General features: G+C 38.6%; 12 protein-coding genes, 1 long non-coding RNA gene, 4 pseudogenes and 8 gene segments (V, D, J or C); 10 read left to right on the top strand and 15 right to left on the bottom strand.

Annotated features, from left to right (window-relative positions):
- Positions 1-13,836: 13,836 nt before the first annotated feature.
- On the top strand, positions 13,837-20,948 carry LOC122967169. 2 transcript variants are annotated; one of them, XR_006398543.1, is made up of 5 exons: positions 13,837-13,908; positions 14,713-14,991; positions 15,088-15,167; positions 19,542-19,652; positions 19,848-20,948. It is a non-coding gene; the product is annotated as an uncharacterized LOC122967169 (long non-coding RNA). The 2 variants fall into 2 exon arrangements; XR_006398544.1 differs by lacking the exon at positions 15,088-15,167.
- Positions 20,949-45,599: 24,651 nt separating this feature from the next.
- Positions 45,600-78,244, top strand: ttyh2l (tweety homolog 2, like). Of its 2 annotated transcripts, none has more exons than XM_044330154.1 (14): positions 45,600-45,972; positions 51,089-51,261; positions 56,377-56,488; positions 61,650-61,870; positions 65,234-65,329; positions 68,016-68,088; positions 71,606-71,675; positions 71,796-71,851; positions 73,411-73,503; positions 73,587-73,679; positions 74,391-74,533; positions 74,669-74,746; positions 74,935-75,013; positions 76,470-78,244. In XM_044330154.1, exons 1-14 carry the CDS (start codon positions 45,844-45,846, stop codon positions 76,548-76,550), a joined length of 1,497 nt encoding a protein of 498 aa, XP_044186089.1. In that variant the 5' UTR covers positions 45,600-45,843; the 3' UTR covers positions 76,551-78,244. The 2 variants fall into 2 exon arrangements, with proteins under 2 accessions (XP_044186089.1, XP_044186088.1); XM_044330153.1 differs by having other exon boundaries at positions 74,669-74,854.
- A 311-nt stretch (positions 78,245-78,555) lies between these two features.
- Positions 78,556-82,535, top strand: LOC122966937 (charged multivesicular body protein 6-like). The gene is made up of 8 exons (XM_044331284.1): positions 78,556-78,774; positions 79,281-79,390; positions 79,680-79,767; positions 80,425-80,511; positions 80,927-80,992; positions 81,147-81,227; positions 81,975-82,050; positions 82,159-82,535. The coding sequence occupies exons 1-8, from the start codon at positions 78,709-78,711 to the stop codon at positions 82,206-82,208; spliced, it is 624 nt and encodes a 207-aa protein (XP_044187219.1). The 5' UTR covers positions 78,556-78,708; the 3' UTR covers positions 82,209-82,535.
- A 1,549-nt stretch (positions 82,536-84,084) lies between these two features.
- baiap2a (BAR/IMD domain containing adaptor protein 2a) lies at positions 84,085-137,525 on the top strand. 5 transcript variants are annotated; one of them, XM_044330620.1, is made up of 15 exons: positions 84,085-84,305; positions 97,285-97,360; positions 100,555-100,641; positions 113,853-113,914; positions 115,456-115,527; positions 118,199-118,336; positions 125,678-125,830; positions 127,597-127,839; positions 128,144-128,375; positions 128,564-128,765; positions 128,892-128,960; positions 129,050-129,203; positions 129,462-129,499; positions 133,836-133,878; positions 134,420-134,508. In XM_044330620.1, exons 1-14 carry the CDS (start codon positions 84,234-84,236, stop codon positions 133,861-133,863), a joined length of 1,626 nt encoding a protein of 541 aa, XP_044186555.1. In that variant the 5' UTR covers positions 84,085-84,233; the 3' UTR covers positions 133,864-133,878; positions 134,420-134,508. The 5 variants fall into 5 exon arrangements, with proteins under 5 accessions (XP_044186555.1, XP_044186552.1, XP_044186553.1 ...); XM_044330617.1 differs by lacking the exon at positions 133,836-133,878 and having other exon boundaries at positions 134,420-137,525; XM_044330618.1 differs by lacking the exons at positions 133,836-133,878; positions 134,420-134,508 and adding an exon at positions 133,748-133,816.
- Positions 136,088-172,056, bottom strand: aatka (apoptosis-associated tyrosine kinase a). 5 transcript variants are annotated; one of them, XM_044330613.1, is made up of 15 exons: positions 171,898-172,056; positions 171,188-171,302; positions 154,906-155,039; positions 149,414-149,555; positions 145,828-145,907; positions 145,200-145,318; positions 144,941-145,028; positions 144,688-144,821; positions 144,039-144,123; positions 143,811-143,932; positions 143,122-143,271; positions 138,936-142,332; positions 138,666-138,846; positions 138,376-138,579; positions 136,088-137,719 (listed from the first exon to the last, which is right to left on the bottom strand). In XM_044330613.1, exons 2-15 carry the CDS (start codon positions 171,267-171,269, stop codon positions 137,691-137,693), a joined length of 4,947 nt encoding a protein of 1,648 aa, XP_044186548.1. In that variant the 5' UTR covers positions 171,270-171,302; positions 171,898-172,056; the 3' UTR covers positions 136,088-137,690. The 5 variants fall into 5 exon arrangements, with proteins under 5 accessions (XP_044186548.1, XP_044186545.1, XP_044186546.1 ...); XM_044330610.1 differs by lacking the exon at positions 171,898-172,056 and adding an exon at positions 171,583-171,814; XM_044330611.1 differs by lacking the exon at positions 171,898-172,056 and adding an exon at positions 171,591-171,814.
- Positions 172,057-174,451: 2,395 nt separating this feature from the next.
- Positions 174,452-174,974, top strand: LOC122966963. The segment is given in 2 exon segments: positions 174,452-174,553; positions 174,646-174,974. Coding segments are annotated over 2 exon segments (369 nt in total).
- A 5,772-nt stretch (positions 174,975-180,746) lies between these two features.
- On the top strand, positions 180,747-182,275 carry LOC122967521. The segment is given in 3 exon segments: positions 180,747-180,848; positions 180,935-181,260; positions 182,166-182,275. Coding segments are annotated over 3 exon segments (414 nt in total).
- Positions 182,276-184,425: 2,150 nt separating this feature from the next.
- On the top strand, positions 184,426-187,731 carry LOC122967523 (annotated as a pseudogene).
- Positions 187,732-188,594: 863 nt separating this feature from the next.
- LOC122967520 (immunoglobulin lambda-1 light chain-like) lies at positions 188,595-195,899 on the top strand. 4 transcript variants are annotated; one of them, XM_044332209.1, is made up of 4 exons: positions 188,595-188,729; positions 188,822-189,149; positions 194,476-194,507; positions 195,385-195,899. In XM_044332209.1, the coding sequence occupies exons 1-4, from the start codon at positions 188,690-188,692 to the stop codon at positions 195,708-195,710; spliced, it is 726 nt and encodes a 241-aa protein (XP_044188144.1). In that variant the 5' UTR covers positions 188,595-188,689; the 3' UTR covers positions 195,711-195,899. The 4 variants fall into 4 exon arrangements, with proteins under 4 accessions (XP_044188144.1, XP_044188141.1, XP_044188142.1 ...); XM_044332206.1 differs by lacking the exons at positions 194,476-194,507; positions 195,385-195,899 and adding exons at positions 190,415-190,446; positions 191,324-191,716 and having other exon boundaries at positions 188,602-188,729; XM_044332207.1 differs by lacking the exon at positions 188,822-189,149 and adding an exon at positions 192,808-193,130 and having other exon boundaries at positions 188,603-188,729; positions 194,471-194,507.
- Positions 195,900-196,658: 759 nt separating this feature from the next.
- LOC122967522 (immunoglobulin lambda-1 light chain-like) lies at positions 196,659-199,912 on the top strand. Its single transcript, XM_044332212.1, has 4 exons — positions 196,659-196,775; positions 196,868-197,190; positions 198,507-198,543; positions 199,421-199,912. The coding sequence occupies exons 1-4, from the start codon at positions 196,736-196,738 to the stop codon at positions 199,744-199,746; spliced, it is 726 nt and encodes a 241-aa protein (XP_044188147.1). The 5' UTR covers positions 196,659-196,735; the 3' UTR covers positions 199,747-199,912.
- A 755-nt stretch (positions 199,913-200,667) lies between these two features.
- Positions 200,668-201,241, top strand: LOC122966962. The segment is given in 2 exon segments: positions 200,668-200,811; positions 200,904-201,241. Coding segments are annotated over 2 exon segments (378 nt in total).
- Positions 201,242-203,483: 2,242 nt separating this feature from the next.
- On the bottom strand, positions 203,484-207,023 carry LOC122966246 (immunoglobulin lambda-1 light chain-like). Its single transcript, XM_044330303.1, has 4 exons — positions 206,914-207,023; positions 206,502-206,827; positions 204,897-204,930; positions 203,484-204,022 (listed from the first exon to the last, which is right to left on the bottom strand). The coding sequence occupies exons 1-4, from the start codon at positions 206,951-206,953 to the stop codon at positions 203,697-203,699; spliced, it is 726 nt and encodes a 241-aa protein (XP_044186238.1). The 5' UTR covers positions 206,954-207,023; the 3' UTR covers positions 203,484-203,696.
- LOC122966243 (immunoglobulin lambda-1 light chain-like) lies at positions 203,484-214,144 on the bottom strand. Of its 3 annotated transcripts, XR_006398356.1 has the most exons (5): positions 214,034-214,144; positions 213,623-213,948; positions 210,737-210,770; positions 209,446-209,899; positions 203,484-203,568 (listed from the first exon to the last, which is right to left on the bottom strand). XR_006398356.1 is itself a non-coding variant. In XM_044330299.1 (4 exons), exons 1-4 carry the CDS (start codon positions 214,071-214,073, stop codon positions 209,574-209,576), a joined length of 726 nt encoding a protein of 241 aa, XP_044186234.1. In that variant the 5' UTR covers positions 214,074-214,144; the 3' UTR covers positions 209,375-209,573. The 3 variants fall into 3 exon arrangements, 2 of the variants coding, with proteins under 2 accessions (XP_044186234.1, XP_044186235.1); XM_044330299.1 differs by lacking the exon at positions 203,484-203,568 and having other exon boundaries at positions 209,375-209,899; XM_044330300.1 differs by lacking the exons at positions 203,484-203,568; positions 213,623-213,948; positions 214,034-214,144 and adding exons at positions 211,676-212,001; positions 212,085-212,196 and having other exon boundaries at positions 209,375-209,899.
- Positions 207,949-208,540, bottom strand: LOC122966257. The segment is given in 2 exon segments: positions 207,949-208,274; positions 208,367-208,540. Coding segments are annotated over 2 exon segments (366 nt in total).
- A 989-nt stretch (positions 214,145-215,133) lies between the features above and the next one.
- Positions 215,134-215,680, bottom strand: LOC122966961. The segment is given in 2 exon segments: positions 215,134-215,471; positions 215,564-215,680. Coding segments are annotated over 2 exon segments (378 nt in total).
- A 782-nt stretch (positions 215,681-216,462) lies between these two features.
- LOC122966258 (immunoglobulin lambda-1 light chain-like) lies at positions 216,463-219,735 on the bottom strand. Its single transcript, XM_044330314.1, has 4 exons — positions 219,600-219,735; positions 219,185-219,507; positions 217,832-217,868; positions 216,463-216,954 (listed from the first exon to the last, which is right to left on the bottom strand). Exons 1-4 carry the CDS (start codon positions 219,637-219,639, stop codon positions 216,629-216,631), a joined length of 726 nt encoding a protein of 241 aa, XP_044186249.1. The 5' UTR covers positions 219,640-219,735; the 3' UTR covers positions 216,463-216,628.
- Positions 219,736-220,639: 904 nt separating this feature from the next.
- On the bottom strand, positions 220,640-223,230 carry LOC122966253 (annotated as a pseudogene).
- A 977-nt stretch (positions 223,231-224,207) lies between these two features.
- Positions 224,208-224,784, bottom strand: LOC122966960. The segment is given in 2 exon segments: positions 224,208-224,545; positions 224,638-224,784. Coding segments are annotated over 2 exon segments (378 nt in total).
- Positions 224,785-225,608: 824 nt separating this feature from the next.
- LOC122966252 lies at positions 225,609-228,247 on the bottom strand (annotated as a pseudogene).
- A 2,404-nt stretch (positions 228,248-230,651) lies between these two features.
- LOC122966248 (immunoglobulin lambda-1 light chain-like) lies at positions 230,652-250,225 on the bottom strand. Of its 2 annotated transcripts, none has more exons than XM_044330309.1 (4): positions 250,171-250,225; positions 236,678-237,003; positions 231,920-231,953; positions 230,652-231,044 (listed from the first exon to the last, which is right to left on the bottom strand). In XM_044330309.1, the coding sequence occupies exons 1-4, from the start codon at positions 250,208-250,210 to the stop codon at positions 230,719-230,721; spliced, it is 726 nt and encodes a 241-aa protein (XP_044186244.1). In that variant the 5' UTR covers positions 250,211-250,225; the 3' UTR covers positions 230,652-230,718. The 2 variants fall into 2 exon arrangements, with proteins under 2 accessions (XP_044186244.1, XP_044186243.1); XM_044330308.1 differs by lacking the exon at positions 250,171-250,225 and adding an exon at positions 237,090-237,194.
- On the bottom strand, positions 237,850-238,447 carry LOC122966254. The segment is given in 2 exon segments: positions 237,850-238,210; positions 238,303-238,447. Coding segments are annotated over 2 exon segments (378 nt in total).
- Positions 239,182-251,836, bottom strand: LOC122966247 (immunoglobulin lambda-1 light chain-like). Of its 3 annotated transcripts, none has more exons than XM_044330307.1 (4): positions 251,701-251,836; positions 251,286-251,608; positions 240,511-240,544; positions 239,182-239,666 (listed from the first exon to the last, which is right to left on the bottom strand). In XM_044330307.1, exons 1-4 carry the CDS (start codon positions 251,738-251,740, stop codon positions 239,341-239,343), a joined length of 723 nt encoding a protein of 240 aa, XP_044186242.1. In that variant the 5' UTR covers positions 251,741-251,836; the 3' UTR covers positions 239,182-239,340. The 3 variants fall into 3 exon arrangements, with proteins under 3 accessions (XP_044186242.1, XP_044186239.1, XP_044186241.1); XM_044330304.1 differs by lacking the exons at positions 251,286-251,608; positions 251,701-251,836 and adding exons at positions 244,507-244,832; positions 244,919-245,037; XM_044330306.1 differs by lacking the exons at positions 251,286-251,608; positions 251,701-251,836 and adding exons at positions 241,450-241,775; positions 241,862-241,972.
- A 904-nt stretch (positions 251,837-252,740) lies between these two features.
- On the bottom strand, positions 252,741-256,880 carry LOC122966250 (annotated as a pseudogene).
- On the bottom strand, positions 254,435-255,314 carry LOC122966256. The segment is given in 2 exon segments: positions 254,435-255,127; positions 255,214-255,314. Coding segments are annotated over 2 exon segments (378 nt in total).
- An 881-nt stretch (positions 256,881-257,761) lies between the features above and the next one.
- Positions 257,762-262,097, bottom strand: LOC122966249 (immunoglobulin lambda-1 light chain-like). 3 transcript variants are annotated; one of them, XM_044330312.1, is made up of 4 exons: positions 261,961-262,097; positions 261,543-261,868; positions 259,080-259,113; positions 257,762-258,278 (listed from the first exon to the last, which is right to left on the bottom strand). In XM_044330312.1, the coding sequence occupies exons 1-4, from the start codon at positions 261,998-262,000 to the stop codon at positions 257,953-257,955; spliced, it is 726 nt and encodes a 241-aa protein (XP_044186247.1). In that variant the 5' UTR covers positions 262,001-262,097; the 3' UTR covers positions 257,762-257,952. The 3 variants fall into 3 exon arrangements, with proteins under 3 accessions (XP_044186247.1, XP_044186246.1, XP_044186245.1); XM_044330311.1 differs by lacking the exon at positions 261,543-261,868 and adding an exon at positions 260,019-260,344; XM_044330310.1 differs by lacking the exons at positions 261,543-261,868; positions 261,961-262,097 and adding exons at positions 260,019-260,344; positions 260,431-260,534.
- Positions 262,098-262,537: the final 440 nt, after the last annotated feature.

Here is a 262,537-nt window from a genome sequence, read left to right as displayed (position 1 = left end):
CAGTCCCTTTATGCTGTGCTTTGTACAGTCCGACTATGAATCTGTTCCCTGTCCTTTACTTTTTTCCCTGTGTCTTACATCGTCTCATTGCTACCAGGGTCTCATTTGGTGTCATCCGTTGCTCCCTCCGTTTATTTCCTCTCTCCTCACTCCGCTGCCACCCCCTGCACCAACCCCCTTCTGATAATGATGTGCTGATTATGAGGCTCTTAGGCCAGCAGATTGCACTCCAGTCTCATTCGCATGCAGTGGAAAATTGCTGCTGTCTTGGAGCCCCCACCCCACTGTGCATATCAGGCAGGTTGACATTAGCAAGCTGCTGGGAATGGTGCTCAGGCACGAGGGCTGGTGCTCTGTCTCTGTCTCTATAACTGTTCTGCAGCAGAGGAAACAGAGGTTGCCTGATGCTACAAGCCACACTGGGTCGGGGGGTGGAGGGGAGGGGGATACCACAGGCTGGTGTCAAACAGTAAGGTAGTGAATAGATGACATTTATACATACACTTACTGTGAATGCCTGCTTTTACCTCTCAAGTGCAACCCAGTGCATTACGGTGTTACACAAAACATAGAAAGCAAAGTCATTTTCTTATCTATGGACATCACACCTGCTCCAGTAGTTCATAGTAAAGACAGAAATTTTTCCAGAGGAAATGTTTTATAATGTGCATTAATCAAAGCGCTTGGGCTACATGTCGAGTAAAGTAAATGACAACTGAAAGTGTTTAGAGCATAAAATCATATCACATATTGGCAAAGACAACGAATCAAGTTACTGCATTTTTGAAAAGGTAACATCGCAGGAGTCTGAATGATTAGACATTCCACCGACCACTTTTTCTTTACTTTAGTGACATTGACAGACAAACTTTCAGAAAGGTGATTTTTTTTTTAAATAGAATTCCTCGATTTCATTTTGAGAATTTACTCAACCTTGGACTGTGGTTTACAGCGTTTTACAGTGTAAAGGTCTTCCTCTGAACAAGTCGTTTTATTATATTTTCATAAAGCCAGCTGAATCTAACATTAAAATGACTCGTGAAGACAGATGCTCTCACAGAATTATTTGTATCCTCAGATTCTTTTTTATTCTTTTTACATCAGGATCTTTGGATGTTACAACATGTTCAAACTAGCTGATGTTTCTCAGGGTCACTGACAGTCTCTTGGCAGGTTACTGTAGTTCATCATGAGAGGGACTGTGGTGAGAATGCACTGTCATGTAGCGTCATGACCGAATAAATACTCATGTTGGTCTGGTCTTGGTCTGCAGGTAAAAGGCTATGCTGCTCTTCTTCTTTTTTCTGCCACAATTGGGGAAAGCACCATAGCCCTTTGAAAGCTATTCTCTTTGCATCAGCTCGCATGATTTGAAATGGCTTGATTGAAATGAGCTTCATTTGAGATTGGTCCTGTGCTGCCTCACTTATGTATGCGGGGATGATATTGCAAAAGGGAAACAACATAGCCATGAAATAACAGTCTCTTCCTGTCACATCTGTGGGTACAAACAGTAAAGTTACGCTGTTCTATCTGTTTTTAACAGAAAAACAGCCTAGCCATTCACTTTAGCTTTGTTATTCATTCTCTGTGTTCTTCTGTAGATGCTGCTGCCACGCTCTGCTGCTTTGACACACGTTGCTATTGTTGATTTTCCAATGTGGATGAGCTTTCCTCAGAAAGAATATATGTTCCTTCATAAGTAACAGCGCACACACAACCAGTACATACACTGCACTGTGTAGCTGCATCAGTCTTGACACCTCATCAACAGTGTCTCACAGAGAAAATCTGATTTCTCCCCAGTAACAGATCATCTCACAGTGCTTTCCTTGAGACAGTTGTAAAATCCAACTGCAAATTGAAACATGAAAAATACAACCAAACTGCTGCTAGAAGATGCATAACTGCTTCTCAGCAGAGACATCAGTGGATGGCATCATGTTCTATGTCACTCCCTTAGATGTGAATCCTCTCTGGACTTAGGAACTGAAATGGTTTAAGGATTTCACCACAATTTAAGATTCAAAATCATTTGTTTGAAATAATATCTATAGCATATCAAATACCTGTATAAGTTGTTTGAGTTTCTGTGTTGATTTAAAAAAAAAAAGCAATACTGGGTATGTCTCAGAATATTAATATAACTTTAAAATATGATGCTGTTATTTCCCAAGGGACAACTCACTTAGGAATATTGCCTTGAATCACTGACATAATTGGTCTCCTCCAGTCTCACTTTGATGTAAATAACATTAGCAAATTCCCAAACAATTTCAGAATTCTGCCCCAAGAAGCAGCTGGAAATTGAATGTCTTAAACCAGAGATGTGAGGCATGCATTTCATTCAAGTTGTCAGAGAAACTTCACTACCTGAAAGATGCAACATTATTGGCATTAATTCTGTACTTCACCAGAGGCAATTTCTGTCCACCATAGACTCATAGAAATGCATACATGAAGTGATATACATACCCGTGCACACACATTAAATTTGATGGACAATACCGAGTCAAACCATTATGATTACACATTATGCTGTAAACCACCACTCAACGGCCAATTCTTTATCAGACAGTTTGCTTTCAAAACAATTCTATTCATAAATCCACTGTGCTACTTGACAATTTGACATTTGTTTGGTGATTGTTGTGTCCTATTTTATGTTCATAACTATTCCTCCTTCCTGTGTCACTCCATGTGACCTTCACCACACTGATTTGGCAATTTATTGTTTCTACCTCCTCGCCAAAGTCTTTTTTTTTAGAATGAATAGCTTGCAAGAGAAAGCACTGCTGGTAGAAATTGTTTTCTGCTCTGCTCTCCTTCCCACTTTGTAGGCTCCATCTGAGCAGCTGATAGTGTGAGAGTAGTGGCAGTCTACAGCATATAAAGAACATTACTTTCATTACATATGGTCATTTTGAGATGCAGAGAGAGTGAGAAAATTGAGTCGCAGTGCTACATTGATCTGAAATAATCAATGTTTACCAGAGTGCTACAGAGTTATGAGTTTTCTTACTAAATAATTTGAATTAACTAATCAATAATTACGAATGCCTACTTTTCCTTGCATATGAGAAAGAGTTCATAAGACACTTTGGATGACTGTAAACAAAAATGAGCTAAAAATGTGAAAGAGAGAGGCATTGGAGAGCATATCACTGATGATTTTAGATCACCGGCTGATAAAGGTCATCTTTGTCATCTTCATATTCAGCTGTTGGAAGGTAATTAAAGCAGCTATTTACATGCAGTGCAAAATAATTCCCCCTACTACTTCTTCAGTCTGCCTTTTGGCTGATCACATCACACTGCTAAATCCTTGAGCCCATAAACCCCGCCATGGTATATCATGGCATTATAAAATACCCTGGGCACACTAAAGATTAGGTGGGATGAATAGAGATATAGAAGCCAGAGGTTTCTTACGATTTCACGCTGGTTTTAGCACGTGAAATTCTCCCCTGTAGTTGTCACCCTGCCGTAAGTCTCCAGTGTGTAAGATGCTGTTGCAGCGTACGTGTTCAACCCAAAACCTTAGAAAAATCCATATCTTGGGTTTAATAACATTATGTTAAGGGTCTCTGTGGACTTGGCGCCTGTTGTCAGGTGTTCATTACAGCCTTGCGCTGCTGCAGTTTGTCCGTAAGCAATACAGGAGGCAGGATGACAACGGCCCCTTGAGTTTAACAAAGTGTGAAGATTCTGAAAGCTAATGATTTCCAAAATCAACACTGGTATATTCGCAGCATGCATGGGCAGAATTCTAAACACATAAACACCATGTTTGAACCAGCCATTTTGATCCCACAGCAGATATGGAACTATTGTCTGCATGCTTAAGCTGTATTTCCAGCATAGTGAATTATGGGGCAGAATGCTTGTAATCAGATCAATGGGTTTGAATTATTGCACTGTACGGATGCCATTATATCATATTAGCTGGCTAAACTTAAGCCAATTGAATTGCCCAAGTAGCTTAGCAGTGACAGAGTGATTTATGTAGTTTGGGCTGTAGATGTAATGTAAATGAATGTGATAGAGCTGGAGTGCTCCCATGTGGGTCGGGCATTGTTTGGGCTGTGTAGAAAGCACAGAAATCAGGATTCAGTCCAAATGCTCTGCAACCTCTCCCTCTTATTGTCAACAGAATTACAGCCTAAATGAGCTAACTATAAAATAAGGAGTGACTCATCCTTTTCAGACAGCAAGCAAATTAGAACATATGTCATTAAGTGTCTGTTAGAGAAATGTACACTAATAGTGACTGACATAAATCACTATTTAGACATCAACAAAGAGATAATATAGCATAAAGCTTTGACATACCAACCAGTGGTTAGACTGAGTAATGGCATAGATGATTTTCGCAGATGTCTTGCAAGAGCATTTGCTGACTGTTATTAGGAAATTATCCCCAGTAGAGTGAGATTAAAACATTAGCAACACAATCCTGTCCTTTAAATGAGGCTTGAAAAACTGCTCCTTTCCTCCTTTCTAATGTAATTGGCCACAGGGGATTGGATGACCCATTAACAGTTTATTGACAGTATTTGTAAGATCTGCCATAAAATGACATATTGATTTTCATAAAGCAACAATAAAGTCGGCTGTAAAGTACATCCAACCATAACCCAGTTATAAGAGCATCAAAACTGATGAGGTTTGATGGAGCTGTTCAAGCTACAGGTTTATATTCTTGATGTAATTTCTTATTTTCAGTATGCAGCCCATGTCCTCCACTATTTAACACCTGAGTGTTTAAGCCACACAAGGTTAACAAAGCAAGACATAATTTTCATTAGCGAAACCACTTGAGCTGATCATAGAGAGCTCTTGTGAAGTGATTATGTCAAAAACATAATTAGTGTCCTCATGACGTCAAGACATTGTGTTTGAAATTGGACAGCTGCAGTAACTTAAGCAGACATACACTTATGATAGAGGTCATTTTTGTCATTAGAAGTATGGAGCCAAACCTTTTATCCTGGCACTGGATATGGCTGCTCCATAAATTTGATACAATGCCAATGGAAAATCATGTTCTTTAAGTCCATTAAACATTAACCACCGATCAGGCCTATGGTTGTCTTTTTGACGACGGTCTTGTATTGAATAGACTGAGCACATTCCTGGTTCACATATATTTTCCCCCTAAGGCAGGAAGAGAGGGGAGTCAGATATTATCTCCTGTTGATGCAACAGTCTCAGTCACTCTATACAGTCAGGCTCCAAACCTCCAGGAAGAATGCCCGGGGGCTTCAGCAGCCTCAATAGTCTACAATTGAGCCCTTATCTATTCCCAAACGAAAAGCCTTTATGTTTCAGCTTGGGGTTTACCACTGTCAAGACATCATAGTCAAACACATCAGAAACAGCTCCTCTCACACTGAAACACACAAACACTTTTATCTTCATTATTTCCAATGATACTGATGTGAGTACACAACAACCTATGCAGCAGTAAAATGAAGTAGATTCAAGTGAGACCTCAGCTGACTATCCACAAGTAATTATGCAATTATTTGGGGGTTTTATGCAATATCAACACAAAAGGTAAAGAGTGTATGGTATAGAGTGTATAGAGTGATCTGTAAAATTTATACATTCTGATGAATTTTTGCTGGATAAATTCTGAACCTGACCTGCCATACTGCCCTCAGGTCTTTATTGACTTAACTCTGTTGTTCCTGATTCAACGCTGGCTGCCTCATGAGATTTCTGACTGATGTGTGACTGAGCTCCCAAACCCTTAAACATTTATTTTCAGTCCTTCATCTTTAGGATAGAATATTTTAATATTATCTCATAAATGTAAATCTACATAAAGAAAATTAAAATGTTGAGAAGACCCAGAGAACCTCTTGTCAACTCAGATAAACATTTTTTGGTAGATACAGTTCTGTATCCTCAGTGTCACAAGGCCTCAATGTCCTCGAGAGTTGGCCTCTATTTAGTAGGTCATAAGTGAATTTGTGTGCCCTGTGACCAAACTCTGTCTATGGTAGTTTCTCCTGTCACTTCACAACAATTCACCCTGGACATATTTTCACACATACTGCACTATGGACAAAGAGGCTGCTCTTTTCTTTTCTTCTCTTCGTCTGGCTTAGGAGAGCATCTGATGGGAGGAGCTGATCTACAAAGATGAAGGCTTGCAAATGGCTTTCAGCGTGCTTCAGCTCTGGCCGCATCATGCCCAACAACCCGTCCTGGATGCAGAGACTCTCAGGTGGTGAAGAACAGTGGACTATTGCCAGCTAACATGCTCCTGGAGCTCCTTCTGGACGGAAGAAAGGCTGAGAGTAACCTCCTTCGTGTTGGTGCTCACAGATGGCTAACAGGATGTGGGGGAATCATGATGAAGTCAGTAGGTAGAATGCAGGCCACCGGAGGACTAATGAAAGCTGAACACCGATGTTGTGAGTCAGATTTGGACTCAATTTGGATGTGGATATGTACCTCGAGGCCAATCACCCACTGTCCTCTGTGGTTCACAGTGTCACCTCACGACAATTCACCCCGAGTGAATGTGACTGCATACACGCCATGGCCAAACAGCCTTCTCTACGCTTTACGTCACCTCTGTCTGATCTTCCAGCCATTCCAGCATGCCTTTTAAACCCAGGGGAGCAGGGTATTCTCCCATTGTGGTGCAGACCATCCAGGGCATTCATGTTCTATCCACCGTTACTTCCTACAAGGCAAAATGACTGTCTTTTTTAGAAGTTATATGAACAAAGATGAGTTGACTCAATGAGCAGCCTTGGTGTCTCAGCATTCTTTTTCCTAATTCTGGTGCAAAAGAGTGAATAAAATCTACTCTAAGATTATATTTTTTGGTCAGCCATTTTCTCTTATCATGTAAAGTCTGGAGAAAAAGTAGATATTAGCCACTGGTTCTTCTGTTACCTGCAGGGTAAGATGAGATAGCAGCCTTCTCGTCTATGTTGTTTGTATATTCATACACTCCTCTGCAGGGATGTGAAATAACACAAAACACAAGTATTCTAATGACAACAATCAACCCTATGTAGCTCCAAGCAAAGAAATATATACACATATTAGGAGGACGTTGGTAGAAGTTATAAGCATGATTAGCTTGGTTAAAATTTTGGTAACTTATTGTGAATTAGAAAACCAACCAATGCTGCATTGTCTCTTTGCCCTGTTGTGCATCCAAAGTCTGACCTGATGTTTTCTGCATGTCGTATCATGACTACCTCTGCTGCTGCTGCAGCTGTGAGAACTGAACACTGATGTGTCGTGTGCCAGCAGTCCTTGGGCGTCAACTAAAGGAATGGGACTGTGTTATCAACCACTATGTAACAATAGAGAATGGAAAGTGGTAAGGGAGCCAAAATGGGGTTTTAAAACCAGCATTTTAGCCCACCTACGTATTCAGACAGATCAAGTTTTTATGTCAAAAATATTACCTGACGTACATTTTCCATTCACATGTAGTAACTCTAAGCAGATCACAAACAAAATTGTCTAGTTAACATTCAAAAATAAAAAAAACATGGGAATCATGTTCATGAGGTAGTTTATTGATATGAATTTATTTTTTGGATTTTTTTCCTGTTTAGCCTTATTATCCAGAAATTAGCTTCCCCAAACACAACCCTTTTTTTTTTATTCCAGACCAGCTCATGTCTCATTCATTCCTCGGTCCTTCTCCATCTCTTTGTTGTTCCAATTTCCTGTTTCCCCTGTCTCCAATTTTCTTTCACATTCTCTGTTCAAATGTCAAGTACCAGTGCCTTGCCATTGCAGTCTGTGCTCATAAATCTGGGCTAATTCTCCACCTCTCTTCCATGGTATATAAATCTTCTCACTCACAAGAGCACTGGTCCTTTTGATGAATGGGCTAGAGAAAAGACTGGATGCCAACCAAGCTCCAGTAGAGCGCAACGTCCACACACAAACACAGACGGTGAAGATTCAACAGTGTTAAGGCAAGCAACAGCATATCTGTCTTCCCATTTGTTTGGTGTTTCTTAATACCTCTCATGTAGGAAACAGTATTCACCCTGCTGACACTGGAATGCAGTGGAAAAGCTTTATTTGTTTTCTTTTTGGTAGTAATAATAAGGTTTGGGATTTGTTTTCATTTTATGAAGGCCGATTCAGGAAGAATTGCAGCCCCTATCACCTGTTTTAATAAATGCTGGGGGGGAAAAAAATCCAAATTAACTTGATTAACATATTAGATAATAAGAAAAAGCCAAAAGTTTCAAGTAATTTCACTTAAAAAAGAAAAGAAGGTCATGTTTTGAATATTAGATTCCATGATGATATTTTGAGGGTAGTGTTCAATGTCATGAGTAGACTATATGAGTAAAGATGGAAGCTTAACTAAGCATGACACTGGATCTGGTAATTGCCATAACAACACATGAGTCAGGGTCTAGTTTGGTACCAAAAACTAGTTTGTTGCCACATATGCGTAGCCATGAGTGGGTGTTATGCTTAATGAGAGGGAATGAGGATTTGAGCAGCCACTAGCTAACAAACAGTTGTTATTTTGTGCTTCATTAATACCAGCTGCTTGAGTAGGCTCAGTTGATCTCCATGTCAACACACATTACTAAGTCAATCTTGCAGCTTGACTACTTGCAGAGAAACCAATCATAATTGATCTCTCTGCCTCACCATGGGCAAGAAAGAGACAGAAACACCCCGCCAGCTTGTCAAGTGCCAGAAACACTCCTTCAAAAAGACATCTTGATGACACGGTCCCATGGCACACTCTGGGCATTTGTCCATCACTTTGAACAGTATATGAAAGTACGACAGATGACATCAGTCATTATGAAAAGCCTGTCATGGCACCTCTCCATTGCGGTTCTCAGTATCAACTCCACCTGATACTTTGCAGGTGATGATGGAAATGCTGGAGTCAGTCTCCAGCTGGCAAAAGGGAAGAGCAGTTGTTGTCTGTGCTGAACTGATAAATGACACATTAACATGTGTATGTTTAAAGATACATCACTGTCTTAAACATTTGAACTGAAAACAGTCACTAACTTATCTCATCAACAGCTGCAACAGGAGATGAGTTTTGAAAAAGACCTAAAGCCTTCATGTATGTTGCAGAAATGTCTAGCAATTTGACACCTGTGGCACAAAGTCTTAGATATTTTTTAAAAAATGTAATTTACATGCAATGTGATATTTCACTTTAAATCATATCACCAACATAGTTTGTTGATGATATGATTTAAGTGTGTTTTAGGGGAACAACAAGTAAAGATGAAAGATATGACTCCTGAGATGGTATAAACTGATGGCTTCTGCACACACACATCTCTGTGGACCCGGTCTGTCAGTAGAAAATCAGGATAGCCAACAGAATAGGCCATTTATTTTTAAGTTTTTCATATCAGTGCTGCTTGAGTCACCACTGGGTCACAGGTCTCCCACAATTCCACATGGCCTGTCTGTCCTTGAGTGGCAGTAGCAAAAAGTTAAAGAAGCAAGCCTCTGAAAAAGGCTTCAAATCTCTAGAGAGGTGGAGGTCTGGATGGGAAAGTGAATGAGAACACTCTACCCTTCCCCAACAACCACTTCTACAAGATGCCATTTTACCTGGAGTCTGCAGTCATGCTACTAGACCAGCACTGGAGCTACACCTTTAGCATGGCTATTTTAACCCAAACCATGATCTTTCCCTAACCCTAACCAAGTGGTCTTTGTGCCTAAACCTAACCAGACCTTAACCACAGCGTTGTCACCCCATAAAACATCATTATTCAACGGGTAGAAATGTTAATATGATACGTTTGTAGAAATGTTGATATGATACGTAAATCACGTATTGAAATGTATATATTCAACGTTTCTGTGGTTTGCAGGGATGTTCAATGCCAACGTTTTCTGGGTTGAATTTATCATAACATTTACTCCATTACAGTGTTCCACCTTGAAAATTTTACACAAGTTCTTTCACTAAAACCAACTAAGGCCCCTCCCTGCTGATATCTTTTTCCCCTCTTTCTCTCTTTTTCTTTTCTCTGTCATCCCTGAATGTGACACCTGCCAATTGGATATTGCTTCCCACCCAGTCAATAGGAGTGATGTAGAGATGTGGGGTGCTGGAGCATAGCCCTTAGGGAGGTGGCTGGGGTAAAATATGAGTCTCTTGACAAACCCGATGAAATGCTCGAGTCACCTGTTAAACAGTGTGCCCTCCCTGCTGCCATATATCACCCAGCACGGCCATATCGTCTCAGACAGGTTCAGTAAATCTCTCACTGTTTTTACATTTTAAACTGTTACTCATTGGTTATCTTGAGTCATCCTCCCAAGGCAGGTTGTGGAAGAACATTGTAGACGTCATGCCAGGCGCTGTAAGGCTCTTGTACTGAAGTGATGGAATTTTAATCACAAGTCCAACATGTGATTTCAGGCATACTTCTTATACTTCTGAATATACAGATTTGGATGATGGAGCATCTGATTTTGACTAATTTGACCATTTAGTTTTTGACCCCTGTTAACCAATCATCTTGTTGCTGTCAGGTTGTTAAGGCTGCACATATTTGTCTTAGCTCCTCAGAGGATGAATTTCAATTACTTTGATGGCTCTCTGACTTTTCCTCTAGCGTCACCAGCGGGTCAAAGTTTCACTTATCCAATGAAGTATCTTAACGTCTACTGTATTGGATTGGAACAATATTTAATTTGGTACAGACATGTATGGCCCTCAGAAGATGAATCCCAATGACTTTAGTGATCCCTTGACTTTACCCCTAGCTGGTCACCAACTGTTCAAAGTTTTTACTTATCTTGCGAAATATCTCAACATATACTGAATGGATTGGGACAACATTTGGTACTAACATTCATGATTCCTAGAGGGTGAATCTAAATTACTTTAGTGATTATCTGACTTTTCACCTAGCACCATCATCAGTTCAAAATTTCATTCTCCTCATACTCAACAAACCTCCTACTTTGGTTTATGACCAAATACCTGCAAAAATAACGACATTGCCATCAGCGTTTGCTATACTTTGCCTTAAATGCTTATTAACTAATGTTAGTGGGTTAAGCACACTAACATGCACTATTGTTATCAGTGTAATAAGACAGGTTAAAAAAAAAAATGAACACATGCAAACAAAGCCTAAATCTTGAAATTATATATTTTGGCACAGTACAAAGTTAAGAATATACCCTAATGCAAGTCAAAAGACTGAATCTTGAAATAAGATGTTTTGTCTTGAAACTGAAGAGCTTAAAATAAGCGTCAAAGCATACTGGGGGTCCTGGAACAGACATGTCCCCAGCTAAACATAACCCCACGTAAGATAACAAATGCTAATTAAGACAAGGCAAGTGACATTTAGTTGAATTAAATGCAAAACACACATGGTAATATATTGATCTCCACACCTCAAAATATGCGAACCATGAATTGATTTTGACAGGTTTACTAGGGAAACCGTTTTGGTTTTTATTTGCAATTATGTAAATACAGCGTATCTGCTTGCATCCATGTGTATTTACAAGTATACTGCATCTGTCAGTCTACTCTATAGGCACAGTGTGAGCTTGTGTGTGTGTATGTTGGCAGTATGTGTATGTTGGTATCTGTGGGTAAAGAAGGTATCAGCAGTAGTAATCTAATTATCTTGACACTAAGTGAAGGGCACAGAGGGATTATGGAGGTTAAGTACTGCATTCCATTAGCAGTCTGACACTTATCACCCCTATCAATTCATTATCCATAATTATCTTGATATCAGTTGAAAAGACCAACAAATTCTACTAGATTGCAAGAATCCCGAAGTGTGCCGTACTTTCAGTGCCTTGAAAATACCGTAAGATGCTTGAATCCCTGAAATAGCCTCATTTTGCACACTCCCAACAATTCACTAACAGGATGCACTGCAGCAGAGGAAGCAGGGGATTAAGCTGAATTGTCATTGGGGTTTGTATCAGTGCATGATTCGGGTATGAGAGTAAGAGTGAGTGGGAGGTGAAAAAATGTAAGTCACCCTCGGGTGCAGAGGGGTCTACTTAGCACATGAATAATGTAATGAAATCGCTGGTGATTTATTCTACAGTAAACACACCCTTTTGACAGAATTTCTTCAGATGGCGAATGTTTGTAGGTGGTTGTGTGTTTTAACACCTCAAAACACCGCTTGTTTACTTGTGCTCATCAGCATCTGGTTGCAGCTGTATACGTGCCATCGAATGTATGCTTAAGTGTGTGCCCTGAGCGAGGTGCTGGCTTAGCTCATCACCGGTGAGGGCCGTGTGCGGGCTGCTGTCACCTGTCCTCCATCATTCCTCTTCCCCTGCCTGTCCCCGAATCTCACGGCTGTTTCATGTCATTCATTAATGGATGCCCCAGGGCCAACAATAGCTCACTACAGCCTTTTATTACTGTCACTTCACTCTCAGAGCCGTCAAGGTCAAATCTGCTTCTCTGTCGTTCACCTGTCACACTCAGCCTGCTGACATTTGTGTTATAGGGAGCAAGAAGGAATGTGTGTGCGTCTAAAAAAGAGGCAGAAGGTGAAAGAGACAAAGAGACAGAATGACAGAGAGGAGAAGGAAGGGGAAATAATAAAACGTCAGGAGAGCAGATGTAGTCTGTTCTCTGTCCTTGATTAACCGTGATGAGTATAGCCCCACTGAGAATACAATATGTAAGTAAAAATATAAAGGCAATATGTTTCCTGGGGGGAATTTTAAATCACAGGATCATTGTGTTGCAACTTTTATCAGTCAACTTCATTATAATTCCCCTTATACACTCTGCATTTAACTACAGTATGTAATATCCAATATGTAGTGTGGATGTGTTCTTCATGTTTTCTTTGTGTTTCATTTCAAAGGTGTATTTGTCATATACAGTACATAAGCAATATGAGTAGTGAAATATGATGTGCCATGCTGATTAATAATTAGAAAAAAGATATAAAGAGTGTTTAATGTACATATGCCATAATTTTAAGAAAGCTAGACAATGATATTTCATACATGCTCAAGTGCAAATATGCAATATGCACATGTATAAGTAGGGAAATGTGTCATAAAACTTAGCAAAACTAACTAATAGATAGCGTAGCTCGCTGTTCAATAAAGGGGAAAAAAAGTTCAGTCAAGCTGAGGATAAAACTGAAATACAAAAAACACCACTGATCAAATATTACACAGTGACACATATGTGGCATCAGTGACTCGAAGATTATATGGATTAGTATCTCAAGAAATTAGTGTTTCTTTAAAAGAGAGGGGCATTATTTAGTACATTTGTTCCAAATGTTTTAAGATGTTGTACATGATGAAGATAATAAATAAACACTGTAAGGACACATTTGATTTATAGGTGTTCCATACTGTATGCTATCATCTGTTTGACACAAACTGTTCCAACTCCTAAAAACTTCATGCAATTGCAAACAGATTTTGATAACAGATGCACACATCTGCTCATCTACCCTAAAATAATTTCAATCTGATTTTTTATAAATGGGGTGGACAAAATTTTAGAAACACCTCTCAGCAGTTCAACAGCACCGTAAACTACAGCCTCCAAAATAACCATCAATTTGATCATACCATTGCAGAGCTGTTGTATTAGACTGAGTATAATTACTGAACACACTGATCCTGCATATCCATTTCAGTCTGACATATACTTGTCTAACCACTTATTTTCCCTGATAACTGTATATATTCCTTTCTAATTGTGGTTTCTGTTTGTGTGGCACGCTGGCCTGTATACATCATCAACACAAATTATTTGGTTGGTTGTGTGTTTTGACATTAATGTGATTGGCTGATTGCTATAATGATGATCAGGTGTTATCAATGAGACATACAGGTATCTGCTTTGCATGCTCTGGCAAAGCTCTGATTTGTCACAAACCGTCAGTCTGTGAAGTAAGTGCAATCTCTTTTTTTTTAAGCAGGTCTTATTCCCCCTTTGTTTTTAAGCATTCATTTAATGTGCAAAATGTAGCTCATTACAATAAATCTGCACATTGTTTTCTACTTTAAACTTCTTTTTTCTGGAAATTGATTCAAACATCTGGTATACTATTTGTATCTTTTTTTCAAAAACTGTAATAGTTAGCGGTGCAATTAAATCCCTGTCTTCTCATTCATGCTGCATTGCTTATTATCTTTGCTTAACACCATCTCTATCCTGAAGGCCCCGTGACAAGTAGGCCTAAGAAAGAGCTTCTCTGTTTAATTTCATGCTCAGAACAGAAAAAAAAGTTTCCTTGGTGTGGAGAACATTTTGGGTTTGTATTTACAGAGAATAACTGTTAATAGTGACGTTGGATGTTGTCATGCTTTTTTGAAGGGCAGAGCTCTTCTCTGAATAGTTGCTCAGGCTGACTACATTTCTTGTCTCAAGAATGTGGGAGACGATGGAGCAGACCGGAGTAAGGCCTCCGGGGGCAAAGGATGACATCAAGCATTTTATCTAAAAGTTGGTCAAACAGAGAACATCAGCAAGTACTGCATGTGGCAAGAACTATGGACTTGACTTGAGATAGGAGAAAACTTGCTCAATTTTCAAGACAGCCTGACAGCCAATTATCAGTATTTTTTTTCTCTACAGAATTCCTTTTGTATATACATCCTCAATTCCAATTCTGGACTTGCGAAGGAGATCATTTTTACAGACAGTGATTTCCTTCAATATCTCATCTCCCAGTGTCTGTGTGTTCTTAACAGGCAGACCCATGGGGTTACAGTCTTGCAAGCCTTGCAACTCCTGCCTACAAAGTAAAGAGGAATGCAGTCCGGCTGGTGGCTGCAGCTCCTGTTTGTGTGACGACTGGAGATATTGTTCTGACCGCTGCTGTGACATCTGCTGCCAGATGTGTGTGGACGTGTGCTCTGGCTTGTGTTCAGGAGACTGCAGCTACACCTTCTGTACTCTCTGTCTCAGCCTGGCACAGAACTGTGTCTCACTTTTTACCACCCAGCCAAGTGAAACATCAGAGGCACAATGTGAGTCTATTATTCATAATGCAATTAGTACACAGATGACCTGTGCATTTACTTCAGTTATGTCAAACTAGATTTTTTTGTTTTCATGTGTTTTAGATACTATAATGGATTCAGAACAGCACGCATACTGAGCATTTGACTGACAAAAGATGAATTGTTTTTAGAACTCACAAAAGGTAAATTAAATTTAGCTACACAGCATTTGTTGTGTTTTCTCCAGACTCTTGACATGCTGTGGGAACTGGGTCCTTTGTTTCATCAAAGACAAGATGGATGCCTATTTCAGCTGCACTGTAACTAAATGAGAAGATTTTTCATTTGAGCTATTTAATCCACACTGACCTCTAAAATTCTTGCCAAGCAAACTATGGAATACATCCAGCCATTTGTATTGTTCACTTCCAAGTGCATTTCAGTGATAGCATAAGTGCATTTCAGTGCTAAAGAGCTCTTTGATCCCAAGACATGTTGACAATAGCACAAGTCACCCAATGTATTTAACTGGAAACAATAATCACCCTCTAGCCAGGGTCAAAGCAGGCCTGTTAAGTTATCTTGTGTTGACCTGTTAGTGGTAAATCTATAAGTTTCAGCAAGCTATATATTAGCCCTTTATATGCATGTCCTGTGATTGGTATTATTGAGTGAACACAATGTTTGGTTTAAGATGACATTGTGGTACTATGTAGTTAAACCTGTGCAGCATACAACATGAACCAGTGGCAGAAAAAAAGCCCTGTGGGGCCTAAGATGTACATATTTTTTTCTAGATCATGAAATAAGGAAAATATGGAGAAAAGACTGATGTTTCACTTTGAATAACAGGAGGAGGTATTATTGGAGTTGAAGGAAGATAAATACAATATCATGGTACCACAGTGCAAGATAAAAAAAATAAAATAATAATTCTGTTTCCTAGATGTGTTTTCTCAAAATCAGACTGAGCATGTATGACCTTGAGCCTGATATATAACCCACAGTATTTTTCATGGGCTGTGGTGCAAGTTTATCACATGCATGTGAACACCTTCCCTTTGAACACAGAGCTATTGTGATTGCTGTTGTGCTACAGGACTAGATAGAGATACTGTAAGAGACAGAAGGCCATGCATACAGCAAGGGAATATTTGAGTAGCTGTGTGAAGGTACTAGGAAGCAAGAGAAGGCTTAGCATTCAGCCAGGGCAGTGGGCAGGTTAGGGGAAAACGGTTTTGAGCCCCCAAATATAAAGAGGGAGAGAGTTTAGCTATCCAAAGAGCATCATGACAGAAGAAAGCTGCCTGTGTTCTAAGTGCTGTAAGTGTGTTTAAGGGAGAAGGGGAGGCAGTTGTGAAATTGAGCTGCCAGTGTAGAGTGTGGAGAACTTGGGTTCAGTGGTGGTAAAGGTCTTGACCAGAATTATTAGAGAAGCAGAATGGATGTCTGTAAGATTTCTGAGAGTGATGGTCTGGGAAGTGTTCGCCTTAATTGAGAACAATTTTCCAAGTGAAAAGGAATGGCGTTGTTATCTGAAGATGGGGACAAAGAGGTCGGTAGGGACTGAAAATGTTTTATGTGTTACACAGAATGTGGGTAGATGGAGGCAACATCCCAAGCTGAAGACACAAGCTTTAGGAGAAAATACTGAAAACCTGAAGGAACGTGCAATCTAGCATTGTGTTAATGTAGTTTAGCAGTCAAGCAGAGAGAGATGCATTAAGGTCCAAAAGATAATCAAATTGCACAGTGAGGCCGTTGGAGTTTTTCTTTGTTTTTTTGATTGCTTACTTTGTTTTTTTTTTGTTAAAGTTATTATTTTTTTTAAACTCAGAGCTTCTTGCCTGGCGCTTGACTTTATAACTAATGAAACATTTTCTGTTAAAGACTAAAAAAGCTTCACAAAATAAAAAAATATCTTCAAAAACTAAGAAAAAGAAAGTAGGCTTTATGTGTGATGTTAAATGAAAAAGTGTAAATCTCAAAAGCTGCCGGTTTTTCAAGTCTGCATGAATGTTGAGGCCAACTTGTAGTAAAAGGCTAGTAAATGCATGATGATAGACATCAATGTCAATATACACTGTAACAAATTACCCCATAATTTACAGTAAACTACTGGCAGCTGTAATTGCCAGCATTTTACCCTTTTTTTTTTTTTTTACAGTGTCACTACCATAATTTACTTTAACAGTTAAGTGCTGTAAAATTTATCATAGTACTCTGCTATAGAATGTGAGGTTTACAGTTTGATACTGTAGCTAGGCCTGCAGTAATATATTGTATTTTTATAGTGTTGCTATTGTAATGTATATGAACAGTTTCTTACTGTAAATGTTACAGCAAACAACTAAAAAGTTTTCTTCTTATTCATATTAATAAAACAACTATAAATTGCAGACACTGAAAATAGCAATGTGTCTTCAGTCTTAATGGTCCAGTAATGAGATCAGCTCAGCACATTTAAAATGTGTAACCCTTAAAATCTATTACAAAAGAGGATGAGACAAGTGACAGCTTTATGGAACTGAACATTTATTCAAAAGCTTTCAAATATCCCAAGTACATTCAAGTATGTTTGAAGGACTCACTGTGAGCTTGTTTATCTTCTTAGGCATTACTTTCCCTGACTGGCCTCTGTTTCCCTCTCAGGGTTAATCACAATGAAGTACCTTAAAACAACATGTAACAAATCATCTATTATGTCACAGGTATATTTGCAGCAACATAGGTACAGCTTAGAAACACACTTGGGTTGACCTAAGATAACCAATATAACCAATATAACCACTACATCTTTTGGGGCTCAGCAGCAAACATATCTTAATCAACTTGGCTACATATTTAAATAAATTTCAATTGCTATGTGCTTTAGATAGTAGGCTATTATTAATTATGGAATGCAAGTGGGATAAAAAAAGGTGTAGGTATAGACCAGGCCAGACTAGTGTTAACATTTACTGATGTGTTGTGAAAATAGCCATCCTAAAATAATCTTTAAACTAGACTTGCAAACAGCAGTGGAAAATATTGTTTGAATACCAGTAAATCAAACTTTCAACTGAAGAACGCTACCTGAAAATGCCCTCTTGTGCCTGTCAGTTTAATGTTAGAAAACATTAAACGTAGTCACTAATTGGGTAACCAGATGCACAAATGTAATTCTATTTTCTGAGTATGATGTCACTGACCTTTTGGTTTAATTCCACAAAGGAGGATGAATGGTGATTATATGATGTTGGCTTCTGTCCCTCCATTATTGCAGCGGTGAAAATGAAAATACCATATTTTTCCGTCAAATCTTACAGTAGCCTACTGTTAATGTCCATTCTTGGTTTTGGCTCCAAAGAGCATCAGAATTTGCAGTATTTTACCATATATAGAAAGAACAGTACCTTACTGTTGGAATTTGGCTGTATTTTTACAGCAATTTGTTACAGTGTAAAAAAAACTTAAATGGTATAAATGGGATACAAACTAATGTAAAACAATGCTATACAGGTAATACATTCTAGACAGGATAACATTAAGCAGCATTAGCAACCATAAATTAAAACATGGAATATTGAAGCATGTAACGCAGCAAGTCATATATGTGAAACAACACATAAATCAAACTGAACTAGTGTAAAAAAGACCACAGCAGACAGCACACGCAATTACAAAAGCAGAAACAAAAGTCTAATATACAGACAGACTGGACTGCACATAGACAGGTCAGTGAGAAATGATGAGTATAGTTTAAAATGATGGCAGATTAATTAAGTTCAGAATGTATGGATTGGAGGCAATTTAACAAGCAGAGATTAGAAGAATGAAAGGTGGTGTAGGTCAATATGATTGAGATCGAAAAGGCTGATGTATTGGAAAGAAATCAAACCTCAGCCTCCCATATGTCAAGTAAAAAAAATCTATAATTTTAATATAAAAGGTAATTTATTTGATAAAAACAAAGGTCTATATGTTATTTATTTGAGCATGTTGGGTTTTAGATTGCTGAACACAAAATTCCATTGGCTCCACCTGTATGCTCAACCCAATGTGCCCCCTAGAGGCCTAGGATTGTAGTGCAGACTGTCCATGTTTTTACTGACTTACCAATTTGCTTGGAGCAGTTGTACAATCTACAGAAATCCCACATCAGCGCTAACTATTGCCTTTAAAATGACCATGGATTGTTTGAAAGTCATTCACAAAAGATAAAATTTGCAGGACTGTGGTATTGGGTTGCATTAGAGTATACAATGTACCTAAACAATTGGTAACTCAGTATATACACATGAATTTTATTATGTTCCATTTTTGCAGAAGGTTCAGTATGCATTCTTGATTCTGTATTTCTTAATATTCACATGCTGTTTATAATAATGGATATTTTCTATTGGCAAAAAATCATGAATACAGCCAATCATCAACTTACAATGAATGTCTGGCAGCATGAAATTCCAGAGACTTAGTTTGACCCACAACAATAACCTACAGACAACAGCATGGTCAGTGAAATGTTGATATTTCTGCTTTACATCAGATTGATTGACAAGTATATATTGAAGAGAGTCTAACTGCTTCCATCACAGTCACTGTGGAGCCAGGCCACGGTCTGCTGTCTGATGAGGACGGAGATGAGAAGCACAGAGACTTTGACAGCTGGTGAAAGGAGAGCTGTCTGCAGACCAGAGTGGCCATGTGTGAGTGTGCATACGCATGTGAATTTGTTCAAAGTTCATAAGATCTTTTGTGTTTGAAGACAAATAATTTATAATCACTTATTGTAGAATAGACTATATGGACTTTTAATTAAGTTATAAATAATGCACAAACAGGATATTCTGATTGACTGCCAGATATATTATGAGTAGTATTTGTACTTTTTCTATTTTCAGAACAATGGGCTTTACAATCAGCTCAATCTTATCACTGCCATCAAAGCTGAACAAAAGCTCTCTGAACAAAACAGACTTTCCTTCTCCTGGGTCACCCCCATGCGATGGCAGAGATCAACCCCACTTAAGACTTGTGTCACCGCCTTACCAGCCTCATTTCATGTGGATGGATTTATTTCTATGCATCTGGATATTTGGATTACAAAAAAAGACATCTATTCTTCATCATTCTTTTTCAATACAATATTTTTAAAGAGACAAATAGGATTCCCTAACATCAACCCAGCCAAAGTGCTGCATTTCTCACATCTGGAAGATTAAATTGATGTGTAGAAATGGCCTCATCCTTGTATACAAGCAGTTCTTCAGAACACTTGTTAAATGTCTGAAAGATTGTTTTGCACTTTGAGGCAAACAAAAATATAATTTGACTGCACAGTGTACAATCTAATATTTCTTTGCCAGATAAGGGCGCCTGAGGACACAAGGTGCTATTTGCTTCCACTGAATTAGACCTTTTATTATCTTCCACGAAATTGCAACTTTATGGAAATTTTAATGATTGAGAGAGCCATGTCCCAGCATCAAAAGAAGCCTAGAACAAGGTCTTACAAGGGAAATCTAACACAGAGAGTACGCCCAGCTGTATTGTGTCCCCGACTGTACCCATCACGCTCCTGTTTTCTCCTCCTTCCAGTCCCTCTGGACTCTGTGCATTCAGTCCAACTCAAATTTGTATCCTTCTCAAACTTAGCAGAGCTCAGTAGAGACTATATGGCCTACTTTACTCATCAAGCTGACCTTATCTTTCTTGCAGTTTGTGTCTGTATTTATCATAGTTATATCTGCAGTAAATCATGTGAATCCAAAAAAAATTGTTCATACTTCACTCACCTTAACTGAGATTTTCTCTTGTGTGTTGTTTCATCGTATATATTTTTTTCTGTGTATTTGCTTGAAATATCTAGGGAGTAGAGGAATGGAGTTGTGAAGTCTTAATCTGATATCAAAGGTCCAATAGGAGCTCTGGTGTAAATTGAAATATTGTTAAAAATGATGCACCGAGATCAATAAAGATTGGGTAAAAGCAGTAAAGCAGTACATTCTGGCTCAGAGTCTTTTATAAATGTATTTTACACTGTATTTGTCCTATTTTGTTAACACTGGAATATAATTTTTCTTGTATGGTGTGGACTCTGACAAATCAGCACCACCATATCTTCAAATATCTTGTCTCAGGGGGACTTGTCTTGAAAGATGTGTTCATTTAAAACTAGCAGAATGTGGGTACACACCATGGTAACAGTAATAGAAAGTCAGGATGAGGCCCCAAATGACTGAGGATCTACCTCAAAAATGTGCAGCTGCAAGAACAAAATTTAAGATCTTGTGAGGATTTTTTCCCCCACCTTTTCTGTCTTTCATCTTCTTCCCTCTTTCTTATCTCTTTGTGGCTGAGTGCATTTCTCTCACCTCGCTCCCTGTCTGTGTTCTCTTTTCATGAATTGCATTGCTTTTACTGAATGTCTTCTGGTTAGGTGTGGAGAAAGGCATTGTGTGCTGCTGTCAGTCAAGTAGATTACAGCTCCAGAGGATCCTTATTGCTCACCCTCCAAAAATAAGTAGATGACTCCTAACTTTGCCGGCCAGATATAACTGAAGATATCTTTCTTTTCCCATTTTGAGAGGTTGCGGTACAAAAAACTCAATATGAGAAACGAATGTTAGACTAAATCTGAATTTGATGCAACAAAGCTGCCATCAATGAATCTTTGTACACTTTCTAACCCTGTAGATGCAAAGATCGTCTGATCTAAAAAGCAGAAGATAATCAAAGAGACACGTGTTATTCAAAACTTGAGTCCCTTTTTCATTTTATGTGTTGGTTCTCTGTTCACCTGTCAAGGCTCCCACTGAGCTGTCAGCTTAGCTAGATGTGGCCATGTGAGGTGTACAGTCTTTTCCCCTGAAGAGAAACAGCAGGAGCCCTCCCATGGCTAAGAGACGACTATTACGGCTATGAGAAGCTTTACTCCATCATTAGCACGGTGGACACACAATGTTTACTGCATGGAAAGCGATCTAGGAAGACCTTATTGCTCCTCATCTATCCAACAGAGTCAAAACAAACCTTGTCATCACAAAGCTTTGTCTAAAAAAACAGCATGAAGCCCCTCAAAGTGCCTTCCTCTTTTTCACTCCTAAAATTGTTGAGATCTTTTAAAAGTCTGAACTTGCAACTCTGAGCATTAGAAATTCTTTGTATCACAGCTTCACCTGGTATACTCTATTATGATATGAAGCAAGTAGTGGCTTTAAAAGTAAAAAAAAAAGGGCAATGGTGTGTGTCCAATCTAAGTTGTGAGAGAGGGAAGGTGGGTTGGTGTGTGGTCTCTCTCTTTTTTTCCCTCCTGCTGCGTGACAGTTTTTGAGATTCTGGAGATGTGCAGGTGAGTCCTGTTGAAGATGGGCAGGGACAGCGAGAAGAGCTGCAGTTTGGGGAGGTGGAGGGCAATGAAGTTTTTCTTTTTTTTTTTGAAATTGGATTTTATTTTTGTCCACTCTGAGACCTCCATCTTATCCTACAACCCAGTCCTCCCACTCAATTTCCATTTCACCGTGCGAAAATTGGAGTGATACAGAGATGTGAGCTAGAGATGGAGAAGACAGTCAGAGATGGTAAAAGGAGGGCAAGGGAATGGCAAAAGATGCTGACAGCAAGATATGGGGAAGAGAGTGAGTTGGAGGGCGGACAAGGTGGCAGCACACAGATTTCAGCATTTCCAGTGCACAGCAGCAAATATCTTGACCAGATTTCTTGTGATAGCTTTTACTCGTGTGGAGAAGCAAACTATGTAGCTATCACACTCCAGTAAATTATTTACTATCAACTGTTTCCTCCTTGTATCAAAATATAAACTACTGAAAACAAATACACTGGAAACCAGCAGTTTACAAGAACAGACAACAATAAGAAAAAAATATAATCAGTTAAATAGAAATATAGCTTGAAAAATCATGCATCTAACATTCCTTTGGCTGCTTAGTATTCAAATCATTGGTGAAATGAAACAAAGCCAGCCATCCCTGCTCTCCTCTCAGGTAGACAGACAGAGACTCATACAAATAATATAAATAGTGACAGAAGCATTGCTCATTTTGGATGCATTACACGCTGTGATTTGATAACAGGGCAGTCAAACAAAATCTCTCTACTTCAAATGCATTCCAGGTCTTCTTTTTTTAGAGTCTACAATGGAATGTATTTAACAGATTTACCAGCATGCATAAAAAGAGGGGAAAATCATTAGCTAAAAGTAAAGAGAGAAATCAATGAATAGAAAAAGGCCCTAATAGCACGGTGGGACGGGTTGTGTTCAGTTGGTTTGCATTCATAATGTATAGGTGGACAGCCCATTAGACAGCATTAAAAGGAAATCAGATTCTGGCCTTCCTCCAAAGCCATTAGCCGGTGGGGTCAGCCTGAAGACAAACTGTTAATTGACCAATAGATTCAGGTAAATTGCAGGCAAATTGTTAGTTCCTGGGAGGAACAACAATTTTGTTCATTGCATTTTTAACAGTAGGCGAGGGGATTTTGGATTACAGGTGTGTAATAGCAACGGCAGTGCCGCAATTGGCCCGGCAATCAGACAAGCCTATTGCTTCCAGCTCTGTAAACACGTCTTCCCAGCACTAATGCAAACACCAGAGTAATGCAGAATCTTTATAGTGTATACTGAGAGCATGGAAAGATGTTGTGAATAAAACTACAGAGAGTTTGTAATTGATTTGTAAGATAGAGAACTGGTGGTTATAGGTTCTGCATGAATGAAGGGTCAGGGATTGTTCAGCAAGACATAAATTGAAGTCCACTGGACACTAACAAAACCCTCATGAGCCAACTGTCAGTCACACTAATGGACCCTAACAGTAGTAAAGTCAATGCTTTTGTAGATATGTTTTTATGTGTGTGTGAGAAGAGACTTTTTTGTGGTCGTGTCAGCCTGTTAAGTGTGAATTCATAAACATGTTTGACCACGATGTGGTCAAGATGCTTCTTGCTAATTATTTGTTGATCAAGTCTATTAATCTGTTGATGCAGGCGCATGGTTTAGTAATATGTATTTTAAACAAATCTTCTCTGTGGGTGAAGTTGTTAAAGCACCTTTTCTGCTGAAGCATTCTCAAGGATGAACAAGAATAGGAAATCAAAATAACTGCCATTGCACATCTGAACAAACATGTTAATGAATGAAGAGTTTGTATGGTACACAGTATCTCTTTCACATAAGTATAATGTGCTCTTTTTGTTATTGGTTTTATTGGGGATCAAAGTTATTTAGACACTGTAGCAACTTGTTGAAATTATGTTGATTTAGTAGAGATACTGTAGCTTTCTTTCAGTCTGTGAGAGAAAGTTGGTATGCTGAACACATCTACCAACAGCTAGGGCCAATGGTTGTTCACAACATGTGCCAGTCATGTTGTTCAGACTAAGTGAATTCCAGGCTTGGTGCCATAGGACGGATTAGGAACTTGATCTCACAATAACGTGCAGGCTTGAATTTAATCAAGGCAAGCGAACCCAGGCAGAGGCTTAACAATTACCATGGGGAAATTTGAACTACTTGTGAGCAGCATGGTTTGTACTCCATACCATCTGAAGCCACCTTTCTGACCTTCTGTAGAGAGACCCTCCTGGTCAAACACGCAGCAGCAGACTGGTTGATGGGGGAGGAGGAGGTGAACGTTCACCCTTAGCCCTGCAGAGGATGTGGACGTACACCCTTAGCCCTGCAGGTATGACTTTCGACAGTGGAAGAGACCTGCTGTTCAGTTACAGTGATGAACGACTTTGCCTACCCTCTGATAATTGCTCACTCAGGGGCAGAGAGAGGTCCATTAATCAAAATGAGCTGAGGTACTGCACGACTCCTCCACCTATGGCAGACTCCAGCATGCTTCAACAACCCCGGGGCAGACCCGGAGGCATCGGCTTCAAAGGAATCTAGCTGGTCAGGACACTGTCGTTCTGCGATGACAGTCAGTGCCTCCACCTGAGTCTGCAATCTAACCTGCTGAACAGAGCAGACACAAGAAGAAGAGGGGAGGGGTCTCCATTAAATGACTGCCAAATGGAATTGCCTCTAAACCCGAAGTTGAAGCAATCTGCACTATGCACCTATGGGATTGTCACACAGACTGTTGGCATGCCTGAGAGAGAGGGAGGAGAGATAGAGGAGTAAATGAGAGAAAAAGAGACAGACAGAGAGAAAAAGGGAGAGCAGTTCTTCTTCTGGTATGACAAATTGAGGAAATACAGTGAGAGTAAAGGTCTGCAATTGATTTTTGCAATAATGCATCAGTTTGGATGTCGGTTTGTGGGTGGTGACAAGGTGTTTATGTTTTCTATAGTTGTATGCAAATATTTGGGCACCCCTTGACAAATGACATATTTTGGTGATTTTTTTAATTGAAAAGATGCAAACACTGTCTCTCTAGGATATAGAAAAAACACATTTTCAGCAAACATTAAAGCTGGGGTGCAGGACTTTGGTCTCCCCCTTCTGGCAGTGAAAATAATTACAAAAACAATGTCAACATATGCTTATGTCAGCAGCCTACTAAGTCACTACCGTTGAGGCTGTAAAATGACGGATTAATTGTTTTGAGCATCACACAACCCCTACGAAATGACTCGTTTCACTATCAGAATTTGATCAATTCGATCTGATAACATTTGGAAAGTCTAGAAGGGCTGCACAATTTAATTATTTTATTCTCATTCAAGTTAGCGGCCGGTGGAAGTCTCTCATGCTCAGTATGCATTCATCTGGCCAGCGCAGGAATGACACCACATACACCCCATTTAAAGCTTTGTATATTGTGAAATACAAAGAGATTTACCTGGTGGAGATAGGCTTAATCAGCATTATGTGAACTCATTTGACAAGAGCTTGAATGTAACAGATGTTCATTTATATGTAAAAGTTCTGCACTGCAGGTGTAATGCATATTTATAGTTTATGTCATAAACTGAACAAAAATAAAATAAAAACATCATTGTGGCATGTGCAAAAGTTTGGGCACCCTACATAGTCAGTTCTTAGTAACATCCCCTCTGGCAGATATCACAGCATGCAAACACTTTTTGTAGCCAGCTAAGTCTTTCAGTTTTGTTTTGGATTTTCTCCCATTCTCTCTTGCAAAAGGCGTCTAGTTCTGCAATATTCTTGGGCCGTCTTGCATGCACAGCTCTTTTACTCATTCTATCTACCCACAGATTTTCAATTATGTTTAAGTCAGGGGACTGTGAGGGCCATTCCAAAACCTTCAGCTTGCGTCTCTTGAGGTAGTCCATGGTGGATTTTGAGGTATGTTTAAGTTTAAGATCATTATCCTGTTGTAGAGGCCATCCTCTTTTCAGCCTCAGCTTTTTTAGAGACAGTGTGATGTTTGCTTTCAGAATTTGCTGGTATTTAGTGGAATCCATTCTTCCCTTCACCCATATAATGTTTCCTGTGCCATTGGCTGCAGCACAACCCCAAAGCATATGCCTTGGAGTGGATAGATACATCCCCATGCTTAACAGTTGGCAAGGTGGTCTTTTCATGAAATGCTGCTCCTTTTTTCTCCACACATTGCTAATTGTGGCCAAATAGTTCTATTTTAACTTCATCAGTCCACAGCACTTGTTTCCAAAATGCATCAGGCTTCTGTAGATGCTCAATTGCATACTTCTGAAATTGGATTTTATGATGAGGACACAGGTAAGGTTTTCTTCTACTGACTCTTCCATGAAGGTGTTGTTTGTGTAAGCATCATTGTACAGTGGAACGATGCACCACCACTCCTTAGTCAGCTAAATCATCCTGCACGTTTTTTGCAGTCAAATGGGGGCTTTGCCCTCCTGACCAGCATACAAGCACTTCTCTCAGAGAATTTTCTTGGTCTTCCAGATCTCATCTTAACCTCCACAGTTCTCCTAAACTGCCATCTCTTTATTACATTTCACACTTTGAAACTGCAAGCTGACAACACTTTGCTACCTTCTTGTAGCCTTCACCTGCATTGTCGGCATCAATAACTTTCATTTTCAGAGTCTTACACAGATGCTTAGAGGAACCTATGGTTGCTGAGTGTTCACAAGGTTTGAAGAGTCAAAGTATTTGTAAAGCTTTGAAATCAGCACCAACTGACATTCCCTAATGACAATTGTTGACATGCCCCAGGCCTAACAAGCTGATTAAGGTCTGAGACCTTTTAAAAGGTATCTTAGACTTCGGAACTCTTAGGGTGCCCAAACTTTTGCAAATGCCACAATGATGTTTTTTTTTTTATTGTGTTCAATTTATGACATAAAAGGTAACTATGTATTAATGTTTGTTATTTATATTGTTATATATTATTTATATGTCCAAAGTTTTGCATACAACTGTATAAACAAAGGAACAGATGCAGCCAGATCACTTTGTCTCAAGAGTCAAATCCATTAGATCAAGCTTAAGTAATTTTGTTAAGGGATGATTCTGCTCTTTCAGTTAGATTGATGGCAAATCAAGGTTACAGTCTCATCTGTTTTGGAGGGTTCACTGGTACTTTACTGCTGTGATTTTTGCAAGAAGAAAATATTACACAGAGATGCATCATCAAGCTTTGATGTTTACATATATGTCTGCTCTGCTTTGATCTGTATACAGGCTTTGAATGCTAATATACCACTTTTTTTTTTTTTTTACTATATCAGTTTTATTCTGTGCCATTATTCCGCTTTATAACATGTTAATGCCAAACAAGTTATTCAAACTTGTTTCTTAAGGTCGATTGTTATTGTCTTAATTCCTCACTGCATGGTGACAATTTCCTGTAAAAACAGAGTTGAAATACCCCAATTAGTTGTTATATATTATCAGTGGACCATGAATATGTCTAGAAATGTTCTCAGATATTGACCCGTGACTGTCAGTTGTGCATAATAAGTTCATGGGATGTGTGAGCTTGTTTACAAATTTCATGTGTTTTGTTCATTATTCATTTCACTACAGACCCATCGGGGAACGTTTTGCACTCTTGCTCTGAGGCTGTTTGCCGACTTGTATTGTCGATTGTTATGTGAAGCAATATTTCAGGGACTCTTTGTACTCAAGCATATTTATATCTTATCAGTGAACCATGGCTTTACAGGATTTTATTTATGCAATATACAAAAACGTTCAAACCTCTATCGGTGGTGTGAGGTCACTCCTTCACCTCAAAGGCAGCTCCCACCAATCCTCAGTGCCAAATCTTACCATTCATGTCAGCAGGAGCCAGATCTTATTACCCTTTCCAGCCAAAGGTGGGCATACTGGTCCTGGACCTTTTTTCCCCCTTGCAGTGTGTGCAAGCCAATGTTTTTAGATGGGTCTGTATAAGTCCACATCACACAGCTGGTCATTAAATGAAAATCAGTTCCTCCCATCTCGCCCTCACACATGATAAACCAGCTCTACTGTTCCTAGCCAATCTGCAGGCACCCCGCCTATTTCACGGTCCAGTTTATGTGCAGTGTGTGTCACTCCTGTCCTGTCCTATCCCTGTGTATACCACACATCTGCTATGAAAGGCAGGAGAGGGAGCCTCGGCTTCAGGGACTCACATGGGAGCCCACGTTATTGTCCTTGCATTATATAGCCTATAGTGGTTTATGTCTGTATTAGCTCTGCCCATCACATTAGATTGGATATCAGCAGAGTGATTGAGACCTACAGTGTAAATGAGCAGTAATGGGCACCGTGTTGAACACTGAAAGAAATAGATGATGCTGATGTAGCACTGCTGTGGAGACAGATCATACATATTGTTCGTATTCCGAGTTTCATAAAAAGCAATCATTCCCCAGCTGTGCTCTCAGTCCATCTGTTTTAAACACAACTGTAAAGATGGAAGAATTGTGCTCACACTCACACCGCAGCTCATCTTCCAGACAGTTGCATGAATTAATAGCAGACCGGGGGCTCACACTGCCACCTCACTCTTCACTTAGTGCGGAGACAGGTACCGCGTGGCTGCCAGCACCCTAGGTCGAAGCTGTCTTCCTCGCAGGACATCTTCCAGAAACTTCCACCAGGCATGTCCATCTAGCCTGTGCTGTGCTTTGCAGTCATTAAGTGAAGCACATGAAGCAGTCATTACCTTGTCAGCCTCTTATTCAATTGTTCCTAAAAGGAAAGGTCTACCTATTAATGCTCCAATTATCTATTTTTATTTCAGTTTTGCCATAGACACAATGTATAATCCCTTCCAAGAATACACAGCTCTGCTTGTTTAATGCTCTGTGGGATTGTAGAATATAATTTACAGATTGATTTTTTTTATTTGTATATCAGACATACCATGTGCATCTCTGTCCTAAGTCAAGAAGAGTGATGGTGTGTTCAAGGTGAAAACTAACTCTTAAGTGTATGCTCATCTATCTTCCATCCCTTACTCACAGAATCATGGCGCCCAGTGAAAACATGTTCCGCGCTAACAGCAGCAGCCAAAAATCAGACGTGTTGTTTAAAACTAATGAAGACCCAGCTGGCTCAACTGTCCTCAAGCTATAATAAAGTACTCAGTGAAACTTTCTGATAAGCCTCCTCTGTGCTGTGCGAGGGCAAATGTTCAGGCTAACAAACAGCATGAACCCCTCGTTATTCTGTGACAAAGGGAATCCATTAGACAACAGCAACAGTTAACAGCTTGTTTTTTTGCTGCTGTTGACACATACAGAAATTATCTTTTTTGTTAGATTTTATGGCAAATTTGAATTGTTTTCCTGAAAAGTGGGAGCTTATCATTTCTCTGAATTGGTTTGTCTATGTAGCAGGGATCTATGACCATGGTAAATTAAAAAAAAAAAAGCTAGGTAAAAATGTTAGGTATGTAAAACTTTACAGCATGTAATAAAAGTGAGGCCATGTGATGAAGAGTGTGGCTAGTATCTGTGTATCAGGAAGGAAAGTAGAATGGTTATCATTCCAAGCTCCTCTCATTTTCCACTGGCCGTGGATCTGTTTTCTGCAGCTGTGGGCACAAGTATGACACACACACACACACACACACACACACACACACTCACACACACACCCATGTATGTACACGCACATAAACACACACACACACATAAACAAGAAAAATTGATTGCCACCTCTTCCTGATTGCAGGCCCTCTGTCTTCTAAATCTAAATTGCAACTCCAGACACAAAAGCAGCCCATGTAGCTGAAGCATACTAAATCAATCTCTCGCACTCTCCAGCTCCTTCACTGCCAAATAAAAAGTATAACCTTTTGCAGTGAACTGAAAAACACCAGAATGTAAAATATGCCGTGGTGGACACCACTGTCTACATTCTACGACCTTGTGCTTGAAGGTTGGAAGTTCTCATGTTCAAGGCTAATGAATTTGCCTAGAAAAACCTCATGTCAAGACAATATCTTTACCAGATTTCTAAATGTGCGGGGATATTAAAATGACAGTGTATTGTTTATTGTCTCAGAATAAGGTAGTATTTCTTGTCCACATACGGTGTTCAATTTTCCCCAACCGTGGCTTCATATATTTCCTCCACATCCTAGAAACAATTGGACATTATTCCACAAGGAACCCTATCTGTCTAATTACCCACTGACTTTACACTCCATTGATTTGCATTCTTAGCCATTCAAATTATACAATACGATGCATTTTAAACACTGGCAAAACTACTTAAAATTCAGTGATTAAACTCATTGAAGTATATCAGCAGTTTGGAGACTACATATCTACTATGGAATACTTAAGATCCACACCCCCAACTTGTGGTACTGACTCACCACCACCACCACCACCACCACTCCCCCCGTTCATTACATTTATCTTGCATCAGCCCTCATTCACGTCTGCACACCTTTGCTTTCCCAATGCATTCTCTATACTGGGTCCCAAGTACTGTTTGTCACATGTATCACAGCCCAGTCTTTAATGTGCCCTTATCTGTCACTCAGACAAGGCACTTAACATAAGAATGAATCTGAGACCTTGTCCTTAGCAGGGTCATTATGTGTAATGGTTGTCAGCTGTTTGGAATGCATTAGCCATGTCACTCAAATGCTCTCATTTGTCCCCTTGTCTAGTTTTGCATTCAAGTGTACACATGAGCACTCTTCCTTATTCAATAATGGACATTGGGAAAGTCGCCAACCAAATGGATCTCTGTGATTTTGCCTATTCTGAAAAGATATTAGTTAGTATGAATCATCTGAGGCTGAGAGGTGTCATTGACAGAAAGAGAATATCATTATCTGCGATATCCCTCTCAAGTTAGCCTTGCATGAAGTTGGCTCAGTTACTTCTTAGAGGAGGACTCATCTTCAGCGTCAACAAGGACAGCTTCTACCAGGATTCTCACTGTACTTCATTCATTTGAGTGGCAATTTCACTCTCTATTCTATTAGCACACCACTGTGTTCGACACACCTCAACAAGCTGCTATGAGAATGTGTTTCTCAGAAACCTCTTAAAATAAACCACACACACACACACACACACACATACACACATACACACACACACACACACACACACATACACACACATTAAAGCCTCGACACAAGAAAGATAGCGCTCCTGTATGAAGTCATTTTGGGACACAAACTCCTGAGTAGTTACCTAACAAGTACAGAATGTGTAATGAATTATGATAGATAAATCTAAACCCTGCAACTCACTTGTTATGCAGCATCAGGCTAAGACACATCAGCTATGCTGCAGATAATTATTAACTTAAGCATATTACACTCACAAGAATTCATTGCATGAAGCTTGGATAATCTCTCCTTATGAAATGTTATGTAGCATTGATAAGCAGCAGATGACCATCAGTTCATGGCTATGAGCTTAAGGTTTGGCCGAGAGTAGCAGCAGCATTAACTGTAGAACAGGAGCTCAGCAGTTAAGATGTAATTATGATAGGAAGAACAGTAAAGCAAGCTGTCACAAATGGCTTTGAATTGAAATATTTCTCTAAAGCTTTTTCTGAATGTGTAATTCAGTGTGGAGAGAAGAGGTGAATGTGACTACTTATCCAATAATGACAAAAGCCACAGTAACTATGAAGACAGTATTAGAGGGAATATGGGCTGTGTGCAAGGGGACACATTCCTAAAGCCAAACATACAATATTATACTCTCCACAGGAGACATCATTTTGCAAAAAATGCTGTAGGAATCCCCCCAGAACTGGCAAGAACACATACAGGAAATGTGTTACAATGCATGCACATGCACATGTCAAAGAACAACCAAAATAAATATAAACTCAGCCAATACAAGAACGTAATTCACAATTAATACGTCAGGTAGACAACAGCAGAAATCAGCAGCCAGCAACACATTGCAACAAGCAGATCTGCTGGAGAGCAATAAAACAGCCAAAAGCCTTTGTAGCCTAGCTCATATCCGTCTGATGTTGCCAAGTACATGAACACTATGTCCACTTTGGATTTAAAGTGTGTTAGAGACCAACTGCTGATATGATGGCTGACCTAGCTGATGCAGCACAGCAGCAGGGAGCGTGGCGCACACACACCTATTTCTCTGCAAAGCTGTCTTGATGTGACATAATCAGCCTGTTGGCAGGTGAGCTTGCTCATGCAAAACTACTTTAGTAACAGCAGCAAAGGTATCAGCAAGTGTTATAGCAAAATTAGGCACTGAAAAAGAATCAGGATCCAATTTGGCCAAACATATAGCTATATAATATATGAATGAAAGTAATTAAACATGTGATTTAATAAAATAAAACAATGTTAAAATAAGAGTATGTTAGATAACCTATTTGCAGTAAATAGAGCATTTCATGTGTGAGTGTAGCTCTGCTAGTTCCTCTTGGCTTCTGTTTTGCTGTTTATGCTTACTTTTTCATTGATCAACTACTTATGATTTGTAAACCATAGTCTTAATTTTGGTATTGTTGCGTTGCCATAATCTTATAGCATATCGACTTAATAAGCAAATAATTGTGTTATGCATAGGCAGTGCTTACAAAGGTAGGGAACTTTCTGTGAGATCAGACTTTTACATTTACTGTATGGGATAGTGAATATCTTCTGTACTGGAGCCATCTGTAGCATTTTCTGTCACTCTTGCAACTTTGTTTGATTTTAGAAAGAACAATAATACTTTACCTTAACAACATTCAAAGATTGACTAAAGGAACTGGGGGCATCGGTGGGGATGTTTTCTTCACTAGCAGACAATAAAACCTAAATCCTGTACTTTATCTTAATGCATCACTATTACATCTTCACAAAGGCCAGATAAACAAACCAAATATTATTGCACACAAGGAGCACCCTCTGCTTTTCTTTGTGTGTTTTGTTTGTTTCCACTCCATGGACCCACTAGATCAATGCAATGCTGTTGCAATTATTACCATCAGCAACCATTTGGAATGATTGGATTTGCTCCAAAGGCTGAAAAATAGACTTAGGCTGTATCATATGGTCCACTTTGCACTGCTGTAAATCCGTAATTGGATAAATTACAGGCTAAGAAAGCCATTTTCCTGCAGGGGAATAAAAAAAGGACAAATGTGCCAATGTCAGTTTAGTTTTTCTCCTCACAAAAATCATTACTGCATGAAATAGCCCTTATAGCACTGGGCAGTTGTATAAAATAATAGTATAATCATGACATCAGAGTTGCTGTCTTATACTCACATAACACCAACATCTGAGCTTCTCATCTTAAATGCCTAACCACACACAGAGTTGAAAAACCAAGAGAAGAGAATAGACAGTCAACATGGGTAAGTCACTGAAGGGAAAGCTCTCCGGGGGACTACGCTGAATGCTTTGCACACTAAAGGTTTCATTTGGGCCCCAAGCATTTGCACACTGAACAAGAATTTTATCTTAGTGGGGGATGTTAAAGGCAGTCTCCTTGTCAGAAACAAATTAAAAAACAAAATAATGAGAAGACTGAAAAAGCATATATGTTCAATCATACACAAGGATCAAACTAGATTCATGCCAAACAGATGCATACAATCTAACTTGAGACAACTCTTTAACATAATATATAAGGAACAGGACACAGAAGCATGCCTGATTTCACTCGATGCACAGGCATATATGTTTGCAACCCTTAAAAAGTTTGGATTTGGAGGAAATTTTACAAGATATATTAAAATTTATATGCAAAACCAGAGGCTTCAGTCATTACAAATCAGACCTTATCAGCTCCATTTATGTCGCACTGTGGGACCAGGCAGAGACGCCCCCATCCCCATATGTATTTGCAATAGCCATGGAACCACTTGCCACCAGCATAAGACAAACACACACTGAGGTCACCCCCATCATTATTGAAGGTCGACCCCAACACATCTCGCTATATACTGACAATGTAATTTATATAGAGCCAAACCAGAGACATAAATTCCACCTCTACTGAACCATCTGGAAACTTTTGGTGCATTTTCTGGGTTTAAAATAAACTGGAAGAAAAGCATATTGATGTCTCTCACTACAGACATAGACCAACATTTTTTAAACTCTGCTAAATTCAAAATAGCCCACAGTTCTATTAAATATTTGGGAATCATTATTACAAGAAAACCTGCAGTATTGCTACAGACAAACTGGCATAAGAAATTGGCTGAACTTAAAAATAATATTGAACTCTGGAAGACGCTATCCTTGTCCATGGCAGGGAGGATTAATGCAATCAACATGGTAACACTTCCACGGTTCTTTTATCTATTCCAATCAATTCCATCCTTCATACTATTATTTTTTTGAGAAACTAAATTCAGCAGTTGTCCCATTCTTGTGGAACTATAAGTCAGTGAGAATTGTTAAAAAAATACTTAGCTAAGTCAAAATCAGAGGGAGGATTTAGGCTCCCCAACTTCAGAAGACACAATTGGACAGCCAATTTTCATAATAGCTTGGTGGAGAGAAACAATCTTAGACAATGATAATGAGACCCCAGAATGGATCTGGTTAGAACAGGCCTCATGCAAAGGAACATCCCTAAGTGTACTGCACAATGGCCCATCTGAAAAAGACACAACTATATACAATGGAAATATTGTCATTTTCAACACACTTAAAATATGGAAACAGATCAAATTGTACCTTAAGGTTCGTGATACCTACTTGAACAGCCCGATGTAATAACCATACATTTCTTCCTGGTCTACAAGACAGGGTTTTCATTCAATGGAAACAGAGAGGTCTAGTCAAGGATTTATATATTGACAACATCTTTGGGTCATTTACTCAAATTAAACAGAAGTATGACATACATTCCTCTGATATCTTCAGGTATCTACAAATCAGGGATTTCACAGGGATACACCTCCATGATTCTGAGATCAGTATTCACTCAACCATCGAATGTATAAACCAACACAACCCAATGGATCGAGGAGTGATCTCCTTTTATTATACCACAATGGCAAAGACAGACAATATAAGCACAAACAAGATTAGAGAAGAATGGGAAAGAGACAGCTGCCCATTAATGTCTACCCCTCATGGAAGGAGGAGGTTATTTCTGACTGTATCTATTCAAACTGACTTGACATAATCTTAAACCAGCCTGTCTGTACATCATTTACATTCTACATTATTTTTATTTTGCAGTAGTCTCTAAATTCTTCATGTGAGTTCAGATAAAAATAATGGAAGGTTAGATTAAGTTAGATAAAACCTTATTGAAAAGGGTGATATTGATATACATGTCTAAAAGTTTTCATGTTGTGTCGACTTTAGCTCTTAGCTTAGTAGTTTCCCTAGCATAAGCACATTGTGTGGATATTGTTACATTGGGGAGAGGGTTCAACCTAGATAGGACGGGTAATAAGGGAGAGGAAATGAGGGACTTTAAGGTGTTTTTGTATTCAGGTTTATTCTTAAATTTGTTTTATGTCATAATTTGTATTTTCTTTTTTTTTTAACGACAGGCCTAACATGCAAATTATTATTTGTCTCTAGATATACTCATTATCTCTGGTCATGGCACAAAGTGTGACTACAGGAGGGATGGCTGCATGCCCAATTTCATTTGTGAGCTGGAATGGTAAGGGGATGAACCATTCTGTGAAACATAGGAGAGTCCTGCCACATTTGTATCACTTAAAGGTAGATATTGCTTTCCTTCAGGAAAATCAGCCATGGGTGCAGATTTAGGTATGGATGATGGGGACATGTCCCTTACCAATGTAAAGGTGTTGCTGAATTGTCCTAGAACCTAGAACCATCTTGCCATTTTAACTCCACATAATGTTAACGGTAACCCCTGTGCAGAGTTTCCAGGTTTGTGTGTTTTCTATAAAAAAGTGAGTTATTATGAGAAAAAGTGAAAAGATGGTTGGAGGATACTCAACTTGATTACCTAGCAACCCTCAACTTCAAACTGTGCAATGAACTGTCGACTAGCTGCAGCCTAAGAGTAGCAGCAGTAGTGGAGTCGGTGAACGGTGGAGAATCTGAAGTGGTTAATATTTACAGTTTAAACATTTCAAATATCACAGAGTTGAAAATGACTTCACTGAACCAAATTAACATCAGTTAGTTGATATATATTATTATATTATATTATATTATATTATATTTACATTTCAGGCATTAGGTAGGTGTTAGCTAATTTGTGATTGTGTGAAAATGTCTCAAATTGAATTTGGGTCCTTTTTAACCCTAATCCTACTGACTGGTGTACCCACAGACCCCAAAGGTATACATTTTGTCATATCTCACAGGTTCTCATTTTTTTATGACTTTGTCATTCAATTTGTCCCTAATGACTTCATATTGTTCTCTGTTTCTGTTTTAATTAGTGCTTTTTAAAATTACCAGTGTACTGGGGTCCTGGGGGATCCCAGTCAAAAGCACCCAATTCTGCCTATGCAGTTTTAATAGATGGAACTATTTACTGAGTTCATGTTTGCCATGGGTCCTAATTTTAAAGTATCACACACTATTGCTGGGGTAGGGGCTCTCTGTCAGTCATCTTGAAGGAGACGGACACAGATGCAGCAGACACAGATTTCCTCATGTGCTCTGTCAACAACAAATTTTCGTTTTACACAATATGCAAATTCACTGTAACTTTCCTAAAATAACAATAATCTGTTTTTTTTTTCAGATGACATTAATTATATAACTAATAATGTTTAAAGAAGAAATACGTTTATAAATAAATTTTGCTATGTCGGTTGATTCTTACAGTAGTTTATTCTAGTATATTATTATTATACTTGGGGTAGTCCTTGAAAGTTAAATATGTTGGTAAGATGAGGGTTAAAGAGGGACCAAAAATGACACTGACAGTTTAGCTTAGCTAATAAAATTGTTCTGTATTTAATCCGAACATTAATCTTCTTTTAAATTAGTAGGAGAGATGTTAACTATTTAATGCCATCATTCCTTTTTCAAAAAGTGGATCACAAAACCTGCTCATAGACCTTGGCGACTCTTTTAGATAAAAAAATGTTCAGATTTTATCTCATCACAGATTGATCTCTTTCTAGAAATGAATCAGACACCAAATATATCATCATCAACAGTATGGGAAGCAGTTAAAGCATATTTAAGGAGCCATATTATTTCTTACAATGCATAGTTACAAAAAAATACTGAAATAATCGTGTTAATGAATTGATGAATAAGATTGGTAACCTTGATTAACAATTAGCAACATCCCTGTCAGTTTATGACATTAAAGAACGCCCACTCCTCCAAAAAGAATTTGACCTATGAACCCCACAAAAAGCTGGAAACCTCTTGATTAGGTCTTTCCATGCATACTATGAGCATGGTGATAAAATGGGGAGGATCCTTGCACACCAATTTCATCAAAAAGCAGCCAGTCAGGTGATCCCTGAGATCTGGGATGAAACTGGTATGGTCTACATCACTCTGCCATTAACTCACATTTTATGAGGAGTTATCGTAACTTATATACATCTGAATCGCTGAAGGATGATCGCTTAATTAAATCATTTCTTCAAAACATTGAGGTCCCTCACATAAACCCTGTTACAGCAGCCAAGCTAGAGTCTCCATTTTCAATTGGAGAAATTGAGATGGCCATTAGGAGTATGCAGTGTGGAAAATCTCCTGGCTCAGACGGGGATCCAACAGAATTCTTTAAGAAATTTTCAAATCAGTTGGCTCTCATTTTAAACTGGCTCTCTGCCTGAAACACTACAACAAGCAACCATATCACTTATTCTGAAAAAAGGCAAACATCAACAGGAATGTTGCTCCTATTGTCCTATCTCTCTACTCAATGTAAGGAGCAAAATCTCTGCAAAAATGATGCTCACTGTCTTGAAACAGTCCCTCAAACCATAATCTCACCAGACCAGACAGGCTTCATAAAAAATCAACAACGCTCTGTCAACATTGGGTGCCTATATAACATCATTTATGGTCCCTCTCCACCAAAAAGAAAAAAAAATGGAAGTGGCTATATCTCTAGATGCTGAAAAGGGCCTTTGATCAGGTGGAGTGGGACTATTTATTTCATACCCTTGAGAGATTTGGATTTGGGCCAAATTTTTTATCATGGATTTAAATTTTATACAGTTTGCCAATGGCAGCAGGACTTCTTTTTTACGAACAGGAGGGAAAAGACAGGGGTTGCCACTGTCTCCCCTCCTTTTTGCGATCACAATTGAATGTTAGCTATAGCTTTAGCTATAGCTTTAGCTATAGCTAACATAGCAACAAAGATATTAAAGGTATTACAAGGGCAGGGGAGGAACATAAAGTCTCCCTATATCCAGATGACATGTTACTCTATCTTTCTGAAACTTCCTCATTTCTTCCTGTAGTTCTTAATCTCTTAAGTGAATTCATCAAAATTTCTGGCTGTAAAGTAAACACGCAAAAAAGTGAAAGTGATGTCCATAAATTTGGCAGCAAGAGAATCCACACTTGTTCGGATGGTGCCGTTTAGAGTGCTCATGGACAAAATAAACTATCTTGTGTCTGGGTCACATACAAATTTAAAGACCTTTTTTCAGCAAATTTCAAGGAGGATATTGAACGTTGGGATCTGTTATCCTTATCTCTGGCAGGTAGAATTAACACTATAAAGATGAACATATTGCCCGAGCTTCTTTATATGTTTCAGTGTATACCAGTCTTTTTAACTAAAACATTCTTCATTTCCCTAGATAGAAAACTTTCTTCCTTAATTTGGAGTAAAAAAGAACCTACGTATACACAAAGCTATACTACAGAGACCTCATCAGCAGGGAGGACTTGGACTGCCAAACTTTCATTTCTACTACTGGGCAGCAAACATCAAAATGATTTCCTATTGAATGGAAAGAAATGAAGTAACAGATGTACCCGACTAAATTCTAGAGAGAGACTCTTGCGAGAACACCTCATTATTCACCTTATTATGCTCTAGTGTGCCATATTCAGAGCCTATTACCAAATGTACTCCTAACCCAGTTGTGATTCATTCTTTAAAAACATGGAAACAATTCAGACAATCCTTGAGGTCTGTAAATTCTCAAAACTCGCTCCTATTGTAAAGAACCATGCTTTCCTGCCATTTGACAGATGCTGTATTCAGAGTTTGACTGAATCATGGTCACGTTCATTTAAAGCCATGTCCATAAATGGCTTACTTGCCTCTTTTGAGCAGATTGTTCAGAAATTCAATAACTCCAGGTCATACTTCTTCAAATACTTACAAATTTGCAGCTTCATATCTTCAAATATTACTCAATTCACTTCACAGCCCCCAGACACACTCCCAATCAATGACATCACATCATCCAGAAAGGGAAAGATAGGTGACATATACTCTTTATTAAAGAGAAAAATATGAAGTCTTAACTCCCTTAAAGGCGAGTGGGAGGGGGATCTGGGTATAGATATTTCAGAATCCATTTTAGTCAAAGATGATGGGGGAATATATTCATTTTCAATATGTATGAAACATGCTGTTATGCAGTTTAAAATTTTCCACCAGCTGAACTGGGCCAATGTTAAACCATCCCAATTCACATCCAATATAGACCCCATGTGTGACCATTGCAAGCAGAACCAAGCCAATTACAATTAGTTATACTGGGGGTCAGCTGACAAGTTTATATTGATATGGTAACCTTTTCTTAGTCATGTTGATGCTTTACCCTCCAATAACTTTATGGCTGAATAAAGTCTTTGGTATATATGTATGTAACTGGGAACGTTGGAAATGAAGCATTGGAAAGACCCCTGATATGTCTTAGTGTTCACATTTTTCTGCTTCCAACTCGCGCTTGTTTCTATGCACATCAGTGCCCTAGATAATAGGGTGTGCTGTTCTACTGTTTTAACTATGATTATCTTACATTATTTGTATATTTAAGTTTATCTTTTTATTTATTTTTTTATTTTCCTTGCATAGTTGAAGTTGTATACCCTCTGAATGTTATCATGGGTGGGGGAGAGATGGGTGTTTATCAGCCCAAATGTGTTTATACAGTGATTTGTCAAAGTTGTATTAACAAAACATTCAGAAATAAACTTTGTTCACAAATAAATATAGCAGTCTGGGTGGAGTGTCTTGGCAATATTAATAAATGCTCTATAAATGTTAGATGAGATATACTCTTAGGTAATGTATCTCCTACAGGACCTGTAATAAATGTAAGATATATGAGGGCACTTTGTTCAACTCTCTATGATCATGCTCAAAAATTCAGCCATTTTGGAAGAATATATTTGAATTTTTGTCAGAGGCTTATGCTGCCATGATGAAGCCAGATCCATTGATAGACATTTTGGGTGCCGCATCGAATAAGGCCAGTAAATGCCAATCTCAGGCAGTTTCATTATGTATGGTATTAGTGAAAAATGCTACACTTCAGAATTGGAAAGAGGAGCCTGTGCCCACCTTTGAAATATGGCTTAGGGAACTGAGCAATGTATTACACTCAGAAGAGTTGAGACATTATTTAAACAAAAAGCCAATGTCATTTGTAAAAGTTTGGCATACAATTAAAACCTTTATGTACAATATTGGCCAAGGATATTAATATTCACCAAATATCCTTATTGTGTATAAACTTTTTATTTATTTTTGCATATTACTATTTCTATTTTTAATTATCTTTTTGAATGTCTGTGCTCTGTGTGCCTTGACTGTCCTAAGCTGTTTGTCATGTAGTATCTGAAGTGACATTAGAAGTTCAAAGCATCCTTCATAATAGAAAGTCTAATCCTTTTAACAGTTTTACAGGGAATTAGCATACCCCATCGGAGGGGTAGCCGATAGTTTGCCTTTTTCACCTTGCAGTTTTTCCTCTTCACTACTCTTATCAATTATCAGTCTGCTTGACATAATTAGAAATTGTTAGGATATTAAGTGCACTGAATTAATATTGTTACTACAAAAGCACTATTATTCTTAATCTAAAATCAATGTATAATTACTCATAACAATTTCATGGAAGCAATGTTTGTCACATGAGTTTATCTGAACAACAAACTGTAAAGGCTCTTGAATGTATAACCCTGTTATGAAAACTAAAATAAATATTTGAAAAAAAAGAAACTGAAAAGCCTTTATTAACTGTATAGTTTGTGATGGAACAATAGTGAAAAGTCTACTCTTCTCTTCCTGAAAGTTAAGCCTTCTAATGCTCTGAGGGTACAGAAATGTTTACATTCAGGGTCAATAGAGTGTCTACACATAGACTGCTTGCTAAGCTTCTGTCATTTTAGTAGAATTTGGAGATAGTTGTCCATGTCAACAAATAATAACTGCAATTTTGCAAGCCATTGGAACATTAGTTTAAATTTTGGTTTTGCAATGTGGAGACTCCTACAGAAATGATTTCTAGAGTCTCTGCTCTATTTAATTTACAGTACAGACAGAGACAGATTGTAGTTATTCCCCATGCTTTTATTTATTTATTTCTAGGTCACCTGCATTGCTCTGACATTTCATTCTTGTCTCTATCCAATCACTCATAAAATAAATTAAACATCGTAGGCAACTTTTCATTAATTTAACAAAGCAATCTCCTACATGAAACATTACCTAAAAATAGACAAATCTCCTTGATCATAACATGCGGCTATAGCATCGGAGGGACCCTGGGTATATTTCAAAGTGGCAATATCCCAAGGATTGCTGCATTGATATTACACTTTAATGCAATCTCAGGAGCCACTGAGCAACCCAGTTTGATTGGATAATACCGGCACATTGAGCTCTCCGGCATAAATCTTCATTCATATGTATAAATCACTCAAAATAGAGCAAGCGGATTTGAGTCACAAATCCAAAAAAGCAATAACCATGAAGGAGGAAAAGTCCAATACAACACATATCCACATTCCACTGAGCAGTAACTGTTATGGCTTGGAAGTAGCCGTAAAGGAAGCAGAAGATAGGACATGAGTCTCTTCAAAACACTTTTAAATGAACCAATCATCCCTGTGATTGTTATGGAGACAGTCAATCAGGAGGTAAATTCAGCGCTTGTTGAGGACACTTGGGCACATGATGAGGAAGAAGAAACAACTATATAACTACAAGGACTCTGTAGAGTGTTTTTTTTTTTCTTTCTTTCTTTTCCATAGAAATAGCCTCTGCAAACCACTGCACACAGCCAAGTTGTGCCTGGAAGTGTCAAGGCATCTCATACATTTTTTATGCTATACATTGGGTATCTTGAAAGGTTTCATAAAAAAGCAGGTTTATTGGAAAGTCGAATTTTACTTTTCTGTAATTCAACTCAGGGGTGTGACATTATTCTCAAGGCAGTGCCAGTCAGCTCCAGGGTAAACGTGGCCGCTCACAGAAGTCAAGGTTGGAGTATCACCTGCTCCTAAAGGAATACTTGACCCACGATTTGAATTTCAGTAGGTTGCTGTGTTCTGTACAACATTAGAATAAAGTTATTGGAATATTATATGACTTTATTCCTTCACTACTCACTTTTAGTTTTACAGAGCAGAGTAAGTTATTTGACTTCAAAGCCTTCTGTGATATGTATTTCCTGTAATGTCAGTGCCCAAACGGCTGACCTTTATGGACAATATCGGCCGGTGATTTTAATATTCACCGAGAATCCTCATTATGTATAAACTTTTTATTTATTTATACCTTTTTTTATTTCTATTTTTAATGATCTTTTTGTTCTTCTAAGACTCCTTTTGATGAAAGGCCCAAAAGAGCAGTGGATCTGATCTGTAAGACACAGTTCATTTAGATTAGGTCTAACTTTATGGATAGTATTATGTATTTCTGTACAATGATGGGTTGAGATTTTCTTCTTCTCATATACACAACCAGAGGACACCAGTGGACAATGTAGAAGCTGAGGTTCTCAGTCAGACATAAAAGTGTTGGGCTGCCACCTAATGGTTTAACTTCATTGTCTGTGAATGGAAGTGTTCAATGACCATTTGACCATTTTACATTTTGTGGTTGCTTTTATTTGTAGCACTTTAAGTTGCCATAGCTACATAAATTCATAATAAATCCTCTACTGGAGCCAAACCTCAGTAGTGTTGGTACAATATTTTAGACACATATTTTACTAAATTGTAGTTGAGTTTGATTAAGAAGACTCAGAAAATGAACAACATTAGAAAGCAGGCCTTTAGAGGGTTTTGTGGCCTCACTCCTTAGGGTGCAAGCTCAAACTGGCATCAGTGTGATTTGTGGCTATGACATGTTGTGTCTGCACTGAGATAACAAGAATAAATTGACAGCAGGCAGTGAGGCTTGATACATGTAGTCTAAATTAAAGAGACACAGACAGAGGTGCTTTTATTCATGCCACTCCTTTTTTCACATTGGTCCCTCAGTTCAAACGCTGAAAATGATTGGCACTGCAATCACCGGAGAGTTTTCTGGCACCAAATCCAACTGTTTGTAAATGCAGAGCACAGTCAGAATTCATATTCATACAGTGTATTTCAAGTGTCACTTACTCAGAGTATTCAGACTCAGAGCACACACTCTAGGCTCTTCGGCCGTGGAGGTGCATCAAAGCATCTAAATAATTACAGCTGTAGCCATATGATATAAAGATGGTTTAGCTTGCAAGTAAACCGCTCTGTACTCCACGTAGATAAAACAACTCTTCCTCAGGGCAATATGCATATGACATATTTTCATATTTCCTTTTATCTGCCAATGGACTCCTTTCTGCCAATGGACTTTTATTTCATTTTGTTGATTTCTTAAGGCTTGCTGTTTACATCTTACATATTATGATAGTCTCTCTGTAATTATGTACTGAATCTGCTGTCTTGACCAGGTCTCTGTTGTAAATAAGATTTAGAATCTCAATGTGGTTAAACAAAAGATAGAACCCATTTGTACAGTTAATTCTGAAGTTCTGGAGGAATCTTTTTTTTTTTTTTTTTTAAATTTTAACAAATAAAATGGACCTACTGTACGATATACAGCCAGATGCAATGTCATCACACAGGAGCTGTATATTTTCTGACTTGATCACTGGCTTTGTCATTATATGCTCAGCTAAAGTAGACTTTGCTTGATCAAGATACTGGCATTAAAATGTTCCCATTTCCAGGAATTTGACCACAAGAAAGCATAGCATATTGTTGTGTTAAAGTCCTACTTATAAACATGTATAGTATTATCATATTGACTTTTGTTTGATAAACATTTTATTAGCATTCCTTTTCCATTACATTGTCAGTTGCCATCCATAATGCCAGAGTTTACAGTATTAAGTGCATCTGCCTTGTTCAAAGACACTTCAAGATCATGATAGCAACATATTAACAACAGTGTCAACTTTCACCATCAGCATGCTCTTCTCAGGAATCGTCTCTTTGCTCGACATATAAGTAGCTGATTGTAACCCCTCTAATGCTGCTAATTGCTGTTTCATGCTGGGTTTTTTTCTTTTTAATTTTCCCAGCCTTTTTCCACATACTCCATCCTACTCAGTACCTCTCTTTCATGATGCACTGTTAGAGTCACTAATGCCACTGAATGCCATGGTGCATGAATTCACACAGTGATGCTTTTTTTTTCCTTCTGTGCTTTAGTAGTTTACTGGATTGCACTGTGTGTGTCAACATGAGTGAGTTGAAATGTGTTTCTCCACCAGAGCAAGTCCCTGTACATTTATTACAGTTAGTGAATTGATTCCAATACAGGTGTTAATGCAACTCGCTCCTCTGAAAGAAGTCATCAGACAGCAGAAGCTTACATATTGTATCAATGGATAAAGCATACCATGCTCATTACTGTTCACCTCAGTGTGCCTCATTGTCCACAAGAGGTCAGACATTAACAGCAGAAGTCATAAATAGTGCACTGAATACTGTATCCTTGCCTCTGCATGCCAAACCTAGTAGCCACAAATCGAGGCCAGACATTTTTTTCATTTTTCTGTCTTATTTATATTGCAATCAAGATTTAGAGTTTCCCCAGGAAAAAAAACAGTGATATGTGGAGAAGTAGGCAGGCTAATGCCATCCTTAAAGAGCTATGTATGATGTGTTTGATTTTATTTTTCCAGTTTGCAAATTCGTTAAGAACGTTTTCCTCATATTTTTTCCCCAGTTCAGGGCCATTCATTGTTTACTTTTATTAAGTTAAGGTCGTAGCCTGGCCCACTTGACTGAAAAGTGGTTGTCACGCCTTCTCTGTTAAAGGAGGCAGCTTTCGTCACTCAACCCCTTCTCTCTGGCTTGGCCCGTTAGAAGCTGTATATGATTTTAGTAGTTGCGCAACTCAACAGTTTACATAGAACTATGGGAGCCGGAGTGGTAAATAACAATGGTGAACCTTGCTCTGAAGGTTTAATGGCAAAAGAAGAACTTCCTCTTTAATATTCTACGTTCATTGATTAATACAACAACTAAGGTCGCGTTTATTTTATTTTATTTTACTTATCGCAAAACCTGGGATTATTAAAGTGTCAAGGTCTCAAAGGGAATCGTGCCGTCAGTGGTTCGCTGGACTTTTCAAGCAGGGATGGCCACTGCAAGGCTTGATTACGTTGCTCCGTGGTGGACATACTGGCTGCACAATTTCCCTCATTTCAATTTCTTTTTCCAGACGGGCGACAACACTTTTAGACCGGAGGAGGCGAGCTATCAGCAGGTTGGTAACTATACTTGTGCGTAAAAGCGCACGTAGTTTCAAAAGAATCTCGCCAGAATGTCAGTGATGTTGTAGACCGCCGACTTACGAAAGCAATGGAAAAAACAAACTATTTGAATGTAAAGTTTAACAAAAAGATTGAGGAAAATTGTAGAAAGTTGTGTTGAGTGTAGCTCAGTTCAGTGATGCAAGTGTTGGTCCTAATGTCAGAGACAAAGAACACAACTGCAGTTCTCACATGATGACACATGACCTGTATTAACTACCATGCCTATGAAATATCCCAGGTAGTAAACAACTATGCACTGATTGTATGCATGCATGTATGTACCGTATATATACGTATACATAAATATATGTACACACTGCTTTCAAAGATATAAAAAGTTTTTTTTTCAAACCTTATTCCTCATCACTCTTTAACAGTCAGTTTTATCCTACTGTGTGTATCCACCCAACTGTGTAATTACACACTCATGCAGTCTCCAGTAGTTTACATAGCTAAACTAAAAAAAAAATAAAATAAAAAAAAGATAAAATAGAAAAAAAAAATCATTCATTCATTCATTTTAGATTCGCACCCTAACACCATAAATAACACATTTCCTGTAGGAGAAGATGTTCTGATTTTTGCCCTGTCATGTTCTTGGATGTCTTTTAAGTGAAATTCAGTGATACAGTACATGACTAAAAAGAGGAAACACTTTTACAATTGTCAATATATCTTTTTTTTTTTTTTTTTTCAAAATATGTGTTTTAATTTCGCCTGGGTACATTACCATGGCCATTTGATGCCATGCAAATTTTCCAAACTGTCATGTTTCATGATGGGGACTGACTATGAGTAATAATGGGTAAAATAGACTGTATGATGGGAAAAAAATAAAAAAATAAAAATATTGGATGCTCACACTCAGTTATTGCCATAGTTTCCCATCAGGAGTCCATCACTTCATTGCTGCCTTCATATTATGGATGTTTACATTGCAATACAAAAAAGTCACATGGTCACGACAGCAGTTTGACAGACACACATTTAATTAAAAATCACTAATGGAGTTCATATGAGTCAAACTATCAACACGGTGCAGTATTTGACTTATTCAAAGTAAATAAAAGCATTTTCTAAGGTTGTTGTGTAACAGAAATTAGTTTCCTAATCTAATTTAGAAAATTGTTGAGATGTTGTTTTACTGTATGAGGCTAACATTGCATGCTAATTATATTTTAGCAAAATAAAACAACAGTCCTTTGAGTCCCTAAGAAATATAAACTCAAGTTTATAAGTGAGTGTGTGTGTATGTGTGTGTGCAGTATGTGGGCTTGTGTAAGTGCATAACCATGTGGCACCACAAGCTCCTTTTGCCCCAGGTCATCTATGAGTACAGAATCCATTAGAAAGAACCTCCCTGTTCTGACTTGTGTCCTCCACTGTACCTTTCTCTTCTTGTGTCAAGGTCCATCTGGGTCATTGAATCCCAGCAGTGTTACACTGGCTCAGCTGAGCACCAGTCAGTGAGGAGTGAAAAGTGCCATGTTGGCGTCACAGAGGCTAAACTGTAGGACTTACACAGCCTCTCAAGCCTGAAAATAACTGCTGTTCTTCATATGATGTGTTGACACATCTGTTGCCTTTTGAAAAAAAAAAGGAAATTGCAGAACAGCTATAGACACATTTTCTGAGGCTTGCTGTTTACTTTTTAATCTAATCAGACAAGCCTCCATATTTAGGCCTACTTTCTACAAGCATCCTTTTGGGAAGATAAATGATCCTTCCGGTCAGTGACTGAAGATGCTGTAGCAGTTTTCTGCCTCTCTTTCTACCTCCCTCTCATGCATCCTTTGCCTTGTTATGGTGTTGCAGACAGTCGAAATTGAAGTGCCTGCATGTCTAATTACAAAACAATGGAGTGGAAAATTAGATGGGAGAGAGTGGAACTAGCAGCATTGTGCCTATGAAGGGCCTGAACTGAGTTATAGTGACAGAAAATCTAACCAGGGCTGAAACCATTGTAGACGCTACACACAGAGACTCTTGCCTCATGAATAGTGTCCCCACAAGACAATTGGTTTTTGAGGTTATATCATCACATCATATATATTAGTTTTCTTATGCAGCTACATTTAGATTGCTCATTTGGGCATAATTCTCATACATCTTGGACATTGTTTTAAGGCTGTCAGTCCACAGGTTGAATGTATGATGATCTAATTAACTAACTAACAAACTAATTCCTAACCTACCTAATTTGTGACACTAAGGGTGAAATTGGGCTCATCATGACAAAACTTGAAACAGAGTTTGAACAATGAAGGACTTTGTTAGAATATGCAAAATGGTGTAATTTAAATTCAGTCACAGTTTCAATGTCATCCAAATGGAATAATCAGTCACAGATGTTGTAGTATAGGAATAGCTCTGCTTTGTCATCCAGACCCAGACTTTCTGAACTTGTGAACAGAGCAAATCATTTGCAAGTAAAACCAAGGTCATGCTTTTCTCTGGATTGTCTTCAAACTAACTAAGAGCTCAATGTGTTGAGTTTGAACCCACTAAATAAATGTCCCTACATTAGTAATGATAAACACTATGGGTTGCCCCTGTTTGGATCTTTTGGTTCCAATACTGAGACCATGCAGAAAGTGTTGTGTCTGTAAATGGTTGCGAGGTTTGTTTTATGATGCTGCTGTAAAGAGAAGCATCAATTGACGGGTCTACTGCCTTTACACAGTTTTGCAGCGCAGAATAAGCTACAGAAAACCGCAAGCAAATTTGATCAATAAGATAGTCTTTCGTGGCTTCTGTAAAGAAAAAATGGTGCTATGTAAAAATTCCCCTCAGTATAATATGAGCCAAATAAACTATGTATTTTTCTCTGTTTTGGAGCATATTGCCTATTGTGTACCGCTTAACTTGCTATAGAGATAAAAGAAATAACTTTGGAGAAAAAAACAAACACTGAAGGCCCATAGGGATTTATCATGAAATAGTCTAAAACAGTGTTTCATTTAAAGAGTATCTATATACAAACTACCTCAATACAGTACTTCTCCTTTCCCTACGTCAGTGTTCTTCTGTTTCACTCCATCCCTTGGGCTTGAAATATTTTGTACACTCAGAAATCACAAGACTGAATGAAAGCCGTTGTGTCACATGATGCTCCCCTCCCACAGCCTTGGATCATTTCTGTTTTCCTGTTAGCCACAGTCCAACTTCTGCTATGCTACTTGGCAGAAAAGTACAGCTACTCTTTGCACCCAAACCCACCAAGGTCTTAGTTTCTATGCACTTTGCTGTAGGCAGTAGTCAGCAGTGACAATGATAATCATTGGATGAGGTAGCTACACACTAACCACTGACTTCAAATTATCTTTACATTTGAGTGTTGTTTGATAATGGTGAGTTGTTTTCACTCAGGCTGTCAACCTTTCAGGTGTTCGAGTCACCCAATCTGACACCTCAAGACCACACATAACAGCCGTGTGCCTCTTGAAAACTATTTGCAGGGGTGGATTTATTGATTTGGGGGCCCTAAGCAAACTCAGTCATGGGGCCTCCTTCGTGCCTTATTTTCACCCTTTCTGTATGTTGGTATTGGCGGTGATAGACAAAGTACTCAAAACTTTAAACTATTAATACCACACTAACAATACTCTGTTAAAAGTAAAAGTCCTGCATTCAAAATATACTTAAGTGCAGAAGTATTATTAGCACAATGTACTGAACGTCTGTTCAAGGTGGAGCGCATTTGAACTGCTTTATATACTGCTGTATAGTTTCATCTATAATAATGCATCATGTTTTATTTGTTCATCAGATATGTGTTGTGTAAAATCTTAATCTGTAAAGTAAATAATAATAAGCTGTCAGATAAATGCAGTAGAATGACAACTACAGTGTTTCCCCCTAAAATAGAAGGAACTGATTGACCCTAGTAGAAGTGGAGTAGAAGTAGCCTATAGGGTTGTATAAAATGGAAATATTAAAGTAAAAATAGGCTACATGTACCTGATAACTGTAAGCATAATACTTGAGTAAATTTACTTGGTTACTTTTCACCATATGATATGAAGGAGGTATCTGATTACCATGGATACAATCATTTATGGGGTTTTTCCTCTGCTTCTCTGACATGAACTGCTCACTGAACCAGCCAGTGAAAAGTAACTACATTCATTTACTCAAGTTAGGTAGTTTTACTTTACTTGAATGTTTTCATTTTATGCTACTTTATATTTATACTCCACTACATGTGCTGATTAAGATTTTTGATACAAAATATATGAACTGATAAAATATGATGCATCATTACAGGTTAAACTACCCAGCAGTAGGCCTATATAAGGTAGTTAGAATTATATTTAAATTAATATTCAAATGTTACTTATAAGGTAATGTGTCGGTAATAATAATAATAATAATACAAGTAACATGTAACATAACACAAGTAAAACTTTAAATGCAGGACTTCCATCACTGGGACTGACAGGTTGCTGCACATTGTCTTCCTCTCTCCCTCTGTCCTGAAAGCAGTTTTCTTTTCTAATAGGCTACTAGTTGACACTCTTCATAGAATGCAGCTTTTTCTTATATTACCATAATTCTCTTTGAGGGTTTGGGAGGGAAGAGGGTCAGTGCTCTCATCATCTAACAAGTGAGCCAATGTGACATCCAAATGTTAGTAACTGTGGTCCTGCTAGTTGTTTCAGGGGGAGCAACAGAAAAGCAGATCAACTGTTGGAGTTTTACAATGATTGTTTTACTTTTCCTCTTTGTTTTCCTTGGAAATGTGCTCTGTGATAACTCTGTTTCACTGTTCGATGTTGTGTTGAATTTCATGTTACCTGGAAGAGTTTCAGCATCCCTATCAACATGAGAGGTGCACAGCGGTCTCAGTCGTATATTTTTTTAATGTGCTTTTGGGACCTTTTGTAAGTATTTCCCCCTTAAAGTTGGGGGCCTCAGGCTGTTGCCTACCTTGCCGAATGCTAAAGTCCACCACTGAGTATTTGCAGCTATAGTCTGTCCTTGGTAGACAAGTTTTTCAATATAAAAAGACATCTTAACTTTAACCGATGGTATTTTTGCCTTCCTCTCTCCACTCTCCTGCTACAGTCTCTGATCTTTCTAGCATGTATTGGTGCAGTGGGTCTGGGTCTGAGCCTGCTGGTTCTGGCAGTTTACCTGGTCTGCTTGTGTTGCTGTCGCAAGGACGTGGATGATGACGCCAAACGACCTGATACCTGCTGTGTAACCTGGGCTGCCGTCATCACAGGTCTCATCATATGGTGAGTCTGAATGGGAAAATAATGCTAATCTACTTTTCATAAACAAGGGAAAAGACTAAAAAAAAGCTGATCCAGACATTCATGAGGAGGTTTTCTTCAACAAGGCACCGAAATGTCAAAATAAATTACACTCAAAGCTAATATGAGTCAAATGACTTGGCATCTGTTGTTTATACCATACACAGTTTAAGCATATGTCAGATTTGTTAGTTTCCTCAGATTAGACACAAAAGTGTACAGTTTTGTAGGCTATAACAAAGGATGCTAATGTGCAGCTCCACTTCCTGCTCATTACCGAGGTACAGCTCTTTTTTTCTGAAGAATACAAATGAGACTAGTGTAGCTGACATATTTCTGACAGACCACATCACCAGCAGGGCCCCGATCAGCCTGCTAATCCTCAACTGAATGTCCAGCTGACTTTACCCAGCAAAACTTTGACAGCTGATTGCCCCTCTGTCAAATTAGATGGTCTATTTTGATGATCCACCAAACCATCATGCTGCAGCCTTGCACTGACATTTTAATAGTATACTTTTACAATATATTCTCTATTGCAATTAGCTTCATTGTTTACCATTAACTGCTAACTAGGCTGAATTATGTAAGTACTTGGGAAATACTGCCAGTTTATGCAAGCATTAATGTGCAAGGAGCTACCACAAAACTTACAGAGCTACAGTACATCCCTAAACATAATGGTACTTTTTTCTTATGGTTTCATACACTTTGACAAGAATCATCTGGGCAGAAATGAAGGAGAACGAGAACAAGTGAGTCCCCGAAAAGGCTTGATTGAATTTGTGTACAGATCCGCTTAAACTTGTGACATTTATCCAAGTGTTGGGCTTTAACTTTGTTAGCTTTCTGTGTCCATACACACGCCACTGCTACAGCACACTAGACCTGTTGTAATGCTAAGTGACTGGGCATGATGCTGTTTAGCAAAGCAGCTCTGTTATCTCTTTCCTTTCCAGACCTCTCATCTCTCTCTCTGTAGAAGCCTGTTCCAACGGACAATAATATATTAATTTCAACAAATAAACTACCACATATGGCATCCAATTAAATAATCTAGTCTTATATTAATGTGAGGTTGAAGAGACATTCTTTACATTACAGGTTAAGTTTTGTGGTTTAAAATGACAGTTGTATTGTTGCCTTTATGCCCTACTTCTAATTTGACTTGCTAATAACAGAGTTTTGTGATGTGGTTACAAAATGTGAAGTCATTCATTCCTGGTGACATTTTTCATGTTTCACCTTATGAGCCCATTGACTGGCATTGCTACTGATAGGAGCTTTGAGTAGTAGCAGTTTCAGCTATTCTTGTTACATATTTCTGATGTTTTTTTTAAGCTGGACTGGAACAATGAAGGCTTGTGCAGAAACACAAAGAGATGCATATAAAACGAAAATTCTTGTATAATATGGCACTAATGTTTTTGTCCTCTATTCTGATGGGTCATGGGATTTTTATTGGATAGAGATGTACTTTCATGTACCCCATTCACTTTGTCCAACTTTTAATTCTTTGTGATATTGGAGATGAATTACATTTCAGTGGTGCTGTAGAAGTTGAATAAAAAAAAAAAAGATAAAAGAGCTGCTGCACCTCTCCAGATTATTATTTCTGACCCCAGGAGAGTGAATGAGGTAAATCAAGGTTAAAGATAGAAAACAAATCTAATATTGAAAAAGAAAACATCCTCCTTGTGTCAGTCTCTGTTAACCCTGATACAGTTTATTATAGGAGCAATGCACTGGTCTCCACAGCATCAAGGCATTTATTTGTTATTATTTGTTCCTCCAGTGTGGCCATTTGTTCATATCACAACATGATTTGAATACTAAGGTACAATTGTCAAGTTGTCACACATTATGTGAAGTTATCCAGTAGCAAATACACCATACTGAGCATCCTGGACTGCAAATATATACTAGTCCTATTGCTTATTATGTTGGTTTCTTTTAACACCTCAAGCTAATGCAGACAGCCTCCTGCTCAACCACACCAACACTAACACTTCCCTGGAGGCTAAACTGCTACAGGGCCAGAACAGTGACAGTTACAACAGTGACAGTGTTCAATTTTGGCAATTTTGGCATTGTAAATTGGCATTGAAAAAAACAGCCTGAACTCAAAAAGGCAACGCTGGCCATGAAACACTTGTATTGGAAAAAGCTGTATTGGCTCTGAAATGTATTGACAATTACAAAAATGTTTCACTGAAAAATAAAATACAGGCTTAAAAAATTACAATCTTATTATCTTATTTATATGTATGTATATATATATATATATACCCTATATATATATATATATATATATATATATATATATATATATTATATTTTTTCTTCATGTCTGTCTTTTTTCAGTGACAGTTTTTTTTTCACGCTGTCAATTTTTTTTTAGCATCACTGACACCATTTTAGCATAGAGGGGAGGGCTCTTGCTGGGCCAACATTACCCAGTATGCCTTGCGGTCCAACTAAGATATCCAAGGGCGATGGTATCATGGCAGATTTGGAGCCAGACTGTAGTAATTTTTGTTCTAGCACTGTTAATATGTCACTTTATTAAGATTTAATATTTAAGTAACCATGTAGATTACCAATATGTCCCAACTGTTTGCAAATCTGCTGAGATGTTTTGGAGCCACTGGCCAGGTGAGACCAGAGTCATCTCAGCTGCTAGCACCTTGACTCTTGAGATGATCGGCCAGTCAACATCCGCTGTCATCCCAGGGAGAAAATGATCCAATGAACTGATCATTGTAGCTCTTTGGTGATTTACCACTGGCTCTAATGTCTCCACAGCATTTTGATATGATATAATTCCTTTTGGAAGATAAATGTTGGTCTCACGGATAGGACTGTGCGATATGACGATATATATCATGTGACAATAGAAAAACATCTATAATTTCATATTATACTCATTCGTTTATTTTGTTGTGTTGCAAATCAAACTCTTTACAGTAATATTTTTTAGTCATTTGGAATCTGTTTATCTTTTGCGTGGATTACTCTTCTTGACCTTTTACTCACAAAGCTTTTATTGTACTTACAGTAACATAACGAGTGTAGACTAGACCAGAATCTATTTATTCATATCGTGATATGTGTCATTATCAGGATATAATATGTGCTATATTGGGATATGAGATTTTGGTCATATTGCACAGCCATGCTCACAGATGAAATCTAACAATCGTAGCTGCCACTGGAACTCTATATGTACAGATATCATCACATTTCAATAAATATAAATGTATTAAAATGAAAAGTCAGTCTATATTAAATTTTGTTTTATTTTATTAAGCTACATAAGTTTGGATTTTTATTACATTACAGACTGAATAACATAATTTACTGCATCTCTCTGTCAATGAGATATTTTTTGTGAGAAAAAAAAAACGTTAGTGGAGCTTTGAGCTGAGATTATTTTGTCACAGTACAGTCAGGTAGTTTTGTTGAGGACTTGGCAAGTTTGACTCAGGAGTACAAATTTCCAAGGACAGGAAACACTTAATACAATAAAACAAAATTTAATGTAGACTGATCTGATGATGAGCCAATGTCTCCTTTTTCAGTTCAGGTTTTGTTTTCAATGCCAAATTTTTGTTTTCAGTGGCAAAATTGAACTGTCACTCTCTAGACCCGTAAGCTACAGGGTTAATGAAGAGCTCTTTGTCCAAACCACCTTGGATCAACTGCAACACAAATGTTTTGGGAAGCTTGAAGCAATATTGTTCAGTTTCCTTTAACTAGCTGAATAGAATCATGTTTATAACCACATCCATTCAGTTTAACTCGAAAGGATTACTGTAACTGTAATTTTTTTTTTTTTTTTTTTGCTCATACTGTATTGTACAGGATATGCCCCAAGTGCCCCAAATCATAACCACAGGGAACTAGCTTAATGGAGGGTGCATTGGTTTTCATTATGCTTACAAGGTTGCAGCAACAGGATGCTGGCGAACACAAAAAGACACACACCCACCCACATGCACACACACACACATGCATACACACATATCCACATAAGCATTCACAGTGACATATCACACATATGGGTCATTGTAAAAGTAAACTAGAATTAAGTTTCCCCTTTGTGTGTGTGTGTGTGTTATTCCGAAAACAAGAAAACTGTTCTGATCTACTGTCTGAAATGCGATTGATGAGTTCTCACTTGCCTATGGAAACTGCACCTAAATGCAGTCAAAAGTGTTACTAACCTCTGACCTTTGTGTAGAATGACCTCTCAGCAGTCAAGTATAATGAAACTGTGTCATTGTTCATATCAGTGTCGGCTGATACTGTAGCAGTAGGGCTACACTGACTGTGAAGGTTAAGACACTAATCCTCCTCACAGAAGCTTGGGCACAGTCTCAGACTGCAGGAAAGGGTGAAATATGGATCTCATGTATTCCACTGGGACACATTTCAGATGTCAGAATTCTGATGTGGTTTTAGTTATGAGTGGGAGAAGAAATTCAAACATACTGCTGAAAATAGAAGTTTAGTATTTTAAACTTTGAATCCCAAAATGTGAAGAATAAGCAAAACAGATGGAGATAATGGTGGATATAGAGGATGAGCTATATGAGATATGACAAATATAGAAATGACATATTTCACACATCAGCCCCAGCCCGTATGGCAACAAGAAGGTGGAAGGTGTTTTTAAATAGAACCTGGTCTTATTGAAAACATCTTGCAAATACAAAACCAAGATGAAAATGACTCATAATCTATAAATAATTTTTTTTAAACTTATTATGTCTCTAACCAAAGATGTCTTTTGTATTAATGATTTTTTAAAATATAGTTTCGGGTTGCAGTAGCATGTTTTAGTCTTAGTTCATTTATAATAGTAATAATATAGAGGATTAAAATTGAAAAAAACAATAAAAGAACAATACAGTCTTTACCAGAATGATACATATTTCTCTAAAGCCTCAATGTCCCATCTGTCATTTCTTTGTCTTTCTTGTCCTCTAACAACCTTATGCAGTCCATAATGAATAAAGTAACATGCTGAACCAAACAGGGAATTAATTCTGATGATTTATTTATTTATTTGATCTGAATCTATCCTTTTCACAGTTCTGCTGTAGGAGTTGGTTTCTATGGAAACAGTGAGACCAACGATGGGGTGTACCAGCTGACCTACTCACTCTACAATGCCAATCGCACATTGGGTGGCATCAACAATCTGGTAAGAGGAGCATGCCAAGCTCTACTCAATTCTACAATTATATGATCTATAATCATATCTCCATTCTCAACATGAGTTGTGGTCACTGAAATGATTTCTATGAATATTAGTTGCAATTTAACTGTTTTCTATTTGAATCAGTGTGAGTTGACCAGGCGATAAATGTGTCAGAGCTGTAAGAAATATGAAATATGAAATATGACATATGAAAATTCATAGTAACCGCTAGTCCCATGCTTCCTATAATGCAGCTTTTTTCAATTACCTTTTTTTTTTCTAGCCATGATGGCACAAAACAATACTGATCTCTATAAACAGATATCTGCATATAAATTCAGAATCTGTAGGCAACAGGACCAGATTTTGGTACCAGAAGTGTTCTGGTTCCTGTTTGTCATCCAAGTAGTATTGACCAATCACGTTTGAGTGGGCTTTGGTTGCATGCAGATAAACAGTCTGTGTGGAGAGCAAAAGAGGCGGAACACATTATCCAAAATGCAATCTTGGAACCAATCGGCTATTGTCGCTTTTTATTTGCCTTTTTAATTTATCTGCATTCATATGCATATACCTGTTTATAAAGATTAGCCGAAATGTGGCTGGACTGTCTGTTCAGATGACATAATCAGACTGTTAACAGCAAGAGGAAGTCTTGGCCTGGATATCCGTTATCCTGATCCACTGAGAAGGGTCTTGTAGACTTACCCTTACCCTACACAACACACCCACTTTACTACATGACACACCCACCCAATGTTGTCACCCTAACGGCATGTTACACAACACCCTGCCTCCCTGCCCCCCGACCCCTAACCCTAACCCTAACCATCCCCCTCCTTATGCCTAAACCTAACCAAGTGGGTGTGCCATATAGTAAAGTGGGTGTGCTGTTTAGATACAGGTTGTGGCTGCAGCTGGATATACTTGTATTCGGAGTATTTGGAACCAACCAAAATATTGGCCGTTATCCCTACAGGCTAAATCATCATCGGACTGATAGCCGATGGGTTCCAAGATTGATGGCTTACGGTCTCATTCTACTTGATAACACTGATTTACAGCGAGTATACACCAGAGCTCCTCCCCCATTAATGGGGTGTGCATCTGTCTCAGCAGCAGCACATCACTACAGGGGGTCTGTATCCGCTTTTTGTCACAGTGAAGGAATTGAGGCGACTGTTGCCTTGGGGTTTGTAAATAGGGATTATTTCTATACAACTCCTGACCTGCATTCAGGGAAGTTATTTGGGAGGCTTAGGAGGAGGAGGGATAGGAAAGAGGAAGGAGAGCAAGGGAGTCAGAACAAGGCCCTGCAAGAAGCAATAATCACAATGAGGAAGAAGAGGATTAACTCCCATCTGCAGTGCATTAATGGATGTTAAGCCTCTCCTCTTTCCATTTCTCTCAGTCTTACTATCTGTACTGTATGTGTATGTGTATGTGTGTGTATGTATGTGTGTTTGTGTGGGTGTGTGCATGTCCATGTCAGTAACACACATTTAAAGGCTTCATATGCGTGCATACTGTATTAATATGTGGACACAAACAGCTTTGTGTGCATTTTTTCATTATATATTCTGAATATTGCTTACCGAAGGGAGAACAGATTTAAATTTAATCCATTTGTAGCTCACACATTTGTTTGTATGATACAACATTTTAGGTAATGATGGATAAAGTAATACTCACTCAAAGGCCATTAAGTACACCTAGTTAAAGCTAATGCAATCTAATACTGCAACCTTGCAATAAATCCTACCTTCATGAGAGTGTTTTTTGTTGAAAGTATATGAGACAGGTGTTCAACATTTTGGCTGTTTGGGAGGATGTATTTTATATTCCTTCATAGATATAAATGGGGTGGACGAAATATTACAAACTCCTCTCAGTATTATTCAACAGCACTACAACTACAGCCTTCAAATGACCATAAAGTTGAATCAACACATCTCTAGAACAGTTTCAACAAAAACAATATTATAACCTTCATGAAGATAGGACTTATTGCAGGATTGTTGTATTATTTTATCTGGATGTACTTAATATCCTGGAAACTGAGTGTAGTTTGCAATATAGCGGTTTTCTCGTGCTGTAGGAGGTAAATGGGATTCAACTTCGATGATTTTGCATTGCTGCAGCTGACTTTCACTGTGGTATCTTGGTATTGATTTAATCCTGTAACATGATGTATGCTATGACTGCATGAGTAACATAGATGTTCCCCCAGGGAAACAAAGGCTTTCTCACTTGCAAAATCACAGCTTGATGTGATGTTCTCTACTTACAGAGCTAATGAGTTGGCTGACTGTCCATCCCATAAAGCCAAAGCTGCTTTAGTAAATGGATGGACTGCACTTATATAGCGCCTTTCTAGCCTTCAGACTACTCAAAGCGCTTTACAATACATGTCAAGTTTCACCCATTCACACACACAAATTCATATGCTGGTGGCAGGCTGCCATGCAAAGTGCCATCCTGCTCATCAGGATCTAACCTAATGCACATTCACATACACACACACTTACACACTGCTGGCACAACCATCGGGAGCAATTCGGGGTTCAGTATCTTGCCCAAGGACACTTCGACATGCGAACTGGAGGAGCCAGGGATCAAATCTTCTGATCAGTGGCCGCTCTACCTCCAGAGCCACCCCGCAGTTAGTCTTTATTTAGTCTTCACATTGAAAGAATCATTTCTCCACTGTGTTTTATTGGTTTACCAAATCCATTATTGGTCTTTCCATTAATTTGGTTTAATGGAACCAAATTAATGTTTGGTTTAAAGTTTGCTTTACCTTAATGGTGTATTTTGCACACTGTGTTGAAATCAGATTTGTAAATAGACACAAGAGCGACCAAATCGCTACTTCACAAGGCTCCTATAAGGTTAGTGATTTACACTAGGACTTGTTTGGTTCCACTGATATCATGTTAAGGCTCTTCTCATCATAAAATATGTACTTTCACACTTTGGAAGGGAACATCATCATGTGACATAAAGGGAAAGATTTGACGAGGAGGACCATTCTCCCTTCGCTACTGAAGGGGCACTCTTTATTTCAGTCTCATTTCTAGTGTTCAGCTTGCTGAGCTCTGCAACGCTGCCAGGAAATAACGGATGAGAAAATATGGCAATTGCACCACATCAGAATGTGTGCTTCCAATTTACAACTGTGGTTACACTTATATATAGCTCCTCTTCTTTGAAAGTGAAAGTTGTCTTGTGATTCTTAGAACAAAATGATTACTTGTACTTGCTGCACCATACATCAGTTCCCCAGAGTGTCTCTCCTCAGTGACCTATTTCACAATGTATTGCCTTGCTTGACTCTAAACCGCTTTGATCATATATATTGTTTTACCGTCACAGTTAATGCAGTAAATATCCGAAATATAAAATCAGTGAATGCATCAAACAAGATGGTTCAGTTGCATGTGCATCGGCATTTGGAGTACTGCTGCTGTGAGCCTCAAATCATTCAGTCTCGTTTAACAGGCGTATCAAATATGAAGAGGCCTCCTTGTGACCTGCTTTTAGTAAAAGTGAACTTAAATCCATTTTTAAAGGAAGAGAGGACAGTTTAGATTAGGGAAATGTGCATCACCCCCGAGCAGCTAGCTGATGGATCCCATTTCTCACACTCAGGCAGACTGGCTTGCAGATAAGATCCGGGGCGCTGTGGCAGGAACTGTGAGAGATGATGAACACAGAGGTGGGAAAGAGTGAGAGCAGTTTACTGGCAATCACATACACCCCCCCCCCCCCACCTCACCCTTGGGAGTGCTGGAGTGGAGGATGGGCCTTTATCTTAGCCTCATCTCTGCATGGATACTCTGTCTAGGGTCTCACTTACAGCCCGCCCATCAGAAGCACAGACTCAGTAGAATTTAATTACAGTTTTTGAAATGTTTTAGTGTCAAGGAGGCTGAGATACATTTTTATCTTCTCTGTGGTGAGTTTTCACAGCGTGGGAATGAACAGTCTTACTCAGAATGCCTAAATGTGTAAAAGAAGTCATGGGTGTAATGGAGAAACGATGATAGATAAAGAGAGTGGGCCTGCAGATTACAATACAGACAGCAATATCTGTTCAGAATTAGTGAAGCATCCTACTCATTGTAATGTTAAATATACTATTAAGTGAAGAAGTCATTGTGGTGTGGGTGGTGTGTGCGTCATTCTAAAACTACGGTGCTCTGTTAAATTCTTTAAGTTTGAGAGGTTCTCTCCAGTATCTTTGCTGTTTCTAGAACTTTTCTAGACTGGAAATCTTTTTGTTTTTTTGTTGTTTTTTTTTTCATTCTTGAATCCACCTAAATAGATCCCTAAACCCTAAACTCCCCAACTCTAAAAAATCAAAGACCCTGATTTTCTGTTTCTATAAAATATGTAGGCTTCTTTTTCACGTTTCCACAAATATTACTGATGTTAACAAAGCCTTAACAGTGTTCAAAAGTTTAACTAACATTTCATTTTATAGTGTTAGTCCATGTATTGAAAGAACTGTCAATCAATTTTTCAGTGACAGAAGAGTCCATCCTTTTAATTTTATAGCAGAGTTGCCCTTTTGTTTACATTATAGAGTGGATTGTGCCTTTAATGACGTTTTTTAAAATATCTGGGTCAAGCTACTTTGCTAAAAAGTCTCAATGAAAAGTGGCTGAGTCAGTTTCCCCCTGTCAGCATCGGGCTAAAATTGATCTGTTTCTAGCTCCATCGATGTTATAAAAGTGCAGGCGTTTACTGCGCCACGTTGTTTTTGTTTAAACAGAAAAGTAAAATGTATTTACTTTACTCCACCGTGCCTCCTCCCACTCTGCTCTCACTATCAAAGAACTCTGTGATAACAGGTCTCCCCGGTATTGTTATCAGTATTCCACTCTAACAATTGTTTATCTGAATAAAACACACGGTTGAGGAGAAAAGTTAATCTTTTCCTCGAGAGACTGCTCCTTTGGTTCTTTCACCTTTCTCTACATTTTCAATCTTTGTTTTATGAAGATCCAGTTTTTATGAATTTATTTATGTTCCTGTTTCCCTCTGATCCTGTTTTCTCTCTGACTCCTCTTCACCTCCCTCCCTTATTCTCTTACCCACTACTTCCTATTTTTTTTTTTTCATATTTTCCATTCTCTTATCTTTCTTTTATTTTTTTTAGGTTGCAGGATCTCTGGGTAATGTGGAAACTGGTCTCAAACAGCACCTGCAACGGCTGGATGAGATCTTTGCGGCAAGGTCCGACTACCTCCAAGCCCTGCGCTTCATGCAGCTGATGATCAACAACGTCATCCGAGAGATGACTGCTCTGCCGGACATCAACAAAGCCAATGTTGACTTGGCGGCCATTGCTGATCAAACAGCCTTCATTGAGTATTGCAGGTAGGCAGAGCCGACGTTACTACCCTGGGGCGATTATTTCACTTTGACTGTGTGTAGATGAAGTAAACAAGCTGCTCAGAATGTGACTAGAAGTGATCCAGACAGAAACACAGAGCATATGGGATTTTATTGATCTCCCCCCTGGAATATAGACCGGAAAAGCAATTTTTCCTGATTGCTAAATAAATGAAAGCTGAAATTGAGCTTATTGGATACTGTGCAGTTTGAGCTCTAATGTGTATTGCTCTCACAGAATGTTATGCATGGCAGAGTGGCTATTAGACCATAAATGATCTCCTTACCCGCATACCACTCCTCACATTGATTGCAATTATTATTTTGACGTAGTTCTCTCTTTGAGAAATATGTTCGTTTCAAAAGAGGACTGTGAGAAAGTAAGAGGCCAGCAATGAAATTCAATAAACTGGAGGAAAAAGAACAAGCCCAATCAATAATAAAGTAGTCCAAATGAATAAAATATCCAACATTAATTCAGGAAGGGAATGCTAATTTGTGATAGGACTCCAAAGGCTGCTGCTCCAAACTGTGAGTGTAATTTTTGTCTGTATTTTTTTGACTGCTGCTCACCATAACAACACAAAATCAAATTCCTCATATGTAATCTAATCTACCTACTTGGCAGTAAAGCTAATTCTGACCCTGATTGGCTTAGCTTATATAGCTTGTTTTATTTTTGAGCACATAAAACTTAAAACTTCATAGTTCTTCAGAGTTTTACATTTGCAACCTGTTCATTATCGTACTGTAAGAGTAATTTGGAGTAATTTGCACCACACACTGTCAAATCTAAGCCTTTTCTCTCATATGTTACCAAAATATGCATGTCGCTTACTTGCGTAACTGTGTTCAGGAAGATGATTAACAACACAGTGTATTGATTTGTTTACTTGTTATGAGGCTCATCTCCCTGTGTCTATGGAAAGTTGTGTTAGTCACCTAGCCCCTGGTTATATACAAGACAGGCAGTCTTGGATAACCTCCTCTTCAGCTCCATATTCAGTTCACCATGTTTACAGATGACTTCGGTGTTCTTTTGCATAGGCAGGTTTATTCCAAACCGTTCACCTAAATAGTTAATTCAGCTGGACCTCACATGCTTCTCAGTGGCGAAATCCTTTTATTGCAGTGAAACACACTTGTTGTGGCTGGATTAACCTGCTAGATGGGCTAGAGGCTGCTGAGAGAAACAGGTCCTATGAGCCTTCGAGTGACCCCCAACCCCTGCTACCACCAGTGATTAGCACTGTCCATGCTGTGTGCTGTGCATTCAAAAGTAGAGTGTGCAGTGTACCCAACAAAAACTATAATGTAACAATGTAAATTTAAAAAAAAAATCAAATCTCCAGGTTGTGTCCTTGTTTATTTCTTTGAGAGGAGACTTTTTTGGTCATGTATTTTGATTTAATCTAGAAATATGCTGAGCTATGCTTCTTGGCCATGGAACCAGCAGTTGACAAAACAATATCAGCTCAGAATCATAGAAAGTTTCAACATCTGTATTTCCACTGCTACTAAGGAAACTCAATCTGATGATTTTCTGATGAGAAGGTCTGTGTGATATGGTTAAAAGCTTCAGAACATGTGAATAAGTGGACCTTGAGTTAAAATTGTCAACTAGAAATATTCTGTTAATTTATGTGCATATGAAACTAGAGTTATGTGCCCTTGATGATCTGAGCCTATGCACCACTCGCTATGTGAGTGATGATGGCTGTGGATTTATCTGTATCACATGCCAGCTTAATATTCATGCAGGAGATCTGGCCTACTGCTGTGTTATTTTTTATGTTTTTGTCTTTGACCTAACAAATTTCTTCTCTGTTTTGTCAGTAATTATCAATGTACTGATATGGGGATTTCTTATTTTAGACTGTATAAGGAATGCTTGGGAGTATTACACATATTACATTTTTAGATATGTAAGAAAGTAGTGTTCAAATTGACTCATGTGAAGATCCACAAGATCTAAGAGAACAGATGATCTATGATTCATAACCTTAAGTGTCTGTCTAGCCAGTTATCATGTAAATCCATGTGTAGCAGGATCAGTAGGTGTGTACCTGTAAAATAATTGTTAATGTAAAAAATTACTTCTGTATCATGCACCATAGTCAAGACCTGATTTGGGTGATTGGACAAAATATTTTTTTTTTTTGGTGTATTATTGAGATTTTTACTAGATTTTGGATTTTTCCATATTATTATAACTTCCTGTGTATACGTTCCAACATGTGCTTCTATACTTCCTATTGTATCAGCTCTAATGGTAACATGTATCTCTGATTCCTGTCGTGACAGAGCACAAATAGCCACTGTATGTCACTAGCAGTGTTGTGTCACTGACCTATTCCTATAATAAGTTTTATACATTCAAATTCCTGCATGGCTCCACATGGTGTGTTCTTTCTATCCTGACACCATATCTTCTTTTGGACATCAGTTGCCACTTTGTGCAACCTGACACCAATCTCCTGGGTGCTGATTGGATTTCATGCAACCATTGGGCTATGAACAGCCTGTGGCGGGGCTTTATTGATGAACAGAAAATATTACAGCGAACCCAGTGTTATTCGATTCAAAATGACACCATTCTGTTTTCCAATTTTATGTCCTCCCTTCCCCATTCTGTTTCTGAGCTCAGAGAAACACTCCTGCAGTTCTGCTTATGTAGATAAAGCAAAGTCTAGCCTCTCAGTGGTTTTCTCCATCCATATGCTTTCTTCTTTGTGCAGAGGAATGGCCAGGCTGCAGTACATTTTCAAAGTCTATTAGGATACCAGTAGATGCTTTCGCATAGCATGAGTAAGTAACCCTAGTGTACAGATTTACTACAATAGTGTAGCTACGCCAAAGCAAGTCTGTGTCAATATACAGTATTTTCTGAATTTGCCTGTCTGTGTGACATCCTGAGGATCAATATTTTTGGTCAGTGCTATAAGATTTACAATGCTACTGGGGCTTGTGGAGTTAAGAATGAGTCATAAGCATTCCTGCGTGTTTAGTTGGTTAGAGGACACACACACGCACACACACACACACACTTGAAGTCCAGGCTGAGTGTAGACCAAGGACATTTTCAAAGCTTGAAAAATTAATGTCAATGGATCTGTGGTGTTGAATTATTAAGCCAACAGGGTAGAAATGACCTGAAACAGATGGGCTCTAACTAGGAGACAAGAATGCTGATATACGGCGTACACTGATCTCACACATTCAGTTTCAAACATATGTTTTGCCCGCACTTCCTGAGGCTTGTACATATGCATCAAGAAGTGTGCTGTCAGTAAGTGAAAGTGAGTGATGAGGCTTGTTGTGCTGATGTTTTGTTTTCCTGTGTTGTAGATGGCTGACCTATCTGCTATTGCTGATTCTGGATCTGGTCATCTGCTTGGCCATGTGCTTGGGAATGGCCAAGCAGTCTCGATGGCTGATTATCATGTAAGTACCATGAGAGTGTATTTTCTTCTCATCTTTTTTTCTGGGGCAATTATTGCAGTCTATCTGCACCTGTCCACATTGGACACTGCCTGGATCACAGACCACAGACAGACAGGAGACCAGTGAGCCTCTCTGGCACCATAGAGTCTCTCCATTAACATAACAAACGATAGCATTACATCATCAAATAGCACTGACAATGACACTGTCCTGTTCTTCAGTGACTTTTCACTTTTCAGTGACCTTTTATTTCATCCATATATAAGTTAAAGTAACCTTGTATAGGCTTAGATTTACTCTCATTCACACCAACTGACCAGTTTGCTGAATTCATACATGCTCAGTCTAGATCAAAACCACTACAGTTTCCTCACTAAATAGGAGAAGGAGGTTTAGATTCTAAGAGCAACGAAAGAAATAGGAAGAGGAGGAACATTTGAATTAGTAAATTGCAACCAGTAATTTAAACCAACACTGATGTTTGACAAGCAAAGCAGTCCAGACTTCCCATCCCATTTGCCCAATTTAGTGCAGCCTACGTGTCAGTGTTGGGAGATGATGCCCAGGATCAGTCTTCACATCCCTCTCTGATAGGCCTCACTAATGTCTATTGATCGCCTGAGCAAGTTGAGCCTGCTCTTTTAACTAATTATTAGGTGCTCTTGGGATTATTGGTGCTTTCAAGAAGGTCCAAGGAGTGAGTTGAGAATCGAAACCCTTTGCAGCCTTTATACATCCATCAGGGGGCAATTCTTCCTCTTTATACTCGGTTTATCTCCCTCTAACTGACAGTACTTCCTCTAGCTGCTGCCGGTGGTCACTGAGAAAGTGTAGCGTATAGTGTTGGGTTTTTTTTTAAATGTTTTTTTCATGAACCACCTCCACATTGTTAAGGCCCTGTTGAACTATTATCTCTTTTTGGACAAAAGGGGCAAATAAAACAAGAAGTCTTAGGCAGTGATCTCATTTAGGATCCTAGTGGCCTGAGGGTAAAAACTCTTCCTGAGCCTGTCAGTGCTGGCCTGTTGTATCCGGTACCTTCTTCCCAACCGCAGTAGGAAGAAAAGGCCATTATCTGGCTGGTTGAGATCCTTAATGATTCTCCTAGCCTTATTCTTGCAGCACCTGGTCTAAATATCTTTTAGGCAGGGTAGAGCACTGCCTATTGTATGTTCAGCCAAACAAACCACTCCTTGCAGGGCATTGCAGTCCCGTTTGGTGCTGTTTCTGTACCAGGAAGTGATTTTCCCCATCAGGATGCTCTCAATGGTCCAGGAATAGAAATTCCTCAGTATTTAAGGGGACACTTGTCTGAGGTGAAACAGTCTCTGCCTTGCCTTTCTCACCACTGAGTCAGTATGCGGCGCCCAGGTCAGGCCCTTGGTGATGTCATCACCAAGGTACTTGAAACTATCCACTCACTCCTCCAAGGACCTGTTGATATTAAGGGGGGCATAGTTACTTACATGTTACATGTGATCAGGCCCACCACAGGTGTAACATCAGCAAACTTGATGATAGTGTTGGAGTCCAAAGTGACTACACAATCATGTGTGTACAGGGAGTACAGCAGGGTGCTCAAAACACAACCCTGGGGTGCTCCAGTGTTAAGGATGAGGGTAGAAGAGGTGTGTCTGCCTACCCTCACCACCTAGAAGGAAGTCAAGGATCCACATACACAGTGAGGTGTTTAATTCCAGGTCCTTGAGCTTTGTGATGACCCTGGAGGGAACTATGGTGTTAAACACTGAACTGTAGTCAATATCTCACACAATATCTCCACACCACCCTATCTCTCCAGGTGAGATAGGGTGGTGTGGAGGATGTGTGTTATGGCGTCTTCTGTTGATAGGTTGGGACGGTAGGCAAATTGTAGTGAGTCCAGTGTGCTGGTTAGTGAGGAGCATGTAATCCTTTACCAACCGTTCAACCATACAAAGCACAAAGCCTACAGAGATGAGTGCCACTGGGTCATTCATGCAGGCTGTTCTTGTTTTCTTGGGCACAGGAATGATGGTGGACTTGTGGATATGATAGACTGAGCCAGGGACAGGTTGAATATCATTGTGAACACCACTAGTTGGTCAGCACATAGTTTGAGGACCCGCCCACTGATACTGTCTGGTCCTGCTGTTTTCTTGGTGTTTACACACTTGAAAGCCCTCCTGACGTCATGCCATGATTGACAGAAAGTGCAGATAATCAGAATGTTGCTACTTAAATCCTGCAGAAATTACTAAAGAAAGAGATGGAAAGTCCCCAGACTTCAAATAGTATTATCTTCAGTTGTGGCCTTGTGAGACCTCTACTGAACAATTATTTTGCTTCAACCAAACTTATTTCTGAATAGAATTGATTCTTTTATAAGTCTAGAGCTAACAAGTGAATTCATCAAGGAGTCATGAGTTATTTTTTTCATATCACTCAATAATAAATTGAATTTCAGCTATATCGTCTAATCTATGATGCACCAGTACAAAGTAAGAGTTGGACCTCTTTCTCCAGGCAGATGGAAAATAGTTCCCATGCAAAAGCTGAAAAGAATAAATCAAATTAACTGAATAAAAAAAAGAGCTGACGATGACTGCTACAAAGACAAACTGATTCACCTGCATTGTGTCTTTGCCTGTATCTCCCTGTCATCCCCTCTCTCTGTCTGTCTCTCCTCTTTGGTGTTTTCCTCCAGGATCATCGCTTTTGTAGTGCTGTCTCTGATCCTGAGCTGGGCCTCACTGGGAGCAGGCACTGCTACAGCTGTGGTGAGAAAACAGTCTTTTTTTTTTAAAAAAAATCTCTCTTTAAAATCTTCCTTCTTATTTATTTGTTTTTGATCAAACCCCCGAAAAATGGAACCACTCCTCTTGGAACCAGTTGCTTCTTTTTCACAGAGTTGAACCAATAGACATCTTGGTAGACAGTGGTGGTATTTAGCTTCCCACCACATGCAATTACTTCCCAGGGGTTTTGCTGTCAATAAGCATGTGTTCTAGGGCATCGTTCCTGGTCAAAGTCTGTCTGTATCTGTTTGTTTAGTTGCTTTCACATGGTCAGTCATGCAGTAAAGTTGATTACAAGTCCCCAGTCTTTTAGGTTGATCAACCCTTTGCTCCACTGTTGTAAACAAAGCTCTTTCTAGCTCTTTAATTGCTATCCCTCGTTTCCTCAAAATCCCTTTTATTGTGCTTAGCTTTATATCTCTTTCATTCCTCTTGTTTCTGACAAGTTGCTCTATCTTCCTGACTGTACACCATGTGTTCAACACATCTGGGCTCAGTGTGTTTAATAGAGCTTGTATTAGGGACACTGTCTGGGGTACAAAGAGTAACCCCTTGCCTCCAGCCCTCCTCCATTCCTCTTGTCCACTGTCTCCCTGTCTCTTGCAGAGAGACCTGGTATCATTCTGTGGATTATCCCACAGGATTTGACATCTGGACAGCTGTGAGGCAGTTGAGAGAGAGAGACTGTAGAAGAGGGGGGTGGCAGCTGACTTTAACCTGAAATTAAGTACAAGGGTGTGAAATGCAGACATCTGCTGCGGTTGTCGATGAAAACTGAGCTTCTCTGTAGTTGTAAAGCCAGATTACCAATATCTTGGACTGTTCCTGTGGTTTAGCTCAGCTCATTACTGTAGAACATGACCCTGCATTAAAACCTCTGACCTTGCTGCTACCATGCATCTCCCTGTCATTGTAAGACTGTTTAATTTCCTCAATAACTATACCTGCCTAGTTGTTAATAGAATCAGAATCAGGTTTATTTCCAAGTAGGTTTGCACATACAAGGAATTTGCCTTGGTGTTGTTGTGGCGTATAACAGTCAAAAATATATATCAAAATGGAGTAATCCTAAATAATATTTAAAAAATTTACAATAAAAAGAAAATATGTAAAATATATTCTAAGTGAGAAGAGCTGCTACCGGTTTAAATCTTAAATAGAAGAGAATGAGATGGATGAAATGCACAAAATATTGACCAGGAGTTAACAGTATATGCAGTTTGCAATTAATAATAGTAATACAATTTTATGTAATACAATGTAACATGCCATGTTAGATCAAAGGTCACAGGTGTGCAAATAAAAGATTATGGGGTTTTACGTTAATATAACATGTAATGTCCATGGGAGGTGTAGAGTCTGTGTCAGTGGGGGTCCCAGGCCTTGCAGATGGGAAGAAACTGTTCTTGTGGAGTGAGGTTTTGGTCTTGACAGACCTTAGCGAGGAGAATTTCAAAAAGTTTATGTCTGAGGTGGGAGAGGTCTGCCATGATCTTTGCTACAGGTCCTGGAAGGACGGCAGATTGCAGCCAATCACCTTTTCAGCACAGCGGATGATACGTGATGATGCGCTGCAGTTTGTCCTTGTCCTTGGCAGTTGCAGCAACTTGCCAGATGGTGATGGAGGACATGAGGATGGATTCAATGATGGCAGTGTAGAAGTGCATCGTCGAAGAGCCCAATGAGGGTGGTGTCATCTGCGAACTTCAGGAGCTTGACAGACTGATGACTGGAGGTGCAGCTGTGGACGCAGCCTTGAGTAGAACCAGTGCTGGTGGTCAGGTGTGAGAGGGTGTAGTGGAGGGCCATGTTGATTGCATTGTCTACAGACCTGTTGGCTTTGTAGGTGAACTGCAGTGGATCCAGGAGTGGGTCTGTGATGGCTCTGAGGTGGGACAGCACAAGGTGCTCAAAGGACATCATGACAACAGAGGTCAGGGTGACAGCTCTGTAGTCTTAATTTTCTGTGAACCTTGTTTTTTTGGACACAGGGATGATGGTGGAGGATTTAAAGCAGGCTTACATGTGGCATATCTTAATTGAGGTGTTAAAGTTGGTCAGCACAATGCTGGGGCTTTGGGGTGGCCGGGTAAGCAGCAGCCACTGGAGTGGGGGAGCTGGAGAAGATAGCTCGAGTGAGGGGGGATGTGTTCCTGTGTTCTCATAGTACAGTCATTTAGCCTCTTCCACCGCCTTGCTAAACCTGTATTTCACCTCTTTAAATTCAACCCAGTCCTCCACACAAAAGTGGGTTGTCAAAGAACACAAGCTTAGGTAATGGAATTTGAATGTAGGGTAGAAAGCAAAACAAGCAAGTGAACTTGTTGCCCCTGTACATCATTACTCCAAACTGTGTTGTGCAAAAAACATGGTGCATCTTGAAAGGAAGGTAGATGATGGTGTTGTCCTAGAAAATGCTCATAAATTTATACATTTTTGATGAGACGCGGCATAAACAAAATGTCCCTGCTAGTATAATGAGGTAGAGATGAAGGGTAACATCCAGCAACAGCACCGACATGTTGCTATACAGTTTTTTTGCTGGAAACAAATGTCATATGATTGCAGTTCAGTTTAGGGATGTGTTTATAATCTGAAAGTAAGGTGGGAGTAGTGTCAGTCTTACAATAGAAAGTGGAAATGAAGGTTAGGCACACCTATTTTGTGTCATGTGCTTGCTTCATGTAATCCTGTGTGTTTTATTTTGTTGCATCCTGTAGGGCATGATTTATTATTATTATTATTGTTATTATTATTTTGTTCATTGCTTTGTTTTCTCACCGTTAAGTCCTTTGAGCCATGCTTTACAATGACATTTTGTTGAGAGATATGAATGACATGAAAAGCAGTGGACACAAGACTATATTAGGAATAAATAGCATGAGGGTTTGATTCTGATTCTGCAACACAGCAGATTTCTTGATCCCTTTGAACTTAGCCTGTTATTTTCCCCAGATGTGAATTATGCATGCATGTGAGAAATTATTACGTTTAAGTTATTTTTATTGTTTGTGTTTTTTATTGCAGTCTTTTTATGTTCTGTTGAAGACTAAATGCACACTGAATGTGTGACTTTGACCCCTAATTGTTTACGCATGCACATTAGCAACTCTCCACAGATGAATTAAGGAGTATGAAAATATTTTGTAGATTTCATCCATGGTCAGCAAAGCAAGACATTTTGTACACGGTCAATAAAGCCTGAGATCTGATGCTACATACCATACATTTTTCAGTGTGCATGTGTATTAATGTGTGTGTGTATATGCATGTGGAGGTGTGGGCATTTCATTTCATGGGCTCGCTCGCACCGGAGTTGAAGGGTGATAAAAATGTTGTAAAACGAATAGTTTGTGTTGCTGAGCGTTTGTCAATAACTGCCCAGTGTAAAATCAGTTTTACTCAGTTGCTGCACAAGAAATTGGATCTAGTTCATGGCTTGAATACATTTCAGTCTTGCATGCTTTCAAGATTACAGGGTGTTGTTGTTTTCCTACAGGGCACCAGTGACTTCTGTGTGTCTCCAGACAAGTTTATTGTTAACCAAACCAAGGATTTCCTCAGTGCAGGTAATTTATCGCTACAAATACCAAATGCACAGATACCAGCTCTCTGTCAGTAAATGTTAAAATACAAGGCTAATCTCCCTCCCTGTCTTTTGCTCTTTCCCTTTTTCTCTCACCCTCCAGATGTTGCACACTATTATTTGTTCTGCAGTCCGAATCTACCAAACCCCTTCCAACAGGTACGACCAAAGTCTCAAATGTCTGCTTACACAAGTAGTTGTTTACTGAGAACTCACACACTAGAAAATGTATTGCTATTTTAAAATGAGTTTTTCCTTGTTAGATGCCAGGCAGCTAGATCATTATCGGGTCCTAATCGGGTGTTCTAAAAAATGATCCCCCAACACTAATTTAATTACTTAAAGTGATTTGATTTGAAACTTTGATCAAAGAATATTCCTTTTTGCATATGTGGGTCTCCAAAAATTAGCCGTATCTTTTACCCTGTGCATAATCTCTGCCTTGGGGTACTCTCACTAGCAACATTTCTGTTTATTTATTCAATTTTATATCATGCATAAAGGCAGCCTCTGTACATAGGCAGCTAATGTTATGCTGATTTATTTTGGTGTTCTAAGACATCTGCCCATCACTTGTTGTGTATATGACTTTTCAAAGAAACATTTGAAGTCCTAACATGTTCCAAAGAGCCCAATTATTGAATCCTAATGCTTGAGTTGCAGGTGCATTAAAAAATTGCTTTAAAAATGACTATATAAATGTAACATAACCTTAACAAAAACTGAACAGCGTGAGCATCACAAAACTGGAATTTAATCCAGGGCTGCAATTTGGAAACGACTTAATTTCAAGGTCAGCAAACATTGACATATAACCTTATAAAAAAAGCACAAAACTCCAGTCGTCTTTCATTGTATTTCTTCATTTCTTATATCTTATTGTCTATTACAAACATGGTGTTGGATCTGTAAAGGCTTTGAGAGAATTTTTTGCGAGAGCCATTCGACTTGGTGTGGTAGTACAACCGTGAAGGTCTTTTTACATGACCAGATGCACCGGATGATGATGATGTGTTGTGCTGACTTATAAACAAATTCATGAACAGAAGGGTATAGTTCAACAACTTCCATGATCACCTAATCTATCACTGAACCCAGTGTGAAGCTCTGGGGGACATATTGTGCATTTGATGCCCACTTACAGATGAGAAGGTTTTCTTTCTTGAGGAACGCTCCGGTTTCCCACCACACACAGTTCAGCATTTGCATGGCATAATTTAAAGGAGAAACTATGCTAATTTGATCCAACTACCTCTTATGTTTATAGTGTCCCTTTTTATGAGCAGTACTGTATGCGTGTGGTATGTATTGAGCAAATTCATGGAGTCTAAATCCATGACCAATTATTATTAAAACCCACATGCTTAGTTATTGTCACAGTATCCATTTAGGGATTAAAATGATGCTTGTTAAGTAGGTACGGATAATCTTCTCTCTGATGGCCTAGTTGATAAAAATATTCCTGTTTTGTTTGTGCTTGAGATTGGGTAGTGATATTGGGAGGAGAGACAGTGATTGATGGGTGAGATGGTTGGTGGCAAAGGATAATCTGTCTGGAAAGAAATGTGTCCCCTGTTAAGCGCATTATAGCCTTACTTAACACCAAATTACTTGTTGACACGCTGCTCTTAAACAAAGCTTCCCTTAATATGATCCTCTCATTGTTTGTGGTGGATGTCTCTGCGTGTGTTGCTGGTTGGGTGATTATGTTTTCACAGTCTTTGACAATCTGCCAGCGTTCTCTGACCACCATGCAAATCCAGATCCAGGGTTTGATGCAATTCTCGGTGCCCCTGTTTCCCACTGCTGAGGTAAGTGGCAGGCTGACAGACTATTACACCAGACTGTGGAAAGGTGTGTATCATTCTCTCCCCTTTTATACCTTGTTATACAGAGAGACCTTTTGGGGATCCAGCGACTGTTGAACTCCACTGAGTTCAGTCTACACCAGCTAACAGCTTTGCTCGACTGCCGCGGGATACATAAGGTAAGGTCAGATTCCAACTAGGACACACTTTAATAGTTCTGCTTTGTAGCATTCATGGCACTTGTACCCCAAAGCCACTTAAAAGACCAACTGCACTGATTCTCAGTATACTGCCATGTATGATGTATGTGTATATACACCATTTCAACTGTCAGTGCACTCCATATCTGCTAGACAGGCTTTATTCACCACCCCCAGTTTTTCTGCCTTTAAAGTATAACTTTACTTTTTTCAGGTTTCACATCGTCAGAGTTTCATCTTTTACAGAGTTTTAGACTTTAAAAAATTCAATCTTGAATTAATAAATTGGGTTCACCATAAGCTAAAATAACTGATTTCTTTGTCGGGGTAATGTTAAGGCTTGTTAGGACCGGTTTAGCCATCTGTTGGTTGCGATTAGCATTAGGAAAGCGTCCAGGAAATGTCTGTAACTCAATTAATTGTTTCCAGAAGTGACGTAAAACAAATAAAAATTGAGTCAGCATGCTCCAGCTGCTTATTGTCCATAAACTCCAGTCATCACTTTTTAACTTCAGTGTATGGTGAAATTGAGTGACATTGTCATAATATTGCAGAACCAGGAGATGAACACATAATACATTGCATTCTATCTGAAAGCAAGACTGTTGTTTGTGAAAGGTAATATTTTTTACTGGACACTGACAATAATTGATTTTACTATACTGTGTATCTCTGTGTGTCTGTCTGTAGGACTACCTGGATGCCCTAATGGGTGTGTGCTATGATGGGGTGGAAGGGCTCCTCTACCTCTCTTTGTTTTCTCTGCTGGCTGCCTGCGCACTCTCTGCCATGTTGTGTGCGATTTTCCGAGTATGGACACTAATGGGCAGCAGGTCAGCACCAAGCAACCCCCTTATTCCATAATATACTACCCGCAAAGCTCTCCTGCAAAGTGTTAACGGATGCACTCTCTCTCTTTCTGGATTTGTCTGCATGTGTGTGTGTGCGGATGTACAACTTTCATCCAGGGATAAAGAGTATGATGACATAGATGAAGAGGACCCATTCAACCCCCAGGCGCGACGGATATCCTACAACCCCAGAAGGTCCAACATCCACAGTTTCTGTAGCTATACCAGCAGCCTCGGCAGCCAGGCCAGCCTTCATCCACCTCCACAATCTGCTTCTAATGTCATGCCGCCTCCTGAATACATGTAAGATCAGTAGATGATGACAGTATATTAGTATATGTGTGTTAAATCTCTCACTATCTTTCTTTCCCTCTCTGTGATAGGAATCAGTCCATGCTGTTTGGAGGGAGCCCTCGATATGAGAACGTGCCACTGATAGGAAGAGGATCCCCACCTCCCTCGGTGCGTTGGCCTTATGAGGCCCTAGTGTCCCTAGTGTGATGACGATGACGGCACTACTGACCTCAACACTGCTACAACACTAACAGGAAGCATGCATATTAGCACAATATACATAGCAATGCATATACACTGTGCACAACCTCACATTGTCACAACCTAGTGAGGGGCTTTGCAAGTGAGGGAAGACTGCTCTCTGCTGGCCATTGATTAAAGTGCATTCATCTGTAGTCGAATGCCATCTATATTCATGCAGACACTCTTACTACAAGCTCTAAGCATATGCTCATATCCTCTTCAGAATGGCCTTGGATTGTATTTCTGGTTGTTACAAATGAATGGTCAAGGCTAATTCATACATTTACGTATGTGTAAAATAACCCTGGTTTGGTGTTTGATAAAGACCGCACTTCTGCCTGCTGATGCTCACAGCAGGTGTCTAGTTTTAATGGTAGAGCTCAGCTCATACTCTAAAAGTGTGTGGTGTGTCTAAAGAGCTGGAGTTAAATAATAGATAACACAGATAAATCCACAGTTAAAGTTTCTCTTAAGCAAAGGTTTTTATTTTTTTTTTTTTCTATTGAGTTTTCTGTTTGCTTGGCTGACTCAGTGCTTGGACTGCATTCACAGCGTACCAATGAATTAGCACTTCTTTTAAGGCAGAGTTAGAGAATGTGGACCATTATTTAAGATTTAAGATTGCCTCTAGTTATGTATTATCTACAGAATGTGGTTTTGTGTGCTTAACAGATATGTCTAAATCTTTGGAAAATATATTTGCAGTAAATTAGCAACACTGCAGTGTGTGGATCTATTGAAAGAGCTATATAATTTCTGCTTCGTTTTGTTTTGTTTTTGTTAAACTAGTTTTGTTGCATTCTACTTATGCTTTCATGTGAGCAGTTGAACAAAAGTATATCACTGCTGAATATTAACCAGTGCTTTGTGACTAACCTTTTTTTCTTATTTTCATTCTTTAACTCAGACTTTTAAAAACCGTAAGTTTTCTGTTGTTTGATTTCATTTCCATCCCACTCTCCGAAACACACTGCAGGCTTATTTAATATAGCTTGCCATGCAAAATGTTTGATCCTACTGTATAATGCAAAGCCTAAATACATCCTAAAAGCTCTGTACCCACCCCGGGTTGCTGTTCCACAGTTATGTGACCTTTGACCTTCTGGCACTGTCCACAGAGTGTTTCATGTGAGTGTAACTTATTCTGTGACCCCTGAGTTATGCCCTCTGTCTGCTCTTCACTTGCACTTAAACTCCCTAAACTGTACCAACAAAGTTGATACCATCCCCTGCTTCCACAACCTACTAATTTAAGGGCATAATCACAAGAACATAGATTGGATCACACCATTTTAATGTGTCACTTAAAGATAATATTTTAAAATGCTGTTATTTAAATGCAAATGTATTAAAGTGTGTTTTTTAATAATTGTCTTTGCAGTATACGCCCAGTATGAGGACCGCCTATCTATCTATGACTGATGCCCAGATCAGACACTTTGGGGCTGACCTCCAGGTGTAGCCTGCTACGTACTGAATCCTTTTCAGAAAAGCGCTGTCTGAGACTCTGGGTTCTTACCAAGAAGGCTGTCTTCATGGCATAATCCTGTTTACAGGGGCTACAGTATGCCATCCCAGTCTGAAACATGATAGCAGGCCATATGAGGCAATTACCTCAGTAACACACCAATGCAGTGCTCTCAAAAGCCCTGCGTGCAGTTCTGAACAGAGAGGCCCTATACAGGTTGATCTAACACTGTTGTTGATGTCATGATTTATGGCTCCATACATCATCATCTGCAATGTCCAATGTAAGCATGTATGTGAGCCAAATCAAGTCTTTGAACTGATTGGATCAAAAAATGTTTTGTTTTTTTTGTCTGTGTGTGTTTGTTTGATTTTGCTTTTTCCTATATTCTGGTGGTCTGCATGGATATGATCATCAACATGGTCAGTACTTTGATGTTAAGTGCGATGGCTGAATATGACTAATACACACTCCTTCCATCATGGTATTTTGATTTTTGCAATATCCCTACTCTTTGGAGGTAATTTTATTTCTTGATATTTTAGGCCTTCATGTAATTTTTAATGGTGCCATATGAAATAAAACACCATATTTTTGACTTTTGAAAACAATGGATCATTGTAAAGAGGTCACTGACAGATAACATCGTTTTTTGTTGTGAACAGCCAAAGATGATACTCAGTTGATATGTGTGGTTAATTTTATTTCTCTGTTTCTAGATGTGTAAATGTCACTGGTTTAAGCATCTCTTTTTGTTGTAATACATGTGTTGCATTGTATGACCTGCTTATCAGGGATGAGTGGAATAGTCATAGCTGAGGAGTTGATTGTTTTGATACATTTGGAGACTGTATAGCAGCTGCATGTGGAATATTACCCTGGACTGAATGAGCATAACAGAGTGGATTTTAATTCACATCCAGGGGTTTATAACTGAGCTGTGACACAACCTCAGCAACAATAACCTTCAAGACAGAACTGGTAATATTTTTTTTGTTTACTGTGTTGTAGTGGTATTCCACTCTGAAATAACTGATTACATACACAACCCAGTGCCATTAGATACTGTCAGCTGGTAAAACATGAATGGAATATGAAGAAATTAGTAGTGTGTTTGCATCAACCCACAGTATCCTGTGGGTAAGAAAATGTACTCTTCAGTGTTGGAGAAATAGGCTGTATGCTGTTTTCTATGCTGGATGATGTATCAAACTAAACTGATGTATGACCATAAAATATATTCAACCACATGTGTTATTGTGCCATTATTCACTACTATAACAGCCTGTAGGCTGGACTGTGTCTTGAATAGTTCACAAAATGAACTTATCAGACTTGCATGCAGGGCACGCCAGCTGCCTTCACAGCACAGTAATATAAACAATTCAATAAAAAAAATATTGTTTCCACACAATTCGATAAAAACTGTCCTGTTGAAGCAGTGGGGTATGTGACTCATTTATTTGCCACCAGAGCCCATGTAAATGTGACTCAGAGTTCAGGACCGAAACAAAACTATGCCAACTTCATTAAAAACTGTGACACCTGTAGGTTGAATTGATCAGCCCAGGCATTCTTCCGTCTTCTTGTTTTGTCAGTTATTTTTGCAGTGTCATGATCGCTGTCCAAGGTGCTGATCCTGGATCCCCTGGGGATTTGAGAACTGTCCGTGGTTCTCACCCAGTCAGTTACAGTGATGTCAGGGTGCAAATATGTTGGTTTGAAAGCTTGTCAATAATAAATAATTTCTGCAGTTATAGTGCGTTTAATATGACATTTTTTTGAGTTAATTATGATCATTATCTATCTATCTATCTATCTATCTATCTATCTATCTATCTATCTATCTATCTATCTATGGATATACATATATATATATAGAGAGAGAGAGAGACTGAGAGAGAGAGAGAGAGAGAGAGAGAGAGAGAGAGAGAGAGAGAGAGAGGAGGGGGGGTAGTCCTGTAATACCGTTGACTATGCATGAAATGTCCTGCCTCGGTTGCCGTAGGAAACACGGAAAAACTGTGGATATGGTGGAAGATGGTTAGCTTGCTAGCCGTTTTAGGCTGTTTATTTTCATGGAAAAATGTTTAGTAAGAAGTGATACTTTATCTGCTGATGAAGGAGAATGTGGCGGGGATGTGGCTAAATAATGGGAAACGTTTTTGGGAGAAAGAGTCGACCTTCTCGTGTAACGGAACAAGACAAAGCCATTTTGGTGAGTTGAAAGCGGTGGAAGCAGCAGATTAGTCCCGTTAGATGAATACAAGGCTAGTGTTAGCAGCCTGCAATATGGATTAGTATTAGCCGATGTGTTTACCATTGGATTTCACTGCAGTTAGTCATTAGACATAAATTATTTGTACGAGCAAAATGTTCCCCAACATCTGTCTCTTCAACAGCAGTTGTTATTAAATCGAACACTGAATGGACACAAAACAAATAAAGTCCTTAACCTTGTAATGCAGTGCAAATCAGCCATACACTGAGTATGACCATTGTGAGATATATTCTTAATTTTTTATTAACAAGGCGTCCGATATGTACTGATTCAGCTCTGATCATGTATTAGGCCATACCTATCTGTTTTGTTATTCGTTTGCATTATGTTGAGAGATGTGAACATTGTGCATATTTTAAGGATTTTTTTTGGTCATTGTGTTATGTAGTGTTTTGCAAACTAGTGAGATATTTATTTTTAACTTTACTTTTTTTCCCCCCTAGCAATTGAAACAGCAGAGAGATAAGCTGAAGCAGTACCAAAAGAGAATCACTCTACAATTGGAGAAAGAGCGACTTCTGGCAAAGCAATTGCTAAAAGATGGCAGGAAAGAGTAAGTTTTAACAATACAGAAACATTTTGTCAGTACAGTTCAGATCTGAAATAATAGTTATCACAGTGTAGGTTGACACCACTATGTAGGCAGGTACAGTTATTATTAATTATTTTATTGTATTATTTTTAAACAAATGTGTACAGTCGACCAAAATGCACCTTTTACCTGTACCTCTACAATTGTATCTGGAGAACTCTATGTAGTGCTACACAGTGTGGGCATACCTCAGAAAATCCTAAGAATATCTTTACATTTATGTATTAATTCATTTATTTTTTTATTGCAGAAAGGCTCTGCTGCTTCTTAAGAAGAAGCGGTATCAGGATCAGCTTCTAGATAAGACAGAAAATCAGATTTCTAACCTGGAGCGCATGGTAAGAGTTGATTCCAAGAAAAGCAAAGATTTAGTTCATTTTAATTCAGTTCAACTTATTTATTTAAAAACCAACCTCTCTAATAACTTAGAAAAAAAGGCGATAGCCAGTAAGCCACAGCTCATGGCTACATCTGATAGCTATATCCTTTTTTTTTTTGTGTTTAATGTGTTTAACAAGAAGGACTCCATGTGAATATTAAAATAAGAAATTAACATTTCTAAAGGTGTCTCAATCATTCCACTATCTGACATGGAAGGAAACTCTGAAAGCTCTAATTTAATTTATGATTTGCTTCTGCTTTGTGCTGTAATCTCCCTTTGTGCTATAGCCTAATTCAATCAAGCAGGTTTTCTACAAAATCCAACCAAAATCCAAGCGGTAAAAAACGGGTAGAAAATGATAGAATGATAGATGTGTTGCCATTCTTGGCTGTTTGTTTACAGTGAATTGCTGTTTCAAAGTCAATGTTGTAAGAAATGATTGGTTTTGAAATGTATATAGCATAACCACTGTGAAGTCAATTTTGTTTGGGAACATAAAAACAGCATACTGACTTGACCATCTATAAAAGTTTGCAACTTAGTTGTTTTTGTTTGTTATGCATGCCTTTAAGTTTGCAATTTGAATTTTTCACATGGTAATATTTGTCCACAGGTTCAAGATATTGAATTCATGCAAATTGAGATGAAAGTCATCGAGGGGCTTAAAGTTGGCAATGATTGTCTGAAGAGTATGCACGAGGTAGATATTCTCTTATGTTTTTTTCTTGTCTTTTGTGTTTATAATACAGATTTAACAATCCTGTTAAAGGCATAATAATACCCCCGTAAGCTTGTGATATGTGAGTGTATACTGTTACAATGTCAAACTTCCCACTGATAAGCATGCTTTCTTTAATGTTATCCTTGGGTGAGGATTGAGCAGCAGAACAGAAAGCGTGTGGCTTGTGTTAGCATAGCTAGCACACATTGTTTGAAGATTAAAGGATTAAGAAGCAAAGCCTTGACTATAGCGGTGTGACTGCTGCACATCCTTGGATACAGAGTAGAGATCTTGCCCAGGAAGATTCACGAGCCAGCCAGAATATGTGGAAAACACTTTTCATCCAAAACACTTTTCTTCTGTAACATGGGCTTCCTTCTCTTGTTTGTTACAGATAATGTCAATAGAAGATGTGGAGAGAATCCTGGATGAGACCCAGGAATCAATTGAATATCAAAGGGTAAGTGTTTGCTTGATGTTAGTCAAGTGCACCTACGGTTATTTCGACTTTTCCATTAATCGTTTATTAAAACCAGTATTGTGCACAACTCAAAGTCATTATTATTCATTGGAGATAATGGCCAAAAGCTAATTCACATCTTCTGCTCCTGTAGCAAATAGACGAAATGCTGGCCGGATCCCTGACGCAGGAGGATGAGGATGCTGTTTTAGCAGAGCTGGAAGCTATCACTCAGGTGGGTGTTAAGCTGCATGTTTAACCTTTATTAATACAGATAATGTTTGCTGAGCATGCACGCTTGTTTCCTGTACCAACACCCCACTTCACATTTATAGTTACACACACTGAGGCCTGGTGTAGCTACAGGCTTCGGTTGTTGGCCACTTCCACCACAGCACGTCCAATGGAACAGTGCTGTGGTTAAAGCAGTGAGGAGAGTCAAGTGGGGATTTCATACCAAAACTGCATGCTGGTTTTCTGACCTCAGATTTGCACTGTATCTGTTTCTCAAGGAGGGGAATAATTCTAGCAGAAGTTAGAAGAATTTTAAAGAGAGCCACTGTTATGTAAAAATAGGCTGTAATTTGGTTGATTAATAATTAAAACTTCCACACATTTATTTTTCTCCTTTGTAATCTAATTATTATTCCAAATGACACACACTCCGAAGCCTGTCAAACTACATAAATGACTGTGATTCGGTTTTGAAAAGAGACACTGATTCTAAGACTGGGTTTGTTCCACTTAAACTGATGAAACACATAGATTGTATTGCACTGAAAACTGCATTTGTAGTAGAATAAAATATCTGAATATCTATTAAGACAACAAAGGAATACAGGGGAAAAGTGACACAGTTTCCCTAGTAACAGTTCTAAATGTTTTCTAAATTCAAATGCAGTTTAAATGCTTTGCTCTCCCAGCCATTGAATCTAGTTAGTCTGCATAACATGTGTTGTTTCTGTTCCTTCTACTGCAACAGGGAGAAGATGTAGCACTTCCAGAGGTCCCAACTGAACCAATACCAGAAGTCCCAGAGGCAGCTAAAGCTGGACCAGGTATTGGTGGTTTTATTTCACACTGTGAAGCATTCCTTACATACTTGATATATTTGTATTTGATGCCAAACTGATTGTATTTCCTTTTTTTTTGGCTTTGTCTTATAGAGAGGAGAGAAGCAAAGGACAAGCCAGACAGAGAGATGCTGACAGCGTAACAGACTTGATTTGTGGTTTATATTCAGTGTTGACCTCCCATTACAGTAGGCTCTCTATGTCCTGATGGGGATTCTGTTAATTTCAGTATTTCATCCTTCATTATTAGTGGGGACCTGCAGATCGTATTTGGGTTTGCTGCTCCCCTCAAATAACTACATAAATGAAGTGAAATGTTCTTTTCCTCTGTGTCTGACATGCATTAGAAAAGTGATGTCACATTGTAACTGTACTGGTTATGGCATAACTGAAATTACAAGACTCATTTTTAGATGTTTTACACATAAAATTCAGTTGTTTCTACGTATTAAATTAAGTTGTGGCAACAATATGTTTTCTTGATTTTCCTTTCACAACCTGATTTACCTTAATTTTTCTGACTGTTTTTTTTAAATGGCATGACAATAAAGATTCTATGGCTCTCTTGTCATTGAATCTAATACTATTTTATTCCTGTTTTCAGAGTGTGTAAAACGCTTTCTCCAGAAGGGGGCACTCCTTGCTAGTTTTTTGAATCGACAGCATACAAAACAGGTGTCTTCATTCACATCCCATCAGTGAAATGTGTGTAGTTATTGACAGAAAGTAGAAAGCTCATGTTGCTGATATGTGGGACATGTTTAGACAAGAAAGCCAATATACTATTTACAATCGTACACTAAGTGGGCACTTAGTCTCTAATTAGCATGTACAATGAAGCTAACACAAATTACCCACTGTGAGAAAAACATCACCTATGGTGTTACTGATAACAGTCAGAGTATGACTAGCTTATGGCCTTACATAATGCAATTATATACATATAATATTTTGTAAACAGAAAGGAGATAAACTTCATGGTGACAACTGCACTTCACAATCATTTTATAGGTTACCTAAATTAGACAATTTGTGTGCACAGAGGCTGTCAGGGACAGGCTGAAGAAAGAGCAAAATGCATGTGCGTGGTCCTCTGAAGCATACAAGTGGAGGTGGTACACTGGGGGGTGGGTGTCTATACCGTAATTATGTCTGTTATGTCTTTTTGGCTGACTTGTTTTCATTTAGAGCATTCTTTGTCACAATAATACTGTTTTAACATGGGGGGAAATAGGTTAGATTTGCTATTTGAAAAAGACTCATGTTCTGAAGACAAAAATAACCAGCGGTAGAAGAAGTATTTTGGTCCTTTTATTAGGTAAAAGTAGCAATACCACAATGTAAAAAAGTTGAGAATCCAAAATGTTACTTAGATGTAAGTGCATAAGTATTAGCAGAAAAATATACTTAAATACCTATCAAATCAGTCATTTTTATGCAGTAGAGTGGCCCTGTCTGTGTTATATTAAACAACATTTGATTTATTATACTGATTGTAATGTTGAAACAACTTTTAACTTTTCCCATAGGCTAATTTTTAAATGGATTCCAATCATAGAATAGGCCAAGCTCTTTAAAGCAAAAACCGGAAGTGTCAATATAGGCTCATTATAATTACATATATATATTTTTAAGGATAAGAACAATATTTCAAAATATGATGGTATTTATACAAAAACACATTTGCCTCTCTATATTATAGGAATGGTGGAGCTCAATTGGTACAGAAATATGGGGGCGGGCTGCAAATCTGCACTTTCACAAGATGGTGCTGCATTGCAATACTGTGGGAAATATTGCATTTGGCTGTAAGCGCGCCTGTTTCGCTCGCTTTCCGTGCACTGATTCTTTAGATCTACAAAATCAATGAAGTGTATTAAATGTTGCATTATCCTGATATGTGTTTTTACACTATTTCTAACTGAACACGCACCGTGCATCTGAGACTGCCAGAACTACCGCGGAGCTCTCGTAGAGTCCCTGAAGGCAGCAGCGGGCTGTCAGTGCGCGCTGGAGAGGGAAGGTGTGTTTAGTTGGAGTGGGGCTTCGGGAGCGCAGCATCGTCTCACTCTCACGGGCGCATTTCCTCGCCTATTGTTTTATTAAATTCCTGTATTTACCCTCCCCCCTTTTTCACACGGATACACGTTTGAAGGAAAAAAACGTTTATGGTCCTGGCTGAAGATTTCACGATGTCTCGCACCGACGAGGTTCACCGCTTTACGGAAAATGTCTATAAGGTAGGGTTCAACTAATTAATAAAGTTTTGCAGTGCCTCTGTTAATGTGATTTCAGCCGTCAGACACAGTCTAATTCCATCATAAAGCCGAATTTATTATTCATTGATCAAATCGTCGCACTCGGTGCCTCATGGTTTTTTTCTTCGATAATCTCTTTAGGGAGAGGCGCAGTAGTTCAGTTGGTTGATTGTTTGATCAGTTGCCAATCGACCAAAATGATCTGTATTTGGGGTTTTTTTCCGCCTCCATATTGCTACTTTTGCGCAACACTTTTGGTGATAATTGATTTGATAATGAAGACAGAATTGCAGCAGTGCTTGCAAAGTGTAAGTCACTCATTCACTCAGTCACTCACTTAGCCTATCCTACATGTAGGCCCATGTAGGCTATTCCCTGGATTCTTGTAGATTTCTATAGTTCTCTTGCGGAAATAGGGACGCATTGCATTCCTGAAGTCAATGTTTGAGGGCAGAGGGCTTCTCTGTTGCAACAAGTAAACATTTACCCCACAGGGATTTCAACATTCAAACACGTTCTCTACCTAAAAAAAAAAAAAAAAACCTGTTTGAACTTCGCATGCAATTGTAGAGCCTCACAAAAAAAGGATTAAAAGGATTATTAGCAAAACGGAAGGGCATAAAATTACAGAATATCTTTATACCAATGGATCTTTCTGTAAGCCAGGAGGGAAAGAAAAATGTCCATCACAGGTGCCTAAATTCCAAAATGATGTCTTTAAATTGCTTGTGTTGTCTGATAGTCCAAATCCAACATGTATTCTGTTGGCATGATATAAAACAGAAACAAGATACATATTCTTTTCATATCTGAGAAACTGGAACGAGCAAAATGCATGCCATATTGTTTGATAAAAGACTTGGAAAATGCATTGATTATCAAAATGGTTGACAATTTTCCGCACTAACTACTGTATAATTCATTAAAACTTCCCAAAGGTTATTGCTGGCTTTGGTTCACTACCTTTATTTTTTTAGAGTTACAGGCACCTCCTGATGGATTGTTAACAAAACTTCCTGTTACGAGAACACCACACCTGTGTCTGCATTGTGATAATCTCAGGTTTCTATTTTGATTAAAGCTAGCTGATACCGAAGGAGATCTCTGTCAAAACATTACAGTTCATTATTTATACATAATAACTAAATGTTACTCTACTTTAAACAACCCCCACACCCTCAGGCAGCAGTAGTTCCCCTAACAGAAGGCCATAGCTCCAGAGCAGGTAGAAGGGAGCTGCTCATTGCCCTGCAGGGAATAGACATCCATCAGAAAGGAGGTCAGATGAGCAGAGACTGACTGACTGACTGGTGCTTCTTTTAGAGCCAACATGGGAAGCAAATTTTTCAGGTGGCTATTTCTGTACTGAATTGTTCGTGTGCGATGCTCTGTTGGGGGTTTGTCCGAGTGTTTACACCTACTGATATGGGTTAATCAACATAGACGTGTTGTAGGTGTATGGATACTGAACCCTCTGCAGATGCTCTTGCTCATTCAAGTGCAAGCCCAGCACTGGGTCTATGTCTCTGGGGTGAAGACACCCCCGTCAGAGCCCTGACAGCTAGGAACGCTGATAGGCACTGGAGTGGAGAGACAGAGTCCCTCTTCCACACAGCGGATCTGACCCAGTGGCAAAGGCTAGGAGGTCAGAGAGGATGTTATCTATAGTCACTGCTTATTTGGCACTCTTCTCGCTTTCTGCACCGACCCTACACTGTAAAAGCAAGTTTCTTAGTATGCTTTAATATTTAAAGGGATGGGTTTCTTTTGACTCCAGCCATAAGGTTCTGTCAGTATACCCTTGAAACCACACTTGGAGTAGAAAGAGATGGTGTTTATTATTAAGCTGAGCCCATATTTGGCATGTTTGGTCACTGAACTCTGTGCTGCTATTAGTTTGGATGCTAAATGACACTTAGTCTGAGGTGGAACTGTAGACTGTCAACATAAATTTCAGGGTATTGTTAGCCACACTGAGGCAATGGTGAAGCTGCAGGGCTTGTTACATAAGTATTAAAATTATATTACTTATATAAGTAATTGAAAAGATGCAAATGTATCCAAAATCTGAGAGTTCACCCCATCGCACAGACAGGTCAGCACAGACAGTAGGGCACAATTATTGGATATTTCTTACTGCTGTGCTGCATGGGACTCAAATATACTTATCCACCAAAGTTTTTATATTCACATTCATACTACATACTTTTTACTTGTTGTACCTTTTTACCTGTTTTAATGGAGTCACTAATTATTTGCAGTTTGCTCCGATGAGTAAACATGGAGACTTCAACTCCATCACTGACTTTTGGGGAAAAATGAAACTGACATGCACATTTGAATCCCACTGTAGACAGTAATTGTGTTTGTCTGCTTTGCGCACATGCAGACATCTCCTAAAGAAGAGGAGATGTAAAAACATATGGCAGCACTGCAGCCGGCAGCTGGGCAGGTACTGAGTAATCGCAGGGGAGAAGAGGGGGGTAACTGCACTGCTGTGACTCATGTTAGCCCAGTTGAGTGTGTGTGTTTAACAGGGCTGGGACTGTCAGCACAAAAAGGGTGAGACAGGAGTTTCAGAATCTCACTATGAATGTTGTTCCTGTGATAAAGGCCAGAGGCACTCCTTGGGTTTTTTTTTTTAGATGGCTTTATCTTAATCAACAGGGGAGTCAACCCTGTAAACCCAGCAATCCCAGCGTGATCCATGTGTGACTCACTTCGACTCTCCTCCCTCTCACATAGACAGGCGGTCTTAGACGTGGCGATTGGCATCTAGTCATTCCCGCGCTGACAGGGTGAGACAGATACTTAAGACTGACACTCGGTGCTTGCGTGTTTGTGCGCGCCTGTGTGTGCACCACAGTCATCTCCACCAGCTGGTCGTGTGTCGCTGGCTGTCTGAAAGAGGCGGAGCTCCAGGTCAAGCCTCTTAACATGCCAATAGATGAAGTCTGAACACCGACCTGGCTTGGGGGGGGGAGGACAAGCTGAAAGTCAACTAACAGATTAATCAAACCGGAGGCCGACGAAGAATAGGGCTTTGTGTTAAGTCAGTCAATAATGTGACCTTTTAACATCTACCATGATTTCAAACATAAACTTTTATCCCCAAGTGTAAAGGTTGTGGAAGGTTACATGGATTAAGTCAAACACACCCTTTAGCACAACGAAACTCTAACTCATATGTACTTAGAGTCTTCGTCACAGGAAGTGTGATGTGACCTGTGCCTGATACATGTGCTGCAGGTTTTGAACACACCCTGCCAGGTAAGGGAATAGAAGGGTGTGTCTTGTCTCTACCAGCCCTCAGGACAACACTCATTTTCCCATGCAACACCACTCCTTAATTGTCAACACAGCTTGGAAAACACTGGTTACCATTTTCTCAAATGACTGTTATGGAGAAGGCGAAATAGTTGTTTGACGTTAACCGGATCAAGTGTGACACACTATACTCTGCTTATAAGATCTTCATTGTGCCATGAGTCTGATACTGCTGCAGTATGCTGTTTGATAAAAATCCCTTATCTGAAATTCAGTTATTCTGCCTAAAAGACATCTTGTTATATAACAGGCTTCTCTCTCAGTTGCAATATTGTTGTGACATTCACTACACTCAAATGAATGATATTCTGATGATGATAAGAGGACTACGGTTCCACCACAATCTCATGTGGGAGATCTGAACAGGTGGTCTCTTAGCAACAACGTGCCATTATTCTTATGCGTTTCTGTCATATCGTTGTGCTAAAAGACTTACAGTTGGTGAAGGGCTGGAGAAGGCGAGTGAAGAAAAGAGACGGAGAGGGGAGGTTACATAGGTTTTTTTTTTTTGCAAGTATGAATGTGTTTGTTTCAGAGAGAGAGATACAGTAGAAAGGAGATGTTGAACCTGTCATAGCTGATGAAACATGCTCTCTAAAAGTCCCATAAGGGATCCAGTGTAAACCAAGTCAGTCTGCTACATATACAATCGAGTGTGTCATCCCTGTGGTCTTGCATTAGGAAGGCATCTGAAGTCACTGCCAGCAGTTGAATGAAGATGCCATCCATCACTTTATTTACCCTTTTTTTTCCAGCAATATGTTTCATCGGGTGCCGCTTGCCTTATAATATGCGATTTAATGGAGTTAAGCTCCTGAACATCTGCTGCCAGAATATAGTTTCAACAAGTTTGTGCCCAGAGCCTTGAAAAGATTGCATTATGCACTGCAGGAGATATCATAACATTCATTGCCTGTGGAACAGCAGATTTGTTCCCTTTGCCTTTGACTGCGATGCAGAGAGGACTATTGCTCCACACACCCACCTTCTCTGCACGTCTGGGGGCGGATGGTTTAGAGACATTCTCTCTTTTCTTTTACTCATCACTGCTTTTTCAAGGACAGAGACGGGAGATGCTCAGTGCTCAATCCAAGGCTATGCTCTGTATTGACGAAGAAGCTTCATAGCCATCGCTGACAGTAAAGGTTTTATTTGAAGTCACCCTGTTAGTACGGCTAACATCCAAAATATTACTTTGTCTCTCACAAAAGCAGCATACTTAAGGATGTACTTTGCTTTATAGAAAGCATTCAAATGCTTCATCGTGGGGGTGGAAGAGAGAAGGAGATGAAGAAAGGGAAAAATAGATGGAGACATTCCACATCCTTGTTGAAATAGTCCCTAATTACTGTGGAGGGTGAAGCTGTAATTACACAGAGTGAAAGAGACACACAGAAGAAGCAGAGACAGAAAATTTCAGTTGTTGCTGTGGCAGTGGACAATAGCCTTACATTTATGGGTCATGGGTAACAGTTAACATGCCTGTGGCTAGTGTTACTGTATGTCTCTGTGGCAGATGCTGCTACTTTCAGTAGCATTGGCCACACTACACCCACTAGACTAGCTGAGCAGGCAACTGCACAGTTCCTCTGAGCCCCAGACCAGCAATGCTACAGAAAATAGGAAATTCAGCATGCATACCCACATGGTTTAAATGCTCCTTTTGGTGAGGACATTTCTACGCTTTGAAACTTTGCCAGTGGGATGTAAAGTGACTAATGCAGCAGACATACTGTTATGTCACTCTTTGTAATGGGTAATTTACTTTTTCAAGTGTAAATTCAGAATGCATCCACATTTCCTATTTAACCAATGTGATCCTCCTTGCCCTCACACAAACTCTCTGTTAGATGTACGTTTTTTTTTTTTGTCACTCAGAGATGCATCATCATCAAATTAAAAGCTGAGACGAGCTCAGTCTTTCACAATTGATTTGAATTAGAACAATGTTTTCAGGGATTTCAGAGTAATGCATTATCTTATCCCTACCAAAATGAAGGAGTCTTTTGCTGGTCAGAGAACTAAAGCTAGGAAATAAGTCTAGGTCTTGGTTGCTGTGGTAACCAGTGCCTGTGTTGGGTTAGTTGAGTGGCTGATGTTGAGGGGGGGGGGAGGAGGATCACACTGGCTGCAGATGACAGCAAAGCAAACAAACCCAGTAAACAGTTACTCCCTGGCAAGCAAATTGTTTGTTGTTCACGGGCAGCAGGAGAGACTGCGCAGTTCAAAGGTGGGAGCAGGTCAGGACTAAGAACTTATTTGAGGGGTGAATTGTTTTTCTCTTCCCACCTGAGACCCATTGTAGACAACTGGGGGGCCAAATATAGTCATCAAGCCTCATGTCTAGTCAGGTTGTGATTGAGTCTGCCAAAATTGCGGCTTTTGGCTTTTTCTTTGGAAAAAGCAAAACCCCTAAATGGATATATCTTTTGGTGTTGGCATAGCTTCATAGAAAAGACATTTAACAAAATGTAACATCTTGCAGGAAGGAATACTGCAAGCACCTTCAACATGATAAAGCATTTTGCTTCCGCATGACATGCCTGCATTGTTTTGGTGCATCTACTTTGAGGAATTTTTCAGATACAGTACACATGAACAGCTGCCATCCTGTCTGTAGTGCAAATAAATGAAATATTATTGCAAATGATTTGTCTGTATTTGTTATTAATCTCAATTTAGCAGGAGTTTGCAGACCAATCCCTGACCAACTCCAGTTTACACCCCCTAGAGTCCAAGGTTGTAGCAAGGTGCATAATGTGTTTGCATGGCAAAGAAAGTCAAGAGCATGAGGAGTGTAAAAGGACAATTGTTAGTAAGAATCTGAATCTGTGGTGACAGTTGTTGTGTCATACGAGTCATGATGGACTCAGAGCCATGACTGGATAAGCAGTATCACAAAATCACTTGATGCAAAACTCTTTATTGTGTTATATAATGTGTTTCTTAAACTGACTGTGGAGCGCTGATTTTCTCGTCTTGCTTCTCTTAAAGATTTTGCAAGGTCATGAGTTTTAATATGACTTCTGCGGCCACAGCCCATAATTGGATCCCTGCTACTAATATGTTAGCTGTAATAACTAGTGCTTCGTGTTGCTTAATAAAGCTGGACAGAGAGATCACCAGAGGTCAACTTTTCTTTGACATTCCAGAGAAAAAAAAATCCCTATTAAGTTATTTATTCAGGTCAAAGGAGACTAAACCTTTCCCCCCGATCCCAACAGAAAACTGGGATAATTCCATCGGGCGATGCACGTTATGTTTACAATGACACCGCTAAACCCGAAACTCACACACTTATTCTTCTTTTATTCACGCTGTGTTTGCATGATATAAGCAACAACATTATCTGAGCAAGTGCTGAAACCATGTGTATTTGCTGCATCAACAAACAAAATATTGCCAGCTCTTTCTGAAGTTATAAGAAGATGGTCTTTGGTCTTTTTGCAGTATGCATCCTGTTTATGTTTAACATGATTGATGCACAATGATATACTCTGTATTCCCCGTGACAAAAAGAACATGTGAGCTGTACAGAGTCTTCTCTCTGCTCACGATCTTGAAAGGTTTGCTGTCTTCAATACAACTTGGAAAGGACACAAATATTCACGTGGTATTTTCGGATTTGATGTTCGCCTTGGCTCCCTCTGAAAGCACATGCTGTGCCTACTGCAGTATTAGTAAGACTTTAGGTATGCAAGAAGGACAAACTTCTTCATGGCATCCATCCAAAGTGTATACATGGACTGAAATAAGCATTTGACTTTCTGTATGAGATTCTGTATGGATGTTTAGCTGTATTACAGAATAATTTGGCTGTGTTCCCTTCACTTGTTCACTAGCTCTGCAGTACTTCTTCAGACTCCTTGTACTCCACATCCCCAGCTATAGTGTGGTCCCCTTGATAATGGATGAAAACACCACTATATTGCAAGAATTTCCTGTTAATATATTACTCTGGGGTTGCCTGATTTAACAAGAAGTTTGCTACCATCTCTTGTGAGGATATGCCAGAAGCCACAACATTGACTTTTTGTCTATTTTCGAGCTTGAGCTTTAAATTAAATTGGCATTCTTCTGGTGAAATGTAATGAAATTTCCATGGAATGCAACCTCTCGCAAATGGCTGTCGTCTTTCCAATAATGCATACATGTCTGACATTTTCAGTGATGACAGCAAGAGGAATAGTTTAAAACATATAAACAATTTATGATGAGCAATGAAAAGACTTGGTGCTAAATTGGCTCACTTGTGAATAAATACCATGAATAAATACCATGTAAGTTTGAGTTCAACTGGCCCTTGACAAAATTCCAGGGCATACATCTCACACATCTGGAATTTTCACATTTTGCCCACGCACTTTTTCAATACAATTAAAAGTTGGACAAAGACTCTTACAAAGTCACTTTTATACTATCATGTACATGCAGTGATACATTTAAAATTAAAATACAAGATTTAATAAAAAAACTTTTACAATCAGTTATTGATTTAGGAAGCATACATTCACATGCATTGATCATTATCATTCAATGAGAAATCCCAACTGCCACTACTATGTACTGTATGTAGCATTTTTACGTAGTATTGTTCATGAATGTACAATTGATGATTGTGATATTTACGACGTGCTCCTGAAGGCAGCAAAAATTTAGTTTTGTCAGGTTGATTGGGTCAATCTGTCTCCTATCTCAAAGTGATGCAGCCATTTCTTAAGAGGCCGTTTAGACTGAAGGTGAATTTGATCCATATCCATGCTGTTGCAGATGTCAGATTCGTATGTTAAAGCAATTTTAACCCTAATATGCATTGGTTTCTGTGGTAATGAAGAAGATGTGAACACATAAATAATTTGCGTTTAAGTTCTTTTTTTTTGCCAATATATATTTTTTTTCTAAACTGACCTACTCAGTGTGGTAGCAGTGGATTTGCAATAATATGCATTTGCTGCCCTGAGGCAGCACTAAGTGGCATTGATTTTCTACATTTAAATGTATTTAATTTCTTGTGCAAATGTTTGCATATTGCAAAGTTAATTTTAAAACCGTTAACTGGATAAATAATGAAACAAGTTTATTTAGCCTGTACCCTCGCTTGCTGTGTTTCTTTTCAGTAGACATTTTCACTAGTATTAGGGTGTTATTCTTTAGCATCACATAATAATATCAGAACATAACAGAGCAACATTTACAGATCCTTCTTAAATTACACAGTTGATTGAGACTGTTAGACCACACGATATACTGTTGTTGTGTTCAATCCATCTGTACAATCACTTTGATAATTCAGGGTTTCCCCAAAGTAACTTTTTATGCTGAACTAGTTACTAGCCACCCAGATCCTTATGCATCTCATCTCATGATCAATTTATTAAGTAAATGACAGCCTAAACAATAGACACACTCTCTTTCCCCATGACACAATATTGTGTTTCTTAAAAGTGACTCGGTTTAGTTGGCCCACTTCCACTGTAAGGGCCACAAAGAGGTCTGGGCTGGCCTTTCACGCATGCACATATTGGTCCAGTGTTCCCATCAATCAGTTGACTCAACCAGACAGACGATTACACTGCAACCTTACTATTTTCTCTCGGCACAGTAATTAGTTTATGTTAAAGGTCTCAGTTGTTCTCCAGCTGATTGAGACCCATCATAAACTCACACTGCTCCTCGTTAAGAGAGAAAAGACTGACTATACGGTTGTCATATGTCCATCCACACATTATCCACTCTCTCTACATTCCTCCCTGATTACATCATTGGGCTGGGCTGCCTCTGTTGCCTGTCACTGCATGACATGTCTTATAGTCCTCACAAATACAGTAATTGGTGGCTTCAGTGCTCATCTGATCCTGGCCGTTTTCAAGCCTGGCACTGGTTGCTGTGTAGAAGAAGGAATGAGGAAGAATGAGCGAGGGGAGGGTGAGAAGGAACATAGGATGGCATCCTGGTTTCTGATTGCACGTGATTTCCCCCACCAATTTTTATCAGCTGGTGTTACTTTGAAATTACCCCCTTTGCATGTCATTACTGTGTGTGTGTGTGTGTGTGTGTGTGTGTGTGCGTGTGTGTGTGTGTGAGGGAGAGAGAGAGACACACATCCAGAACAGAATGAGCAGGGAGATGGATGAATATCCCATAGTTTGAATCTGCAATCTATTTCTAATACACTGACCTTGTTTCAATTGCTACTTCCACGCTGTGGAATAATTTATTTGGTTAGAGCTCTGGGAGAAATCATTTTAATCCTCTTAATAATGTTTTCCCTTATCTGCAGCCTTTATGCTCGTGCTCCTGAGTTCTGCATATTCTTCCTTTGTCAGCTCTCGGTGCAAATGGGTGTCAGACAGATTTAATTCATTTTGTAAGAGACATTTCTCTGCCCTCCTTTAATTGTCTGCTTTAATTTTTGCCCCGAGTGCTGATAATGAATTCATTCAGTCCTTGTGGAAGGCATTCACAAAATGGACAGGGGCTCCGTCTTGGGAAAGGAACAGATTACACTTCAGCCGTGACATATTTCTTATTTTATTATTTCTTTAATTGAAAGATGATACAGATGAGTTTTTGAATGGGAAAGGATATGCATATATCATTATATACCATTGTTCAGAATATTTCACCCTTGCAGTTTTCTACTCTATTTCCGTCTCTCTCTCTCTCTCTATGTGTGTGTGTGTCTCTCTCTCTCTTCAAGTCACACAACTTAAAGTACCTCCTGGCCCCATTTCCCAATTAGCTGCCACAATTAGGGTAACAATGTAGTACAAGAGAACTGGGATGACAAATTTAGCAACAATGGGAAGAGATGACGAAAGAAACTACCTTACTAGTTTTTTTTTTCTCTCTCTCTCCACTTCCCCTTGGCTGCATATCATTTAAAATGCACTGTAATTGATGTCCCTTATATAACAGTTATATCAGTAGCTAATCATCTTATTCTCTATGTAGAGTTGTTCCATAACTGTGCATATTTTCTGTATGTTTATTTATTCAGTGGCAGTGGGTCAGTGTATGTGTGTGTGTGTGTGTGTGTTCGTGTTCGTTGCAGCATGTGTAAGAAAGGCGGCCAGGTCTGTGTCAGCTACCTTTGGCCTCTTCAGTGGGAGAGTGTGCCGTAATGATGCTGCACCAGGCTTTGCTTTGTTATGTAATCCTCCCACCAGTTTTAAACACCACCACTCTTTATTATAAAGCCTTGTATTAATGTAGGTGTGTGCATGAGTGCACGCACGTGTGTGTGTTTGTGAGATCTGCACACATTCATGTGACCCCGTCCTCATCAATGAGATGCACTTTACATCAGAATCTGGCAGAGCGAAGAAACATTTAGGAATAAACATTTCCTTAGCGAGGTCCTGAGGGATGTGTTAGTCTTTCATCTTCCCAGAGGCAGAGAGAGCGGGAATACCTTTTTATACGAGCGCAGTGTGTAATGTAAGAAGGGATTCTCCCCCCAATTACGCTCCTATTCTTCTAGTATATTAGACTAACACAGCCAGATGGAAAATAAAGGGAACTCATTTAAACATGAGTTGCTGGTAGAGTAGTTTGCACTGCTCATTCTGACATGTCTTCATGGTAGCGTTTCAATAAGTTAATGTAAAACAATGCCCTCTGTAAAAAGCAATCAGCTATAGTAGTCTGTAGTATAGTTTTTGTTCTTCAGGAACAACTATCGTCTTTTATCCTTTTTTTTCAAAATAAATTTCTCTCCAGAATCTTGCTGTGTTCCTGTAAGCTGCTGAGCCAGTGCATAGTGGACTTGCTGTGAGTCCATTTTGCTTGAGGGCTAGACCCAGTTAACAGTAGAAGAGGAGGATGGGACCTCTGTGTTAATCCAGCCAATAGCCATGGGAACCTGAATAACACCTGACCTACCTTTTTGCTTACTGCTGTTACTCACTTCCATTTTCTGCCACAAAGACCGCATTTTAAGGTGATAAATATTTTATACACAATCCGGAGATTTTTTATGCTTCCGACATGCGACTATGTTTCAAACAACTACTTTAATATGTAATTTAAAATTGAATATGTGATAACAAAGCTTTATCGTCAGCACAAATGAACCAGTCATAAAAATCATATATAAAAGGACAAGCTTTATATTTTATGGTTTGTAATTGAAGGCAACTCATAACAGCTTTTTTTCATATTACATCATATCATCGTTCCTATTTTTGTAATCCAGTCAAGTTTTGCTGTACCGGCTTTAGATACGAGCATAGTCATGAAGAGGCATAGTAAAATAGTTACTGTTGGTGTTGAAAGTATTGGGTGTTTATGTCTGACTCATTGGCATTTCTGCTGTAGGTGGGTTGAGCTGCACTCAAGCCACTTGAACTCCCAACTCTTGACGGGATACACACCACAGCAAGCACACACACATATTGAATACCATCATATCCAAATCTCAGCTCTCATTAAAAACAAAAGATAGACAGCAAGATAAAAGAAAAAGCAAAAAATGCTGAGGTCTGACTGAAGATGAGAGACATATGATTTTCAGGATGAGCTGCTGGGGGGTTGTTTCAGTTTGACATTAGTGGCATCTTGCCATATTATTCTGCCACAGTGTGGATTCAGGCTCGAAAGAGTAGATTATTAAGTGTTCTCCTGCAGTATTGATGGCTTGTGTGGGGACTGCTGCTGCAGCAGTGTTGTGGTTGTCTCTCTGTCCCCTGGCTGTTCCTGACTCGTTGACTGGGGACCGGCTAATTGGAGGAAGCCCTGGAGGAGCGCAGGAGGAGGAAGGAGAGGAGAGGTGTAAGGGAAGTAGAGGAAACGATGATGGTGGGAGATGTCAGACATTGTGCATTCTCTGCATTTAAACTGACTCTGCCTGCAGTGTAGTATCATACTGTATCTCTACAGTAATGCAGCATATTGCTGCTGTCATGACAAAAAAAATCTTGGTTTCTCAATATAATGCAATATTTTATTTTTCATGTTGAAAGATATATTTCTCTCATTATCTAGCATACCAACTTATCTTGCTATAACGAGGAGCTTTTCTTATTATAACAAGATAAGTGGGTATGTCTTTATAACAAGAAACTTTCTTATAGTGTCCAGTCATGGTATAAACAATACACTGCCATACCATAGCATTGATGGTGATCAATCATGGCCAGCAGCTCTATATATTATGTTCATCTGTAGAGTTCTCTGTTCTTGAGCAGCCATAATGAGCCTCAGCGTCCATCATCTAATGCTCTAGGGTAACTATATGCATCCCCGTCAATGCAAATTTCACAGTCACTCTGTTTTTAGTCCACGAGTACTTCTCCCACTCCTCCGCCACCATAATCAACCCTAGCCTCTCCTGCCTCCTCTCACCTGGACTATTTCTCACTACAAGAGGGCAGGGTGTGGGTGGAGGAACCCATTCCTGCCCTCATTTACATTCAAGACAACCACTGAGCGTCCAAAGATCTGTCAATAGATGTTCACTTTGTACAAGGCCGATTTTGTTCAGCTGAGGGAGGTATGTAAGAAAGGGAAGGGAAGAGGCAGAGAGAAGTGTAAGGGAAAATGAAAAGAGCAAAGTGTAAGTCCTGCTTCTCTGCCCTTGACCCCTCTCTGTTGATAAGTAAACCTTCCATCTATCTCTTGTTTTCTGTTTCAGACCATCATGGAGCAGTTCAACCCCTGCTTACGGAACTTTGTTGCCATGGGGAAGAACTATGAAAAAGCCCTCGCCAGTAAGTCCTTTTATTTTTCTCATTTATTTTCTCCTTGCTCCCTGTTTCACTGCAGGTTCAGGCACACAGCCAAGCCAGCACTGTCTTCTCTTCACTCTCTCTCTCACACTCTTCTATTCTTTCTCTCCCTCTGTATATATAGCTATCTAGCGATCTTTTCCTTTTTGTCTTACTAAAAAAGGACAATATTTATCCTCCTGCCAAATGGGCAGGCCTTATCATCTAGTGCAAAGCCCTCTGGCACAGCTTTTATACTGAAGTGGAGGTGTATTCAAAGAAAAACAAAAAGGTCTCTAATCTGATGCAGAAGTGAGGATAGCTCACTGTGAGCAGTCAGATTAACAAAGTGTATGTATAATGTATGTTTTCCTAAACCCGCACACCATTTTTCATTTGCCCTCTGACTTGGTGACAACATCCCCAAACTTTTGCCCAAAAACATCCTCAAACTTAACCCAAGGCCGAGCCCCCACAGTCCAACAAATTCAGCAATTAGTGGGGCTTCTCCCTTTGCTTGTGCCTCTTTCCCCCTGACACACGCAATAACTAATCCTGGCCTTGGTGAAGGTAGGAGACAGACTGGTAGGGACTCAGTGAGCCATTAAAGACCCACTTTGCAGGATTGGCTAGACCCAAGGGACTAAGAGGCTCTGATTTGCGGGGGCAGGGGATGGGAGGACACACTTCACCCATATGTTGCAATCACTGAAATTATTCAACACCAGAAATGCCAAAAGGGCTTCATGGGTAGGCTTGCTAGATCTGGATATGGGTGCATTCCAGGTTTTCAAACACAGCAGTGAGTTGCTAAATATCACAGTGTTTGGTAAGTGTAAAAGCAACAGATGCATACAACTGAGTGACTCCAACTGCCTATCAAACACAGCCTGGAACTTGTTATACAAGTCCCCTGACAGCACGATGAGGGTGACACAGGTAGAGGAAATGATTGTTGTCCTGATTGAGAGATATGTGGTTTTGTCCTCCTCTTCTCTATAGCGAAGGATGATGGATCAGTGGCTCTGAGATGAGCCCCTCCCCTCCGGATTGTCTGTCTGCCTTAAAATCCGAGATCCCGTAATCCTCTCCGTCTGTCTCTGTGAGCCCCTCACCACACATTTCATTAGACAGAAGTAAAGTATCCATATAGATCCAGCTTATCTACTCTGCCACCCAATTGCACAAACATACACTCTCTCATGCAGGAGCAGCTTCGACAAGAAGAAAGTGTTTGCAGAGTGGAGATCCCTTTTGAAAATCTGCTGTAGCTCCCGCCGTCCTACTCGCACAACCCCTTTAACACACATGTGCAGACACACACACACATTTATACACACTTTCCACATCAAGGCACGCAGGAGGCATGTTTGGCATAATGAAGAGAAATCAGCCGTGATGCACTGGAGGCTCTGCGCTCAGTTCTCAGGTGTTCCTCCAGCAAGGGAAGACGGAGGAAATGCGTAGCCTTTTCTGCCGTTGACTCAGCTGTAATTGGGATTAGCATTAACATATGTCCGTCAGTCTTGGAGCAGACCTCCGAGGTCTCTAGCCTGAGAGACTTCCTATATCTCAGGGCTACATCTGTCTGCTAGAATTAGCCTGCCCCTGCCAGGCTATTGTTGTTAATGTGTCTCTCACCTGGCAGCTGTCTGCAGGCACAGGGCCCATCTGTCACCTGGACCGCTGTTGAATTCACTTCCAAAAGCGGTGGCCATTATTCACCGGAGATGGGCTGATTGACGGGATGTATGGCAGTCAGACAGAAATCACTGGAAGCTCACTCTGCCCTGTGTGACCTTTGTTGGCCAGCACAGCAGCAGCTAGAATAATAGGGGCTGAGGTGGATATTGATCCGGACAACCACGAGTACTCTTGATCTTTATTTAGTCAGTGAGAGACAAGAAGAGATATGGCTGCTGATTATGATTAACCGTACCGATTGTTTTGTGTATGCTGAAGATCTAGAGCAAAGGTTTTTTGTATGTACATGAGCACTGTAGGTGTGCATGCACAAATCTGCAAATATCTGTACATGTGTTTCCGTGACCCTCGGACTCTACTGTACATCAGTGAATAAACAGATTACTATGCGCAGTCAGTTAACCCCATTACATTTTAAAGGAAATTAGAAATGTGATATACATTTGACTGATAATAGGGGGAAAGTCTTATTTTGATTGCCCTCTCCAATGAAAAGTCTTGGTGCAGTGTCATCCATAAGTTGTGGACATTCATTGTTGCTGAATGACACCCCAGCAGGTTTAGTCCTTGTCTATATAGGTGTACCTAAATCTCTCTGCTTATCAACAGTCTCCCCAAGTCACTATGTCACCCTGATGTCCAGTGTTCAGACATATCGACAAAAAAAAGATGAAATGAAATGGAAGAAGGAAAAGGCCAATGGTGGTTAACGGCATGTGGTTAACAGCTTGACATTGTTATTTCCTTGGTGGGACAACAATGTTTTCTCAGAGCTATTGGCTGGCAAATATTGAATTTTAGTGGCCCATTTGTACACAGATCAAAAAGAGCCAGCACATCCATACTACCACTCGGTTACTCTGTTCCAGACACACGTAAACACCAAAATTGACTCAGGAATGACTGCAAGGAATGACTTTTTGAGTCACTGCAATGTGTGGTACGTAATATAAGTGTCAAAACATGAAGTATAATCCTGGCTTCATAGAATGTTAAGTGTATGGAAAACATACTTGCCAAAAAAGTCATCTCAATGACTTAACACTCACATACACATTTGAGGTATAATAAACAGAATTTCTTTCCCATTATAACTCCAATCTAGAAACAAAACCTAACAAAACATTTTTTAGTGCCTGTGCAGCTTGGCCAGCATGCACAGATAATCTATCAGGCGATAATTTCCTCTTTGCAATCATGCATGGAGAATGCCAACAAGATGATGTTGAGTAATCGCGTAGCAACTTCAGTATTGTCTTATTTTCTGAAGGTGAGAAGCTATGATTCATCACTTCAAAAACATCTGAGGGAAAGCAGAGGTAGACAGGAAGGAGAAGACTGCAAATCTTCCAGCGTCACTGGCCAGAATGCTGTCGACTTAGTTTACACAAAACTAAGCCGTGTAGTTCTTTGTTTTTTTACACTGCACTGTAACCTTTTAATTTAATAACAATCCTGCTTTCCTTTTTGTTCTTGCTTCTCTTTGTCTCTAGATGTGACATTTGCTGCCAAAGGCTACTTTGATGCTCTGGTCAGAATGGGTGAACTGGCCAGTGAGAGTCAAGGATCCAAAGATTTGGGTAAGTGACATATCTGATGACCTCTGTGTTTTTGGTACTTTCTCCCTTTTTCTTTCTTGGTGTTTGTCTTGGTCACACTGAGCTTGAACAGCAGCACCAGTACTTAATACACTTAATACGCACACAACATACGTTTCCTGTTAAAAATGTTGCACAAGAGGCTAAGTAGCACTCAGAGAGAAACGTGTGGGTTGATACAGGAGGTGTTTTTTTTCATGCCTTCATGCCAGCGACAGCCGCGGCCAGAGGCATTATGTTTTTGGGTTGTCTGTCTGTCCGTCCCATTCTTGTGAATACAATATCTCAGGAACGCCTTGAAGGAATTTCTTCAAATTTGGTACAAACGTCCACTCCGACTCAAGGATGAACTGATTAGATTTTGGTGGTCAGAGGTCAAAGGTCAAGGCCACTGTGACCTCACGTCTGTCCCATTCTTGTGAATGCTTGGTGGGAGTTTCATTACATCTGGCACAAACATCCACTTGGGCTCAAGGATGAACTGATTAGAATTTGGTGGTGAAAGGTCAAGTTCACTGTGACCTCACAAAACACGTTTTTGGCCATAACTCAAGAATTCACACACTAATTATCACAAAGTTTCACATAGATGTCTAATAGGATAATAGGATAAAGTGATGACATTTTATATCCAAAAGGTCAAAGGTCAACTTCACTGTGACATCATAATGTTCTGCTGGCTATTATTCAGTGCCATAACTCAGGAACAGAAGGGGAGATTGTGACCATATTTCACATTTAGAATTTGTAGCTTCTTTGCATTTTGCTTTCCCAAGGTACTTGTATGAGTCCACCCTCTTCACTTCCTCTCACTGGATGACAATCAGAACAGGGGGCCTCCTGTTCCTCTGCTAGTCCACCACAAGTTCATTGGTTTTGCTGATACTGAGCTTCAGGTGATTATTGTTGAATCATGTGAAGAAGCTCTCTATCAGTCTCTGTACTCTTCTGTAAATATAGTCTCTACAGTAAGTGAAGACAGCATGTTTCTCACTGGAAATTATTCACTGGAATCATACTCAGTCAAACTCAATACAGTGATAAATTCCATTTTGCCAAAAATACACTTAGTACCTTTTTATTAAATTCCTTCAAAATCTTCTCTATAAATATTATATAAGTCTGGACAGACATGGATGTAAACTGCAACTTGACTGGTTGGCAGAGGCATGCAACCGCAAGGCAGTATTTCTAGTTTTTATTTGAACCTTTGCAGAATCATTGAAATCCAAAAGAAGGTTGTTGTTGGTAGACCCCAACTGATATATGGGTCGGCCGATACTTTTTCAAGTTATATAGGCAGCGTTTTATGTATATTTGATCCTTTTCTTAATTCAAGTTTAATATATATATATATTGATATCAGATTTTTTTATTACTCCCTAATATTGGTATTAGCATCTGCCCCAAAAATCCAGTATCGGTCGGGCTCTACTTGTTAGATTGTGTCCTGGAGGAAATAACTTTTTTTTTCTTTTCAATTCATGGGCCTACTGTTATCAGAAAAAAATGTTGTAAGAAATAGAAAAAGGTAACAGTGGAGTGCAGTAGCTAGTAGAGGTGGGAGCTGAACGTCATTTATTTATAACAGTATAGAGGACGGCAACATGTTTTCATCTGAGCTGAAGATTAGATTTTTTGAAAAAAGCCTTTTTATATGACTTGTAGTGGTTTGCCAGTTTGATGTTTTTCCAGTGTGTTGCTGTTTGTATCGACTCTATATGGAAGAATGTATCAGGATGCCAGATGTCAAAAATGTTGCATTGCATATGATATGTGTATGTCATGTCAATTAGGTGTGTATTTGGTGTGTTCTTGTTACAAACACTGAGGTCAATTGTAGAGCCAACACCTGCTCCTCTCATAGTGAGTAGTTTCCTAGGTGATCGCTGTGTCTGAGTGTGTCTGTATTTGCTGTCACCAGCCCATGGGAAATCAGTTCCTGTTTGAAGAGATTCCCTTCGCGCTGATTGTGCTTTCGACTGCTTGATCTGCGTAGAAGTAGCTGTTGATTTGACGGGGCCTTTGTTGCAGTGAAGCTGAAATCCAGTTTGGGTTTCCTCCAGCCCAGCCAACAGGGATTGACATGAAAGTGCTCTCAGGATGTTTTATTCAGCAAGCGGCCCCCCTCTCTCTCTCTATCTCTGTATCTCTCTATCTTGCAGCCTCTGTGAGCTTTTCCATTGATTCCAGAGTTTACAGCTGTACCTCCATGTTGAACTGAGCCTCACTTACAGTAGTGGGCACTTCTAAGACAGACATCCTCAGCTGAACTTGTCATGAAAAGAGAGTAGCATGTACGTGATGTGACTGACAGCTGATTTTTAGCTCTTCTTGCACCATGCACCACTGTTCTGCTCTCACATTAAGTCATTCAATCTCACTTTAAAGAAACCTCATTGTAATACACTATTAAATGTGTGCTTTCATTTACGTGTGTGCTGGTAGATGAGTCGACTCTCCTTGCAGTTACACATGTACACAAGGGAACTTAAAAATGCCGGTTTTAGAAATTGTGCATAGCACAAGTCTATCAATTTACTCAACTCTTTTGTCACAAGTGTGTACGAAGGAACTGAAAACTGATTCCAAAGCATTGCCTGGAGAAAGATTTGCAAAGGGGACTGGATATTTGAAATGACTCATTCTCTTGGTCAAAAGACTCATCTTCTGTCTTTGTCTGTGTTTGCCTATTTTCATCAAGCTATTTCAAAGACTGAATCACTCTGCGCTGTTGTAGGATGAAAAAAGAAAGGTTGTGATGTAGTTTTAAGATATGATCCCTTGTTCTTCACTGATGGTATTCAGTACAATGCAACAGCTACACCCAACACTCCCCTGCATGCCACTGTGGGTCCCAAAGGAAGGATTGATGTTTTATTTTCCAGCCACCTGCACACAACATTTCGGAGTCCCCACCCTGAGGTTGATACTAGTGCCCTGACCTCTTGTCCAACCACGTGCATAACAATCCATAACCCGTTAGCTTTGAGAACAATAGCAAATGGATAGATAACACCTGAATATACTTTGTATAATAATTTAATCCAAGACTGAGTTTATTTTTTTCTTATTAGTCTCGTCCCAGTCTTATTTATCTTAACATTTGTTACCATGCATTATATTTCAAACCAAAACAGTAACTTAATGTCTCACTGCTTCTAATGTGTTTATTGATAGATATTTTAAAAAAATCACATCCCCACTTTGGTTGATATTAATTCTTGATGAGAGGTATATTTTAGGGCAGGTCTCTCAGGCTGTCAAACTCAGCCATGATGATCGCTGCTGGCTTGCTCGTCCCATTTTTAATTCCACAGAAGCCCCGCCTCGCCGGATACATGAGTGTAAACACAAGCTTCAAAACATCGCTCTAGATCCCACAGTGACCTCGTACAGTAGATTTACATCCTTGAATTTATTCACACATAATCAAAGCAATCGCACAATCAGTTGGCGTGATGATGATGTTACTTGCTTTGAAGGGGGTTATTAGTATTGTTATGTCTTCATCTAAAAATATATATATATATATCAGCTTGTTTCTATGTCCTTTTTGTATGTGCGCATGCTCAAACTTGCATGTGCATGTATGAGTTTGAGTTCTTGTCGCACCTCTTTAAAGCCTGTTAATTCCATAGAGGCACAGTAAGAGACGGGCTGCAAATGGTCCCACCTACACACCTAAGAGTCGCAGCTGCTCTCCATCTCTTTCTTCCTCCTCCCTCCCTTTTTTTCCCTCCTGTCTTTCACACACACAGATAAACATTATGCTTAATGCAGGGAATGAAATTACCTTGTGAAATAATGCCCTCTGTTGCTGTTTTTAATTATCAACAAATCAGCATGCACTACCCTGGCTTAAGCCGTAATTCATTTTTGTCAGAACACAGTTTGTTCCCACAGGAATCTGCCCTTGTCTGTGTATGTGCATGCGTGTTTTCATGCCTATTATACTTACATGGTTGTTTGCATTTTCTGTGCATAAATCTCCTGTCATTTCTATGCGTTTATACAGTATCTCTCTCTCTCTCTGTGTCTCTCTCTCTCTCTCGCCAGCCCCACTACTCCCACACACTCCCTCCCACATATCCTCCTCTGGTTGGGCTAATCATCGCCTGTCACTTTACCACCCACACACACATGTATGCACACACGCTTACACACACACACACGCACCTGCTCTCCCTCCCTCATCTCTCTCTCTGTCCCTTCAATTCCCTCTATGTCTGCCATCCTCCTCTTGTTTTATCCCTCTTCATGTAGAAGGAGTGAGCACTTATTACCTCAGTGGCATTTGTTGCTTCACAACCCTTCCAGAAAAATACAGGAAACACAGAGCGTGGCGCTGGAGATATTTACGACAATCCTAAACCGAGCAGCTCTGCTCCGTTGTGTTTATATTCAGAACTAAGAGGCTTGTTATTTATGGCCAGGCACACAGCCAAGTAGGCAATTTACAAGTTTTAACTCCTCCTGAAATTCCAACTATTTTGATTTGTCACCATTCCTGCAGCTTTTTATCTGTGTTGTTACTGTCAGATCTCTAGCCAATCACATATCTTTTCCAACAAATAAGCTACGAATTGGAGTTGTCAAAAATCTGAGCAATATTGTAGAGATGACTTTTGATTATCTTTTTTCCCCACTTGAGTGTAGTGCACTGATATTACGTAACAGTAAAGAGGTTATATGTATCTTTCTGTAGGTACAGGTGTCTGGTAAAGGCCTGCCGATATGGTCAGCCTGTTCTTGTAGTGTCCTCAGGTGAAGAAGAGTTCAGAGCTGCTCTGTGCTTGGCTGGGTGTGTTCCACTATGCCTGTCCTGCATGGCTAGTATTTCACTGCTGGAAGTAATAAAGAATACTGTGAAGCACAGACTACAAACTGGGAACTAATCTAATTCTAGAGCATGTATTGAGCGCGGACATAATGTATTTTATATGTTAAACTCCAGCTGGCTTTCCTTCATCCCATCCTCTGGTTAACAATGAAATAAACTCCCTCTTGGCCACTTGGCTGATTAGTCACTCTTCAAGAACCTGGACCGGAATGTGAAGTACTTACAGTTCAGCCTCCCCAGCCAGAGGAAATCAAATATCTTTCACCCCACTTATCAACTTCTGTCACCTTGCTAATTGACATGTTGTAATAACATTCATGTATGATTCAGCACAATGACATGTCTTTTGGGAAATTACATGCATTAGAGAAAAAAAAAAAGAGGCCAAATTAAACTGTAGTCAACCAATGGATTTCATAGCTTTCTACTGGGGAGAAGGCCCATAGCCCTCCATAATTACCTGAAGGAAAAAAAAAAAAGGAAAATGAGGCTGCAAACTGACGTGGCAGAATTGTCTTTTTTAGGTTAATGGATCTGGGACATACGTGCTCTGCATTCTGCAAGTAAATGGATGCCATCTAAAAGGCTAAATGGCGTGTCTGCTGTTAAGAGCAGAGGTTAGCAGTGGCGGTTGAAGCGTTAACCGTGACATGCTATATTTGAATGAGTACACATACTGTATACATGCAGCTCTCTCTCTCTATTTTCTGTTTCCCTTCTCTGTCTCTCAGTCTTTAGTCTGGCCTACCTCTCTCCTCCTCCAGCACCTGTCCCTGTTTAAATGAGAGCAGAAGAGCTCTTTTCTTAGCTCTGTGCCACCATCCCAGGGGTCCCTGCCTTTTCCTGCTCTATTTCTGAGACACGCACTGCATGATGGGAAGCCAGTGGCCCCCACACTCTCCATCTTTCGCATTGCCCTTCATTTGTTCGTGCCAGGGAGATGCTGAAGGTTAGCTTAGATACAGCTGGGATGGACACGGACAAGACCGCACAGACTCATTTCTCTCTGTTTCCTTTAGATAAGAACACACACTTGCTCACCTGTGCGGACTTGTCAGCATAATTGATGTACTTACACTCTGCACAGGTTAGGGTGGTATACAACGACACAAAGCTACACAGTCAGTGCCATACTAATGTGCAAGTGTGATCAAACCAGTATGCCCACGTTTTGGGTGACTTGGTATTATGATGTATGCAAATCTGCATTTTGTTTGTGTGCGGGCTTTAGATATTGTCTGGGGGATGATTATGCAAGATAACCTGAAGTATTTGGAAGTCATCTCTGTAGTGGAAATGAGAGGAGTGAGAACTGATCATAGAAATGTCGTGATTTTATAATATCAGGCATCAAATGCTCTGTCTTTTGTATCCTTTGCTCATATGATCTGTGTGTGTGTGTGTGTGTGGATCTAAACTCAAATGTAATAGTAAGTTGCAGCAGCAATGTTTTCTGCACTTTCAGCATCCCTTTGCCTACTTTTAAATTTATAATTATCAAAATATCAGTGCATACCTGCATGCTGGTATCAGAGTGCATGCATGCATATACTGCACAGTTTAAGGTCTATGCAATATTGATATGACTTTATTGCTGAATTGTACAGTTCTGACATGAATTGTGATATTTAAAGACAGGCTCATTATATACAGTAACACAATGCAGTTATGCCTAAAGGCGTTTTTCAGTAGTAAATAATTACAAATGCATCAATTGATAGAGAGAATAGTTTGAGTTCTCAGTCCTGGTAAATATTTTATATGATATGTGTCCTGATTTGTAAGGATTCTGCTTGATGGCAAAATACAGACTTAGAAAACGGTTTGAAAGGTCTTTCCTTAAGAGAGAGAGAAAGAGAGAGACAGATCAACCATACACACTTTTGAAACTGAAGTAGCCATTCTACCATTTACCCACACTAGTGCATGTTCAAACATGAATACTCTGTCTGTGTTTGGAGACCCTTACTGACCCTGGTTTTCGTAGGCTGGATAAAATAACACACACACACACAGTCAAACAGCACAGTTGGGGTTTTCACTCATCCCCTCCTTGAATCTCCATACCTCAACAGGTAGCTGCATGACTATGCTGTTTTTGGTGCCTCCATTCAAGTTGAAAGAGCTCTGCTTCACAGCTTTGGGGAAAACGGCATTTAGGCTTAAAATGTTGTGTGAGTTCATGAGTCTCTTCTCTGTTACACTGAGGTATCACTTGTTATTACTGCATTCTCAGGGGATTTTTCCCTATAACTCCACTTTTTGCCTTCCTAGCTGTTGCTCTCCCCATCTGCCCCAGAACAAAATCCGTTTCACTTTCATGTAAAGCTTTCTTTACTTTGAACTTCATACTTTGATTCTTTGAAAAAACTTTTGTTTCAAACAGGGAAGAGACAAAAACACCTCAGATGTTTTTAAAGAATTCCATACTTAACCGCCCACAAACACTCATAATCCATGCGTCACAGTCATAGTAACTGTTCCTGTTGTTTTTCTTTTTACTTATCTTGCCATTATTTGACTTTCTTTATTATTCGCCCCCCTTTCTCCCTCCACATTTCTCCCAAGCTTGTCAAATCAATCACACTGCTTGTAATTCATCACTGATGCTGTCAGCGACAAGGGAAAGCAGATATGTTATCAAAAAGGGGTTTTGTGCAGTAATCAAAGTTTCTCTCAGGGGACATACGTTTTTTTTTTTCTAATAAGGGTTTAAGTCGTGTCACATGATTGCTTTTTGCAGACTTGCACAGGTTTCTGTTATTAACCTCTTGCTGTAGAAGGTTTTTTGTTTTTTTTTAATCAGGGTAGACAATGGAATAGATGAATGATACGTTGATATTTCATGACTGTAAGGTCAGGTTTTATTGTCATTAAGTTATTTTCATGGGGTGTCACTACCCTTGCGCTGCCAGAGTAACTGTACATCTCATGACCTCAGCAACATGATGAAAATGATTAAACTATGCCTAATAATAGCAGGAATTAATGGATTGGAGACCAGACACATTATAAAATGTTTGCTTTTTGATAGCTTTAGCCTAATAGATAACCAAAGTCTCACCCTTCTTCCAATTTGGTTTCTTTTGTCATGATTATAACTAAAGTTAAAAGCTGATACTTGGGCTTTCTGTCCTTATTCTAAAATATTTTAGTAGCTACTTCTGGACAGTAGTATTTTGTGTAACTTACTGTCAAGTTTTATCAAGTTTAAACACCTAATCATTCAAAAACTGCAATGCTAGTGAGGCTTTGAGAGCCATTGGCTAAGACCCAATTTTTAGCCCCTGAAACAATCCTTTTATCTTACAGATATCTTTACAGAAAACTGCACTATCATGCTTTGTTTTGTTTTTTCTTTTTTAAGAAAAAAAAATGATCATTAAAAATATTTTGTCTGAAGATATGTGGTCAAGGCTAGTGGAACAGATGCTTAAAACGAGGCAAAGATGTTGTTTCTCTAATACCAGATGGTTTGAATTTGCTACATACAGTGTTATCCAGTAGACAATGCGTGACAACCTGCTGTACCTGAGACCTTCTTAGACTAAATGTCAAGATTACTTGAAACTACTCTTTGGCCCACTTCTGTTTTATTTCTCCTGGTAAGTCTTCATTTTGGCCTAAATGCATGACACCATTGCTGGACAAACTTATATTAGGCTAGTAGGTTGAACAGCTGTGATGGCTGGGCTTCCAATTTTAGCAACATGTCATATATGCAGTCAATAGTTCTCTTCTTTGAGACATGAATGAGTAAAGTGGGAGAACAGTTCAAACTGGGTTTATCATCCATTTCACAAAGTGTGTGTGTGTGTGAGGGAGAGAGAGGATAAACTGTAAGGAAAAGCTGCCCTCAAATTTCAGATTAACTGTGTTTAAATGTTGTGTTTTTTTCACCGAGAATTATACTTGCACATGTGTACACAAACGCATCCACCTACACACTCACGCGGCCACCCAGACTCTCAGCTATTATCTATGTCTCGCACATTATCCCGCTGCCCCATTATTCTTGCCCACTTGTTTGTCTCCCTTGTGACTTAGCATGCCAGGTAGGCAGGCTTTAACATCACTTTTAGTCACACACACACACACACACACACACACACACACACACACACACTTATTGTACACAGATTACCGAGATGGGACTCACTCTGCTTTCCTCCCTAGGGAAGTGTAGAGGCTGATGTAATGATAGCTGATAGTAAGGGTGGAGATCTTTTGAGCAGCATTTTTTAACACAACACTTCTCAGCCGCTGCCCCTCATCTTGCAACTTCTCCCATAGCAACGACCCTAGCATTATCCTGCTTCCATGACAACCTGTAGTGAATCCGGCTTGACCTTCACCAGTGATTCAGTGTCTCTCCATCCACCTCCATTCTCTCCCTCCCTCCATCTCTGTCTCTCTTGTTCTCTCTGTTCAACACAGCAAACTTCCACTTTTTTTAATTTTTTATTTTTTATTTTTTTGCTGCTCCATAGCCCACATTCTCTTATTCTCTCTTTTTGTCTCTCTTTCTCTACCTGTGTGGGTGTACCAATCTCTGCTGTTACACAAGCAGTCGATACAACTACACAGGCTGATGTCATATTTCAGGGGACAGTCTGTTCATATGCACCTAAGTCCTGCGTCCGTGCTTCCTTTTCTGACTCAGTAAGCTTGCAGGCGTGTGGCTGCTTGTTGCTGAGCTGCAGGTGCAGATCAACCTGAGCTCACCTCCCCACAAAGGAACTATTGTTTTCTCTCAGCCAGGAACACAGGCGCGGTTGAAGCGAGCTGGGAAATATTGATACAATAATGACAAACCTTTGGGGGTTTATTTACTGGTGTGTACTTATGTGTATCTGTGTGTGTAAGAGAGTGCGTGTTTCTGCTCTTGTTCATAAGCTTGTCACCGTGACTATAGACCTGTCTGTCACGTCGCTTTTAGCTGGTATGCGGATATCCTCGTCAGGCTAGAAGCTCTTACGCTAAGTCTCACAGGTTGTGTCATGCCTGGCAGATATTTCCTTTATGAAACAATAATGTTGCAAAACACATTTAAATTTTCCTCATTATGCCTTTTTATTGATTCTTGATTGAATTCTCTGCTGTTAAATGCCCCTGAAGGTTTCAGTCCAATTTTCCGTTACTGTTGTTGTGCGATATGGTATCGAAGTTGCCATGGTAACTATTTGCATTGCCAAAGTGTGATTTTTTTTTTTTTTTTTTTTCCCTCCCTGTGCTTTGGCATCGTACATTCTGCAGTAATGAAACTGCAGATGACAAGATGAGATCTCTCACAGATTGATTCATTCTTTACCTTTCTGGCTACTTGCAAACACCCTGTCCTACTGCCAGTTTACTTCACGTGTGTGTGTGTGTGTGTGTGTGTGTATGTGCGTGTGTGCGGTATAGTGATGGCTGCTCATTTGTTAATTGATCCAGCTAGTTAAGGCCGCCAACAGAATGCCGGGGTTCTCTGAGCCTGAAGGGCTGTGATCAGGGATGAGTATCTGTAAGCTGCTTAGCAGGCCTGCTGGGAACTGACAGGATGCTTTGGCCTGCTTCTCTGCTCCTGTGAGACACAAGATCAGCAGACAGGTTGCACATGGGCAAAAGGCCTGGTTGTCATTGGCATACAGGGATGAGCTTATCAGGTTGTAAGGGCAGCGAGTGCACTGAATTTAGCTTGTGATTAAAAATAAAAAAGAAACACTATTTTGGATGTAGCCCTACACACCATGAACACGTCAACAAGATGGTTAAAATAGATTTTTACAAAGTAGTAAAAGTCATTATTTATATTAGTCTTAATAGTTAAGTCACTGCTTTATAATGTCCATGATTGTCCAAAGTTTTTGATATCATTGGCTCTTTAGGAATTTACAATAAAAAAAAAAAGAATAATTATATTATTATTTATAATTTACTGTTTGACTTCACTACAAAAATGTCAAAGTACTCCATTGTTTAAACTTATTTAACATCTTTTATACAATGTTAATTACATATTGCTTTCCCCTCTTCCATACTCTCTAAAGCACCAACCAGCTTCACTGCTTTTATGTCCTTTTTTTTTTTAACTTTTGAGAAGTTAAAGTCAACTCCATCACAGTCACTTCAGTGTTGTCTGTCTGTCAGCAATTTACATCATACGTGCTGTCTGTTGAGATGGGAAACCACTCCAACGCTCTTTAGTGAAGACTAAAAGTTTGGAACTGAAAGCACTTCAACAGTTAGTTCTGGTTTCACTCATGAAGTATTTGGAGATAGGTTGAGATGTTCTCTCTTACATTCCAGCTTTCAAAGGACGACACAGCAGGGGAGTGTGAAACGAGAAGAAACAAATATTAGTTAACCTTTATTGCCCCTTGGGGGAAATTCCTCTTTATAGCACCGTACATCACAGGGAAAATCAGCATCACACTTTCCACACATCATCACACAACAATGACAGACGGAAATACATGAAATACAACACAACAGCAACAAGCAAAACAACATGAAAACAAAACTGGTAGTTCCCTCAGTGAGTCACACTGTTTAGGGCTGCTAAGGCTACGGGTACCTGGCTTTTGCCAAATCCCTTGTGCACCTCAGGGACCTGTACCTGTGCCCAGAGGGCAGTATAGTGAATTGAGTATGTGTGTAATGTCCTGTGCTGTTGTATCTGCAATGCTGGTGATGGCCTTACAATTGAGCTCTGAGAGGTTGGGTGTAGGGAGACCTATTATTTTGGCAGCAGTGTTGGTAATGCGTGTGAGTTTGACCTGGTTTGTGACAGAAACCATTTTGGAGAAACTGGTGGAGCAGTAGAGCAGAATGGATCGAACAATACTTTGGTACAACAGTAGGAGGAGATGGAGGGGGGGGGGGCGACATCGCGTCCTTCAGGTTTATGGATGGCTGTTAGTCCTTTGTATGCTGGTCGAAATTGAGTTCATTGTCCAGTGTGAGTCCGAGACATTTGAAGCTATCAACCATTTCAACTGTTTCGTTATTGATGAGGATGGGGAGCTGAATTGACAGGGTACCTATTACTATTTCTTTTTGTTTTCCTGACATTTAGATGAAGGTTGTTATGCTCACACCACTAGGTGAAGCGTGCAACAGTATGATGTGCTACGCCTCAGTATGTAGCTCCTGCCCAGCCACAAATGCTTGTTTTTCAAAAGGTCTGTAGGGAAACTGTAATAGATTATATTTGACCACAGTTCAGTCCTGTGTTTGAGAGTGGTCCACTTCTTCTAATTCATTCAGTTCTTCATTTACTAAAATGTAATAAACCTCATAATTAATGACACCAAAATATGACCTGTCACAATTCTGTTTAACTTCGTATCAGTGGTCACTTACTGAACTTCTCTTCCTTACTTACTGAAGTTTTTGATGTTTGTTTTACACACCAGAGGTGACATACCCTGTATCAAAATTGCTTCCAGAGGGCACAAATTGACAGGGGTGCCAAAAAAACCCATCAATACATAGTAATTCATATTTAATGGAAATGTGAATAATTGAATGTAATCAATAGCAATCATCTCATATGTTTTATACGGCTAAGACTAAAGGGCTTTGGACCTTTTGGTCTGGGAAATCTGTGTGTGTCTCATTTTTCTGTAGGTGTCACACTGTCTTTCCACCAGGTCTCAATGTATATGTGTCCTTCGCTCAATGTAGCTCTTTGTGTTCCTTTTCTTGACAATGCACTGCACATTCAGAAGAGGCAGCCTGTAGGTATATGAAAATAAAAAACTCTCACTACGGTAGCTGCATGACCTTCTTTATACCCTCCCTTTTGGTTATTTTTTTCTTTTTCTACTCCTTTTTTTTGTGTGGAGACTTTAACCTTTCTTTGAGGTGTTTTTTTTTTTCTTTTTTTTTCTTAGAAATCTCATTGCCTGACGTTTAGATTAATCAAAGAAAGAAAGGCAATATGTTTGATCTCCACGAGACATCAGTACTTACACGCTTGAAGAACCAGAATTTGATTTTAAGCATTTTGCCTCCTTCAGCTTGTTTTTTGTTTTTCACTTCATTTCATTTTTCCTACTTACCATTTACTTGTTATTGTTTCATTTTCTCTGTGTTCTGTTATCTTGTACCAAAAACCAACTTCCATCATGTTCTTCACTGTCCTAGTTACAAGTCACTTGTCCTGTATGTTTGTGTGTCTTGTATTTCTGCATGAGCTCTGCACGCTGGGACTCTCTCTTTCTCTTTTATGCTTCCCGTGTTTCTTCTTTTCCTCTCCTAGTTTCCTACCTTTCTCCTCTCTTTTTCTCTGCTCTAGAGATGCTTGTGCCGCTGAGTGTTGTTCATGTGTTTTCTCCTCGTCTCCCTCTTTCTCTCTGTGCAGGGGATGTGCTGTTCCAGATGGCTGAGGTCCACAGACAGATTCAAGTGCAGCTAGAGGAGATGGTTGGTATTCTGAGCTCAAAGGGTTTTTAGCTCTGTTATTTGACACTACAGCACTCCCCATAAAACTCAGGCTATGTAAAAGGTCTGTATAATGTAACGTTGAAAAAGCTTATTGTTGAGGTAAGCTATTTTAACAGTGTTACATTTAAGTTTGGCGATATGGCTGTGCTTCCATAATGCTCCTGAGCAGTTGTAACACAGTTTTGTAGAGCTGCAACAATTAGTCGATCAACAGAAAATTAAACCCCAACCATTCTGACAGTCCATTAATACAAAAATGTTCTTATTCCAGCTTCTTAAATATGAATATTTTTTGGTTTATTTAGTCCTCTATGATAGTAAACTGAATATCTTTGGGTTGTGGACTGTTGATTAAGATAAACCAAGACAACTGAGGTTGCATCTTGGGCATTTATCACCATTTTCTTGCTTTTTATAGACCAAACAACTAATTGATGAATCTACAAAATAATCTACAGATCCATCAATAATGAAAATAATTGTTAGCTGCAGTCCCACAGTTTTGTCTCTGAGCTCTCGAAGCCCTGTGGGCAGTGCAATGGATACACGGCAATTAAATGAACATGAACTCATATTGAATGAACAGACATGCTGAGTTCGTATAAACCCTTATGCCTAACACAGATGGTGGCTGGGGATGAAAGTGAGTTAATTGAAGAGTGGGGCATCCTGGGAAATATGCTTGTTTGCTGCGTTATCCACAGTTGGCATCAAGTTCATTATTGTGTGTTCCCCCTTCATTTAAGCAGCCTCTAAAGGATATGTTCATTGTTTTTTTTCAAGTCTTTCTTAATTTTACTTCCATCTTATATTCACTGCCCCTATGTACATAATCATTCCTGTTCTCCACACTGGCACTGCCAGAGTTATCTCATCCAGCACGTGTCAAATTCCTCAAAAAAGATTCATAGTTCTCACTCTGCACAATGTGATGCCTCATCAGTCTGAGTTAGCCAATTCAAGATTGAAGATTAATGTAATAAATGTAGACACATATATTGTTGTTACACATAAAGACCACTTAACTTAAATTTAGATTTTCCATTCAGTTCATTTGGAAAAAAAAAAAAAATCTATGCATTAAGAACATTTTCTGACCAAAGGGAAATAAAACAATACCAACAGAGGAAGGATCATGGTAAACTGTTGTTGCATAACTGATGTTATAGCTAACAATACATTTATAGAAGTTAAAGTAACCAGATATTTAAAATATCTTGCTGGCTCTCCAGGCAGGTCAGTTTACAATCTAGTGACTAAATATTGTGTCAGATAGCACTGAATCAGTAACAGTGACTCTGATTTGCAAACTGAGAGAGGCTTCACAGGCCAGGACTTTGTCGGTAAACATTTATTCAGTAACTGATTCAATGAGGATAGCATATGTAATTTAATTGCTTATTGGTCTATTGTACACAAGTTAACGTGGAACCCTCTGTATCTACATGCAGCATCTATGATTTTGTCATTGACATATCTTTCATTACTGTTATTTAACTGTTTTTGTGCTTTCTCTCCAGTTGAAATCCTTCCACAATGAGCTTCTCTCTGAGCTGGAGAAGAAGGTGGACCTGGATGCTCGTTATCTGACTGTGAGTATCTGATTGGCTCGCTCTCCCAAAGCCAGCCACGATCCAATAAGTGCGCTCCATGTTTTAGTACTTTATGTTATGTTACGTCAGATCTATTACGGCTTAATTTGACTGAAGTGATAACAGAGATGGAGGTGAAGCTGTGTTTTAACATCTCGATCAGAGTCTGTCTCTAAGACAATTAGAGAGGATGCGTCTGTGAAAAGAGATGCTTTGAAATAACATTTCATGTCTACTCACCCGTCAAGGGTAGACTGATTATAATAAACCCCTCCTGGTGTGTGTGTAAGCACTATGGAGCTGGTCTACATGTGATATCTTTAGAATGAGTGGGTTGCAGCCTCAGTGTAGAACGGCACTGCTGCGGCACAGCTACTCACACACACACACGTGATACAATATTGGTTTTAATATTAAATGGACAGAAGGTTGTTTATGAGTCACTTATGCGTGTTAAGTTAACAGAGGGACTTATCACTAATATCCGATCCTGTGTCAGGTTTAGTTCAAATGAAAGTCGTGAGTGTTTCTCTCTACCTGATCTCCAAGTAATCTTTTGACTCTACACATCTGCCAAATTTGTGTTTGCTGTCTAAATTGAAGTGGAAAATGTATGGAAATGTTTCACGCAAGAATATTCTCCAAGCCTCAACAAGCCTCCTACATTAGTTCTGATGCATCAACCATTTCAGACATTTTTATCTCAGCATATCCCTGAGGTTTTAACATCCATTACTTATAATGAATTTCCTACAGATCTGCCGCAGTGATAATAGCAATCATTTTGCTTCAGACTTTGTGAATTAATCATCTGAAATTTTGACTCTGTTCAAAGCTTTCTGTTTTCCAAGACTGAAGTGTGTGTGTGTGTGTGTGTGTGTTCCTCTATTCCCAGCAGTGCATCTCTCTCTGTTCTCCCTCTGTCTCTTATCTCTCTTCTTTTGTCTCACATAATGGCTTACCCGGGGTTTTACAACACTCATCAGTCATTCACTGAGGCCAGAATTTAGGCATAAACCTAAATTACAAAAACAGCACATAGATTAGCAACGAAGAGAAGGATTTCTGGCAGATCGGCCTTTACAGATAAGGGTCAGATTCTCCAAGTGTACCAAAGTTCATCCACTGTCCACTCTGTTTCTAATCAGATTGAATCAAGCTGTTATCTGTCTGCAGTAGCAGCCAGTGATTGAGAGTTGTGGATACGGGCACTGGCAACAAAAGTCAACAGGCTTTTGCTCTGTTAATTAGAAGCAGCATTCCAGCTCAGTGAGGCAGATACTTGGGATATTATCTTGTTTACCTAATATGACCCCACAAACTAGAGGCAAACTTTTCACAGTAGCCAATATTGTCTTCTCTTAGCCATTATTGTGATATGCTGCTGATTTTCAACTGGGGAAACTCCATTTCTGGGAATTAAATTGTAGATATGAATAGCAGAGAAAGCCATATTGGTTGTGCTGCTTTACCTTGAAGACTATGAGAGGATTCATTGTTATTGTTGAGTCATTGTTATTTGGTTACAAAGACGACACCTGTGTAAAGGAATGTTTTGTCGATTTTGTGTTGAAATATATTGAACAAATGAAAGTTTGTGACTTGGAAAATTGATTAACAGTAGATAAAATTAAGAAAAAACATTGGCTACACTCAGTGATTGAGAAAGCTAAACACAGTTAATCCTTGGAAAACTCTGTGAGGTAGCTAGAAGAGGTTTCCAGTGTAGCTCAGGCCTACAGAGCTTATACAACCCTCCTCTGTTATGAAATCCACACAGTATGTCATACTGTTAGTCTTCCAGTGAAGTTCAGTCTGGTCAGTGTCAGTCTTCCGGCTTCTTTTCTGCTCCTTTTTCAGCCAAACAATACCTAGAGGGATACCTTCATCCTAAATGTCTTACAGTATGCAAATGTGGGTGTTGAACCCTCATGCATGAGCTCTCCTCCGCCAATTTCGCCTCATACTGAAACCACATGAGCTTTGTCACACCAGACACAGTTACTATAGCAACAGAGCTAGTACAGCACGGAAACAAAGCTGTTTTTCTCAATAAATAAATAATTAAATAAGCAAATTAAATGAATTAAATTAATTTTGGATGTAAAAAGGACAAGGCCGGTCGTTTTGCTCGTTCTACAAAAACACATTTGTTTTAACTTTCCAGGCTGCCACTGATTTCTGTTTATTACACCGAAATCTACTTGAAACCTGCTTGAAATTAGTTATCAGTTACGGTGGATGTTTTAAGAGGCACAATCATGAGATGTGTTGCTGCATAATCAAACCTAGAAGAGAAATAATAAGCAAACATTACGCCTGTAAAGGATCATCTGAATCTGCTTGTTCCTTTCATTAAAAAGACTGCTCTCGGATGTCATAGCGCTCCACAAGGAGTTCAAAACAATCCCTGCTCGCATCTGAAGTACCACACAACAGTAATGAAGGTAAAATCCTAGATAGCAAGCAAGGTTCAACACTCTGCAAGGTAATTTCCATAGTACAGTGAAGATAATTGAATCAAGTGAATGTTTGTAAGCTTGGAAATTAGTTTAAAAAGTTTTTGAAAAAGTACTGGCAACGCTGTTATGTATTCACCCTGGCTTTTTTAATTTGTGGTCCCACAAGAGGTCTAATTTTGTTCTTGTGCACTGCCTGTTGCCCCATGTAGGCTGCCCTGAAGAAATACCAGATGGAACACAAAAGCAAAGGGGAGAGTCTGGAGAAGTGCCAGGCTGAACTGAAGAAACTGCGCAGGAAGAGCCAGGGCAGCAAGAACCCCTCCAAGTACGGAGAGAAGGAGATGCAGGTGAGCCTCTTGCTGGGGTTTTGCACGGAGCCTATTATGACTTTAGGACTCAGAATTATGCAGTGATTAGAAGGAAGATGCTTCAGATGACCATCAGTTTGGAAAAATTGACCTTTTTCGCAGCAGATATTTTGACGCATCATAGCAGGAAAATCATTAACGGTGGCTTAGTTCCATTTAGGTGTCCAATGAGGCCTTACTGGTGAACCATCATGCATCATCATCAATACAAGGGTCATGAATTTAGAAAAAAGCGAAATGGGATCCAGCCATCATTAACGTCATTAATCATACTTGTGCTTTTCCTGCTTTCATGTCAAAATGTCTGCTGTGAAAAAGGTCCAAAATCATAGGACACAAAACTGAGAAAATATAAGACTCTCAAGTTTTGTAGCAATGCTGCACTTAATTTTAGTTTGAGTTTGTATGCATGTGGGTGACTGTTGGATTCATGAGTCTTGCAAAATAATGACTTTATTCTTCATAAAGTAAAGTAAAATGCACAAAACAGCGAGGATGGGGGTGGAGGCAGTGGCGACGAAATGCCCTGAGTGGGAGGGCAAATAGTGGAGGTTTGATTATGAATCGTGTGCCCCGGCTGATCTTTAGTGCATCTACACACATGCGGCAAGCACACAGACACACACGAGGAAAATATAAGGGTTTTAAAAGGGTTTTAATAGAATGAGTAAAAATATACACCACAAAATAGCTGACTCAATTATCCAAAGAGGAGTGGATTAGATGGCCAACTTCTAAAGATATTATGACAGTTCAAAATAAAACCTCACTGCAGAATGCTGTTATTTGCAACTGTTTTAATATCAGAGAGTTTGGTTACATAAATAGAAGAGTAATTATTGTTTTGTCAGTATTTAAGTGTTATATTAAGTCTTCTTAACTAACTTTACTCGCAGTTGTTTATTATAGCATTCTGCTGTAAGTGTTAATATTGACATTTTTGTGAAGGTTTGAAGGAGAGCTTTGTATGAACATGTCATGTGTGCAATTGAGCAAACCCAATTCAAGTGCATGCTTGTGTAACTACTGTAACGTGTGGATGAAATGTTTGATGACATTTTTTTTTTTTTTTTTTAATCGAGAACAAGATTTTTTTGCCACACTCTTCCGTTTCCAGGAATCTAGACAGCCAACATTTCAAACCTGTCAAAAAGGTTATGTGTCAAACCGAAAACAGTCACCTGACCGACTGGGGGATCAAAGCAGTGTTTGCTTTTGGAGTCATCATTTATGGGATTATTTCCATAGCAAAGCAACCTCTGACAGAGCAGCTTAAGTGTAATGAATTTTGATGAGTTGAAATTAGTTTAATGCACGCATCAGCCCTTCAGCGTTAGACATAACATAATTACTTATCTTTCACATTTAGTTTTCCATCACTTCAGTGCCTACTTGCCAGGGGAAGTAGCCACAGTGTACTCTGTCTACATAGACACACACACACACGTGGGTCTGCAAATACACCATCTGTGTTAACCCCCCCTATTGTAGGCCTTCGCTGTGGTGTTGTGTCTTTGTTTAGTTCTGTAGCCAGCGTTACTGTCAAACTGTGAAAAATGACACAGCAGAAAATGGCATCAGTGTGACTGCTGCTCCTTCACATGGGTTTCACTGGAAACTGGAAGTCTGACTGCCTGGAGGGATGGAGGAAAAAATCTCAAACAGGTCAAGGCTTGCAGGGTAATTACTGAGCTGCTCTTGGTGTGGCTGTGAAGTCGGGCAATGACAGAATCAGATCGATAGCTGCACCAGAAACATGTGTCTATCAACACTTACTGCTGAATATTTTGTAGAGTTCATTAGGTACAAAAACTTCGCTCCTTACACACCTCCTCTTTCCAGAGTTAACATACAAACACACATGCGTGCATTTTGTGCTGAGATGGTTATGGCAGTGCTGGATTGATCTGACTGCGGTGTCATATTGAGTTTGTTCCACCGTGTCAGGGGTGCCATGTGGAGATAAAGTGTCATCTGAAGGCATCAAAGTCTGCAGTGTGTGTGTGCAGTGGCCTAGTTTTGCATGGAATTGTTTGGAAGGGGTGTTTGAATGCACTAAACCAGAAAAATCTCAGTCAAGAATGGAAAGTTGTTACACATACTGTACCTGTCTGTCTAATCATGCCTCATGTTTTGGATAATTAGACCTCTCTTTGTTTTCTAGTATCACATTAAGCACAATTTGATGAACAGAAACAGGAATGCAGGCATCATATTTTTTTAAAACTAGTAGGACATAAACAGGAATATTTTAAATAACTCAACTTACAAGTCTAAAGCCTGATTAGGGCCCCTAGAGGTGGTAATGTTTATTATACCACAAAAGAGCCTTATGAGTAGTGGGACTAATTTGAAGATTGGGGATATGAAAAACAATGAAAGGCCTTGTTTACAATATTTAAATTTTTGTCCTAATGGTGCAAGAGGAAAGCTCATACAGTGTCCACAAAGGAAAGATTCATATTCTTGGCATTTCTTGATAATCTTGGCATTTTTGTATTTCATATGTTAAAATTTATGATTTGGCCTATGAGGGTCAGAGAGTTACTAAAATCACCAGCATTCATCCTCTAGGAGCCATTAATGTTAACAGAAGATTTCATAGAATAACCTTAGACATATATCCTTATGACTGCTGTCATAAGGTTTCAAGATACAGTGGCATGACTGAAGGGCTGAGATATTATTAACTGATGGTAGCACCAGACAGAAGTCAAGGGTTCACCAAAAGCTTTAGGCTTTAACTTCTGGGGACTAGGATACCACACTATTAGTTGATATAATACAATGTCTTGCTGTGGACAAGAGTAGATGGAGGGATCGACATCACCATTCTTAGGCCCAACCAATAGCATGACAAAAAACCCAACATTTTTAAATTGGTGCATATTGGACATCCAGAGTAGTAGAATTACTTCACACGTTTGCAGAGTCTGTATGACTCATCAATTGAGCCCATCTGTGCAGAGGAACAAGCTCATCAGGCTCTGGACTCATAACGTACAGTCAGTTAGCAGGGAAAAGAAAAATTAATCCCCCTTTCTCATTTTTTCTGCCTGCTCACTTTCACTGATCATATCATAGCTGTGGGCGTGTGGGAGAAAAGTCAACCCGTTTGTGCTGGATTCCCCCCCCGGGGGAAGACGAAACGCAGATAGGGAGAGACCTCTGCACTCTCACAAGACCTGCGCTCCACAATGATGCTCGTCCACCTAGAAATGCTTAGATAGTGACTGATTACAAATATCTAGCCTAAAAGTGTTAAGTTTAATTTATGCGGACCAGAATGGGTGCTAGGAGGCAAGTAAAAGTTGCTCAAGATTTCATCCTCTCCCACCACATCTGTGTTATTTTAGCAGATGAGAAGCACTAAGTTTTTTTTTTTTTTTAATCTTCTCTCTTTTCATTAAAAAGTAAAGGATGTCTGAACGCAGTCTGGCAGCAGACACAGATGGCGACCGCATCTCATTGAGAGCCTCATCGCTCTCTCCCTCCTTCTCTCTCTCTCTCTCTCTCTCTCTCCCTCCCTCCCTCCCTCTCTCTCTCACTTTTTGCTGTTGTCTCTCCCACTTCTCTGTCTGTCTCTTTGCCTATCTGTCCTCCCCCTCCCTATTCTCTCTTGTCTGCAGACACTTTCACTGTGCCATCTCATCAATGGGCAAAGCCCCTGCCAAAATGCTAATCAGCTCATTATGTAGTTCAGTGGAGTGGACCAAGGTACCGTAGAAAGAGTTTTCATCTAGACAAACTCCTTTACACTGCATAGGCTGTTAATAAGAGTCCAGACAGAGAGAAAGAAATGGAGTTCAGGATTCTGTATTAATGTCACAAGCTGTCTGATAAGTTCAGTTTCTTCAGCTTGATGTCATAAAAATTGAAAAGTTGGAATCAGATGCATGCATTCATACAGATGCAGAAAAAAGGTGTTATTGACGTGCAAGTGTAGGAGATGAGCAATGACAAACACACACATGCAGTATATTCATGCATGCACTGTAGGTGTAGGTGTTTTCTGTTGTGCCCTGGAGCATTACAATACAATTCTTCTGATTCCAAAGAGTGCTGATGATGAAGGAACAGATTAGCAGATCTAAGCAGCTTTTTACTGTGCAGGGAAAAGCTTCTGAATCCCCACAGGAATGAAAGAGAATATAAACAGCTTTGTTGTTGTGAATCCTATGTTTTTGCCTTTTTAAGGGTGTGAATCCCTTCTTTCCCAGTACTTGCAATTACTGGAAACAGTGTTGGTGGGAAGTGCGATAAATAGTGCATACTTTGTTGGTTTATTAAGATGTTGCCCTGAATATGTCAACGTAAAGGGATACTCACAAAAAGGCGGTGATGCTGTTCTCTTTAGGTCTGATGCAGGTTTCATTTATATTCATAACCTTTGTAAAACAAGTCATTCTAGCTGTGATGTAACCTGAGGTCACTCGGTTATAATAGTGGCTGGTGTCTGCCTTGGCTTTTCCCACTGCACTCATTGTCTTGGGTTACTTTGGTGACCTTTTTAAATGGTTAGAGAATTGGGCCATGTGGATTTGACAAGAGGAGAGGGCACACTGGTTGAGCCGCTCCTATTAGCTCTGCTTAGAAGTGCTAGAGAGGCCAGCAGACTGTGAGTCAGAGGCTGCAAGAAAACAGAAGGGTCACTCCACCAGAGAGACTTAGAGAGAGAAGGAGCAGCCAAGTTGGCTGTGATCTTTAAATGGTTGTTATGTTGCTTCCTTGATGTAAGACCCATTCACAAATGTTATTGCCGGAGTGTGTGTGCGTGCGTGTTTGTGTGTGTGCGCTTGCTAGACATTTTCTCACCATGGCATATTTCTCCCTTCTTTCTTTATTCTTTCTCTGCAGTATGGGGTATGACTCATACCAAAACAAAATCACTATCTTTAACTTTTACACAGGAGAGAAAATGACAAGGGGCGGAAAAAAGATTTCAACTTGGCAGCTCCGGTGGCATATCTACAGTAGCATGACTTTGCTCCTCCCTTCCCAACCCACCGCATTGAGGCAATGCTCAGGTCTTTAACTGAATGCTGTGCCTTGAAAGAAATAGAACTAACTGAACCAGTTTCAAAGCTCTTAATTTGAGCTTAAGGTGTACAGAAAGAACAGAATAAGGTCAGGTTGCTCTCTGGAGAAAAGGGGATTTAACACCTAGGCTTGGGCGGTATCAGTGTATTACAGTGTACCAAGGTATTAAGAAATCCCGAAGGTATGATTTTCAATACTGTCAAAAATACAGACGCTCTTCCTTCTATTAAAGTGATACAGAGATCCTTTATTGAGGCGTATTGTAGTGCACAGCACGCGCCACCAGAGGTCAGTCTCTACTGGTGGAACAGGCAGCTGAGCTGACAAAGATGGCGACTGCCATATTTGTATTAGTATTTTGGGTTTAGTCCCAAATACCACATATAACTTTATCTTGAGATGACTTAGCCACATGATATTATTCAACTGCCAGTATGCCACCACCATCCGCACATCATCTCCATTCAGCCCACTGATGTGTCAGTATCCGCCACAGCAACAAGTGTCATCACATCCTCCAGTAAGAATCTATGGAATAAGGGCACTTATTTCATATCTCGTCATTATTCTATGGGCCATAAGTATTTAAACCGAGCAAGATTCGTCTAAGTAGGCTAACTGCATATTACACACACAGCACTGTAAGCTAGACAATGTCATACATACATATACTGTATACCCCAGTGAAATGTCAGGAAGGTATGAACAAATAGATACCGCCCAAACCTATTATCATCCTTTCATCCTTCTCTTGCTTGACTTGACAACTTGTCTCAGTGGATTTGTGTAATAATTTAGGTAGATTTCTTCCAGTGCTTGGTTGGTACAATAAGCAGAAGGCCTTTCCTCAAATTGTTTGTGTTCAGTATCATTTAACCACTTGAAATATTCCCCCACTCTTGAAATTCCAATGAAGTAACCTCGGGGCTGTTGGCAGTGAGGAAGTAGTGTTCTCTGGTGGTACTAAATGAAATGCATCTGAACTATGTGGTGGCACCACAGTATTTTACATTTGGCCGCAGGGAGGTACTCCAACTTTAGATACTTCGTTAGTGTTTTCATCAGTATTTGTGGAATATAATGTGAAACCTCCTGAAATCGTATCTAATGCTCTGGGAAAAGCTGAACTATTAATCACACCACAGCAACAACAATTCACCCAACACTACAGTTTATGTTTCTCTTTTCTCCCACAGAGACTAAAAAGCCAGCATTATTTGTGTACCAACATAGAATTGTGTGCATGCTTATTTGCTTCAGGTTATAAATGAGAAGCATACCCCTCAATGAAATTCAAACCAAATGCCAAATCAAACAAATCCAAGTGAATATACACTCTTCTGGGTCAGTATTTATCAGCAGATGTCACAGTATCAAAGCCATGAAGCTGGTCTCAGTTCAGTTGGCCTACTTTAAGACACTAACTAAAACTTTCAGTGAGCATCTACCAACATTCAAACTCTGCTTTTGTAAATACAGTGAATGCACACACTCATTAAAAAACACCTACAGTAAATGTCATTTCCTCTTCAAAACAGGACTCCCTGTAGCTTCTCACCACTGCGCTGACCGTTATGTGTGCATGCGTGTGTTGTTGGTGAACTCAGTGAGACAGTTCCCACTGACATTTCCCGTTTTTAGAGAGCTCATGCTAAGACAAACTGACAGCACTGGATCTCGCTCTCTTTCTGTCACTGTTACTCACTCTTATACACACATTAACACAGCTGTTATTGTTAGCTGTTGTTATTGTCCAACATGTAAAATGGATTAGCGGGTCTTAGTGAGCAGTTCCTTCTCCACCCTGTGGGATCGTCATTCATGATTGCCTTGCCTCTGGAGCACTTGGCAGTGAAAGTCTGTCCAGAGAAAGTTACTGACTAAGGCTCTCTTCTTGCACTACTGTTACTGCAAAGGTACACTTAACCCCCTTATTGCTCCAGTGGAGCTATGCAGTGATTGATAGTACAAGACTGTGCTGTACTGAGTGCCATTCAGTTGTGAATGTGTTGTGTGAATTTGCAACAGGGTGTTTTTAGTTATAAGTTCAAGTTATAAGTCTATATAAGAACTTCTGTCCATTGGCCTCACCTGCTAAATGTAAAAAGTGTCCTTTGACATTTTTTCCTAAGATATGAAGGACCTACTGTGCACCAATAACCAAAATGTCTTTCTCACTGTCTCAGCAAGAAGCTCTATGAGCGATAATTGGACAAATTGGACAACTCTGTAGATATTGTGTATAAAAGTGGACCTGTGTTATTGTATGTTCCCCTTTAGTTTGTGGAGACCATCAGCAGTAAGCAGACTGAGCTGGATACCTTCATCGCTGAGGGATACAAAACAGCCTTGTCTGAGGAGCGTCGCAGGTACTGCTTTCTGGTGGACCGCCAGTGTGCTGTGGCCAAGAACAGCAGTGCATACCATGGCAAGGTAAGGGTCACTTCACCACCAAGAGGATAAAAATAAAAAAAAATCTCCTACTATCCTAGAATGATAAAGACAGACATGAATATCATAGGATCAGGACATATTTACAGTTCACAGTGGAGCTTTGTTGCTGGACATAACCTCAGTTACTAACCAAGCTTAGTCTGTCATGAGTGTTTTTAGTCTTTGTACATATTTTCTGTCTATTATGTTCAAAATGAATGTGCAGAGCTGGACAACATAGGTCAGTTTACAAGACTGAACTTTTTCCTTCTGTGCTTTTGTGTTGACTTTAGCCGACTACTCTCCATCTGTCATGTCCATTTTATTTGAAACTCACCTGCTCTAGACCATTGTTCAGCAAAAAGCGCATACTAGCAGATATATAATTCAAAGTCACATTAGCTTTGACCGCTCATAGAGACCTTTTAAAAATTCATTAAGACTGTAGACAATGCCCAGCTGACAGGCATATCTGAAGCTGTAATCCATCATTGCACCTTCAAGCGTCTGGCCACCTTTTTGTGTAGCAAACTGCCTCGCTCTCTCAGTTCATAAAAGGAACTTGATAGGAAAAGGTATCAAAATGCTGAATCTGGAGCAAGATGGATAGAAATCAAAGCACAGTGCGCTGAACAGGACGTGAATTGCTAACTGTTTCTTATCCATATTGTTTACAACAACAGTCGCTGAAACATTTTGTGACAGGTCCTTGTTATTTTCACATTGCTGCTGACATTTGTAGCAAAGAACCTTTGAAACCAGATTCACCCTATATCATACCATCAAAGTTTATGGAGCGTTATTTAGTCAAATGTATTTTTTTCATAGGAAATGTTTGTTGTGGTTTGTCTGTCTCTTTGTGTACTACACATGTACGCCTATCCAGTACTCGAGAATATCAAATTATTGGGTAATAGAGTACATCAGTCTGCTGGGATTACTGGTGGGCGTGAACTGTCAGCCTGAAGATGTGGCTAGAGGAGGACTCTCTCTGTGTGTGTGTGTGTGTGTGTGTGTGTGTGTGTGTGTGTGTGTGTGTGTGTACTGCGTGGCTGCATCCTTTTTCAACATGGAGTCTAGTCATTAATCAGGATGGGGGTGTGCGTGGGAAGAGTTCACCTTCAACAAACTGAAGAACCCTCTCCCAGAGGGTTCCTACTGTGTGTTTGTCTGAGTGCAAGATCTGTGTGTGTGTGTGTGTGTGTGTGTGTGTGTGTGTGTGTGTGTGTGTGTGTGTGTGTGTGTGTGTGTGAGAGAGAGAGAGAGAGGGATGGAGACAGAAATAGATGGAGAGAGCTACAAATTAACACATACAAAAGGACAAAATTGTCTGTGTTTTGTATGTGTGTGTGTGTGTGTGTGTGTGTGTGTGTGTGCGCATGTATACTGTACAATCATTCTGTCCATTAAACTCTATCTCTATATTTGTAGAAAGAACAACAATGTCCACAGGCTGTGAGTTACTGCAGTGGGCAGCTTGGTTATATGTTATCCTGTCCCACTGCCTCACCCACGCAGCACATTATCATAGTTGTGCAAAGGGCAGTGGTCAAGGATACACAGTAAGGAAAAACCTTTGAGGACTAAATGTTTTTTTACAGAATAGAGAGCTATTGAAGGTATATCAAAGAAAATTCTTCATGCTTTTTTTCCCTTGTCACATTACAGCTGTATCAAAAACTCACTTCTCCGACAGTAATACTGCATAGTGTCTGTTTGTATTTATTTTTTGTTTTGTTTCTCAAATCTGTCCTTGCTCCTTGCAGGGTAAAGACCTTCTGACCCAGAAGATTCCAGTGTGGCAGCAAGCCTGTTCAGATCCCAACAAGCTGCCAGAGAGGGCCATGTTGCTGGCCCAGCAGATGGGCTCTGCCGCACTTGGGGGCACAAGCCCCCTGCATACCTCCAAATCCAACCTGGTCATCTCAGACCCCATCCCCGGAGCCCAGCCTCTTCCTGTGCCTCCAGAGCTGGCTGTCTTCATGGGCAGTGGCCTCGGACACCCAGCGGTGAGTTTAGGAGATGCAAGGCTTCATATTTGTCTTTTGTGTCTTTTCTTTTTCTCATAGTTTGTATATTACTGCTTCATACAGATGACCAAAATAAACCAGAACAAATGACTCATCTCAGTCTAGTCAGACAGATTAGACTCGGGTGAACTCTTAATTGACATTTCTTCAAAGTCAACTCAAAGTTATAGTTTATCTTTTTTTTAATCAGTGTGAATTAATAGAAATGCAGCATATGTAAATCATAATATATCACATCAGCTCTGTTTACTCATGAATCCATATGTCCGCTGGTTCATTCCAGAGGCTGATGGGCCCTGATGGTATGTCCATGGTCAATGGGACAACAGGAGTCCACGGTGAGGAATATTGGACGGATGGAGGAAATATGTCTGTGTCTCAAGTCAGGCCTTCGTCTCCTCAGACCCAGGCGCAGGGCCCGTCCCAGGCTCAGCCTCAGAGACAGGTCAGCGATGTCTACTCCAACACCCTCCCTGTCCGCAGGCCTGCCCCCGCCAAGAATAAGAACCCCGTGGGTAAGAAGATAATCCAAACGCTGCTTGAATTTAATGAGAAACAGTAGCATTACAGGAAGAAAGACATAGAGAAAGACATAAATGTTACCTTTAGTTGTCACTGCAGACTCCAGTTATTTAGAGCATTTATGACTCTGGGACTGAATATTATGTCTCTGACTATTATCTCTGTCTACAAAACTCCTAAGGAGAGACACGGACCCTGCCCAGGTCTAGCTCCATGGCAGCAGGCCTGGAAAAGAACGGGCGCTCTCGTGTCCAGGCCATCTTCTCCCACGCCGCGGGTGATAACAGCACCCTGCTCAGCTTCTCCGAGGGAGATGTCATCACCCTTCTAGTGCCTGAAGCTCGCGACGGTTGGCACTATGGGGAGAACGAGAAGAACAAAATGTAAGTAATATATTAATTTATTCTATTTTGCCTGAATCCCTACTGTGTCTTTGGATAAATATGTTTCCAGTGTTTAAGTACAGTGAATGTAGAGTTTAAGTTTAACAAGGTCTTCTCTTTTCTCAGGCGTGGCTGGTTCCCCTTCTCCTATACACGTGTGCTGCCTGAGAGTGACAATGAGAAGCTCAGAGTGAAGTATGTAGCAGTTCTCAATCATACGTCATGTCAGCTAAATGAGCCTAAATGAGTGTAAGTCTGAGGCCTTTATTTTCTCCCTGTCCCAGCCTGCATCATGGGAAAAGTAGCAGCACAGGGAACTTGTTGGAGAGTGATGCATCACTGCCCACCCCTGACTACGGCCTGACCGCCCGACTGCTGGCACAGAGCCTAGCACAGTCCCGCCCACGCCCCTACAGCATGGCAGGCTTTGGCACACAGGTAGGTACAATTTGACATGTGTAGTATCTGTGAACAATACAATTTTACACTTGTTACACTCGCTCAGTTAATTTGTAGCCCCCATCTGGTTAAGTTTTATGTTGCATAATTGAATATGAGTAATCCTGCAGTAACTGAAAAGCAGACTTCTGCTTAGTTTCTGCTTCCACCTAGTGTATGTTTCTAAGTATAGCACATACTTCAATCCAAGGTATCTATGCACACAAAGTGAAAAATGTTATTTTTGATCTTTTTCAGCCTGCTATTGAGGATTATGATGGTCGCTTTGCCACAAGGTAAGTGCCTTTTCTGACCTTCCTTTTAAGTAATAATATGACTGCTGCTGACATCTGAATCATTTGACTTGGAAAGTGTAATGAAAGGTGTGCTCTATCACAAGACAAAGGCACGAGAGCCAGTCCCTTTCACCTGAGCTACAACATGCTTGAACACTCAGATAGAGACAGCAAGGCAATGGCTAAACATGTGCTATGTCCCAATTAAATGCTCCATACAAAATTCTTAGCAGGATGTAGTATACACAAAAAAGTCAGTATGCATACTGAAAAATGCTTGATTTGTTAGTGCGCTGTTGATGCACACCATTGTAATAATTGTCATAATGCAATGCACAAAGAACATGGACTAGTTACCCACAGCTGCAGAAAATAAAATTAATTGTAGATGGTGATTAGACAGCTTGAGAAAGATGCAAATGAAATCTCAATAAATTATTTTGTAGCTTTCTCTCAGTGAAATTCAACTGGCAGTGACATCTCAAAGTGCCAATTGGATTGATGTCTGATTGCATCATTTTATGCTAGCACAAAATATGGAAGTACTTTGATATTGTACCTAGCTGCAGAAAGAATATATAATGACAGTTGAATACATATTGTATGCAGTAAGTATGGCGTATGGATTTGGGACACCTTGTTAGACTCCTGCATTTTGTTAACACTGAGGCAAACCTATTACAGTTCCACGCAGTGTCAAAAACAAAGTACACATTTATATAGTATGAGTAGAGTAGGGCTGGAGTATTTTTATTCTTGATTGCTGTCTTTTATTTATTTTTTTTCAATTAATCCTTAAATGTCAGAAAATCTTAACTAAAGTCAATCACAATCCTGTTGAGTCGTCTTCAGATTGTTTTGTCTGACCAACAGTCCAAAACCCCAAAATATTAAATTTATAAGGATATAAAAAAGTGAGAAGCAGCAAATCCTCACATCTTAGAAGCCGTAACCAAAGAATGTTTGGGTTTTTTTTGCTCGATAAATGAATTAGACAATTAATCAATGATCAAAATAGTTGGCCATTGATTTCCTTTCCATCAACTAAATGATGTAGGACTAATGAGGATTCTAATTAAGCTCAAGCAATGAATTTCATTTTGCTGTAGTGTTAAAATCCCCACCTCATCAGATATGCACAGTGTTTCCTTTGAATATATATATATTTTTTTACTGTGTCCTCTGTCTTTTCCTCTTTGCTCTTGCTTATTTTACTTTTTTAATAGCTCTTTAAAGTAATGAATGCAGTATAGCGGGCTGAGTGTCTCAGTTTATTGTCAGAGTGCTCTTGGCCCAGTATATTTGAACTGTAATCCTATCAAGTCCTTGCTGAGTCACTAGGGTTGTTTGAGGTTAGCGTTAGGAATTATGCTGTGCCCTGTTTCTGTCCAATCAGGGAGTACATCCGTGTGTACGTGTGTGTGTGTGTGTGTGTGTGTGTGTGTGTGTGTGTGTTTATATATTTGTATATGTGTGTATTTGTGGGAGAGACGCTGTGTGTGAGCGAGAGAAATGGACTAGAGTGTAAATGCACTCGTATTGGTGTCTGGTGGAATACATGTTGTGACAGTAGACATCATGCTGACCTCATCTCAGTCATCACTGCTTGTCAGCCTGGAGCTTTGGGCACCAGTGCCAAGCTGTTTTACATACTCTTGTCTGCTCTGAATGTGTTTTTTTTCTTTCTGAATCAGTATTTTGAGACAACACTGTCCTGCAGGGTGTATTCACCCCAACAGACTAATCTAAGACTAATTACTACATCCCTCCAGCTAAGGAGATGACTTGATGATTTTCTCATCAACAGTAACGTATAGGCTTTATCTACCATTCAGTGAGCGACAGAGGAAAACATTGGCTCAAGTCTGTTTATGTGGATGGGCAATAATATCCAACCGGCTTATCTGGATTAAAAAAAAAAAACAGTGTTGATGAGGGAATTGGAAGTCCAATCTTCCTGATCACGGCAGGTGTGTTTGGAGTTGTAGTTGTAGGTGGGGCAAAGTAGATTTCTTGATCCCACCTACCTACACTTCTCCTAAACTCTACCCTGCCTCCTTGTGCCTGTCTTGTCTTTCTCCATTTCTCTCTGAGTGTGTCCGACCTGGCAAGCTTCCTTCTCTCTTTGTTCCACAGTGACAGTCCTGATGGCAAATTGATTTCGACTGTGTGAGAACAGACATACAGACAGACACAGACAGCTCCGGATAGCACAGGGGCCTCTTCCTCCCCATCTTTCCCCTCCTCTTAGCCTCCCTCCTGTCCACTTATCTCCACCTCTCCTCCTCTGCCTCCACACACACCCCTTCTCCAAGTGGAAGAGGCCAGTTTCATCCCTCCTTTCTGTCCTCTCTTCCTCCCCGGGTTACTCCTTTCCTCCTTCCGTCCATCCTGGGTGCTGCTGCTGGTGGTGTCGGTGTGGACAGTAGCGGTTGGTGGGTGGAGGATTGCGTTGAGCGCGAGAGCCAGAGCGGGGCCTACCTGCTCGGCATGCAGCGATATGGACTCTGAATACTCTATCTCTGATCACAGTCCACCATCATGGACTGATCTCTCAAGAGACTGCCTTTGCTACTGCTTGTCTTTCATGCATGTACATGGTTGTGTCATTTTGTCAAACTAAAGGACATGTTCATGTACTGTACAAGTGCCAAAAGACTTCAGTGTCGTTGTACTAAAGCCACTGGCTGAATGGCCTTTTTAAGCACACATGGGCCCAGTATTATCGAGCTCCCTGCCAACACACACACGCTCAAAGCTTTGTTCAAAGTAAGGCTGTGCAGCAGATTACAATGTTCCTTTTTCTGAGAGATCCCATAGGTCGCGCTGTGCTTCCTTGTGTCAGTGCTAGATTTGATTTTCTGTCCAGAGGGTGTGTGTCATATGCCTTACTTTGCATCTGTTTTTTTTTTTTCTTTTTTCTATTAAACACATATTTTATGTGCAACTGAAGCAAAATTACAAATTGAGCTTCAAGAATATACAGTATATATATCTATACATATATAGATATATATACATATATATATATAAAATTTGTTTCCGTCAGTCCACCAAATTGCACTGGATTATGAGCATTGCAAAACATTTTTAATATAAAATTTCAAATTAAATTTCAACCCTCAAGCCCCACGGAATCCTTCTTTTCACCATTCTTGGCTGGACTTACTGCCAGATTTGTCAGTTAAAATAAAATGTCTCACTCCAGCAACCTTCAATTTGATCTTTTTTTTTTTTTTTCTGATGCTACAGTGAGTTTGGAGGGGTCTTCAATCTTTTATTGACTATCCTCAATAACAGCTATGAATTAGTTTGCGTTTAAATGACAACCACGGCTTTTGCAGCTCTCAGTGTTATTTATGATTGTATTCCCTGAGTGGCTATGTAGTTTTTGGTCTTTTCTTTTAAAACAATTATTGTCCTTGTAAAAAAAAGAAGAAAAAAAAATAAATACCAGAAACAGTGAGAAACTACTGATTAGTTGAAGTGTTTATCTTATGCATGCTGTGGAGGGATACCAGAAAATGTGATACTAAAAATTGACCTTGAATGTATGGTGACTTTTTACAAAGGTATTCTAAATAAAACATATCTCTATATATTAATAAACAGTCTGGTCTGACGAGAAATCTGTTCTGTCACTGACAATTACGTTTTCAGTTTTGTTTAACATTCTTCCTGTTTCAAAGTAATAGCTCTGAACAGATTTTTTTCTTCTTAAATGTTTAAATGAATTCCTTTTTTTTTTTTTTTTTTTTTCAAAACTGCCACCCTTGTGCGAATCATTTCAAGCCACGGCGGTGACTTAAGCATGCAGTTTCATCCTTACCCCTTTCCCTGACACCCATAGCATCCGTGCTGCTCTCTGTGTCACCATAAAAAAAAAAAAAGACTGTCTGTGTGTGGTGGTGTTGTGTACAGTTTTGTGAGTATTTGAACTTTGCCTGCCTGCTTACTTCCGTTTTGGTTGTATACAAGTGAACTTCTGGCCTGTGTATGTGTGGTATTTGGTTGATGATACACACATTTGAAGCAGTTGCAACTTCAGAAATACCTGCCTGTTGATCGCATTGCATTTACAGTAATCACCCACTAAGACAAGCTGCAGACATGTTTCCTCCCAGTTTTGGATTTGAAAAGGAGCATACTAAACAGCATGTTGTGCATGAAGTGTGTATTTCTGTTTTCCATCCCTCATTTCAGTTACAGTTATTATTATCAACCTACAGTATGTTCATCTTGCACCAGACTAACCAGCAGTGTCGTTACAAAATGTGACCCATGCATGATCTGAGAGATGAGCCATTCAAACCCAAGGGTTCTCTTTACCTTCCAGTTTGGGTCCAGAATTGTCCCGGTTCTGAGCGAACAGGACCTCCGTAAGTCACCAGCCTCCATCGCCTTTCAGCCAACCAATCACTTTTATCTTTCTCTCTTTTTACTGCCTGGTTTTCTATGCTGTCATTGGCTGTCTGGCTGCAGTAGGATGCGGGGAATCACTGGTCTTTTCTGTCCTTTGACCTCTTTGGATGTGGCAGCATTTGGTTCTGTCAGTCCAGCAGGCCTTGGGTTGCAAAAGAATCACTTTTTGTGTGTGTCCGTAACACAGTATCATACAGAGAAGACACTAATCCTGCATGCATGTCTATTTCAAGCTCTTTTGGGTTCGCTTTTATTGATCTTTTCTGACTTTACTAGAGTTTTCTCACTACATGCTTGCTAAAACTCACAATACATAACGCAATCATTTGCTCAACTTACTGTAAAAAAAAAAAAAAAAAAAAACTTAAGGAAGGCAGATTTTTTTGGGTGTGGTTATATAATTGACTCTATATCTCTAGATTTTTTAAAAAAAAATTTCCATTAATGTGTTCAACCTAACTGTCACTGTTCCTTGCCCCACCCCTCCTCTCCCCACAGTGACCGTTCCCTGGAGGTCTATTTCCGGCCCAACTTCACTGATGACCGATCTGCACCCATCTTCTACTAGCGGACTGCTGCCCCCTTATGTGCACTCATGGGCCCTTTTTTTCATAAGGAGAAAGAGAAAATGGCCAACACTGGCATGTTTGAATTATTTGATGTTATCACAAGAGGGCCCAGAAGTGTGATTAGGGGGGGAAAAAAATCACTTCAAGGAACATGTTACACTACTAAAAAATTAGTTTATTTGCCGTGAAAATTCACTCTGAGTACTTACGGTGCAAACGCTTCCACAGCACTGCAGGTAAACACTGGATGTCTTGTTCTGAACATTCAAGTGCAAGTGTGACAGTAGATTTTATTAGTTATTTAGATCACACCACTTGTGGATAAGGTATGGCTAATAGGTTTTACTAGTGATGCCGTCACATTATTATTTATCTGCACTTCTACTATGGGATATCTTGTTTTCTTCAACACTATACACTGTAAATTTCATTCGAGGATTATTTACATTAATGGACAGCGAGGAGACACTCTCTGCATTAGTTGTTTTTTAAGTGAGGTTTGAGGGTGAAGATACGGTAAGATGGTCAATAACCGTTTTCAGTGCATCACTGTAATATGCACTCATGGCAGAGTGTAGATTGGGTACTGCCACAGATAGGTAGAACTGGACAGTCGGTGAGTAAACTGTACTTTTACTTTTAAGTGACATAGAACTATATATTTACTAGTTGTGATACAGTATACCCAGATTTACAATGTGGGAACTGTGCCTTCTACTTTTTTTTAAACATGCTTCAGGCAGCATTGACCAAATCATCCTGTAAACTGGTTTGAGGGCATATGCATCACAGTTCTACTTGTATTTTTATATTTCTTAAAATATCAGTGGGATTATGTCCCCTTTTGTCTTGTTTGCTTGACCTTTTTTTTCTTTTTTTTTTTTGCTTGAGCATGCTCCAATGCAATTTGCATTTCCACCGCAATAATACAATGTTTTGAATTGCTATTCTTTCCTTCTCTTGTACTTACAATAATAGCTAAGCTGCCAGATAGCCAAGAGGTGAAATACAATGCATACATAATGGAGTTTTTATAATATTTAGCTTTGAGGGAGTGGTAGCTTATCAGATAAGGTACAGTATTATCATAGCTTTTGATCATTCATTCTCAGTATTATACACTCATCTGGGACAAGAGCTTAAAGCAGAGGCATTTATGTATAGTATGCTGTGTGTGGATAATAGTGAAACTGTATGTGAAAAGCAAGAATGTGTATGGTATGTGAATGAGCTAAAATGCCTCTTAGACTGCAATAAATCAACAGTTACAACATGAAAAATTAATTACCCATGGATGAGAGTCCTCTACACTGAGTGATATGATCATGCTTTTATTACATAGCTCATTCGGGCAGCAAATTTCAAATGCATTTTTTACTTTTGTATAGCTTTCATTTTGCCCATTTCCCACTTTTGTCCCTGTTTGTATTGTATCTGTACTGTACAGAAAGTGCATATAAATTATCTTGTCCAGAAATAAATCTAAATGGGCACAAATATACTTTTATGTGTTGTGTCATGTTGTCATGGTTTATGTTTCAGAAAAATATACTTCTTGGACATTACTGCAGATAAATATATCACAGACACAAGAAGGGAAAAAGTATTTGGATTTATTTGTTTGGGATAGTACAATAGCCATGAGTGAGGGAGAAATGGAAACAGCAATGATGTTACTACTGGTGCATAGAACAACCCACCTCATCCTCATCTTCTCCAAACATGTCTGCCACTTTTAGCCAATGGGCTTTGTAATATCTCTTTGGCAAATTTGAGAGATCGTCATCCTGGATTGCATCTTTTCAAATCCTTGTACAAAAATACTAGCAATGTTTTCTCTTCTTGCAGAACTTAAAAGGCAAGGTGAGAGGAAACAGAATTGGCACTTTGAGCTACAGAAGGATAGAGAGGGGAAGGGAGCTGTCGATACAGCAGTAGTAATTCAAGTCAAGCTACCTGCTACATGTTGATATAACATTCGTACAATATGTGAGATATGTCTTAGTTTGTCTTTTTTTTTGTACACCTCGGACCCGGGCTTCAGCACAATTGTAATAGAATTATGTAACTTTATGTATGAGACTATGGACAATACATAGACATAGAAAAGATGCATAAAGATGATACTGACTGACATTCAACATTTATGACTGGCATGTTGACATGACACTGGCAAATTGTGTTGAAACACCTCTCCATCCCTTTGGTGTCATTCTATTGCAGATGAAACGTAATTTAAGCTAATGTGCCACAAAATAAAGTGAACCTGTAGCTGGCACTGTGGACACAAATGGGGAGTCTCACATGTTCACATATTTCATTCCAGGATGGGGAGATGTAGAGCAACTTCTACAAATAAGGACCCAGTTTGGCTATGCAAAGTGCTTTAGACAGATGCAATAAGTCATCATTAACAAGAGCAAGTGGTGGTGAAAATTAGGGAGTGACAACACCGTGTTTCCTTTCAGTCCAACTGTCAACATCATTTGGCTTTGTCAGAGTCTAAAACTTGAATGAAGACTAAGTTTCAGCACTTCCATCTTCAAACATTGTCACCACCACCCACAACTGTTAAAAAGAGTCAGATTTTGTTTTTGGAAATCCACCAGAACTTTGTACGCAACAATCACCAAGCATTTTTTCTCTGGCTCCAACAATGAGAGCTATAACAGTCTTTAAAAATGCCAGATCAGTGGTAAGCAGATGGACCAAGGCAGCAAATGAGAGGAGCAGCTAGAAAGCCTCTCATTTCTCTTTTTTTATCCTCTTATTTTTATGATTATTTTATAATTCACAAATTAAATGACCTGTAAGGTCACCAACAGAAGTTGATGCTGCATTGAGCAAATAAGTTATTGTAGTTATTGTCATATACTGTATGTTAAAACTAATATAATTTTCTAATTCTGCAAAATATATGATCTGATTTTATATCCACTCTCCTGCTTGTCTAAACCAGGTTGCCATATCAGCAGCTATCACTCTTTCTTCACAAAATAAAAAAAAAAAAAACAAAGTGTGCAAATCATCAAGGGTGTTTCACTACAATATGAGGCACTGTCTCATAAAGGGTCACCAGGGTCAGATGCCCCAAACGTCGATAAAAATAAAACTCTGTATAACATCTAGATATAATAATGCTGCTTTTCTGTGTTGAGAAGAAACTCGTCCTCCTCCAGTCGGGGCCGTGCGTAGGGCACTCAATCTTTTGGACTATCTTCACTGTTCCCTGTTGGACACAATCAATTGAAAATAAGTATTGTAGCTTTACAATAGCGTTTAATCAAACAGCGTTAAGTGATACTCCACCCAAAAACATGTTTAAAGTGTCAATACTGTGTGCTTGAGATGTAGCTTTTAAAAATTAGCAGTTTTGACCCCCATAGAGTGAATTCATGTCAGTGAAACAGAGTCCAATTCAAATTCAAAAGATTTTCACACCAGGAAAATAACAACTTCTCAAACCACTACTAATTTCCTTCTCCACTCACCATCTTTAGATTCAGTATGCTACAAACATTCAATTATCCACCAAAATATCTCTCAATACACAGATTATGTTTGTAGTTAAAGTCATAAGCCTTTTTATGTTGGTAACACATGGCTATGTTTGCTTAAACCACCAACAGCCACATTTCCTAGTGTTATTTCGCACTTAAAATATTTTTGGTGGAGTATCAATAAGACATACTGTGCACCAAATAAAAAATTTAGAAAAAAACTGTTAAGACTACAACATTATATTAACATAACATATTGTAACATATTACATGTTTGTGACAATGTTGTTGATGTTGATGATGGTATTGATGTCATATTGTTCATGCAAATAAACTGACATTATATAACAGTCCAAACTCTGTATAGAAGACAGTTAATACAGACCTGTTGCTGTGCCCATGTGGGGGTCGGAGACGTGTGTAATGGAAAATCGTGAGACAATAAAACGGTTAAGTGCTACAGCTGCAGGTTTCGGAGCCTCAGGACTCTTGGGTGTGGATGTGGGTGAGGAGTCTGGCTCAGGGATGGTGTCAGGTGAAGACGGGCAAGGCTCAAATGGAAGGTCATCTTCCCACGCGTAACCCCCACCTGAATACACACAGTCACAATTATAGTGAACAATTTGGGATAAGTGAACTAGGAAGTATGGTGTTTTACGTCCTTGAAAAACTTACCCTCTTCTGAGTTGTTCCCATCTGTTTCTTCAGAAACACAGTATGTCTCACAGGATTGGGCTTCAAGTTCAGGGTCAGGTTGTGGCTGGTGGTCAGAAGTTATTTCCTCTGAGGATTCCTGCCCACTGGACTCTGCTCCTGTGGAGAAGGTGTAGTCAGCCAGCTCTCCTGTGGGGCTCTCCTAGAAGTCAGAAACAAAAATATTCCTCACATACATAATCTTTAATAGACAAACACACTGCATAATTTTGACCTAATTACATCTCATACCTGGTCAAAAAGGAACACTGTGACATCATCAAAAAAAGACACAGCTTTTTTCTTTCTCTCCAACTCATCACAGAAGGACTGGGTGAGCAAGGTGGGCATCTTCAGGAGGCTGCGGAGGTGTCTAGCCTTGCTGCAGTCGCTTACCACCACTGGCACTGTGGTAAAATCTTCCTCACTCTCCTCACTGTCCTCATCCTGGATGTTGTAGGTCCTCAACTCTTCATCAGACTCACTGTCATCCGAGTCATCTTCATCCTCCGCCTCCTCCAGAGGAGCTCTTACATTCTCTCCGCACAGCTCCAACAACGATGAGGAAGTGGACAGGTCAGCAGGGCCGTTGGATTCTTCACATAAACTGTCCTGTGAGTCACATTCCTCTGCGTCTATGTCCTCAAAATCTTCCTCATTTATTCCCACACCCTCCCTTCTGTCCTCTGTTTCTTCGTTGTCATGATTGAATTCAGGCAGCTCCTCCTCCTCTGTGGATCCATCACCATTTTCATTCTCTTTTGGGGCCTCGTCTCTGTAGTCAGTTATGGTGGAGTCAGAACATAAATACTGGACAGGGGAACAATCTTCTGCTCTCCTGTTCCCCTCCTCGTGGTTTGCTGAGGCCTCCTGAACAGTAGAGGAAGGTTCAGACACAATGGAGGAGCTAATCTCTGAGGAGGGCTCTTCTACTGAGTTCTCTGTCTCCAATCCAAGATCATCATCTGCAGGGGAAGACTCTTTGGTCAGGCAGCCGCCCATCTGCGGAGGAAATGGTGACAGCATGGACAACCCAGGAGTGGAAAGGGGATGGCGTGAACCTGTGTCAGCCTCTGAGAGATTTGCCAAAACACAGCTTTTGATATGTCTCAGATTCATTAAATGTTCCTCGTTGTTGAATTTCCTTTTGATATGATCATCATCTCTGTTAGAGCTTAATTTCTCAGCATGCAAGTCATGGCTATTTGGACCTGTAAAGAACTTACTGCCTTCCTCTCGAGGGCTTCTCTCATTCTCGGCATCATAGTCAGAGAAATAGGCCGAATCCCTGTATGGGTTCTTATCAGTCAGGCCCTTTAATTGTAGCTCTGAGGTGCTGGTGGAAGTGCAGACACCTTGGCCTAAACCCACTTGCAGAACAAGTTCAGTTTCTCCACCCAGCCTAGGGCTCCTGTCACCACCTCGGGGATCTCCAAGCTCTTTGAAGATAAACTCTGGAGACTCATTGTTCTCTGTGTCGTATCCACTGTCCAGTGATTTGGGCAGGACAGGGGTATTGAAGGGATCTGGGCTGAAGGCCTGGTCACAGGGGCTTGCCATTGATGAGGACAGGTTAAGAGTGTCTACAGAGTCAGGAGTTCCCTCTGGATTCTTCAGTGGGCTTAGCTCTTCCTCCTCTGCTTCAGCATAGTCCAGGTTGAAGTCGGCAAAGATCCCTGATGTAATATCTGCAATGTCATCGTCATCATCCTCACTGTAATCCCCAAGCTCAACAAGGCTAATGCTGGAGTTTCTGATGCCCACTCTGCTGTCTAACACTCTACAACTCTCTGATGTCTCTGGATAGGTTAGCCTCTTGTCTCTCAGACCAACAGAGACTCCTGTTGAAACCCCCTCCCAGATATTACCCCTCTGCTTGTCTGTCAAGGCTCCAGTTTGACCCGTCTGAGGTTCCTTGAAAGAGGATGGGGACTTCACATAGCTTGCCTCAGGTATCATCTTAGGTTCAGAGTACAGTCGTTCTCCATTAAGCAATGGTTGCTGTTCATATTTTACCTCTAATTTCTCACCCTCTGTGCCCCTGGCATTCATACTTGAGCTGATAAGAGAATCAATACTTCTTAGATTATCTACAGGTAGGTTATTTTCCATTGGAGTGGCCTCTCTTTCTTTGTGACACAAGTGAATGTATGAACCTAATTCACTGGGATTGCTAGCAGCTTTACCTCCTTCTGCCTCCAAGGTGCCACAAGACCTGGAGCTGTGGAAGGTTTTAGTGGTGGCCTTAGTCAAAGACCATAATTCTGTTGTGTTAGAGTGAGCTGTATATTGAAGGTCCAGATAACTTTCATGCCCACTGCCTGTCTGCCTGCTGTCAAAACTCAGGCTATTATTGTTCGCTGAATGGTTTGAGGTCCAGTTAGTGGCCTCTCCCTCAGAGAAAAAGTCATCATCAATGTCTCCATCCCTCCGCTGGCCCACCAGCAGGCCATCATCTGTACCTACATCAATGCTAATGTGGTTAACAATGGGTAGTGTCTTTCTGAGGGGACCCATCATATTATGGCAGCTTTCATTAACCACGCTACGACCTGTGCTTGCTTCAAGGTAGGGATCGCAGAACCCTAGGCTGGGGCTGCTGACTGCTTGCAACAAATTGCGTGGGTTTTCTAAGCCCCCCACTGGATGGACAATGTTTGATCGTGGCTCTGGTGACGTATCCAGTTCAGACAGACAGGATTGGCCTGTTTTGTATGTTGATTGTTCACAGTAGACAGTGTTGCTCTGGTAGGATGAGAAGCAGTTGTGGGAGTGGCCTAGCTTTATAGGACTGGTGCTGGATACCTGTTTCAGCAGTGGCTCCATGGTTAGTTGGACAGTGGGACTTGAATCAGAGTCATAGGCAATAGATTTAGTGTTGTCAGCAGTTGACCAATAAGCACTGGGCTGTGCCATGGATGAACCAGTCCGACTTTCAGAGGACAACCTGCTGTTGCTGGCTTCCAGTCCTGGGCTGTAGTCTTCCTCGTTATCATCCAGGTTAATGTTACACTCTACTGGCTCCTCTATGCGAATATAGTACTCGCTGCTGACTGAAGGGCTGTGGGCACTCAACACTGGGACCACACCTGGGTGCTCGGGTTCATAGTAGGATGGGGAAATGCCTGAGGTCAGGCCGTCAGTCTTGCAGCCCCCTGAGGTGTTTCCTTTACTTGAATAGTAGATATCTTGGTAATGTGGGTTCCCCTGGCCCAGTGGCCCACTGGTGGAGGAGGAGCAGTAGGGCTGTTCAGCTCGGGCCTGCTCCCACTTGTACTCAAAGTTGAGACCATGGCTGGTCTCTGTGACAGTCAGTAGGTCATCTCCTGTGTCAGAGTGAAAGCTGTCAGAGAAGTGCTCTAGGAGGGGAAAGGAGGATGAAGCAGAGGAGGCCAGCTCCACTGCCTGAGTTTGATCTGCACCAGGGTCGTCAGCTGAGGCAGGTGTAGGGGTCAGAACCAGGGCTGTGGATGTAGCTGTGTGGGAGGCGCTGCCAAGCAAGTTGGGTCTCAAAGCATTCCAACGTTGTTCGAAGTCCTCCTCAGCCTCACTGGAGCCTTTGGCACACAAGTATGTAACCAAAAGGTGTACTTCCTCACTGCTAGGTCTCAGCTCTGGCTGCAGCCAACAGAACTGCATAACTTCATACCTGCACATAAAAATAAGAGAGAGAAAAGATCAGAGACAAGAGAGAGTAGAAGAAAAACAAAGTAATAATTATGTCACTCTCCTCAACTCTGCATGTCAAATAGCTCAGAGGGACTTATTGAAGTCTTAAGAATAAAGTTTTTTAAACAAGCAGAGAAATGGGCAGAAGTTAAAGGATTGATTCTAGATTTGCAACAGGGAGATATAAAAGAGAACTTTTGTGGTCAGCACTCTCAAACAAAACCAAGTACTTTTCAATGAAATAAGCTCAAAGACATATAAAGTATGAAACAGGTGCAGTGCAGATACTGACATAGTTAGAAGATGTTTACATTCCTCCTTGCATGTGTTTGTGTATGTCTGTGAATCCTCAGTGTTGGTACCAAAGATGTTTAATTTTTTGGGGAACAATTAAAAAAAAAGAATTAAATAAAAACAATATTTGGCTGGATTCCCAGGTAAAGATGAATGAGGTGATTCAACTCTGGTCGATGCCAGAGGATCATAAAGAATAGGGAGTATTGATCATCTGCTCGTGCTAGCAAAGAGAAATATTGCCTCAATGGAGTGGTGCACCACCATAAGCAGAAACCGATTTTGAAAATAGGACACACTGACTAGTGTGCTGGTATAAAGGACATTTATTGATCAGTGAGAGGTGAAAGGCTTAGTTATCAGCAATGTCTAAAAGGCAGCTTATATGGCATCAAGATATATAACATTCTGTGTTTCAGCTGGTGTATGTGTTTGTATGTCTCCATGAGTGTGTGGGCGTGCAACTATGTCTCACCAGCGCTCAGCCAGGGGGAATTGGAGCTGGGGTTTGGGTAGTTTAAGCTGCTGTTCCTTCACAGCATATGTCAGTACCTGTCGGTCGGAGTAGTGTCTGTACGGCTGGTTTCCCAGCTCAAACAGTTCCCACACAGTCACCCCCAATGACCTGGAACGGGCAAAAACAAAATCATTAAGTGCGTTCACAAACCATTCCCAGGCCATTTGGCCATGTTCCAAGCAGTTAATTGTTCTAACTGTTCATTTCATAATCTTTATATTATATCGCAAGTATCCTTGTGCTGTACACATATTTCCCAATGAGTTTCACAATAAAAGCAGACCAGATGACAGAAAAACAGGAAAACGTAACATAATCCTGGAAGAGAGCTAAATTGAATCCATCCAAGTTGCTGGTGATGTTAGTATGGTAGCTTAAATCTGCAATAATCTGTGTGCTGTACACATATTTTCCAAACAGTTGAGTTTCTCAATAAAATACCAGATGACAGCAAAGCATAACATGATTCTGTATAAGAGCTGTATACATTCTGGCACTATACTCTGCAATCATTCAATGTTAGAGCAATTGATTCCCGCTTTCATGTATACGCGGAGGAAAAAATGAAACATCTAGCTCAACAGTTAAGGTGAAAGTTATGGTTGAGTCAATAATATTTCCTGTTTGTCACTCCCTACATATCTCACCATATGTTGCTTGACTTGGTTTGGTCAACAACCAGCAGGTTTCCGTGGACCTCGTCTATGAGCTCAGGTGCAATCCATCGCAGGGGGACCCAAATCTGGTCTTGTGTTACATAATAGTCCTCCTAAAGAACAAAAAATAAAAAATATATATATATATATTTTGGGTCCTGGGTGATATGGTAAAAATCAGTCTATAAATATAGTGACATTATCAAAAGACAGTCTAACCTTGTATCTGCTGTGAGATAGGCCATAGTCCCCGATCTTAACTGACATTTCTGAAGTTAGCAGGCAGTTTCGCAAGGCCAGATCACTGTCAAAACAAACATATCATACACATACCCTTATTTATTTAGTGTTGGAAGTTTTATAAAAAATACTGTTGAGTTTTAACCATTGTCAGTACATTCAGTACATCAGTATTGTCTGGGTTTGCTAATACATATTGCTTATGATATATAGTCAACTGATTATCCTATCTAGCCAAAGCATTAAATAAAGCATAGTATAATATGTGTACATGTTGAATATCAACAACAATATGACCGTGTGAAGACACAGACTAAACTAAGTCAGTTTGTTTAATCTCACCTCCTCCACAAACAGGGAGCTCTTTAGCCAGGCAGCCACTGACTAGTTGCTATGGCAGCCACCGCACAGAGATAGAGCGGGAGGGGTTCGCCCCCGGCAACAAAATCACTGATGCTGGAGTTCGTGACAACTACTCAGGCAGCACCAGGATGTTGTTGCAGGGAGAGACCAGCAGAGGGCACACAGACTGTTCAGATGGTTCAGATGGATTCTTCTTTTCTTTTCTGGGTCATTCATATCCTGACTGATGAAGGTAAACAGAGCTGGACTGACTGGCATATTGTACCTGTGTATAAAGTTGTATTTGTGGAGGTGTAGAAGCCCTGAGGCAATGTCACATGCCATTCGCTGGAGGATCAAAGGGTCAGGAGTCTCAGAGTCAGCCACCCGGCAACTGCGGAGGTAGCTCTTCAGATCACCCTGGGGGAAGAAAGTGAGAAGACAGTGAGCTGCTATGATTATTTATGAACGATGACACTGCACCAAGGAAGGGAATAATGAATGAATAAACAATATTTGATAATTAAAGTATGTCCCACCAGAGGGCAAAACTCCATGACCAGCAGATAAGGAGTAACCTCTGAGCACTGTGCCAGACATTGCAGGAGAGCAGGGTGCTGGAGGGTTCTGGCAGAGGAAACAGAATTTGAGTAGGTAGAGAGTGCAAAGACCATACATTCAATAAATAATCATATCAATAATTCATCTCTTCATTCATTTACATGGTTTTGTTACTATGCAGTGCTACATGTGTTGAAAGGCTACGGTGTGCAAGCTCTGGTGTTTCAGTGAACTGACCGGTATGGCTGGACCTCCTCCAGGAACTGCATCTGGTCCTGGACACTAGCACTGGCCTTCAGCTCTTTCACCACCACCTGGGTGGTGCTAAGGCCCGCATTGACCTCACCCAGCAAAACCTGAAAAGTATACATATGGGAGAAACTTTTGTGCCAATCTCAAAGCAGGTAGACTGGAATTTCCTACAAATAACATCAGCGTGCATTTACAAAGTGAGAATGTATGAGAAAACAAACAAAACTAGAATGGGAATAGTGCAAGAGCAATTCTAGGAAGTGTTAGGGCAGCATATACTGTACAGTAAATTGTAAGGAATTTATGTGAATTTGTATGGAATTTGTGAAATTCACTGTGCCTGTGAATTTCAACTCGTCTCCCATGGAATCAACACCCTGAGACAAGTGCCAAAGATTAGCCTCGCTAGAATGAGATCATCCTCACATTACCCTCGCATTCCACACAGAGTAGAAAGCACATTGGTGTACAGTTAGTAAAGTAAGGATAATTGCAGTTTTGCAAATTGCAATTGAAAGTATGAGTATGTGATGATGATTACTGAGGTGATGTCTCAGAAACCAAATACTGTGTGTCTGTGTGTATGTTTTAAGAACAAAAAAGCATGTTTTACCTTGCCAAACCAGCCATGTCCAATCTCCTTTAGATAAAGTAGACTATGGCGGCCAAGGTCTGATGATTTCAGCAGCTGGACTGGAAAGAAAGAGTAAGAAAGATGGAAGATTACTTTCTGACAGAAAAAAATATAAGACTGTAGGGGAACAACAAAGATTTTCAAATACAGAAAGGAAAATAGAAAGTTGTGAATTGTTTTCAGATACAGAAAAGAAGCCTCAAAGACTGAGATTAGGAGAGAGAAAATAGAAACCGCCCTCAGCCAAACTATGAATGCACATTTCCCTAAATAAAAAGTTGTTTCAACTAAAGAGCGAAGATTGCTTGAGAGGAAATAAACCCAATTTTCAAACTAAATTAAATTCTTGGAGAACAAGGAAGCTTACTGCTACCACACACAAATTTACAACAGGGACACGGCACTATTCTGCAAATCAAACCAAGTTGTGCTCAAAATCAAATACCTCCATGGATCCTCATACTTCAGGAATGGAGATGATGATGACGGAGCAGTGGAGCGGCCAGCCACTCTGAGCACCGTGACAGGAACTGAGTCCGAGTCCCAGGCAAGGATGAAGTACTGGTTCAGAGTGTGAGAAATGAAAGCCCGTGGCCCCAGCCCTAACCCCAGGCGCCTTAGCCTCATTGTGTGTATGTGAGAAAGAACCCACGGTCGCAGTGTGTGTGTGAGAGAGCCTCGGCAGGATTTAACCCTCCGAGCCCTCGCACAGCTGAACAAGCTTGCCACGCTGCCTCTCCCCGTCTGCACCGAGCTCATCCTCCAACTGGGACACACACAAATACACACACTGTCCTCGTCTAGAGCTCTCCAGCTGTCGAGCAAACACCAAAGTCCTTGGTTCCTATACAGACTACATTTAAATCTACGGTGAACAGAGCCAGGTAGAAACTTATCACAGCTTCAAGTCAGTGGATAGATTAGCGGACGGTTCGACTCAGGAGTCCCGAGGAGGATTTCTGCGCTGGGTGCTGAGGTTTTCTGGTCATGTATCACGCCTGATGTGACCATCACGCATGTTGGTAGTGTGCCGTTTGACGCGCCAGCTCTGTGTGCAGCTTCAAGACACCCAGCAGTGACATAAGGGCCACATAATGCCCCCCCTGTCACCCAGGACAGCAGCATTCCTCAGCCAAACAGGACACAAACACTGCTCTGTCAGATGCAGAAAAGACCTCTGTCATACACACTCGCCACCACTATCTCAAGCGTCCCCTCCCCACTTTTAGGTCCTGGTGCATGCCACCACCCTTCCCCTGTCTCTCCTCATCCTGTCACAGACCTCTCACTGTATTCTGCCCATAATGCCAGTCCTCCGCTAGTGCGTTCCACGGACGTTTCAGTCCGGCCTTATGCTGACCCACTGCCCAGCCGGACTAAATCAGGGCCATTGTTTGGCTCGCTCACTCACACATTCACGCTGTGTCTCCTGGTACCCAGTGCACCAAATACACACACACACAGGCGCGCAATCACTCATATGCAGACACACACAAGGCCCATTCTCCACTGGAACGCTAGGCAGAGGTTGTCACGGTGATAACAATCCCACACTTCTCCACCCCAACCCCTGAGCCTCCACCACCCCTCCCTGACAGAGAAAAAGAGACAGAGACATTAAGAAGTGGTAATAGTCCAAATGCGGAATGTGTGAGCGTGAGGGTGCATTCCCGTCCTCTCCTACTCATGGCATTCCCAGTGAAGATGGTAGGGTCCAGTGGGATTGTAGGACCGGTGGGCCCGTGGAATGAGACACACACAATTGTCTCACACACGCTACATTTTGATGCATCGAGCCACAGTCGTGGGTTTGAAAACTTTGCATGACCTCTTGAATAAAAGATTAGAGCAACAAGTGAAAAACAGGACCGCCAGATCATCTGCAGATATTGTGCTGTGTGTTCATGAGTGCTGCTCGGTTCATACAGAAAACATCATTCATAGTAAGTGTACAACAGGTTTTTTTGTTCCACACTCAGCTACTAGGCTCATTTGCAACATCTTTATGTTACTGTGGGGTGAATAATTTATGAAACAATGTTATTATGTATGCAGGAGCCTTCAGTGATTATGCCTAGCTAACAACGGATGAGCAGTATAGAAAACAACCTGTTCAGTTCTTGACCTGTAGCTTATAGATGTCATTAACATGAGATATGACGTCATATCTGTAATTTTCTGTTGTCTTGATCTTTTCACACTTTTACATGCATATGACAATTTGAACACTGCAAAGACTGCAAAATTATAAATTTCTTATACATCAATACCTAAGCAAACACAATACTTACAAGTAAAAGGGTTAACATGATTATAGCACATGTTGTACTTCCTTTAAAGAAGAAAGGAAGCAAAAATAAGAGAGCATTCTCTTTCTGACTCAGTAAAAGGACACTTTCTCCCTTATTCTCCCCTCAATCTCCCTCTTTCACAATCTAGCCTCTCCTTTTGCCATTTATCCATTCCTCACCCTGCAACACCTGGACCAATCATACAGCGGTAGCTACGGAGGACAGAGGGGAGGCCAGTGATTGGCTACAAGCCTGAGGCTGCCTTGTCCAATCATTGCTGGAGCTCACATCCTCGGATGCTGAGCCCCAACTCGCCTCCCTTCTGGCTGAGCAGAGTGGAGCGCAGACAGCCAGTGAGTCATGCAGGGAAAGGGACTTTGAGCACCCAGGTTCTGGCTTATACTGAGATTCACACACACACACACACACACACACACACACACACACACACACACACACACACACACAAACCCCTCATACATGCACATAAGGTAGCCACATACACATTTTAACAGGCTGGGTTTGAGGCAGCATGAGAAGAGGAAGAAAAACAGCCTGTGACGTTGCTGGGAAGATCATGGCTACAGAATACAAATAAAAGCACTAGCATAATATGGATGTGAGCTGATTCTGGATTTTGTAAGAAGCAAGTAAAATAGAAACAAATGCCACACTAGATTCATGTTAATGTGATGTAAAATGCATTTATAAAAACACTCAGAGCTAAAGAAATAATGGACAGTAGGGTTAGGTCAGATTCCTTCCTCTCCAGTAGGCTGCAGTTTTCACATATGATATGAATTGCAGCACTGCAGTAGGTCGAGTTCTAAATGCATTACACAATGGACAGATGTCTGTCCCTTGTTGAGGGAGGGGGCAAGAAGGAAGGGACATAATACAAGATAACAAATGAAAGAGGCCATGGTGTTCCAACTAAGCTTGGCAAAATTGCTCAGTTTTTATCTCATACAAATCAATAGCGCCAGTAAGATGTTCATAATCCACTTGCCGTACACTCCAGAGAAGTAATAGCCTCTTTTTAATTGTCTCTGTAAGTGTGGTAGATATTCACTCCTAAAAAGCTGGGAATTAATACTGAATACTGAGATATGCAATACAAGAGAGGATAGAAGAGAAGTAATGAGAAACATCATGAAGCAAGGCAATAAGTTAGAGGAAAGGAGGTCAAGTAACACTCAAAAACAGGTCATTAAAAATCCAGACAGATATAATTCAGACGGGTTATGTGTGGATAATGTTATGTAATTTCTTACTGGATCTGCCAGGCTGTTTGGAGACAGGCAGGGAGACTTCGGTGAGGGGAAGAATGTAGACCTCGGGGCCATTCTGGGAGGAAGGCGAGGCCAGGGCCGAGAGATCTGCCTGGTACTCCTCTCCCTCAGTGTTTTCAAACTCCTGGTGCAAAGACACACGCTGGGATTAGTCATCCACTCGCAGCCATCCCACCACTGAGATTGTGGGAGACAATGGTTCAACTGTGAAGGCATCTAAATGCACTGAGGCACACCCACCTACCCATATACATAAGTCATGTACATTGTGGGGTGTACTGTGTGGCTCACTGTAAAGACACTGTAGGGGAGCTCACTAATGCGCTACTATTGAAACTGTATACAGAAAGCCATTCTTTCTTTCTTCTGTCTTCACTTTCTCCCTCATACACACACACGCACACACACACACACAACACAATGTTCTTATTAGTCAAAAATGTCACTTAAATATTATATGATAAGCTTAAATAAATAAATTAAAATAAAGTTTTGTGTTTTTAAAAGTAAAAAGTACATTTTAGTGCTTATTTTAACCCATAAGAACTTCTTGTTTTGATGGATGTGCTAGTTTTCAGGAATTATCACGACTTGCAACATGTCAAAACTATGAGAGAGGAAACAACAGTGTCCTGGTTATTTTGAGCTGTGTGGTTTAAACTGTGCTGTTAAATCTGTCAGTGCATGTCACCGGTACATACTGAGCTCAAGTTTTTTCCATCTTTAAGGTCTTTAAGTGCTGACTAGTTATCGTGTTACACAACTGTGCTGCAAATATACACAAAATACCTGTTCTGGACTGCCATCAATAATCATTACTAGAACTTTAAGACCACAATGTTTTCTTGAGCCCGCCATGTCACTGCAAAATCCTATTTCTCTCTGTCCCATTCAAGAAAAAACACTAGAGAGGGTGGGGACTATAATCAATTACGCAGAAAAAAAAAAAAAAACTCTCCTCCACCGTCAATAAGATGGATGAGGATGAAAGGGTGTTGGAAACAGTGACCCTTTCTCTTTCCTATATACACCATGTCCAACATCATGTGCTCTGTGTGTCTGGTTTATCCCTGCTACCCCTCTTTCAGCCCCCCTTCCATTTTGCTCCTCGGTCTGCTGCAGTGTCCTTGGCTTGGTTTGTTGTGGTGTGGCCCTATAGTTGCCTGTAAAGCATTGCATGTGCAGCATAAAGAGTGCTGATCTTAAACAAAAAGGAAGGTCATATGTCCTAAATCAACTTCAACAACAAACCATACATGCATAGGCATGGACAGCTGAGAGAAAAACAGCAGTGTAGTGGAAGATACACAGCCAAAGGAAACAGTATATAAACACTAAACTGAACATGATTTGCTGTATGACGATGATCACATAGTATATTAGCAGATTATTCTCAGTGTGAGTAAAAAATTCCATTAGCTCATAAGAGACCTCAAAAGTACTCTACTATAAGTTCAATATTATTATATATTTATATTCTGTTTGGAAACAGTGCAACTGTTGTTCAGCAGCTGTGCTGGTCCCATGGTAACCCTAAATTCTTTAAGGGTAACATTCTCCAGTCACTCTGGGCTGTGAGTAGGAATGAACTGTGTTCATTGAGATTTCAAAATTTCATCCTTAAAATCTACTCTTTTCCTGGAGTAAATACCTGCAGGAAATCTGGATTATTAGCATGTATGCGCTTGTGAGTCTGCGTTCAGTGCTTTAAGCCACAGAACCACTATCTGCATGTGATGGATTTTTCTCTGCTGCTACTGCATGCAATTATAACCTCAGGGCAGCACTATAAAGATGATCATACACGCCAACATGTCAAGAACATTACACATGACTGTCCCTTATAAACTACAGTAGATAGGAACTAAAACTAACTTGAGGCAAGAGGTAATAAACTCACAATGCCTCTACAATAATATTGAAAGTAGTGCAGTGGAAACTTTGCAACTTTTGCAATAAAAAATACAATTTTAATCTCAATAATAATAAGATAAAAAAGAAGTGCAGTAGGGTAAGTCCAATTAAATGAAGTATATACCTATCTGTATTGCTTAATTAAATACACATTTACATAAGTAACTGAGGCACACTTATAAACTGTATAGAAACCGAAGTAACAAAGATTACACTAACAATGCCTACAGTAACTGAAATCCTACAATTTTGATGGTTTCCTTGTCTGTAACTTTTTTAGGTTATAGCAGAATATATGGCCAAAGCCCCTCTTAATGCTGGTCGTGAGTGAGTCCTACCATCTCAAGCAACATCTCACAACTATTAACATTAAAGTCAATCTTGTTAGCAGTTTCGAGGACTGTGGCTATGTTGGTTTACTGGGCTGGCCATAGTGCTCTATTCACAAGCGCTGAGCCATCCACCCATCCCTCCATTCCCTGGTTAATGAACTGTAACCCATAACAAGCATATCTCCCACTTGCAGCAACACAGAGGGAAAGAAAGGAGGAAGAGTGAAGAAGAAACAGAAGGCAATGAGAAAGGAGGAGAACAAGAGAGTTGGTTGCAGGCTGGATTAATATGAAATATTTGAATGGCTCAGTGTGCGTATGTGTGTGTTTGTCTTCATTTACATGTGTCCTAAAACACCAGTGTCTGTACATCGGAATGTGTGTACGTGTGTTTCTCATTCGGGAGAACCATCTGCCACTCTCCACAGAGCAAAGTGTGAAAGTGAGCACCTGGCTGTGAGTCAGCGTTGCATAGCTCCTCAGAGAGCCTTCAGTTTAGAAAGCACTTAATACCCAGCCTCGCACTACACGCTTCAGTAAGAGCACCGTGATGGAGAGGAATAATGAAGCTTTTTGGATGGTGCAGCGGTGCGATTTTGCAGTCCCACACGAATGCACACCTTACAAGTGAGCTGCTGAGTGACGAGCTGGTGCCAAGGAGCGTGATAAAGAGTGGGAACCATTTAACCATTCTGTGATGTTTGCTGCAAGATGAGGATTTGATAACTTTAAAGCTTAAAGATCAATAGACTCCAAGCATCATACTGGCTTGTCTTATCTGAAATTACAATGATTTCTAAGATCAAGACAAGTGCACATTTTATTTACTTAAGTCACAATCTGTTATTTTGAAATAAATGTTAATATATATTTCTTTCACGTACTATAAGTACCCATAGTTGCAATGGCCTTTTCTCCTTATTTTAATCCTTTCTTTGCTTTAGAGCTGCAATGATTAGTCGACAAATAAATAAGTCAATCAACAGAAAATTAATCACTAACTATTCTGGTAATCGATTCATTGTTTTAAGTCATTATTTAAAGAAAAAAAAGCAAAAGTTCTGTGGTTCCAGCCTCTTAAATGTGAATATTTTCTGATTTTTTTTAGTCCTCTATGATAATAATCTGAATATCTTTGGGTTATGGACTGTTGGTCAAGACATTGTAGGTTGCATCTTGGGCTTTGGGAAAAAGTGATTTTCTTTCATTCTTTCATTTTATGACATTTGAAAGACCAAACAACTAATAAATGAATCGAGAAAATAGTAAACAGATTAATTGATAATGAATATAATCGTTAGTTGCAGCCCTACATTGCTTTATGCATTATGTCATCCCCCAACCCGAGTCACATCTCTGCACTTGAGACTTTGGAGAAAACCATCTCCACGTAATTGTTTTCACAACTTGTGGATAACATTAAATAGAGAAGAGGACAGTGAACTAATAAATGTAGCAACTACTGTATAAAGGAAACCTATCTTAGTCCAATCATTTTTAAAGGGGGCTGGTAAAAGGCAGAGTCCCTGACTGACTTTGTAGACCTATACTCACCTCTTTTCCTAAATATTTACAACATAATAAACCCAGTATGTGTTCTAAAACAACATACAGAGTAAGCAGAGTGGCTTATTTTTAGCTAAACGTTCACTCTGAACACCCCAATGACAGGGTGCTATGACAATATCTTTGCAGGAATAGGTAGTGACATAGCTTAACAACCAGGCTCAAGGTGGAGCCATGGTTGATCATGACAAAATGAATCAAGTTTTGTCCGACACAGACCCAGACTCCCACTGTTCTTGCAGATTATTATAATAGGTTAACATAATGAGGCAGAGGAGAAAGGACAAAGAGACAGACGTGGGCGCATACACACACACACACACACACAGGAGAAAAGTTTAAAAGTCGTTAATGGTGCCTGTCTATGCCGTGCTCATTAGTGACACTGTTATCTCTGCAGCATCTACCTACCACAGGCTGTTCTCGCTGCAACGCAGACCTGACTCTCACCACATACATAACCACGATACAAGCTGCTCTCGTCCTCTCTCTGCTTTCTGCAGCTTTCTAATCAGCAAAAAAAGTCAGCCATGGTTTCATTCCCTTCATTCGAATTACAAAATGATTTGCATAAGTGATTTCAACAGAAGGCTCTGGTGTTCAGCTGAGGCTGTAATTTATCCATTCTCCAACTAAAAGACTTAGAAACATTAAAATGCATGACCAGAATTAAAATATGTTGTGAAGCTAGCGCCATAATATGAGCAGCATGTTAATGGGAAACTTTTAATGACAAGGATCAGCCAGTGCAGCAGCTCTACAGTCCCCTCTCACCCCCTTTTATGCTCCCTCTTCATATGCCCCCTGCCTGTGTCAGTATCTGTTAGCACCCATCAGCTGCTCAGTTCAGCGCTGATGTTTGACACAGCATGGCTGAGTCAAGCTGGCAGCTGAAGGCAACACAGAGACAATGTGTGCCAGGCTGGGACGGGTAAGAGTACTTGGTCACATCACTAGCACACAATGAAGCAAAAGACTGCAGCATTCACAGTACAGTCTGTGTGGATTAGAGAGTTTGGTCGATCAATAATAAAGTACTGATACTTCACAATGCTGATATCTCCCAGGAAAAAAATATCAATACAGTACAGTAAGTGTTTTCTCAAACAAGTTGTTTCAGGAATGCTTTTTAATGAAACATAATGTTAATCTCATGCCAAAAAAGTTTTGTAAAAACTTGTGATTATTTAAAATTAAAATCATACACAACAATACATTTTATCCTGGAGCTGAAACAGATGATTAATTGATCAGTCAATGAACAGAAAAAACGGCAACAATTTTGTTCTTCTTGGTATTTCAGAACTTGTGATGAGTATTTTTCACTTTTTTGACATGTTGTACACTACAATTAATCAATTAATTGACAAAAATGAGGGGCAGTTTAGTCAATAATAAAAAATAACTTTCCTTCAAACTGTAGCTACTGGCACACTTAAAGAGAACATTGAATGGCAGTTTATTACTACATATGGCAGGCTTTTAGATGTTTTTTTAATGTATCAATATCTGTTACAAGCTCATCTTGTGTTGTCAACTCTTCATAAGTAACCCACAGACCAAGACAAGCCATCCACATTCCGTCCTGTGGCATCTTTTTTTTGTGCACACACATTTTGTGCTTTCCTCACCACATGCAGCAGGGGGCAGCAGTGAGCTCACCTTGAAGCCGATGTCACCCTTCTTGCAGCAGAGGCAGGCCAGCATGAGGAAGACGAAGGTGAAGAGGCCAGAGAAGGAGACAGCTACCACAGCCAGGGAGGAAGGCCACGACAGCTCGCTCAGCGGAGCCCCATCTGCAACATCAGAGCATAAAGCCTGTGTTAAAAGGGTGGAAGCATACAGATCAGAGAAGGCAGACTGCAGGGTCATACAGGAAATTAAAAACAAAATAGAGATAACGGTGATTTGTATACACGCAGATCGTTTGTGACTGTTTTATTGGCAGCTTGAAGAAAGAAGCATGTGACACTTCATTAGCATTCTCTTCTGTTTCCCATTCATCTCTATAGACTCAGTGACTCCGAATAGGAAGCAGGCCCCGCAGGCATAATTACAGTAGTTACTATGCACCTCTGAGTCATGGAGGCTAAAAGTTTGATACCACCCACGGACACAATTACTGCCTCTTCATAATAATTTAATAAAGCAGTGACAGAGTAGGTGCAGTGGCTCATTCTGTTTTCGTGTAAACAACTGTGATGAATGAAAATGCTTACAGTGAATCTATAACCTGTTTTTCATTTACTGCAATGCCCTGAAAATATTCACGGATCAATATATAAATCAAAGTGTATTTAATTGAAGTAACTGCTTTCCAGAGCAATGCACGCAATGGTGCATTTTGAAAAGGGGTCTAATATAACATCGCAGTGAAAAAGAAACATTTTGTGTGCGTCTGTGACCAAAAAAGAAAGTTCACGCATGCATGCATGCATGTATGTGAATGTGCATAGTTATTTCTTGTTTGTGTGAATTATTCACGATATGTCATTGTCTTCCTGTGTGCATATGTGCAGCCCACATGTGTCAGTTTGTCTTTTGGCCTTCAGTAGCTGAGGACAGGCCAGAGGGCCAGATGTCAGTTTGGAGCATCTCCATGTAATCTGATTTACAGTTTTAAACTTCCTGTCTGCACAGATGAAAAGGAAGAGAGAAATACAGAGGGATAGAGAGATTGAAAGAAACAGCGGGAGAGGAAAGACACATACAAAACACACACAGACACAAAATACCAAGAATACCCATCAACATTCCTACAGCATGTCCCATCCAGACATGTTTAAAGCTAGATAAAAATACTCTTTGAATTATAAGTTGTCTTATATGTTTTTTCTGCATTAACCTAATTAAAATCCTTAAAATGACATCCACTCCTTCTCCTTCATTGAAAAAAATGGGGGGAAAAAAGATGCTAATTTTTCATTCCAAAAGTTCAACTGCTGGATACAAGATGTCTCCTACTTCACTGAAGACTCCATTATCAGTGCAAGCAAAGCAACGATACTCCAAACTATCTGTGATGTCACAAATCATGCTCGCAGATATACGCCTTTAACTCAGATTTAAGGTGAGCACATGAGAAACTTTTCATCTTCGGCAGAAGAATGTGAAAACAGCCCTCTAGTGTCTCTGCACATACAATACATCATTCTGCACAGTGGAGGTGAAACATCTGAAGTGAAGTAGCAATAAGCAAAACCCTTGTTTCAGTGGAGGACTTTAACATTCATTCCATTAACTATCCCTTCTTCATGCTGTTTCATTTCTATCCACATTGAGACCCATTGCATTCATTTGTACACCTGCAGCATTCAGACAACATGGTCGAGGGACTTAACCTCAATCACTCAATTGGACAATCGATTGTGGTTACTTTATTACAACACCTCACCACTCCCTGCATTAACAGACTACTGGGAGCGATGAAGAGAGCTCTACTGAAGCCTCCATTTTTATCCTCTAGAGGAAATATAATGTATGTGCTTATCAGCCTCTCAGCCATATTTAATGCTTTAAAATGAGTTACTGGAGAATCGATATTCATGCATTTGCCTGCATGTACTATTTTGGTTGCTATTTTATTAGTAATACTTTTTAATTAGTTGTTATACTGTATGCTATTTAAAAGAATATCCATCTGTCATTTTCATCAAGGATGAGGTATCCATGGAGCTGCTCTACTGAATATGATTTAAAAGGGTATTCCAACAAGTGAGTATCATATTGCCATAAAGCTGGGAGACTTATGAGAGGATGATTAAAAGCCAAAGCAACAGAGGCCAAGGTATCCTGACTTTTAGTCCCTACAGTGTGAGCCAGGTTGCAAAAATGCTGGATCTTGCAATGCACTTCAATGATGTCATTCTTTAAATCACAATCACCCCCTAACCTTGCCCACGTGGTTATCATGATGAAGGTTCCTTAACCTTAAAGTAGTCATTTTAACTCAAACCATGATGTTACCCTAAAACTAACCCGGTTGTTTTTGTGCCTACATCTAGTCAGGCCTTAACCATAGTATCGTCACATCATAAAATGTATTTATTTTTCAACAGGAATTTGTAATGGTTTTGGAAGGCACATATGATGTCATCCTGTTGATAAAGACGTCAGATCAGAAAATGCATCAATGTGTTGTTCTGGAGTACATGGACCAACGACTTTGTTTCTTTAATTTGGAGGAATTGTTCTTTTTTACTCTCTTTACATCTCTTTTCCTCACAGCACACGGTTTGGTAAAAATAAAAAAATAAACCAAATTACTTCAATTTCTCTTTTTATTGTGCCATACCCAACTGTAAAAAACTCCCATACCCACAATTAAAGTTCAATAGTGAAGCAAACAGCAATCTGGCAGCACACTCCGTTCCTTCATCATGTTGGCACACTTCTTGTGAAAAGCTGATGTCCCAGGTCTGTCAATTCTCATTCCCTTTCTATATGTATATTTACCTCTTTGCCTGTTAAAAAAAGACAACTGGCAATATGTTCTCACTCCGGGATTCCCTCCATCTCTCTGTCCTTGTGAGGAAGTACACAGGAATGGGCCTCCACTGCTGATTGAGTCTACTAGGAATAGTGGTCTGTGATGCTTGTGTCTGGATACTTTTCCACCTCACTGATTGGGACCCAGCGGTCCTGACCCATTTGGCTGTGGGAAACACACTGTTCCAGACCTGACAGCTCCCGCAGCCCCGACAGCACTGCTCCAACCAAAGCTTGACCCTAAGATCACGGCAACAAAGCCTGTCACACTTACACAGACCAACATGCACAAATGCACACACATGGGCAAACAATGCAAACAGACAGGCACAATGCAGCCAGGTTCCTACTTGTGTGTGTGTGTGTGTGCATTTGTGTGTGTCTGTGTGTGTGTGTGTGTTGGCACTGAACTGCCAACACATTGCCATGGTAACAACCTTGCTGGCCAACACATATTAGTTGATTGGCTTTTACGGTGCGGTAAACCTCATGCCCCCTTTTTCTTTCTCCACTTTTGGAAGAACACATTTTTGCTGATGCCTTATCCACTGGCACTCTCTCTCGTCTATTTGCCTGTATAATGCCGTGACAGATTGTGAATGTGTGTGTGTGTGTGTGTGTGTGTATGTGTTTGAGTGTCTGTGAAATGGAAAAGAAAGAGATTACGAAGCTAAACCAAGAGTGCCCTTTCTGGATCCGCCACATACCACAACACACAGCCTGAGTGGGTAGTGACAGGACACATTGTGTAGAGGCTGATAGGGGGATGATGCTTTCCTCAAAATGTGAACATTCACAGCTTCTATTCCCTCCCTCTGATATCTTGGTCAAGCAGCTAAGAATTAAAACCGTAAGAAATATGCATTCTGCCAACATACAGTTACATTTCCTAAATGAAGCTAACACTAACTGTGTTATTCAGCCATTTAGTATAAGTTTGTGAGCATTTTGTTTTAAATCTGCTGCATATTAATTACCTTGAGGAATTACATACTAAACTTATGAATGTATAGTATAGGTGAATGGATGGATATGAGCAAAGAGGGGGCAAAGAGGAGGCACACAGTGCAGATGGTGCCAGAAACAGCGATGATACATGCTGAATCAGAGGGCATGGTGACTCAGGGCTCCCTGAAGGACACAACATAAAACACACAAACACATGTTGGAAATTCTGGTGGAGAATATTAAATGGGCTGTCATGATGTGCAGGCCCCGGGCCTGATCGATGGCTCTGGTTTCTGTTTGAAATCACTAAAAATAGTCTCTCCTGCAGTGTCACAACAATACAATAGCTCAACACTAGAACCGCCAGGGGTCGCTATATACCTAAAACCACCAATGGGTTAAATTTACCCGTGCTAAAAAATGTACTCTGTCATTGTATTTAGGCATTGTCTTCACAAAGGAATGTCTAAAGTTACGAGTTTGTTTAATCATCACCTGTGTTTTGGTCCTGTTGTTTTAAAATCCAGATATCTTTAAGAGCACCGATTGCTTTACATGGCCATCAGTAGCCTATAAATGAGGCTAAAATGACACTGAAAATGGGTATTAAAAGGAAATATTTACATATTTGGGTGGTGTGCCAGTATTATAAAATGACATTCATCACATAATGAGATAACCCATGTTATTTAAATTACCAAAGTAGACTTAATATGACAATAATGACCCATAATAATAGCAATATACAACTACTGCACTTATGTCGTAACAAAATAAACATGACAAAGTCTACTGCACCTAATTTTACCTAATCAATTATTTATTTATTTTAACAATGTTTGAATAAGAGGACATCACCAAGAAACCATTACAGCTTTTTTTTCTTTTTTTAATTTATAACATCTTAACACAAATACATATTTTTCTTTTGGTTCCATTCATGAAAACAGAGTAAGGCAAAGGGGCAAATTAGGTTAAATAGCCTATAAACAATAAATGGTAACATGGCAAAACAGAAATGAATGAATAATCAATTGACTAAAAATACATTTTACACACAATGAACATTTGTGAGTAAGCTAAATTATCTTCCTTTCAACACATCTGATCTTACATGTCCCTCAAACATGCTTTGGGCAGACATTCAGCACCTTGACTGTGTATTTTCCACACATAGCTGCACTTAGCGAAGGGTTTTTTATGCAAGTCATTCTTCTCTGTTCTTTTTATAATTTAATTATGACTTGATGTGGTTGTCAAATCAAACATATCAATGCTGTTGCCTAGTGAATGATTGCATTTCATATATGGGTAAATTTTACCTGCTGACGGTTATAGGTATAAATACCTGTGTTTTTAATCTGGATTCATCCTCACTTTCTTAAAAATAGGGGGTGCTACACAACATTATTTTAGGAAAAGTCAAAGACTGGGTGACTTCAATATTTTATTAAAATGTAGGCTACAACTGAAAAACCGCTATGGGTAAATTTTACCCTGCAGCGGTTCTAGTGTTAAAAGAGTATACAGTATTAACATAGGCTGTGTCTAACCACTCTTTCAAGAAGAGCAAACTTGTTTTTTTCAGTGTTATGCTATGATTACACATCATCCGTCTATTAAGCTTAAAGCAACGAGATGCAGCTTTTCACCTTGAGGCAGGAAGTGTACGATCTTGACCACTTCCCCCTCAGTTGCTTATATTCCCATCACAAAACCTCATTCATTTTGATAAACTGTCTAACTTGAAATGTTATCTAGCCTGAGGCTGAGGTAACTGGCAAGCTTCTACAGGAGCTGATAAAGCAGATGGTGAACAAAGGCGTGGACCAATGTTATACTATCTCAGATGATAAAGCAATCATGGAAATTAGAAATCCACTCTAAATTTGTTTTGTAAGTCTGAAGAAGGCAAATGACGAAGGTGAATGTTTTTCCAGTAAAGTGCTGAGAAGAGTCCATTTGTCCCTCTAGTTTAGAGCAAGACCCATGTTTGTATTCGTTCACATGTACACTACTCTGACAAGGGTGTCTTGCCACCTCTCCTGTATGTTAGTCTAAATGATAGTTATTAGGGTGAAGCAAAGCTCTGGAGAGTGTCAGGTTTGGTGGTATGATTGTAATTTACTGCTGATCGCGTACACTGGAGCCCTGTTCTGGGAAAACGAGATTGCTCAAGTCAGGTGGAGGTCAAGCAACTACCCTTGGTAAAGGAGATGAAGTATTTTGGGGTCTTAATAATGAGTAATGTACTGTAAATGGTTGTGAAAGGCCACAGGTTAAGGCCATCAACCCAGTAATGTCAGCATATCAGACCAGGGAACTGAGCTATAAAGTTGAACTCTTGACTTACCCATAATTTTTTCTTAAAAACCCCCATCTTGGGTCATAGGTTTGACATAATGATATTTAAGCAGTAAAGATTTTTCAGTTTCAAGTCAGTGTTCTTTTGCATCAAGAAGGGCCAATAATAGTGTTACAAGTACCTCATGAGTATGTTTGAATGCATTATCAGCTGGGTGGAGGCTTGGGGAATCCCAAGGAAGACTGTCCCTGTCCTGTGACATCTTAACTCACCTAAACTCACACAAATGGCAAACATACCAGATAGGATTAAGTGAAAAGCCAGTTTTAGTCATCTTCAGGCAAATTAGGCATGCATGCACTCAGTAGCAAAACAGATGACAGATCATATCTATACTATAGCCTGTTTTAGTGCAACAGACGGATAAAGCTTTATTAACTTTTTTTATTCACCACCGGAAAGTCTAATATGGTCATCCAGAGGAAAATCAGTGGTACTATTTTCATAAGTGCGACATTTGGAGAATTCATCTCCCTCTCTCTCTGCGGAGCTGTGGGCGAGCGACGACCCGGGGTCCTCCATAAATATTTGAGAAGCACACATTACTTCACCAGCTGCACGGCGAAATGAAAATAAGGCACTTAAAGCCGGGTTCATACCCGCTTTATTAAAAAGCTGTCTTCAGGACTGGGGGAAGATGAGCAATGTCCTGACAGACAGGGAGGGGAGAGTGATAGAGTCACCCTGCCACCTCCACAATTCAGGCTGACAGGACGCAGTGGGATAAAAGGAGGGAGGGAGAGAGAAAAATGTGTGTTTGGGTAAAGGAGAAAGAATGGATGAGGAGGCCATTGCTGTTGCCTTTTTAAAAAAATCACAGTTGCCAACCTTGACAAGAAGTGTACTTCCCAAAAGTAAGACAAATAAATAAAAGTCTTATTCCATTTAGCATGACTTTGCGCCTCGACTTTACTAAACTAACCTTCAGTTTGGATTAATGAAGTCATGCTCTAGGAGATGATGGCACGGAAGCTAATAAGGCAAATTTAGAAACATTTCAAAAATGGCCAAAAAATGTGTATTTTCATCAACAAAGCCAGTGATACAGCATGGCAGTCAATTGCTGTCCATATCAATGTAAGAATAAAGTGTGCAAATACAAATGGAAGCAACCCAAACTAATAACCTTACTATCTGAGGTCATGAAATACCAGGCAGACTGACAGAAAATAATAAACAGAGAGAGAAAGAAATATAGACATGTAGAGAGGCTGAGGGAAGAAGCAGGAAAGCAAAGGAATGCTCAGTTCAGTGGTGTGTCTGTGCGTGTATGTACAAGATGAGGATGTGGTGTGTTATGCACAACTACTGAGCTTTTCATGGTGGATCATAAATAAAGCATGCACCAGTGAGGTAGGGCTTTCTGTTGCTGTGCAGCTGCAGCAGTTAACTAAAGCAACTGGACATCAGGTCAGCTGCTGTGCAACTAACTACCTGGTAGAGTGCATCCACTCAACAAATCTGCTCTAAATGGACACTTTGAGGAGGGGGAGAGTGGGCAACGCAGAGAAAATAGGGGATTTATTCAAGTTTGTAGCTAAGGTAGAATGAGGCATATTGGTCTTGGGAAAGGAAAATCCCGCACACTGCTCTTGCTCAGCATCACAATTTATTTATCATACTAACATTTCAGTCCCTCTGTGCCTTCATCAGGAGTATTTTAAACTATTCTTACAACTATTCTTATTCTTTCCACTTCTTTATATGATCAAATGTCCATGTGGGTTAGCCTATGTTAGTAAGACATCACATTCATTACAACAGAGAATAAGTGAACAAAAGAGCTCCATCAGGAGAAATGATAGAAATTACCCAATAGCAGTACATTTCAATGACTTCAAACATGACATATCATTCAGATTCCAGGGCATTGAAGATGTGACTCTGCCACAGAGAGATGGTAACATTGATGAAATTCTTCATAGAAGAGAAGTGTACTGGATATTTAATGTGGAAATTTTTACCCACCAAAGGACTGAACGATGAGATCCCATGGCATGTCATGCTCTAAGGAGCTTTGGGTTCAAACAGACCTATTTATGGTGCACTCAAGATACAAGTATTCCATATGATGGCACAACGTTGAATAACTTATGAAAGCTGCAAGGCTGATGTTTTCATTTCATTCAGATATGCAATTTCTGTAAATATTCTTGTAAATAGACGCATGTATGTGTCACGGTGTCTCACTTGTTCCTGTTTTTCTTATGTGTGGACTACAATGTGACAGATTATACATGTCACTGTCAATTATTGAAAGACGCTCCCACAGGAGAATAATTGTCCGACACTTGAGGGACTGAAACATTTGCATGATCAATAAATTGTGATGCTGACAGGAGCAGTGTGTGGGATCTTCCTTTCCCAAGAATGAGGTGATACTTTCCAACGCACTTGCATGTGAGGTAGTTGGGTGTGTGAATATCTCCTTTGAAAAAAGATTGAGGCATATTACAATGCCTCCCACACTCCATATCAAGGCCAAGGCCGAGTCATGTGTTTATATTCACACACATGCATAAGAACATGCACCCACACAGAAAGCCCAGTCCAGTGCAGGTGTTGCACTGGACTGAAAAGGAGAAGTTTGGAGTTTCCGTGGTAACTGAGAGCAGTGGGATGTATTTTCTGCTCCTGATAGCAGCAACCCCTTGACACAGTCCATGAGAAAGAGCACTAACACAGTACAGATAATGCTGTATGCTTTGATTCGGACCAGCTGAACAGAAACAAATGTCCCTCTCCCTCAGAAATGCTGCATTCTCATTTCCCTCTGCCTCTTTATACTTCAGTCTTTATCTTGCTGGTATGGTTGCTATGCATGCACAAATGCACACGTACAGGTTCTTGTTTTTGACCAAGGGACCAACTAATGACAGTGGTGCAGGATGGGCACAGTGCCAAACTACACACCACTGCAATCAAATCGTCTTGAAAAAGAATGAGGGGGAGACGAAGGGGGGATGAAGAAAGGGTAAGATACAGTTTCAACTGCAGTGAGTATTCAGTACATTGGTTACAAATAGGGACATGTGTTATGCAAGTGTCCAATTGATATGTGGTCAGTGGCCACAGATTGCAGATGAGGTTGTTTAAACTTTCCCATCTATTCAACAGCACACATCATGGTCTAACATTATCTCTACACTTTGTTTCTACCCATATTGGAACTGTCTCATATGTTAGAGAAACATGTCTAGATAACACTAATGACCAAACCGCGTGTATTATTTGGAAGACTTTGGGAATATTTAGGCTGTGGAGATTAGTGTTGTATGCAACAGGAGGCCAGCTGCTGTTGTTATTTAGCCACTTAACTGCCTTCCAACTCTTTTCAAAGCTCCAAATGGGTAAACATGAAAATTTGTGTTAACATGTGAGGAGGAAAAAAACTCACACAGAAAGACAGAGTGCAAACTAGCCCCGAATCTCTCTGAGCATGCGTTTACATTCAGGACAGTGCTGCAGGGGCTCCTCCATCTGCCCTGCCTAGGCTGCACCAAGTGGTTTCCAACAACACACAAACTCTCACAAACACATAAGTGGAGTGGGAAGAATGGTGGGGGAGTGCTTAGGATACAGCAGACAGGAGAGAAGTGTGACCTTTGGGTGTAGATTTACAGGTCAGTCAGGAGGCAGCTGGAGCAGATCTGTGAGTCTGTTGCAAACAAGTCACATCCAGTTTATCATTTAACTTTCAAAGCTACACTGATATTCGACTGGAAGTTGCTGGATGAAATGTGTGTCTGCAACAGGACTAAAAAAATAATTCCAGTTAGGCAGAAAGCTATAGTGTATAAACCAAGCTATACATTAATTCTGCATTGCTTTTCTGTAAATGTATATAAAATGGAGAATCATTACATTGCAGATCACTTGTTGGCTCAAGAGGGTAGCTCATCTTCGGTGTCAAGATGTCATTTGAACACCTGTTTTAAAAGACTTGTGATGAGAGACTTGTTCAATATGTATCAGTGTTTAGAGTTAGTTATCTTTTTTCACTTCCAACAGCCACTGAGGGAGCTACAGTAGTGTGCTGCATACAAGGAGAAGTCAGCTGTGCTCTGACACAGCCTGACTTCCCAAGAGAGAAAAAGTGTCAGATAGCAACCCTCTGTTAGAGGCTGCATGAAGAGGAGAGAGATCATGGGTTAGCACACAGAAAGGAAGAGGGAGGGACAGAGGATGGTGTGGAGGAAGATGGAGGAGCAGAAGCTTAAAAGCTGAAGAAAAAAAGAATTGAAAAGGGGTCCCGGGGCTAAAAGCAAAAGAGAGCAAGGGGCATGTGATGAGGGAAAGCTGAACACAGAGGTGTGAGGAAACACTTTGCAAACACACACACACACATGCACAAATATGTCAGTCTCGGGAAGGGTTGACAGCAGAGGGAACAGCATGGCATGATTAATGGCAGGGTACGGTATCCTCCACCGATATACATCCTCTCTGCCTTTCTCTAGTCCTGCTCTCTGTGAATGACTGCAGATGGCAGAGGGATGTGCTGGCCTGCAGAGAGCCATGATAACTGTCATTAACTGGGAGTGAGAGCCCAGGAGGACCACCATGGATCAGCATTACAGGCCTGTCATGTCCGTCCCCTGACAGCCTGGGCAAGGGCAAGCTGCTGGAAGAATGTGCATATTAACTCTGTCTTTGATGGGCGGGGTATTTTCAGCTAATTTCACAGATCGGCTAACTACTTGACAAAGGCATTGCATATAGTTGTAGCATTTAGCATCGATAATTAATTCATTTGAAACATTATCATAATTAATGTAAGCACAGACCATCGCAGGGGAGACTGGCAGCCTGTGCTAGCCTCTATTCTGCACTTTGCCTTGTGGGCTGCTGGGTCAGATTTTGAGGTAAATCTGCTGAATTGGGTGATTATTATGCAGCAAAAAAAAAAGAATCAGAGCTACTGTTTTGCACAAATGGAACAAAAGCTGTTCACAGTTTATCACATTGGCAAACAGACGGTTGAATGAATGAATGGATTGAAAAACACGTTCATCCTCTTTAGTCAAGTAGATGGAAAATGTGACTCAAGAATCCTCTTTTGCAACAGGAAACAACACAGTTTATGAAATTAACTGTAGGAAATTTTGCAGAACAAGCATTAACAATCCCATCAAATAGATGCTACTGATCAGAACAATTTTATGATTAGCTCTTAACAGTGACATGCTATGATCACAATTTATTTAATAATGACAGAGAAATGCTACATTAACACCAGATTATTATCATATTAGATCATACGTAACAAAAGTTGAAACAGAAAGTATGAGCAGCCCTGATGCAAGACTGATGCATTATTCAATTGCAAGGAGTACCAGCGGGAGTTCTGACTTAAAACAGCCCTGACTTAAAAAGCAGGGGCCTGTGTTGATGAGGGCGTGATGTCTAAGGTACATGTGAGACGGTAAAATTCGATCCAGGAAGTCCAGTTGTAGTGACAGAATTATGCATCTAAAGGTGGATCAGATACCACAACACAACACAACAGTTTACATTACTGTGGAAAGTTTTCACTGCTGCAACTATTTTATCTTTTGTCATGATAACTGCAAGGTAAACAGCAGAAACACTGTGTTCATATCACAAAGTAATCTTCCAGAAATGTGTGCTTGCATGTATGTGATTGGCTGACGGATGATACCATGTTGCGTTGCATCAACGCAGATCCAGCGTTGTTTTCACAATGTTTTTTTCAAGGACTTGAATGATTAATTGAATAATGGAAAAAATAATCAATTAATATATGCATTAGTTTGTCATGTGCCACATGCAAAAATCACACCCATAAATTCAAAGAATCTATCAGAATTGTCATACCACACTTTAAAAAGCTACTATACTATATTAACTGCATTACCCTATCTTAAAAATTAAGAATACGATACCGTAGATGAAACTCTAAATTGTAAGATTAATTAATTAAACTGATTAAACAGTAACACAACTTTACTTGTGCACAGTTTCTATCCATGACTGGGGCATCTGCACACAGACCTGACAGAACACAGCCCTGCACACACACTCCAGTATTTGAGCCCTCATGTGTTTAGGCCTCTGGCTTGATGAACACAAATGAGATGCATGTGCAAACCATATGCAGACATAGAAATATGCAACTGAGAAAACATTTCAGCCCAGGTCTCATGATGTAGACAAAGGCAATGTGTGTGTACATTGGCAGCGTGTGTGTGTCTGTGTGTGTGAGAGAAAGAGAGAGAAGAAAAACTGAAATACGAAAATACCTAAGCAAAATACGTTAGTGTGAGTAATGCTGACTCCCATGCCCTCACTCATCCTCCCATATTTCTTGTTTTCCTGGTTGCAATTGTATGCACATTCTCCCACTCTGACACACATGCAGTGAATTCACACACTCATACTTTCCACCAAAATGTCTTCTGTCTCTCCAACCAATTCAGAGCTGTCCATGTGATCACAAGAACATGGTTACATATTCTTCTGTGATTTCTCCATCTTGGGATCATAAAGTCAAACCACTCCACCTCAACCTTGCTTCCTACCAAACTTCTCCGCTTCCATCCACCTCCATGTTGAGATGTTACTAAATGGCTCCCAGAGTGCTCTAGCATTTGCGGACTACAGTCCCCCAGTCTAAAACAGACATGCATACAATTGCACACACACACAAGCCTTCAACGAGTGTGACACCAAGTAAACCCACATCCCCCACATCATCACACACAGAGTAGAGGAGACATAGATGGTTCCCCTTCACTGCTTAAATCCACTTCATTCTTATTCTAGTTCCCCCAGGGGCAGACTTATGTAACTAAAGTGCTTGGTGTTACACATGGATAGATAAATAATCAAATAGTCAGCGGTGGCTGGCTTGTACTGACCCAGTCCTGGGAGGAGCTCTGAGAGCAAGTCAAGATACCGTTGTTAACATCCTTCCTCTCCAGCATCTGTACCTCCCTGCGTAGCCTGCAGTGGTGTGTCCATGAGTATGTGAGGACACGTGTAAGCTTTCCTGCATGTGGAATGTGCATTATGCATTATGTTGTAGTGTGCGTGAGTGACAGAAAACGTGTGTGTGCTACTTTGCGCCTACATCAAGATACCCACGGTAACACGCACGTTGGCTGCCACTGCCACCTCCAGGCATCAGTGGAGACTGCTGAAACACAGTCTCCCATGGTGCTGCACTGTCAGCGTGTCGGGTGTATCAGTGCTGCCTTCCAGGTCAGTCTATCTTTTGTTTGTCCTGGCAGTAAAGTGACGCATATTAATTCTGTATGAAGAATGCAGCCAAGTCTTCAAATACCCACCCTTCACACACACACACACACACACACACATACGACATTCTCACATCTGTTCCCTCTCCTGATGCAAGAGCTCTCCGTGGTGCTGAAGCAGTAGTAAGCCAGGTGCTAGCTGCGATTGTCATTGGTGCAGAAAGCCACACGTACGGTAGGCTACTCTCCCCGTGGCAACACAGAAAAAAACCAAGCCCCAGCCGAGGCTTATGTAGATCTACAATCCTACTATGGTATGTCTGTCCCTGCTGATGGCTTACATAATGCCATGCAATGTGACGACTGACCTGGCCCCCATAGTTGTTTTCCTCTCTCTGGGTGTGTGTTTGCACATGTGTGACTGTTTGTGTGAGTGTGTGCAGAGGTAGAGCACACTATGTTCTTACATAGCCCTAGGCATAGGGAGGAAGTGCAGCTGTGGAGGATGGCTTGAGGGGTGCTACAGTTCAAACACTATCTGAATTTGAGATTTGATGTCAAATCAATCCAGTGTGTGTATTTGTCTATAGATAGAGATAGAGATAGAGATAGAGAGAGATAGATAGATAGATAGAGAGGATATGTACATAGCACACAACTGGGCTACATTATTAAACAGTTTGTTAAAACACAAAATGGTGTAATTATGTAGTATCTGATGTGTTTCTGATGCTGCCTTCAATTTTCAGAGCTCCAGTCCTCTAGCTGTCTCACCACAGTCTGAGTATTGTGACATTTACTCATCACAAAACCATGCATTTGTTTTTATCAAACCAAACAATCCTCAGGTCTTTGCACTTGTAAATGTAAGTTTTATTCATCTGCTCGTTAGCCACAAAGACAGCATATTCAGCATTCACAGCTGATTGAATGCCGTTTCTCCCCAAATGTGTCCCTTCCCTTTAAGGGACTCTAGCATTTCTCTGTCCTTAGCACTGGCCATGAGAATGATTGGTTCCTCCTCACACGCCCCCTTCCATTGCCTAGGCAACATTGATTCTCAGTCCAATTACTGGGAAGGAATAGGATCACAAGTGAGGTGCTGCTCTTATGAGAAATGTATATCATTATGATAGAGGAGAGGGACACCAGCCTCAATTCAGACCACTGACGCCCCACCCTCTACCTAAAATTAACTGATCCCCCATGCATGTGCTGATTAGCTCCTGACCTGTCACTGAGGCTATTCATTCTGACACCAACGGCTGAGCAAAGGAAATGTAAATATTCCACTGCACATTCCTGAGGGGGAGGATTCAAAACCTGTGATCTGCTCCAGGAAGAAAATACCAAGACACAATTGAATTAGGAAATGCCCCGTAAGAGCCAGTTAGCTGGCGTTTTACCCATAATTCAGCTGGGAACAATTTATCTCGCTTCATATTAAAAGATTACACTCCTCTGGTAGGTTTGTATCATATCGCACTGCACAGAGCCAGGAATAGCAAGCTCAGCACCCACAGCACAGTCCAAACAAAGAATTGCTTTTGTCATTGTTTCCCACATATCTAAACACTGAAATGATCTGTTTGTCTTTGCAGCATATGGTAAAGAAGACAGAAGAGTAGCTGAAACAGGCCAAGCATTATTTATGAAGAAATTCCTCAAAGCTGTCATGTCATATCAGTGCATTATCTTAGTCTTACATTACCAGTGATCTGGGGATTTATTAATCAAAATTTTTGTATTCAAAAAAGCTATATATGATGGTAAAAGCATGAGCTCTGAATATGGAAATGTATGTCTTTCTATGGTGCTTTACACAATAAAACTGTACATTTGTTGACAGTCTAAATCGTCTCTTTTTTTCTTGCCATAATGTTGCACAATGTTGTTGCAATTGTAAGCAGAGAAACTTCCCAAATGCACAGCAGCAGCACACAACCCATTAATAACCTATCTGACTTTAAATGGAAACCTCTTTTAGTGTGACATCCTGACTGAGGAACAACAGAGATCAGATACACAGGATGAGAAGTGAAGAGAGTCACAGGAAGGCAGACAAGGGTGGAATAATTGGACAAAGAGGGATTTAGTGATCACAGAGTGTGTGCGGTTTGGGGAGGACAGATTGAGCCTGAAACTTGAGAGGCACTGGGCTCACCGTCATTTGTATGCTCAGCACACTGCACCCAGTGCAGGGACTCTCTCAGTCCTGTTTACACTTGTACACAGTTATTTATTCTGCTCTAATTCAAGCCCTCAAACAGGCTCTCTGCACGGCCATATGACGTCCTGCTCGGTGGTCCTGTAGCACTGCAGCAGCACCCGGGTTCTCCTTCGCCAAGGATCCCATCACCCTGACACCCAGGGGATGATTAAATACTGCATACAACCGTCCCCAAGAACCGCAACCTCAAACAACAGAAACATGCTCCTCTGCCAGCAGATTACCTCTATAATGTTGTAGTCAATACCACGCACACACCCTGATCACAGCACACACACACACACACACACACACATACAGTACACACCTGCACACACTCAGCTGCAGGGATGTACTTGTAGGACTATGCAGATTCAGTGCAAGCATAACTTTTAACCCTCTTGTCACCAAGCTCAAAGGAAATGATTGAATGTAAAACCTCCTTATTGAGCTATTATTTTGAGGTTTAGGCCCACTGTGGTGATGATGGTGATGATGATGATGATGATGATGATGATGTCATGGCAAGAACGCTGCAGCTGGTGAAAATGATGTATTCAGTGATATAACGTCAAGCCATGGTGTATGGCCTTTCGTCAATCACCAGATTCAGAGGAGATCACTCAGCCTGATCATGAAGATACATAAAAAATCACAAGTAGGTCTGCACCAAATGGATAAACGCCCTCATTCATTTGTCAGTTTGAGCCTTACCTGTATCAAAGTGGGAGCTGAAGGCAAAACTGGGATTGAAAAACGCTGAAGACATGACAATCACATGTAGGGCAAAGACCATCCTCCTCGTTGCGTTGCAGAAGACAGCAAAAGCCTAAAGACAGAAAAGGTCAAGAATAAATTCCTGACTCAGGCGCGTTTCAGATTCAAGTAACCTTTCCTAGAAGCAGCAATGCGCAGCATATTATTCCACTTTAGAGAGACCCCCAAAATCCAGCTCCACCTTCAGCTCGAGCAGATTTGGAAACAGATGTTGACAGTCAATTCCATTTTAACACATCTGTTAGATTACTTGTTTGACAACAATATCCCGTCTCGCGCCTTCTTTCATTTGACTGTTTATCTGGACAGATTTGGACGGACAGTGTACCTACTCGCTCACCCGGTGAAACGCTTATCCGTTATTTACACCGATTTTATACACTGGAAAATCTTGACAGCTCCAAACATTTGGTAATGTCCCATTTGCATGCTCTTCAAAATGACCCTGTGTTTGCTCCTTGTCCTGTACTACATGCAACATGCCGTAACTGACAGATAAGCTGCTTCATTTTAACAAGATGCGTCGGTCAGCGATGCGCATTTGCGTTTCAGCTTCGGCACAGAGCGACATCTTGCACCAGTGTCAAGCACAATAGAGCGTCCAAGCACTTCCGTTTAGAGCTTTCAAACTAAAACGTCATACGTACCAGAAGTCTATTTTTATCGTATTTTGAAGACAAAATCCCCTTGATTTCCGCAATGCTCCAGCTTCCTCTGGCACACTTGACGCAGACATTTCTAGAGGAATCCTGCTGGTGTGCGTATGATAGGGGGTGAAGAGTCGTTTTGACACTGGACAATTTTACTGAAATTATTCTATGTTTTAATATGAACTAGCACAGGAATCACCATACCTACTCCTGGCACCCCACACCATCAGTGCAGGGCAGGAGGCGAAGATAAACACAAGCTCCATGGATAGGCAACCCCACAAACATTCAGACAGCAGCCTGGTTGCAAGGACAACCGCATGCTTGGCTGCAGAGACACTGAATAAATGGTCCAGTGAGTCTGCTGCCGAGTTCATCGTGGTCTGATTGCTTTGTCGCTGTTTAATAACGCCGGCAGCATCAGCATGCAGGCAGACATGAAAGCAATGAGAAGGTTTTTGAGGTAGTTTTCCACAATCCAGCACTGAGTCACAGAAACATACAAACAGGTTGATTTAATTAAGCACAGCAATGTAGGAAGTGGTCAGGTGACAGGTGAAAAATTAACAGGGACGACTAGTGGACAGGTGAGGAATAGCAGAGTCCTTTGCGAGGGAGGCAGGCCGCACATACGTCACCATGACGTAAAATGTGGCCAGCATTGTTTAATTAGCCTATATCACATTTAATAATAAATAAAATTAGAGCTGCAACGATTAGTAAATTAGTCAATTAGTCAATGGACAGAAAATTAATCATCAACTATTTTGATAATTGATTAATTGTAGTAATTTTCAAGCAACAAAGTATTTCTTAAATGTAAGACTTGGCTGCATTTCTGGGTCTTCCATTATAGTAAATTGAATATTTTGGGGTTGTTGATGTCTCATTGGGCTTTAGGAAATTGTGATGCGTATTAATCGATTCATCACAAGAGCAATTAGCAGATTAATTGATATTGAAAATAATTGTTGGTTGCAGACCTAACTGAAACAAAAGGAACTCCCATTCATTTGACAAGGGCTGGTAATTATGGTATTTTAAACTGATATATGCCAAATCTACTCATGCTAAAAAACAGATTTTGCATTTGTGTTGGTAATTTTCTTCACAGTCAGTCAGTGTGGATCATTTTGCAGTCCACAGGGATTTGCTGTATGTACACTATCTAGAACTTGGATGCACAATCTATATTGCTTTAGAAGTGGTGTTTGCTGGGGTCTGCTTGACATGTGCTCTGAATCATGTTGGCTCTGTGGGACTCCCGAGTTGTAATCCACAGTAGGTTGTCTGTTCGGTAGATTTGTGCAAACTGTAGATTTGTGCAAATCTGAACTGTAGATTTGTCTGTATACTTCAGACACCAATAATCTTAAAGCACGAGAAATCATACAGCATATTGCTTAGGTTTTTATTGATTTTATTTTCTTTCTCCCTATATTATTACCTCTCTCTCTCTCTCTCTCTCTCTCTCTCTCTTTCACACACACACACACACACACACACACACACACACACACACACACACACACACACACACACACACACACACACACACACACACACACACACAGATGTTTGCTACTGGCCCTCTGCTGGTTGTCAGCAGTAAAACAGATAAAGTCATCGGGTGAAAGAAAAGCAAACTGCCACCATATGCGCTCAAGCATTAAAGTAAAATCCGCATTTTCCAAATACTAGACATTAATTTAAGTGCATTGTATCACTATGTAAAAATGTTTAAATTTTGTGTTTATTTAGGGAATGTATTTATTCATATATACAAAATAATATTGTACAGAAGTCTTCAATACATTCTTTTCACTTATTTCTTTGAACATATGTAATATTTTATTGTTTGATCTTTTTTACACATATGTTCCCACCAAGATAACACTGGAACATGATGATATATATATATATATATATATATATATATATATGTATATACACAATAGTGTTATTATGTTGAAAGCACACTAGAGAGCAGCACAGGACTACTATTAGACAAGCAAGGGCACCATGTCAGTTTGGAATAGTTAAAAAAAAAAGAAAAAGCACCAGACAGTCAAGTGTCATTTTCAACTCCTCCCTCTCTACTGACTCAGGATGCACCTGCAGGCCTCCTCTCTTTATTTAGCTTCATGTAAATTAATAGATTACGTGTGAGTTCTCTGTAAAACTGTCCTTAACTGGAAACAGAGAAACACACTGATATTTGAAGTATTATCATATAATCAATAGAAGTTGGCTTACTTGTTATGTGTTTATTGGTATACATGTGCAGAGCCACAGCTTATATCCTGCTATATAAAAAAATCATATATACATACTTAGATGCATGAATCCCATTTGACAAAATAACACTTCTATTACAATACAACTTTATTTAGTTTATTTAGTTTTCAAATCGTGGCCTTGTAATGTTCTCTCCTCAGAAGATAAGAGACCTGATTTAACTAAAGCTCCTCCTCCTGTCAGTCACTCTCAGTTTCAGTGTTGTATTAAATTGCTCCTCCAGCACCTCCTCTCCTCATCCTCCAAACCCTCTGATCTGTCAGCAGTAAACTCACTTTCCAAGTTACAAGGCCATTCTCAGCACACACTGACAACATGCTGGGGACCCTCTGCACTCTCATCACTGCTCTAACATGTAAGGAGGCTGACTTACTGCAGCTTTGACCTCATGTTGGATTCATCAGTCTGTGTGTTTCTCTTGACTCCGTGTCATCTTGTTGTTTCCAGGTGTGAGTGGTGTGACGGTGGTGACACAGAAGCCTCCTGTTGTGGTGATGAGGAAAGGAGAGACAGTCACCATGGAGTGTAACTCTGCTGTAGATGGACCTCGTTGGTATAAACAGATTCCAGGAGGAGTTCCTCAGTTTATAATGAATTATTATCATACCTTTAGCTCCCCAGAATATGGCTCTGGTTTCTCCTCTCCAAAATTCACACCTACTTATCAGTCAGGATCAGACTATCATTTGATCATCACCAATGTGGAGGAGGGAGACGCAGCAGTCTATTATTGTGCTACATGGGACAAATCTGCTAAGGAGGTTGTATCACAGTGATTTACACTGTGACAAAAACCTCCTCACTTAATACTTCTGCTTTTTGAGTCTCTAGTAAGCCCCGACTTTCTTCATTAACAGAAACTCCAATCAAGACAATTCTGGTGAATTTTGAGAATTTTTGCAAAAATGACAATTTCTGCGGATGACCAAAGATATCTCTATTATTTTAGTAATAATGATGATAATAATAATAATAATGAACTTTATTTATAGAGCACTTTTTATACAAGAGATGCAGCTCAAAGTGCTTTACAATAAAATAAAATAAAAAATAACTAAAAGTGCAACATATTAAAACAAGGGCAAATAGAAAGACAATAAAATTAGACAATAACAAGACACAGAGCCTGCATCTCTTATAGCTCTTGGGAGGGTATTACATAATTTTGGAGCATAGTTAACAAAAGCTGTGCTGTCTATTTTCCTGTGCATATAATTGTGCGTTTTTAAAAAACCCAGTAGTAGAAGATCTAAGAGCTTGTGAACAATTATAAACCAACAGCAAGTCTGCAATGTAAGCTGGTCCCAAACCATTAAGAGCTTTAAAAACATGTAAAAGAACCTTAAAATCTATTGTAAAAGATACTGGGAGCCAATGGAGTGCAGCTAGAACTGAGGTAATATGCTCTCTTTTCCTTTTTTTGGTTAAAAGTCTAGCAGGACATTTCTGAATAATTTGTGATATTTTTTCAATTGACTGCTCCAAAAGACAAGTAAAAAGAGCATTGCAATAATCTATTTGAAATAAAAGCAAGAATAAGTTTTTCTACATCTTTATAGGAACAGTTGTACCTTGGCATTGTTTGCTGTTTTGGTCACCTCCTTTATGTGTAAAGTAAAATGTAACTCTCAATCTAGAACATTGCCCAGGTATTTTACTTCTGATTTAATCTCAAGAGCCAGACACCCAAGTTTGCAAGAGAGTGGATCTCTTGTAGCTTGGGGACCAACTAAGAGTATTTCAGTTTTATCTTCATTTAGTTACACGAAGTTATTGCTCATCCAATTTTTGTACTGGCAAAATAAAGTTTGGTCACTTTTAGCTTTAGATATTAGAAGGGATGTGTCTGCATGCTTCAGATGAATGTTGTGTGAATGTGACAGGTGGAGGTGTATCAGCTTTGAAACTGAAAAAAAAAAGCATTTTGATTAAAATTTTTTGAAAAAAAAGTGCATTAATTTGTACTCAAGAAAACATAAGTCAAGAATAGTTTACCTGCAATAATTTGACAGTCAATCCAGAACACACAGATGATAAGAAGATATATTTCTAGATTATGCCTACTGTATTCAACATTAAAACTTTTTATTACACTTAATCACTGTGACTTGAATTATTTCCAAAATTATTTCGTCACAGAACAAACACAGTCTATTTTTTTAGGGTCAATACATACAGCACACTCAAACTTTCTACATTGTATTGAAAACATCCCAGTGAAAACATATGAATATCGTTCATAATGAAGTTTTCCAATGTCATTTTTCACACTTTCAGCAGCACCAATGAAATTAAGTTCACTTTCATCATATTAGGGCAGGCAGAAATCTCAGAGACAGATTTCTCTGAACCTTGGCACATAAAACAAAGTATCTGCTGGATAACATAAGAGGTAAGTGAGAGAAAAAAAATGGTGATTTCTGAATTTTCCTCTCTTTCATGAATACAATAACATGAAATCAAGTCTTACAATCACTTTTCCTTTAAGAAACAGATGGCATATTATTTACATCTTTATCACCATCACGTCTACTGTTCCAGTGAAACAGAGACCGTCACTGGTAATATCATTAAGAGGATGCGTATCTAAAGTACACATGTATGGAAACAGCTTGTCAGTGAAAGTGTGATGGAAAGTGTGTATGTGTGTGTTGATGTCAGGGTCAGTGAATGAAAGCTTTCCTTTGTTCCAGTCCAGATGTACTCTGATCTTCTGGGGGTTTCTCCTAAGTGGCAGATTTATGCCTTCATCTGACAGGGAGAATGCGATGTATTTATCATGAGACCACCTCCTTCATCTTGTCCCAAATGATGAAGGTCAGGTTCCCCAGGTGTTTGGCCACATATCAGAGCTCCTGGATGCAGCTGTGGATCATGCAGCAGGGGATACTGGACTCTTTCCACTGTAGCCTTGTAGTTGTGGAGGAATGAGACATCTGCAGCTCTCAACTCCTCCCTAGTGACTCTGATTGTGTCTGAAACAGCTGCTATCACTCTATTTGGAGCCTCAATCTTCTCCTTCATCATCTGACTCTTCTGCTGCTCTTCCTCCCTCAGTACAGAGATCCTGGCCTCATATTCCTCTTCTAGAAACTGGTGAAGCTTCTTTAACTCCCCTTTAATCTGCCTCTCTGTGTTTTGATCCTGGACCTTGATATGCTCTGCTGTTTGATCCCAGTGTTCTTTAACGTTATTAAATATCTTCAGCTTCTTGTCTAACGTGCATCAAGCATTTCTGGAGCTCCTCTCTTTAGATCCTGTGCAGCTTCGTCAATGGGCCTGAATCTGTATGTTGGTATCTGGTATGTTTTTTGGAGTCTCTGCAGATGAGACACACTGGCTGCTGATGATCCAGACAGAACAATTTGAGTTTCTCAGAGTGCAGACTGCAGAGAGCCTTAGACCCTGATGAAGCTCTCTGATTTCTCTTGCGCAAGAAGGCGTCACAAACCGGCTGAAGTGATAGTATTTCAGTATTCCCTCCTGTAGCTTTCCTCCTTGAGTAGAAGCTGTTTTTTTTTGTTCCACAGTGACTCTTGTTATGTCTGTTGGCGTGTCAATTTGTTTTTGTCTTCAGGCTGGAAGAATAGTGTACTGTGTTTCCTGGTTTGTCTCCAGTGATTCAGGTAAAGGGTGGAGCTTTGCTGGCAGAATCATGATGATCAATTTTAATCATTGCTCTTTTATTGCTCACTGGGTATTGTAGGCTGATCCTATATGAGGCTTGTTACTACAGGTCTTCAAAAAACAGACATGCAGGAATTCATTTTCAAAAAGAGAGATCTGAACAGAAACTGAATTAGGAACAGTCATTCCTGGTCTGAAAAGACTTGAGGATGATGTCCTGATCCCAAAATTTCAGTTGACCTGATAACAGACAACAGTGGCAGCAGCATGATGATCCACTAGTTTAGGAGCTGCTGGTGTGGAAGAGATGCAGAATAAACCAGTTGTTGGAGTGCACCATAAGAAGCTCAAACAAGCACGGCTATACCTGTTCACACCACTGGGAGGCCCCCTTTCACTTTTTTTGAATATGAAACATTTGAAAATATAGATTCTTGTAAATTCAGAACATTGTTATAAGTGTGTGTTTAAAAGAACAACAGAAAGCAAAACCTGATTAATATTTCATCATCTGGTTTAAGTCGCCTGCAGTAGTTAAGACATCAGTCAGTGAAGCATCTCTGTCTCTTACTTCCCAGGATGCACCTGAAGGCCTCCTCTTCTTATTTATAACTTCATGAACTTTCCCTGACTGCCAACACATTGATGTTTTAATTATCATTCATAGACAGTTAACTGGTGTGAATTATGTGCATGTATGCAAAGCCACAGCTGATATCCTGCAATGGACATCTCTTGTTTAGCTCTAAAAACTTAAAATGTAATTATACATGAAGGTAATTCTTTACCTCCAACAAAAGAAAAATTAAAAAAATTATACATACAGTACTTGAATGCACAAATCCCATTAATTGGGAGCCACACAGAGTAACAAATCCGTGAAAATAAAAAAAAAACCAAAAGCACCAGACAGTCAAGTGTCATTTTCAACTCCTCCCTCTCTACTGACTCAGGATGCACCTGCAGGCCTCCTCTCTTTATTTAGCTTCATGTAAATTCATAGATTACGTGTGAGTTCTCTGTAAAACTGTCCTTAACTGGAAACAGAGAAACCCACTGATATTTGAAGTATTATCATATAATCAATAGAAGTTGGCTTACTTGTTATGTGTTTATTTATGTACATGTGCAGAGTGACAGCTTATATCCTGCAATGTAAAAATTTCATATAAATATATACATACTTAGATGCATGAATCCCACTTTACAAAGTAACACCTCTATTACAATAATTACAAATTTGTTTTATTTAATTTTCAAATAATGACCTTGTAATGTTCTCTCCTCAGAAGATAAGAGACCTGATTTAACCAAAGCTCCTCCTCCTGTCAGTCACTCTCAGTTTCAGTGTTGTATTAAATTGCTCCTCCAGCACCTCCTCTCCTCATCCTCCAAACCCTCTGATCTGTCAGCAGTAAGCTCACTTTCCAAGTTACAAGGCCATTCTCAGCACACACTGACAACATGCTGGGGACCCTCTGCACTCTCATCACTGCTCTAACATGTAAGGAGGCTGACTTACTGCAGCTTTGACCTCATGTTGGATTCATCAGTCTGTGTGTTTCTCTTGACTCCGTGTCATCTTGTTGTTTCCAGGTGTGAGTAGTGTGACGGTGGTGACACAGAAGCCTCCTGTTGTGACGCTGAGGAAAGGAGAGACAGTCACCATGGACTGTAACCTGGGAACTGTTACTAATGCACCAGCTTGCTGGTATAAACAGATTCCAGGAGGAGTTCCTCAGTATGTTCTGAGGTTCCGTTATGACTATAGCTCTGTATATTATGGCTCTGGTTTCTCTTCTCCCAAGTTCACATCTAATCATCAGTCAAAATCAGATTATCGACTGATCATCAACAATGTGGAGGAGGGAGACTCAGCAGTCTATTACTGTAAAACATGGGACACCTCTGTGAAAGAGTACGCATCACAGTGATTTACACCGTGACAAAAACCTCCTCACTGAATACACTCACTTCTGCTTTTGATGCTGTAAGAATGTTCACTAAATGTGAAACCATCTATTAACCAAAAGCTTGCTATATAAGGAACTAACTTAATATTTTCAAAGTATGTCTCTACTTTATTCTACACAACAACAGTAAATGTAATAGTTTACATGAATCCATCTTTTCACTACTACAAACATTCACCCCTGCAGTGTTGAAAGGAAGCTGTTACAATAACAGATTGTGGTTTAATCTTCACAAATAAAAGCAGCTTTAGACTGAAACCATGTTTGTGATCACACAATAAAAAAATGCCCAAATATCTGTATTGAAGAAAATGATCCAACTACGCCTTCAGTATAATGTGTTTGTTCATCTAGCGGAGCTTTAATGCACATAACTTGACAACCATCTTAGATTTTTATGGTTTAGCTTTTAAACCATTAGATTTATGATTTTCTTTGTTTTCAGGCTTAAGTTTGAAACAACTGAACTCAATCAAAAGGGTCATTTTTTTCTCAGACTAAACAAAATAGAGATATTATTATAAAAATGTATAGAACCACTTTTTTATCTACAACACTTTCTGTGACTTACCAATGACGAGTGACTGCGTCAATTCAAATATTTCTGTTTTGTCTAACATGTGAGATGTTTTATAGCAGTGGTTGATGATAGAGTGATCATCTCGTCTGCTTCTCTTGATGACAAATGACCATGTTGGCTTTTATTCTTATGAATAAGTGATGTGAGTATGGAGACACATGGCATCAAAACACCTTTATAATGAAAAATATATGATCAACAACAACAGCAGTAACGCTTTTTGCCTTGAAATAATTTGTCAATGTGATATGAAACCACATATGTGATGTAGGAGATTCATAAATGAAAACTGTGTTGAGTGTTGAAACTCCTCCTCCACTTCTCCTCTCCTCAGTGTCTTTATAAGCTTCAATCTCTCTTCTCCTCACACTCCAACCCTGCTCACCTCTCAGCTGGACAGTAAGGAACGTTTACACCACACACTGACAACATGCTGGGGACCCTCTGCACTCTCATCACTGCTCTAACATGTAAGATATTCTTCTGATTCCTCTTATATTTCATATTTTCAGCCATAAACCTTTTAACTCGTGTGTTTTTCTGTGTTTGTTGACAGATGTTGATGCAGCGATAGTTCTGACCCAGACGCCCGCTGTCCACACAGTTTCTACAGGACAAGAAGTTGTTCTCAACTGCAACATTCAGAGATATGATGGATATTATGTCAACTGGTATAAACAGGTTCCTGGTAAAGCTCATCAGTTTGTTCTGGGTTTTTACCATGAGGACAGTTCACTCATCTTTGGAACAGGATTCTCCTCAGACAGATTCAACTCTAGATGTTCATCAAACATAGATTATCAGTTCATCATTAAGCGGGCAGAGGCAGGAGACTCTGCAGTCTATTACTGTCACACATGGGACGACTCTGCTAAGGAGTACGTATCACAGTGATTTACTCTGTGACAAAAACCTCTTCACAAAGTACTTCTGCTTTTTGAGTCTCTCACACATCAACTAATGTTCTCTGTAGCTACATGAGACTTTAAAGATCAATACAAACCAGTTTCATCAATCTGTTCTTAAAAAAACACTCATTTCATATAAAAGTTTAGTGGCTGATCTCATGAAGAGATAATTAAACTCAGTGTTTGTTGTTTTTTCCTTTTCATTTGCACTGGACAATGCAATGCAAAGACATTGATTAGTGATGAACAAATATAAGCATAGAGATTTGTTCTTGACTTTGGGGACACATGTATGTGAGAAATATCTTAAACAGTCGGGGAACAGCTCAGTAAGTGGACCTTGCTTTTAGATCATTTAACAGAAGAAACAATGATTTCTCTGAAAACACTTCATTTAACACAGGACATAATAAACAGCCTGATGAGTCCTCTGTTGCACGAGCAATTTTCTGTGTAATTACTTATTTTTGATTATTTTAATTGCTTTGAATAAAATTTGATGTTTGAAGATGACTTTTGGAGGAAGCAAGTTAAACATACAATGATTTTTATATCACCCTGCACTCAATAATACCCACATAAACTTTGCTGCCTTGTGTGAGTGATGCATTTATGAAGGAAAACATTTCCACCATCATCCCTCTTCATTCAATGATGATATTTAGACTTTTAACATCAACATGAAAACAAAATGATGCAACAGAAGATTCAGAATCAATCCTCAAGTCCAGCAGTGTTTTGGAATATAAACAGAGTGATGAAGAGAATGAGATGTTGACAGTGAAAGTTGGTCTCAACAGGATGTTTCAGTTTCACTCCCCTCATTAGTGAGAGTCAGGAGGTTTTTGTACAGCCATGTGTACAAACTGAATCACTGTGGTATTCGGACAAGGCACCAAGCTGATCGTGACAAGTAAGTACTTTTAAACTGATCATAAAACAAGATAGATTTATTGTTTCTGTTGCATATTAAGAGAAAATAATCAAATTATGTGTGACTTGTTGTTGTACTTCTTTCAGTGAATAATAGATTCATCTTGTACTAAACTATGTGTTTGAAGGCAAATGAAATATTTGTAAATAATCACAATGTTTAAAATGTTCTCAAATATCTCAAATATTTTTATGTTATTTTATGTTTGAGGCATTTTAAAGAGTTTTTTCTTTTTTTTTAATTGAAATATTCTGACAAGATTTAACCTTGTAAAGGCATTCTAGCTACAGGTTTGTAAGGTTATCTGTCAAAATGATTTTACATCATGATACTGATAGTAAATTACTGTGCTTGTGTTATTTAATTACTTATCTTCTAAAGTTTGATGATGATTTTGAATTTATCTGAACTTTATATTGGCTGTTTAAAAATAAATATGTATTCTTCTTTGATGCTTAGACACCACTAAAGCATGTTGGTATCTGGTATGTTTTTTGGAGTCTCTGTAGATGAGACACACTGGCTGCTGATGATCCAGACAGAACAATTTGAGTTTCTCAGAGTGCAGACTGCAGAGAGCCTTAGACCCTGATGAAGCTCTCTGATTTCTCTTGCGCAAGAAGGCGTCACAAACCGGCTGAAGTGATAGTATTTCAGTATTCCCTCCTGTAGCTTTCCTCCTTGAGTAGAAGCTGTTTTTTTTTTTTTTTGTCCCACAGTGACTCTTGTTATGTCTGTTGGCGTGTCAATTTGTTTTTGTCTTCAGGCTGGAAGAATAGTGTACTGTGTTTCCTGGTTTGTCTCCAGTGATTCAGGTAAAGGGTGGAGCTTTGCTGGCAGAATCATGATGATCAATTTTAATCATTGCTCTTTTATTGCTCACTGGGTATTGTAGGCTGATCCTATATGAGGCTTGTTACTACAGGTCTTCAAAAAACAGACATGCAGGAATTCATTTTCAAAAAGAGAGATCTGAACAGAAACTGAATTAGGAACATTCCTGGTCTGAAAAGACTTGAGGATGATGTCCTGATCCCAAAATTTCAGTTGACCTGATAACAGACAACAGTGGCAGCAGCATGATGATCCACTAGTTTAGGAGCTGCTGGTGTGGAAGAGATGCAGAATAAACCAGTTGTTGGAGTGCACCATAAGAAGCTCAAACAAGCACGGCTATACCTGTTCACACCACTGGGAGGCCCCCTTTCACTTTTTTTGAATATGAAACATTTGAAAATATAGATTCTTGTAAATTCAGAACATTGTTATATGTGTGTGCTTAAAAGAACAACAGAAAGCAAAACCTGATTAATATTTCATCATCTGGTTTAAGTCGCCTGCAGTAGTTAAGACATCAGTCAGTGAAGCATCTCTGTCTCTTACTTCCCAGGATGCACCTGAAGGCCTCCTCTTCTTATTTATAACTTCATGAACTTTCCCTGACTGCCAACACATTGATGTTTTAATTATCATTCATAGACAGTTAACTGGTGTGAATTATGTGCATGTATGCAAAGCCACAGCTGATATCCTGCAATGGACATCTCTTGTTTAGCTCTAAAAACTTAAAATGTAATTATACATGAAGGTAATTCTTTACCTCCAACAAAAGCAAAGTTTAAAAAATTGTACATACAGTACTTGAATGCACAAATCCCATTAATTGGGAGCCACACAGAGTAACAAATCCGTGAAAATAAAAAAAAAAACAAAAGCACCAGACAGTCAAGTGTCATTTTCAACTCCTCCCTCTCTACTGACTCAGGATGCACCTGCAGGCCTCCTCTCTTTATTTAGCTTCATGTAAATTCATAGATTACGTGTGAGTTCTCTGTAAAACTTAACTGGAATTCCTTAACTGGAAACAGAGAAACCCACTGATATTTGAAGTATTATCATATAATCAATAGAAGTTGGCTTACTTGTTATGTGTTTATTTATGTACATGTGCAGAGCCACAGCTTATATCCTGCTATATAAAAATTTCATATATATATACATACTTAGATGCATGAATCCCATTTGACAAAGTAACACCTGTATTACAATAATTACAAATTTGTTTTATTTAATTTTCAAATAATGACCTTGTAATGTTCTCTCCTCAGAAGATAAGAGACCTGATTGAACCAAAGCTCCTCCTCCTGTCAGTCACTCTCAGTTTCAGTGTTGTATTAAATTGCTCCTCCAGCACCTCCTCTCCTCATCCTCCAAACCTTCTGATCTGTCAGCAGTAAGCTCACTTTCCAAGTTACAAGGCCATTCTCAGCACACACTGACAACATGCTGGGGACCCTCTGCACTCTCATCACTGCTCTAACATGTAAGGAGGCTGACTTACTGCAGCTTTGACCTCATGTTGGATTCATCAGTCTGTGTGTTTCTCTTGACTCCGTGTCATCTTGTTGTTTCCAGGTGTGAGTGGTGTGACGGTGGTGACACAGAAGCCTCCTGTTGTGACGCTGAGGAAAGGAGAGACAGTCACCATGGACTGTAACCTGGGAACTGTTACTGACAGTGATGCTCGCTGGTATAAACAGATTCCAGGAGGAGTTCCTCAGTTTGTTCTGAGTTTTTATCACAGCTCCAGCTCTCCAACATATGGTTCTGGTTTCTCTTCTCCTAAATTCACATCTAATCATCAGTCAAAATCAGATTATCGACTGATCATCAACAATGTGGAGGAGGGAGACTCAGCAGTCTATTACTGTAAAACATGGGACAGCTCTGTGAGTGAGTACACATCACAGTGATTTACACCGTGACAAAAACCTCCTCACTAAACACTTCTGCTTTTTGATTCTCTAAGACAACAACTGAAGCAATTATCTGTATAACACAACGCACAATTCTTCTTTCAAACATGTAAATGCTCCTTGTCGATTCTTACTATGATCCCTTTAACTATACATTTATGTATGCTTTTCAAATCTGCTTAAATCATTTTAAAAAAGAAAAGCAGCAGTAGTCCACAGAGGGTTGGCGGTTGAATCCCTGGTTCCTCCTGTCCATGTGTTGACATGTCCTTGAGTAAAACACTGAACCCCAAGTTACTGCTGATGGCAACGCCTTGCATGGCAACTCTGCCGCCATTGGTGTGTGAGTGTGTATGTGAGTGAATGAGAAAAAAAATGACATTTCTTTGGCTGTGAAGATAGAAGTGTGCTATATAAGTTCAGTTCATCCACTCACCATTTACAGTCAGCAACCAAATCCATCAACAGCACATTGAGATTACATGAATGGTAATTTCTTCAGCACAATGATAAAATAGTAATGATACAAACACCGGACAACAGATCATATATGCTATTAATGAAAACAGTCCAATATTTAACACACCACAGAGAGAAAACTTGAGAAAAGGGCAATAAACACACTGCATAGTCATAACACACTACCTGAGGAGACAACACCTAAAAACCTTTAAACATGTTTTTTTTCTATGATAAATTATTGTAGATTTGGTTTAATGTTATTTATGTATTTGAAGATAGTTTACTGTATTGAAAATCTAGATAGATAGATAGATGCTTTATTGTCATTGCATATTAAAATACAACAAATCTTAGTTCGGCAGCAGTCCACTCCACTTAGCAGCATTAATATATATATATATATATGTGTATATATATATATATATATACACACACACACACACACACACACACACACACACACACACACACACACACACACACACACACACACACACACACATATATATATATATATATATATATATATATATATATATATATATATATATATATATATATATATATATATATATATATATATATATATATATATATATATATATATATATATATATATATATATATATATATATATATATATATATATATACATTGTCTAAATAACTTAAATCACCATGAAATCCAAAATGAATCTGATACAAAATTGCAGTTACTCATGGAAACAAACATTCACTTATTTTAAATTCTCATAAAATTGCAACATGATGATATTTGGACTTTCAACACAACCATGAAAGTAAAAGGCAACAGATAATATAAAATCAATCCTCAAGTCTAGATGTGTTTTGGAATATAAACAGACTGATGAAGAGAATGATATGTTGACAGTGAAAGTTGGTCTCAACAGGATGTTTCAGTTTCACTCCCTTCATTAGTGAGAGTCAGGAGGTTTTTGTACAGCCATGTGTACAAACTGAATCACTGTGGTATTCGGACAAGGCACCAAGCTGATCGTGACAAGTAAGTACTTTTAAACTGATCATAAAACAAGAATCATTTCCCATTTCTGATGGATATTAGTGGAATGTATATGATTTAATTGTTACTTTTAACGGGTTTTAAGTGAAAATGTATTGATTGCAGTTTTTCAGCTTTGATATAGAACCAAGCTATGTCTTTAAAAGACAAAGAACAGATGAACAGCTGATTACAATATTTGAAATGTTTTCTATACAATTCTCTAAAGTTTTTTGATTATTTTGTAATTTAAAGAGATGTGAACCAACTCATTTACTATTTTAAGTTTTGAATGAACATTTGTTTTGAGAACTTTTAACATTACAACTTATTCCATCATTTGTCAGTAGAAATGAACATTATCACTGTTACTATCAATAGTTAATGACAAAGATATAAATATTAATCTGGTAAAACTTTAAAGATAAAATATGATTTAATTGAAATGTATTTTTGGACAATAAAATAGAGAAACAATTGTGCATTTAGCCCTTTTGAAAATCTATTATTTGGTGAGATGGTTGTCTTATCTGATGTAACTTTACACAATGATTGATGACATTACTTGACATTGAAGTACTGTTGAGGGATATCATTTCTATGGTTAAATCATCATTTTCCAGAAGTAATCTTTGTATGTGTGAAGTTTGTGATGAAATGTTTCATTTCTAAAATTTTTGAAAATGAACTCTGCTCTTGTTGTTAGTGATGATTTCTAGATTCATCTGATTTAAAACATTTTACATCTTGAGATTATTCAATTAATTATGAACATAAATTGTCCCCTCATCCAATACTGTGTCAAACTGCTTAGTTTGACTTTTCTATTTTTTATGACTTTAATGGCAGTTTTGTATAACTGTCCTTCATGTATTTTCAGGCTCCAGCCTCTCTCCTCCTGTCCTGACAGTCTTCCCTCCGTCCAGTGCTGAGCTCCAGTCCAACAAAGCCACTCTGGTCTATCTGTCCAGTCAGTCTGTGCCTTTTGCAGATGTGACCTGGTTGTCTGCTGGGAGTCCAGTGAGCAGTGGGATCTCTAGCAGCACCGCTGTTCAGCAACCAGACCAGACTTTCCAAATCAGCAGCTATCTGTCCATCCAGACGTCAGACTGGAACATGGACAAGGTTTACACATGTAAAGTGTCTGCGGGCTCCCAGACTTCAGAGAAGAACATCAACAAGTCAAAGTGTCCCGCTGAAGAATAGTAGAGGACCAGAATGAGCATTTAAAATCTGTTTCTTTACTGTTTGTGCTGTTTGCTCATAACAAGGTTTAGATGTTAGAAAAGATGTGTCTGCATGCTTGTAATAAATGTTGTGACAGTTAGGTGGAGGTGTTGTATCGGCTTTGCAGTTGTTACATTTTTCAAGACCTGTTTAATTAAATAAAAGCATTCTGATTAAAAACAGTTTGTATTTATTTTTTGTCATGAAAATATGATTTAAAACAATAATGATTTAACTGAAACCTTCACTAGATTTTATTTTTCCTCCAATGTTCATTTCACTGACAGATGACAGACACATGTCTAGTTCATTCTTACTTGAATATGTATTATCATATTCATATAATTTAAGAATTCTATATTGTTATTGGCTTTAAATGTGCAATAAATGCATAAGAGGTAGCAAACTTGATGAATAATTCTTTATTTTCTTTTAGTCATTTGTAATAGTAGAGATAGAAAATCGGATAAATTGAGTAGCAACCGAAACTGAGTTTTCATCCTTCATCAGTGAAGCATCACTTCTCTCCTCCTCCCTCTCTTTCTTCCCAGGATGCACCTGCAGGCCTCCTCTCCTTATTCATAGCTCCATGCAAATGAGGAGGTCAAGTGTCAGCTCTCTGTAAAATAAGAGGGAACTGTAGCTGATAGAAAACACACAAATGTTTTAATCATTTTCAAATTACACAGTTTATCTTGTATGTGTGTGAATTATGTACATAAAGCCAAACCATTTTTTAAAGACTCCATCTCAAGCATGTGAATACAAAGATTGAATAATTGTATATATTTGAATGCATGAATACTTAGGAAGGTGACAAAGTAACACATACAGCATGAAAGCAAAACAGATTCAGCTCCTCCTCCTGTCAGTCACTCTCAGTTTCAGTGTTGTATTAAATTGCTCCTCCAGCACCTCCTCTCCTCATCCTCCAAACCCTCTCATCTGTCAGCAGTAAGCTCACTTTCCAAGTTACAAGGCCATTCTCAGCACACACTGACAACATGCTGGGGACCCTCTGCACTCTCATCACTGCTCTAACATGTAAGGAGGCTGACTTACTGCAGCTTTGACCTCATGTTGGATTCATCAGTCTGTGTGTTTCTCTTGACTCCATGTCATCTTGTTGTTTCCAGGTGTGAGTAGTGTGACGGTGGTGACACAGAAGCCTCCTGTTGTGACGCTGAGGAAAGGAGAGACAGTCACCATGGACTGTAACCTGGGAACTGTTACTAAGAGTGGTGCTCGCTGGTATAAACAGATTCCAGGAGGAGTTCCTCAGTTTGTATTGTATTTTTTTCACACTGCAAGCTCTCCAACATATGGCTCTGGTTTCTCTTCTCCTAAATTCACATCTAATCATCAGTCAAAATCAGATTATCGACTGATCATCAACAATGTGGAGGAGGGAGACTCAGCAGTCTACTACTGTCAAACATGGGACAGCTCTGTGAGTGAGAACGCATCACAGTGATTTACACCGTGACAAAAACCTCCTCACTAAACACTTCTGCTTTTTGATTCTCTAAGATAACAACTGAAGCAATTATCTGTATAACACAATGCACAATTCTTCTTTTCAAACATGTAAATGCTCCTTGTCGATTCTTACTATGATCCCTTTAACTATACATTTATGTATGCTTTTCAAATCTGCTTAAATAATTTTAAAAAAAGAAAAGCAGCAGTAGTCCACATAGGGTTGGCAGTTGAATCCCTGGTTCTTCCTGTCCATGTGTTGACATGTCCTTGAGTAAAACACTGAACCCCAAGTTACTGCTGATGGCAACGCCTTGCATGGCAACTCTGCCGCCATTGGTGTGTGAGTGTGTATGTGAGTGAAGATAGAAGTGTGCTATATAAGTTCAGTTCATGTATTCACCATTTACAGTCAGCAACCAAATCCATCAACAGCACATTGAGATTACATGAATGGTAATTTCTTCAGCACAATGATAAAATAGTAATGATACAAACACCGGACAACAGATCATATATGCTATTAATGAAAACAGTCCAATATTTAACACACCACAGAGAGAAAACTTGAGAAAAGGGCAATAAACACACTGCATAGTCATAACACACTACCTGAGGAGACAACACCTAAAAACCTTTAAACATGTTTTTTTTCTATGATAAATTATTGTAGATTTGTTTTCACGTTATTTATGTATTTGAAGATAGTTTACTGTATTGAAAATCTAGATAGATAGATAGATGCTTTATTGTCATTGCATATTAAAATACAACAAATCTTAGTTCGGCAGAAGTCCACTCCACTTAGCAGCATTAATATATATATATATGTGTATATATATATATATACACACACACACACACACACACACACACACACACACATATGTATATATATACATATACATATACATTGTCTAAATAACTTAAATCACCATGAAATCCAAAATGAATCTGATACAAAATTGCAGTTACTCATGGAAACAAACATTCACTTATTTTAAATTCTCATCAAATTGCAACATGATGATATTTGGACTTTCAACACAACCATGAAAGTAAAAGGCAACAGATAATTTAAAATCAATCCTCAAGTCTAGATGTGTTTTGGAATATAAACAGAGTGATGAAGAGAATGAGATGTTGACAGTGAAAGTTGGTCTCAACAGGATGTTTCAGTTTCACTCCCTTCATTAGTGAGAGTCAGGAGGTTTTTGTACAGCCATGTGTACAAACTGAATCACTGTGGTATTCGGACAAGGCACCAAGCTGATCGTGACAAGTAAGTACTTTTAAACTGATCATAAAACAAGAATCATTTCCCATTTCTGATGGATATTAGTAGAATGTATATGATTTAATTGTTACTTTTAACAGGTTTTAAGTGAAAATGTATTGATTGCAGTTTTTCAGCTTTGATATAGAACCAAGCTGTGTCTTTAAAAGACAAAGAACAGATGAACAGCTGATTACAATATTTGAAATGTTTTCTATACAATTCTTTAAAGTTTTTGGATTATTTTGTAATTTAAAGAGATGTGAACCAACTCATTTACTATTTTAAGTTTTGAATGAACATTTGTTTTGAGAACTTTTAACATTACAACTTATTCCATCATTTGTCAGTAGAAATGAACATTATCACTGTTACTATCAATAGTTAATGACAAAGATATGAATATTAATCTGGTAAAACTTTAAAGATAAAATGTTATTTAATTGAAATGTATTTTTGGACAATAAAATAGAGAAATAATTGTGCATTTAGCCCTTTTGAAAATATATTATTTGGTGAGATGGTTGTCTTATCTGATGTAACTTTACACAATGACTGATGACATTACTTGACATTGAAGTACTGTTGAGGGATATCGTTTCTATGGTTAAATCATAATTTTCCAGAAGTAATCTTTGTATGTGTGAAGTTTGTGATGAAATGTTTCATTTCTAAAATTTTTGAAAATGAACTCTGCTCTTGTTGTTAGTGATGATTTCTAGATTCGTCTGATTTAAAACATTTTACATCTTGAGATTATTCAATTAATTATGAACATAAATTTTCCCCTCATCCAATACTGTGTCAAACTGCTTAGTTTGACTTTTCTATTTTCTATGACTTTAATGGCAGTTTTGTATAATTGTCCTTCATGTATTTTCAGGCTCCAGCCTCTCTCCTCCTGTCCTGACAGTCTTCCCTCCGTCCAGTGCTGAGCTCCAGTCCAACAAAGCCACTCTGGTCTGTCTGTCCAGTCAGTCTGTGCCTTTTGCAGATGTGACCTGGTTGTCTGCTGGGAGTCCAGTGAGCAGTGGGATCTCTAGCAGCACCGCTGTTCAGCAACCAGACCAGACTTTCCAAATCAGCAGCTATCTGTCCATCCAGACATCAGACTGGAACATGGACAAGGTTTACACATGTAAAGTGTCTGCGGGCTCCCAGACTTCAGAGAAGAACATCAACAAGTCAAAGTGTCCCGCTGAAGAATAGTAGAGGACCAGAATGAGCATTTAAAATCTGTTTCTTTACTGTTTGTGCTGTTTGCTCATAACAAGGTTTAGATGTTAGAAAAGATGTGTCTGCATGCTTGTAATAAATGTTGTGACAGTTAGGTGGAGGTGTTGTATCGGCTTTGCAGTTGTTACATTTTTCAAGACCTGTTTAATTAAATAAAAGCATTCTGATTAAAAAACAGTTTGTATTTATTTTTTGTCATGAAAATATGATTTAAAACAATAATGATTTAACTGAAACCTTCACTAGATTTTATTTTTCCTCCAATGTTCATTTCACTGACAGATGACAGACACATGTCTAGTTCATTCTTACTTGAATATGTATTATCATATTCATATAATTTAAGAATTCTATATTGTTATTGGCTTTAAATGTGCAATAAATGCATAAGAGGTAGCAAACTTGATGAATAATTCTTTATTTTCTTTTAGTCATTTGTAATAGTAGAGATAGAAAATCGGATAAATTGAGTAGCAACCGAAACTGAGTTTTCATCCTTCATCAGTGAAGCATCACTTCTCTCCTCCTCCCTCTCTTTCTTCCCAGGATGCACCTGCAGGCCTCCTCTCCTTATTCATAGCTCCATGCAAATGAGGAGGTCAAGTGTCAGCTCTCTGTAAAATAAGAGGGAACTGTAGCTGATAGAAAACACACAAATGTTTTAATCATTTTCAAATTACACAGTTTATCTTGTATGTGTGTGAATTATGTACATAAAGCCAAACCATTTTTTAAAGACTCCATCTCAAGCATGTGAATACAAAGATTGAATAATTGTATATATTTGAATGCATGAATACTTAGGAAGGTGACAAAGTAACACATACAGCATGAAAGCAAAACAGATTCAGCTCCTCCTCCTGTCAGTCACTCTCAGTTTCAGTGTTGTATTAAATTGCTCCTCCAGCACCTCCTCTCCTCATCCTCCAAACCCTCTCATCTGTCAGCAGTAAGCTCACTTTCCAAGTTACAAGGCCATTCTCAGCACACACTGACAACATGCTGGGGACCCTCTGCACTCTCATCACTGCAATAACATGTAAGGAGGCTGACTTACTGCAGCTTTGACCTCATGTTGGATTCATCAGTCTGTGTGTTTCTCTTGACTCCGTGTCATCTTGTTGTTTCCAGGTGTGAGTGGTGTGACGGTGGTGACACAGAAGCCTCCTGTTGTGACGCTGAGGAAAGGAGAGACAGTCACCATGGACTGTAACCTGGGAACTGTTACTGGCAGTAGTGCTTGGTGGTATAAACAGATTCCAGGAGGAGTTCCTCAGTTTGTGCTGAGTTTTTATCACAGCTGGAGCTCTGTAGAATATGGTTCTGGATTCTCCTCTCCTAAATTCACATCTAACCATCAGTCAACATCAGATTATCGACTGATCATCAACAATGTAGAGGAGGGAGACTCAGCAGTCTACTATTGTAACACATGGGACAGCTCTGTGAATCAGTTCGTATCACAGTGATTTACACTGTGACAAAAACCTCCTCACTAAACACTTCTGCTTTTTGATTCTTTAAGATAAGAACTGAAACAATTATCTGTATAACACAATGCACAGTTCTTTTCAAACATGTAAATGCTCCTTGTCGATTCTTACTATGATCCCTTTAACTATACATTTATGTATGCTTTTCAAATCTGCTTAAATCATTTTAAAAAAGAAAAGCAGCAGTAGTCCACATAGGGGTGGCGGTTGATTCCCTGGTTCTTCCTGTCCATGTGTTGACATGTCCTTGAGTAAAACACTGAACCCCAAGTTACTGCTGATGGCAACGCCTTGCATGGCAACTCTGCCGCCATTGGTGTGTGAGTGTGTATGTGAGTGAATGAGAAAAAAAAAGACATTTCTTTGGCTGTGAAGATAGAAGTGTGTTATATAAGTTCAGTTCATCCACTCACCATTTACAGTCAGCAACCAAATCCATCAACAGTACATTGAGATTACATGAATGGTATTTTCTTCAGCACAATGATAAAATAGTAATGATACAAACACCGGACAACAGATCATATATGCTATTAATGAAAACAGTCCGATATTTAACACACCACAGAGAGAAAACTTGAGAAAAGGGCAATAAACACACTGCATAGTCATAACACACTACCTGAGGAGACAACACCTAAAAACCTTTAAAAACATGTTTTTTTTCTATGATAAATTATTGTAGATTTGGTTTAACGTTATTTATGTATTTGAAGATAATTTACTGTATTGAAAATCTAGATAGATAGATAGATGCTTTATTGTCATTGCATATTAAAATACAACAAATCTTAGTTCGGCAGAAGTCCACTCCACTTAGCAGCATTAATATATATATATATATGTGTATATATATATATACACACACACACACACACACACACACATATGTGTATATATATACACACACACACACACACACACACACACACACACACATATGTATATATATATATATATATATATACATTGTCTAAATAACTTAAATCACCATGAAATCCAAAATGAATCTGATACAAAATTGCAGTTACTCATGGAAACAAACATTCACTTATTTTAAATTCTCATAAAATTGCAACATGATGATATTTGGACTTTCAACACAACCATGAAAGTAAAAGGCAACAGATAATATAAAATCAATCCTCAAGTCTAGATGTGTTTTGGAATATAAACAGACTGATGAAGAGAATGATATGTTGACAGTGAAAGTTGGTCTCAACAGGATGTTTCAGTTTCACTCCCTTCATTAGTGAGAGTCAGGAGGTTTTTGTACAGCCATGTGTATAAACTGAATCACTGTGGTATTCGGACAAGGCACCAAGCTGAGCGTGACAAGTAAGTACTTTTAAACTGATAATAAAACAAGAATCATTTCCCATTTCTGATAGATATTAGTGGAATGTATATGATTTAATTGTTACTTTTAACAGGTTTTAAGTGAAAATGTATTGATTGCAGTTTTTCAGCTTTGATATAGAACCAAGCTGTGTCTTTAAAAGACAAAGAACAGATGAACAGCTGATTACAATATTTGAAATGTTTTCTATACAATTCTCTAAAGTTTTTTGATTATTTTGTAATTTAAAGAGATGTGAACCAACTCATTTACTATTTTAAGTTTTGAATGAACATTTCTTTTGAGAACTTTTAACATTACAACTTATTCCATCATTTGTCAGTAGAAATGAACATTATCACTGTTACTATCAATAGTTAATGACAAAGACATGAATATTAATCTGGTAAAACTTTAAAGATAAAATATGATTTAATTGAAATGTATTTTTGGACAATAAAATAGAGAAATAATTGTGCATTTAGCCCTTTTGAAAATATATTATTTGGTGAGATGGTTGTCTTATCTGATGTAACTTTACACAATGATTGATGACATTACTTGACATTGAAGTACTGTTGAGGGATATCATTTCTATGGTTAAATCATCATTTTCCAGAAGTAATCTTTGTATGTGTGAAGTTTGTGATGAAATGTTTCATTTCTAAAATTTTTGAAAATGAACTCTGCTCTTGTTGTTAGTGATGATTTCTAGATTCATCTGATTTAAAACATTTTACATCTTGAGATTATTCAATTAATTATGAACATAAATTTACCCCTCATCCAATACTGTGTCAAACTGTTTAGTTTGACTTTTCTATTTTTTATGACTTTAATGGCAGTTTTGTATAACTGTCCTTCATGTATTTTCAGGCTCCAGCCTCTCTCCTCCTGTCCTGACAGTCTTCCCTCCATCCAGTGCTGAGCTCCAGTCCAACAAAGCCACTCTGGTCTGTCTGTCCAGTCAGTCTGTGCCTTTTGCAGATGTGACCTGGTTGTCTGCTGGGAGTCCAGTGAGCAGTGGGATCTCTAGCAGCACCGCTGTTCAGCAACCAGACCAGACTTTCCAAATCAGCAGCTATCTGTCCATCCAGACGTCAGACTGGAACATGGACAAGGTTTACACATGTAAAGTGTCTGCGGGCTCCCAGACTTCAGAGAAGAACATCAACAAGTCAAAGTGTCCCGCTGAAGAATAGTAGAGGACCAGAATGAGCATTTAAAATCTGTTTCTTTACTGTTTGTGCTGTTTGCTCATAACAAGGTTTAGATGTTAGTAAAGATGTGTCTGCATGCTTGTAATAAATGTTGTGACAGTTAGGTGGAGGTGTTGTATCAGCTTTGCAGTTGTTACATTTTTCAAGACCTGTTTAATTAAATAAAAGCATTCTGATTAAAAAACAGTTTGTATTTATTTTTTGTCATGAAAATATGATTTAAAACAATAATGATTTAACTGAAACCTTCACTAGATTTTATTTTTCCTCCAATGTTCATTTCACTGACAGATGACAGACACATGTCTAGTTCATTCTTACTTGAATATGTATTATCATATTCATATAATTTAAGAATTCTATATTGTTATTGGGTATAAATGTGTAATAAATGCATAAGAGGTAGCAAACTTGATGAATAATTCTTTATTTTCTTTTAGTCATTTGTAATAGTAGAGATAGAAAATCGGATAAATTGAGTAGCAACCGAAACTGAGTTTTCATCCTTCATCAGTGAAGCATCACTTCTCTCCTCCTCCCTCTCTTTCTTCCCAGGATGCACCTGCAGGCCTCCTCTCCTTATTCATAGCTCCATGCAAATGAGGAGGTCAAGTGTCAGCTCTCTGTAAAATAAGAGGGAACTGTAGCTGATAGAAAACACACAAATGTTTTAATCATTTTCAAATTACACAGTTTATCTTGTATGTGTGTGAATTATGTACATAAAGCCAAACCATTTTTAAAGACTCCATCTCAAGCATGTGAATACAAAGATTGAATAATTGTATATATTTGAATGCATGAATACTTAGGAAGGTGACAAAGTAACACATACAGCATGAAAGCAAAACAGATTCAGCTCCTCCTCCTGTCAGTCACTCTCAGTTTCAGTGTTGTATTAAATTGCTCCTCCAGCACCTCCTCTCCTCATCCTCCAAACCCTCTGATCTGTCAGCAGTAAGCTCACTTTCCAAGTTACAAGGCCATTCTCAGCACACACTGACAACATGCTGGGGACCCTCTGCACTCTCATCACTGCTCTAACATGTAAGGAGGCTGACTTACTGCAGCTTTGACCTCATGTTGGATTCATCAGTCTGTGTGTTTCTCTTGACTCCATGTCATCTTGTTGTTTCCAGGTGTGAGTGGTGTGACGGTGGTGACACAGAAGCCTCCTGTTGTGATGCTGAGGAAAGGAGAGACAGTCACCATGGACTGTAACCTGGGAACTGTTACTAATAATCAAGTTTGCTGGTATAAACAGATTCCAGGAGGAGTTCCTCAGTTTGTGCTGAGATTTTATCACAGCTGGAGCTCTCCAACATATGGTTCTGGTTTCTCCTCTCCTAAATTCACATCTAACCATCAGTCAAAATCAGATTATCGACTGATCATCAACAATGTGGAGGAAGGAGACTCAGCAGTCTATTATTGTACAACATGGGACAGCTCTATGAGTGAGAACGCATCACAGTGATTTACACCGTGACAAAAACCTCCTCACTAAACACTTCTGCTTTTTGATTTTCTAAGATAAGAACTGAAGCAATTATCTGTATAACACAATGCACAGTTCTTTTCAAATATGTAAATGCTCCTTGTCGATTCTTACTATGATCCCTTTAACTATACATTTATGTATGCTTTTCAAATCTGCTTAAATAATTTTAAAAAAGAAAAGCAGCAGTAGTCCACATAGGGTTGGCGGTTCAATCCCTGGTTCTTCCTGTCCATGTGTTGACATGTCCTTGAGTAAAACACTGAACCCCAAGTTACTGCTGATGGCAACGCCTTGCATGGCAAATCTGCCGCCATTGGTGTGTGAGTGTGTATGTGAGTGAATGAGGAAAAAAATGACATTTCTTTGGCTGTGAAGATAGAAGTGTGCTATATAAGTTCAGTTCATGTATTCACCATTTACAGTCAGCAACCAAATCCATCAACAGCACATTGAGATTACATGAATGGTAATTTCTTCAGCACAATGATTAAATAGTAATGATACAAACACCGGATAACAGATCATATATGCTATTAATGAAAACAGTCCAATATTTAACACACCACAGAGAGAAAACTTGAGAAAAAGGCAATAAACACACTGCATAGTCATAGCACACTACCTGAGGAGACAACACCTAAAAACCTTTAAAAACATGTTTTTTTTCTATGATAAATTATTGTAGATTTGGTTTAATGTTATTTATGTATTTGAAGATAGTTTACTGTATTGAAAATCTAGATAGATAGATAGATGCTTTATTGTCATTGCATATTAAAATACAACAAATCTTAGTTCGGCAGCAGTCCACTCCACTTAGCAGCATTAATATATATATATATATATATGTGTATATATATATATTTACACACACACACACACACACACACACACACACACACATATATATATATATATATATATATATATATATATATATATACATTGTCTAAATAACTTAAATCACCATGAAATCCAAAATGAATCTGATACAAAATTGCAGTTACTCATGGAAACAAACATTCACTTATTTTAAATTCTCATCAAATTGCAACATGATGATATTTGGACTTTCAACACAACCGTGAAAGTAAAAGGCAACAGATAATTTAAAATCAATCCTCAAGTCTAGATGTGTTTTGGAATATAAACAGACTGATGAAGAGAATGAGATGTTGACAGTGAAAGTTGGTCTCAACAGGATGTTTCAGTTTCACTCCCTTCATTAGTGAGAGTCAGGAGGTTTTTGTACAGCCATGTGTACAAATTGAATCACTGTGGTATTCGGACAAGGCACCAAGCTGAGCGTGACAAGTAAGTACTTTTAAACTGATCATAAAACAAGAATCATTTCCCATTTCTGATGGATATTAGTGGAATGTATATGATTTAATTGTTACTATTAACAGGTTTTCAGTGAAAATGTATTGATTGCAGTTTTTCAGCTTTGATATAGAACCAAGCTGTGTCTTTAAAAGACAAAGAACAGATGAACAGCTGATTACAATATTTGAAATGTTTTCTATACAATTCTCTAAAGTTTTTTGATTATTTTGTAATTTAAAGAGATGTGAACCAACTCATTTACTATTTTAAGTTTTCAATGAACATTTGTTTTGAGAACTTTTAACATTACAACTTATTCCATCATTTGTCAGTAGAAATGAACATTATCACTGTTACTATCAATAGTTAATGACAAAGATATGAATATTAATCTGGTAAAATTTTAAAGATAAAATATGATTTAATTGAAATGTATTTTTGGACAATAAAATAGAGAAATAATTGTGCATTTAGCCCTTTTGAAAATATATTATTTGGTGAGATGGTTGTCTTATCTGATGTAACTTTACAGAATGACTGATGACATTACTTGACATTGAAGTACTGTTGAGGGATATCATTTCTATGGTTAAATCATAATTTTCCAGAAGTAATCTTTGTATGTGTGAAGTTTGTGATGAAATGTTTCATTTCTAAAATTTTTGAAAATGAACTCTGCTCTTGTTGTTAGTGATGATTTCTAGATTCATCTGATTTAAAACATTTTACATCTTGAGATTATTCAATTAATTATGAACATAAATTGTCCCATCATCCAATACTGTGTCAAACTGCTTAGATTGACTTTTCTATTTTCTATGACTTTAATGCCAGTTTTGTATATATGTCCTTCATGTATTTTCAGGCTCCAGCCTCTCTCCTCCTGTCCTGACAGTCTTCCCTCCGTCCAGTGCTGAGCTCCAGTCCAACAAAGCCACTCTGGTCTGTCTGTCCAGTCAGTCTGTGCCTTTTGCAGATGTGACCTGGTTGTCTGCTGGGAGTCCAGTGAGCAGTGGGATCTCTAGCAGCACCGCTGTTCAGCAACCAGACCAGACTTTCCAAATCAGCAGCTATCTGTCCATCCAGACGTCAGACTGGAACATGGACAAGGTTTACACATGTAAAGTGTCTGCGGGCTCCCAGACTTCAGAGAAGAACATCAACAAGTCAAAGTGTCCCGCTGAAGAATAGTAGAGGACCAGAATGAGCATTTAAAATCTGTTTCTTTACTGTTTGTGCTGTTTGCTCATAACAAGGTTTAGATGTTAGAAAAGATGTGTCTGCATGCTTGTAATAAATGTTGTGACAGTTAGGTGGAGGTGTTGTATCAGCTTTGCAGTTGTTACATTTTTCAAGACCTGTTTAATTAAATAAAAGCATTCTGATTAAAAAACAGTTTGTATTTATTTTTTGTCATGAAAATATGATTTTAAACAATAATGATTTAACTGAAACCTTCACTAGATTTTATTTTTCCTCCAATGTTCATTTCACTGACAGATGACAGACACATGTCTAGTTCATTCTTACTTGAATATGTATTATCATATTCATATAATTTAAGAATTCTATATTGTTATTGGGTATAAATGTGTAATAAATGCATAAGAGGTAGCAAACTTGATGAATAATTCTTTATTTTCTTTTAGTCATTTGTAATAGTAGAGATAGAAAATCGGATAAATTGAGTAGCAACTGAAACTGAGTTTTCATCCTTCATCAGTGAAGCATCACTTCTCTCCTCCTCCCTCTCTTTCTTCCCAGGATGCACCTGCAGGCCTCCTCTCCTTATTCATAGCTCCATGCAAATGAGGAGGTCAAGTGTCAGCTCTCTGTAAAATAAGAGGGAACTGTAGCTGATAGAAAACACACAAATGTTTTAATCATTTTCAAATTACACAGTTTATCTTGTATGTGTGTGAATTATGTACATAAAGCCAAACCATTTTTAAAGACTCCATCTCAAGCATGTGAATACAAAGATTGAATAATTGTATGAATTTGAATGCATGAATACTTAGGAAGGTGACAAAGTAACACATACAGCATGAAAGCAAAACAGATTCAGCTCCTCCTCCTGTCAGTCACTCTCAGTTTCAGTGTTGTATTAAATTGCTCCTCCAGCACCTCCTCTCCTCATCCTCCAAACCCTCTCATCTGTCAGCAGTAAGCTCACTTTCCAAGTTACAAGGCCATTCTCAGCACACACTGACAACATGCTGGGGACCCTCTGCACTCTCATCACTGCTCTAACATGTAAGGAGGCTGACTTACTGCAGCTTTGACCTCATGTTGGATTCATCAGTCTGTGTGTTTCTCTTGACTCCGTGTCATCTTGTTGTTTTCAGGTGTGAGTGGTGTGACGGTGGTGACACAGAAGCCTCCTGTTGTGACGCTGAGGAAAGGAGAGACAGTCACCATGGACTGTAACCTGGGAACTGTTACTAATGAACGAGCTTGCTGGTATAAACAGATTCCAGGAGGAGTTCCTCAGTATGTTCTGAGTTTTCATCACAGCTGGGGCTCTCCAAACTATGGTTCTGGTTTCTCCTCTCCCAAATTCACATCTAATCATCAGTCAAAATCAGATTATCGACTGATCATCAACAATGTGGAGGAGCGAGACTCAGCAGTCTATTACTGTAAAACATGGGACAGCTCTGTGCGTGAGTACGTATCACAGTGATTTACACCGTGACAAAAACCTCCTCACTGAATACACTCACTTCTGCTTTTGATGCTGTAAGAATGTTCACTAAATATGAAACCATCCATTAACCAAAGCCGTATCCAATTGACCCATGTTACATGAGAAAATATTTCTAAAGTATGTCTCTACTTTATTCTACACAACAACAGTAAAAGTAATAGTTTACATGAATCCATCTTTTCACTACTACAAACATTCACCCCTGCAGTGTTGAAAGGAAGCTGTTACAATAACAGATTGTGGTTTTATCTTCACAAATAAAAGCAGCTTTAGACTGAAACCATGTTTGTGATCACACAATAAAAAAATGCCCAAATATCTGTTTTGTAGAAAATTATCTACACCATTAACTACACCTTCAGTATAATCTGCTTATTACGTCTAGCAGAACTTTAATGCACATAATATGACAACAGATTTGTATGGTTTAGGTTTCAGATCAATACATTTATGATTTTCTATGTTTTCAGGCTTAAGTTTTGAAAAACTGAACTCCATCAAAAGGGTAATTTATTCTCAGACTTAACAAAATGGAAAGATTATTACAAAAATGTATAAAACCGCTTTTTATCTGCAACACTTTTTGTGGTTTATTAATGATGAGCATTTGGCCTTACAAGATTTAGAAATGACAAATTCTGACATTAAAACATATTGTTATTTGTGTCCCAGTGAATATTGTTACAGTTCACACCTATTTAGTTGGAGGAAATGATTTAGCTTTGCTGTGTTTTGCATTGATTGTTTTAATAAAGAGCATTTTGTTTGAAAAAAAACCCCAAATCAAATCTGATGTAGTGAGATTATATAAAGGCACAGGATTCTCATTTATATAATTATCAATCAAATAGCTACAGATCAAACAAATATGAAGCATTGAGTTCATTCATTACAAATTCACATTGCAATAATCTATGTTCATTAATTAATGATTTGTAGGCCCCTTTGCCCCTTGTGGCTAAAAATGACTTTGTGAAAACACCTCATGGTGTTCTTTGCATTTTGTTTGTAATATTGAACTATAATTAAGTTGTGACTAAACTTGCTGGTGTAGATTTTTTTCCATGCACACTCTCTACACGTGAACCTTTTTTTCCATCCTTTGGAAACATGTAAGAATGAGTCACAGAAGAAACTTTGAGTCACACCTTTCAAATGTTACAGACTGATTGGGTTTGGCTTGAGCCACTTTTAGCACTGGTGTGCATGTGCCGGCTCACAACACAAATAGATTCCATGAAATATCTGCTGATTATATGGTTTTCCCTAATTTACTGATTTCACCTGAACAGAAATAAGATTTACATTCTCACATAGGAATAAAAACAAAACAGTCTTTAACATATTATCTGCAACATGCTGAGGAGGAACTCAGCTGATAATGGGACATATTGGTAAATATACAGTATTTTATAAACAAATTGAATTCTGGGCCCAAAACAGAATGATAGATTATTTACCATTTAATGAACAAATCAAAATGACAGAAGTCACACTCAAAGGCAGATAATTACTACATCGCTATCTGTATGGATAAGATTGTTGTTGAAGACTGTAGCACTGTAAAAGTGTCTTTTTCTTTGTCCAGTATGAAAGAGATATTTGGATAAAAGTATATTTGATGATATTTATGCTTGCTCAGTTGGAGTTTAAAACTAATCTTCATTGAATTTCCACATTTTTCACAAGTCAACAAGAGATATTTATTGCAGTATATCTGCTTTGACTCTGCAAACATGTCCATAATTCACACAAATTGGAGGTCTATGATTGATCAAATGATAATAGTTAAAACATCAGTGTGTTCCCAGTCCCACCAGGTTCTTCTGATTTTACAGAGAGCTGACGTTTGAACTCTTCATTTACATGCAGCTATAAATAAGAAACGAGGGCCAACAGGTGCATCCTGGGAAGAAAGAGGGGGAGGAGAGAGACGACGCTTCACTGAGTATGAAAACTCAAAGTTTCAGTTGCTACTCATCTTATATTACTTTTTACATCTTAGACTCAACCTGATTAAAAATATTGATCAATTCTGCAAACAATAAGGATACAATTTTATTAATCTAAGTGTATACTTTTTTGATATTTCAACCACAATCTAGAAATATCGATCCTACAATATATGTCTCTTGAATTAACTTTATTAATGAGATAAACATTACAATCAATAGCTCTGGTGAGGTTAATTTTGCAAGAAAAAAAATCAACAAAAATATGTTTTGGACAAAATGTTTATTTTTTTTAAATTTTTATTGAATAAGACTTAATCAATTTTAGCAATTGCAAAGCTGATACAACACCTCCACCTAACTGTCACAACATTTATTACAAGCATGCAGACACATCTTTACTAACATCTAAACCATGTAATGACTAAACAGCACAAACAGTAAAGAAACAGATTTTAAATGCTCATTCTGGTCCTCTACTATTCTTCAGCGGGACACTTTGACTTGTTGATGTTTTTCTCTGAAGTCTGGGAGCCCGCAGACACTTTACATGTGTAAACCTTGTCCATGTTCCAGTCTGAAGTCTGGATGGACAGATAGCTGCTGATTTGGAAAGTCTGGTCTGGTTGCTGAACAGCGGTGCTGCTAGAGATCCCACTGCTCACTGGACTCCCAGCAGACAACCAGGTCACATCTGCAAAAGGCACAGACTGACTGGACAGACAGACCAGAGTGGCTTTGTTGGACTGGAGCTCAGCACTGGACGGAGGGAAGACTGTCAGGACAGGAGGAGAGAGGCTGGAGCCTGAAAATACATGAAGGACAGTTATACAAAACTGCCATTAAAGTCATGAAAAAAACTGAAAAAAAAATAGAAATTAAATCATTTATAAGAAGTATGACATTACCAGATTCATTCATTAGATGTTGCAACAATATAACAATCAAACAGAAGAAGTGAAAAGCATTTCAAATGGTAACATGTAAAAATCATCACCTAAAATATGAGCAGTGTTAATTTTTTAAGCAAATTTCTATCTATTATGAAGTGAGATTACAATGATCACTTGGAAAAAGAAAACATTAATTTTTCTTCTTTTTCTTACAAAGTGGTGTTTGAATTCTACTGAAATCACTTCAGTCACTGTGGGGAATGAAAGTATATCACTTTGCTTTAGTGGTGTTTATATAACCATTAAGAAAAAAACAGAATTGAAATAAACTCGTAATCCAGATAAATTCAAAATCATCCTTAAACTTTAGAAGATTAGTAATTAAATAACACAAGCACAGTAATTTAGTATTGATATCATAATGTAAAATACTTTTGACAGATAATATAACATTCCTCTAGCAGATTATTCAGTGTTTTTCAATGTTAGAAAAATGTTAGAACTTCTCACTAAATGTAAATAATAAACAAAATCTTGCACATCTCTTAAACATAAATACACACAACTTTAGAGTATTTGTAGAAAACATTTTAAATATTGTGTAAACACTGTGTCTTTGCATTCAAAGACATAGTTTAACAAAGCTGAAGTACAAAATGAACCTACAATTCAGTGAAAAACATATTAAACATTATCGTCAAGAACACATACGTTGATTATTTTCTTTTAATATGCATCAGAAACAATAAATCTATCTTGTTTTATGATCATTTTAAAAGTACTTACTTGTCACGATCAGCTTGGTGCCTTGTCCGAATACCACAGTGATTCAGTTTGTACACATGGCTGTACAAAAACCTCCTGACTCTCACTAATGAGGGGAGTGAAACTGAAACATCCTGTTGAGACCAACTTTCACTGTCAACATCTTATTCTCTTCATCACTCTGTTTATATTCCAAAACACTGCTGGACTTGAGGATTGATTCTGAATCTTCTGTTGCATCATTTTGTTTTCATGTTGAAAAGTAAAAGTCCAAATATCATCATTGAATAAAGAGAGATGATGGTGGAAATGTTTTCTTTCATAAATGCATCACTCACACAATTCAGCAAAGTTTACATGGGTATTATTGAGTGCAGGGTGATATAAAATTCATTCTGTGTTTAACTTGCTTCCTCCAAAGGTCATCTTCAAACATCATATTTTAATCAAAGCAATTAAAATAATCAAAAAGAAATGATTATATAGAAAATAAAAATGGCTCATGCAATCTGGACTCATCAGGCTATTTATTATGTCCCGTGTATATTGTTGACATTGTTTGGGGTCTCACAGTTCTGTATTTGTAAACAATATTCATATTATCTGCTAAATCAACCATTTTTGTTCTATGAATATATTTTTCTCTCTTATGACCACATTGAAACCCAACATGTAGAAAAGTATGTTTTGTTTGCCAAAAAGTAATTCACATACAAAGACATGTGCTGTATATCATCCCACATAGTGATGTCACTTCTGTTTGGGGCCAGTTAGACCACAGAGAGGTTGAACTCCCTGTTAGACCTCTTATGAACAGACTATAAAGACTAATTTTGGATTTGGGAGGAGTAGTGCTGTGAAAAAGTGCTGACAACATCAATCACAGATAGAGCTGATGAAAATTAATTGTATTTAAACATGTTTTACAGCTGGGTTCTCAAAGACCACAAACAGAAGAAATGTATTATTTTCTGTAGCTGTCTCCTGAAACATGTCATCTGTGCAAAATCATATCAGCAATTTTCATAAAAGCCATGAAGTATTAAGCTGATAAAACAATGTTATGTATATTTTGGGGGTCTCAGGACTCCAAACACAAAATTAGAGTTCAATTATAAGCAAAGCATAGTGTGAACAGAAATATTTATCTCTTGTTGCATTTTATCACAGTTCTCTAAGTCATCTACTCACATAATTGCATAGTAAATCTTAATCCACATTAACTTTGATTGTGTAATGTTTGTACTTGTTGATGATTTTAAAGTATGTGTCAAATGATCTAATTGAAAGGTCCACTTAGCAAACTATTCCCATTTAGAATATTTATCACGTGTCCCCAAAGTTAACAATAAATCTCCATTCTTACATTTGTTCACCACTCATTAGTCTCTTTGAATTGCCTTGCAAATGAAAAGGAAAAAACAACAAACATTGAACTTAATTATCTCTTCAATAAATATACAACTGAACTTTTATATAAAATTTAAAATAGATTAATGAAACTGGTTTGTACTGATGTTTAAAGTCTCATGTAGCTACAGAGAACATTAGTTGATGTGTGAGAGACTCAAAAAGCAGAAGTACTCTGTGAAGAGGTTTTTGTCACAGAGTAAATCACTGTGATACTCGCTCATTAGCAGAGTTGTCCCATGTGTCACAGTAATAGACTGCAGAGTCTCCTGCCTCTGCCCGCTTAATGATGAACTGATAATCTAATTTTGATGAAGATCTAGAGTTGAATCTGTCTGAGGAGAATCCTGTTCCAAACTCGGGTGAAGTGCTCCCATAGTAAAAAGTCAGAACATACTGAGGAGCTTTACCAGGAACCTGTTTATACCAGCTGACATAATATCCATCATCTCTCTGAATGTTGCAGTTGAGAACAACTTCTTGTCCTGTAGAAACTGTGTGGACAGCGGGCGTCTGGGTCACAACTTTTGCTGCATCAACATCTGTCAACAAACACAGAAAAACACATGAGTTAAAAGGTTTATAGCTGAAAATATGAAATATAAGAGGAATCAGAAGAATATCTTACATGTTAGAGCAGTGATGAGAGTGCAGAGGGTCCCCAGCATGTTGTCAGTGTGTGGTGTAAACGTCCCTTACTGTCCAGCTGAGAGGTGAGCAGGGTTGGAGTGTGAGGAGAAGAGAGACTGAAGCTTATAAAGACACTGAGGAGAGAAGAAGTGGAGGAGGAGGAGTTTCAACACTCAACACGGTTTTTGTTGAAAAATCACCTACATCATGTTTGCAGTGTCACATTAAATAATTTCTCATTAAACAATATTGTATAACTACTGTTGTTCATGAAAACCTGTTATTGTGTGAGTATTATCTACTCTAAGGGTGATATCAGATTAATTCTATTTAACTTCCTGTGTTAATCATTAGATATTCATTAGATTACATTGACCACATGATAAATATATCATAATTGGTTTTTTTTTAATCAATTTATTTTTTTCATGTTCTCCCAAAGTTGTATTTTATATGCAGCAAACACTGTTCTATAATAAGCAGGATATTGAGTAAACTCTCATCTCAGTATTTTTATTCTTCTAAATATTTCTCTCACCAAGCAAACATGTTTGCTAATAATCCAAAATGATCATAAATCAAATCAAGAATCTCTGTATCTTCTTTAGAGTATCTGTTGTTACATTAATATAGCAATGATCTGCTCATGTTTTAGCTGCATTTGAATGAACCGTTTATTTCTGCAACAGCTGTGTGTCAGTAAGGGTCTGTCCCATGAATGCAGGATGCATGTAGTTAGATTACTGTTACCTTATTGTAAGAAATCGTGAGAATGCATGAAGAAGATTTGGGAGTTTGTAAAAAAAATATATTGTGTATATAGGAAGTTACAGAGAGTTTTGGTTCATTGCTTCACACTCAGTGTGGATGTGTCAGTGACTCAGAAAGCAGAATGTGAGAATCCAATAAAAACTGTTCTGAAAACATATGTTTCATTATGTTGGGAAGGTGAGAGCATTAGCTAATGGCTTCACTCTCAGTCATGTGTAGGCAAGTCAAAAAGCAGAAGTGTTTAGTGAGGATGTTTTTGTCACTACTCGTTAACAGAGCCATCCCATGTGTGAAAATAGAAGACTGCTGAGTCTCCCTCTTCCACATTGTTGATGATCAAACGATAATCTGATTTTGATTGATGAGTAGATGTGAATTTGGGAGAAGAGAAACCAGGGCCGTATACTACAGAGCTATAGTCATGACGAAACTTCAGCACAAACTGAGGAACTCCTCCTGGAATCTGTTTATACCAGCGAGCTGATTGATCAGTAACAGTTCCCCGGTTACAGTCCATTGTGACTGTCTCTCCTTTCCTCACTGTCACAACAGGAGGCTTCTGTGTCACCACCGTCACACCACTCACACCTGGAAACAACAAGATGACACAGAGTCAAGAGAAACACACAGACTGATGAATCCAACATGAGGTCAAAGCTGCAGTAAGTCAGCCTCCTTACATGTTAGAGCAGTGATGAGAGTGCAGAGGGTCCCCAGCATGTTGTCAGTGTGTGCTGAGAATGTCCTTGTAACTTGGAAAGTGAGCTTACTGCTGACAGATGAGAGGGTTTGGAGGATGAGGAGAGGAGGTGCTGGAGGAGCAATTTAATACAACACTGAAACTGAGAGTGACTGACAGGAGGAGGAGCTTTGGTTCAATCTGTGTGGTTTGTGACTTTTGTTGGTCACTTATCATCAAAGGAGGGAAATGTCTCATCTGTCTTCACTATTTTCAGTGTAGTTGTTAATTTTTATTTTTAAAATACAATAAATTCATGATGTGAAAAGAGCCTTCAGTTTGTGTGAATTTCTTTCTTCTTCATAATGACAGATGAAAGTTTCAAAAATTTTGTGACATTTTGCTCATTCTACATAGAAATTTATAAAAAAAAATCTTCTAAACTACATTTTTTCAGAAGTCAACAAGAGACTTTTGTTGCAGGATATAAGGTCTGGTTTTGCACACGTGTACATTATATACAGATTAGAGGCAAACTCTTTGATTGACTAAATGATAAGAGAGCGGACACTTGACATCTTCATTTACATGGAGCTATGAATAAGGAGAGGAGGTCTGCAGGTGCATCCTGGGAAGAAAAAGAGGGAGGAGGAGAGAAGTGACGCTTCACTGATGAAGGATGAAGACTCAGTTTCAGTTGCATTTCTCAACATGTTAACAGGAATCTAAAACCAGATGAAGAAGTAGTTCTGTTCTCTCTTGTGCTTTTATTGCAAATGTAAACTCAAATACAATGTAGCTTTCTTCATTTATATATAATAATGGATATTTCAGTAAGAATAAACTACACATAAGTCTGTCATCTGTGTGTTCTGGATTAACTGTAATTATCAGTGAGATGAACATTACAGGACAAATAAAATCTAGTGAAGGTTACACTTATTGCAGGTAAATCATTACTGTTTTAAATCGTATTTACATGAGAATTAAAAAAATACAAACTATGATGTTTTATCACAATGCTTTTATTTTATTTAACGTCTCTTCAAAGATGCAACAATTGCAAAGCCGATACAACACCTCCACCTAACTGTCACAACATTTATTACAAGCATGCAGACACATCTTTACTAACATCTAAACCTTGTTATGAGCAAACAGCACAATCAGTAAAGAAACAGATTTTAAATGCTCATTCTGGTCCTCTACTATTCTTCAGCGGGACACTTTGACTTGTTGATGTTTTTCTCTGAAGTCTGGGAGCCCAAAGACACTTTACATGTGTAAACCTTGTCCATGTTCCAGTCTGAAGTCTGGATGGACAGATAGCTGCTGACTTGGAAAGTCTGGTCTGGTTGCTGAACAGCGGTGCTGCTAGAGATCCCACTGCTCACTGGACTCCCAGCAGACAACCAGGTCACATCTGCAAAAGGCACAGACTGACTGGACAGACAGACCAGAGTGGCTTTGTTGGACTGGAGCTCAGCACTGGACGGAGGGAAGACTGTCAGGACAGGAGGAGAGAGGCTGGAGCCTGAAAATACATGAAGGACAGTTATACAAAACTGGCATTAAAGTCATGAAAAAAACTGAAAAAATAGAAATTAAATCATTTATAAGAAGTATGACACTACCAGATTCATTCATTAGATGTTGCAATAATATAACAATCAAACAGAAGAAGTGAAAAGCATTTCAAATGGTAACATGTACAAATCATCATCTAAAATATGAGCAGTGTTAATTTTTTTAACAAATTTGATCAATTATGAAGTGAAATTACAATGATCAGTTGAAAAAATTGATGGTATTTGACTTTTAATGAAATCACTTCAGTCACTGTGGGAAATGAAAGTATATCACTTTGCTTTAGTGGTGTTTATATAACCATTAAGAAAAAAAAGAATTTAAATAATCTCATAATCCAGATAAATTCAAAATCATCCTTAAACTTTAGAAGATTAGTAATTAAACAACACAAGCACAGTAATTTAGTATTGATATCATAATGTAAAATACTTTTGACAGATAATATAACATTCCTCTAGCAGATTAATCAGTGTTTGTCAATGTTAGAAAATGTTAGAACTTCTCACTAAATGTAAATAATAAACAAAATCTTGCACATCTCTTAAACATAAATACACACAACTTCAGAGTATCTGTAGAAAACATTTTAAATATTGTGTAAACACTGTGTCTTTGCATTCAAAGACATAGTTTAACAAAGCTGAAGTACAAAATTAACCTACAATTCAGTGAAAAACATATTAAACATTATCGTCAAGAACACATACATTGATTATTTTCTCTTATATACACCAGAAACAATAAATCTATCTTGTTTTATGATCAGTTTAAAAGTACTTACTTGTCACGATCAGCTTGGTGCCTTGTCCGAATACCACAGTGATTCACTTTGTACACATGGCTGTACAAAAACCTCCTGACTCTCACTAATGAGGGGAGTGAAACTGAAACATCCTGTTGAGACCAACTTTCACTGTCAACATCTCATTCTCTTCATCACTCTGTTTATATTTCAAAACACTGCTGGACTTGAGGATTGATTCTGAATCTTCTGTTGCATCATTTTGTTTTCATGTTGATGTTAAACGTCTAAATATCATCATTGAATGAAGAGGGATGATGGTGGAAATGTTTTCCTTCATAAATGCATCACTCACACAAGGCAGCAAAGTTGATGTGGGTATTATTGAGTGCAGGGTGATATAAAAATCATTGTATGTTTAACTTTCTTCCTCCAAAAGTCATCTTCAAACATCAAATTTTATTCAAAGCAATTAAAATAATCAAAAAGAAGTAATTACACAGAAAATTGCTCGTGCAACAGAGGACTCATCAGGCTGTTTATTATGTCCTGTGTTAAATGAAGTGTTTTTAGAGAAATCATTGTTTCTTCTGTTAAATGATCTAAAAGCAAGGTCCACTTACTGAGCTGTTCCCCGACTGTTTAAGATATTTCTCACATACATGTGTCCCCAAAGTCAAGAATAAATCTCTATGCTTATATTTGTTCATCACTGATCAATTTCTTTGCATTGCATTGTCCAGTGCAAATGAAAAGGAAAAAACAACAAACACTGAGTTTAATTATCTCTTCATGAGATCAGCCAATAAACTTTTACATGAAATGAGTGTTTTTTTAAGAACAGATTGATGAAACTGGTTTGTATTGATCTTTAAAGTCTCATGCAGCTACAGAGAACATTAGTTGATGTGTGAGAGACTCAAAAAGCAGAAGTACTTTGTGAAGAGGTTTTTGTCACAGAGTAAATCACTGTGATACGTCCTCATTAGCAGAGCTGTCCCATGTGTGACAGTAATAGACTGCAGAGTCTCCTGCCTCTGCCCGCTTAATGATGAACTGATAATCTATTTTTGATGAAGATCTAGAGTTGAATCGGTCTGAGGAGAATCCTGATCCAAAGCTGGGAGAACTGTGAGAATGGTAAAATTTCAGAACATACTGAGGAGCTTTACCAGGAACCTGTTTATACCAGCTGACATAATATCCATCATCTCTCTGAATGTTGCAGTTGAGAACAACTTCTTGTCCTGTAGAAACTGCGTGGACAGCGGGCGTCTGGGTCACAACTTTCGCTGCATCAACATCTGTCAACAAACAGAAAAACACACGAGTTAAAAGGTTTCAGCCTGAAAATATGAATATAAAAAGAATCAGAAGAATATCTTACATGTTAGAGCAGTGATGAGAGTGCAGAGGGTCCCCAGCATGTTGTCAGTGTGTGGTGTAAACGTCCCTTACTGTCCAGCTGAGAGGTGAGCAGGGTTGGAGTGTGAGGAGAAGAGAGACTGAAGCTTATAAAGACACTGAGGAGAGGAGAAGTGGAGGAGGAGGAGTTTCAACACTCAACACGGTTTTTATTGAAAAATCACCTACATTATGTTTGCAGTGTCACATTAAATAATTTCTCATTAAACAATATTGTATAACTACTGTTGTTCATGAAAACTTGTTGTTGTGTGAGTATTATCTACTCTAAGGGTGATATCAGATTAATTCTATTTATCTTCCTGTGTTAATCATTAGATATTCATTAGATTGCATTGACCACATGATAAATATATCATAATTGTTTTGTTTTTATCAATTTATTTTTTCATGTTCTCCCAAAGTTGTATTTTATATGCAGCAAACTCTGTTCTATAATAAGCAGGATATTGAGTAAACTCTCATTTCAGTATTTTTATTCTTCTAAATATTTCTCTCACCAAGCAAACATGTTTGCTAATAATCCAAAATGATCATAAATCAAATCAAGAATCTCTGTATCTACTTTAGAGTATCTGTTGTTACATTAATATAGCAATGATCTGCTCATGTTTTAGCTGCATTTGAATGAACTGTTTGTTTCTGCAACAGCTGTGTGTCAGTAAGGGTCTGTCCCATGAATGCAGGATGCATGTAGTTAGATTACTGTTACCTTATTGTAAGAAATCGTGAGAATGCATGAAGAAGATTTGGGAGTTTGAAAAAAAAAATGTGTATATAGGAAGTTACAGAGAGTTTTGGTTCATTGCTTCACACTCAGTGTGGATGTGTCAGTGACTCAGAAAGCAGAATGTGAGAATCCAATAAGAACTGTTCTGAAAACATATGTTTCATTATGTTGGGAAGGTGAGAGCATTAGCTAATGGCTTCACTCTCAGTCATGTGTAGGCAAGTCAAAAAGCAGAAGTGTTTAGTGAGGAGGTTTTTGTCACGATGTAAATTACTGTGATGCCTCCTCGTTAACAGAGCCATCCCAGCTTTGGAACAGGATTCTCCTCAGACAGATTCAACTCTAGATCTGCTGAATCTCCCTCTTCCACATTGTTGATGATCAAACGATAATCTGATTTTGATTGATGAGTAGATGTGAACTTGGGAGAAGAGAAACCAGAGCCATAACATACAGAGGTATAGTCATGACGGAACCTCAGAACATACTGAAGAACTCCTCCTGGAATCTATTTATACCAGCGAACACTACTGCCAGTAACAGTTCCCAGGTTACAGACAAACACTGAGTTTAATTATCTCTTCATGAGATCAGCCACTAAACTTTTACATGAAATGAGTGTTTTTTTAAGAACAGATTGATGAAACTGGTTTGTTTTGATCTTTAAAGTCTCATGTAGCTACAGAGAACATTAGTTGATGTGTGAGAGACTCAAAAAGCAGAAGTACTTTGTGAAGAGGTTTTTGTCACAGAGTAAATCACTGTGATACGTACTCCTGAGCAGAGCTGTCCCATGTTTCACAGTAATAGACTGCAGTGTCTCCTGCCTCTGCCCGCTTAATGATGAACTGATAATCTATTTTTGATGAAGATCTAGAGTTGAATCGGTCTGAGGAGAATCCTGATCCAAAGCTGGGAGAACTGTGAGAATGGTAAAATTTCAGAACATACTGAGGAGCTTTACCAGGAACCTGTTTATACCAGCTGACATAATATCCATCATCTCTCTGAATGTTGCAGTTGAGAACAACTTCTTGTCCTGTAGAAACTGTGTGGACAGCGGGCGTCTGGGTCACAACTTTTGCTGCATCAACATCTGTCAACAAACACAGAAAAACACATGAGTTAAAAGGTTTCAGTCTGAAAATATGAATATAAAAAGAATCAGAAGAATATCTTACATGTTAGAGCAGTGATGAGAGTGCAGAGGGTCCCCAGCATGTTGTCAGTGTGTGGTGTAAACGTCCCTTACTGTCCAGCTGAGAGGTGAGCAGGGTTGGAGTGTGAGGAGAAGAGAGACTGAAGCTTATAAAGACACTGAGGAGAGGAGAAGTGGAGGAGGAGTTTCAACACTCAACACTGTTTTCATTTATGAATCTCCTACATCACATATGTGGTTTCATATCACATTGACAAATTATTTCATGGCAAAAAGCGTTACTGCTGTTGTTGTTGATCATATATCTATTTTTCATTATAAAGGTGTTTTGTTGACATGTGTCTCCATACTCACATCACTTATTCATAACAATAAAAGCCAACATGGTCATTTGTCATCAAGAGAAGCAGACGAGATGATCACTCTATCATCAACCACTGCTATAAAACATCTCACATGTTAGACAAAACAGAAATATTTGAATTGACGCAGTCACTCATCATTGGTAAGTCACAGAAAGTGTTGCAGATAAAAAAGTGGTTCTATACATTTTTATAATAATATCTCCATTTTGTTTAGTCTGAGAAAAAAATGACCCTTTTGATTGAGTTCAGTTGTTTCAAACTTAAGCCTGAAAACAAAGAAAATCATAAATCTAATGGTTTAAAACCTAAAGCATAAAAATCTAAGATGGTTGTCAAGTTATGTGCATTAAAGCTCCGCTAGATGAACAAACACATTATACTGAAGGTGTAGTTGGATCATTTTCTTCAATACAGATATTTGGGCATTTTTTTATTGTGTGATCACAAACATGGTTTCAGTCTAAAGCTGCTTTTATTTGTGAAGATTAAACCACAATCTGTTATTGTAACAGCTTCCTTTCAACACTGCAGGGGTGAATGTTTGTAGTAGTGAAAAGATGGATTCATGTAAACTATTACTTTTACTGTTGTTGTGTAGAATAAAGTAAAGACATACTTTAGAAATATTTTCTCATGTAACATGGGTCAATTGGATACGGCTTTGGTTAATGGATGGTTTCATATTTAGTGAACATTCTTACAGCATCAAAAGCAGAAGTGAGTGTATTCAGTGAGGAGGTTTTTGTCACGGTGTAAATCACTGTGATACGAACTCATCCACAGACCTGTCCAAAGTTTTACAGTAATAGACTGCTGAGTCTCCCTCCTCCACATTGTTGATGATCAGTCGATAATCTGATTTTGACTGATGATTAGATGTGAACTTGGAAGAAGAGAAACCAGAGCCGTATACTACAGAGCTATAGTCATGACGGAACCTCAGAACATACTGAAGAACTCCTCCTGGACTCTGTTTATACCACCAAGCTGGTTCATTAGTAACAGTTCCCAGGTTACAGTCCATGGTGACTGTCTCTCCTTTCCACACTGTCACTACAGGAGGCTTCTGTGTCACCACCGTCACACCACTCACACCTGGAAACAACAAGATGACATGGAGTCAAGAGAAACACACAGACTGATGAATCCAACATGAGGTCAAAGCTGCAGTAAGTCAGCCTCCTTACATGTTAGAGCAGTGATGAGAGTGCAGAGGGTCCCCAGCATGTTGTCAGTGTGTGCTGAGAATGGCCTTGTAACTTGGAAAGTGAGCTTACTGCTGACAGATCAGAGGGTTTGGAGGATGAGGAGAGGAGGTGCTGGAGGAGCAATTTAATACAACACTGAAACTGAGAGTGACTGACAGGAGGAGGAGCTGAATCTGTTTTGCTTTCATGCTGTATGTGTTACTTTGTCACCTTCCTAAGTATTCATGCATTCAAATATATACAATTATTCAATCTTTGTATTCACATGCTTGAGATGGAGTCTTTAAAAATGGTTTGGCTTTATGTACATAATTCACACACATACAAGATAAACTGTGTAATTTGAAAATGATTAAAACATTTGTGTGTTTTCTATCAGCTACAGTTCCCTCTTATTTTACAGAGAGCTGACACTTGACCTCCTCATTTGCATGGAGCTATGAATAAGGAGAGGAGGCCTGCAGGTGCATCCTGGGAAGAAAGAGAGGGAGGAGGAGAGAAGTGATGCTTCACTGATGAAGGATGAAAACTCAGTTTCAGTTGCTACTCAATTTATCCGATTTTCTATCTCTACTATTACAAATGACTAAAAGAAAATAAAGAATTATTCATCAAGTTTGCTACCTCTTATGCATTTATTACACATTTATACCCAATAACAATATAGAATTCTTAAATTATATGAATATGATAATACATATTCAAGTAAGAATGAACTAGACATGTGTCTGTCATCTGTCAGTGAAATGAACATTGGAGGAAAAATAAAATCTAGTGAAGGTTTCAGTTAAATCATTATTGTTTAAAATCATATTTTCATGACAAAAAATAAATACAAACTGTTTTTTAATCAGAATGCTTTTATTTAATTAAACAGGTCTTGAAAAATGTAACAACTGCAAAGCTGATACAACACCTCCACCTAACTGTCACAACATTTATTACAAGCATGCAGACACATCTTTTCTAACATCTAAACCTTGTTATGAGCAAACAGCACAAACAGTAAAGAAACAGATTTTAAATGCTCATTCTGGTCCTCTACTATTCTTCAGCGGGACACTTTGACTTGTTGATGTTCTTCTCTGAAGTCTGGGAGCCCGCAGACACTTTACATGTGTAAACCTTGTCCATGTTCCAGTCTGACGTCTGGATGGACAGATAGCTGCTGATTTGGAAAGTCTGGTCTGGTTGCTGAACAGCGGTGCTGCTAGAGATCCCACTGCTCACTGGACTCCCAGCAGACAACCAGGTCACATCTGCAAAAGGCACAGACTGACTGGACAGACAGACCAGAGTGGCTTTGTTGGACTGGAGCTCAGCACTGGACGGAGGGAAGACTGTCAGGACAGGAGGAGAGAGGCTGGAGCCTGAAAATACATGAAGGACATATATACAAAACTGGCATTAAAGTCATAGAAAATAGAAAAGTCAATCTAAGCAGTTTGACACAGTATTGGATGATGGGACAATTTATGTTCATAATTAATTGAATAATCTCAAGATGTAAAATGTTTTAAATCAGATGAATCTAGAAATCATCACTAACAACAAGAGCAGAGTTCATTTTCAAAAATTTTAGAAATGAAACATTTCATCACAAACTTCACACATACAAAGATTACTTCTGGAAAATTATGATTTAACCATAGAAATGATATCCCTCAACAGTACTTCAATGTCAAGTAATGTCATCAGTCATTCTGTAAAGTTACATCAGATAAGACAACCATCTCACCAAATAATATATTTTCAAAAGGGCTAAATGCACAATTATTTCTCTATTTTATTGTCCAAAAATACATTTCAATTAAATCATATTTTATCTTTAAAATTTTACCAGATTAATATTCATATCTTTGTCATTAACTATTGATAGTAACAGTGATAATGTTCATTTCTACTGACAAATGATGGAATAAGTTGTAATGTTAAAAGTTCTCAAAACAAATGTTCATTGAAAACTTAAAATAGTAAATGAGTTGGTTCACATCTCTTTAAATTACAAAATAATCAAAAAACTTTAGAGAATTGTATAGAAAACATTTCAAATATTGTAATCAGCTGTTCATCTGTTCTTTGTCTTTTAAAGACACAGCTTGGTTCTATATCAAAGCTGAAAAACTGCAATCAATACATTTTCACTGAAAACCTGTTAATAGTAACAATTAAATCATATACATTCCACTAATATCCATCAGAAATGGGAAATGATTCTTGTTTTATGATCAGTTTAAAAGTACTTACTTGTCACGCTCAGCTTGGTGCCTTGTCCGAATACCACAGTGATTCAATTTGTACACATGGCTGTACAAAAACCTCCTGACTCTCACTAATGAAGGGAGTGAAACTGAAACATCCTGTTGAGACCAACTTTCACTGTCAACATCTCATTCTCTTCATCAGTCTGTTTATATTCCAAAACACATCTAGACTTGAGGATTGATTTTAAATTATCTGTTGCCTTTTACTTTCACGGTTGTGTTGAAAGTCCAAATATCATCATGTTGCAATTTGATGAGAATTTAAAATAAGTGAATGTTTGTTTCCATGAGTAACTGCAATTTTGTATCAGATTCATTTTGGATTTCATGGTGATTTAAGTTATTTAGACAATGTATATATATATATATATATATATATATATATATATATATATGTGTGTGTGTGTGTGTGTGTGTGTGTGTGTGTGTGTAAATATATATATATACACATATATATATATATATATATTAATGCTGCTAAGTGGAGTGGACTGCTGCCGAACTAAGATTTGTTGTATTTTAATATGCAATGACAATAAAGCATCTATCTATCTATCTAGATTTTCAATACAGTAAACTATCTTCAAATACATAAATAACATTAAACCAAATCTACAATAATTTATCATAGAAAAAAAACATGTTTTTAAAGGTTTTTAGGTGTTGTCTCCTCAGGTAGTGTGCTATGACTATGCAGTGTGTTTATTGCCTTTTTCTCAAGTTTTCTCTCTGTGGTGTGTTAAATATTGGACTGTTTTCATTAATAGCATATATGATCTGTTATCCGGTGTTTGTATCATTACTATTTAATCATTGTGCTGAAGAAATTACCATTCATGTAATCTCAATGTGCTGTTGATGGATTTGGTTGCTGACTGTAAATGGTGAATACATGAACTGAACTTATATAGCACACTTCTATCTTCACAGCCAAAGAAATGTCATTTTTTTCCTCATTCACTCACATACACACTCACACACCAATGGCGGCAGATTTGCCATGCAAGGCGTTGCCATCAGCAGTAACTTGGGGTTCAGTGTTTTACTCAAGGACATGTCAACACATGGACAGGAAGAACCAGGGATTGAACCGCCAACCCTATGTGGACTACTGCTGCTTTTCTTTTTTAAAATTATTTAAGCAGATTTGAAAAGCATACATAAATGTATAGTTAAAGGGATCATAGTAAGAATCGACAAGGAGCATTTACATATTTGAAAAGAACTGTGCATTGTGTTATACAGATAATTGCTTCAGTTCTTATCTTAGAAAATCAAAAAGCAGAAGTGTTTAGTGAGGAGGTTTTTGTCACGGTGTAAATCACTGTGATGCGTTCTCACTCATAGAGCTGTCCCATGTTGTACAATAATAGACTGCTGAGTCTCCTTCCTCCACATTGTTGATGATCAGTCGATAATCTGATTTTGACTGATGGTTAGATGTGAATTTAGGAGAGGAGAAACCAGAACCATATGTTGGAGAGCTCCAGCTGTGATAAAATCTCAGCACAAACTGAGGAACTCCTCCTGGAATCTGTTTATACCAGCAAACTTGATTATTAGTAACAGTTCCCAGGTTACAGTCCATGGTGACTGTCTCTCCTTTCCTCAGCATCACAACAGGAGGCTTCTGTGTCACCACCGTCACACCACTCACACCTGGAAACAACAAGATGACATGGAGTCAAGAGAAACACACAGACTGATGAATCCAACATGAGGTCAAAGCTGCAGTAAGTCAGCCTCCTTACATGTTAGAGCAGTGATGAGAGTGCAGAGGGTCCCCAGCATGTTGTCAGTGTGTGCTGAGAATGGCCTTGTAACTTGGAAAGTGAGCTTACTGCTGACAGATGAGAGGGTTTGGAGGATGAGGAGAGGAGGTGCTGGAGGAGCAATTTAATACAACACTGAAACTGAGAGTGACTGACAGGAGGAGGAGCTTTGGTTTGATCTTTACATAAATGATGAGATTCACGCATGAAAGTTTTGGAAATTTTTAAAACATTTTTCTAGTTAGACTTTTATGAAAAATCATCCTCTAATTTACAAGTTTTTCAGAGGTAAAAAAGAGACATTTGTTGCAGGATATAAGCTCTGAAACTGCACACATGCGTATATGAACAGATTAGAGGTTGACTGTCTTTGATTGACTGAATGACAATGAATTAAACATAAGTGTGTTTTCAGTCAGAGACAGTTCCCTCTGAAATAAGTAGAGGAAGCCTGCAGGTGCATCCTGGTTAAGAAGAGAAGGAGGAGAGAAGTGACGCTTCACTGATGAAGGATGAAAACTCAGTTTCAGTTTCTACATAGTTTATCAGAGTTTTCTAACATCTCAACTGTTGCAAATTACTAAAACAAAATAAAGAAATATTAATCAAGTTTTTTCCTTCTTATGCATTTATGGCACATTTAAACTCGATAACAATATAAAATTCTTAAATGTCATCTGTGTGTTCTGGATTAACTGTAAATATCAGTGAGATGAACATCAGAAGAAAAATAAAATCTAGTGAAGGTTACAGTTATTGCAGTTCAATTGAAAGTGTTTTTCAATTTTTCATGAGAACAAATAAATACAAACCATTTTTTATATCACAATGCTTTTATTTAATTAAACAAGTCTTGGAAAATGCAACAATTGCAAAGCCGATACAACACCTCCACCTAACTGTCACAACATTTATTACAAGCATGCAGACACATCTTTTCTAACATCTAAACCTTGTTATGAGCAAACAGCACAAACAGTAAAGAAAAGATTTTAAATGCTCATTCTGGTCCTCTACTATTCTTCAGCGGGACACTTTGACTTGTTGATGTTCTTCTCTGAAGTCTGGGAGCCCAAAGACACTTTACATGTGTAAACCTTGTCCATGTTCCAGTCTGAAGTCTGGATGGACAGATAGCTGCTGATTTGGAAAGTCTGGTCTGGTTGCTGAACAGCGGTGCTGCTAAAGATCCCACTGCTCACTGGACTCCCAGCAGACAACCAGGTCACATCTGCAAAAGGCACAGACTGACTGGACAGACAGACCAGAGTGGCTTTGTTGGACTGGAGCTCAGCACTGGACGGAGGGAAGACTGTCAGGACAGGAGGAGAGAGGCTGGAGCCTGAAAATACATGAAGGACAGTTATACATCAAATCAGTAACACAAATAATGACAGTAACAGTACTGTAACATATTAATTCATTCATTGTTTTGACAATATATAACAATCATGCTGATGAAGTAAAAAAACTAAACATTTTAAATGGCAAAAACATTTATCAATCACAAACTCAGAAATTCAATCATTATCTCTGTATAATTTTTCATATTGGAAACAAATCCACAAGCACAAAATGGTATTTGAATTCTACTGAAATAATTTCAGTCAAAAAATTAAGTTCTAATATATCAGTAGTGACTTTGCTTTAGTGGTGTCTGAGCATCAAAGAAAAATACATATTTATTTTTAAACAGCCAATATAAAGTTCAGCTAAATTCAAAATCACCATCAAACTTTAGAAGATAAGTAATTAAATAACACAAGCACAGTCATTTACTATCAGTATCATGATGTAAAATCATTTTGACAGATAACCTTACAAACCTGTAGCTAGAATGCCTTTACAAGGTTAAATCTCGTCAGAATATTTAAATTAAAAAAAGAAAAAACTCTTTAAAATGCCTCAAACATAAAATAATTTAAAAATATTTGTGGATTTTAAATATTGTGATTGTTTACAGATATTTCATTTGCCTTCAAACACATAGTTTAGTATCTAAATAACTAAAGTACAAGATGAATCTATTATTCACTGAAAGAAGTACAACAACAAGTCACACATAAATTGATTATTTTCTCTTAATATGCAACAGAAACAATAAATCTATCTGGTTTTATGATCAATTTAAAAGTACTTACTTGTCACGATCAGCTTGGTGCCTTGTCCGAATACCACAGTGATTCAGTTTGTACACATGGCTGTACAAAAACCTCCTGACTCTCACTAATGAGGGGAGTGAAACTGAAACATCCTGTTGAGACCAACTTTCACTGTCAACATCTCATTCTCTTCATCACTCTGTTTATATTCCAAAACACTGCTGGACTTGAGGATTGATTCTGAATCTTCCGTTGCATCATTTTGTTTTCATGTTGATGTTAAACGTCTAAATATCATCATTGAATGAAGAGGGATGATGGTGGAAATGTTTTCCTTCATAAATGCATCACTCACACAAGGCAGCAAAATTGATGTGGGTAATATTGAGTGCAGGGTGATATAAAAATCATTGTATGTTTAACTTGCTTCCTCCAAAAGTCATCTTCAAACATCAAATTTTATTCAAAGCAATTAAAATAATCAAAAAGAAGTAATTACACAGAAAATTGCTCGTGCAACAGAGGACTCATCAGGCTGTTTATTATGTCCTGTGTTAAATGAAGTGTTTTTAGAGAAATCATTGTTTCTTCTGTTAAATGATCTAAAAGCAAGGTCCACTTATTGAGCTGTTCCCCGACTGTTTAAGATATTTCTCACATACATGTGTCCCCAAAGTCAAGAATAAATCTCTATGCTTATATTTGTTCATCATTAATCAATGTGTTTGCATTGCATTGTCCAGTGCAAATGAAAAGGAAAAAACAACAAACACTGAGTTTAATTATCTCTTCATGAGATCAGCCACTAAACTTTTACATGAAATGAGTGTTTTTTTAAGAACAGATTGATGAAACTGGTTTGTATTGATCTTTAAAGTCTCATGTAGCTACAGAGACCATTAGTTGATGTGTGAGAGACTCAAAAAGCAGAAGTACTTTGTGAAGAGGTTTTTGTCACAGAGTAAATCACTGTTATACGTACTCATTAGCAGAGTCGTCCCATGTGTGACAGTAATAGACTGCAGAGTCTCCTGCCTCTGCCCGCTTAATGATGAACTGATAATCTATGTTTGATGAAGATCTAGAGTTGAATCTGTCTGAGGAGAATCCTGTTCCAAAGCTGGGTGAACTCTGAGAATGGTGAAATCTCAAAACATACTGAGGAGCTTTACCAGGAATCTGTTTATACCAGAAGACATATTCATTATCATCTCTGAATGTTGCAGTTGAGAACAACTTCTTGTCCTATAGAAACTGTGCGGACAGCGGGCGTCTGGGTCACAACTATCGCTGCATCAACATCTGTCAACAAACACAGAAAAATACATGAGTTAAAAGGTTTATGGCTGAAAATATGAAATATAAAAGGAATCAGAAGAATATCTTACATGTTAGAGCAGTGATGAGAGTGCAGAGGGTCCCCAGCATGTTGTCAGTGTGTGGTGTAAACGTTCCTTACTGTCCAGCTGAGAGGTGAGCAGGGTTGGAGTGTGAGGAGAAGAGAGACTGAAGCTTATAAAGACACTGAGGAGAGGAGAAGTGGAGGAGGAGGAGTTTCAACACTCAACACTGTTTTCATTCATGAATCTCCTACATCACATATGTGGTTTCATATCACATTCACCAATTATTTCATGGCAAAAAGCGTTACTGCTGTTGTTGTTGATAATATATCTATTTTTCATTATAAAGGTGTTTTGATGACATGTGTCTCCATACTCACATCACTTATTCATAACAATAAAAGCCAACATGGTCATTTGTCATCAAGAGAAGCAGACGAGATGATCACTCTATCATCAACCACTGCTATAAAACATCTCACATGTTAGACAAAACAGAAAATATTTGAATTGACGCAGTCACTCATCATTGGTAAGTCACAGAAAGTGTTGCAGATAAAAAAGTGGTTCTATACATTTTTATAATAATATCTCCATTTTGTTTAGTCTGAGAAAAAAATGACCCTTTTGATTGAGTTCAGTTGTTTCAAACTTAAGCCTGAAAACAAAGAAAATCATAAATCTAATGGTTTAAAACCTAAAGCATAAAAATCTAAGATGGTTGTCAAGTTATGTGCATTAAAGCTCCGCTAGATGAACAAACACATTATACTGAAGGTGTAGTTGGATCATTTTCTTCAATACAGATATTTGGGCATTTTTTTATTGTGTGATCACAAACATGGTTTCAGTCTAAAGCTGCTTTTATTTGTGAAGATTAAACCACAATCTGTTATTGTAACAGCTTCCTTTCAACACTGCAGGGGTGAATGTTTGTAGTAGTGAAAAGATGGATTCATGTAAACTATTACTTTTACTGTTGTTGTGTAGAATAAAGTAGAGACATACTTTGAAAATATTAAGTTAGTTCCTTATATAGCAAGCTTTTGGTTAATAGATGGTTTCACATTTAGTGAACATTCTTACAGCATCAAAAGCAGAAGTGAGTGTATTCAGTGAGGAGGTTTTTGTCACGGTGTAAATCATTGTGATGCGTACTCACTCACAGAGGTGTCCCATGTTTTACAGTAATAGACTGCTGAGTCTCCCTCCTCCACATTGTTGATGATCAGTCGATAATCTGATTTTGACTGATGATTAGATGTGAATTTGGGAGAAGAGAAACCAGAGCCATATTTTACAGAGCTCCAGCTGTGATGAAAACACAGAACATACTGAGGAACTCCTCCTGGACTCTGTTTATACCAGCAAGCTCGTACATTAGTAACAGTTCCCAGGTTACAGTCCATGGTGACTGTCTCTCCTTTCCTCAGCGTCACAACAGGAGGCTTCTGTGTCACCACCGTCACACCACTCACACCTGGAAACAACAAGATGACATGGAGTCAAGAGAAACACACAGACTGATGAATCCAACATGAGGTCAAAGCTGCAGTAAGTCAGCCTCCTTACATGTTAGAGCAGTGATGAGAGTGCAGAGGGTCCCCAGCATGTTGTCAGTGTGTGCTGAGAATGGCCTTGTAACTTGGAAAGTGAGCTTACTGCTGACAGATGAGAGGGTTTGGAGGATGAGGAGAGGAGGTGCTGGAGGAGCAATTTAATACAACACTGAAACTGAGAGTGACTGACAGGAGGAGGAGCTTTGGTTTGATCTTTACATAAATGATGAGATTCACGCATGAAAGTTTTGGAAATTTTTCAAACATTTTTCTAGTTAGACTTTTATGAAAAATCATCCTCTAATTTACAAGTTTTTCACAAGTAAAAAAGAGACATTTGTTGCAGGATATAAGCTCTGAAACTGCACACATGCATATATGAACAGATTAGAGGTTGACTGTCTTTGATTGACTGAATGACAATAAATAAAACATAAGTGTGTTTTCAGTCAGAGACAGTTCCCTCTGAAATAAGGAGAGGAGGCCTGCAGGTGCATCCTGGTTAAGAAGAGAAGGAGGAGAGAAGTGACGCTTCACTGACGAAGGATGAAAACTCAGTTTCAGTTTCTACATAGTTTATCAGATTTTTCTAACATCTCAACTGTTGCAAATTACTAAAACAAAATAAAGAAATATTAATCAAGTTTGTTCCTTCTTATGCATTTATCGCACATTTAAACCCGATAACAATATAAAATTCTTAAATGTCATCTGTGTGTTCTGGATTAACTGTAAATATCAGTGAGATGAACATCAGAAGAAAAATAAAATCTAGTGAAGGTTACAGTTATTACAGTTCAATTAAAATTGTTTTTAAAGTTTTCATGTGAACAAATAAATACAAACCATTTTTTATATCACAATGCTTTTATTTAATTAAACAAGTCTTGGAAAATGTACTAAATGCAAAGCCGATACAACACCTCCACCTAACTGTCACAACATTTATTACAAGCATGCAGACACATCTTTACTAACATCTAAACCTTGTTATGAGCAAACAGCACAAACAGTAAAGAAACAGATTTTAAATGCTCATTCTGGTCCTCTACTATTCTTCAGCGGGACACTTTGACTTGTTGATGTTCTTCTCTGAAGTCTGGGAGCCCAAAGACACTTTACATGTGTAAACCTTGTCCATGTTCCAGTCTGACGTCTGGATGGACAGATAGCTGCTGACTTGGAAAGTCTGGTCTGGTTGCTGAACAGCGGTGCTGCTAGAGATCCCACTGCTCACTGGACTCCCAGCAGACAACCAGGTCACATCTGCAAAAGGCACAGACTGACTGGACAGACAGACCAGAGTGGCTTTGTTGGACTGGAGCTCAGCACTGGACGGAGGGAAGACTGTCAGGACAGGAGGAGAGAGGCTGGAGCCTGAAAATACATGAAGGACAATTATACATCAAATCAGTAACACAAATAATGACAGTAACAGTACTGTAACATATTAATTCATTCATTGTTTTGACAATATATAACAATCATGCTGATGAAGTAAAAAAACTAAACATTTTAAATGGTAAAAACATTCATCAATCACAAACTCAGAAATTCAAATAGAAATTATCTCTGTATAATGTTTCATATTGGAAACAAATCCACAAGCACAAAATGGTATTTGAATTCTAATGAAATAATTTCAGTCAAAAAATTAAATTCTAATATATCAGTAGTCACTTTGCTTTAGTGGTGTCTGAGCATCAAAGAAAAATACATATTTATTTTTAAACAGCCAATATAAAGTTCAGATAAATTCAAAATCAACATCAAACTTTAGAAGATAAGTAATTAAATAACACAAGCACAGTAATTTACTATCAGTATCATGATGTAAAATCATTTTGACAGATAACCTTACAAACCTGTAGCTAGAATGCCTTTACAAGGTTAAATCTCGTCAGAATATTTAAATTAAAAAAAAGAAAAAACTCTTTAAAATGCCTCAAACATAAAATAACACAAAAATATTTGTGGATTTTTAACATTGTGATTGTTTACAGATATTTCATTTGCCTTCAAACACATAGTTTAGTATCTAAACTAAAGTACAAGATGAATCTATTATTCACTGAAAGAAGTACAACAACAATTCACACATAAATTGATTATTTTCTCTTATATACACCAGAAACAATAAATCTATCTTGTTTTATGATCAGTTTAAAAGTACTTACTTGTCACGATCAGCTTGGTGCCTTGTCCGAATACCACAGTGATTCAGTTTGTACACATGGCTGTACAAAAACCTCCTGACTCTCACTAATGAGGGGAGTGAAACTGAAACATCCTGTTGAGACCAACTTTCACTGTCAACATCTCATTCTCTTCATCACTCTGTTTATATTCCAAAACACTGCTGGACTTGAGGATTGATTCTGAATCTTCTGTTGCATCATTTTGTTTTCATGTTGATGTTAAAAGTCTAAATATCATCATTGAATGAAGAGGGATGATGGTGGAAATGTTTTCCTTCATAAATGCATCACTCACACAAGGCAGCAAAGTTTATGTGGGTATTATTGAGTGCAGGGTGATATAAAAATCATTGTATGTTTAACTTGCTTCCTCCAAAAGTCATCTTCAAACATCAAATTTTATTCAAACCAATTAAAATAATCAAAAAGAAGTAATTACACAGAAAATTGCTCGTGCAACAGAGGACTCATCAGGCTGTTTATTATGTCCTGTGTTAAATGAAGTGTTTTTAGAGAAATCATTGTTTCTTCTGTTAAATGATCTAAAAGCAAGGTCCACTTACTGAGCTGTTCCCCGACTGTTTAAGATATTTCTCACATACATGTGTCCCCAAAGTCAAGAATAAATCTCTATGCTTATATTTGTTCATCACTGATCAATGTCTTTGCATTGCATTGTCCAGTGCAAATGAAAAGGAAAAAACAACAAACACTGAGTTTAATTATCTCTTCATGAGATCAGCCACTAAACTTTTACATGAAATGAGTGTTTTTTTAAGAACAGATTGATGAAACTGGTTTGTATTGATCTTTAAAGTCTCATGTAGCAACAGAGAACATTAGTTGATGTGTGAGACACTCAAAAAGCAGAAGTACTTTGTGAAGAGGTTTTTGTCACAGAGTAAATCACTGTGATACTCCCTCATTAGCAGAGTCATCCCATGTTTGACAGTAATAGACTGCAGAGTCTCCTGCCTCTGCCCGCTTAATGATGAACTGATAATCTATATTTGATGAAAATCTAGAGTTGAATCGGTCTGAGGAGAATCCTGTGCCAAAGCTGGGTGAACTGCTCCCATGGTAAAAACCCAGAACATACTGAGGAGCTTTACCAGGAACCTGTTTATACCAGTAGACATAATTTACATCATCTCTCTCAATGTTGCAGTTGAGAACAACTTCTTGTCCTGTAGAAACTGTGTGGACAGCGGGCGTCTGGGTCAAAACTTTCGCTGCATCAACATCTGTCAACAAACACAGAAAAACACATGAGTTAAAAGGTTTCAGCCTGAAAATATGAAATATAAAAGGAATCAGAAGAATATCTTACATGTTAGAGCAGTGATGAGAGTGCAGAGGGTCCCCAGCATGTTGTCAGTGTGTGGTGTAAACGTCCCTTACTGTCCAGCTGAGAGGTGAGCAGGGTTGGAGTGTGAGGAGAAGACAGACTGAAGCTTATAAAGACACTGAGGAGAGGAGAATTGGAGGAGGAGGAGTTTCAACACTCAACACTGTTTTCATTTATGAATCTCCTACATCACATATGTGGTTTCATATCACATTCACCAATTATTTCATGGCAAAAAGCGTTACTGCTGTTGTTGTTGATCATATATCTATTTTTCATTATAAAGGTGTTTTGATGACATGTGTCTCCATACTCACATCACTTATTCATAACAATAAAAGCCAACATGGTCATTTGTCATCAAGAGAAGCAGACGAGATGATCACTCTATCATCAACCACTGCTATAAAACATCTCACATGTTAGACAAAACAGAAATATTTGAATTGACGCAGTCACTCATCATTGGTAAGTCACAGAAAGTGTTGCAGATAAAAAAGCGGTTCTATACATTTTTATAATAATATCTCCATTTTGTTTAATCTGAGAAAAAATGACCCTTTTGATTGAGTTCAGTTGTTTCAAACTTAAGCCTGAAAACAAAGAAAATCATAAATCTAATGGTTTAAAAGCTAAACCATAAAAATCTAAGATGGTTGTCAAGTTATGTGCATTAAAGCTCCGCTAGATGAACAAACACATTATACTGAAGGCGTAGTTGGATCATTTTCTTCAATACAGATATTTGGGCATTTTTTTATTGTGTGATCACAAACATGGTTTCAGTCTAAAGCTGCTTTTATTTGTGAAGATTAAACCACAATCTGTTATTGTAACAGCTTCCTTTCAACACTGCAGGGGTGAATGTTTGTAGTAGTGAAAAGATGGATTCATGTAAACTATTACTTTTACTGTTGTTGTGTAGAATAAAGTAGAGACATACTTTAGAAATATTTTCTCATGCAACGTCAATTGGATATGGCTTTGGTTAATAGATGGTTTCATATTTAGTGAACATTCTTACACCATCAAAAGCAGAAGTGAGTGTATTCAGTGAGGAGGTTTTTGTCATGGTGTAAATCACTGTGATATGAACTCACTCACAGAGGTGTCCCATGTTTTACAGTAATAGACTGCTGAGCCTCCCTCCTCCACGTTGTTGATAATCAGTCGATAATCTGATTTTGATTGATGAGTAGATGTGAATTTGGGAGAAGAGAAACCAGAGCCATATTCTACAGAGCTCCAGTCATGACGGAACCTCAGCACAAACTGAGGAACTCCTCCTGGACTCTGTTTATACCACCAAGCTCGTTCATTAGTAACAGTTCCCAGGTTACAGTCCATGGTGACTGTCTCTCCTTTCCTCAGCGTCACAACAGGAGGCTTCTGGGTCACCACCGTCACACCACTCACACCTGGAAACAACAAGATGACACGGAGTCAAGAGAAACACACAGACTGATGAATCCAACATGAGGTCAAAGCTGCAGTAAGTCAGCCTCCTTACATGTTAGAGCAGTGATGAGAGTGCAGAGGGTCCCCAGCATGTTGTCAGTGTGTGCTGAGAATGGCCTTGTAACTTGGAAAGTGAGCTTACTGCTGACAGATGAGAGGGTTTGGAGGATGAGGAGAGGAGGTGCTGGAGGAGCAATTTAATACAACACTGAAACTGAGAGTGACTGACAGGAGGAGGAGCTTTGGTTTGATCTTTACATAAATGATGAGATTCACGCATGAAAGTTTTGGAAATTTTTAAAACATTTTTCTAGTTAGACTTTTATGAAAAATCATCCTCTAATTTACAAGTTTTTCAGAGGTAAAAAAGAGACATTTGTTGCAGGATATAAGCTCTGAAACTGCACACATGCGTATATGAACAGATTAGAGGTTGACTGTCTTTGATTGACTGAATGACAATGAATTAAACATAAGTGTGTTTTCAGTCAGAGACAGTTCCCTCTGAAATAAGTAGAGGAAGCCTGCAGGTGCATCCTGGTTAAGAAGAGAAGGAGGAGAGAAGTGACGCTTCACTGATGAAGGATGAAAACTCAGTTTCAGTTTCTACATAGTTTATCAGATTTTTCTAACATCTCAACTGTTGCAAATTACTAAAACAAAATAAAGAAATATTAATCAAGTTTGTTCTTTCTTATGCATTTATGGCACATTTAAACCTGATAACAATATAAAATTCTTAAATGTCATCTGTGTGTTCTGGATTAACTGTAAATATCAGTGAGATGAACATCAGAAGAAAAATAAAATCTAGTGAAGGTTACAGTTATTACAGTTCAGTTAAAATTGTTTTTCAATTTTTAATGGGAACAAATAAATACAAACCATTTTTTATATCACAATGCTTTTATTTAATTAAACAAGTCTTGGAAAATGTACCAAATGCAAAGCCGATACAACACCTCCACCTAACTGTCACAACATTTATTACAAGCATGCAGACACATCTTTACTAACATCTAAACCTTGTTATGAGCAAACAGCACAAACAGTAAAGAAACAGATTTTAAATGCTCATTCTGGTCCTCTACTATTCTTCAGCGGGACACTTTGACTTGTTGATGTTTTTCTCTGAAGTCTGGGAGCCCGCAGACACTTTACATGTGTAAACCTTGTCCATGTTCCAGTCTGAAGTCTGGATGGACAGATAGCTGCTGATTTGGAAAGTCTGGTCTGGTTGCTGAACAGCGGTGCTGCTAGAGATCCCACTGCTCACTGGACTCCCAGCAGACAACCAGGTCACATCTGCAAAAGGCACAGACTGACTGGACAGACAGACCAGAGTGGCTTTGTTGGACTGGAGCTCAGCACTGGACGGAGGGAAGACTGTCAGGACAGGAGGAGAGAGGCTGGAGCCTGAAAATACATGAAGGACAGTTATACAAAACTGGCATTAAAGTCATGAAAAAAACTGAAAAAAAAAATAGAAATTAAATCATTTATAAGAAGTATGACACTACCAGATTCATTCAGTAGATGTTACAACAATATAACAATCAAACAGAAGAAGTGAAAAGCATTTCAAATGGTAACATGTAAAAATCATCACCTAAAATATGAGCAGTGTTAATTTTTTAAGCAAATTTCTATCTATTATGAAGTGAGATTACAATGATCACTTGGAAAAAGAAAACATTAATTTTTCTTCTTTTTCTTACAAAGTGGTATTTGACTTTTAATGAAATCACTTCAGTCACTGTGGAGAATGAAAGTATATCACTTTGCTTTAATGGTGTTTATATAACCATTAAGAAAAAAACAGAATTTAAATAAACTCATAATCCAGATAAATTCAAAATCATCCTTAAACTTTAGAAGATTAGTAATTAAATAACACAAACACAGTAATTTAGTATTGATATCATAATGTAAAATACTTTTGACAGATAATATAACATTCCTCTAGCAGATTATTCAGTGTTTTTCAATGTTAGAAAAATGTTAGAACTTCTCACTAAATGTAAATAATAAACAAAATCTTGCACATCTCTTAAACATAAATACACACAACTTTAGAGAATTTGTAGAAAACATTTTAAATATTGTGTAAACACTGTGTCTTTGCATTCAAAGACATAGTTTAACAAAGCTGAAGTACAAAATGAACCTACAATTCAGTGAAAAACATATTAAACATTATCGTCAAGAACACATACATTGATTATTTTCTCTTAATATGCATCAGAAACAATAAATCTATCTTGTTTTATGATCAGTTTAAAAGTACTTACTTGTCACGATCAGCTTGCTGCCTTGTCCGAATACCACAGTGATTCAGTTTGTACACATGGCTGTACAAAAACCTCCTGACTCTCACTAATGAGGGGAGTGAAACTGAAACATCCTGTTGAAACCAACTTTCACTGTCAACATCTTATTCTCTTCATCAGTCTGTTTATATTCCAAAACACTGCTGGACTTGAGGATTGATTCTGAATCTTCTGTTGCATCATTTTGTTTTCATGCTGAAAAGTAAAAGTCCAAATATCATCATTGAATGAAGAGAGATGATGGTGGAAATGTTTTCTTTCATAAATACATCACTCACACAATTCAGCAAAGTTTACATGGGTATTATTGAGTGCAGGGTGATATAAAATTCATTCTGTGTTTAACTTGCTTCCTCCAAAGGTCATCTTCAAACATCATATTTTATTCAAAGCAATCAAAATAATCAAAAAGAAATGATTATATAGAAAATAAAAATGGCTCATGCAATCTGGACTCATCAGGCTATTTATTATGTCCTGTGTTAACTCTTGTATATTGTTGACATTGTTTGGGGTCCCACAGTTCTGTATTTGTAAACAATATTCATATTGTCTGCTAAATCAACCATTTTTGTTCTATCAATATTTTTCTCTCTTATGACCACATTGAAACCCAACATGTAGAAAAGTATGTTTTCTTTGCCAAAAAGTAATTCACATACAAAGGCATGTGCTGTATATGATCCCACATAGTGATGTCACTTCTGTTTGGGGCCAGTTAGACCACAGAGAGGTTGAACTCCCTGTTAGACCTTTTATGAACAGACTATAAAGACTTATTTTGGATTTGGGAGGAGTAGTGCTGTGAAAAAGTGTTGATAACATCAATCACAGATAGAGCTGATGAAAATTCATTGTATTTAAACATGTTTTACAGCTGGGTTCTCAAAGACCACAAACAGAAGAAATGTATCATTTTCTGTAGCTGTCTCCTGAAACATGTCATCTGTGCAAAATCATATCAGCAATTTTCATAAAAGCCACGAAGTATTAAGCTGATAAAACAATGTTAAGTATATTTTGGGGGTCTCAGGACTCCAAACACAAAATTAGAGTTCAATTATAAGCAAAGCATAGTGTGAACAGAAATATTTATCTCTTGTTGCATTTTATCACAGTTCTCTAAGTCATCTACTCACAAAATTGCATATTGACTCTTAATCCACATTAACTTTGATTGTGTAATGTTTGTACTTGTTGATGATTGTGTCAAATGATCTAATCGAAAGGTCCACTTAGCAAGCTATTCCCATTTAGAATATTTATCACGTGTCCCCAAAGTTAACAATAAATCTCCATTCTTACATTTGTTCACCACTCATTAGTGTCTTTGCATTGCCTTGCAAATGAAAAGGAAAAAACAACAAACATTGAACTTAATTATCTCTTCAATAAATCTTTAACTGAACTTTTATATGAAATGAGTGTTTTTTTAAGAACAGATTGATGAAACTGGTTTGTATTGATCTTTAAAGTCTCATGTAGCTACAGAGAACATTAGTTGATGTGTGAGACACTCAAAAAGCAGAAGTACTTTGTGAAGAGGTTTTTGTCACAGAGTAAATCACTGTGATACTCGCTCATCAGCAGATGTGTCCCATGTTTCACAGTAATAGACTGCAGAGTCTCCTGCCTCTGCCCGCTTAATGATGAACTGATAATCTATTTTTGATGAAGATCTAGAGTTGAATCTGTCTGAGGAGAATCCTGTTCCAAAGATGGGTGAACTGTCAGAATGGTAAACACTCAGAACATACTGAGGAGCTTGACCAGGAACATGTTTATACCAGTAGACATAGTGGCTATGATCTCTCTGAATGTTGCAGTTGAGAACAACTTCTTGTCCTGTAGAAACTGCATGGACAGCGGGTGTCTGGGTCAAAACTTTCACTGCATCAACATCTGTCAACAAACACAGAAAAACAAATGAGTTAAAAGGTTTATGGCTGAAAATATGAAATATAAAAGGAATCAGAAGAATATCTTACAAGTTAGAGCAGTGATGAGAGTGCAGAGGGTCCCCAGCATGTTGTCAGTGTGTGGTGTAAACGTTCCTTACTGTCCAGCTGAGAGGTGAGCAGGGTTGGAGTGTGAGGAGAAGAGAGACTGAAGCTTATAAAGACACTGAGGAGAGGAGAAGTGGAGGAGGAGTTTCAACACTCAACACGATTCTCGTTGAAAAATCACCTACATCATGTTTGCAGTGTCACATTAAATAATTTCTCATTAAACAATATTGTATAACTACTGTTGTTCATGAAAACCTGTTGTTGTGTGAGTATTATCTACTCTAAGGGTGATATCAGATTAATTCTATTTAACTTCCTGTGTTAATCATTAGATATTTTTATATTCATTAGATTACATTGACCACATGATAAATATATCATAATTGTTTGGTTTTTTTTTATCAGTTTATTTTTTCATGTTCTCCCAAAGTTGTATTTTATATGCAGCAAACACTGTTCTATAATAAGCAGGGTATTGAGTAAACTCTCATCTCAGTATTTTTATTCTTCTAAATATTTCTCTCACCAAGCAAACATGTTTGCTAATAATCCAAAATGATCATAAATCAAATCAAGAATCTCTGTATCTACTTTAGAGTATCTGTTGTTACATTAATATAGCAATGATCTGCTCATGTTTTAGCTGCATTTGAATGAACTGTTTGTTTCTGCAACAGCTGTGTGTCAGTAAGGGTCTGTCCCATGAATGCAGGATGCATGTAGTTAGATTACTGTTACCTTATTGTAAGAAATCGTGAGAATGCATGAAGAAGATTTGGGAGTTTGTAAAAAAAATATTGTGTATATAGGAAGTTACAGAGAGTTTTGGTTCATCGCTTCACACTCAGTGTGGATGTGTCAGTGACTCAGAAAGCAGAATGTGAGAATCCAATAAAAACTGTTCTGAAAACATATGTTTCATTATGTTGGGAAGGTGAGAGCATTAGCTAATGGCTTCACTCTCAGTCATGTGTAGGCAAGTCAAAAAGCAGAAGTGTTTAGTGAGGAGGTTTTTGTCACTACTCGTTAACAGAGCCATCCTATGTGTTACAATAGTAGACTGCTGAATCTCCCTCTTCCACATTGTTGATGATCAAATGATAATCTGATTTTGATTGATGATTAGATGTGAACTTGGGAGAAGAGAAACCAGAGCCGTATACTACAGAGCTATAGTCATGACGGAACCTCAAAACATACTGAGGAACTCTTCCTGGAATCTGTTTATACCACCAAGCTGCTTGATTAGAAACAGTTCCCAGGTTACAGTCCATGGTGACTGTCTCTCCTTTCCTCAGTGTCAGAAGTAAAATCATTTTGTTTTCATGTTGAAAAGTAAAAGTCCAAATATCATCATTGAATAAAGAGAGATGATGGTGGAAATGTTTTCCTTCATAAATGCATCACTCACGCAATTCAGCAAAGTTTACATGGGTATTATTGAGTGCAGGGTGATATAAAAATCATTCTGTGTTTAACTTCCTTCCTCCAAAGGTCATCTTCAAAAATCATATTTTAATCAAAGCAATTAAAATAATCAAAAAGAAATGATTATATAGAAAATAAAAATGGCTCATGCAATCTGGACTCATCAGGCTATTTATTATGTCCCGTGTTAACTCTTGTATATTGTTGACATTGTTTGGGGTCCCACAGTTCTGTATTTGTAAACAATATTCATATTATCTGCTAAATCAACCATTTTTGTTCTATGAATATTTTTCTCTCTTATGACCACATTGAAACCCAACATGTAGAAAAGTATGTTTTGTTCTCCAAAAAGTAATTCACATACAAAGGCATGTGCTGTATATCATCCCACATAGTGATGTCACTTCTGTTTGGGGCCAGTTAGACCACAGAGAGGTTGAACTCCCTGTTAGATCTCTTATGAACAGACTATAAAGACTTATTTTGGATTTGGGAGGAGTAGTGCTGTGAAAAAGTGTTGACAACATCAATCACAGATAGAGCTGATGATAATTCATTGTATTTAAACATGTTTTACAGCTGGGTTCTCAAAGACCACAATCAGAAGAAATGTATCATTTTCTGTAGCTGTCTCCTGAATCATGTCATCTGTGCAAAATCATATCAGCAGTTTTCATAAAAGCCATGAAGTATTAAGCTGATAAAACAATGTTAAGTATATTTTGGGGGTCTCAGGACTCCAAACACAAAATTAGAGTTCAATTATAAGCAAAGCATAGTGTGAACAGAAATATTTATCTCTTGTTGCATTTTATCACAGTTCTCTAAGTCATCTACTCACAAAATTGCATAGTGAATCTTAATCCACATTAACTTTGATTGTGTAATGTTTGTACTTGTTGATGATTGTGTCAAATGATCTAATCGAAAGGTCCACTTAGCAAGCTATTCCCATTTAGAATATTTATCACGTGTCCCCAAAGTTAACAATAAATCTCCATTCTTACATTTCTTCACCACTCATTAGTGTCTTTGCATTGCCTTGCAAATAAAAAAGGAAAAAACAACAAACATTGAACTTAATTATCTCTTCAATAAATCTTCAACTGAACTTTTATATGAAATGAGTGTTTTTTTAAGAACAGATTGATGAAACTGGTTTGTATTGATCTTTAAAGTCTCATGTAGCTACAGAGAACATTAGTTGATGTGTGAGAGACTCAAAAAGCAGAAGTACTTTGTGAAGAGGTTTTTGTCACAGAGTAAATCACTGTGATACTCCCTCATTAGCAGAGCTGTCCCATGTATTACAGTAATAGACTGCAGAGTCTCCTGCCTCTGCCCGCTTAATGATGAACTGATAATCTATGTTTGATGAAGATCTAGAGTTGAATCTGTCTGAGGAGAATCCTGTTCCAAAGCTGGGTGAACTGTGAGAATGGTAAAATCTCAAAACATACTGAGGAACTTTACCAGGAACCTGTTTATACCAGCTGACATAATTGTTTTCATCTCTCTGAATGTTGCAGTTGAGAACAACTTCTTGTCCTGTAGAAACTGCATGGACAGCGGGTGTCTGGGTCACAACTTTCGCTGCATCAACATCTGTCAACAAACACAGAAAAATACATGAGTTAAAAGGTTTATGGCTGAAAATATGAAATATAAGAGGAATCAGAAGAATATCTTACATGTTAGAGCAGTGATGAGAGTGCAGAGGGTCCCCAGCATGTTGTCAGTGTGTGGTGTAAACGTTCCTTACTGTCCAGCTGAGAGGTGAGCAGGGTTGGAGTGTGAGGAGAAGAGAGACTGAAGCTTATAAAGACACTGAGGAGAGGAGAAGTGGAGGAGGAGGAGTTTCAACACTCAACACGGTTTTCATTTATGAATCTCCTACATCACATATGTGGTTTCATATCACATTGACAAATGATTTCATGGCAAAAAGCGTTACTGCTGTTGTTATTGATCATATATCTATTTTTCATTATAAAGGTGTTTTGATGACATGTGTCTCCATACTCACATCACTTATTCATAACAATAAAAGCCAACATGGTCATTTGTCATCAAGAGAAGCAGACGAGATGATCACTCTATCATCGACCACTGCTATAAAACATCTCACATGTTAGACAAAACAGAAATATTTGAATTGACGCAGTCACTCATCATTGGTAAGTCACAGAAAGTGTTGCAGATAAAAAAGTGGTTCTATACATTTTTATAATAATATGTATATAATATGTATAATATGTTTGTAGTAGTGAAAAGATGGATTCATGTAAACTATTACTTTTACTGTTGCTGTGTAGAATAAAGTAGAGACATACTTTAGAAATATTTTCTCATGTAACATGGGTCAATTGGATACAGCTTTGGTTAATGGATGGTTTCATATTTAGTGAACGTTCTTACAGCATCAAAAGCAGAAGTGAGTGTATTCAGTGAGGAGGTTTTTGTCACGGTGTAAATCACTGTGATGCGTACTCACTCACAGAGGTGTCCCATGTTTTACAGTAATAGACTGCTGAGTCTCCCTCCTCCACATTGTTGATGATCAGTCGATAATCTGATTTTGACTGATGATTAGATGTGAATTTGGGAGAAGAGAAACCAGAGCCATAATATACAGAGCTCCAGTCATGACGGAAAATCAGCACATACTGAGGAACTCCTCCTGGAATCTGTTTATACCAGCGAGCTGATTGATCAGTAACAGTTCCCAGGTTACAGTCCATGGTGACTGTCTCTCCTTTCCTCATCGTCACAACAGGAGGCTTCTGTGTCACCACCGTCACACCACTCACACCTGGAAACAACAAGATGACACGGAGTCAAGAGAAACACATAGACTGATGAATCCAACATGAGGTCAAAGCTGCAGTAAGTCAGCCTCCTTACATGTTAGAGCAGTGATGAGAGTGCAGAGGGTCCCCAGCATGTTGTCAGTGTGTGCTGAGAATGGCCTTGTAACTTGGAAAGTGAGCTTACTGCTGACAGATGAGAGGGTTTGGAGGATGAGGAGAGGAGGTGCTGGAGGAGCAATTTAATACAACACTGAAACTGAGAGTGACTGACAGGAGGAGGAGCTTTGGTTTGATCTTTACATAAATGATGAGATTCACGCATGAAAGTTTTGGAAATTTTTCAAACATTTTTCTAGTTAGACTTTTATGAAAAATCATCCTCTAATTTACAAGTTTTTCAGAAGTAAAAAAGAGACATTTGTTGCAGGATATAAGCTCTGAAACTGCACACATGCGTATATGAACAGATTAGAGGTTGACTGTCTTTGATTGACTGAATGACAATAAATAAAACATAAGTGTGTTTTCAGTCAGAGACAGTTCCCTCTGAAATAAGTAGAGGAGGCCTGCAGGTGCATCCTGGTTAAGAAGAGAAGGAGGAGAGAAGTGACGCTTCACTGATGAAGGATGAAAACTCAGTTTCAGTTTCTACATAGTTTATCAGAGTTTTCTAACATCTCAACTGTTGCAAATTACTAAAACAAAATAAAGAAATATTAATCAAGTTTGTTCCTTCTTATGCATTTATGGCACATTTAAACCTGATAACAATATAAAATTCTTAAATGTCATCTGTGTGTTCTGGATTAACTGTAAATATCAGTGAGATGAACATCAGAAGAAAAATAAAATCTAGTGAAGGTTATACTTATTGCAGTTCAATTAAAATTGTTTTTGATTTTTTCATGAGAACAAATAAATACAAACCATTTTTTATATCACAATGCTTTTATTTAATTAAACAAGTCTTGGAAAATGTAACAACTGCAAAGCCGATACAACACCTCCACCTAACTGTCACAACATTTATTACAAGCATGCAGACACATCTTTTCTAACATCTAAACCTTGTTATGAGCAAACAGCACAAACAGTAAAGAAACAGATTTTAAATGCTCATTCTGGTCCTCTACTATTCTTCAGCAGGACACTTTGACTTGTTGTTGTTCTTCTCTGAAGTCTGGGAGCCCAAAGACACTTTACATGTGTAAACCTTGTCCATGTTCCAGTCTGACGTCTGGATGGACAGATAGCTGCTGATTTGGAAAGTCTGGTCTGGTTGCTGAACAGCGGTGCTGCTAGAGATCCCACTGCTCACTGGACTCCCAGCAGACAACCAGGTCACATCTGCAAAAGGCACAGACTGACTGGACAGACAGACCAGAGTGGCTTTGTTGGACTGGAGCTCAGCACTGGACGGAGGGAAGACTGTCAGGACAGGAGGAGAGAGGCTGGAGCCTGAAAATACATGAAGGACAATTATACAAAACTGGCATTAAAGTCATGAAACTGAAAAAATAGAAATTAAATCATTTATAAGAAGTATGACACTACCAGATTCATTCATTAGATGTTACAACAATATAACAATCAAACAGAAGAAGTGAAAAGCATTTCAAATGGTAACATGTAAAAATCATCACTTAAAATATGAGCAGTGTTAATTTTTTAAACAAATTTTTATCAATTATGAAGTGAGATTACAATGATCAGTTGAAAAAAATCTTTTCTTCTTTGATTTACAAAATGGTATTTGACTTTTAATGAAATCACTTCAGTCACTGTGGGGAATGAAAGTATATCACTTTGCTTTAGTGGTGTTTATATAACCATTAAGAAAAAACAGAATTTAAATAAACTCATAATCCAGATAAATTCGAAATAATCCTTAAATTTTAGAAGATTAGTAATTAAACAACACAAGCACTGTAATTTAGTATTGATATCATAATGTAAAATACTTTTGACAGATAATATAACATTCCTCTAGCAGATTATTCAGTGTTTGTCAATGTTAGAAAAATGTTAGAACTTGTTACTAAATGTAAATAAATAAGGGAAATGGTGTACATCTCTAAAAGATAAAAACAAAACTTTACAGTATTTGTAGAAAACATTTTAAACATTGTGTCTTTGCATTCAAAGACATAGTTTAACAAAGCTGAAGTACAAAATTAACCTGCAATTCAGTGAAAAACATATTAAACATTATCGTCAAGAACACATACATTGATTATTTTCTCTTATAAACACCAGAAAGAATAAATCTATCTTGTTTTTTGATCAGTTTAAAAGTACTTACTTGTCACGATCAGCTTGCTGCCTTGTCCGAATACCACAGTGATTCAGTTTGTACACATGGCTGTACAAAAACCTCCTGACTCTCACTAATGAGGGGAGTGAAACTGAAACATCCTGTTGAGACCAACTTTCACTGTCAACATCTTATTCTCTTCATCAGTCTGTTTATATTCCAAAACACTGCTGGACTTGAGGATTGATTCTGAATCTTCTGTTGCATCATTTTCTTTTCATGTTGATGTTAAAAGTCAAAATATCATCATTGAATGAAGAGGGATGATGGTGGAAATGTTTTCCTTCATAAATGCATCACTCACACAAGGCAGCAAAGTTGATGTGGGTATTATTGAGTGCAGGGTGATATAAAAATCATTGAATGTTTAACTTGCTTCCTCCAAAGGTCATCTTCAAACATCAAATTTTATTCAAAGCAATTAAAATAATCAAAATGAACTAATTACACAGAAAATTGCTCGTGCAACAGAGGACTCATCAGGCTGTTTATTATGTCCTGTGTTAAATGAAGTGTTTTTAGAGAAATCATTGTTTCTTCTGTTAAATGATCTAAAAGCGACGTCCACTTACTGAGCTGTTCCCCGAGTGTTTAAGATATTTCTCACATACATGTGTCCCCAAAGTCAAGAATAAATCTCTATGCTTATATTTGTTCATCATTAATCAATGTGTTTGCATTGCATTGTCCAGTGCAAATGAAAAGGAAAAAACAACAAACACTGAGTTTAATTATCTCTTCATGAGATCAGCCACTAAACTTTTACATGAAATGAGTGTTTTTTTAAGAACAGATTGATGAAACTGGTTTGTATTGATCTTTAAAGTCTCATGTAGCTACAGAGAACATTAGTTGATGTGTGAGAGACTCAAAAAGCAGAAGTACTTTGTGAAGAGGTTTTTGTCACAGAGTAAATCACTGTGATACGTACTCCTTAGCAGAGTTGTCCCATGTGTGACAGTAATAGACTGCAGAGTCTCCTGCCTCTGCCCGCTTAATGATGAACTGATAATCTATGTTTGATGAAGATCTAGAGTTGAATCTGTCTGAGGAGAATCCTGTTCCAAAGATGAGTGAACTGTCCTCATGGTAAAAACCCAGAACAAACTGAGGAGCTTTACCAGGAACCTGTTTATACCAGTTGACATAATATCCATCATATCTCTGAATGTTGCAGTTGAGAACAACTTCTTGTCCTGTAGAAACTGCATGGACAGCGGGCGTCTGGGTCACAACTATTGCTGCATCAACATCTGTCAACAAACACAGAAAAACACATGAGTTAAAAGGTTTATGGCTGAAAATATCAAATATAAGAGGAATCAGAAGAATATCTTACATGTTAGAGCAGTGATGAGAGTGCAGAGGGTCCCCAGCATGTTGTCAGTGTGTGGTGTAAACGTCCCTTACTGTCCAGCTGAGAGGTGAGCAGGGTTGGAGTGTGAGGAGAAGAGAGACTGAAGCTTATAAAGACACTGAGGAGAGGAGAAGTGGAGGAGGAGTTTCAACACTGAACACGGTTTTCGTTGAAAAATCACCTACATCATGTTTGCAGTGTCACATTAAATAATTTCTCATTAAACAATATTGTATAACTACTGTTGTTCATGAAAACCTGTTGTTGTGTGAGTATTATCTACTCTAAGGGTGATATCAGATTAATTCTATTTAACTTCCTGTGTTAATCATTAGATATTCATTAGATTACATTGACCACATGATAAATATATCATAATTGTTTGTTTTTTTATCAATTTATTATTTCATGTTCTCCCAAAGTTGTATTTTATATGCAGCAAACATGTTTGCTAATAATCCAAAATGATCATAAATCAAATCAAGAATCTCTGTATCTACTTTAGAGTATCTGTTGTTACATTAATATAGCAATGATCTGCTCATGTTTTAGCTGCATTTGAATGAACTGTTTGTTTCTGCAACAGCTGTGTGTCAGTAAGGGTCTGTCCCATGAATGCAGGATGCATGTAGTTAGATTACTGTTACCTTATTGTAAGAAATCGTGAGAATGCATGAAGAAGATTTGGGAGTTAGTAAAAAAAATATTGTGTATATAGGAAGTTACAGAGAGTTTTGGTTCATTGCTTCACACTCAGTGAGGATGTGTCAGTGACTCAGAAAGCAGAATGTGAGAATCCAATAAAAACTGTTCTGAAAACATATGTTTCATTATGTTGGGAAGGTGAGAGCATTAGCTAATGGCTTCACTCTCAGTCATGTGTAGGCAAGTCAAAAAGCAGAAGTGTTTAGTGAGGAGGTTTTTGTCACTACTCGTTAACAGAGCCATCCTATGTGTTACAATAGTAGACTGCTGAATCTCCCTCTTCCACATTGTTGATGATCAAACGATAATCTGATTTTGATTGATGATTAGATGTGAACTTGGGAGAAGAGAAACCAGAGCCGTATACTACAGAGCTCCAGTCATGACGGAACTTCAAAACATACTGAGGAACTCTTCCTGGAATCTGTTTATACCACCAAGCTGATTGATCAGTAACAGTTCCCAGGTTACAGTCCATGGTGACTGTCTCTCCTTTCCTCAGTGTCAGAAGTAAAATCATTTTGTTTTCATGTTGAAAAGTAAAAGTCCAAATATCATCATTGAATAAAGAGAGATGATGGTGGAAATGTTTTCTTTCATAAATGCATCACTCACGCAATTCAGCAAAGTTTACATGGGTATTATTGAGTGCAGGGTGATATAAAAATCATTCTGTGTTTAACTTGCTTCCTCCAAAGGTCATCTTCAAACATCATATTTTAATCAAAGCAATTAAAATAATCAAAAAGAAATGATTATATAGAAAATAAAAATGTCTCATGCAATCTGGACTCATCAGGCTATTTATTATGTCCCGTGTTAACTCTTGTATATTGTTGACATTGTTTGGGGTCCCACAGTTCTGTATTTGTAAACAATATTCATATTATCTGCTAAATCAACCATTTTTGTTCTATGAATATTTTTCTCTCTTATGACCACATTGAAACCCAACATGTAGAAAAGTATGTTTTGTTCTCCAAAAAGTAATTCACATACAAAGACATGTGCTGTATATCATCCCACATAGTGATGTCACTTCTGTTTGGGGCCAGTTAGACCACAGAGAGGTTGAACTCCCTGTTAGACCTCTTATGAACAGACTATAAAGACTTATTTTGGATTTGGGAGGAGTAGTGCTGTGAAAAAGTGTTGACAACATCAATCACAGATAGAGCTGATGAAAATTCATTGTATTTAAACATGTTTTACAGCTGGGTTCTCAAAGACCACAAACAGAAGAAATGTATCATTTTCTGTAGCTGTCTCCTGAAACATGTCATCTGTGCAAAATCATATCAGCAATTTTCATAAAAGCCATGAAGAATTAAGCTGATAAAACAATGTTAAGCATATTTTGGGGGTCTCAGGACTCCAAACACAAAATTAGAGTTCAATTATAAGCAAAGCATAGTGTGAACAGAAATATTTATCTCTTGTTGCATTTTATCACAGTTCTCTAAGTCATCTACTCACAAAATTGCATAGTGAATCTTAATCCACATTATCTTTGATTGTGTAATGTTTGTACTTGTTGATGATTTTAAAGTATGTGTCAAATGATCTAATCGAAAGGTCCACTTAGCAAGCTATTCCCATTTAGAATATTTATCACGTGTCCCCAAAGTTAACAATAAATCTCCATTCTTACATTTCTTCACCACTCATTAGTGTCTTTGCATTGTCTTGCAAATGAAAAGGAAAAAACAACAAACATTGAACTTAATTATCTCTTCAATAAATCTTCAACTGAACTTTTATATGAAATGAGTTTTTTTCTAAACATAGATTGATGAAACTGGTTTGTATTGATCTTTAAAGTCTCATGTAGCTACAGAGAACATTAGTTGATGTGTGAGAGACTCAAAAAGCAGAAGTACTTTGAGAAGAGGTTTTTGTCACAGAGTAAATCACTGTGATACTCCCTCATTAGCAGAGTCGTCCCATGTGTCACAGTAATAGACTGCAGAGTCTCCTGCCTCTGCCCGCTTAATGATGAACTGATAATCTATGTTTGATGAAGATCTAGAGTTGAATCGGTCTGAGGAGAATCCTGTTCCAAAGATGAGTGAACTGTCAGAATGGTCAAAACTCAGAACATACTGAGGAGCTTTACCAGGAACCTGTTTATACCAGCTGACATAATATCCATCATATCTCTGAATGTTGCAGTTGAGAACAACTTCTTGTCCTGTAGAAACTGCGTGGACAGCGGGCGTCTGGGTCACAACTATCGCTGCATCAACATCTGTCAACAAACACAGAAAAACACATGAGTTAAAAGGTTTCAGCCTGAAAATATGAAATATAAAAGGAATCAGAAGAATATCTTACATGTTAGAGCAGTGATGAGAGTGCAGAGGGTCCCCAGCATGTTGTCAGTGTGTGGTGTAAACGTTCCTTACTGTCCAGCTGAGAGGTGAGCAGGGTTGGAGTGTGAGGAGAAGAGAGACTGAAGCTTATAAAGACACTGAGGAGAGGAGAAGTGGAGGAGGAGGAGTTTCAACACTCAACACGGTTTTCGTTGAAAAATCACCTACATCATGTTTGCAGTGTCACATTAAATAATTTCTCATTAAACAATATTGTATAACTACTGTTGTTCATGAAAACCTGTTGTTGTGTGAGTATTATCTACTCTAAGGGTGATATCAGATTAATTCTATCTAACTTCCTGTGTTAATCATTAGATATTCATTAGATTACATTGACCACATGATAAATATATCATAATTGTTTGTTTTTTTATCAATTTATTATTTCATGTTCTCCCAAAGTTGTATTTTATATGCAGCAAACATGTTTGCTAATAATCCAAAATGATCATAAATCAAATCAAGAATCTCTGTATCTACTTTAGAGTATCTGTTGTTACATTAATATAGCAATGATCTGCTCATGTTTTAGCTGCATTTGAATGAACTGTTTGTTTCTGCAACAGCTGTGTGTCAGTAAGGGTCTGTCCCATGAATGCAGGATGCATGTAGTTAGATTACTGTTACCTTATTGTAAGAAATCGTGAGAATGCATGAAGAAGATTTGGGAGTTTGTAAAAAAAATATTGTGTATATAGGAAGTTACAGAGAGTTTTGGTTCATTGCTTCACACTCAGTGAGGATGTGTCAGTGACTCAGAAAGCAGAATGTGAGAATCCAATAAAAACTGTTCTGAAAACATATGTTTCATTATGTTGGGAAGGTGAGAACATTAGCTAATGGCTTCACTCTCAGTCATGTGTAGGCAAGTCAAAAAGCAGAAGTGTTTAGTGAGGAGGTTTTTGTCACTACTCGTTAACAGAGCCATCCTATGTGTTACAATAGTAGACTGCTGAATCTCCCTCTTCCACATTGTTGATGATCAAACGATAATCTGATTTTGATTGATGATTAGATGTGAACTTGGGAGAAGAGAAACCAGAGCCGTATACTACAGAGCTATAGTCATGACGGAACCTCAAAACATACTGAGGAACTCTTCCTGGAATCTGTTTATACCACCAAGCTGATTGATCAGTAACAGTTCCCAGGTTACAGTCCATGGTGACTGTCTCTCCTTTCCTCAGTGTCAGAAGTAAAATCATTTTGTTTTCATGTTGAAAAGTAAAAGTCCAAATATCATCATTGAATAAAGAGAGATGATGGTGGAAATGTTTTCCTTCATAAATGCATCACTCACGCAATTCAGCAAAGTTTACATGGGTATTATTGAGTGCAGGGTGATATAAAAATCATTCTGTGTTTAACTTGCTTCCTCCAAAGGTCATCTTCAAAAATCTTATTTTAATCAAAGCAATTAAAATAATCAAAAAGAAATGATTATATAGAAAATAAAAATGGCTCATGCAATCTGGACTCATCAGGCTATTTATTATGTCCCGTGTTAACTCTTGTATATTGTTGACATTGTTTGGGGTCCCACAGTTCTGTATTTGTAAACAATATTCATATTATCTGCTAAATCAACCATTTTTGTTCTATGAATATTTTTCTCTCTTATGACCACATTGAAACCCAACATGTAGAAAAGTATGTTTTGTTTGCCAAAAAGTAATTCACATGCAAAGACATGTGCTGTATATCATCCCACATAGTGATGTCACTTCTGTTTGGGGCCAGTTAGACCACAGAGAGGTTGAACTCCCTGTTAGACCTCTTATGAACAGACTATAAAGACTTATTTTGGATTTGGGAGGAGTAGTGCTGTGAAAAAGTGCTGACAACATCAATCACAGATAGAGCTGATGAAAATTCATTGTATTTTAACATGTTTTACAGCTGGGTTCTCAAAGACCACAAACAGAAGAAATGTATCATTTTCTGTAGCTGTCTCCTGAAACATGTCATCTGTGCAAAATCATATCAGCAATTTTCATAAAAGCCATGAAGTATTAAGCTGATAAAACAATGTTAAGCATATTTTGGGGGTCTCAGGACTCCAAACACAAAATTAGAGTTCAATTATAAGCAAAGCATAGTGTGAACAGAACTATTTATCTCTTGTTGCATTTTATCACAGTTCTCTAAGTCATCTACTCACAAAATTGCATATTGACTCTTAATCCCCATTAACTTTGATTTTGTAATGTTTGTACTTGTTGATGATTTTAAAGTATGTGTCAAATGATCTAATCGAAAGGTCCACTTAGCAAGCTATTCCCATTTAGAATATTGATCACGTGTCCCCAAAGTTAACAATAAATCTCTATGCTTATATTTGTTCATCTCTAATCAATGTCTTTGCATTGCATTGTCCAGTGCAAATGAAAAGGAAAAAACAACAAACACTGAGTTTAATTATCTCTTCATGAGATCAGCCAATAAACTTTTACATGAAATGAGTGTTTTTTTAAGAACAGATTGATGAAACTGGTTTGTATTGATCTTTAAAGTCTCATGTAGCTACAGAGAACATTAGTTGATGTGTGAGACTCAAAAAGCAGAAGTACTTTGTGAAGAGGTTTTTGTCACAGAGTAAATCACTGTGATACTCGCTCATCAGCAGAGGTGTCCCATGTTTCACAGTAATAGACTGCAGTGTCTCCTGCCTCTGCCCGCTTAATGATGAACTGATAATCTATTTTTGATGAAGATCTAGAGTTGAATCGGTCTGAGGAGAATCCTGTTCCAAAGATGGGTGAACTGTCAGAATAGTAAACACTCAGAACATACTGAGGAGCTTGACCAGGAACATGTTTATACCAGTAGACATAGTGGCTATGATCTCTCTGAATGTTGCAGTTGAGAACAACTTCTTGTCCTGTAGAAACTGCATGGACAGGGGGTGTCTGGGTCAAAACTTTCACTGCATCAACATCTGTCAACAAACACAGAAAAACAAATGAGTTAAAAGGTTTCAGCCTGAAAATATGAAATATAAAAGGAATCAGAAGAATATCTTACAAGTTAGAGCAGTGATGAGAGTGCAGAGGATCCCCAGCATGTTGTCGGTGTGTGGTGTAAATGTTCCTTACTGTCCAGCTGAGAGGTGAGCAGGGTTGGAGTGTGAGGAGAAGAGAGACTGAAGCTTATAAAGACACTGAGGAGAGGAGAAGTGGAGGAGGAGGAGTTTCAACACTCAACACGGTTCTCGTTGAAAAATCACCTACATCATGTTTGCAGTGTCACATTAAATAATTTCTCATTAAACAATATTGTATAACTACTGTTGTTCATGAAAACCTGTTGTTGTGTGAGTATTATCTACTCTAAGGGTGATATCAGATTAATTCTATTTATCTTCCTGTGTTAATCATTAGATATTCATTAGATTACATTGACCACATGATAAATATATCATAATTGTTTGGTTTTTTTTATCAGTTTATTTTTTCATGTTCTCCCAAAGTTGTATTTTATATGCAGCAAACACTGTTCTATAATAAGCAGGGTATTGAGTAAACTCTCATCTCAGTATTTTTATTCTTCTAAATATTTCTCTCACCAAGCAAACATGTTTGCTAATAATCCAAAATGATCATAAATCAAATCAAGAATCTCTGTATCTACTTTAGAGTATCTGTTGTTACATTAATATAGCAATGATCTGCTCATGTTTTAGCTGCATTTGAATGAACTGTTTGTTTCTGCAACAGCTGTGTGTCAGTAAGGGTCTGTCCCATGAATGCAGGATGCATGTAGTTAGATTACTGTTACCTTATTGTAAGAAATTGTGAGAATGCATGAAGAAGATTTGGGAGTTTGAAAAAAAAAATGTGTATATAGGAAGTTACAGAGAGTTTTGGTTCATTGCTTCACACTCAGTATGGATGTGTCAGTGACTCCAATAAAAACTGTTCTGAAAACATATGTTTCATTATGTTGGGAAGGTGAGAGCATTAGCTAATGGCTTCACTCTCAGTCATGTGTAGGCAAGTCAAAAAGCAGAAGTGTTTAGTGAGGATGTTTTTGTCACGGTGTAAATTACTGTGATGCCTCCTCGTTAACAGAGCCATCCCATGTGCTACAATAGTAGACTGCTGAATCTCCCTCTTCCACATTGTTGATGATGAAACGATAATCTGATTTTGATTGATGAGTAGATGTGAATTTGGGAGAAGAGAAACCAGAACCATAGCCTGGAGAGCTCCAGCTGTGATAAAAACTCAGTAACAGTGTTTAACTTGCTTCCTCCAAAAGTCATCTTCAAACATCAAATTTTATTCAAACCAATTAAAATAATCAAAAAGAAGTAATTACACAGAATATTGCTCGTTCAACAGAGGACTCATCAGGCTGTTTATTATGTCCTGTGTTAAATGAAGTGTTTTTAGAGAAATCATTGTTTCTTCTGTTAAATGATCTAAAAGCAAGGTTCACTTACTGAGCTGTTCCCCGACTGTTTAAGATATTTCTCACATACATGTGTCCCCAAAGTCAAGAATAAATCTCTATGCTTATATTTGTTCATCACTAATCAATGTCTTTGCATTGCATTGTCCAGTGCAAATGAAAAGGAAAAAACAACAAACACTGAGTTTAATTATCTCTTCATGAGATCAGCCAATAAACTTTTACGTGAAATGAGTGTTTTTTTAAGAACAGATTGATGAAACTGGTTTGTATTGATCTTTAAAGTCTCATGTAGCTACAGAGGACATTAGTTGATGTGTGAGAGACTCAAAAAGGAGAAGTACTTTGTGAAGAGGTTTTTGTCACAGAGTAAATCACTGTGATACGAACTCATCAGCAGAGTCATCCCATGTATTACAGTAATAGACTGCAGAGTCTCCTGCCTCTGCCCGCTTAATGATGAACTGATAATCTATGTTTGATGAGGATCTAGAGTTGAATCTGTCTGAGGAGAATCCTGTTCCAAAGCTGAGTGAACTGCTCCCATGGTTAAATCTCAGAACATACTGAGGAGCTTTACCAGGAACCTGTTTATACCATCTGACATATTTTCCATCATATCTCTGAATGTTGCAGTTGAGAACAACTTCTTGTCCTGTAGAAACTGTGTAAACAGCAGGCGTCTGGGTCAGAACTTTCGCTGCATCAACATCTGTCAACAAACACAGAAAAACACATGAGTTAAAAGGTTTATGGCTGAAAATATGACATATAAAAGGAATCAGAAGAATATCTTACAAGTTAGAGCAGTGATGAGAGTGCAGAGGGTCCCCAGCATGTTGTCAGTGTGTGGTGTAAACGTTCCTTACTGTCCAGCTGAGAGGTGAGCAGGGTTGGAGTGTGAGGAGAAGAGAGACTGAAGCTTATAAAGACACTGAGGAGAGGAGAATTGGAGGAGGAGGAGTTTCAACACTCAACACTGTTTTCATTCATGAATCTCCTACATCACATATGTGGTTTCATATCACATTGACAAATTATTTCATGGCAAAAAGCGTTACTGCTGTTGATGTTCATCATATATCTATTTTTCATTATAAAGGTGTTTTGATGACATGTGTCTCCATACTCACATCACTTATTCATAACAATAAAAGCCAACATGGTCATTTGTCATCAAGAGAAGCAGACGAGATGATCACTCTATCATCAACCACTGCTATAAAACATCTCACATGTTAGACAAAACAGAAATATTTGAATTGACGCAGTCACTCATCATTGGTAAGTCACAGACAGTGTTGCAGATAAAAAAGTGGTTCTATACATTTTTATAATAATATCTCCATTTTGTTTAGTCTGAGAAAAAAATGACCCTTTTGATTGAGTTCAGTTGTTTCAAACTTAAGCCTGAAAACAAAGAAAATCATAAATCTAATGGTTTAAAAGCTAAACCATAAAAATCTAAGATGGTTGTCAAGTTATGTGCATTAAAGCTCCGCTAGATGAACAAACACATTATACTGAAGGTGTAGTTGGATCATTTTCTTTAATACAGATATTTGGGCATTTTTTTATTGTGTGATCACAAACATGGTTTCAGTCTAAAGATGCTTTTATTTGTGAAGATTAAACCACAATCTGTTATTGTAACAGCTTCCTTTCAACACTGCAGGGGTGAATGTTTGTAGTAGTGAAAAGATGGATTCATGTAAACTATTACTTTTACTGTTGTTGTGTAGAATAAAGTAGAGACATACTTTAGAAATATTTTCTCATGTAACATGGGTCAATTGGATACGGCTTTGGTTAATGGATGGTTTCATATTTAGTGAACGTTCTTACAGCATCAAAAGCAGAAGTCAGTGTATTCAGTGAGGAGGTTTTTGTCACGGTGTAAATCACTGTGATACGTACTCACTCACAGAGGTGTCCCATGTTTTACAGTAATAGACTGCTGAGTCTCCCTCCTCCACATTGTTGATGATCAGTCGATAATCTGATTTTGACTGATGATTAGATGTGAACTTGGGAGAAGAGAAACCAGAGCCATAATATACAGAGCTCCAGTCATGACGGAAACTCAGCACAAACTGAGGAACTCCTGGAATCTGTTTATACCAGCGAGCTGGTTCATTAGTAACAGTTCCCAGGTTACAGTCCATGGTGACTGTCTCTCCTTTCCTCAGCGTCACAACAGGAGGCTTCTGTGTCACCACCGTCACACCACTCACACCTGGAAACAACAAGATGACACGGAGTCAAGAGAAACACACAGACTGATGAATCCAACATGAGGTCAAAGCTGCAGTAAGTCAGCCTCCTTACATGTTAGAGCAGTGATGAGAGTGCAGAGGGTCCCCAGCATGTTGTCAGTGTGTGCTGAGAATGGCCTTGTAACTTGGAAAGTGAGCTTACTGCTGACAGATGAGAGGGTTTGGAGGATGAGGAGAGGAGGTGCTGGAGGAGCAATTTAATACAACACTGAAACTGAGAGTGACTGACAGGAGGAGGAGCTTTGGTTTGATCTTTACATAAATGATGAGATTCACGCATGAAAGTTTTGGAAATTTTTCAAACATTTTTCTAGTTAGACTTTTATGAAAAATCATCCTCTAATTTACAAGTTTTTCAGAAGTAAAAAAGAGACATTTGTTGCAGGATATAAGCTCTGAAACTGCACACATGCGTATATGAAGAGATTAGAGGTTGACTGTCTTTGATTGACTGAATGACAATAAATAAAACATAAGTGTGTTTTCAGTCAGAGACAGTTCCCTCTGAAATAAGTAGAGGAGGCCTGCAGGTGCATCCTGGTTAAGAAGAGAAGGAGGAGAGAAGTGACGCTTCACTGACGAAGGATGAAAACTCAGTTTCAGTTTCTACATAGTTTATCAGAGTTTTCTAACATCTCAACTGTTGCAAATTACTTAAACAAAATAAAGAAATATTAATCAAGTTTGTTCCTTCTTATGCATTTATGGCACATTTAAACCCGATAACAATATAAAATTCTTAAATGTCATCTGTGTGTTCTGGATTAACTGTAAATATCAGTGAGATGAACATCAGAAGAAAAATAAAATCTAGTGAAGGTTACAGTTATTGCAGTTCAATTGAAAGTGTTTTTCAATTTTTCATGAGAACAAATAAATACAAACCATTTTTTATATCACAATGCTTTTATTTAATTAAACAAGTCTTGGAAAATGCAACAATTGCAAAGCTGATACAACACCTCCACCTAACTGTCACAACATTTATTACAAGCATGCAGACACATCTTTTCTAACATCTAAACCTTGTTATGAGCAAACAGCACAAACAGTAAAGAAAAGATTTTAAATGCTCATTCTGGTCCTCTACTATTCTTCAGCGGGACACTTTGACTTGTTGATGTTCTTCTCTGAAGTCTGGGAGCCCAAAGACACTTTACATGTGTAAACCTTGTCCATGTTCCAGTCTGATGTCTGGATGGACAGATAGCTGCTGATTTGGAAAGCCTGGTCTGGTTGCTGAACAGCGGTGCTGCTAGAGATCCCACTGCTCACTGGACTCCCAGCAGACAACCAGGTCACATCTGCAAAAGGCACAGACTGACTGGACAGACAGACCAGAGTGGCTTTGTTGGACTGGAGCTCAGCACTGGACGGAGGGAAGACTGTCAGGACAGGAGGAGAGAGGCTGGAGCCTGAAAATACATGAAGGACAGTTATACATCAAATCAGTAACACAAATAATGACAGTAACAGTACTGTAACATATTAATTCATTCATTGTTTTGACAATATATAACAATCATGCTGATGAAGTAAAAAAACTAAACATTTTAAATGGCAAAAACATTTATCAATCACAAACTCAGAAATTCAATCATTATCTCTGTATAATTTTTCATATTGGAAACAAATCCACAAGCACAAAATGGTATTTGAATTCTACTGAAATAATTTCAGTCAAAAAATTAAGTTCTAATATATCAGTAGTGACTTTGCTTTAGTGGTGTCTGAGCATCAAAGAAAAATACATATTTATTTTTAAACAGCCAATATAAAGTTCAGCTAAATTCAAAATCACCATCAAACTTTAGAAGATAAGTAATTAAATAACACAAGCACAGTCATTTACTATCAGTATCATGATGTAAAATCATTTTGACAGATAACCTTACAAACCTGTAGCTAGAATGCCTTTACAAGGTTAAATCTCGTCAGAATATTTAAATTAAAAAAAGAAAAAACTCTTTAAAATGCCTCAAACATAAAATAATTTAAAAATATTTGTGGATTTTAAATATTGTGATTGTTTACAGATATTTCATTTGCCTTCAAACACATAGTTTAGTATCTAAATAACTAAAGTACAAGATGAATCTATTATTCACTGAAAGAAGTACAACAACAAGTCACACATAAATTGATTATTTTCTCTTAATATGCAACAGAAACAATAAATCTATCTGGTTTTATGATCAATTTAAAAGTACTTACTTGTCACGATCAGCTTGGTGCCTTGTCCGAATACCACAGTGATTCAGTTTGTACACATGGCTGTACAAAAACCTCCTGACTCTCACTAATGAGGGGAGTGAAACTGAAACATCCTGTTGAGACCAACTTTCACTGTCAACATCTCATTCTCTTCATCAGTCTGTTTATATTCCAAAACACTGCTGGACTTGAGGATTGATTCTGAATCTTCCGTTGCATCATTTTGTTTTCATGTTGATGTTAAACGTCTAAATATCATCATTGAATGAAGAGGGATGATGGTGGAAATGTTTTCCTTCATAAATGCATCACTCACACAAGGCAGCAAAGTTGATGTGGGTATTATTGAGTGCAGGGTGATATAAAAATCATTGTATGTTTAACTTGCTTCCTCCAAAAGTCATCTTCAAACATCATATTTTATTCAAAGCAATTAAAATAATCAAAAAGAAGTAATTACACAGAAAATTGCTCGTGCAACAGAGGACTCATCAGGCTGTTTATTATGTCCTGTGTTAAATGAAGTGTTTTTAGAGAAATCATTGTTTCTTCTGTTAAATGATCTAAAAGCAAGGTTCACTTACTGAGCTGTTCCCCGACTGTTTAAGATATTTCTCACATACATGTGTCCCCAAAGTCAAGAATAAATCTCTATGCTTATATTTGTTCATCACTGATCAATGTCTTTGCATTGCATTGTTCAGTGCAAATGAAAAGGAAAAAACAACAAACACTGAGTTTAATTATCTCCTCATGAGATCAGCCACTAAACTTTTACATGAAATGAGTGTTTTTTTAAGAACAGATTGATGAAACTGGTTTGTATTGATCTTTAAAGTCTCATGTAGCTACAGAGAACATTAGTTGATGTGTGAGAGACTCAAAAAGCAGAAGTACTTTGTGAAGAGGTTTTTGTCACAGAGTAAATCACTGTGATACGTACTCATCAGCAGAGTTGTCCCATGTGTGACAGTAATAGACTGCAGAGTCTCCTGCCTCTGCCCGCTTAATGATGAACTGATAATCTATGTTTGATGAAGATCTAGAGTTGAATCTGTCTGAGGAGAATCCTGTTCCAAAGATGAGTGAACTGCTCCCATAGTAAAAACCCAGAACAAACTGAGGAGCTTTACCAGGAACCTGTTTATACCAGAAGACATATGCGCTATCATATCTCTGAATGTTGCAGTTGAGAACAACTTCTTGTCCTGTAGAAACTCTGTGGACAGCGGGCGTCTGGGTCAGAACTATCACTGCATCAACATCTGTCAACAAACACAGAAAAATACATGAGTTAAGAGGTTTCAGCCTGAAAATATGAAATATAAAAGGAATCAGAAGAATATCTTACAAGTTAGAGCAGTGATGAGAGTGCAGAGGGTCCCCAGCATGTTGTCAGTGTGTCGTGTAAACGTCCCTTACTGTCCAGCTGAGAGGTGAGCAGGGTTGGAGTGTGAGGAGAAGAGAGACTGAAGCTTATAAAGACACTGAGGAGAGGAGAAGTGGAGGAGGAGTTTCAACACTCAACACTGTTTTCATTTATGAATCTCCTACATCACATATGTGGTTTCATATCACATTGACAAATTATTTCATGGCAAAAAGCTTTACTGCTGTTGTTGTTGATCATATATCTATTTTTCATTATAAAGGTGTTTTGATGACATGTGTCTCCATACTCACATCACTTATTCATAACAATAAAAGCCAACATGGTCATTTGTCATCAAGAGAAGCAGACGAAATGATCACTCTATCATCAACCACTGCTATAAAACATCTCACATGTTAGACAAAACAGAAATATTTGAATTGACGCAGTCACTCGTCATTGGTAAGTCACAGAAAGTGTTGCAGATAAAAAAGTGGTTCTATACATTTTTATAATAATATCTCCATTTTGTTTAGTCTGAGAAAAAAATGACCCTTTTGATTGAGTTCAGTTGTTTCAAACTTAAGCCTGAAAACAAAGAAAATCATAAATCTAATGGTTTAAAAGCTAAACCATAAAAATCTAAGATGGTTGTCAAGTTATGTGCATTAAAGCTCTGCTAGATGAACAAACACATTATACTGAAGGTGTAGTTGGATCATTTTCTTCAATACAGATATTTGGGCATTTTTTTATCGTGTGATCACAAACATGGTTTCAGTCTAAAGCTGCTTTTATTTGTGAAGATAAAACCACAATCTGTTATTGTAACAGCTTCCTTTCAACACTGCAGGGGTGAATGTTTGTAGTAGTGAAAAGATGGATTCATGTAAACTATTACTTTTACTGTTGTTGTGTAGAATAAAGTAGAGACATACTTTAGAAATATTTTCTCATGTAACATGGGTCAATTGGATACGGCTTTGGTTAATGGATGGTTTCATATTTAGTGAACGTTCTTACAGCATCAAAAGCAGAAGTGAGTGTATTCAGTGAGGAGGTTTTTGTCACGGTGTAAATCACTGTGATACGAACTCACTCACAGAGGTGTCCAAAGTTTTACAGTAATAGACTGCTGAGTCTCCCTCCTCCACATTGTTGATGATCAGTCGATAATCTGATTTTGACTGATGATTAGATGTGAATTTGGGAGAAGAGAAACCAGAGCCATAATATACAGAGCTCCAGCCATGATAAAAGCTCAGCACAAACTGAGGAACTCCTCCTGGACTCTGTTTATACCACCAAGCTCGTTCATTAGTAACAGTTCCCAGGTTACAGTCCATGGTGACTGTCTCTCCTTTCCTCAGCGTCACAACAGGAGGCTTCTGTGTCACCACCGTCACACCACTCACACCTGGAAACAACAAGATGACACGGAGTCAAGAGAAACACACAGACTGATGAATCCAACATGAGGTCAAAGCTGCAGTAAGTCAGCCTCCTTACATGTTAGAGCAGTGATGAGAGTGCAGAGGGTCCCCAGCATGTTGTCAGTGTGTGCTGAGAATGGCCTTGTAACTTGGAAAGTGAGCTTACTGCTGACAGATGAGAGGGTTTGGAGGATGAGGAGAGGAGGTGCTGGAGGAGCAATTTAATACAACACTGAAACTGAGAGTGACTGACAGGAGGAGGAGCTTTGGTTCAATCTGTGTGGTTTGTGACTTTTGTTGGTCACTTATCATCAAAGGAGGGAAATGTCTCATCTGTATTCACTATTTTCAGTGTAGCTGTTCATTTTTATTTTTAAAATACAATAAATTCATGATGTGAAAAGAGCCTTCAGTTTGTGTGAATTTCTTTATTCTTCATAATGACAGATGAAAGTTTCAAAAATTTTGTGACATTTTGCTCACTCTACATAGAGATTTATAAAAAAAAAAATCTTCTAAACTACATTTTTTCAGATGTCAACAAGAGACTTTTGTTGCAGGATATAAGGTCTGGTTTTGCACACGTGTACATTATATACAGATTAGAGGCAAACTCTTTGATTGACTAAATGATATGAGAGCTGACACTTGACAACTTCATTTACATGGAGCTATAAATAAGGAGAGGAGGCCTGCAGGTGCATCCTGGGAAGAAAAAGAGGGAGGAGGAGAGAAGTGATGCTTCACTGATGAAGGATGAAGACTCAGTTTCAGTTGCATTTCTCAACATGTTAACAGGAATCTAAAACCAGATGAAGAAGTAGTTCTGTTCTCTCTTGTGCTTTTATTGCAAATGTAAACTCAAATACAATGTAGCTCTCTTCATTTATATATAATAATGGATATTTCAGTAAGAATAAACTACACATAAGTCTGTCATCTGTGTGTTCTGCATCAACTGTAATTATCAGTGAGATGAACATTACAGGACAAATAAAATCTAGTGAATGTTACACTTATTGCTGTTAAATCATTACTGTTTTCAATCATATTTACATGAGAATTAAAAAAATACAAACTATGTTTTTTTATCTCAATGCTTTTATTTTATTTAACGTCTCTTCAAAGATGCAACAATTGCAAAGCTGATACAACACCTCCACCTAACTGTCACAACATTTATTACAAGCATGCAGACACATCTTTTCTAACATCTAAACCTTGTTATGAGCAAACAGCACAAACAGTAAAGAAACAGATTTTAAATGCTCATTCTGGTCCTCTACTATTCTTCAGCGGGACACTTTGACTTGTTGATGTTCTTCTCTGAAGTCTGGGAGCCCGCAGACACTTTACATGTGTAAACCTTGTCCATGTTCCAGTCTGACGTCTGGATGGACAGATAGCTGCTGACTTGGAAAGTCTGGTCTGGTTGCTGAACAGCGGTGCTGCTAGAGATCCCACTGCTCACTGGACTCCCAGCAGACAACCAGGTCACATCTGCAAAAGGCACAGACTGACTGGACAGACAGACCAGAGTGGCTTTGTTGGACTGGAGCTCAGCACTGGACGGAGGGAAGACTGTCAGGACAGGAGGAGAGAGGCTGGAGCCTGAAAATACATGAAGGACAATTATACATCAAATCAATAACACAAATAATGACCGTAACAGTACTGTAACATATTAATTCATTCATTGTTTTGACAATATATAACAATCATGCTGATGAAGTAAAAAAACTAAACATTTTAAATGGCAAAAACATTTATCAATCACAAACTCAGAAATTCAATCATTATCTCTGTATAATTTTTCATATTGGAAACAAATCCACAAGCACAAAATGGTATTTGAATTCTAATGAAATAATTTCAGTCAAAAAATTAAATTCTAATATATCAGTAGTCACTTTGCTTTAGTGGTGTCTGAGCATCAAAGAAAAATACATATTTATTTTTAAACAGCCAATATAAAGTTCAGATAAATTCAAAATCACTATCAAACTTTAGAAGATAAGTAATTAAATAACACAAGCACAGTAATTTACTATCAGTATATTGATGTAAAATCATTTTGACAGATAACCTTACAAACCTGTAGCTAGAATGCCTTTACAAGGTTAAATCTCGTCAGAATATTTAAATTTTAAAAAAAGAAAAAACTCTTTAAAATGCCTCAAACATAAAATAACATAAAAATATTTGTGGATTTTAAACATTGTGATTGTTTACAGATATTTCATTTGCCTTCAAACACATAGTTTAGTATCTAAATAACTAAAGTACAAGATGAATCTATTATTCACTGAAAGAAGTACAACAACAAGTCACACATAAATTGATTATTTTCTCTTAATATGCATCAGAAACAATAAATCTATCTTGTTTTATGATCAGTTTAAAAGTACTTACTTGTCACGATCAGCTTGGTGCCTTGTCCGAATACCACAGTGATTCACTTTGTACACATGGCTGTACAAAAACCTCCTGACTCTCACTAATGAGGGGAGTGAAACTGAAACATCCTGTTGAGACCAACTTTCACTGTCAACATCTCATTCTCTTCATCATTCTGTTTATATTCCAAAACACTGCTGGACTTGAGGATTGATTCTGAATCTTCTGTTGCATCATTTTGTTTTCATGTTGATGTTAAAAGTCAAAATATCATCACTGAATGAAGAGGGATGATGGTGGAAATGTTTTCCTTCATAAATGCATCACTCACACAAGGCAGCAAAGTTTATGTGGGTATTATTGAGTGCAGGGTGATATAAAAATCATTGTATGTTTAACTTGCTTCCTCCAAAAGTCATCTTCAAACATCAAATTTTATTCAAAGCAATTAAAATAATCAAAAAGAAGTAATTACACAGAAAATTGCTCGTGCAACAGAGGACTCATCAGGCTGTTTATTATGTCCTGTGTTAAATGAAGTGTTTTTAGAGAAATCATTGTTTCTTCTGTTAAATGATCTAAAAGCAAGGTCCACTTACTGAGCTGTTCCCCGACTGTTTAAGATATTTCTCACATACATGTGTCCCCAAAGTCAAGAATAAATCTCTATGCTTATATTTGTTCATCACTGATCAATGTCTTTGCATTGCATTGTCCAGTGCAAATGAAAAGGAAAAAACAACAAACACTGAGTTTAATTATCTCTTCATGAGATCAGCCAATAAACTTTTACATGAAATGAGTGTTTTTTTAAGAACAGATTGATGAAACTGGTTTGTATTGATCTTTAAAGTCTCATGTAGCTACAGAGAACATTAGTTGATGTGTGAGAGACTCAAAAAGCAGAAGTACTTTGTGAAGAGGTTTTTGTCACAGAGTAAATCACTGTGATACGTCCTCCTTAGCAGAGTTGTCCCATGTGTGACAGTAATAGACTGCAGAGTCTCCTGCCTTTGCCCGCTTAATGATGAACTGATAATCTATGTTTGATGAAGATCTAGAGTTGAATCTGTCTGAGGAGAATCCTGTTCCAAACTCGAGTGAACTGTCCTCATGGTAAAAACTCAGAACATACTGAGGAGCTTTACCAGGAACCTGTTTATACCAGTTGACATAAAATTCATCATATCTCTGAATGTTGCAGTTGAGAACAACTTCTTGTCCTGTAGAAACTGTGTGGACAGCGGGCGTCTGGGTCAGAACTTTCGCTGCATCAACATCTGTCAACAAACACAGAAAAACACACGAGTTAAAAGGTTTCAGCCTGAAAATATGAAATATAAAAGGAATCAGAAGAATATCTTACAAGTTAGAGCAGTGATGAGAGTGCAGAGGGTCCCCAGCATGTTGTCAGTGTGTGGTGTAAACGTTCCTTACTGTCCAGCTGAGAGGTGAGCAGGGTTGGAGTGTGAGGAGAAGAGAGACTGAAGCTTATAAAGACACTGAGGAGAGGAGAAGTGGAGGAGGAGTTTCAACACTCAACACTGTTTTCATTTATGAATCTCCTACATCACATATGTGGTTTCATATCACATTGACAAATTATTTCAAGGCAAAAAGCGTTACTGCTGTTGTTGTTGATCATATATCTATTTTTCATTATAAAGGTGTTTTGATGACATGTGTCTCCATACTCACATCACTTATTCATAACAATAAAAGCCAACATGGTCATTTGTCATCAAGAGAAGCAGACGAGATGATCACTCTATCATCAACCACTGCTATAAAACATCTCACATGTTAGACAAAACAGAAATATTTGAATTGACGCAGTCACTCATCATTGGTAAGTCACAGAAAGTGTTGCAGATAAAAAAGTGGTTCTATACATTTTTATAATAATATCTCCATTTTGTTTAGTCTGAGAAAAAAATGACCCTTTTGATTGAGTTCAGTTGTTTCAAACTTAAGCCTGAAAACAAAGAAAATCATAAATCTAATGGTTTAAAACCTAAAGCATAAAAATCTAAGATGGTTGTCAAGTTATGTGCATTAAAGCTCCGCTAGATGAACAAACACATTATACTGAAGGCGTAGTTGGATCATTTTCTTCAATATAGATATTTGGGCATTTTTTTATTGTGTGATCACAAACATGGTTTCAGTCTAAAGATGCTTTTATTTGTGAAGATTAAACCACAATCTGTTATTGTAACAGTTTCCTTTCAACACTGCAGGGGTGAATGTTTGTAGTAGTGAAAAGATGGATTCATGTAAACTATTACTTTTACTGTTGTTGTGTAGAATAAAGTAGAGACATACTTTAGAAATATTTTCTCATGTAACATGGGTCAATTGGATACGGCTTTGGTTAATAGATGGTTTCATATTTAGTGAACATTCTTACACCATCAAAAGCAGAAGTGAGTGTATTCAGTGAGGAGGTTTTTGTCACGGTGTAAATCACTGTGATACGAACTCACTCACAGAGGTGTCCAAAGTTTTACAGTAATAGACTGCTGAGTCTCCCTCCTCCACATTGTTGATGATCAGTCGATAATCTGATTTTGATTGATGATTAGATGTGAATTTGGGAGAAGAGAAACCAGAGCCATATTCTACAGAGCTCCAGTCATGACGGAACCTCAGCACAAACTGATGAACTCCTCCTGGAATCTGTTTATACCACCAAGCTCGTTCATTAGTAACAGTTCCCAGGTTACAGTCCATGGTGACTGTCTCTCCTTTCCTCACTGTCACAACAGGAGGCTTCTGTGTCACCACCGTCATACCACTCACACCTGGAAACAACAAGATGACATGGAGTCAAGAGAAACACACAGACTGATGAATCCAACATGAGGTCAAAGCTGCAGTAAGTCAGCCTCCTTACATGTTAGAGCAGTGATGAGAGTGCAGAGGGTCCCCAGCATGTTGTCAGTGTGTGCTGAGAATGGCCTTGTAACTTGGAAAGTGAGCTTACTGCTGACAGATGAGAGGGTTTGGAGGATGAGGAGAGGAGGTGCTGGAGGAGCAATTTAATACAACACTGAAACTGAGAGTGACTGACAGGAGGAGGAGCTTTGGTTTGATCTTTACATAAATGATGAGATTCACGCATGAAAGTTTTGGAAATTTTTAAAACATTTTCTAGTTAGACTTTTATGAAAAATCATCCTCTAATTTACAAGTTTTTCACAAGTAAAAAAGAGACATTTGTTGCAGGATATAAGCTCTGAAACTGCACACATGCGTATATGAAGAGATTAGAGGTTGACTGTCTTTGATTGACTGAATGACAATAAATAAAACATAAGTGTGTTTTCAGTCAGAGACAGTTCCCTCTGAAATAAGTAGAGGAGGCCTGCAGGTGCATCCTGGTTAAGAAGAGAAGGAGGAGAGAAGTGACGCTTCACTGACGAAGGATGAAAACTCAGTTTCAGTTTCTACATAGTTTATCAGATTTTTCT

Source organism: Thunnus albacares, chromosome 17, assembly GCF_914725855.1.
Source record: "Thunnus albacares chromosome 17, fThuAlb1.1, whole genome shotgun sequence".
Classification (NCBI taxonomy): domain Eukaryota; kingdom Metazoa; phylum Chordata; class Actinopteri; order Scombriformes; family Scombridae; genus Thunnus; species Thunnus albacares.
The sequence above is the reverse complement of the archived record's forward strand: the minus strand, read 5'-3'. Positions and strand labels throughout refer to the sequence as shown.

Coding starts and splice junctions, on each gene's coding strand:
- ttyh2l (XM_044330153.1), top strand. CDS start 45,844: ATGGCCACTGCAAGGCTTGATTACGTTGCTCCGTGGTGGACATACTGG. Junction 45,973..51,088: donor AGGAGGCGAGCTATCAGCAG/GTTGGTAACTAT, acceptor CTCCTGCTACAG/TCTCTGATCTTTCTAGCATG. Junction 68,089..71,605: donor CAGGCACTGCTACAGCTGTG/GTGAGAAAACAG, acceptor GTTTTCCTACAG/GGCACCAGTGACTTCTGTGT.
- LOC122966243 (XM_044330299.1), bottom strand. CDS start 214,073: ATGCTGGGGACCCTCTGCACTCTCATCACTGCTCTAACAT. Junction 210,771..213,622: donor ACAGCTCTGCTCAGGAGTAC/GTATCACAGTGA, acceptor TGAATCACTGTG/GTATTCGGACAAGGCACCAA. Junction 209,900..210,736: donor CACCAAGCTGATCGTGACAA/GTAAGTACTTTT, acceptor ATGTATTTTCAG/GCTCCAGCCTCTCTCCTCCT.
- LOC122966247 (XM_044330304.1), bottom strand. CDS start 244,958: ATGCTGGGGACCCTCTGCACTCTCATCACTGCTCTAACAT. Junction 244,833..244,918: donor TCTCATCACTGCTCTAACAT/GTAAGATATTCT, acceptor GTTTGTTGACAG/ATGTTGATGCAGCGATAGTT. Junction 240,545..244,506: donor ACGACTCTGCTAATGAGGGA/GTATCACAGTGA, acceptor TGAATCACTGTG/GTATTCGGACAAGGCAGCAA.
- LOC122966937 (XM_044331284.1), top strand. CDS start 78,709: ATGGGAAACGTTTTTGGGAGAAAGAGTCGACCTTCTCGTGTAACGGAA. Junction 80,993..81,146: donor AATCAATTGAATATCAAAGG/GTAAGTGTTTGC, acceptor CTGCTCCTGTAG/CAAATAGACGAAATGCTGGC. Junction 81,228..81,974: donor AGCTGGAAGCTATCACTCAG/GTGGGTGTTAAG, acceptor CTACTGCAACAG/GGAGAAGATGTAGCACTTCC.
- aatka (XM_044330613.1), bottom strand. CDS start 171,269: ATGGTCTTTGCCCTACATGTGATTGTCATGTCTTCAGCGTTTTTCAAT. Junction 149,556..154,905: donor AGGGTGACATCGGCTTCAAG/GTGAGCTCACTG, acceptor TCTTTGCACCAG/GAGTTTGAAAACACTGAGGG. Junction 145,319..145,827: donor GACATGGCTGGTTTGGCAAG/GTAAAACATGCT, acceptor TATACTTTTCAG/GTTTTGCTGGGTGAGGTCAA.
- LOC122967520 (XM_044332209.1), top strand. CDS start 188,690: ATGCTGGGGACCCTCTGCACTCTCATCACTGCTCTAACAT. Junction 188,730..188,821: donor TCTCATCACTGCTCTAACAT/GTAAGGAGGCTG, acceptor TGTTGTTTCCAG/GTGTGAGTAGTGTGACGGTG. Junction 194,508..195,384: donor CACCAAGCTGAGCGTGACAA/GTAAGTACTTTT, acceptor ATGTATTTTCAG/GCTCCAGCCTCTCTCCTCCT.
- LOC122966258 (XM_044330314.1), bottom strand. CDS start 219,639: ATGCTGGGGACCCTCTGCACTCTCATCACTGCTCTAACAT. Junction 219,508..219,599: donor TCTCATCACTGCTCTAACAT/GTAAGGAGGCTG, acceptor TGTTGTTTCCAG/GTGTGAGTGGTGTGACGGTG. Junction 216,955..217,831: donor CACCAAGCTGAGCGTGACAA/GTAAGTACTTTT, acceptor ATGTATTTTCAG/GCTCCAGCCTCTCTCCTCCT.
- LOC122966246 (XM_044330303.1), bottom strand. CDS start 206,953: ATGCTGGGGACCCTCTGCACTCTCATCACTGCTCTAACAT. Junction 206,828..206,913: donor TCTCATCACTGCTCTAACAT/GTAAGATATTCT, acceptor GTTTGTTGACAG/ATGTTGATGCAGCAAAAGTT. Junction 204,023..204,896: donor CACCAAGCTGATCGTGACAA/GTAAGTACTTTT, acceptor ATGTATTTTCAG/GCTCCAGCCTCTCTCCTCCT.
- LOC122966248 (XM_044330309.1), bottom strand. CDS start 250,210: ATGCTGGGGACCCTCTGCACTCTCATCACTGCTCTAACTT. Junction 237,004..250,170: donor TCTCATCACTGCTCTAACTT/GTAAGATATTCT, acceptor GTTTGTTGACAG/ATGTTGATGCAGCGAAAGTT. Junction 231,045..231,919: donor CAGCAAGCTGATCGTGACAA/GTAAGTACTTTT, acceptor ATGTATTTTCAG/GCTCCAGCCTCTCTCCTCCT.
- LOC122967522 (XM_044332212.1), top strand. CDS start 196,736: ATGCTGGGGACCCTCTGCACTCTCATCACTGCTCTAACAT. Junction 197,191..198,506: donor GGGACAGCTCTATGAGTGAG/AACGCATCACAG, acceptor AATTGAATCACT/GTGGTATTCGGACAAGGCAC. Junction 198,544..199,420: donor CACCAAGCTGAGCGTGACAA/GTAAGTACTTTT, acceptor ATGTATTTTCAG/GCTCCAGCCTCTCTCCTCCT.
- LOC122966249 (XM_044330312.1), bottom strand. CDS start 262,000: ATGCTGGGGACCCTCTGCACTCTCATCACTGCTCTAACAT. Junction 261,869..261,960: donor TCTCATCACTGCTCTAACAT/GTAAGGAGGCTG, acceptor TGTTGTTTCCAG/GTGTGAGTGGTATGACGGTG. Junction 258,279..259,079: donor CACCAAGCTGATCGTGACAA/GTAAGTACTTTT, acceptor ATGTATTTTCAG/GCTCCAGCCTCTCTCCTCCT.
- baiap2a (XM_044330616.1), top strand. CDS start 84,234: ATGGTCCTGGCTGAAGATTTCACGATGTCTCGCACCGACGAGGTTCAC. Junction 118,337..125,677: donor ACGGAGAGAAGGAGATGCAG/GTGAGCCTCTTG, acceptor GTTCCCCTTTAG/TTTGTGGAGACCATCAGCAG. Junction 129,204..129,461: donor TGGCAGGCTTTGGCACACAG/GTAGGTACAATT, acceptor GATCTTTTTCAG/CCTGCTATTGAGGATTATGA.